We start from the raw sequence: 288,358 nt of genomic DNA on the forward strand, positions 1-288,358 counted from the left end.
TGGGAGATGTCTCTGAGATGGCTGACAAGTACACTTTTACTGTGTTAGGCTATTGACATTTTAGGGTTTGTTTGTTATTACAGCATAGTCTAACCTAATCTGACCAATACAGGAGCCTTCATGGAAGCTAAAATATAAGAAGGGGCAAAGCAATACCTTCCGTTTTCTTTGGTTTTCCTATTGAATTTCATTTTATGTTTTTAAAATGTTGACCTTGATCCCACTAAATTGATTATTTAACTTATCAGTGGCTTGCAACCCACAATCACAGAAACATGTATCATATGTATATATGTGGTAATACATACACTTCTAATTTTCTTCCAATTCTAGGACTCTATGTATTTTAGCATGGAGTCCAAAATAGCTCAATCCATGTAGTTATCAACTGTCTTTATTGTTAGTTATATGCACAGAAACTAGAATTTGAGAAAACAAAAATAAAAACAAAAAAAATTCCTGCACACAGACAAGGAGAGAAAACACCAGGTGGTCTCATAGCAAAAGCCTTTCACAAGGTCCATGAATCAAATGAGCTCTATCCTCTGTCTCTCTCCAGCCACCCAAATGGTTTACGTCTTCACAAGGAGCAGGAAAGCATGGTATTCTGCAAGGCAGGCCCCTGAGCCAGGCTGCTGGGGTTCCAATCCTAGGCTCACTGTTCCCAGATTCATGCCTTTTTTTTCTTTTTTTAAAGATTGTATCTATTTATTTGACAGATAGAGGTCACAGGCAGAGGGCAGGCAGGGTGGGGGGAAGTAGGCTCCCTACTGAGCAGAGAGCCCAATGTGGTCTTGATCCCTGGACCCTGAGATCATGACCTGAGCTGAAGGCGGAGGCTTAAACCACTGAGCCACTCAGGTGCCCCCAGATTTATGCCTTTGAGGAAGCCACTTAACCTCCCTGGGCCTCACTCTCTACATTTGTAAAATGAACATAAAGCAAATTTAAATGAGAAACCCAGGTGGAGTTTCTAGCACATCCCATTGTCCTAATCCTTGTATGAGGCCACCTTCCAGTCAAGCACCTTGTCCTGGCCTTGGGAATGTTGGTGGTCCCTTTCCTTATGCATTCTGTCCTATAAGACGGTACAGGACTCAGCTCAGAGGGAAAATGGACACCAAGCTTACTTTATCCAGACTTGTGTGCCAGAGCCTAGAACAGTACCTGGTACAAATCGGTGCTCAAGGGTTAGTTGTTGGACGAACCAATGAGTCAATGGGCTTACTCACAATTCAATCAAGTCTACTCACAAAATGCCAGCTTAAAAAATTCCCAAAGTCCAGAGTCAAGATTTGCCAATGCTGCCCATCAGACGCAGGCCAGGATTCAGGCAGGCCTTTGCCGTTGCCACAGGCCTGGGACTGCTGGACCAGATCTGAAACGGGAGATGAAGAAACCAGCCACAATGGGAATCCTTTAGAAAGTCAAATCTGTGGCCCTGTGTCTTAGTGATTCCTAACCCTGGCTTCTGGCACTTGCGTTGAGCTAGCATTCACAGGAGACTTTTCAGGGATTCCTTGTTTCTTTCCAAAGGGCTTTAATTAAAAACACATTTTCATGCCACGAAGAGCACTCCAGCTAGAGCTGTGGCTCCCCAAAAGGCAGAAGCCATTTTCATGGAGTCATCAAGTTTCAGGTGAGTTGGATGAGCGTGGGTGAGTCACAGCGCCCTGGGGTCCCTCAACTCTGTGACAGAGATCTGTCTTCCACATCTAGGTGTCTCATTCTCTAGCCTGGGTTTGAAGAGCCGGACTAGCAGAATCCTGAAGAGAAAAAAGAAAAGAAATAGCTATGACTGGCCTCTTCTACTTTTACAGTAACACTAACCACTCTGACTTACCACTCCAGGCACTCTGCATCTCAGCCTCGTAAAAATCCGTGGAAATGAGTGTTGTCATCGCTCTTTCACTGAAGAAACAGAGGCCCAGAGAGCTGGAGAGATTAATTGCTCAAGGATGCACAGTGTGGGAGTCAGATGGTGGAGTCTCCAAGATCAGATTCTCTCCACTGCTCTTTGGTTTGTCGTCTTTTTAAATCCTAGATCCGGATGAAAGGCATCCAGACCCTCCATGCGCCCACGTCATCAGCATAAAAAGTGAGCCTTCTATCATCTGAGATGGAAAAGCACTTTCTACACGGTTCTGTCCAAAACCACCAGCACCAGCAGTACAACTGCTCATTCTCAAGGGTCCTATGCTAAGACTCTGCAGTCTCCCGGAGTTAGCAATGCCTCTGAACTGGCCTGAATGGGACCCCCACCCCCCAAATATATGTCCATGCCTGAATCCTAGAACTTGTGTTGTTTTCTACGGCAAAAGATGTGATTAAGCTAAGAATCTAGCAAGAAGTGACTCATCTGAGATTATCCATGTGGGCCCGAAATACATCACAGGTATCTTTCTACGGGAAGAGACAGGAAGTTTCCAGACACACAGGAGGCAGTGATGTGAAGATGGAGGCAGAGAGCTGAGTGACGTGGTTACAAGCCCAGGAAGACGCAGGATGGTAGCAGCCACAGGAAGCTAAGAGCCCAGAACCTCTGACGGGAGCATGCCCCGCTGACACCTGGATTCCAGACCTCCAGCCTCCAGAGCTGTGAGAGCTACTGTTTGAAGCCCCCAATTTGTTACAGCAGCCACAGGAAGCCAAGCATGCTCACAACAGGCGGCCTGGTCGGGCCAGGTCCCATCAGAAGTCAGGGTGATGTGGCTCAGAGACAGAGTTCTGAGTGCCTAGATGTGGTCTCAGGGTCTCCTAGTAACAACAAATGTGCAGATGGATGAAATTAGATGCTCAGACTGAAAAGAAACTCTTGAGGTCAGAAGAAACCAAACAGCTAGAGAGAGAATGTTGAAGGATGGGGACTTGGACTGGTATCTGGGAGACCGGAAGCTAAAATGCCCAGAAAGATAGGCTTGGGGGAAGGGAAGTCCCATGTCAGGGTGGGGAGAGCCCCAGAGTATTGTTCCAAATGTGGTGAGGCAGTAAACACGTGGCTAGGTGACCCATATTTTGAATTTTTAAAAAGTGATCTTCGCTCAGGTTGGCTGATGACAGAGGGACCATCCCCACTCCCACCGAGTTTTTTGGATTTTTGGGGGGCCTTTGCAACAAGCTGAGCTACCTTCCAGCATGGCTGGAAGCATTAGGAAAGACGGACACCTTGGAAGTTCAAGAACACAAAATTTGGAAGCACTCTGGAAAGTCTCCATTCCTTTGGTTCTCAAAATACACAGAGCGAGCTGGCTAATGTCACGTATTCCTTCCTTCAACAAATATGTTCAAGTATCCCCTATGTGCCAGCACTGAACCCGATCCTTAGTAGAGAGCAAGGAACATAAAGTCCACAGTTCTAACCTCTTGGAGTGTTCTCTACGGCAGCGGTTCCCCACGGGGCATGATTTTGCTCCCTCCACTCCCCAACAGGGGGTATATGGCCGTGTCTGAAGACATTCCTGGATGTCATACAGTGCTGGGGGCGCCGCAGCATCTAGTGGGAGGAGGCCAGGGATGCTAACATCTGACAGTGTGTAGGACAGTTCCCCCACAACAAAAGATGTCAATGGTACTAAGTGGCACTCTCAGTGGCCTAACTAGGCCACATACACTGACACGACGGTGGATGAGGGAAGCAAGGGAGGGAAAAACAGGAAGGTAGAAGAGTACCACAGGAGAGAGAGAGACATCACTCACTATTGTCTCTTCTCAGACCTGAAAGATGATGGGGAGTTAACCAGGCAGGAAGTGGGGCTGCAGAATAGAACCTTCCAGAAGAGGGACAAGTGTGTGGGTGAGTGTACAGGGCAAACAAGGACACCCTTCAGGACTGTCCCATCATTTTGGGAGAAGGACCATCTTAATGATACAAAGAGGCATAATCTGAATTTAATCCCACCCTACTAGCTGTGCAGCCTTGGGCAAGAAACAGACTTAGAGTTTCTAAACCCAGTTTTAGAAAATAAAGTGGGCTGGGGGAGGTGGGGGTGGGGGAAATATCAACCTCTGGTGGGACTGTCAGTATTAAAGGAGAAAAGGCACAAAATGCCTTGGTAGCCCCCACCAAGAATGGATACTGTTCTGATTTGTGTTTTCAAAGGTCACTCTGTGCCCAGTGTGCAAAATAAAATGGGGAAGGACAACCAGAATCACTCCTCTCTGGGAATACAAAAGCAAACAAAAACAAAATACTGAGATTTTATAGAACAAAAACTAGCTTGAGCAAAGCGGAGCTTCCAAGGGACTTTAAAGTCCTTGATGACAACCCTGTGTAGCCGTAAGTAACAACAGCAACACGAACGCTTCCAGGAGCATGGAAATCAGGTTCTTTGAAGGTACAGTTGTCCTAGAGAAGAAGAACATACACAGGTTCCCCCCGCTATCCGAACGTAGAGTGTGCTTAGGGAAACTTTTGTAGGCAGAAATCCAGGCGTGAAGAAGCAATTGCCCTGAATTTATATGGGACATTTTTGAGAATTTCCAGACCCCAAAATAACCTCCCTTAGCCTTGTCTGATACCTTAGGATATCAGACATCTTGCTTCTGGATGCACAAAACACAGTGAGGTAAGCACAGACATTCAGGGACACAGTTCAGAGCTCTGGCAGCTGGACACCGAGATGTTGAGTGAGGCTCCTGGGGCCAGAGCCACTGGCCCAGGGTATGTGGCCTCTGTACCCGCTCTCTGCAAGACACACACTCAATGCTATCTTTGCTAACGGTCTTTCATCAAAGCAAAGGGACATAACACGAACCTCCAAATAGCGGGGGCATTCCTCTGAGCCCAGCCTTCCTAATCAGCCTGAGAAGTGATTGCCGTGGAAACCTCAGGAAGATCTTCACTGTGGCCCCTGGTGGGTGGTGATGATGAGGAACTTTCGCCCCCACCAGCGAACGGCCGCAGAGCTTGAGTCCCACCCCCAGCAAGATTTCTCCATCCAAGCCGCTAAGTGATTTGCCTTGATCCGCTTGTCTACAAACCTTCTTTCTCAACATCTGTTCACTGTCAGAGAAGTTTCAGTTCGACACCCTGGCACCTCTCCCTGCGTGCAACTCTGAGGAAGAAGTCAGACTCCTTCCACATCAGTGGTCCTTCAGTGGGAACAATGAGGGGTCTTAAATCCATTTCTGGGGAACTAAGTGCCATTGACCAGAACTCAATCCCTTCTGAAGCTGGATCCCGTAAGGAAGACAGCTCAGGTCTCCCAGATGACTTATAGCCAGAAGCGGGACATGGACTATCACTGTGCTCTGCTTTCAGAAATGAACTAAGCCGGAAAATAAAAATCTTTAAAAATAAATAAATAAAATAGAAATGAACTAAGTCGGTACACAGGCGTACATTTTGACGTGGCAAATGAGAGAAAGAAAAAAACAGACCGACCCCTGAAAAGAGTGCAAGAACACTTTTTGATATCCAAATCCTAACCCACCACGCATTCCAGCCCCACGGTCTGGCCTCAAGTTTCAGCTCAGGGAAGACGGTCCTCTGGCAAGAAGGCGGGGGAAGCTTCCCCCAGGGTAGAAAACCCAAATCACAGAAACAAGTGACCAGCCTTGATCTGCACATACTAAGTTGCTTTTATTAATCCAGAACGGCATGCTACAGATACTGTACAGCATGAACATTTATTCATTACAAAAATGGCTTCCAAACCATTAAAAATGAAATTGGAATAAGAGCATAAAACGGAACAGTAACATCACAACTGTTAGGAAACATTCAAAGTATTCACAAAAAATGTTATAGTTAGCATTTTAATAAACCAGAGAAAAATTGGAGACAGTTTTACAATCGCTTCATGTCAACTACAATGGCACTGAATGAACGGGTTTCAGCTTTATACAGCATTTTGCAACATCAACATGCCTAGGTTTTTTTTTTTTTATTTGTAAAGTTTGCCACCTACTTGTATGTCATACGTGTACATAAAAGCGGCAGCTGGTTTTTCCTTTAAGAGTAATCTAATATACAGAATTTTGGCCCCTAAGGGTTTATACCTCTTCATTTAAAATGCTTTCTGGACAATCTGCTACCAAACACATCTTGTTATAAGTGACATTAAAACTACATACAAATCTACCTATGTAACATCACAGCAAAACATGATGAACAAAAATTACAGCATCAAAAAGAGGGAGAAAGCTAAAGTCACTGAGAATTTTGGCACATAAAGTTCTGCACACAGTCAGGCCGCGTCCTAACGGTACAGAGCTGCCGACTATGGTTCAAAGGAGAAACAGGGTTGGTTCCCACTGCTGCTCACACAGCATCTCGCTAAAATTCCCTCGCTAATTTTCAAGTCTTGTTTTACATAATGGCTTTTAAAGCAACTTTCGTTAATGCTACTGATCCTTTAATGCAACTAGTAATGTCCATTTGGCGGCATCTGGGTTTCATACAGCCAAAAAAAAAAAAAAAAAAAAAAAAGTCAAAAAGAGAAACAAAAAAATATATATACACATTTTATATATAAACTTAAAAACCTTGTACAAATGAGTTGTTATATATAAGATGCTTATGCTAAGGGAAAAAAAACTTTATACAGTTTCAAGGAAAAGTAAAACATATCTTAAAAGGGACAACGTACAGGTTCGACAAGCAATCTCTAAAGCAATAAATACTACTGGTCCAACAGCGTTGTGATTCCATTAATTGCTGAGTAGCATCCCCCTCCCCCCAAAAGAACACCACCATGGAACAAGGTATATTAACACATTTAACCCTTTGTTTCTGTACATTTAAACAATAACAAGTAACATCACAATTAAAGTTGTTTCACACAGAGGAAAAAAAAAAGGAATATGGCACTGCATTCGTCGTGCCCTTATGGTTTAAAAACCAGATGTAAAATGATTGGTTCGCAAGCTCGTATTTAATACAAATAATACAGAACCAACTCCTTCTGGAGGGCTGCTTCAAAATTGCTTCTTTTTTTTCCTTTTTGTTTTTTAATCAGTCTTTTAAAACTAAGCTATCCGAACTACATAACAGTTATGTATATATATATATTTTTTAAACGCTACAAAGACTTTAAACAGCTGTTGATAAAAATTTTGGTAGAATCATGAGGTTCTTCTCTCATCTACATATTTAAAAGGAGAAATTGAAATAAGAATGGGTCAAATATTGACCAATGAACTCCATAAACATCAACTAATGTAGCCACGTGGCACAAAATTAAGAGTACAAAACAAAACCTTTCCGAGGGGGTGAGGGGTGGGGAGGGGGTGCAGGAGGCCGGGGTGGGGGACAAAGAAAAGCGAAAACCGCAACACTACGCAAACCGACCAGGGCAGGGCTAACGAAGCTAAAGCTATTCTAACGACTTGGTCACGAGGGACAGCGGCTGGGGCTGGGTCCCGGCCAGAGAGTTGTGGGAATGTAAGGAAGATGTTGACGGCTGTGCAAGAGAGGACAGGACGGGCGGCTGCAGGGCAGCAGGAGGCAGGTCCAGGGCCCCGTTGGGACAGAGGGCGGGGGCCTTGCCGTGGGCGGCCTCGGCAAGCAGGAGGGCAGGCGGCGGAGGCATCATGGACAGGTGAGCCAGGGGGTCGGGCTTCAGGGACAGCGAGAGAGGCTGGGTCTGCTCAGTCTGTGACTTGGCGTCTTGGGGAGGGGAGCCTAGCAGGTTGGGGGAGGGCGGAGGCGAGTCTAGTAAGCTTCCATCTGAAGAGGGTGGACTGAGGCAGCTGCCTTCACCTTGTATGTAGCGAACGCACTTTTTTTTTCTCCTAGAAACAGGGGGAGAGAGTTATCTGTGAATAAAGGGCAGAGATGCCACGGGAGAGAGTTATCTAATGCTCAGAGCCAAGTGGAAGTCCCCTCTGCCCCCAGAGCCGGCCCGGCCCGTGGCCAGGGTGCCGCGCTCACTCGGCTGTCGCCCCCCCCACCCGTCTAAGCCCGCTCTGGCCACCGACGCTGCAGGAGCTGCAGGAGTCGAGGACCAGGCCCCCTACCTACCTGCTCCCCCTGCCCCACTACACCCCCGCGCCCCCACCCCGGCCCAGATACCAGTGAGCCGACTGGAGGAGGCAGCACCTGCGTGCCAGGAAGTGGCTGCATCCACGCAGACATCGACTGAGAAGTGTGTTCTCGCTCTTTTGGCTTCGACACTCCCTGGCTAACCCATCACATGTCCCCTCTGTCCCCACCGCCACTCCCGGTGGCCTCTGTGTGTGTGTGTGTGTTTGTGGAAAGAGAAAGAGAGCTCCTTCCCCAGGCGCCTCCTATCCATCCATATGAAACTCTCAGAACGCTGTTGAGCCCACAGAGCTGAAGGCAGTGCCAGCAAGAGGCTTAGAGGTCTTCAGACCACCGCCACCACCACCACCGACTGCCACCACCACCAACCGCCACCACCGCCACCAACCGCCACCACCACCACCACCAATGCCACCACCACGGCCACCACCAGGCTGCCGGCGCCCAGAAAGCTTACGGGCTTTGTCTGTTAAGAACCACACCAAATCAAGAGAGGTGAGAATCAGGAGAGAGTCAGGGGTGGGGGGTGGGAAAGGGGGGGAACAAAAGTAAAACAAAAGAAATTAAAAACCAAAAAAAAAATAAAATAAAATAAAACGAAAACAAAAACGAAAAGAAAAAAAAAAAACCACCAAAAACAGGTAGAAGAGGATAAACGAAGGTGGGGAGGGGGAAGAATAAGAAAAACAGAAAATGATCCAAAGGAACAAGAATAACTGGTTGTATGGCCTGCAGGTTGTGGATTAAATTATGATTCAAACTTAATTTTTTTTGCGGGGTTTTTGTTTTGTTTTTTAAAGATTTGGGGTCTTCCCCTCCCCCACCCCAGAGTGAGAAGGCTGGAAGGACAGACAGTGAGGATGGGATGGAGGGGCGCCTTGTCCTGGTCACTGTGCCGAGGCCAGTGAATGGAGGGCGTAGGGTATCACAAGGAAGTGACGACGGAAGAAGAAGTGTGGGGGGGTGGGGGTGGGGACACCACAGCATGGAACTGGTGGGGTTGGGTCATCGTGGATTCGTGTTTAAGCCAGAAAGACTAAGTTTGCCCTGCACCAAAACCCAAATCTCCCCTCCATACTTCCCGTTTACATAAGAAATAGGAATGAGACTTTCAGAGACTTTCTTATCATCAGAGGTTGGGGAAATCGATTCAAGAAATTGAGCATATGACCTCAGAGCTTCTCCTACTATGAATCCCAGTTCGATGGGGATGATATTTGGTAGGAAAGGTGATCCTGGGACTCAACCCCACTCATGCAATAAAAATAATGCAGATCCAGGGAATGTGCTGCCCTAAGGAGCCCTTGAATCCAGTTAAAACCATGACTGATAACACTCGGTGTAAAAACAAGTGTGTAAGCGCCGGCCGGCTTCCCATCCCTAGAAAGCAGGAAGATGCTGCCTGGGGTCAGATGTCACTGGGCTTTGAAAGGAAGGGGGTGTGATGAGTTCTTCCTCGGGTCTGTGCCCCAGAGGTCTCTGCGCATGCCCCTCAGTGCGTGGGGTGTGGACTCAGCAAGATGGCAGGAGGGAGGGGAGGGAACATGCTTGGCCTTCCCTGCCTCCCAGAGGCTGAGACCCACCGGGTGGAGGCCTCAGGGTCTACATGATCCCCCTCTGGGTGGAAAGGAACTCTAGGGGTGCAAGGGCAGCCCCCCTCACTTTCATTTTGGAAGGGTTCCTTTTCTCCTCTGGGATAGATTGAAACAGACTGTGGGTTCTGCTCCCATCCCAGAAACCAACATACATAATTAAGCCTCTCAGAGTTTTAAACCACCTTAGCCTGCAGATCAAAACATGCTTAAAAAACTAAGATGTCCATGCATTTTAAAAAATGGGAGAAGGGAGGGGTGGGGATGGGGGCGGGGCATAAGCAAAAGTGAGAGAGCGACAAGGACAAAGGAGAGGGTGGGGGGAGAGAAAAGGAGAAACAGGAAAACAGGGGAGTGACGTCAAGCAGCATTCCATGCTATATTAGGGCAGAGTAAAAAGATGGGAAAGCAACTTGGTGGGCTCAAAACAGAATCTTGTTAAAATGTCCTCAAATGTCAAATAAAATTAGAAACCCTGTGTAGCAAGCAAGGAGTCCTGATTGGCTAGGAGCGCGTCTGCTGGTTCCCTCACCCACCCGCCCTCCTGATGACACAGAGGTTTCCACGTCGAGGGGATGAGTGGAAGCATTTTGAACACGGGACATGAAGATCATGAAGGACAGCGAGACACTCCTTCTAACAGGTGGCCAAGCGAAAGGCAGCTGGAACACACACACACACTTCTGACAGGCCAGAAAATGCCTCATTTTGTAACTACTTTGTTTTTTTAAAGGAACATTTTGTCCTATTGATTTAGCATCAAGCCAGATCCTGGCAAAAAGGAAAAGTTGAGGCAAAAAGGGGCAAAACCCATCCGCTTATCCTCCCCCACCCAGGCTCCATCTCCAACCAAGGGGCGGCCTCTGAAAATTCCACTTTTAGTTCCCCATGGATTTATTCTGGAAGGAAAACCAAGGGTTCTTCCTGATCCTGTTTGGGAGTGAGCTAAAATGCATCTGCTGATGCTTTCAAGGTCTGAGAAACACCCCATGCAGAAGCAAAGTGGCCACCGAGAAAGTTCTAACAGTGTCAAGGTGGGAAGAATGCTGAGGAGTGACGAGGGACTGCAGCCCGCCTTGCTGACTGCCGGCTCTTCAGAGCTGCGCTTTTGAAAATCGTGTTTATGAGGCAGCTAACAAGGATTTTGGTTTTTGCTTTTGTTTTTTTGGTAAAAATGTCCTGAAACCTCTGGCCTCTGAGGCAGACCCCACACCCTGGCTTGAAACGATGTTCAGGCTGTGTCTGAGAGGGGGATGTCCATCCTGGTCAATGTTAGGAACAGTCACTTTCAGGAAAAAAAAAAAAAGTCAAGTCTAACTTGAAGCAACTGCTTCAGAAACAAAAAAAAAAGGGGGGGTTCCTAAACCGCCACCACTCACCACCCCCCAATAAAATAGACACCAATCTGGCAACACACCATATGCAAGTGGGCACAATGGTCTCAGCCATCCATTTCTAGAGATGGTGAGAAAAGGCTCAGGAGGGAGCCCTGCGATTAGAGAAACCCTTCAGCATGGCAGGGCGCCTCAGACCAGGACTCTGCAGCCCATCATCTTCCTCCTCAGCGCCGAGAAGATTCTGCCGCAAACTCACTGCCTAGACCTGTCCTCCCTGGGTCTGCCTACTTTAATCCCTAACATTCTTCATCCACCTCTGCAGGAAACTCTACTCTGGGGCACAGAGAAGACCCCGGGATTGTGCAGGAAGGGTATTTGTCACCTCCGTGAACCCTGCCGTCTCACAGAACGAACGGCTGGAGGATCTCTCTCCAGGCCTGGAACCCTCACTCAGAGGGCCCAGAGGGTTGTCTGTGGCGTTCTCTCTCAATAAAGATGCTTGGGCCCTCTCTCCCCTAAACGTCTGGAACTTGAGGCCAACTCGGCCCATCCCTCGTAAGGCACCAGCGGAGGGGAAGAGACACAGGAGACTCGTGGGCATGCACGTGATGGGATGGACATCTGATCTAACGTCTAAACACGGAACACATGGCAAAGGCATGAAGGAGAGGGACACGTGACAAGGAGGCACTACAAACAGGGAGGCGTGTTTGGGGGGTGTTGAGATACCTACCATCATAATATTCCAAATTCAAAGACTGCTTGTATCAGAACAAAGAAACAACAAATTTAACCAAAGGTGGTCATTAAAGGAAAGGAAATGAGACAGGAACAAGTCGGCATCCCTCCACCAAGAAGGAAGTACCCTACACCTTCCCTGAAATTACAGATTGGATGGAAACCTGCAGGTGGAACGTGGGTGTTCAATTTGGACTCTTCTAGTTCATTCTGGAAGCAATGCTCTCTCTCAATCTCCCTCTCTCTCTCGCTCTCTCTCTAAACACATACGATATACGTTTGCAATTCCGCGGGCTGGCCACGCTGCAGCACGCGACTGCACAACGCACTGTCCGCACCCCTTCAGCTGGCGCGCGCCACAGTGCCACGCTTCGTCGCAGCACTGCAAAACAATGTCAGCTAACCAGGCTCCTCTGTCCAGAGACATGTGGTTTTTAAACATAAAAGAAAAATGAAACAGAACAGAACCAAAAAACGCCTGCCCCAGAGCCCTTCTCCAAGTGTCTTGACTCTCAAGTGCGCGGGGACGGCTCTTGCTGCCAAGTTTTTAGCTCATTCAAACCTTTGGCACCGGTGGCTCTATCTAAGCTCGACACACGCCACGGACCGGGCCCGTCCAGGAGGCTGCTTGCAAAGCAAAAGGGTAAGTGCCCATTCCTGGCCGGGAGAGGGTGTGTTCTCAGTCCTACCACCGGGGATCTGGGTATGTAACTCGTAAGAGCGAGGGGGAAAGAGAGAAAGAGAAAGTGGGGAAAGGATACAGCATAAAATTAGCAAGGAAATTTTGAAGGATGAGGATCATTAGTCATTGATGCTGGTAGGGAAGTAGATGGGAACGAGGTCAAAATATATCGACACACTGAGGTAGCAGAAGGACAGAGTGCTTTGATTTTCCCAAAGGCCTCACAGTGGTCATATACCTGCACGGTTTGCACCATAAAGTCTGTCGGTCAAGCCCGAACAGTGCCCGACACTTCTTTGGAGTATTTGCATCTGTTAGCATAAGGTAAACACAAAAAATACAACACAATGGTGGGTCATGCTCAGTTTGCTGTGAAATCTCAGCTACTGCTGACTCGTCTTCTCTAGGACCATGGCTCTCTTTGACTGTCTTCCCTCACCAAGGACATGAAAGGAAAAGACTTCTATGAGGCAAAAGGAAAAAAAATAAAAACAAAATGATAAAACACTCACCAAAAAAAACCAAAACCAAAACAAACAAACAAACCAAAAACCCAAAAAACAAAAAAACCAAAACCAAAAAAACAACAACCAGAAACCAAAAAACAACAAGGAAAAATAAATTAAAAAATAGAAGAGAGAAGGAGGGGAGAAGGTGACGTTGTTGTTTGCTTCTACCTAGGCCAGGATTACGATGGATGTCACTGAGCCCCATCCTGGGTGGTCATGAGGAAGGGGGTTAGCAGGCAACGTTCCCTGGGAGGGGGCGCGCTGGGGCTGGCTGTCGCTGACCCGAGGAGGCACAAATGATGCTGTTTTACAGTGGCATTTTGGCTAGCAGCAGCGGGGAGAAGAAGCACATCCCTCACAGAGCAGTGTCCCGTGCCCTCATGTCTCCTAAGATCCACACACAGAGCTACAAAGCAACAGGCCAGAGAAGGGGGAAAGGACCAAAGAGACCAGCTGCAGACTAGCACAGCGAATCTGGGAAATCTATACACACCTGCAAGGGCCGCACCAGTTATTCTGTTGATCAAGGCCAAAGCGCGCTCGGCATTTCTTAGGAGCGCTCAGGTCTGAATGAGTTCAAGAGAGAAGCGAGCAGAGGAGGAGGACGTGGGAGAGAGAGAGGGAGAGAGAGAGAGGGGAGGGGGGGAGAGAAAGATACAAATAAGAAAAAAATAAAAATAAAAAAGGGAATAAATCAATGACCTGGTTACTAATTACAAAATATCGACTTTCGATTTTTAACTTTCTTTAATTAAAAAAAAAAAAAGGTAAAAAAAAAAATCACATTCTTATTCAACTGGTGAAATTAGCTGTTGCAAATAAAGCTGCAGTATCCCTTCTTTAAGGACTGTCTCTCCGATTCGTTTTGAGCAGATAAAGGGAAGTCAGATACTGAAAAAACTAAATTTTAAATAGTATTTTTCCTCTTTTGATTCTGCTTTGCTGTTTCTTTCTTTCCTTTTTTTTTTTCCCCTAGCTCTCTCTCTATTGGTCTTTCTTAAAGAAGAAAATAAAGCGAAGGAGGGAATTAGGTTTGTAACATGCTTTTTCCTTCTCAGAGTACAACAGTTTAAACAAAGGAAAAAAAAAACTACAAATAAAAACAGAACAAAATGAAACAAAACAGAAAGGAATAAAGAAAGAAAAGGGGATTGTGGTACTGGGATATTGCAGCTTTTGAAATGTTTTTCTTTCTTTTTTTTAAAACCGATTTTCATGACTACTAACAGGAGAACAGATGAAGGTGAACAGGCAATGTGAATGAGTGGGCGGGTCAGGGTTAGTCAGAAGCTCATAGCAGCTTTTAAGCAGGTACAGTCAGTAAAATGCTAGTGGATTTGCAAATTAGGAGCAGAAAAGCAAAAGGAAGAAAAAAACTAAAATAAAAAAAAAGCAAAGGAGAAAATAATTATACTGCGTGCGGATGCATGCTTGCGTGAGAAAACTTAGTGGGAGCAACGGAAAATGCCATTAGATTAAGGAGGTTTATTACTGAATTCCTTCCATTTTGGTTGGTTTTTGCTTGTTTTTTTGTTTTGGCTTTTTTTGTTTGTTTTTTTAACCAGTCTCTTTTAAAGAAATACTGCATATTCAATTTGCACAGTTAGTTCAACACTAAGTCACTGTCATCACTGCTTAAACAACTGTTATGGGAAAAATAAATAAATAAACAAAGCGAAAGTTAAAGTAAATTAAAAAACAAAACCAAAAAAAACAAAAAAAAACAAAAACAAAAACAAAAACCCCAAAAGCAACTGAAAAAAAATCTACCGAAACATACAAAACCGTGTAGATGGTCATTTTAAAGGATGTTCAAATGTCATACGTGTTTAATGTTAATAAAACTATAATGGCAAGAAAAATTAAAAAAAACAGTTTATCGACTATTTTAATGACTCAAAATGACATTAGCACCTGTAATCGGAGGAAGTGAAAGGCAAGGATTTAGGAAACATTCGCTGTGTTCTGAAAAAAAAGAACAAATTATACAAAGCCTTCAAAATTTTTGTTGTCGTTTGTAAAAGCCTGGCCTTCTCCAAGGGACCTTCTGGTATTGCCTATGCAGTATTTCTAATTTCTCCTAGAGAATGACAAACCTCCTTAATTTAAATTGGGTGCAATTTACCACTGTAAAGGCATGCATCAGAACATTCAGGAACAGCCCAGTTAATATCAAACACTCGCACACACCCCGCCTACTCCCCCGGCCCCTTCCTCATCCCTACAGACACAGACAAAATAAGCAGACTGCATAAATCCCGCATAGGCATGCCTACCTCCCCTCCTGTTCCAGGCTCTGCAGTTATTTAAAAACACATTCCACTAGAATTACAATGTGCTTTTCATGCAACAATGAATGTTACTAGCTTTAAAAGGACAGTTGTGAAGCAATTAATTAAAATGCATACACAAAAAGGCTGGCTAGGATAGGTTCCCCCACAATGTCCTGGCCTTGAATTACTCCTGCCTCCCCCTGAGAGGAATCTAAGGTTCGAGACTGGTCCTCAGAGTTCCGCTCCTTCCTCCTTCCTCCAACTTACCATTGGTCTCTCCAGGCTGCTTGTCCCTTTTCCTCTTCTTCTTCTTCCCCTAGATGAATAGAGGAAACACAAGGAATTATTTTAGAAAACAGATGGGAGGAGGGCATCTGGGTCCCCTGGGAAGGAGAAGGCAGGAGGGGGAGCACACTGCTGTCTCCGTCCACACCCATGGCTCCCAGAATGTTTTTGAGCACCCCCCCCCATCCAAATGCCCTTTAGTCGTGCTCCAGCTGGAGGGACACACACTTAGCAAGGGGAAAAAAAGGGGTTAGCGGGGTGTGAAGGAAAGACCTCTTTTCCCACACACCTCTATCCATCCTCAAACCCGACCCAGAGCATCTGATTCCATAAAGGGAAGAAGAGAGCTGATGAAGGAAGATTTAGGGAGGTGTGGAGAGACAGGGTTGGGGGTGGACCAAGAGCTCAAAGACAAGCATCAAATGACTGTGGAGATGGCCATGTGGACTAAGAAAATCACCCCCCACCCCCTACCCTTGTTCCATACAAATCTCCTTTTTAAGGACAAAAGGTCCTTCTACTCAATTAAAAACCAAAAGCTTTAACTGGGGCTATACTAGTAACAACAGCTAACGTTTATTGAGCACATACTACGCACCAGGCCTGATTCTAAGTACGCTATCCACACTGACTCGTTTTTCCCTCACACAATCCTATACAACAGGGACTATCACCATTCTAATTCTACAGAGAAGGAAACTCAGTCACAGAGGGTTTGTTAGCTGAGATCACACAGTTAGCAAATGCTGGGGCCAGGATGGGAACTCAGGAGGTGTTGGTTCCCCAGCCCTTACCTACTAGGCTATGCTGCCTGCGTATTTAACCCCTTGCTCTCTGTGGAAGGTTTTTAATTGATTACAGGGGATGGATCGCATAAGGTCATTGACACTCTCCAACCTGTATCTGTACTGTCCGCTCGTGGCTGAGGACGTGGCATGGGAACAGGGCTGAGCTCTGTAGAGCTGACTGCATCCCCACAGATCTGAAACTAGTTCTCAGCTTGTCAGGGCCGGTCCCATCCTTCTGGGTCAGATGGTGGGTATATACGCAATATCACAAATGAAAAGGACTGGCCTACACGTCTGTTTCTGAACATCTAAGTATTGTCTCTGCCTAAAGTTCTCATGGTATGTGGACATCAACTCAGGAGGGAAAAACAAGAATGACAGGTGGTCAACTTGACAACCCCTAAGGCCCTGTAAAGATGAGAACCTCACGGTGGAGATGCCACAGTTTTAGCTCCATCCAAGGGCTCAAAAAAAGTCCCTCTTTCCTCTCAGAACTTGGGCCCATACCATTTGGGAAGTTTGTCTTGGCCTTGAGTTTGAAACCTTGAGAGACATAGTCTACTCCTTGATAAACAATTTAAAGATTATTTGAGTGCGTGTGTGCCCACACGTGTGTGAGCAGGGGGAGGCGAAGAGGGAGACAGAATCTTCAGCAGGCTCACCCAACACGGGGCTCGATCTCACAGCCCTGAGATCATGCTCTGAGCCGAAACCAAGAGTCAGAAGCTTAACTGACTGAGGCACCAGAGCATGCCCTTGATAGACAATGTAAAAATAAATGAAAGGCGTTTATTAAAAAAAAATGAAAGGGGCCCTCTCCTGAGCCTCGACAGCCTGTCTTCATGTCTGCGCCTCTCCTGGGGAGCAGTGACATGCTGCCTGGCCATCTGGGAAAAGGCAGTAAGGGCTAGTTTCAGTTTATTTAGGAGCCTGAATGAACACCCAGCGGGGCCCCCAAAACCGTGGTGACTCTGGGCAGTGTTGGCATCCACCCAGCCAGCAGGTTCTCAGTCACCTCCGCCTTAATACAGTGCCCGGCCGCCCGTCTCCCATCTCCCTCCATATGTCCTGAAAGGCAGCTGAAAGTTCCAAGCCCCATGGGAAGCTGTCAGTTTAGGATACATAGTTGAGGTGACTGAGGATAGGCTCGTTTAAACTAAGGGCTTCTAGAGGACAGGGTCTGTGTTTTAATCAGAAGAGGACAAGAAGAGCTTAATAAACACGATTTAGTGATGAGGGACACATGTCTCAAGGGGGGCAGCCACCCCGTTCTCTTCTTAGATGTAACAAAAGAAAAAGCCCAAATATGGTGGTGGGGGGTGGGGAATTCGAGATAAGCAATGGTTTAGGATTTGTGTCCTTTATGTAATCTGGAAGAGCTAGAAAAGCAACAATGTTCTAATACAATGCCCGGGGCCAGAGAGCACTATGGGACCAAACTCTTTTCTCTTGTGCCCCCAGAAGATGTCAAGTCCAACAACTCAAATGTGACTGTTCTATTTTACTAAGGTTTCCATTGCCCCTTGACTGGAAAAGCAGGAACATGAAAGAGGCATGAAGTTCGCTCAGAAAACTTTTCCCAGAAGAATCTTTTGGACTTTACAACAACCACAGTAATGTACAGAACTCCTATGTCGAGTCAGCTAAGAAAAAAACCCAAACCTGATAGGTTGCACCACAATCAAACCCATAAGACCTTGAACTCTGACCCTTGTTCCACAGACCATTTTCTGGGGCACAAAAGGGAGGGAAGATGGGAGGGCAGAGTGCGTGTGTGTGTTCACGCTCATGTGTAAGGAGCCATGGTGATAGGAGTCAGACAGTACCCTGTATGAGGGATAAAGCTCCTTCAGTCCTACATCTAGATCTACCTCTAATCTTTCTCTCAAGTCTTGTCAGAGGCTCCCCTAATTATACTGAGCTTCTTCTGAATGTGAAGCTGAGCTGAAGTCACTTTAAGTGTCTCGTGGACCTTCTAAAACCTAGAAAGCACTTCACAGAAAGCCCAGGGCAATGCCTGTCTAACTGACTCCTGGGCAAGTCAGTGGCAGCATTCTTTTGAAGCTAACACGAAGTTGGCCTTTGTGTATCTTTGTGAAGATCTCCCCCTGCACAACTCCAGAGGGCACCATGCACATAGGCCATAATGTAAATGGCACTCCCTAGAGTTGTGCAGTGCACATCCTGCAAAGCTGTACACGAAGGCCCTACCATGACCCCAAATGTCTGTTGGGGATACGATATCTATAGGGGAGCAGAATTCCTCTCTGTGGTACCATTCTAGATCACTCAGACTTAGGTCTGTAGCAGGTAGAAGGTGGAGGTAAACTCTAAGAGCTTCTGACCCGAAACCAGGAGAAGAGTGTCCTGAAACGAGATGGCTGCGCATGTGGAGGCCACAGAGCTGGCCTGCTGCTGGAAATCTCCACCTTGAGGTCAGATGGGGGTGAGCGGCAAGCCTGTGGGAGAGCATTCACTTTCTCATCCTCTTCCTTTCCATTCCAGAAGAAAGGCTTCCTCAAGTACACATGCTGAGGGCGAATGGAAAGGTCCCAAGCAGCTACGACCCAGTGCATGACCATCTGTGAGTGACAAGGGCCCTGAGCACAGCAAACACTCCAGTGAGAGATACTGGCACTAATTCCCATTTCAACTCCCAGGAGGAACAGAGCCTCGTGCTACCAGCCAAGGCCACTGAGACCCAAAGGGCGGCGGCTGGGGGCAGTGATGAAGACGTGGGGGTGAAGCCCAGTGGTCTGTGTTCTCCGTACCCCCATCTTCTCTGCACAGGGAAGAGCAGAGTAGCAAGCACAGGTTGACAGGTATGGGAAACCGTGAGAACGAGCAGAAGACGGCATCTGCTCGGGACCCACAGGTTCCCACCCATGTCTGTGGCTTCTTGATGGCAGATTAGTTTTGAGAGTCAACATGTTTGATTTAACTCTGAGTACCCCTAATACCGTGTGGGCACACTTGCAACCAGCACTAACTGACCTGATCTCAACCCACGGACAGAGAGAGCGTGTTCACCACAGACGTCCACAGGAGAGCTAGGTCAGGAGCGTGCACGGGAGAAAGACCCCGCCACGGCTCCACGCCACTGACCAGATATGGAAGGAGAAGCCCACTGCAGATGTCAAGACAAGCTTTGCCTTCACCACCCTAGAGAGTGAATGGTTAAGAATCACTTTATAACACCAAATGCCTTGGAATAAAAGTATCAGGTGAAATAAGAGACATGTCATCCACTGAGAGGAGAGCCAGCCAGAAGGACGCTGGGCAAAATGCGGAACAAGACGTAACAGGGAGAGGAGAGCAAGGCTAGGAGAGGACAGCAATCCTGGGTGTCACGACTGCTGTGATTAGTGAAAGCAACAATCCCACCGTGTCTCCTAAAATGCCAGGGAGGAAATTAGGCAAATCCTGCAGTCAACACAGAGCCCTAAAAGACACCTCACGTGGCATAGACCCTTTCCCGACCCTCCAGGGGACCCGAGGCATTTCCCGCGCCCCACCAGAGGAAGACTACCGCCGGCTGCTCGCAGGGTCCTCCCACCGTGCCCCTCTCAGGAGGAACTAGATTTCCAACTTGTCCTGCACCACAGCGCAGGGCAATTGGTGCTTTTCTCCCTCGTAAGGGCCAAGGCCCTGCTGGAAGGCCTGGGAGGAATTAAACTCGCTCCACCGCTACCCAAGGCCTTCCCTGTCAGGCCCCATGAACCCTTGCTGAGAAGCACAGAAGTCCCCTGAGGCACCTCCCAGAGCCAGGTCTTTACGAAGACCTGGGCAAGAAGGTGTGCACAGCCCCAAGTCAACCCCATGGTTCCGAGCTGGAACAACAGAACACGGCCCTCCTCCCTCCTTGAAGAACTCTGGCCTGCTGATGGAGCCGTACTGGAAGCCAGGACGCCCCTGGTCCCGGGAGTGCGCAGAATGTACGGTTCTGAGGCCTGATTTAAGGTGACAGGTAGCACTCCCTTTGGGCAGAGGAACCCCCCCACACGTCTCTACAGACTCTGGTTCTGAGAAAAACGAACACCTACATAGTTGTCCCGCGCAGACCAGCCGGGGTACAGCTGCATGTGAAGCTGTCGCTCCTTCCGGGCCAGCTCGTAGTACTTTGCTTGCTCTTCTCTGGACAGTGCGTGCCACTGGAGGGGACACAGAGGCGAGAGAGGCAGACAAAAGATCACAAACTACCCTGTGGCTGGGGCTAAAAGGCGGGTCGGCTCTGCAGGGTCCTGGCTCGCCCAGGAGTGCTCAGACAAAACCTCATCTGTCAGCTCCCTCACTTTGGGGAAGATGGCGGTGGGTGTGGAGAAGGTCGTTCTGGTCACGCTCCCATCAATGCCACTGAAGAAGTCAGCATGTGACTGAAGGGACAGGGCCACCGTGCCATGCCACCCACTGTGCCCTGGTCCATCCATCCCCCTTGACCTACCCTTCGCCCCAGGATCTGGTTGATGGCCGCACTTTCTTTCAACGTGCACTCCGCCACGACCTTTGCCCTCATTTCCTTCATATACAACATGAACGCATTAAGAGGTTTCTTTATGTGGGGCTTCTTCTTTTCTTCTTCCTTTTTGGAGTCCTGATGCTTTCTGGATATAGGCAGAACAGACAAACACAACCCCATAAACAATGGCAAGGTCCCACTTCCCCAGAGAACCCAGCTCCCTCGGTGGCTCAACACCCAAACCTAGCAGTTCTGAATGAGAAGCACGCTTCCACTGTGGGTCTTCTCCAGCCTGGAAAACGGAACAAAAACATCCCAGAAGGTGTGTGGGGGAAGACAAAGATTTCACGATCACTTCCTCGAGTGTCCCAGGCACACTGTTTTCCTAAGCCGGGGGGTGGGTGGGGGGGGAGCACAGCGTGGCCAGTATCCCCTGGGCTGGTGCCTCTCATGCTCACAGGACAGGCCTCCAAACGTTCAGTAATGGATGAGTGGCGGGGACACAGGTGCAAATCTGAGCCTGTCTGAGGACACAGGTACACCCGAGGCACACATACCACATGGCCAGCCACAGCAGGGCCACCACCCAGCAGCCACGGCATCAACAATAGGCTAGACAAGATGGGGAAGGAGAAAGCAACCGAAAGAGCAACACTCACGAGCTATGGAGTGAGCCGACGTCACTCTGGGAGGATTCCTGTTTGACTGTTGGCGTGACTATGGCCGGGTGGGGGATGCCGGTCGTATGTAGAGTGTGATGTGGTGGGACCATATGGGGAGGGAACCTGGAAGACAGGAAGCTGTGTAAATCGTCAGAATCAAAATGAATGAATGGGGAGGGATGTGTACACACAATTAAAAAAAAAAAAACAAAAAAACCCAGCACGTAACACTCACATGAAAGCAACCCAAGGCATATGAAACCTGTCAGCATTAATTAGTGATAAATTAAACATAATGATTCTCATAATGTCATTAAAGCCAATCTTCCCCTTCATTATTGCTACTGACAAGAGACATTATGATTTTTAACATCTTTAGCAAAAGACAAATACAACGGATGTACTTGGGCGGAAAAGTAGGCTCGGACTACCTGCTGGAAATCACACGTCCACTTGTTTTTTGAGGCATTATTAGTGGCATCTAAGAAGACAATTTCCTAAGTTCTAATCAGCTCTAGAATGAAAGGTGAAATCTATTGTTGCATATTGACAGCTGAATAAAATATTAATGTAGCTGAAGTACACATTTTTGACAATGCCGTGCATGCCTCATTAAACCAAATTCTGTTGATAGAGTACAATAAAATTTTTCTTTTTCTTTTGCTGGTGTGCCCCATCATTTTGACAGGAATGAGAGAAAGTGAGGCAGGAAGATGGGGAAAATCCAAATACTTCCTATCTGGTTCTCTTCAAGTGTCACAGATATTTTACATAAGCTTATGCCCACTTACAGAAAGATGGAAAAAAAAAAAAAAAGCTGTATTTTATACACACACACATAAATGGAGCTTTGAATTCGGATGCGTATACCCTCTCCTGCTCTGTAATTCTAGTATTCCTAAATTACGTTACTTAATAGGCTGCCTATGCCTTCAAAGGCCTTCTAAATGATTATCCAAGTGGTAACTCTATGAATAAAGGTTGTTTTCTCCTCTAATACAGTCCATTTTTAAGGAAGTTCTTTGAAACCCCCCTTAGGCCCTGAATTAGCATTTCTCTACCATGAAAACTCACCAGAACATAAAGAGCTAGTTTTAAAATGCTCATCTTGGCCCACATGTGGAGTGACAACGGGATCAGACAAACAGCTTTCATGTTTTCTGATAAGCTTGGAGTCGCCAATGAGTTGTACTGGGTTAGAAGAATCACCCTTCTTAAGAGAACACATAGCACTGTAGAGAATAGTAGGGTGAGGGGCAAAAAGGGTAGAACCCCAAGAGAAACAAAATGGCGGCCTCTAGGCTCCAACCTGTCCAGGTTAGGCAAGTGAGCAGGTGGGTGCTGTTTGGGGAAAGGAGAACCAGATCAAGCAGTTGATGCTTTCTTAATAAATCCAAACCAGAACAGTCCCATAGAGCATCCAGAGAATGAAGACCTGCTCTCTAGGCAGCCAGTTCTGGTGGGTACTGGGAGTGCGAGTAAGAGTTTACTGACAGGATGACTTCAAGAGGACCCTGCATTTATAAGGTTCTTTTCCTATGTGGACTGGAAATGAAAAGATTTTCCATTTCACCCAAATAATGTAGCAAATGTGAACTTGAAAATGGTTAAAAAAAAAAAAATTTAACCGAATCTGTGTAGACCAACAGAGAAAACACCAATGCACAAGACAGATTTCTAAAGGGACCTGGACTCAGAGTGGACATTTGACTCAGAAATTCCACCCTGATATGGCCCTCTCCTGCCACTGCCTTTTACAAATTAAAGCCAGTATCAAAGTTTGGTAACAATGACATGATTTTTTAGTAAGAACCATGTAAATCCTTTAGGGTATATGAGAGGAAGGATGGAAAGAAAAGAGGGAGGGAGGGAAAGAGTCTAAGAGAAAAAGAGAAAGAAAAAACAACCTCCATTCCCTTTCCCTGAGAAAATGAAAAGCAAACCCTCGGAAGGCACTTGGGCTCCCATGTTACTCCCTGCTCCTTCCCACTGTATGAGGGCCTCTGAGGAAACATAAGTTAAGAACATGTGTTCTTAGAAGCCCTTGGGTGAAGCGGTGGGTGGAGTGGCAGCTTTTACTGCGAATTTTAAAGGCTTGACATTCCTGAAATACATATGTTCTCTTCTTGCTGAATGAGAATATGTGTATAGACATGAGAGAGGGAGAGAGAGAGAAGGGGGAAGGTGGGGACGACAGAGATGGAGAGAAGGGGGGAGGGGGGAGAGACAGAGAAACACTGTGTGTGTATGGTGTAGGAGTAGGTGTGTGGGGGTGGGGTGTGGGGACACACACACACACACACAGACACACCCCCCCAAACACCACAGGCAGATACTATAGTTCCAGCACATTTTGGGGTGGGGCCAAATTTCCGGTGCAAGCCATGGGGAACGAACACTTCCAAGTTCACACGCCTACACATATACTCATCTGTCTGACAAACATATAGCAGAAAAAGAACCGGGGCGTTGGGCGTCGGGGGGGGGGCGGGGCGGGGGTGGGCAAAGGCACACCTTTGCTCAAGAAATTCCTTTCTGCGGACAACTATTTCATGAAATGCGATAAACACCCTAAAAATTCTAAGCAGCTCATTATATACCCCCGTCTGCTTTTATGGCTCCGAGCCAGAATAGAATGATGAACCTTAACTTGTTAAGGACAACTAATTCTTGTTTCTGGCTGTCTCAGGGGTTTCTCTCTTGCTCACTCTCACTTTACTTCACTGTTGACACGTTTCTGTTAACTGGATGTCATCCGGCGGCCTTGATTTCATGCACAAGCAGTGGGATGCATTTTCCTCGTGCAACAATCCTGCTTTGAGTTGCATTAGGTTTGTCATTATTCTCTCATTTTCCCCCTTGCACTGGTAACATTTCATCTCTTCCTGCCTTATTTTTTGTGAGCCACGGTGCACCCACATTATGGTTTATACATGATCTCGCTCCCTTTGAAGCCGGCAGATTTCAGAGCCCGCTCTCGTCAGGAGAAGAGCCTTGCACCAATTTAGCAGGCTGAGGGCCCGGAGCTCCAACATCTCAATCTAAAGGGGGTCACAGGGTGGCACAAGTGAGTGTCAGCAAGAGCTGTTTAATTGCCAATCTAGGCTTCTCCATGGTGTTTAAAGTATAATGACCCATCACTTAATTCTGAGAAGTCCTGGCCCCAGCCGCTGAATAGAATAAATATCAAAGGGTGTTCTGGAACAGGGCAAGCTGCCTACATTTCCTATAACTGCCATAGTATAATAGCCCCATACTTCTGTCGCCCCATTACCACAATAATGTATTTAATTTGCTGTATACGCTTTTTAACTAGCTACCTTTCATAAGGCCTACCTGGGGAATCGGCGGCCTCCCCCCTGCACCCTGAGCCCCTAACCTTTCCTCCCACTGTTTCCTTCCTTTCCACCACCCCTTTGCCCACCTCTAAATCATCGGCTAACCTCCTAATGATAATTCAATCGATAAGCTTAACCCCAATCCCTATCCGACAATTCCTTCACTGCTTTTAACCTCTCAAAGGCACCAAATAAACAAACACGAACAACAATCAGGGGTATGATAAATGCTGGTCTGCAAGGAAGACGAGCTGTGGATTAGGAGCTGCTCTCGGAAGCAGCTCTCGTCCTGGGAGACTCCCAATTCGTTCCCATGCTTTGCAAGGTGGTGATGACATTATTTAATGAATGTAACCTTCCTCTTTTCACTGGAGAAGAGGATGCAAAGGCATTTTCCCACCTAACCCATATTGGTGTGGATTCTGAAACCGAGATCCTTTACCCCATGTAGAGACTGGATCTTTAAAATTACGGGATCTCTATGGTATAATTACAAATGGGAGGTACACCACAGCCTGTTTTCCTTCATGAATGTAATTCTTACTCTTTCCCCCACCAGCATTACTGTCTTGTAAGCAGGAAAAGGGGCTGGCTTGTCCTGTCTCTCCAACCCTCCCTCTGGTCTTGGGTTCCCATATAGACCATAGAGATTGGGGGAAGATGCTAGGGGCAGCATCCTTGCCATGTAATGCGTGCTGATTTAATTATGGGTCATCATCAAAATGGATTACTTGTTGTAGCCCATCAGGAAAGTCTAAACCTCCACCGATTTAATTAACTTGACTGAAAATCAGATGAACAGAAAATAAAACTATCATTAGGAGCGATTAGTGCTACTTAAGCCTACTGCTGCCAACCGGTTTGTAAATAAACTGGCGCTCATTGAAAAATTAGCCAGAATTAATTAGAGGGAGGAAAAGGAGAACAGGGGATTAGAAAGCTCCAGGTATACCCAAGCGGGTATACCTGTGTGTGCGTATTACACACATATTCATGTGCTTAGAGATACATGGATGCAGACGCACACACCAGTTTTTTTTTTTAAAGGAAGAAGTCACCATTTTTATCCAAATAAACACAGCAAAATATTTCATACGAAGTAGAAGTCAGTGCGGAGCTTGTGACCCAAAATATTTAAATTAGAAGTTGAAGATGCTCCCCTATTAACGAAAGTAAACATCATTCTGTCCTTTGGGTGTAGGAATTCTTTGCTGGTTATTTGATGGGCTCTTTTCAAATTCTTGTTCTGCACACACATTTTTTTTTTTTTAAGCTTTCCAAGACTTAGAGCTACACAGGCCAGTGTGGTAGTCACCAGCCACACGTGGCTTTTGAGTACTTCAAATGTGGCCAATCCAAATTGAGATGTACAGTTAAGTGTAAAATACATACCAGATTAAAAAAAAATGTACAAAACAGAATGTAAAATCTCATTAACAGTTGCTTTACAGTGCTAAATGTCAAAATGAGAATATTTTGACAATAGGTTGAATAAAACAGATCCTTAAAAAGAATTTCGCCTGGGTCTCCCTCCCTGATATTGAACCTCTTTAAAACCGTGGCTAATAAACAACTTAAAATTCCATATGGGGCTCCCTCCCCCACTTTTTTAAAAGATTTTATTTATTTGACAGAGAGAGACACGGTGAGAGAGGGAACACAAGCAGGAGGAGTGAAAGAGGGAGAAGCAGGCTTCCCGCCGAGCAGGGAGGGGGCTCCCCTTCTAATTCTTTGGGTTAGTATTACTTTCCAGAGGTGTGTGTTGGGACATGGGTGTCCCTTCTTGTTGACAGTAAAGAATCTAATTTTGAAAAGACCACACCCTTCCTCAAACTCTCCTTTACGTAATATTAAAATGACTCCCACCCGTTCTTACCCAGTATAGGGCAACAGAGAAATAACATTTTAAAAAGTTCTATATGTCCTAACTGCTTTTTCCCACCTTCTTAAGTCTTTAAAAAAAAAAAAAAAATACTGCTCAATACATCGATGCCCAGTTCAACCTCAAAACTTTGACATCACCTATCTTAGAAGTTCAGGTTAATTTTTTTAGTGTTTTCTAGGAGTAAAGCCCAATGCACTATTGGTCTTAGACCATTAGGATAACTTGAAGAAGCGGCCACTGGATGGCCTGGAAACCATCTAGAGCACTTCCTGAGAAGTCCCCCATGGTTGACTTGGTTGGAGGCCCCCATTTTGGAACTCACCTGGACATGGAAGCATTGACAGTCAGAGCTGTAGGGTAGGGGTGACGGAATCCTCCTGTCGTGATTGGGTACACTGGCTGACCTTGCCTAAAAAGAGGGGGGATACAAAGTAAGAGAGTGCAAACAAGGGTGGGGGTGGGGGAAAGAAAAAGAAGAAAAAGGGAAAGTTCTCTCTGCACAGTAAGCTTTATTCTCATTTGATCAGAACAAAAATCTTGGGGATTGTACAGGAAGGATCAAAGGGAAGAAACACAGAACAATTTGAATGCCATAAATCTGATAGGAATGGCTAATTAAATTTTATAACCTCTGCTTATGTCAATAGAGACCCTCTCCCCAAGCTGAAACTAGGTGTTTTGTTGTAATAATTAAAGGCGAAGTCTCACTTGCTTTAATGGAGCCATCACACTAATTGAGGGCTACACATCCAAAGGAAAACAATAATGAATGTAAATTTATACCAAAATAAAGTGCAGTGAATCAAAGGACTTCAGTTACGCTTTGGGCCTCTTTCGGTATTTAGATCTCGGTGAGAAAACATTAAATTAACAGAGCTTAATTTGTAGCCTTTTGTCAAATTAACAAGTGTTGACAAGAGTTACCGGGGGGAGAGTCCCCAAGAAGAATTGTGGGTAACCAATAGACAATCACACCTCATTACAATAATTAAAAAATACAGCAACATGCAAAATAGCATCCTCATGAAAGACACACAACTTTTCCTGACAGAGGGTTGTCTGAGTTGGCTATTCCTTTTTATCTAGCCTTCAAATATCTGCCCATCAGCTGAACGGGGCAAGGGATGACAGAGAACTAGTCCAGGAATATGGCCCCATTTTCTGAGGAAGGAATGGGATACAAGCTCACGTCCGTGTCTACCCTTCCCAACAAAATGAAGGAGAAAAAAAAATCAACAGAAAGTACACCCACGGTCAGTATTCTGTACAGCTGTTTTTCACAGAACAGGATAGAGTGTGTTCAACTAGAGAAACACTGGGCAAACTATTCCAGACTGTATCTTCTATAAGGCTACAACAGGGGGTCTTCCCTAAAACCCAAACTTCGGAGTTTAACCCAGGACATATTTCTGTTAAGACAACAAATTGTCCTTGTTTTTTAGAGTAGCGATCACGGATACACATGGAGAAATACATACACAAGAATGTAATCACAAAACAGATATTACATGCACACACACATACACACACACACACACACTCGCTCATGGTATGTTTATGCAGTAAAGGCCTTTCTACTCTGGCTTGGAAATACACATTTTTCAAGTCGTCTTAAGAAAGGTTAATGGATGGTACTATAAAAGCAAGACTGGGTGATAGGAAGACAAATAGTAAAAGGCGATTCGATGCCCTGTGCACTGCCGGGAACCTTGGCTGACACTCAGGAAGGTTCCATGTGCCGCAGGAGGGATTTCCAAAGCCCCACCCCCGCCCCTCACAATCAGGTGAACCAAGAATCTCAGAGAGATGCTGGCTGCATACCGTCTGTCCCAACAGGCAGCCCTTTCCACTCTTGTTGCCAGCCTTGGGAGCAATGGTCAGCATGGGGCGAGGGGTTAGGGGCTTCTGAGGGAGGCCCCCCACCCCACTCTCACCCTGTGTTTCAAAATGACATTATGCCTGTTGCCACTCCCGTGCTGCCTCAAACCAACAAAAGGCCTCCAGGCTGGGCTGCCACCAGCAGAAGAGCCATGACCGGCTTTCTCTGACAGAAGCCCTGAGAGCCTCTGCCATTCCCGAAGTATCTGAAGGACACCCTTGTTCACAGAGAGAAACCCAGAGTCTTTGGGGACTGTGGGTTCAGAATGCTAAGTATCAACAACGTTTCTCCTACATGGCCCATCTGAAGGGCTACTGACTCGCCAGCTTCCCCACAGGGCACCTCGTGGAGCATCTTCCCTAAGTACCCCCTGCCACCCTCCCCCACCAACCCTGTCTTCCGAAACTCACACACATGCACACACACACACACATGTGCACACACACGCACAGGATAAATAATAAGCATGCCCATGTAAGAAACAAAAAGGGAATTAAAAAATGGAACTCCTTACTGTGGTACTAACCATCCTAGCGGATGGGGGATTTGTCCTACGGTGCCAGGCGATAGCGGGTAATATGGAGATATATCTGGAGGGTGCGGAGGCCGTGGGATTCCTGGGAGAAGAAGCAGCATTTCGGTTACAAAGGAGGAGAGAAGGACAGAGAAACTGCCAAGAGAAACTGCCAAGGGATGGGGACAGGGAAAGGAAGACAGAGACTTCTCATCTATGAGCAGAGCTAGCATGAGATTCCTTCCATGACTGTGGTCGTTAAGAGTTGTGGGTAGGTTTTGTTCATCATCTCTCCCTGTTCTACCTTGACAAAGCGGTTTATCTCCTTCTAGATGGATGGGTACACGGGGTAGACGCAGACCCCGAAAATACTGTCTTGGGTATTTCTGCCTTATGGGATCAGTGTGATTACTGAGATTAAAGAAAAACCTGAAGGGCTTGGCACACAGTAGGTGATCAAGTCATGCAAATGCTCTTTGCCCTCCCAACTTGGGCCTCTACTCCTTTTACAATTCTAATGCACCAGAGTCCCCTCTTCTAAGTTTCTAACAATGCCTTTCCAGTTATGGCTTTTGGAAGGGTGACTCTTGCCTTCTTTCAAAAAAGGTAGCTCTTCTAGAATGTCTCCACCTCAGCTGAGAGGAGGAACTGTGGCAGAAACTCACCAGGAGCCCTGGCCTCTTCTCCAGGGTAGGATCTGAACTGAGCAGACCCGCGGACATAGGTCTAGAACCTACTTCTCTGGAGGCAGCCACCTGGGAGAACCAGCCCTAGCCACTGACCAGGTGCACATGACACATGACATAGCTGAGCACATCCTAAAGGCCCAAGTGACTGCACACTTACTCCACAGGCTCCTGCCCTCAATCCTGAGCAAAGCAAGAGTGCTGGAAGCAATTCTGACACAGAGGGACTGATCGAAGCAGCTGAACTGGGAAGAAAATGAACAATACTACAGAATTAACGCAGTATTGGAGGTAATGAGCTGCATGTCTGCGGATGAAAACTATTCCATTTTTTTTAATTCATTCAGGAAGCTTTTAATCTGTAAGTTAAGTCTCCCTGGGTGACATTTTCATGCAGACATGGCTTTCTCTCTATTACAAAAACCAAACAGATTAGCTGGTCTTGGACCCTACACCAAGCCATTTGCACACTTGAAAGAATGTTCGCAGAGGAAAAGTAAACAGTCTGCAGACGTTAATCATATGTTTTACGATAACCATTTAAAAGCTATTCCCTGTACTACCATTATTTAAATGAGACGTTGATGCTGCCATTCACTCGCAGAGCCTGGGGCCGGCTGGCGGCCTCCTCCAGCCATCCAAGCACCAGGCTGGGTCCCCCACGAGCACAAAGGGGGCTCAGAGGCTGGTGAAAACCAGCTAATGTGTAGTTTCATTCAGAGGCAGCGAAGTCTGCATGAACAGGCAATCTACCTCAGCTCGACACCAAACAATCCCATCTGACAAAGTAACATGGGATAGCCATTTAACATTCATCCTTCTAATGAACTAGCTGGTTGGAGAAACCCCGGGCAGTGTACCACCCGGCCTGGCCCGGCCTCAGCTCTTCTACCACGACCATCCCACTAGGAGCTGCGGTCGGTTGCTGGTTGTTACAGGAGGGTCACAAGGAACCCTGCCTTCTCTTTCCCTCTTTGAGGAAAAAGCAGTTGATGAGCACATGGGATGGAAGGGAGGGTAAAGTGTAAAGGTTGAAGGGTTACGTGGCACCTTCCGCCTGAGACCCTACTGGTTGTTCCAGGATGAACCTGGTTTTCACAACTGTATAATGGGCTTGGTGATACTGCAGAAGAGGAACCCAAATAAATCAGCAATGACGATGCGGGACCCAGTGACGTTGCACCACACCGTCATCATCAAGTGACTAGAGTCCCTCAGCTGCTAAATGAACCAGGGCTTTGGGGGGCCATGCTGGTGGGGTTCCTCTATTCCCAAGCTGCTGAGAAGGAGACCACGAGATACCTACTCCTCATGGACGCCTACAAGAAGCTACTCCTGAAAAACAGTGTGGGATTCATACCCAGACCTTCCAGTGGGTATGCGGAGCTCTAGAAAGATTGTTGGTGCTACACATGGGCTTCTTTTAAGGACGGGGGAAGCTACTCCCTCACCGGGCTCTGGCCTCCCCAAAGTACTTTCTTCTCAACACCTAGGAGAGGAACAGGTGCCCCTCCACAGTGCCACAGCCCGTCCCAAATCCCAGCAGGTCAGGTGGCCCCAGACCCAGCACTTGCGCTTGGCACCAAACGCTCGGCCTACCTGTTTTGGGGTCAACGTCAGCGGGTAAGTGTGGAGGTGGGTTTCCCGGGGTGAAGTGCTCATTGCTGTACGTGATGAGCGGCGTGAGGGGGTGAACATGGTGAGGGTGCTGCACGACCGGCACTTTGTTCGACTGTGGGAGGGAAAGAAACAGAGAAGGACACCATCAGCCTGGCTCCCAGCAGCCTGAGACTTCCCAACACAGGCCCAAGGTGCTCCTGGGGCCATGCCCTCCCTCCCAGATTCTGGAAGATGCGCTCAATCCCGCCCGCAACCCTGGCCCTGATCCATGTATTAAAAATAACAGGTATTTGTAAAGCCTGCTCTCTGGGTGGGCACGCTTCCGTTTTTACCTCCCTACGGAGCCTAGCTGTAAAAAGTGCCTCCTCCACCACCACCCCATCACAGACCCTGACTCTGCACTTTCCCAGCCATCAGATAAATCTGACGTGGGGACTTAATTTACTGGGGGCTGTAGGGTGGTATCTGACCCCAGAGCCCTAGCGGAGGGACGTTCAGGAGGCAAGCAGGCTTCCCAGAGAACAGGCTAGGAACACCTTCCCTTATAAGAAACCAGGCAGGGCCCAAGTCCCACCCACACAGCCTCCCTATCCACCACCTCCCGCTCCTAAGGGCTCCTTGCCCCGGGAACCAGCCAGCCTGCTACAGTTCTTTACAGATAACACGGATGAAAAGCTCCATTCCTGGTCTGGTTGGGAGTGTGAACTTTACCAGAAAGCCCTAGACGGCCAGGCAAGCACCTGCATATTTTATGCAGATTACAGCAGCCCTGATTCATTAGGAATTTCATTAGCAAGTCATGGGGGAATGCTAATAAATTAACTGGATGATGATAAATTGGGCTAATAAAAGGGGTGCCGTTTAGAAACGGGCAGTTCCAGCAAACAAAGTACAAGCATTTTTATGTTCAGGAAGGGTGGATAGGTAGAAGGAGCAGGGGGAAAAAAAAAAAAGGAAAATAAGCATTTTAAAGATTTTTTTAGTTGCCATGACCAGACCTTCCCAAATTCTTGTCCTCTTCTCCACCCCTGCTCCCACTCTCAGGCTGCCCCACCCCCTCCACTATGCTGTGCTGTAACTTAGCCCAGCAAGACCACAAAGGAAAAATGAAGCTGAAACAAGCAAACTACTGGGCCATTTACTGAGAGTAATCCAATTGCAAAAAAACCCTATTCCCCATAGAGGATTTTCACTAAAATCCTACAACAGGGACATTTAACCAGATTAGGTACCAGCGAAGATAAAGAGGCCAGTATTAGATGATGAATGGATTAGAGTCAAGTTTCATTTCAGAACGTGTCTTCATTTCCTTTTATTACTTTTAGGAAGGCACAACTTGCATTAACATCAAGGAAAAGGAATTGCATTACAAGGAAAGAAGTGAGGTTTCAGTGCTGCCCACTAGTGCCTCTCGAGTTCAGGGACCACCGAGCACTTAGTTTGCTTTGCGTTTTTCTTCTTGTCTTTTTTTTTTTTTTTTAATGAATAAGGAAGGGGTATAATACGCAAAGAGTATTTCTCACCCCAGTTAATTGTGGGGAAGGCATCTCTAAAAGGGGCTTCGAACTTGCATGAGCATGTTCGGAACGTAAAATATGGACTTCCTCCTCCATATGCTCCAGAAATGAATACAGAGAAAGAAGTCAACACTTACAACAGCCTGGTTTAACGATTCTCATAAACAACTGGACGCTTCCAGAGGGGCAAGCTAGTAGCCCAAAGAGCCTCATGCTGTGAATTACCAGTTTGCAATCAAAGCACTGAAATGCAAAGGCCCAAAGCAGAGGGAGCTTTGGTCACATGTCCTTAGCAGCCCTGAAGGTCTGGACAAGGCCAAAGCCAGCAGAGTGAAGGGCTACTGCCTCAAGGCCATGGCCAACTGAAAAGTAGCCAACAACTGAACTCTTAAGGCACGCTGGGAGGGGAAAGAGAAGGAGAGGGAGGGAGAGGAAGTCAGAAGAGCGAAGACCACCAGGAGGGAAGGAAAATGACTACTGCCAACTTCCAGACGTTTCTTTTGTTTGGTTGGAAAGATACACACCTGCTGAAATGTAAGAAGGCAGACCAGGTCCAGAGTAAGGGTGGAAAGACTATGCGATGAGTAGGAAGAACCACAAATAACCCAAAGCAGGGAAGACTGTCACTTAGAGGCTGAAGGGCTTCTGAGAAATGGGACCACCAGAAACAATGGAAGGAAGCAAAGGATGGGGATTGAAGGGCCGGAGGTGGGCAGTGGAGCCTATAATTCTCTGCTCCAGTTCATTCAAGCCTCTCTCAGGATGCTTGTCTCTAGGAAATCTCTCAGCAGGAACCTGATTCAGTGGGTCTGGGATCAGGACCCAGGCATCCTGAGTCAGCCTGTTGAGTTCCAGAGACGGCAGCTCTCTGTTCAGCCATGACGCATGACCCCCAGACCAGAGGACCACATGGGCACAGACAAGTACAAAGGGTAAGAGGCCCGGGTCCTAACAAGAATCACAGATCCCAGATTTTCTCAAGAAAATCCATGGGAAGAGCTTGGCACTGAACCTACCACATGGTAAACACAGGACTGGTGGTTTATTATTCTTGGTATTTATTGTTTTATCGTTAGGGAGAAGCTGCCTGATGGCGTAGTTCTGTCTACAGCTCAGACGCACAAATTCCACGGCTGCTTTCCAAGCAGGACTAACAGGAAATGCAGGGAAAACCTTTCTCTACTTGTCTAGCAAAGGATGAAGATAGAATCTGCACAAGAGTGGTGCTCACCGGGGGTAGGATTTAAAAGTTAATTTTCCCTCTTCCTCTTAGAAACATGGAAGAAGCTCACTCTGACCAAAGCTGGACGCCATCACCTTCACACTGTTTTGCACAATATGGTTTTTTCCCAGTCCAGTCAGACTCTATAACACGGGAGGGGGTGGATTCAAGCTGCCCACGATCTTGTTATCTTCTGATCATGACTGTGTGCCAGGCAGGTCCCTAGGAAACTACAGGTCTCACTAGGTTGACCAGTTCCCAAGCAAGCAAGGAGAAGGAATGCAGTCACCCCGGCAGAGTCCAGGGTCCAGTCATGATTCCCATACAGCCTGCCTGTTCCTGTGCTACTACTGGGCACATGGGAGGGTGTTCTTCGTGAAAATGTCCCATCTCTCCAGCCCAAGGACGCCACAGTCCTTTCTTTCTATGTCACATCATGTCCATGCTGGAGTCACGTATGTACCTTTCTTGATTCCACTATAGCTAGGCTCCTTAAGGGCAAAGACTGTGTCTTCTAGAACCTTCCATCCCCTGTCATGCCCAGCTTGTGTCAGTGGTGAGACTCAAGCTGCTGAAGAGCCACTGAATTCCAACTGCAGTCACGAGAGGAAGAGATCACAGAGTCTCACAGATTCATTCACCAACATGGAGTCGCTCAGAATCATAGAACAAAGCTGGACAGACCTTCAAAAACCAGCTAGTCGTATCTTTATCAGTATAGTACCTTAAAAATGGTTTATGAGCCCCCCGGCATAGACACAGTGACCAAGAGTGAAGGCTGTGATGCAAGGAAGACCCAGACTGAAATTTTACTTGACTCGTCTAGCTGTGCAACCTGTCTCAGGAGCTTCGTCCTGTCTCTGCAAACTCTAGATGCGACGGGGGTCAACCTCAGAGCATCACTGTGAAAATTAAGGCTCAAGTCTATAAAATGCTCAATAGTGGGCCTGGCACAGAGTTACACATGCAAAGAAGCTCTGAAAAATACTGTCCAAAGAGTCCTAATGAGGAGTGCACAGTGGAGGTACGGTTGGCCACCCTCTAGTATGCTCTAATCAAAGTCCCAGAGGGGAAATGCATCCACAGACAGCACTCCTTAATTCAAAGGCAAGACGTTTATTATAGGGCAAGAGCGTGTGGCACTTTTTCGGCCACCCTTCCACAAGCGCATGCTTCTTCTTAAAAATGTGATATTTAATTGACAAATTTTTTCATCTCTTTTGAGAAAAAAACTATCACTTAATCATGCTAACAAATACGAAAGCCTACAGAAGAATTGAGTAACTAGAGATAACCAAGGGCCTTCCAGAATCAGGATGAGGGCCTTGAAGCAGGAGTTCATATAAGTGAAACACCAACCAACCCAAACAGGAAATGTCCCTTAGACTTTCTCCTTCCCTACAATCAGTGCCCACTTCTTTAAGGGGGTCCTTAAGGACTGTGTCCAAAACTGTTACCGCCCTAAGAAATTCAACAGTGAAAAGTATCATTCCTGGGGGAAAGACTCAGACAACCTTCCAGAAATGATCTAGGGAATCTAAGTGAAAGTGATAATCCATGCTGGTGGGATAAACAGCTGGAAACATGCCTCTCTCCCCGTTTTATCCTTTTATAGACAAGAGTCCACTGTTTAAGGCAAACTACTGCAACACGGAACCAGGAACCTTTGAGGCAACCACCTTATCTAAATATTAAGTAGGTCTTCCCAACTGCCTAGGGCGTGCGACATCATTACCTCCAGTGACAGCTGACCAACATTCAAGGTTGTGGTGGTGGCAGACCCGAGAGCTGCACGGAGAGCCTACTTACTCGTATCTAACCCTTTAGGAACAGGCTGAAAAGGAATCTCTGAGCCACAAAAACAACAAGAGCGACTAAAGCATTGCACGTAAGGTCCAGGAGTCACCCTCCAGTTTCCCACACAACACCCACGCCATCAGCACCTGGCACTCCTCCCTGGAGCCCCCTAGAACCCTTTGTCGGATGAGCTGAGGGGGAACAGGACAAAGGAGCACTGTCCAGTGCTGTTCCCGAAGCTCTCCTGTCAACCCCAGCACAGCTCACCGCTGCTACCTCTGAGTGCAGCCTTCCCACTGAACCTGGCTTAGCGCCGCACACGACATACTGTATTAAATCCTCACAACACACCTATGAAGTCGCTGGCATTTCTTATTAGTTCCACACAGCAGGTGTTGCAGATCACAGGCTTTGGGAAGGTGGTGTTTCCAGGTTTTCATGCTCATCTGCCCATGGTGTCTGCAGAGCCTGATGCTGGGATGGGGTTTACTGCCATGCTGATGTAGTGAGCTGCACCCTCTGAGCTTCGCCTGGGCCAACCTTCCCCACTGGACAGAGAGGCTTCAGGACTCACAAAGGAATCTGTTCCTCACTCTCCCACCCACCAGTCCCTGGAACCTAGGCCAGTTTCAGCAAACAGCACCCCTTTGCTGCCCCCCTAGACCTCAAGTTAGGAGTAGCTCAAGGCTCCTGCCTCATTGAGAATACCCCATGCCACAGGCCACCAAGTATTTTTAGCAGGGGATTTTATAATGTGTGGCTGATTTGGAGAGGTGGGGGATAAAGTCATTTTACTGGGATGTTTCTGCCCCTCAAACAGAGAGACACGAGCAGTATCAGGGTCCAGCAGGGTTCTGGTGATAGAAACACAATGCATGCCGTCAGTTCAGCTGACAAACTAAAGAAAAAGTCAGCTCAAAAATCTTGAACCAATTAAACAAAGTAAACAGTGTCTATTTAAAGGGAAGAAAAATCCTCATCGGACCATAAATCAGAGCTTTCTATTTTCTACCTGGAGAAACAGCTTCTACGCAGAGCAAAGTCTTCCCCAGTTCTGGTCATTATGCTCTATGGGTTTTGAGCACTGAAGAGTTAAATGATTAAAAAAAGGGGGGGGGCCTTTACCAGCTCTCAAAACGCACAAAGCCTTACCACCCCAAGTATTCATCCAACTACAGTGGGGAAGTTGGGAGGGGGGCGCCCTGGTGGCTGACCTCTGACCCCTGGAGAACCCTTAAGCAACAATGTTCTGCAGCTTGGCCGTGCCACCCTCATTGCCAAGTGCCCACAGCCCCATCTAAGCGCGGCTTGTGATTTGGAACCTGGTAAATGAAAGATTGATTCAGGCACTTCTAGATCTCTCTGCTACCCCTCCTCTCACCCCGACCCTCAACCTTCCGTAACTGTGGGGAACCCAAAGGGAATGAAAGCTTGCCATTCACCTCGCAACCTATTAATCAGTAGACGCTGAAAACAAATAGAGCCATTGCAGGGCCGGCCTCTCCGCCGGCCCTCCTCTTCAATACTCTCCTATTGCTCTCCTTTTCTGCAGAAGAAAAATGGGGCCAGAAAGTGCCTTGAGGATCCCAGCACAATAAAACAAAAGCAGCACAGAGAAGCATTTGTCAGCCTTCTCCCCTCCCCAGGGAGGACACAGGAGGTCTTCCGTGGTCTTGGGCTCCCCAGCCCTCCCAGAGGCTGAAATCAGCCTCAGGAAGGCACACTGTTCATTCGGAGTTTACATTTAAAAATGGGTTTAGAGCTCCATGCATTCTGCCGGATGCCACTGACTATGGCTTCGCCAAGGCCAATGGCGACTAGCGAAACGTGAATGATGTCACACGTCACTGGAGGCACGGAGCGCCGCTGGAGAGGAGGGGGTGGAGATGGAGGAGGGGCCGCTCCTTACTCATCGACAACCCTCTGTGACTCAACTAGTCCGATTTTTTCAGGCGATGGGCCAGGGAGTGGTGGAATGGTCGGCAAAGGTAGCCTTCCTGCCTCGACAGCCCATTCCCCGGACGGGCACCTGCTGCAGCTGCCAGAATGACGTCAGGAGACGCACAGGGCAGCCTGGGTCTGGCCCGCATGGGTGGGCCCACGCCGACTCACCCTGCGAACATCCTGCGGTCACGGCTTGCCAAGCTCCTGCACACACACAGTGGAAGGGTGGCCAGATGGGCTCCTGCAAACATTTCCCTCTGCCCCTCTCCCCCTGGCTCTGGAAGCCCAGGCAGAGCGGTGCCCAGAGCCCACTGGCGGCGGAAGGCCGCTGCTCCCAAAGGGCCTGCTCCCAGCCAAGGGCACACGGTTTCCCTGGACAAGACTTACATTAATGGCAAGAGCACCGCCACTGAAAATAACACGGAAGAGAGAAGGCTTCACAGGGTTCGAGTTTTGCTGGGAGAAATGAGATGGTTAAGGAAAAGGAGGTGGGCCTGGGAGTCGCAGAGAAGAAAGCCCCACCTTCCAACACCAGCACACAGCCTGCCTCACCGGGCCTGCTGCTGGGGATGCCTGGCCCACCCACAAGGCTGCCAAGTGACAGCTTCTGGAACCTGAGGGAGCCTGACACTCAGGGTGGGTGCTGCTTGCTTGTTTGGTAAACTCTCGATGGCCGGGACCCCTCCCCCAACCCCAGAAACAAGTCCACTTAGACAGCAAGAAGAAGAGAGACTCTCCTTGCTTTCTCCAAAATTCTGCCGACTCATAGTTTCTCATATACTCACACAAGCATTGAAATTCTTCGTGCAGGGAAATGATTGAACAGGGCAGGCAGGGAGAGAATAAATGTGCACTCAATTTTCATCCAAATTCTCTCACCCATATGCATATACATAGAACTAACTCAAACCATCCTAAGCCCTTGGTCTCCCCCAAACCCCCTCCACATCCCTCCCATAACAAACCAGCTGGTAACACACCAAACAGACTGCCAAGCGCTCAGGGTCTAGGGGGCCAAATTCTGCTCTTAATGAACTTTTCTTAATCCCCAAAAAGGAGCGGGGGGGGGGGGAATCTGGGAGTGGGGCTGGAAGTGTCAGGGTGGGGGTGTGGGCACAGGGAGGGGAACATTTTAACCTGGAAAAGAAAGACGTGCTCCAGCTGTTTGACTCTGTGAGAGCCGCAGCCCAGGGCCGACCCGGCAAAGCTGTGCTTTCACAGGCTCTTGAACAATTACTTCCAGTTAAGTTCATTAAACATAATTTATTTCCACTCATTCTCATTTATTTCCCAATAAAAAGAAAGCATCCCATTGTGCTTCCCCCAACTAACCTTTAAAGCACTTGCAAGCTTAAGTCTTGGCCCGCCCGGTCCAGGCTGGCCCCTGACCAGTGAATTCCCAGGGTTTTCTTCCTGCCCGTGTCCCTCCAGGAACATGCTACAGCGTGGCGGAGGTCAGGGAGGGGGTGAAGCAGGCACAACAGGGTCCTCTGACTGTCCTAATCCTCCACCGGGCCTCAGAGATGAAAAACAAACCACTTCACCCCTAAGTAATTTCTTGGTAGTTTGCAACCTCCACCCTCCTGCAAGGTGTTTCCCTACTACTTGGGTATTAAATGATTACTGCTAGCATAATCAATCTTGTTGAGTGTCCCATGTTTGCAGGGAATGTTTGGGACTGGGTAAGAGGGTACAGCTGTTTCTAGGAGAGCAGATTTTCAAAACAGAGCCAGGAATAAAACTAACCTATTCCAAATGAAGAAATCCAAAAGCTCAAATTCAAAACAACTTAAAAAAATAATAATAATGATTTCCAGGCTATCCCTCCCCCAAAACCCCAACAACCCCAAATCTAGGGATTCCTGAATATAATGGAAAGGAAATCACCAATTTTGATTTAGAGTAAATTTTAAGTACATAATGGTTATTACATCCTGGGGATTTCAAGAAAGTAGTGAACAAAACCTGATACCACCCTTCTAATTTATTTACAATGACCAGCTGTACAAAAATGTCTTTTGTTTTTCTAATATACCCTGTGCCTAACTTTCGAATCTAGACAGTATTGTATTTGAATTCATGCCTGCTACATGGAGTCTGGTAAGTGCTCTTTGAAACAGCTGTTTCCTTCAGAGAGCAGGTGAATTTCTCCCTAGAAAAGAACAGGTACACGGAGAGGAGGGATGAACGTCTTCCTGTGGCCCAATAGACACAAGTGCCCCGAAACCTTGGATTCAGCAGGAATTCAGCAATGACAGATGCAGAGGTAGTGTTGCATTGCTCTATTCTTTGTTGCCCTGTTAGTGTCCCAAACATGAGCATCCTTTAAAGGACATCCACAGTCTCCATAAATGAAACACGTGAAAAGGACGCAACTCCCTATCAAAGCAAGCTGACAAGTTGGAAGTTTAATGTAACTAGGGAATGGCCCAGGCAAAGTCCAATAAAAAAAAAATAAATCTTCAAATGTGCGCAGAAGTATGTAATCTGGAGGGCATGGCATGAGATTTCATCACTTTCCAAAATGTTGCAGAAGGAAAGAATTCCATTACATAGCTCCGCCGGGCCCCCCACCAACCCCAAACCACAAAAGGGAGGTTTCCCTAAGAATATAAGGCTGCAGGCTCTGTTGCTTCCAGAAAATGCCGACGCAGCAGCCTGTTGTGACAATACAAAGATCATAATATCTGTATCATTGCAGTCGGGAATCCACCCTTTCAAACAACTCCCTTCTCATGAGACATCAAGAATGGAGGGTTAGCGGCCACCAAAGGAGTGGGACTGCTATTAAGTAACCCAAGTAATTTGAGTAAACAAAGCTCTGGAACCTTTCAGGAATCTCCGAAAGGGAGGCCAGGCTGGGCTGGGAAATTTACGGCAACACATCTTAGACACGTGCAGTGCCAGCTTGCACTGTCTTTCCCCACGATTCTAGACAGTTCACACAATCGTAGGCTGAACTAGAAAAGTTGCACACAACCAGAAAGGAAAACCAAGCCATACGTCGGTCTTTGCTTCATGCTCGACTAGAGAAGTACTGACCACTTTGTGTTTTAATAGGATGTATAGGATTTAATTCCCGATTTTGAAAACATAAGGACTCTTACAGTCTGTTGTATATTTCATTTTTTCACCCCCCTCCCCAAAGTCAGACCTAAATGCTGATGGACCACTGCAAAGGCTTCTGTGTTTGGCCACTTCACAACAAAAGATAGTAATGGAAGTAATCACGGGAATCGCCTCCAAATTCGACACTGCCCTGACAGCTGTGGCAAAGGATCTGACCCTCTGGTTGAACAGAGTTAGCATGTAACCTAAGCCCCAAACTGGAGTTGCAAAAGGACCCTCTTTCTGATCATTAACACCACAATGGGCAGTCATGGGTCTCCTGCTCAGGTTTCCGAGAAGCACCGTCTCTTGTTTAAGTTTTTGAAAATACAGATGCCATGGGCAAGACGGTAGCCCTAAAAGGCCGGCATCTAAATTTGGAAATGGAAAATAAATACAACTAAAGATACAGCAACAGAAAGTTATCATTAAATACGAAACAAAGACAGACAGTTTCCACAAGCCCTGTTCCTAGCAGAGCCTGAATGCTCAGCGTCTCCAACTCTGTAAGCACACTCCTCTCTGAGGCAACGTCATTCTCTCTTCCCTTCCTTCCAGCGGAGCCTGCCCTGGTGGGTGAAGGGGAAAAATTTATTTGGTAAAAGAAATCCTCGACCCCACCACCCTCTTCCGGATCCCCAGCTTCTTGGAACTTGGGGAGCCGGCTCTGCAGGCTCTGCCTTGCTAGGCAGCCGAAGGACTATGATGAAAGTCAAGCTTTCTCTCCTCCTCATCTTTATTTTTTTTTTTAACCCTTTCTCCCCAACTCCCCAAAACACTGCTATGGAAAGTACATCGGGGAAGGGCACAGCTTGAGTTGACCATTTATTCTTGGTTTTGTTTTTCCCCTTCCCAGGGTCTGAATTAAAAAAAAAAAAAAAAAAAGGAACAGAGGTTTAATGGTCAAGACCACAATAAGCAAGGACACAAACACACACACACACACACACACACACACACACACCCCACTACTCACCCAGCAATTCAAATTGAGGTGCCAACCGCCCAACTGCTGGAAAAGAGAGAGCCCGGAGGCCACTGTGCCTCCCTTCCCACTCAAATCTTCCATCCCCACTAAAATTGCATCCCTAGGGTACATAATAGCTTTTCTCTTCTTTCTCTCCACCTCACAAAAAACTTTCTCTGTACCTTCAAGATAGGACTGGGCCAGCTTTTTTTCTCCTCCCTGACTGCTTTTCTCACTTTTCTTCTTCCTCCCAGTTTCCCCTCCCTTTATGCTTTTCACTTAAAGAGCTGGAAAAAAGCATCTTAAAAGATAGAGGATCCAAATTTCTGCCCTGGTTTATTCAAAATGCCCAGAGTTCTCACTCACAGTTACCCATCATTGTTTTGTTAATTCGTCCCCTTCCACACGCACCATCCCTCAAAAACCAAAACAGAAAAAAATTAATAAACAAAGTAAAAAGAAACCTAATAATCTAGTTCTACTGGTTGCAGATTGATTTTTTAAAAAAAATTCTTAATTAGAAAACAAAACAAAACAAAACCACCTCCTTCTAGTTTCTAATCTTCAGCACTACAAAATCCGTGAAGAAAGGGGGAAAGGCCCATGTTCCCCAGCTAGCTGAGGGCACCTAAGCGAAGTCCCCCTCCCTCACCCGTTACCTTGGGCAGCTGGGACAGCGCTACCGCTAAGAGTAGCTAAGAAATTACGGTCAGCCATGAGGGAAAATGATCAACCAAGTGCAGTAGGCAGGCACTTTATCTGCAAGATTGTCAAATCCCTCAAAACAAATTTCTTCGAGAGAGGGCTGCATTGCGAGAGGAGGAGGGAGGGGGAAAGTATATTTTCTTGTCACAGTGACACGGGAGTGACACTTGGTAGGGCCTTGTCTGCCAAACACGCACACACACCCTCTTTTCCTTCTAGAGTAAAAGACTGTGCTGGAAAGATTTTCAACTGACCTCTCTGGGAGCAGAAGAACGTAAGCTTCCTGTGTTTCCTGGCATTCTAGCAGCCATACCGCTAACTTGCTTTTTGACTGTTGAGTTTTGTGAGCTTTCCCCAGAATGAGACAGAGAGACAGACAGAGACGGACAGAGAGAAAAGAGAAGGCAAAGGAATGCAAAAGGCTAGCCCTAAATCCCACAAGCCCGACTTACTTTTCCTGGGGCTCTCATAGGATCCAGGGCCGGGTACATTGGTGTGGGTTTAATTTAATTGGAGTTGAGAGACTCAGACTTCACAGGCCTGAAATCGTCCTCTTTTACATGAAGGAGGGGAGTGAGGGAGGGTGGCTGCTCCAGGAGGGGTTAAAGATAGAAGAAACTTGCAGAGGACCAAAAGAGCCTTTCCGGTCCTCTCCCACCCCAAGTGTTAAATAATTTCACCCTGTTCAAAAGGAAACACACAACTCCGATTTGCATGCAGGTAAGAAAACGCCCCTGTTGCCACATGGGATCCTGGATCTGTCTTGCTTGAAGCAAGACCAGTGGCAAAGATTTGGTTTCTTCTGGCGGCAGGACACCTAACATTGAGGAGATGTTTTTAATTTACTGACCGGACTGCCTAGCTGTTTACAGGACTCTTTTCATGAGGCTGGTCTTTAATATACCAGACGAGTTAATAACCCCCATTCCTCTCTCCCCTACTTCCCTCCCCTACCCCCTGCAAAAAAAAAAAACACAAAAAAAACAAACAAAAACAAAGCCTAGAAGGGCTTAAAGATAACAAAAAAGTGAGAATTCTTAATTTTCTTCTTTTTAAAAATACTGCTCTGTGGCCCCTCTTTCTAGACTTATCCGGCCTTTTCCTGTGTAAGTGTCAGGCAGCAATCTTTAAGGTCCTTAGTACCAAAACAAAACCCTGCCATTTCCCTTTACATGGCGGTAACAAAAGCAATGAGCTTCCAGTTTGACAAGTAAAAAGCCCCAACCACACAGTTCCTAATTGCCTCCCCTCCCTCTATTCAAGGGACCACCACACTCGGCGGCTGCCTTTGTCACACATGCAATTTCTTAAGTAAACTGCAAGTTTCCCTCCCCGCTGATGGACAGCTCCCAATCATTCAGCAACAATAACTTATAAAGTGCAGCAAACAGGATGGGCAACTTTGAGTCGGTATTTTCTGGCTTTCTCAAAAGACAAGGAAAATGGAAACAGCAAGATGAGCCAACACATTCCAGACAGACCACCTCCTCCTCCTCCTCCTCCTCCTCCTTAAAAAGAACAGGGAAATCTGGTGAATTTCTTCAAACTCACTCCTCCCTAAGAAACTGCTTCCGGATATCTGCTGCCCCATCGCCCTATCCAGAGTCGGTCCCCAGCATGACCCAAGGTGTCAGAAGAATATTTCCAGAAAAAAAGAAAAAATCACGAGGTGTAGGATACCGAAAAGTTCTACGGGATTTTTTTTTTTTTTTAAGAAACTTCCCCAAATGAAAAGCAAACAAACAAAAATGAACGAGAGCTTCCTTTCCCTTCAGCATAAAATCACAATCAAGTGAAGGAGAAATAAAGTCAGGAGCGGTACAGACTGCTCATTTATGCCCCACCGTCCCCAACCACAGCAGCAGCAGCAAAAGTTCTGGTGCTCTGTTTTAAATAACGAAGTTTGAGACGGGCGGAAGGGGAAATGGGTCTTGCACGAATGTATAACGAAAAGTAGAAAAATGTGGACCCTCTATGAAAATACTTGGGGATAAGGAGGAAGGAGGGGAGCCAGGAGGGTGGAGCGTCTGTGACTTTAACTTGGTGGGAGAAAAGAAACGAACCCCCCGCTCTGAACAGTCACCTCCGAGTTCAACAATAATGCTAAAGCAGGTCTGCGCTGTCGCGAGCTAAAAGTTCGGAGTCAAAAAGTATTGTCATTTTCTCTTTTTCGTTTCTGTTTTTATTTTTTTTTTAATTTTTTAAAGAGCGTTAAGGGGAAAGGAGGAAAAAGAAGCCCCACTCCATCGGGCACCTTACCAATCAAGGGACATCAATCTTAAAAGTTACTGCAAAGTGACAGCGAACCAGGGGAAGGCTGAGACCAGGAGCATGCAAGGCATTGGACAGGCAGGGGCGCGGCAGGGCGGCGCGCGCGGGGATGCAGCCGGCCGGCCACCGCACGCCGCCCGCCCCGCGCCCCGCCGCCCGCCCGTCCGCCCGCGCCGGCCGCTTACCATCTAGAGCGGGTTGCGGGGCTCTCCTTCCCGCCGCCGGCTCGCGGGCATGCTGCCGCGCGCCCCGATGGCCGCCGAGGGCCCGCGCCGGCCGCAGGCTCCACTGGAGGGCAGCACCCGCCCTGCAGCCGCGCGGCGCGCCCGCAGCACAGGGGAGCAGCACACACCAGCGGCGCCGGCAGACAGGATGCTCACGCACAGTTCCATTCACAGAATTATCTCGCTTGGTAGGGAAGGGCACAATAACTGGGATCTCCCCCGATTCCACAACAATCCATCCCCCCCAAAAAGGGAGGGGGTGTTCAAAAAAAAAAAAAAGGCAGGGCTTTCTTACTCTTTTTTTTTTTCTCCCCTCAACCCGGCATTCAATCAAAAGAACAAAGCCTGATATTTTGTTTGCCAACTTGGCAAACATAAAGGCAATTTCAATAGTCCAAAGAAGTTCACCTAAGTTGGCGAAAGTAATGCTTTGCAGTTCTCCAGTGAAATTAAGCTTTAATAGCTATCTGATGCCATTCAGAGAAGGAAAGGGGGGGAAACTGGCTGAATTTAGATAAAGTTAGAGGACCACTTCACTCCGAAGTTTTCTGCCTGCTGAAAGTATCCTCAAAATTCTTGACAACATCCAGAGCTTAATTATCTTGCTGAATTCTTTTTTTTTTTTTGGTGGGGGTAAATACAAAAGCCAAAATAGACCATTAAAAACACCAGTATGTAAAGGAATTCAGAACAATTTACTGTATAACATTTTTCATGACTAACTTTAAAAAAAAAAAAAAAAACTACCGAAACTTGTGGATGTGTTCCTTTAAAGCAAATGCTCCTAACACATATTAAACCACCGCTGCGCGTCTTCTAAGCATAGTAGGAAAAAATGACTATTGATCTTCAAATAGCGATAATTGAAAAGATCAAAAAGATTAAACAAAATCAAGAATGTGCTGACTTACCATGCTATGCTTTTTTGTTGCAACTTTGTAGAAATTTCACTCAAAGAAACTGCATCAGAGGTGTCAAATTTTTTAGCGGACTGTGATCGTATTATTTCCGCAGCCCTGCCTTCCAATGCTTCAGAACTTTTTTCCCTTTCTCTTTTTTGTTTGTGGTACCTAGCTTTTTGCTATAGACTTTAAAAGCCTTCAGCTCAGCAAACCAGCACAAATTATCTTGCCACCTTGCGCAGCTCTGATGCTTTGGCCGCTAACTTTGGAAGGCCCTTTACTACTGCATCAAAATTAGCATTGTCAAAGCAGTTAATGAATATTAATATTGTATTTGTCATTGGAGCCGGCCCGTTGCTGAACTCCGAGTCATCCATCAGGGACAAGATTAAGAACACAATTATTTCTGACTGACAGGGACCAAATCTGCTAGAATTTTTTTTTTTTAAACAATTCGGGGGGAAAAAAACCCACAATATCATCATCTTAAGGTGTCTCCCAAGAGACTGGGAACCAGATTAATACGCTTTTAATGAAGTAGAGATCATTATGTATGAAGGGGAAAAAAAAAAGATGTACTATTCAAGCTATTTAGTTATGGTGGCGGCTAGAAATTTTAAAAAAAAGAATGCAGACGGCATATCTTTTTCGACAGCTGTCCAGATTTTATTCATACCGCTCTAAAGAAAAAGACGACTTTTTTTTTTCTTTCCTGAAATCTTTTCCTTTAAAAAAAAAAAGAACAGAGAACAAGCGATTCGTCCCATCTGGGATAATTTTCCATGTCTTCACTTTTACTGTAGCAGCGCAAGAAAGACAGCACGGTAAATAATTCCTACACAAATTTGACAAGAAACACCTTCATCAGCTCGGCTCCTTCCACCTCTATTCCCCAGATTCCAAGCACTGTCTCTCTCACTTTATTCAGGATGAACCATTACATTTACAGAAACTCTTACGTTCCCTTTCGCAGTGACATCTTTCTGTAATAAACACACAGGAAACAGCACAACTCCACGAAAGCCTGCTCACACACACCGCATATCTGGAATCACCATCACAGAGAGAGGACCCATGACACTCCTAAGAAGCCAAGATTATCTAATTTGTGATGCCGCAAAGTTGACACGGAAGTTTCGCCAGCAATTAAACTGACAGAAGCCTCATGAACTGAACCATCAACCCGGTAGCAGAAAAATGTCTTCCAAGATTATGAAAACAGAACTCTCTACAACATAGGCAAAAGACTAATGAAAAGGAATTAAGTTCAAAAATTTGCAGCTTACCTGGCATAACCAAATTATTTGAATTCACCAAAATCATTTCAACATCTATATGTCACGCCAAGTTATATCGTGTATAACTATATTAGACACAAATACACACATGGAGCTACATGGCGATTTCCTAGACGTTTTAGGAAGCGCGTGCTTCATTGGCTTGCTCCATATAAATTGTCTTCGAGATGATATTTCCACCCCCTTTTCATATTTTAAATGTGGTAAAAAGGGGAGAACTAAAAGGGATAAAAATGACAGATGTGATGGTTAATCTTACCCAATGAATCGTGGGGGTCTAGGTAAAGCCGTAATGGCCACTGAGCTAATCTACAACACCCACTGACCACCCCACTGGCCTTCTAATACCATTATCAACCCTTAGATGAACATTCTAAATTAGAGTTTTGTTCGAAAAGGGTGTGAATCTGACCTTCGATGCTGGGAAGCCGGTGCTGTACATACAGATGGTAAAGTTCTTATAAAAAAAAATTTTTTTTAAGGTTTCTTCTTTCTCGCGATTTGCATCTTTGAACTCTGGATCTTTACACCCTCCCCCTTGCACACACACACACATACACACATGCACACACTCCCCAAATCCCCTTCTGTAATAGCCACTGATGTCATCTCTACCACACACCCCACAATGTTTACGCTTATTCCATAAAAAGGACCTAAGCAAAACCACTGAAAACAAACAAAAAATCCCCAACATACACACAAACATTCCCCCTTGGCCCAACTTTTCTTCTCTCAATTTACCAGCACCTTTACCTATTGGTTTCTTTATGCCCAACAGACCTTTGGAATATATAATAAAAATGTATCATATACAAATGGGGAGATGTGAGGCAAAAATCTTGTAAGAGATTGGAAAAACAGCACAGGAAGAAAGAATCCATGTGTTTGCAAGCACATCAAGTTATGCTATTAAGAAGGGAAGAAATTTGAGGCTAAGACTTCTCCTGAAGAGGTCATTTTTAAAATTTTTTAAGTGGATGAAAATGGTCTTGTATCAAATAATTACTACCTAGATATTATTCACTTAAGGAGATATTTCCAATGCTACTTTAAAAGAAAAAAAAAAAATCAGCATAACCCCCCCATGATGCAAACACATGTTCAAAGCTCCCTTCAAAAACTACAAACATATTTCGTACCTTTTTTCATCCCACATCACCCCAGAAAATCTACTGTGGTCCTTATGCAGATCCCCTTTTATTTCAGAAAGGTGTGTGCATGCGTTTCTCTTGTCCTATGTTTATTATCTACACCAAACAGACATACGGGCAAGCACACAGACGTGTGTATCCAACTGAAGGGTTTTCAACATGAACTAGCTCCCAAATAACCCACGATGTCTAAATTCAGGATTCCTTGCTTTATTAATCCACAGCTTGCCCACTCCTGACCAGAGCCTGTGTTTTCAGGGTCACGGATATACCCATAATCTGCATCTTTGTGCGCTCTGTACCAGAGGTGGTAATAAGCAGCTTTCCCTGCCTCTCTCGGCTTCCCCAGCACGACCGCATCAGCACTAGTATCAAATTAACTCTCCGACTTTGAAACTTATTGATCTGCTATTAAGACACCAGTGAACTTGACGAAATGAGTGCTGTAGGTGCAGTCAGGACTTCAAAGTCTAGCACAGCCACATAAAGCAAGCGCCTTTGATCCTAACTCGGATCTACTGAGGGTTTAAAGCCCAGCTCTCCCTAAGCTGCCCTTCACTCTCGTCATGTCTGATGTCTTACCAACTAGTGACTTGATAATGTTAATAATGCAAATTTTACAAATGATTTTTACAATGGCAAAATTAATTATACGAATTGATGCTTCTTTCAATAGGGGTTTCTGCATTTCTCTCCCTAAAACCCAACAATGGGAACAATTGTGGTGGCGAAGAAGGGCTACGGGGCCAGGTAATACTGGACAACATTTTGCTGTCTTCTTTCTCCTTTCCATTTTGTCCTTAAAACTAAAATAATTAAGTAGAAATTCAGTTAATAATCTTAGTAACTTTTATTGTACAATTCTCTTCTCCTAATAAATATCTACTAGGGAACAGAAGTAGCCTCCTCTCTATATACAAGGTTTCTACGTTTTTATCATGAGTCAGTACAAAATCCTTATCTTTGTGTAGGATTTCTTCCTGACAGGTTACCAAAACCCAGGGTAAAGTTATAGGCTTTCATGCCCTCTGTTACTTTGTTTTCAATTAGGAATTATCTCAAATGGTACAGAGTCAAGAATCAGAATGTACCAGACAGCTTCTCTGACATGAGAAATTTAAATACATTCTCTCTCAATCTAGCGAAGCGAAACTTTTAACCTACCAATTTTTTTAAATCACCAAAGAATATGTCTTTAAGCACACAGTAATTTTACAAATTCCTTCAGTAAATATTTCAAATCATTCATATTAAAAAAGACATTTCAGATTTGAATTCTCTTTAAAAAGAAAGATAAACTGTGATGATTCTCAGTTTCACTGAGAAGTTTGATCTTAAGGAATATGAAAGGTTATTACATTTTAGGTTTAAAAAAAAAAAAAAAAAAACAACCCACATATATGACCAGAACAGCAAAATTTAAGCAGAATTGCATCTTGATACCTCAGTGAAGAATCAGTATCTGAGAACAAATCCTTTGCCAAGAGGTTATTCTCTGTATGTTGATTTTGGACAGAAGAAATGTCAATAGTTCAGAGGAAAATACACTCTACTAATAGAAGCTTTATGTGTCCCTTTTGATTTGCAGTATGTTATGTAATGTTTGTGGTACTGCTGTTCTGAATCCATTCATATAGGAAGAAACTAAGGAGTTACAATGGGTATGTTTTACTTAATCAACATTACAATGTGTTTTCCCCATTCCAGATGTCAGGGCTGCCCTAACCCCAAAATAACAAAACATAACGTAAGTTAAAAAGGACCATAATTTGAACACTTGCCTTCAGTCTAGTGTGTGTGTGTGTGTGTGTGTTCCAATTAGTTTGTTTTCCAATTTGATTGTAATCATAAAATTTAAGTAGTAGTAACTTTGTGTTAGTGTTTTCCCTCCTCCCACCCCCCCAATGTTGATACTCACTTAACCTACTTGCAATTCTAAAGAAGTCAACACTTGATTGTGACAACGTTCAAAAGAATTTCCTCTGCCACTAGCACAGTAAAAAAACTTTCACCAATTAGTGCAGGAAAAAAGGAGGGAAAAGCCACAGTGCTGGCGCTCAAAGAGCCAGGCCTTGCGGCAAATCTGTCATGTCGAGAGGATTGATCAACAGGACGGCAATTTCTAATGGCATGTTGTCATGAAAAGTCAGCCACAGGGAGCCACCTGCTTTGCTCCTCACAGACAGCTAGGAAAGGAAGGAAGGAAGAGGGCGGGAGGGGGAGAAGAGGGGAAATGCTCTCCCTTCCTACCCCTGCCAGTTCCCTTTTGCTAACAATTTTGGTAAAGGTATCATGATTTTTCATTCGGTTGAAATATGTCAAGTCTCCAATCATATTATCCTTCCTCTAAGATAACTGTGGTGTGAAGGCTGACTCTTCCTTTTTACCTCAATCCCTTTTTCCCCCATTTAGAGAAGGGATTGAGTACCTTTATTAAACTATACTCCTTCCCCTTTTGTGTCAACCAGTACTCTTTAGATCAGGGGACATCTATTATGGCTTTAAATCAACAAGGAGCTCCTTCACTTAATAAAATCCAAGTTTGGAAGATTCCAGAAGACAAGAGAGATATGGTGACACCATCAGGTGTTATTTTTCTAAGCCAAACGTTTAGCCAATTGAACATATGTGCCAGTGCTGTTGGCCTCAGATGTCATGGGGCTCTGCCTCACTGAGAACGAGTTCTCAAACTAGATTTTATAAGCAGTGACCTAATCCATTATAATCTATTCTGGTGAAAGTCATGCAGATAGCTTTTTGTTTGTTTGTTTTTGCTGTACATTTTCTTGTGCTCAATGCAACTCAATATTCTGTAACAATTTCCAACCTACCCTTGAAAACAGAAGAGGTCTGCCTTTGAATACTCCTCTAGAATGTACTGTTTTCTTGGTGCCCAAGACTCTGATTACCAACCACTCCAAAGAAAAGGACATTCCTTCCTCTTCCAAATGCCCTACTCAATGGCTCTCTAGTCATTTCAAATAATGCCAAAGCTGATTATTAGTACCACAAGATACTCTCTAACATTATTACTCCCCCAAATGTCAAGCTCTTCAAGGATCCTAGAGGGACTCAACACAAAATCACAAGATTTGAAAAAATGCTTTCCCATAGACCTGATCTTAGAGAGTTGATTTGGTTCCTCTCCATAAAAGCTGGTAACACAAAGGCCATCTTCACGGTCTCTGTGAGGATAGTCCAAAATATCGCTGTGACCTACTGTCCCTGGCAATTTTCATACTTTAAACACTCACAAATATACTCACCCCTCAATCTACTTTGAACAAAAGAAAAAAGTCAAATAAAAGTTAAAGAACTTTTAAGTTCATGAAACCAAACCCCACTTGGCATGCAAATCACGTACTGTAACCTTTTATTGGCGGGGCCTCTGGTCTCATCAGTCGATGAAATTCTCAGCCCGCGGCAACAGCTTAGCCGAGGGACACAGACCAATGAGAAAATATTCATTGTGTTAGCATTTCAAATGGCGAGAAAGGAAGAAGAAGCGCTAACTGATCACTGCCCGTGGAATTAATTGGATATTCCAAGAATAATGTCTCTCACTGAAGATCCTTGGAGGCCGAGCGCTGGTCGAGATCACATTTTGTGCGGCGCCTTCAAAAAGAGGCCGCTTGGGGGTACTGGACATATTAGGGTTTTAGCGCATTTCCCTAAAGGCCAGAAGATAATCAGATGCACTGAACCAAACTCAACTAATCCAATCCATAATTATACACACAAATCCAATAAACTTTGCCACGTTACTGGAAAATTAAACTATTATATCAAACTTTCAATAACTTACCAAAAAAACTTGAAGGGGCACCATGGCTAAAATGTCTCTTTTGGGAGTCGGGGACGTGGGGCCAAGAACGTCATTATTATTATTATTATTTTTGCTTGCAAGTTATAGCCTCTGTTACGCTCGAGGACTGATCTTAGTGCCAACTTGGTTTCTTTATTCAAAGAGGGATTTGCGTTTCGGCTTTATTGCACATAACCCAAGCATTTGCAATGACCCTGACCGATATTAGTATATCTTTCCTTAAGACACATCTTAATCTAACCTTTTTAAGACTCTTTTGCTTTCAAACTCAAAACAGCATAAAAAACAAGCATTGTTGGTGGCACTGGGAGCCTGAACTAAGGCCCCGGCTTGGTCCAAAGCAAGAGCCCTCTGAATAAACAGCTGCTGGTGAAACTAAGTAACCATCGGAGACCAAAAGGTAAGGAGGGAAAAATGAGATTAGGAACTTTCCCAAATGTTCCATCTCTCCTATCGACCACTGGCCTAGCGTGAGGTGTCAATTTTGACTCCAAAGAATTCGCAGCGGTCCCATTATGCAGTCTCTGCTCTCATTGTAAATTCTGTCAACGAAGTCAATCTTATTAACTTCCGCACTGGTTCACACATGACATTTTCTTCAATTTTCTTGCTGACATCAAAAACATCAATTAGCAGCCCGAAAATAGGAAGGAACGAATGACAGCGCCTGATAACGTCGACTATTTGAAGCCAAGGGTAAATCTATTCTCCAGTTCTGAATGCGTTCATTACAATTGCATTTTCAAAGAAGACCTCCAAATAGCAAAGAGAATTAAATTTATCATCTAGAAATGCCTAGAAATTGTTTTTTTAATCCTATGTCTATCTCTCAATCCCAGAGCGTAATACAAAGTATCGCAATCGAGTTTTATGATAACATGTCCCAACTTTAATAGAAAGTTTATAAAATATGCAGCCTGGACCACACTTATTATCAAATAGCAACTACAAGGCTTAGGAAAAAAATTCCCCCAACAGATTGCAGCCTTGCCTTGTAGGGTCCATCCATTTTCCTGGGCTGTCACTGTTTGCCAGGCAAATGTGTAGATGAACACACACACACACGAACAACACACACACACACACACAAACACACACACACACACACACCAGACAACCAACTGGTTGGAAAGTTTTTTAAAAAGAAAGAGAAAAGGTAACTGAGGTCTACTGTTCAAAACACAGAAGTTTTAAAGCAACCAACACTCTACATTCATAGTAAATTACAATCGTCTTACTACCCACATACCCTCCTCCTCTCTAAGGAACGAGTTTTCAAATAAAATCTCCATGGCCCCAACACTGACCACCCCAAGACATCCGTAAGCCTTGTCCAAACAGTCCAAGCCTGGGACAAAACAATTACTCATCTGCCCGACGCGCCCTACCTAATTATCACCCATTTCACTCTTATTGACTTTTTTCCCTCCAAAATCAAATAAATAAATAATAAAAATGTCAAGTGTTCTCCCTTGCACAGAAAAATTGAAACACCCGCGAATAAATCCTATAACCCATCTGCTGGGCTGAGCCCAGAGAATCTGGAAACAGTTGGAGATGGACGGAGAAGACACAGCACCAAAAACTTGGTTTTTACAGTCTCAAAAGGAAAGCGGTCATTTATTTTATTACTTATTCATGGGGGCATAGGGGTGCGGTGCGAGTAGGCACGCGTGGCCGCTGGGCGAGGCACCGGTATCACATCTCCCGGGGAGGGAGGGGACGCGGCTCCGGAGCCTGCCCCAGACACCACCTCGGACTTCAGGCGAAACAGAAAGAGCAGCTACCCCCTGGTAAACAGATCGCATTCCTGCGGCCCATTGATTTTTTGATCTTTTGACATTTTTTAGTTGCTTCCATTCCCTTCCTTGTCTTTTCTTCAATGTCACAAAAGACAAAAATGTCTAAACAATTGAGGGCAGGGATATCTATTAGCTGTCAGTCTGCTGTTTTCCCGGCATTGACTAAGCATGCACCACACAGAATGCCGAGAGCTGGTAAGATGACAAATTATATCATTTTTTTCCCTTAAATAAGGATAATCATATTCCAGTACGTTGGCTTCTCCTAGCCAACCAAAACATGCTGGGAGAAAGGGGAAAGAAATCTCATTGTATCCTGTTCTGCAATTTCTATTATGTGAGCTACTATATTTGCTGAGAAAGGGAAAAGAGAGAGAGAAGAAAATCCCTTCAAGGGAACGTAGTAACGTATTTCAGGTTGTAGCATCTGAGAAGCAAAGCAGATCTTCCTGATTATTTTTCCCTAAGAACTGGTTCCATAGAGCAAGTACCACATTAATAAAAGAAACAATTTGTTATACTTAAGGATGAAAGACTGCGAAAGAATGAACTGATGTCCCCTAAGTTATTTGTTTCCCCCTGAAGACAAGCAAAGCCATTCTTTCAAAGCAGTTAAATTGTAGATTTGAAGTATGGCCAACCTCAACTTTTCTCAAACCTAAAATCTGAAACTTATCATTCCTATAAATAATGCCCTGACAGGAATGCTTTAAAAATTATTTCAAATGGGTTCTCCCTGCCTGTGATTTGACTGCAATGAACATGTTGTACATGTTCTATGATTTCAAAGTTAAAATTCAAAACACACTCATGCCGTGCTTCCTTCAAAACCAATAATCAACGATTTATGGACAAGAAGGCTAAAATGGATCAACTTTGCACTTACATTTGAGAAGACTAATGATTTTCTTTCAAGGAAGCGTGCATTAGGATTATAGTTTCTGACATATATTTTTGCACGTAATAAAAATATTAAAATGTTTGTGTCAAAAATCAATTTGCTAGAAACCTATTTTATCACAAGGAAATGAATTTTAACCCTTTTCAAAAGGGGCCCAAATTCGTAGGATGCACTTTTTTAAAAAGAACTTTCAGTTTAGAGTAGCTATCTTGTGATTTTATAAACAATTATTTCAGAAATAAGCAAAGGAATCTCCCGATTTAATCTGTACTTTTATTTCTATTTTGTTTCTATGGACTCCTAGTTGACATTTAACATGCAGTGTTTATTTTTCTATTTTCAGCCTCTGACAGAGACAAAATATTTTAAGATACTAGTGTATGCTTGTACTTTTACAATTCAAGGGAAAATAGTAATTAGGTGTAATGTTTAGATTCTAAGTGATAAAAAAAAAATAACTAATTCAAATTCAGGAGGAACAAAGCCCTATTATACTTTTAAGAACTGTATGAAATCTCCCCCAATAATACTTCAAATGTTCAGTTTATGGTTTTCAGATACAGATTCAAACCAGCAAATACAAGAGCAGATTTATAAACTCAAAAAAGGGAAGGGGGGAACACGGTAAATTAAATTTTTCATCAAACTATCAAGATAACATGTTTGTAAACATAACCAATCCAATCTCTGCTCTCATGATAAACTAATTTCTGCACTGATGTCAGCTACATACACCAAGATTTTCTTAGTAGAGCATACCATAGTAAAAGAGATTCGTTCAAATATTTTAGTAAAACAGGACCAAACTTCCCTAAATCATTCCATAATTATAAAAGATGGGTATCGCTAAGGATCTCTTTCTCTATGTGTGTGTGTGTGTGTGTGTGTATGATGTTTAGGTTTTATTTAGATTTATGAAACAGAGTATGACATTAAAGCAAATCATTTAAGAGGATAGACAGGGGGGAATCACAAGAGGCAAGCGCGCGCGCGCGCACACACACACACACACACACACACACACACAAACTGACCACAGGTTGCGGATGGGATGGTCGGTAGTTGTGGTTTTTAAAACCACGCGCTGTCCTTGAAACGGAGGCCGCACACAGCTCCATTAGATACAGATCCAGTGCTCTTGATCTATTATTTACAAAGAAAAACCCTTCACTGCTTAAGTGCCCCCTTCTACTTCAGCCTTCCATTTCAACAGCATCAAACAACTTATGGGGGGGGGGGACACACACACAAGATACAACTTGTGTTCATCACAACGCCCATGCAAGTCAAAATTCCACTTGGATGGGGAAAAAATTTTAGAATAACCTGAACACGGGGTGTTGGCTAAATGACAAACAAACGAGAGGTTTGCTCTGAAAAAACGGATTGTCATTTTCCAATGGGCTATGTGAGGTTTTGTGATCAGTGTCTAAGAGGAATTTCCACCGGAAAAGAATGGGAGAATTTTTCAGGAAAACCATTTTTACCTCAAGGATGTGAAAAGAGTGTTTTCAAAACGTATATTTGGTATGGGATTCCTTAATTATCCAGTCTGCTCTTTGAGTCAAACTGCATTCGATCTAATTAGTACGCTTAGATCTCACCTCCATGCTGAACTTTAAACTCTCTGAAGCCAATTAAAAACTATTTAAATGAATATTAAAAGGATTCCTGTGATCATCTCTGACATGAGAGAAAACATGCTTTTCAGCAAAAAATGGGTTTACACAGCATGCCTACATTTCACAAAATATTTGAATGGAGTCTTGCATTTAATCTGTCTATTACCCTTCCTCCCGCTACCATCCGATGCTCTTCCTTGGATGTTTTATCATCCTTCTTCAGCCATATCCGCCGCCAATACAGTTTTAACTGCAATTAGAACTGTTTTATTATTCAGTGCTCTTCAATTTTCAATTACTTATTAAGATTTACTAGATGGGACCCATTTCCCACTTTCATTTTGATGCACTATTGAATTGAGCACATCTTGGCTATGGACCAGTAAAAGTTGGATTGGGGAAAAACAAATTCCTTAGCAATTTCCAGTTTGATGAGGCAAAGCATACTAACACTGCAGTCAACATCAAGTTAAATGCACTCTCTCTCCCTTTCCGGCCAGGCCTTGAAATAGCTTTTTGAGAATTAATAAATTATTCTGTTTGCTTCTGAAATTAAATGCTCCCATGCAAAGCCGTTACAATTAACACCACTAAACGTGTTAGGTTATACTAAAGAAATCCTCGCAGTATAATTATATCAATGAGTCATTTAACTCACATATATTAATTCAATTTATCTTCATTTTGCACCGTGTGGACTGATGGATTGTCATCATTAGAAATGACAAAGCTCCACACTGGAAGAAAACACAGACCTGCTAACACTATGACTTCTCACAAGACCACACATCATTGCCTCCACTAAGGGTGCCCACAAGTTACCAAGGGATGGATTTTCTGCTAAGGACCAGAAAGTCAGGGCTTCTGATCAGGATGTGAAAGAGTATCAACTGCAATCTCTAGGACGTGTAAACCCGTCAATTAAAACAACAACAACAACAAACACCTCCCATACACAAATCTCAATGATACCATGTCCTAAGAACATAAATCATACTCTATTTTTGGTATTAGAGAAAAACTCTCTAAAATACTCTTTGGGAAAATGCTACACAACAAATACCATTTCCCCCAACCATGCGACCTATTGATAACATTTCTGATTTAAAAAAGAATGAATGAATGAATGAATGAATGAAAGATGCCAAAGCAAACATATTAACTAAGAGAACTGAGCTGGGGATACTGTCAATAAAGAAGATGTTACCAGCCAAAGCAATTCCCAGACTGTTCATCAGGATTTCCTTCTGAAAACTCATAGGATTAGAGGGGTCATGATTAAAATTTTAAAAACTACTGAGACCATATTTGACCTGTAACAGCTGATGATCAAGCTAAATCCACCCTGATAGCCATCCCAGGATTTGAAAAGTGGAATCACGGTGGGAAATTCGAGGCTATGTGGCTAGCTTTACATGTGATTCTTAAAAGGCTGAGTTTTAGATTTAACATCTTAAAATACCTGACTCAATTATTTAGTTCCCTCTTACTCTTAAAAAAAGAGATCCTTGGCCCAAGTGAAGTAGAAATCCTTGGGTTTAAGATGCCCGTAATGGCATCATTCATCTCTAGCTTCTCTAATTTGGACAGTGGGGAACAAAGGAAATTAGTTTTAGTTTCCTTAAATGCTGGTAGGAAAGAAGAGAAACCACAAAACTCTCTGGGACTAGAAGTGTGTGCAAGGACTAACAAGAATGAAGGGTCACAAGTTCTAAAGGGGGCATAGCTCCTTTCTCCAGGCAAAGTTGCCAGCCAGACAGAGCCCCCCTGAAGAGAAAGCATCCACCCAGCCATTGCTTCCAGCCCAGGTCAGCCTTCCTTAGAAGGGGGGATGCCCTATTCCTTCTGATTCAGCTTTTCACAGCCATGACCAGTTAATCAAGTACTGGGAGGCGGGGGGCAAAACTAAACAAGCACATCAGGCTTTCATGAATTACAAGTTGTGGATCTGGTCAAAATTAAAATATTTCAAAATAATGCACTTAATGGGAATTTTTGCACTTCTGTGCTAGAAAAGGACAGGCTGGTATGTCTCCTCCCCTGAACTACAGAGACAGATACAGACGCTGTCAGGGTTTCACTGGCCTGACAAGGCAGACCTGGATGGCCAGCACTTGGGGCTGGTTTCCGATTATAGAACCAAAAGACTCCTGTCACCCATATGGCCCCTAATTGAGTACTATTGTAGCAATATGACAAAAATAAGGGACTCTGCTTTACAGAGAACTGTGACTCTCTGTTAGAACCCAGAGTTGAAATTAACAAATGGATGGGAAGGGGAAGAAGTCATTTTCTCAACAGCAATGACACACAGAAACTTACCAGAAAAGCATAATAAAGGAAAGAGACTTAAAAAAAAAAAAGAAGAGAAGGATCGAAATTTATGGACACCTCCCTTTATCACCTCATATGCTTAAAATACGTATTGCTCACCTCTGCATAAAGACAACCTTCTACCAAAACATTAGAGGGAAGAGGAAGGGGAAAGGACAAGACAGCATGATCCTCTGAAATCCCTGGGTTTTCTTTAACAAATAAATGATGTTTTTGTGGACTCTGAACCTTTGCTTTCACAGCAAGTTTAGCAACAGTGACAGGGAAAGTCACCCAAACCCAGTAAGTGGATTGAAACTCTACTAAGTAAGCATAGAGACTTCTTATGCCCTTTACAGTACAGGTGCATTTTTGAGAAGTTAGGTGCACGACACACTCAAGCTTCATGCAGGTGTCACAGGTAATTACAGGGCTAAGGGGAGGGGATTTTAAAGGAAAGCAAGTCCTTCAGAGCCCTTCAAATCACTTATTGGATGCTGATCGTTTCACCCCTGACCCCATACGGGTGCTGGATGCCAAGAAGAAAGGTGTGTGTGTGTGTGTGTGTGTGTGTGTGTGTGTGTGTGTGTGTGGTGTGTGTGTGTGTGTGGTGTGTGTGTGTGTGTGTATGTGTGTGTATGTGGTGTGTGTGTGTGTGTGTGTGTATGTGTACATACCTGGGCCCTTACAGGGACAAGATAGATTTTATAGACAAGACAGCCTCTACCTCTTTCCTAAGCAACTTGTAAACACACCCAGAGGCTAACATACAATGGGCACAGCCAGCAAATAATAAAGTAAAATTAAATTATGTCATGCCTGCACCACAGTTCCGCCCATGGGCTGTCTCCTGGAGCGCGGAGCCAATGTTCCTGCTGCAGTGCAGAGACCAGCACGGCAGAGCTGGAAGTGGGAGCTTGCTCCTCTGCATTTGCACAGATGGAAAGCATGTTGCAATCCCCGCCTAAAGCGGACTGTGAAACTGGTTTCAAATGCAACCAAGCATCTTAGTACAGTCTGGACAGCGGTGTTTCCCACCCCCCACCCCCCAAATCATCTTGTTTTTGTCTAGCACCTTTCTTCAAGGAAATTTAGGCGGGACTATTTCTCATAATCAAATAAAGTCCTACATGACAACAGCCTCATTTTACAGACAGAAAAACACACTCGGAGGATTTAGAACTTACTCAAGATTGGAGGGTTAGTAACTTTAGCAAACGGAAAAGAGGAGGAGAAATTATTGCTGCAATTGTCATGAACATAGTAGAAATCTTCCCAACCTTCTATTCACTGATTCTATAAATACTGCTTTGGGGTCTATTTCATGTTCTAAGCACTAGGGACAGATCAGTGAACCACACTCACAAAAATCCTTGCCTTCAGGGAGCTTATAATCGAGAGGGTGTTGATTATTTACAACCATCCAACAGCTAACAGATAGACTCCTGGGTTACCTTGACAGTATTTGGATAATCCAGTCAACTAACCTCAAACAGAAACCAGTTCTATATAACTACCCAGGCCAATGTTCAACTCCAATAACTCTGTCTCCTGAAAAATATAATTGAAAAGCTTGCTTTATATGCCAGAGAAGCACAAGTTTTTAATCACCCCTTTTTTGTAGTTTTAAAAGAATCCCAAATACTAAATTATGCTGTCAAATCATCTCAAGATGAACAGCTATTTGCACCAGAGGTCAGAGAACATCACAGACTTGGGTAACGTGGTGTTAACAATCAGACGCTGTGTTTTTCACACCATCCATAACTCGAGCTGTTGGCTATTTTGTTTGACCCATACAGTTGGCCAAATTAGTCTATGCTTGGGACAGAAACATCACTGGCGCTCAGGGAGTGATCATGAATACCAATTAATACTAATTTGGATTTCTTCTCTTTGACCCAAATAGCATGCATGGGTCTTGCTGGTATTACCGAACCTAATTCCAGAGCTACATAAACTACAACTGCTTGAACGACTAGCATGGGCTCTTAACATTTTTAGCTGTTTTTCCAACTATAAATTAGATAAAATATATGGATGTTGAGCTCAAGTTTCAGCAATTAGAATCTACTTCATCCTTCTCTGTAATTTTGGGGCAGCCAAGCTTTGAAAAGAGAAGAGCTTCCTTTACCAAAAATGTGTGTAGTCCATGGTTACCGCCATGTTTTAAGTACAAATATACAGAATAAATTAAGCACCGGGTAGACACTCAAGAAATGCTTATTGTAGGAATAGATACATAAAAACATTACTACTGAATACTCCAGAGGAAAATTTTTTCTTAAAAAACAAAACAAAACCAAAAACAAAAACAAAAAACACCTCCCACAGATTTCAAAGAACATGTTGGGATCATAAATTCTTTAAATACAGTTTCTAAAACTGATTTTTTTACAGCTGTCAGACTGTGATGGTCAGATGAAAAAGGTATCTGAACCCCATGAAACAACCAAAAGTTCATTTTTACCTAAAAAGATACATTTTTCTAAAAATGCATACTTTACTCAGACATCATAAAAACTGATTCCTCTAAAAGCATTTCTTAAATTCAGGGGAAGAAGCCCACAGTTACAATGCTTGTTTTAAAACGAGAAGACTAATGTTTAACATTTTCTAAACCTGTCTCTTCAGTGGCTTCAACAAGTCTATTTTCAAAGTGTAAGCACAGCAAAGCTAATTTGTATTCATTTGTTGTAATCGTCAAGCAAGAGTCACTTTTTGAAAGATCTATAAAATAGTATACATTCTGATGTAAGCCGCTATTTAATTAGAATATTAAAATTATCGAAGAGATAGGTAAGAAACAGCAAAACCAACTACACATCTATTATGTTTCAAAAGACATAAGCAGACAATGGCTACATGGCATCTAAGCCTCTAGTTTACCGGAGCTGCCTGGGGGCTTCACTTTATATCCCCAGACCGCTGTATGCCCCCCACCCCCAAGATGCCTAACTTGTTCTCCAGCCCTTCCTATGCATCTCCTTTAAATCGGGCAACACTCACTCCTTGATGTTGATACCAGTCTCTATTTTTATAGATGGCAAAACTCAGGCTCCCGGGGGAATAAAATAATCTCCCCTGGATGTGTCAGTAAGTGGCAGAGTCTGAACCTGCACTCAGGTCTGCTCACTCTTCCCAGTCGCCAAGACTAGAGCCCCCTCAAATCAATACCACATGGCAGAGGCTGGAAGGAAAAAAGCCAGTGCGGCAATTCTAGAGCAAGAAGTACACTCCCGCCTCTGGTCAACACAGCAGGTAAGGTGGCGTGCGTGGCATGCGTGGCGTGGCGTGCGTGGCATGCGTGGCGTGGCGTGGCGTGGCGCGGCGTGCGCATGAGTGCCTGTGCGCGTAAAAATGGCGTCAGTAGGGTTTGCGGTGGTTCCCTTTACTAAGCGAGAGCACGGTTGGCAGGTACGTTGGCACCATTAGTACAGATAAATCCTCAAACAGCCGATCTGCTTTCTGATTTTTAAATAAACAAAGGGTGAACGCTCTAATTGGGATCAGAAGTGCTTCTGAAAGACCAGATGGCAAAAGGGAAGTTACACAAAAAAGTCACTGGCAGGGAACTGGGAGAGTTTGTTATTCCTAAGGTGAAAGAAGTGATTTTTAACAAATGTGTTTAACTGGATGCCTGGAAGAAAACAGCCACCTCCCTGCAGAAATGATGGCGAGGCCTAGGGCAGCCAGCGTTCTGCGAGAGTGCAGGAAGCAAAGGCCGGTATTTAGACGTACTCAGGGGGCACCCCGTCCATACTGCAGGGGGCTCTGCCGTGCTTCCTGCGTAGGCCCACCTCGCCCAGCTCTATGGTTGGGGGTTTCTTGGGGGATAACGCAGACCTAGAAAAGCAGTCAGTGTGGAGACCACACGGATGCCTGGAGGTCCCCAGAGTCTTCCTCCTTTTCTTATTACTCAGGAACAATGGCATCTCTGTGGCCTCAGTGGCTTCAGTGCGAACCTCTCCCCCCCACAATGGCCCCATTCAATCCCCCACCAAGAGTGATTGCCCCAAGTTTAACGGCCTGTGTTAGGAGAGCACCGGACACAAAGGAGGTGTTTCCAGGTTCAGTGAACACTTTACTTCCATTCATCAGAGAAGGAACAAAAGCGAATCCCCCCTTTACCTCAGGGAGGACGGAGGCTGGGCTCTGTCATCTCTACCAAAACGCAATCAAACCTTTTTCGGGGGCTGGGGGGGGGGGAGGAGGAGACAACACATTGTATTTCAGGATCATAGTGCAAAGAAGGTTCCTGATTATTTCTACCTTCAACGCCAATACATTTGCATAAAAATAGGATTCTTTTGTCCCCTAAGAAGAACCAAGAGGAAGCTGAGCCAAGAGCCTCAAAGGGGGACCCATGAAGGAAAGGGAGAAAGAAGTTCCCAAAGACCAACAAGGTCAGTAGACGGACCTTAGATTACACTTTGGAATCATTATTAGGAAAATAGCCTACCTTCCTTTGCTTTAAATTTTTATTAGGATTTATTGCTATTTTTATTAAGGAACCTAATGTTTACTTTGTAAAATTGTTTTAATTACTAAGTACTCCTGCTAGCAGCACTTAACTAGGATAGGCTACTTTAAGAAACACCCTTTCACATAAACCAAAAGTGTTATTTCCCTAATTGCAAGTGATATATCTTGATCTTGACCACAGATTTCTATAGCAATCTTGGGTATCAGTCAACAGACCTGATTTTACTAGTTGGTTATAAGGCTCAACTTTTTTTTGTGGGGGGGGGGGGAGAGTCTGTAGAGTTTACACTAAGTACTAAGACTCGAAATAGCACTAATCATACCTCCCTCTCAGAGAGACACCCACCCACCCCTTTACCCAGCCAAGTTGGATTAGTCATACTAAACATAGCCCATTCCCAACCAACTCCTCAAGCTTTGGCAGGCCTAGTCCAGCTGACATTCCCGGCCCAGTTTAACATTACATAATGAGAGCTTCACTCCCATCATGGGCTGCAAGTCAAAACAAACTTGCTGAACTTGGAGGCAGGGCACCAGTTTGTTTCCCAGTAACAGGACAGGAGACTTGCAAGGGGCAGAACACAGCTCTAAGCAAAAACTTAAAAATCACCAGTGAACTCTTGAATCTGTTCTTACTGTGGTCAACTCAGTCATCTTGCTTTGAGTTCAAGTACTAGAGATCCCCAACCTAGACACTTAGCAAGTTTTATCACATAGTGTTGGTGTCAGACTTGTTTTCAATGAATCATTTTCACATATTTCTATGTTTGAGTTTTTTAACAAAAACCCAGAAAACAACACTGTAAAAGAATTCCAAAATATCAGTCCTCTGGGAAAGAAGGTGGTGGGATTATATCGGATGATAAAATTCCCTGCCAAAGGCTAGTTGTTTCTCCAGCATTCCAAACACAAATGAATGGTTAAGATCTGATTTTCTGGGTATTGCTGAAGGACAATATCCATTGCTGGAAATGTTTCCAATACTTGCTGTGTGTGAATTCCAGCTCACCTCTTCCTAGTTAATTGCCAACAGGTGATTATATCAGTCCACGGTCATCACCATCATGAGCCTCCTGATCAACATTATGTCAACACCCAGGGCATCCCAGAAAATGAGGATCTCTCAAGTGGAAAATAAGTGAATTCATACTGAGCACACATAACTTCACACAATAATCTAGAAAGAGCTTAAAATTAATGGCATTCAACAGGAATGGTTCACAAAGTCAAACTCCACCTTGAGTAAGAGGTGGCAGAAGGGGGGGGGGCGCCAAGAAGTCCGGACAAAGCCTGGATTCTATCACGATCTGACTACACATGACCTTCTGGCAGCCATCCCCTCGCTCCAGACCTCAGTCTCCCCGGGTTTACAGAAAGGACCGTACAGGACAGGTAGGTTTGATTACCAGTCACCTCTCATAACCCCAAGATTTTTTTTTTTTTAAGATTTTATTTATCTATTTGACAGAGATTACAAGTAGGCAGAGGGAGGGAGAGAGAGAGGAGGAAGCAGGCTCCCTACTCAGCAGAGAGCCCGATGCGGGGCTCGATCCTAGGACCCTGGGATCATGACCTGAGCCGAAAGCAGAGGCTTTAACCCACTGAGCCACCCAGGCGCCCCTTATAACCCCAAGATTTTAAAACTGATTCTCCCAACCTGCCCACCCTGACCACAGTGAACAGATTACTCTTTGGATGCAGTTAAATGCTCCAGGAATTACTTGTGCCAATACGTGATGGCACTCAGGTCCATTTCTCTGACCTAACTTATTTCTTGCACCAGAAGCCCAGACCCTTGGTGCACAATAATGTTACCAAGAGCTGCTACTACCCATAAGGTAATAATTTATTACTATCTCTTGACCCACAAGACAGTCCCAGTCTATCTCCCTAGGTAACCTTTATTTATTTATTTATTTTTAGTCCCAGAGACCACATATTTTCTTAATAAATCAAGAGCCAAATTAAAAACATTGATCCCCAGAGCACTGAGGGCTGTTTGCACTATTCTAAATAGCTTCAACTTACGGTGCTTTTAAAATTCCTTTGCTTTCCCCTCCTTCTAAACTGTAAGAGGCTAAAATGCTCAGACTCTGGTCTCTCTGGAGCCCACAGAAGTTGTGCCCCATAGACAGAGATGTAGAGTAGATATTTGTGGTTGGAAGGGAGGCAAAACAAGACTAGACATTGAATGAGCAAGAATAAAAATGTGAGAAATCCCACTAGGTGGGCAGAGTGGAGGAGGAGAGGGGAGAGAGAAGGTGGAACCAGAAGGATCCTGGTCACCAGGCAGAGTGAGGATGAAGAAGCAGAGAAATGGGTCTGGCAGCATCTAGACTCTGGTCAGAACCACAGGCCTGGTAACTCCCCAAACTCCGAAGGCGGGCTTGTCTACAAAACACCCACTTGAACACGGCTTTCTTTGGCAGTCTCACTACCCAGATCATTCACACCAAGGTGGAAGAATGCAACAACTGAGGGAGTTTTTATTTCCCAGGGGCTCTGGGGGCAACTTCTGATGATGCCTCAACAAGGAGCAGACCTCAGGGTGGACTCAGTCCATCTTGTGCCTGCACTTATCCTCAGCATCAAAACAGCACGTGCTTCAGAAGCACTCAGTCACATCAGGCTCTATGGGCCTGGCATGTCCTAAGAGCTGGTACCCTTGTTATGTTATTCTAAGAGCCTGCAAGACCTGTTTCTAAGGTTTTTTCATAGTTGGTGTGCAGAAGCAGGAGATGCCTGTCTTACGGAGTCAAGTGAATGGCCTTTGGAAGAGCTCGGTCAGAAGTCTGATGTGGAATAAGTGGGGTCTGAATGTAGGGGTCTCACTTGCAACCCTGCGTCACTCCACAACTTCTAGTCCCCTCTAATCCTTATCTGCCAAGCTAAAGAGATGGTATGGTCTTGTCTACCTGAGAACCTGACCTGGGAACCAGGTCCTTGCCCAAACAGAAGAATAGAATCAGCATTCCTGGAGGGTCATTCAGTATTGCAAAAGCTCCAGGCAGGTTGTCAGGCATCGTAAACAACCAGGAGCAGGGCTCAATAATGCAGAGACACTCAAGATCAAGTTGAAAGGGGAGCATACGGTGTATTTTTTAGGCTGTTTGCAAGTTGGTTAAGACACTGTACTCTTTGTCCTACAACCTCAAGGGTACTATACACAATACGGTGTGGTGCCACCAAAAAAATTACTCTGAATGTGTTGCCCTGAAAGGGATAAAGAAGAGGCTGGGAGCTGGTAGCATTAGGGATAGAATCTCACTTCTAAGACTTTTCCCCCAGTACTTCTCTATGCCCCTCCCTGGTGTCCAGATGACATCTATTAAATTCAGGCACTGCTCCACAAGGGATCTTGGCCTCTGGCTAGGAGAAGAATAGCATCAAAAAAATTGCTTGCCAACAACCCATAAATTTAAACAAGTCAGGATGGCAAGAGGAGGTTGCCTGGGAATCATCATAGAAGAGAAGTCAAAAGCAATGTGGTTTAAAATGGGACACACAGACAGATACCCCTCCAAGCAGGATGTTCCTTCTTTCACAAAGGCAAATCCTTAGGGCTTCCATAAGGATTAGGAAATCATCTCTTCACCCATGTGACCGCTTACAGTCTTGAAACTCCAAGAAAGGTTTTGGTGGAGATGGGAGGGAGTAAAGGATCTCCAGTGGACAGCACATCTGACTTGACTAAAGGCATCAACCCAGACCGTATAGCCCATCCTCGATCTCAGGAAGGGGGTGAGTGAGGGGAACAACATATGTGCAAGGGCACGGATGTCATTCCCACACAAGTGGGGGCACAACTTGCATAATTAGAGCCCATTCCTAGGGAACTCAGAGTCCTGGCTCCACTGATTCATTCCTCCCGACCTGGGAAGGGGTCTGTCGTCTCACTCCAGCCTCAAGGGTGAGGTCCCATACAGTGGAAACTGTTGAAGCTGTGTCAGAGCTTCCTGCTTTTCCTGCTCCTCTTAACTTAGCCCACCATCATGGGGAGTGGAATGCAGCAAGAAGGACCACACGCTGTGCAAATATATGCTCTATGCTCTGGTCCTCACACCCACTCACACAAAAGACATACCATTAATAAGTACAAAAAAATGTGCGTTTCTTCCCAGAGCCATCTTGCGCAGAATCCCTCCCCTCATTAGCAACCACCTTTAACATTATTTGATTCCGAATTCAGACAAAGGTAGAGGTGAAAAACCAGGGAGCCTCAGCATTTACACATCTAACGCTCACTCTGCAAAATAAACTTTCCTCTTTAAAGCCCCGTTTTAATCACTCTACCAAGTGGCCTAATTTTTTTCCCTTAATTTGCGGGATCCAAGCAATTTTTACTGTGGGTGGTAACAAGAGTCTAACTGTTTCTAATTATTTAAAAAACAAAACCACACACACAAAACAAAACAAAACAGAAATCTATGCTGCCAATTGCCGAGAGACTCAGAAGCCACAACTTCCGGTAATAAAGATTTTTCTTTCCAACTATCATAAACCAGCGGATCTGGAGAGCATCTGTGTCTGCTCGATGTTTCCCGTCCATGACAGCGGTGAGCTAGGCCCATCCACATTACAGAACAGGGGAGACAGTGCGATGGGGAAGGAAGCACCTCACCTTTGCAAACATATGAAGACCCAGTCTTTAAATCCTACCCCTTAACCAGTTACTCTTAGTGGAACTAAGGACACTTTTTTTTTTTTAATTTTGTGCTACAATTTCCCTCTCTTTAAAAATGAGGACAACAGTCCCTACCTCCTGGGAGACTTAATGGGTTAATAGATGAAAATCACTTCAACCAGAGCTGATACATAGAAAGCACTCAATAGGGGCGCCTGGGTAGCTCAGCTGGTTAAGCGACTGCTTAGGCTCAGGTCATGATCCTAGGGTCCTGGGATCAAGCCCTACATTGGGGCTTAGTGGGAAGCCTGCTTCTCCCTCCTCCCCGCTCCTGCTCGCTCTCTCACTATCTCTATCTCTTTCAAATAAATAAAATCTTAAAAAAATTCCACTACTACCTTATTTATAGAAATAAGGTAGTAGTGGAATGGGAACAATATTGGTTTTTCTCTCCCAGACTAGCTGTGAGGGTGAACAAGAATATTACGAAACACTGGAGCCAATGCCCAAAGGACAGCAGATTTTTAACAAATGGTGGGTAAGTATTAATACTAAACCACACCTCCCACTAGGGAGCGAGTTCACGTTTCTTTCTTCCCACCAAAGAGATGAATTAAGAAATACCCACTGAGAATAAGTCAGAGCTAATGTTGACAGATGCTTACCAGGTTCTATGTACGCCATCTGCCTTACACATACAAATTCACTGAAATCTCCCAAGAAATGGAAGATAGGTACAAAAATTTCCCTGTTTTATAAATGGAAAAACTTAGACCTAGACAGGCCACTGGAAGATATACATACATGGTCATTCAGCTAGCCAGTAGCAAAGCCAGAATTTGAAGTCATGCAATCTGGACCCCAGGCTCCTAATCCTTCCATGAAGCAGGCTCTGCAGTAACCATAACCAAGTACCAAAACGACATCCTCTCTTCTTGTGAGGTAAGCTACCTCCTACCAAAAAGACTTGCAAGAACTACAATTTTGTCATTAAACTTGAAAGCTGGAATAACACGTAGATGCTTTTCATAGGAAATCCAGTGGAAGACCATGCCTGTAAAGACCCAGAAGGAGGAGATCAATGCCAAAGAAGGAGGCAGAAATTTCTTTGGGCTAACTTGGACCTCAATCTCCACAAAACGGCCCTGTTCCACTCAACATGAAAAAGAATCCACCACAATCCTTTACTGTCCAACCTTGCTTTCTACCCTGCTTGTTAATCATGCCTGGAGGGGGGCACTAAGTTTAACTGCAGATAGTCAATTTTGTTAATGGAATTCTAAGCTCATCCGTTTTCAGTTGGGAGGATGAGAGCATCTTTTGCTGTGTTTCTCTAAAGTAAATATTTAGTGCTTTCATCTTTTAGTGCCCTAACATGCGATCTGTCACCCAAGTAAAAAAAAAAATAAACCTTCTCATGTGAGTGTTTGTAGAAATGATACGATGCTTCCAACGTCAATCAGACAAATGGCGAGGCCTTTCAGAGGGGAGCTGGGCGATCTCTGTGCTCCTCGGGAGGTATGTTGGGAGAGTTACGGCACCCAGGCCCCATGGTTACGCTTGCAACACTGGTGAATATCATGCCACTGGCTGGCTGTCTCAAGTCCCCTATCATTTCAATCCAGATGCAGAAAAGCAACTTGTTTCTAAACTGCTTTGGTCCTCTTGTCCGGCCTAGGTACCCAGGCTTGCATTGCATTGCTTAGCAGTGGTGGTGGTGCTTTCTTTAAATGAAAGCCATCCTCCATCCTCCTGGAGGACATTCCTCTACAGAAACCTGGTGCCAGACAATGGTAGTTTCTTATCAGCAAAACTCACTCCTCTTAGCTGAATCATCAAGGCCCTGAATCTGCCGAACTCGGAGAGGCTCCTTCAGCGTGGCAAGTGAAAGGCAGGGAGAAGGGGGTAGAGCCAGGAAAGTCAGGTCACTTTTGTACAAGGTAGTTGTAATCCTTCTTCTTGATTCTAAAGAGTTTTTGGATGCCAGAAAGCCAGAAGGAGAGCTATGACTGTGTTTCTGGATGTCGCCTCCCCCATAATACCTGCTTTCCATACTGGGTTACTGTTCCCACTTATGGCAAGGCTCCAAGTAATTACCGAGACAGGAATTAGGTGACACAAGAATTTACATGTGTACAACTGCTTTTACCTTCCCCAGCAGAATCCACACTGAAGGCATCATCTGCTGTCCAGTCAAGTGTGACAGTCTGAGCAGGGGACCTTCGAGGTCACCTCTGCTCACCTCTCAAGAGGAGGACAGGCACACACACACATTCCCACATTTCACTTTTCCCTAAGAAAGCATTAGCTCTGAACCATCACAGGTGAAGCAGTAGCTCTGTCCTTCCCGTGCTTGTCCCAGCTTCTCCCAGCACCTAGCTGGAGGCACCGATGGTCCCGGAAGCACCTCGGGTGCTCTAAGCCCCCAGTTCCTGCCTTTACTGGAGTAATGGGACAAGTGAGGACAGCCAGGGAGAACCATGTTGGGTCAACAAAAGCTACAGAAAATGCACCGTTTTCATTTTATACATTATCCCTAAACTTGGATAATCTGTCCTGACATCTGGGAAAGAATAATATACATAATTCAAAGCAGAATATTCCCAAAGTTGTTACATATCACATTACTGCCTCTACAGTTAGCAATCACATATATCCTTTGTCCTTTTTAAACTATTTGTCTGTGGCCACTGTCAGAATTAGGAATGAATTCTCCTAAATTCACAGAATGGCCCAAAGCCTAGTGGGTACACGGCCAAGAAGAGCCAGTATAAAACAGAGAAAATCCAACCAAGACTATCAGTAACTAATAAGATGACAACCAAGGCACCACGGGTACATCTCTTGGGCTGAAGAAGGCACAGAGGAAGAGCAGAGTCTAATAATCAACAGTGAAAAATTAACCCTCAGAGAGAGAGATGAATCAAGCCCACATTACCTTTCAAATGGTAAAAATGATAAAAATGAAACCCACATTTCCTGTGACTAAGAAAGGGACAGCATGAGAGTGTGTAGAAGATGATGGAGCAGTTCTGTATCCTGATCGCAGTGGGGTCATACAAATTTATGCTAAAATTCATAGAGCTACAGACCGAAAGAGAAATCAATTTTGTTGGATGATAGATTTTAAAATACAGTTAACCCTTGAACAACTTGGGGGAGTGTGGGGTGAGGGGTGATAGAGACACTGACCCCCATGCAGTCAAAAATCTACATATAACTTCTGCCTCTCCCAAAACTTCACTACTAATAGCCTACTGTTGACCAAAAACCTTATCGCTAACATAAACAGTCGATCAACACATATTTTATATGTCACATGTCTTATACATTATATTCTTACAATAAAGGAAGATGGAAAAGACAACATGTTATTAAGAAAATCGTTAGGAAGAGAAGGGCGCCTGGGTGGCTCAGTCAAGCGACTGCCTTTGGCTCAGGTTATGATCCCAGGGTCCTGGGATCGAGCCCCACCTCTGGCTCCTTGCTCAACGGGAACCTGCTACTCCCTCTCTGACTATCTGCTACTCGGCCTTCTTGTGTTCTCTCTCTCTCTCTCTCTCTGTCAAATAAATAAATAAAAATTCTTTTAAGAAAAAAAAACTGTTAGGAAGAGAAAATACATTTATAGTACTTGTACTGGATTTATCCAAAAAATCCACAGAGAAGTGGACCCATGTTGTTCAAGGGTCAACTGTGTGTGTGTGTGTGTAGTGTTATTTTTTAAAATCCTACATCTCAAAAGAAACCTGGTCCCCACATCTAAAATCGGGGGCACAAAAGCACACACAGTAAGTGCAAAACTGAAAAATAGATGGTTGCCGGTGACCCAGCCAAGCAAAACTGCAACGAGGAAAGCTATCTGCCCCATCCCCTTGGGGATGTGATCTGAGTCCATTCTGCTGTCCAAAGCAGGACAGGGCCAAGGAGAAAGGAGGGTCCCATTCCCTTGAGAAGTGAACTTATCTGTGCATGCTGAGAGCCACAGGCCCAGTACTGCCCCACTTCCCTTAGGAACTGTGCGTGTTCCGGAAGCTGATGCCACAAGCTGTCACCTCTCTGCCCAGCTCCACCCATCTATCTCATGCGTTCGTGAGAAAGCGGCAACAGGAAAGAAACATCCAGGAGACAGAGTTGTGAAGATCCAATAAGCTGGATGCCTCTCTGGAGGTTAGCAGTTTCTTCCACTTTGTGGTAGAGGCACTCCTCATTTCCCAGGCAGAGGGGACCGCTCACTGGTCACCCTGACTCCCGGTGAACCACTGGGCCCGCCAGAAACCCAGCGTGGGGAGTCAGGCTGAGCAGCAGTGATGGAGAGCTCTTCCGATCCCTGTGTCCCCAGCCCCATAGCTCATGTGCAACCCCACATCCTCTCCTGCCAACTCTGTTTTCCTAAGCAGCGAGAGGCCACCCCCGGGGCACGGGGCTGCATCGCAGGGGTTCCGGCAAAGCTTGACAGACATAGTGACTGCTGGGACCGGGACATAAATCCAGTAGAGGCAGCGTGCCCCCTTCTGTCACTCTAGTTCCTTCCCACCTCCCTTGCCTCTCACCTTCTTTCTCTGGTGACTTTAGCTCCTTCCTCCATTGGAAGGAACTGACTTTCCAAAACAAAAACTTTCACTCTGAGCACACACAGTCCTCTTACTTGGACCTGCCCAGAAAAAAAATGTTTCTCTCCTGCTGCACGTCCGCTCGTGGGGGCGTGGGGGCATTTGGCCCCAGACACGTGCGTGTGCACACGGACAAGCACACATGCCCCAGGAGGTTTCTAACTAAGAGTCAAACACTCTGTGTCTGTACAAAGGCCACCTCCTTCCTCGTTTACAGCTCAAGTAGAGGGGCCAGCGACTGACTGAAGGTCCACTATGGAAATGACAGCCAGCGCTTGCGCGTGTCCCTGTGAAGGATACTACGCCACGTCCGTCACCTTTTTCCCTAAAGCAAACAAAAAATGACAAGCTGTCCACTACTGCATTTTTTAACACAAACAGGCTTGAAAGGGGACTTTTATTTATTTTTTTAAGATTTTATTTATTTATCCGACAGACAGAAATCACAAGTAGGCAGAGAGGCAGGCAGAGAGAGGGGGAAGCAGGCTCCCTGCTGACCAGAGAGCCTGATGTGGGGCTTGATCCCAGGACCCTGAGATCATGACCTGAGCCGAAGGCAGAGGCTTTAGCCCACTGAGCCACCCAGGCACCCCGGAAGGGGACTTTAAGAGATATGATGGACAAAGTTGGAAATGTGAGAAATAAAGGACAGAAGATGATTTAATTCTTTGTATTGCCTCTTGCTAAACCAACAGCATCGGACACAAGAAGTACGTTCTGAATAAGGACTGGCCTGAGAAGGAAGGATTAAAACTCGGATCTCCTACTTTGCTCACCTGACAGTAACTGCCCTAATAAAAATGAGTAAACGCAGCTCCAGAGTCTGGGCTGAACTCTGGTTCCTGTCCTCAGATTCCAAACATCTACCTCCATGGCATCATTAAAAACACCAACAACAGGAAAGAACTCAAGGAAACAGAGATGGCATGACAGACAGACACACAGACTGACTGACAGGTAATGTCACAACCATTAGTGGAAAGTACCCACTCCCTCTTTTCAAGTACTGACCAAGTCATTTGATCAGGGGAACCTATAAGGAATAAAAAAAAAAAAAACAACTTCAGGCTAATTTAAACCCTTCCTGGACACAGGTCAGCCTATGAAAAAGTGATCTGTCACCTCACAGAATTACAAAAGGGGAGGGCCCACAACAATAAACTGTGTGGGTGATAACATGTCACGCATCAAAAGTCAAGTCTTCTCTATTAATGACCTTTGTCACACAGGACGCCAAGAAAACATGTGACTCACAAAGAATGGGGAAAAGGGAGGTCGTCACAAAGATAAGAGCTGTGATAGAGCCTGTGGCGCCTGGTGGACGTCAGGTGGCCCGAGAGGAATGGCCACAGGGCAAGGAACACGTGCACCTCCCACAGCGGTGAGCTCCTTGCCCACCTCCAAGCACTCGGTTGCCCTGGACTTCCAACTCCATATACTAGCCTCACGGGGTGAGAGGAAAAGTATAAGAAGTGAAAGGAACAGTATTCACAGCATTTGGTCCAAGGAATGGCAAACAACATGGGAAGAAGGGCCTAGAATGATCCTGTCCCTCTCTGGGCCTATCTCCCTGGCAAGTTGTGTCCAAGCTGCGTCAATCACATAGGAGACAAGCTACATCACGATACACCGGGAATGTGATCTCCCTGAGGCATTAGAAATTCCAAGTGGGGCCAGCCAGGGTCCATTTCTACCACCGGGGCGATTCAGGGGCAGAGGAACTCCACGCAGTCACTGGACCGGGAAGGATTCTACAAGGAAGCTTTGCAAGGAGAGAACACGAGAAAGGAGGAATAACAATATGGATGGGATCGCTAGCAGGACTGAGAGTCAATCTGGCAGGGGCACGAACTTGCTGGTCGGCTCGAACAGGATGATCCAGGGCTGTAGCACAAAGCTATGGGTCCTATACAGAATACACATCATGAGGACAGTATGGACTGGCAACATTTTGCCTTCGTCAGTTTTAACTCACATCTGCTCCCCACAACTGCACTGCAACAGGGAAATTCCACAGTCCGTCGGCACTGGGGTGATGACTAAGCCTACTAAGGGATCCCCACATCCAGAATGGGCAACCTTCAGAAGGTTCTCAGAGACTCTTCATGGCAAACATAGGAAGGCGTTTCCATCACAAGAGATGGAAAATAAACAGAAAACTACTGCATATAATATGAGAGAAGTCTGCCTGTGATTTTTAAAACACATCTCTTAAAAGAAGGGAAGGAAGTCTGTCACAATATTAAACTTTGCGGGGCGCCTGGGAGGCTCAGCTGGTTGGGCATCGGCCAGCGGCTCAGGTTATGATCCCAGGGTCCTGGGATCGAGACCCGTGCTGGGCTTTGTGCTCAGCAAGGAGTTTGCTTCTCCCTCTCCCTCTGCTCTCCCCCTGCTCGTGCTCTTACACGCTCTGTCTCTCTCAAATGAATAAACAAACAAAAAAAAAAATCTTTAAAAAAAAGAAGTTAACTTTGCCTTTGAGAGGTACTTTTACTGTTTTCTCATTGCTTCTCTATGTAATCGGGAGTAGGAAGAAAATCACTCTGGCTTAACAGAATGCAAAGTTGCAGTGCAGAGCTTTATAAAGCAAATACTTCTCTTTTAATGTACTTTGTTGTGTAAATCCAGATTTTCCATACATAACATGTATTGAAAACTAGAGTACCAAGGAAATGAAGCAATATCTATATTTGTTTCAATGACTAACAAGCAAAAATAAAACTTCAGCTATGATGCCATGCTTTTTAGAAATCATATAATAAGCCACAGATTTATAGGATGTGGTCTAATAAACCTAAGAAAAGTTTCATTTCCTCCTCACCAAAGTGGTTCACTCCCTGTCTGTGCGACCAGCTTTTTGCAAAGTTAGCAGATGTCTCTTTTTTTTCCTTAAATGTGTAAATTGAGAGATTAATAAGCACCAACAATAATAATGTGCCTGCTGAATACACACACACACATGCTCACTCACTCACTCACTCACTCCTATATCCCTAAATATGAAATGAAATGGGCTCAATGCTAGCAAAATGGTAGGTCATCCAAAACATCAAAAGGGACAGAGCTTGCCATCTTGCTAATCCCCAGCCACTGATGGGGGTGGGGTAGAACTCCTAGAAAGGGGAAAGCAAGGAATGAGGAAAGGAGTCAAAAGAACTTTTCAAAAGACTGCTTCAAGCATTTCTGTGAAAATGGTATTAACACAGCAATTACAGGAAAAAACACTCTTTCTTATCTGAATGCACTTATGCCACGGGTCACACCCTATTATTGTCACTATTAAACATGTTAATAGCCCCAATGTAATGACTTTGTGTGGCTAGCTTTAAAATGCACATGAATAGCTAACTAGAAAAAAGTGACTCATGCCTGCCCAGGTGGATATTGACTTTCTTAGTCATATTGACTCAATTGGTCTACCAACCTTAACTCCCTGGAGGAAAGGGCCCAAGTGATGGGATCCAGCCAGCTTGCAAGGATAGACAGGGAGGGACAATGAAAGTTGAATCCAGCTGGGGTAGAAGGTGTCCTGAATGTCATACTGGTAAAGCAGAAACTTGACTTTCAGTGTCCTGAATCAAAAGCTTCCTCCCAGCCTTTGAGGAGGCAGGGTGTTGAACAGGACCCAACACACCTTCTTTAGCAAGTGGAGGATGGTTAGTACGGAAGGCAAGTGGTTAGTATGAAAGGCTCTGACCCATGGGCTGCTGCCATGGTCCTCAGTAACAGATTTATGGCTACACCCCTGTGCTGTGTGAGCCCGAGCACTTGCTACACCTCCCTGTGGCTCACTTGCAAAAGGGGATCACAGCATCCCCCTCCTCGGATTGGGGTCAGTTTGTGAAGAGTTACTATGAGCCAAGCCCTTCCAGAAGCGCCTGGCTCGCTGTGTGAAAATCTCACTGTGTGAAATCTCACTCTGATGGGCATTTCCAGGCATCCTAGGAGGTGCTCCCCCCACCCCCAGAAGCACGCTGGGCAGCTCCTCCACGCCTATCCCCTTTTACAGACACTGGGAGCGAATCAGGGAGGAGTGAAGCCCCTTTCCAACAGATGTGACGAATGTGAACTCAATCCTACTTCTGACTTCAATCTCATGTGGTTTCCACGATGCTACCCAGAGCCACATCTCACATATCCATGCTGCGGATCAGGGATTTCCCTGTCCCACCACAATTCCTGAAGCAGAAAGTACTACACCTGGTACATCACTAACTATTCTGTGGAAACGTCTACAGCTAAAGCAAGCTGTATAACCGAGTTACCCAAGCAGTGGCTGGCCCATCACACAGTGGCTGGCCCATCACACACACTCTCTGTGTGGGATTCCCCAAGAATCCTGCTGTGTGCTCATGCCAGACACCCGCTCGTCTGGCCAAGCCCCGCTCTGTACACTTCGCCTCACTGTATGCTCACAGCAGCCCACGTGTGATTCCCCTTTGCCAGCAGGGAAACCGAGGCACAGAGCAGCTGGGTAACTTGCCCAAGTTCCCACATAACATGAGCAGTGTCTGTGTGTCTGGCCTAGTCACAGTTTAGGAACTTAGACCCAATCCTGGAAGCAGGGCATACTGGTGCTTCTCCCGAAGATGTTTCCATGTCCTGAAGGCAAAGCTGAGAAGTGAACAGAGTCACCGGCGTCAGGGATCTAAGTGGCGCCTGTGGATCTTGGGTTATAAGGAAGAAACCCGGTCTTCCTGTTTTATTTTCCTCATACTCAGAATGGGTGCCTGGTTCGCCTTTATCTACCTTATAACTCTGACCAAAGATTAATGAGTTACCATTTGCTGTGCCCCGGCAGAGGGAGAGCTGTGTGTGACACGGCCTTATCACCCATGGTCCGAAGAACAGCTACAAGCTAGACCAGGGGGCAGGCAGCTCCTGGGAAAAGGCTTCTCTCGGGCCATGGCTGCTGCACAGAAGAAGGCCTCCCTGGCCCATCACACCCAGACCCATCAAAGGACACGGGCTTTCTGCATTCACGGGCTCCAGGAAATCTGAGTACAGGCACCATCACGGGAGGAAGAAGGAGGGTTTCCAAAGAGACCAGAAACATCTTCCGTATTATTCCCATCTGGCTGAAGAGGGGGCCACAACATAGGAAGATTTCCTCAAGACACCAACACACGAAGTCATTGACCAGAATTCAGACACGGTGTAGTGTGCAGAAGCATCCTTGGGAGTCACATCAAGTGAGAAGAAAATACAAAACTACCGGAAGGTCCAATTCCAATTCTGTGAAATATTTCTAGAGTTTAGACACAGGAATGATGAGAAAGAAACGCATCCAGATATTAAGCCCTAATGCCCAACACAGCACATAGTAGGTACACTACAAATGTTTTCAAAAGGCAGAAGTCTCACTAATTTGGCTCTTAAATATTCATTTTTTTTCCTTTAAAAAAAAAAAAGCTAGCATTAATACTAAATCATCTGCCATTTAAGTCTAAAGAGTTCCTTCAAAATTTTTTTTAACTGTGTTGGCTTTTGCTTTTCTGAGAACGAAAGCATGTTCTACACAGTCTTTATTCTTCGGGACTGCTAATTTGAAGAGAACTGTCACTCCCAAGCATGGAGCAATGTGGGGTATTGACATCATATTGAATTATTTAAAGGAAATTAACAATGCCTCCTGTCCTTGGACAGCCACGTCTGTGAGAAAAGCCATTCACAGCTGCCTCAGGAAGGTACCACTGCAGAGGACTGAGCATTTCTCAGCACCCTGAAGTCTCCAAGAGAAACTGTACGTTCTAAGTAACTAAGAACAAAGGCAAAATTGAGGTAATAACTTCTACTTCCCCCTGGGAGCTGTGTGAAAGGTCCCAGGAAATCATTTCCTGGGGCTCAAGTTTAACAGGATGACATACTGTTCATCCTTCTCACACACAGAAGCTACCCATGACACTGGACCACATGTGGGCTTTCCAGGGAACCAGGCACCTGGGGATCACAGGGGCACCACCCTCCACCCTCTCCTCATAAACCAGCATTCTTATGGTGATGATAAACCTATTAGTGATCACAATACCCAGACATCATGGCACCCGACATGACAGCTACCTGACAGGAATTCAGGGGCCATGGCGCATGGGCCCTGCCCTAGCACGAGGTAAACTTTGGATGGGTGGTTTCATTTCAGAGCTAGCTCATCTCATACCGTCATTCTGCTCCGAGACCTACCTCCAAACACCAGGGCTCCCCAACCTTGTGTAAGGAGTGGCTCCTTTTCATGTCCCTGAAGACTTGAGTGCTGACAGTGAAGTCTGAGGGGGGGTAGAAGTGCTGACAGTCATGTCCCTGAGTGCAGCAAGGGAGGGGGCACTGCTGCCAGGAAGAAAGGGGAACAGAGTGAGGCTTGGGAGGGAGGGGGACGCAGTCACCAAGGCATTCATGGCCCCCAGTCTGACTTTCTTCCCTGACTCCACGCTTCTCTACAAACTCCAATCAAGGAGGACGATGGATTCCAATGTGACCCCAGGACACTTCCACCTCCCTGCCTTCCAGCTCGGGGCCCCCTCTAGCAACATCTTAAACACAGCCTCCTCTATGCAGTGTTTCTGCTGCAGCCCTGCCCTCTGTCCCCACCTCTGCCCATCCTTCCCACAGCAGACTCAGCCGCTGATGGCTCTGAGCCTCCAGTGAGTCAGCTGGCCAGCATTCCCTCTCTCTCTCAACTTACCTTCCTGAATCTTCTATGAATTTAAGCCCTGTGATACTGTTGGTATTTCTACCCTACAAAAATCCAATCACAAATGGTTCAACCCAATTCTAGAGCTATTTGGGGACCTGTCTAGTCACCTTCCCCTCCACTGGACTACCATTTTTCAGAGAGGTGACTACACTTCCAACCCGGGACCCCTGGAAACATCTGACTGCACACACCTTTAGTGTGCAAGAAGCAGGAGCCGTACTGAATTTCAGCACAGCTGGGGCTCGAGCACACCCATGGCTTCGGTTCACTGCCTGCCTACTCTGCTTGGGGCTTTCGACGGGAACGTGCGTGTTGTTCCGCAGCTCCTCACAACCACCCTGTGAGGTAGGTATGTGCCCATTTTACAGAGGAGGAAACTGACTCAGAGACGTTAAGGAGCATGCCCAAGGTCACACAGCGAGTAAATGGCAGACGGGGAATATGGACCAGGTCTCAGTCAACTCACGGTGCTGCTGTGTAGACTCGGTTGCCCGTCCAGATGTTGACTACTGCACTACCAATAGGATAGAGAATTTAGGGGCATAGAGAGAGACCTGGGATCCAAGAGGGGCTATTTCACAACAAAGAAATATCATTCTAATTGTCTTTTAGAAAAGAAAATGTCTGTGTCCTTTGTATGGATGTATGACTTCTTTACTCTAGTTTTTAAAGGGTTTATATGAGGAAAAAAATGCCATGAATAAATTCTTCACCCTTTTTAATCCCAAATAACAGAACTCAGGATTAAGAATATGAGATGGAGCACAAAATTATCTTGTGTTCTGATATTCACCCAAGAGCAGCAGAATGAGCACAGTGGGTGTAAATACTCTGGGAGATAGGAAATCGATGGGAATAAAGGACAAATCCTACAAAACAGCAACCACATTTCCAGAACAATCTACACGGTTACCATTATTACCTGGTCCTCCCATGGTGGTGGGTGATGGGGGTATCAGGGTGGTGTTCAAAAGCCACATGAACTCCCAAAGTGGGAAGGGGCCATGTGGCCAGCAAAATGGGGCTACCCCAGGGCCCTAGCTGGCCGTAGCTGTCCCTGTCTGGACTTGGAAAGCCACCATTGCTGGAAGCCAGAGGTCTGCCCCTAGAAAGGGCAGCCCAAGCCCTCAGAGGAAGCCCTGGTTGCCCATGGCCAGAGGTCTCTGGTCTCCGGCTGGGAAACAGAACCTCCCACTCTACATTTCTCCACAGCGCTCACTTGTAAACAGGAATGTGAGTCATTAAGCAAGCAGAAGTCCATTTTCTAGATCAGCCCAGCTTTACCACTAAGGTAATCCTATTCTGCCTTGTCACAGTGGTGACTCACCTTACTGTCTCCCACCAGAGGTGACATGGTTTAAACTTCCAGTTGTTCCTGGATGGAACCCAGCAATACGGGGGTTTAAGTCCCTGTCTATTTGCTTTGTTTTCTAGCACAGTGCTGAAAGCAAAGAGGCAAGGCTCCCAAGGGCAAGAGCCCCAGAGGAGTTTGGAGAAGAAATATATCTAAGGTTACCAGAGACCACAGCATCTTTATTATCTTCCCATGGCCTTTCCTCGGGGTCTATACTCCCAGAGGGGCCTGTGGCTTGTGAGGATAAGAAGCGCGCACACACCCCCTACAATCTAAGATCCAGATAGAGGAATCTCAGAACCAAATCTGCACGTCACTTCAACCAATTCTGTAGGAGCTCCCAGTTTTGAGATGTGTGAGATTACCCTTATCCTCATCTCCTCTTCTGGGCCTACCCTGCTTTTCTTTTTTTCTTTCTTCTCATTTCTTTAAATATCCATTTCCAATCTTTGTGCATAATGTGAAGTCCTCTAAGCCACCTCAAAGTTTGGAGGGTAAAAGATGCCTTCTAAACAAGTTCAAATGTATCTGCAAATATGAAATAATTCTGCAATGGGAAAGAATTGTAGCAGAGTCTCGCCTGATAAATACAAAACTCTCCAATGGATCTTAAAGATTGAAAAGCAGACATCCACTGAGTTTCCTGCTCAACATCCATTTGTGCTTTTTCTGGTAGTAGTACCTTGAATCGTTTAGGGGGTACCACAGAACCCTCAAGCCATGTCGTTTACGTGGAATGGACCCCTCAGTCCAACTGTACTCAGAGTATTACATCCCCTGACCACAACCACTGGTTCAGAATTATGGGGGGAGAGAAGATCTCTCTGGACTTCAACCTGCTTTCATGAGGAGACATCAACCCAGAGCCAAGGAGAGAAATGGTGTCCTGGTAAATGGGCCCCTGGATCCAGCCATGCCTGATGCAGGTCACCTGTGCAATTTTAGCCAATACACTCATTTTGCTCAGGCCAATTTGGGTTGGGTTTGAGGAGAAAGAGAGAGAGGCATCCTGACTAGAGTAGGCTAGTCACCTAAGCCAGGCTGACCTCAATAACTGCCCATCCACGAATCAAGAGGTAATGTGGAAAGAACTAGAGACACTCCAGGAAAAGTAAATGAAGGCCTCATAGTTTCATGCTCCTGGCACAATGGGGGGTTGTTATAAGGCAGTATTATGGAGTAGGCACCTGGTACTTTTTGAAAGAAGAATGACTGTGGCTTGCAACTACTGTCTGGGACAGGGAACAGGACCCTGAGCAACATCTGCAGGAATTGACATTCGGTCCTCCTGCTCCTCTAGCACCGCTGACACCACTGGCCACACTGACCAACTTTACGATGTGGTCTCCAGAAGGCAGGAGACACAAATACTTAGTAGCACCAAATCTGCCTCCTAGCCTTCTCCAGATACACCACCTGTTTGTGACAGAGGACTTGGAGAGAGGCATTTCGCCAGGGGAAGGCAAAGGTCTGAAGCCGAGGCATGTCTGGAGAGAAAGCGGACAGAGCGCGTGGCGGGTCTCATTCTCCCCAGTGACTCAGCACCTGATGACACAGTGTGCTGACCAGTTCTGGGCACAGCCACACAGATCAAGAAGCAAGATGTGTCACCAAAAAAGTTGTGGCAATATTTGTGTACTCTACTATTTTGTTTCTTTCTGAGCTTAAAGCCCCCTTCAGCAAGTGGCTGGGCAGTATTCAAATATTAAATACAGTAGAATGGAACCCCATGGGCCAGAAAGTACAATTTGCTTCATGCAGGAAAAATAAAAGAAAGGAGTATAGAAGGAGGAGGTGAAAGCACTGAAGAAACAAAAACCCTAAAAAAATACTAAAGGCTCCAGAGACAAAGACAGTGTATGAAATAATGTTATTCAAACCCAATTTGGCCAACAGCTATTGGCTGTCGGGAGAATTCTGAGCCTACCTCTAGACAGAAAAAAAAGAAGTTTCCAATTTTGTCTCAGAAAAAAGTTTGATGTGAAGAGAAAAAAAAAAAAAATGTTTGATGTGATGGTTAATTTTATGTGTCGACCTGACTGTGCCACAGGGTGCCCAGATATTTGGTCAAACGTTATTCCGAGTATTTTTGGACAAGTTCAACATTGAAACTGACAGACTAGTGGTGCCTGGGTGGCTCAGGCATCTGACTCTCGATCTCGGCTCAGGTCATGATCTCAGGGTGGTGGGATTGAGCCCCATATCAGGCTCCTTTCTGAGTGTGGATGGAACCTGCTTGAGATTCTCTCTCCCCTTCTCTCTTTGCCCCTCCCCCTCCCTCTCTATAAAACAAAAAACAAACAAACCCTGGCAGACTTGATAAAACTGATGCCCTCTCATGTGGGTGGGCCTCACCCAATCTGTTGAAGGCTGATCCTCCCCGCCAAGAGGAGAGACAACTCCTGCGGGCCGGCTGCCTTCAAGTGGAGCACTGGTTTTTCTACGCCCTCAGACTCAAACTGCAATGTTGGCTCTTCCAGGGTCTTCAAGCCTGGCAGTCTTTGGACATGACCTCCACCATCAGCTCTCTTGGCTCCCAGGCCTTCAAATGCATACTGAACTACATCACAAGCTCTCTCGTATCTCTAGCTTGCCTCCTGCAGCTCTTGGGACTTGCCGGTCTTCAACATGGTGTGAGCCAATTTCTCACAATAAATCTCATTACACACGCACACACATACAAACATACCACTGGTTCTGTTTCTCTAGGAAACCCTGACTAATACATTTGGGTTATGTTTTTTATGTGTTTTCTCCCCCAAGCAAGAAGGAAAGGATTATTTGGGGGTCTCCAAAAGAAATGAGAATTGTGAAATAATGGGTCTTATAAATCACATAATCAAATTCTTTATCATTTTTATTTTAAATCTCTAGGTCTAGACATAAAAGGACCTAGCCAGGATTACACAGAAAAGAAGAAAGCAAAACCCAGACTTTAAAAATGAGGAGTTCAGGGTTCTATGTATAACATGGAAGAATTTTATTTTGAAACTACAACATCTTTGGAGGAATTAGAAATCCATTTGAGGGGCACCTGGGTGACTCAGTTGGTTAGCATATGCCTTTGGCTCAGGTTATGATCTTGGAGTCCAGGGATCAAGTCCCGCATCGGGCTCCCTGCTCAGTGGGAAGTCTGTTTTCCCTCTCCCTCTGCCCCTCCCTCTGCTCGTGTTCTCTCTCTCTCTCTCCCCCCATTTCCCCCCCCCCAAATAAATAAATCAAATCTTTAATTTAAAAAAAAAGAGAAACCCATTTGAGAAAAAGGCACTGGGAAGAGCCTTTCCACTAAAGAAGCCAATGAGCAAAATGACGAATTTTTAATTGCTAAGAGGGTAAAATCTTCAGTCTCTTTATCACTTACTCACATATCACATGTGTACAAATAAAGACACCGGAAATCAAGCAACAGTGGCCACGCATCCAACCATCCAACCAAACAACCGAAGCCCACAAAGACATATGATACCTTGGAAAGAGAGCTCAGGTCTGCACAGGTCGTGCTGTTCTAGCTTTAAGCGCCATCAAGAATTCTCACCTCTGAAAGTGAGGTAACTTTGGTGAGAAATAATTACATTCAAAATATGTAGTCAAACAACTTAACACAGATGCCAAGAAATGTAATCAGAGCTACCGACAAGCAACCATTTTTGTCATTAAAGGTAAAGCCAAATCAGGACACGATCGCAGACATGGCCAGTGGAAAGCAACAGCTTTTCTTCATGACAATGTTTCAAAACTGGGAGCACGTGCAAGGGACAAAGTGTGAGAGTCTCTGCGTCTCTGCATCTGTGCAGGTATGCACACGCATGCAGAGGTAGGCGGGTGTCATCAAATATGGCAGACCGTGGCCTACAGTCAGGAATGGCAAGCAGCCAGCTCACGGACAGCAACTCCTTCTTCCCTTGCCAGCACCCGTGTCCCTGAGCCACCCTGCTCAGAGCTGGTGGGAGGTAAAACATGATCCCATTCCTACATGCAAGGGATGAAGAAATGAAGTCTGCCTTGGCCCTCAAGGACCTCATCTTGGTGAGAACGACCAGGATCCAAATGGAAGGCAAAACGGGAAGAGGAAACCAATGATAAGTCCATCCTTCCATGTGCCTTTTTTACAAAGCAAAGGTCACCTCCTCTCCATGGAGGCACAGAGATAGATGCAGGACCCCAGAGTCACTGCCATCTCCCACTAACTAGCTGTGTGCCCCACGTTGCCAAGGCTCAGGTCGTCAGGCCACTTGAGGGCGCCTTCTAAGGGCCCTGCCTGCCTCAACATGCTCTAATTCTGCTGGGTGAGCAGAACGCAGAGGAGGGGAACTCACAGGGTCCTCAAATGGCTCTAAGTACAAATCCAATGTGCCTCGACTTCTGGACATGGCCCTTATCTCCTATTTACTGAAGAAAGCAACATCCAAGGAGAAAAGACAACACATGCATGGTAAAGCTTTCTTTTACCAGATAAAAGCATGGCCAAGATAAATATTTTAGGGATAAGGTATCACCAATGGGGATTTGAACCATCAATTCAAAAGATGCTTTTTGGCAAAAAAGAAATTTTGTCAATCTGTTTTGTTTTCTGGGGGGGGGGGGAACCTACTAGATATCAGATATTGAGAGCCTGGAGATAAAACGTATTTCCTTCAATACAGTATCATAAACAACAAAGGAAAAGTAGGTATAAAATAGTTCCTTAAAGAATTTGGAATAAAGGGGGTACCTGGGTGGCTCAGTAGGTTAATCATCTGACTTCAGCTCAGGTCGTGATCCCCGGGGTCCTGCGATGGAGCCCTCTGTCGGGCTCCCTGCTCAGTGGGGAGCCTGCTTCTTCCTCTCCCTCTGCCTCTGCCTTGTCCCCCTACTCGTGCTCTCTCTTTCTCTAACAAATAAATAAAATCTTAAAAAAAAAAAAAAAAAGAGTTTGGGATAAAGTAATAAGAACTTACTTGGGTAATTTTGAGTAGGAAGATAATTTTACTTTTCAGCTGGTATTAACACTAAATCAGCTTTTTAAGTGAAGGTCTAGGCTTTAGTGGGACGAAAGGTAAAATGTCAAATGGCTACCCTTAATATTGGGGAAATCAGCCGAGGCATGCAAAAAAATGAATGAATTTCCAATAGACATCGCTGGAATGCCCAACGAAGTCCTTTCTGAGGCCATCCTAATTCCCTGGATACCCAGACACTAGCAGAGCCCAGTGTAGCTCTCCCATCTGCCGCCTCGGTCAGTGAGGAGGCTCCATGATGACCTTGGCACGTGGAAAGTGAAGCTTCTCCCTGCAGCCGCCCTCCATCTCCGTTACTCGCCTAGGATCTGAGAGTCCCTGCCTTTACAGTGCAATTTCCCCAGACAGACAAAATGCCAGTGAGCTCAAGAAAAACCATGCTCAGCAATTCCTTGGGAGCTGACTCCCAAGTGCTGCCCTACACTATAAGCCCATCTACCATACCCAGAAGTCAACGGTATGGAAGAACTGGAGGCAGAAGGCTGGTCCCAGAAGCATGGGCTGCAAAAAGCAGTGTAGACCCGGCTAATGGAGGGCGGGGGATACTGGCCTTTAATGAGATTCCCGCTAAAGCGAAGTTCCTTGTCCCAGACTGCACTTGGGAAGGAATGCAGGTCCCCATTATGTCACCGGGGACCGGGAGCAGCCCCGTGCAGAATCGAGGAGGCAAGAAGAGGAGAGGAGCTGAATGGGACTTGTACTGTCTACTAGTTGATCGTCTCCTTCGAAGTCAATGTATCTCCTACAGAGACAAGCAGCCAAAATGGTGACTGAGCGTGGTCGTTAATGACAACACGGGGCTGGGTGTGCCTGGGGACCCAGTTCCCACTTGGGGAACTGGGAGTGCTTTGCTCTGAAAGAGAAAGCGGTGTTGAAAACAGCACCTTCCTTCCCTATCTGTGGAGACCAAATGTTTTAAAATGCAAATAACAGGTTTCTGGAACAACCCTGGACTCTCTCCTGGAAATATTTTCATAATTCACATCTTGTTAGCCACAGGAGCCCCAATTACACTTCTTCTTCTCTCATCCCCACTAGCCAATTATTAGCATTAGATCCCATACTATTTTCTGCTAATATGTTTCCGGACAACATCAAACTCCGGAGGGTCCTCTTGGTGTGGTAAGGGAGTCACTGTGCAGATGAGGGCAGATTTAGGAGAAAATGTTATTTAAACCTCCTCGGTGTTTATGAAAGCGCTTCCCTAATTACACAAAAACTAATAGTAAATTGAAATAGTTGGCAAAAAGTTCTCTCCAAACATTATAAAAGGATGGATCCCAATGGCAGAAAAAAGGATACAAATATTCCACAACAATGGATTCCCACAGGCAGGACCAACCCATGACACCATCTCATTCAGAATAGGAAGGTAAGCAAGAATTGGGGGGATGGCTCACCAGCTCCATTCACTAATACCCCTGGTTCCAAAATGACATTGGCCCCTTTCTGTCATCCCCAGAAAGAATCAAGCTGTTGCCAATCAGATTACTTGAGTGGTATGCTGCCGGTGGGCCCACGCCTGGGCTGTGGTGATGTGGCAGGAGGCAGCCTTGCTTTCCTCGAGGTGGACCCTGCCTGAGTCAGATGCTTTGTGAGTAAAAGGGTAAAAGAGTCTTGAGAGGGGCGCCTAGGTGGCTCAGTGGGTTAAAGCCTCTGCCTTCGGCTCAGGTCATGATCTCAGGGTCCTGGCACAGAGCCCCACATGGGGCTCTCTGCTCAGCAGGGAGCCTGCTTCCCTTCCTCTCTCTCTGCCTGCCTTTGTGCCTACTTGTGATCTCTGTCTTTCAAAAAAATAAAATCTTTAAAAAAAAATTTTTTTAAAGAGTCTTGAGAGAGGAAAAAAAAAATCCTAAATTTGTGTGTACCTGCATGTGTGCATGCATATGTATATAGCAACAGAGAAAGCACACACACAAACTGGAGGAGTCAACCCATCTTATTCCCATTTCTTCCCACCACTAAACGACGGGCCCACCTGCTAACACCGGAGCCCAGAATAACGAGCACATACATATTCTCACCTAGGCGGCTCTGAGAGAACAATTACTTCCTCAAGGTTCTCTCAAAGACCATGAAAGTTTCCCTGCTTCTTAAAGTGAAATTCATCTTCCTATGACTCACACATGCAGCCAATAAAGAAAATAAAAAAAAAAAAAATTCAGGTTTTCCTTAAAAAGTTTCTCCTCCGAGTACTTAGGGATATTAATGCCCTCGGGTAGTGGAGACTAGTGATCGGGATCGAGTAGGAGGCAGCGGACCCAGGCGGGGTCTACCCTGACCAGAGAAACTCCACCCTCGGCCACACCAACCCCACGGCCAACTGCAGCCAGTGTTGCGAATCTGTAGCAAGTGTATTTCCCTACTTCCAGAATGTAAACATACCTGGGGCTCTAAATATTTACCACAGGTAAAACCAACAACCAAGACAGTAACAAGCAAACCACATACACATACAAAAAAAAAAAAAAAAAAGGCTCCCCAGGCTGGAAATAACCTCATCTGATCACAATCTTTTGGATGCCATTTGAGTGATGAGCACCAGAGGAGAAAATGGGGACAGAGGAGATAGTCCCGCTTTCAGGGACAGGCCTGAGTCACTGGAGATACCGTCACAGAAAAAGTCACCAGCAACACAGTTATTACCTTTACACTTGAAAAGCCTTGTGTTTCAGAGGGAAGAGGAACTCTACGGTCATCTTTACCCAATGTTTGGTTCCAAGAAGAATTTGTTGAGGTTAGTGTTTGTTCTAACATGAAGGCCACTCATAGACTTGGAAACCTTTGCCCCAGAAGACTCTTTACCATAACAGCACTTAACGTCCAATGAGAGCGAACGGATCATTTTGAAAATTAAAGCACAAGGTCTAGCTTGTATTTTTAAAATCCCGAAGTGTACCGTCAGCTGACAGATCAACAAAATGGGATCTATCCGTATGGTGGAATATGACTGGACTCTCCAAAAGTGAGCGAGTATTGATGGGTGCCCCAACATGGACAAACCTTGAGAATAGGACGCTGAGTGAAAGTAGCTCTAGTCACCAAGGGCCACATCTGGCTCAATTCCCACCGTATGAAATGCCCGGAAGAGGCAAATCCGCGAAGACAGAGAACAGATTAGGGGCTGGCAGATGCACTGGGGGAAATGGGGAGTGTTAACAGGTGTGCAGTTTCTTTTCTTTTCTTTTTTTTTTTTTTAAGATTTTATTTATTTATTTGACAGAGATCACAAGCAGGCAGAGAGGCAGGCAGAGGGGGGAGGGGAAGCAGGCTCCCTGCTGAGCAGAGAGCCCGATGCAGGGCTCGATCCCAGGACCCTGGGATCATGACCTGAGCTGAAGGCAGAGGCTTTAACCCACTGAGCCACCCAGGCGCCCCGTGGTGTGGAGTTTCTTTGGGGGATGATAAAAATGTCCTAAAATTAATTGTGGTTAAGGTTGCAAAACTATAAATACACAAAAAACAAAACAAAAATCATTCACTTCAAATGGGTGAACTACATGGTATGTGAGTAAACTTATTTTTTGATGTCTCAATTGGCACAACTGCCATTATCTTATCTCTAACTGCTTTCTCTTTGAGTTCTGAGCACACTTCATTTGAAAAGAATACACAACTCTGAGAAACAGGCAGGATACGAATTCTTATTCCCATTTTACAGAAAGCAGAGGTCCAGAGAGCTTCTATTTTCTATTTTCCACTGGCTGGCTAGGTTTCCACAGGGCACAGGGAGGAGTATAAAAGGGGGGGTGGGTCATGGGCCTTATCATCCCCCAAATCAGGGAAGGATTGACAACAGCTCTTGCCAGATGTCTAGAAATGTACATGGCTCGGTCATACACACATGCTCCTAAACAAAAGACATTTGAAAACGGCACTTGGATTACTGGCATGCAATTCTCAACAGCATGAAATTCAGGTTAAACAATTTAGCTCAAAAAGCAGGGGAGGGGGGAGAGTCATCTCTTGAGCTGATATCCGGTGGGGTGAAAACACACCCAATTAGATGTGGCCATATAATTTTCACATCAAACATCCTGTGCTCCCAAAGGCAACTAATGGCACAGCTTGCTGTGGATTTTCCCAAGTTTTCAAGAGCAGTGACAGCCCTCTTCAACAAAGCCATTTAACATAACAGAAGGTTAAAGTGGGAACCACAAACACTTGCTTTTCTTAATTTACACCTTTCATTTACTTCCCCAGAAATGTCATGGAGGAGCCATGAAATTCATGATGTACTGTCAATAGAGGACTCCTTTTACGAACCCGATTTAGAAAGCAAACCGCGAATTCTAGAAGGTAATCTGGAACTATACCTTTAAAAACAAACAAACAAACAAAACTGGTAGTATTCCAGGAGAAGCAAGATGATTTGCTTTGGATCTCTCACTTCAAAAAGAAAAATAAAAGATGATTAGAAGAGTAGAAGACTGGGGTTTTACGATCTGCGAACGTATGGACTTCACAAGATCTCTTCTCCTCCCCACATAGGATCCAAACCCACAGCTGGACCACAGCACACAGAACATGGCCCACAGGGCTGCTCTGTGTCGCAGGCCACTACAAAGCCTGAGAAGCCACTTATGTTCGAGTAGTATTTATCTTTATTTTTTTATTTTTTTGAAGAATACGCTGGTAAACCACCAAGATATTTTTTAAGTACATAAAGTAATGGGGGGGTATCTTAAAATATGCATCTGCAAGTTGGTATGCCACTCACTTTAACATCTTCTTTCCTATGCCTGTGTCTGTTCTTTCATTTCAGAAGGGACGGCTGCTTGATAATCACTCAGGGCAAAGCATCAGCTTTACCTCCTCCACACCTCAGCACGACCGACAGCTGACCACTCTGGCAGTGGGGGCTGCCCTAGCAGCATCCCTACTACCCGCTAGGTGACAGCAGCATCCTCTGCCCCGCTGTGACAACCAAAATTGCAGCCAGGCATCATCAGATGTCTCGTGGGAAGCAGAATTGCCCCAGCTGAGAACCAACGAGTCACAGGTAACGGCAGGAAAACATTCCCCTGGCATGGGCTGATCCAGAGGCTCTCGCCTGAAAAAGTAGCCAGATCACTGTGGCAGGAACAGCAAAATCACCCAACCCTCATCCAAATCCCCAGAAAACTATGGTGAAGCAAACGTCCCCACGAGCGCCTCAGTGACTAGCGTGTAGCCTTTGGCGACATCCAAGGTCCCGGGAGCCCTACAACTCTTTTAATATGGTCCCTAATGTTGTCATTTACGAATGCAGGAAGTGAAAGTACTAGCAAGAGGTTAGCATGCAGCTCAAGGCAAGGGGGAAGGGGTTCCAGTTACGTTCAGATCTCTTTAAAATCACAGAACTTTGGTAATCGGCTGATCCATAATAAATAACCTAGTCCCTCAAGAAAATTCAAACTAATACCTTTGCAGAGTCAGGGTAGCCAGCTGGCAAAACAGTGACATTTTTACCTCTGATCTGCTTAATGAAAGAATCCAACCTATAAAATAATCTTATTTTATACTACTTTCAAATAGCGGAAGTAGTATAAACACTGAAGCCCAAGTCTAATTTATAAATCTGGAATGTTCTGCATAAAGCAAGTCAGAGTCTCCACAAGATCCGAGGTCACATCTGTGATCAAGGAAGGGAAGTGCTAGCCTCACCTCCCCCGCTGACTTTTGGGGGATGACAGTCGAGATGACCACTCTCTAAGTGCCACAGGTAAGCACTCCCCTGCTGACCAGCCACAGCAGCCCACCAGCGATGGCCCCAAGAGGGCACAGCAACACCAGATGCAGGGGTATGAACCCCAGACCCATTGTGAGCCCCCACTGCCGCCGGTCCAGAACAGAGGAAGGCGACAGCGCATGATCACGGCTGGGGCGTGCTTTGTCTTCTGGGCATGGTGCCAGCAGCTCCCGCCCGCAGTCACCCAGGCCACAGGGACGGGCAGCAGTCTGGCTCAGTGACTCATGCCAAAGCCTACAGGTCGGGAGGCTCCAGAGAATGGAAACCGGGCCGGAAGCAGCTCCGAAGGGAAGAGTCGGGAACATCTTGTGACCCTTTAAATCCAGACAGTTTCGTGATCACATCAAAACCTGGCTTTCAGGGTTGGCACAGGGATAAACCGACAGACAGCTCTTTCTCTACAGATCCCAAGGGGAAAGGGAGCCTCTGCTCACTGTCAGGGTTGTAGCCTGGAAAGGCACCTGCTTAGAAGACAGACACACACACCCCACCAAGTGGAGAGTGTGGGACCCTATGCAGCCCTGCACTGGGCTCGGCCCTATGGAAACACTGCCAGTCACCCACATCCGAGGGTGCACACCCACCCTTGGGGACATGAAGAGTGTGGTCACTCCCACTCAGAGGCCAGGTTCATCACTCAGCACTTAACACCTGAATTTATTAAGAACCCTGGTCTCTTCATTATTCCCTAAGACACCAGAAAGGTCTTGAACCCAGTGCCAATGCCCACATCATTAACATGACATATATAGGGAAAGGCACACTGGTTCTTGTGGGTTTTTTCCACCCAAAAGGCAGCCAGGAAACAACAGAGGGGAAGAGATCAGGTAAGAACCAAGCTATGAGCACCCACCGAGTCACGTGCAATCAAATAAAAATTTCTCAGAGTCCACTGCCAGCTTGACAAACACGAACAACAATCCTTTTACTTAACTAGTTTATAAGCAAGTGAGTGATCTGAAAAGCTCCTGGCCCACCTAGGAACAGTCATTCTCCTTAGGGACCGTCCCTGAAGAAGGGGCACACTGACTCCACTTCTCTCAGCAACCACACAGCCCCAGGCCAGCCCCCCTGAGCCACAGGAACCCACTCATGGATCTATGCCATGGATCTATGCCAATGTGACCTGCCCGATACGGTTTGCACCAACCCCGTGCCAGGCTGGCAAGGACAAACCTCAGAGGACGGACGACCAGCTCACAACCTGCACAGCTTTTTCGGGCTCAGCTCGGGTTCCAGTTCAGGCACCAGCAAGGTTTGGTCTTGGGCCCAGTCCCAGCACTGATAACACTCCTTACAGCTGTCGCCCCCGGAATAGAAAAGGTGAACGACTCCCCCAGCCAAAGTGTGAACCACGAGAGAAAATCGGGAGGACGGGGTGAGATTACACAGAGAAAATGAGGTTTTCCAAAACTCTCCTGGGGTCCCCCTTGGCACCCAAGGCCTCAGTTCCACAGCGGCACGTCTAACACCAAAATAACAGGTCCTCCAGCTCCTCCTGCCCGGCACACCCTCAAAGCAAGCCTTGCCCACTCTCCACCCCTGACCCCACGAGGGGAATGCCAGGGAAACTCAGGCCCAGCCCTCCTCGGGCAGCACATAGCCCTCTCCTTACAGACACTGGGACCCCCAGGTATTAAAAGGAAGGAATCTGTTCCATCCAGGTCCAGCTCTAACCCACCAGGCATGCCGCCACTCATCCCAGCATCACATCTGTACACAAACGTTCGCTGGGTGTTTCTATTGTCTGGCTTCTTGTGGCAAAGCGGGGTCCTGGGATTCCAGTAGACCAAGGTGCCAAGAGGATCTCTTAGACATGCTTCCATCACTAGTTTCCCCATTTTACTAAGGGAATCACAGTCACAAAAGACCCCACACTGTAGGTTTCCGTTTACATGGAATGCCCAGCACGGGCAAAGCCATGGCGACAGAATACACATTAGGAGCCAACTAGGAATGGAAGGAACTGGGGGACATGGAGAGTGAATGCTAAGGGGCATAGGGGTTCTGGTCGGGGGCAGGGGGGAGTGAGGGCTGCACAGCTCTAGATATAATCACAACCGTGGAGCTGTACGCTCGAAACAGGTGAATTGTATGGTATGTGAACTGTATCTCAATAAAGTATTGTTAAAAAAAAAAGTTTCTTCGCTTGAGCTACAGCAAACATGGGCTTTCGTGGTCCCCTGGTTGAGAGGCACCTTTTAGTACCATCTCGGGGACCACAAGTAAAGACCATCTGGAAGGTCCTTAGAACATGTCTGGGTAAGTTATTAACCTGCTTGAGACTCAGGCGCTCCATATGGGGGTAATAATGGCATTGACTCTAAAATGTCACAGAGATTCCATTAAAAGGGGCCTATGAAGAGCTCAGTGCAGGGCGTAGGACATGGTAGGCCTCAACAGACCACATGTCTTTGTCACAGGAAGCCCCAGAGAGAAGGACTGGCAGCTACCTTTGCCTGAATCTTGTTGCTTTTTCCAGTATTCTTCCCATACCTGCAATATATGACTTTGTCCAACTTAAAAATAATAAAAGCCGAAGGTTTGGGCACTCTAGGGAAGCTCTGTCTGCAATGGCGTGTCCTAAAAATATGCCACACAACATTTCCTGCAGGGCTGTCCTGCCAGAAGGCCTTGCCCCTGGTCTGTGGAGGCCACAGCAAACCGGTGGGGAAAGACACCCAGAATGACACTGGATTCTACTGAACAGGGTGGCCGTGACCAGCTCAGTGTGGTTTAGCCCTTATGGTCTCCTTCACAGGGGAAGGGAAAATTCACGAAGAACATCCAGTGGATGCCAAAGAGCTGAGAATTTCACACCCTCAATGAGTGCAAGACTCAGTTACTAACTGATAACTTTTTAAAAAGACAGATGCCTGCAAATTCCCCCAGACCTCCCTACCACCAGCCAGTCATATGACCCATGGGGGCTGGTGCCTTCTTCCATGATGGCCCGCCTCTCCGGGCCTCACTGATTGATCCAGAAATAGCCCAGACCCAAGCCAGCCAATTAGAATCCTGCCCCAGAACTTTTTCTCAGTAAATCTGGGGCAAGAGAGTCCCGCCAACCTTCTGCTCAGGGTAAAAGCCCACAATACCACCCTCCCTCCAAACTTGCAAATCTAAAAGCCACTATCATAGAAAATGAAGACAAGGAGACAGAGGGGACGCCCTCACAGGCGTCCAATTACTCCATTACCGGAGGGATTCTTTAGGTTTTAAAGAAAGGGGGAGGGGATTGCTGATGAAGTTAAGTTCTTTTTTCTTTTCTTTCTTTTTTTTTTAAAGATTTTATTTATTTATTTGTCAGAAAGAGAGAGCACAAGCAGGAGGAGCGGCAGGCAGAGGGAGAGGAAGAAGCGGGCTCCCCTCGGAGCAAGGAGCCTGAAGCGGGGCTCGATCCAAGAACCCTGGGATCATGACCTGAGCTGAAGGCAGACGCTTTGCCGACTGAGCCACTCAGGCGCTCCTCTAGATTAAGTAAGTTTTCTACAACACACAGATGATAAGGAATGAGGCCAAAAATTCTGACCTGTCTATCTGGCTCCAAAATTTTGGTTAGACCACTCCATGACAGCACACCACGCCCCTGCTGCTATTCAAACTGTCTGCCACAGTGCGCCTGGGCAGCCCGGTCAGTTAAGCATCTGACTCTTGTTTCAGCTTAGGTCAGGACGTCAGTGTTGTGCAGCAGGGAATCTGCTTAAGACCTTCTCTCCTGCTGCCCCTCCAGCCCCTCCCTGTGTGTTTTCTCTCTCTGTAAAATAAATAAATAAATCTTTAAAAAATAGTAATAATAAAATAAAACCCTCTGCCCTAAACGAGGCCGTGGAGCACTCACTGAGGCCCTTGGCTGGCCCTTAGAGGTTTCCCAAGGTTGTGCCCACAATCCACACGTGCACACTGAAACAAAGCAGCTGCCAACAGAAGGTGCCTTCTCCAAGTCAGCACCAAAATAACTAAATGTGGACCCCCTGAGGCCTGTGTGTGTGTGCGACAACAGGCGTATGGGTATGGCTCCCCACTATGCCCCCACCACAACAGTTTTGTCACTAGATGTGACAGAACACAGGGCTTCTACACTGCAGGTGCTAAAAGACAAGGGAGACACCACGCCACGCGATCGCCACAGAATTCGTGCTCAGAACCCTGCATGGGAATTAGCAAGTGGATCTCTCCAACCCGACAAGCATCACCAGTGTTGCCTCAACCAAGATTGGACACAGCTGGTCTCGTCAGGAATCTCAACCAGGCTGACTCATCAGCCCTTGCAGAGCTCCAAGGCAACAAGCAGATGTGAGAACAGGTGGAGGAGATGCCCTTGGTGAATGTGCTAAGCGCCAACTGTATGCACAGTCTCTCAAGGAGCAGAAGATCGGATTGGTCCACCTAATGAGGCATGTCCCAACTCCACTTCTGAATGATGCCCAAGTATTCAGGGCAGCTTGGACCGCCCCACCACTCCCTCCTGGAAGGCTCCTTTGACTCGGGCAAGCAGAAAGAAACGGCTTTCTGTTATAGACACACACCCACCTCTGAGCTAGACGCACAGCTCATATTGCCTACCACACCCACTGTCCACTTCTAAGGGGGTCCACCCCACCCCGGGTTGCACTTTCTGCACCATGAGACAGCCCCTCCCTGCTAACTGGGCCCAAGGCAGCATCTTACCCAAGCACAGCCAGCCAAGGCTGAGCAGTGGTCAGTGATGTCAACAGGCAAAACCACACCATCCAAACAAGGGTGAACAGGGCCAAATTCTTGTTCTAGGGTTTTTGTTTTCTGTTTTTGTTCATTTTTGTTTTGTTTTAATGGGAACTCAGGAAGAACTGGAAGCCAAAGGTAAAGGGATACAAAGAAGGAATCTGTGAGGAGATGGAGAGGCTGAGGGAAAGCGTGCAGGCGCAGCAGAGCAGAGTTGGCCCCGGCAGGAGGGTCCAAAGCAGACCCACAAAGATAATAAGAGATTCAGCAAAGGCCTGAGTGGAGGGCCAAGGCAGCTCTGCTGCTGGGATCCCTCCAACAGCCGGGGATCCCAAAGAGACCCCCTTTCCGAGCCTTCCAGAGCTAACCTCCAGCAACACCTGTTGTCTGTGAATTCTGTCCACATCTCCGCAAGGCCCAGATGCCGGACTCTTTCCTGAGTCCATGTGGAGCCTCATAAAAAACACCACATGACTCAGAGTCATTGGACTGCATCCTCATATTCCCCAAGGCCCACCTCCCACCCCATTTCCAGGCGTCCTGGATCGCTCACAAGGGTTTCCAGGTAGGAACCGTTCAGGTGGGCCAATCTTTCGCTAAATAAATAAGTCTCTGTCAGCTGTCAACAGTGAGCAAGAGTGTACAAAACCTTTTTGTACCAAAAAAAAAAAAAAAAAAAACAAAAAAAAAAACAACACTGCATTTTTCTCAGAGCATTACATCCAAACTGAAAAGTTGGTCTAAGTTTCATCAGCATTTTTTTTTAAGAGAGTTAAAATAAATGGTCTCTCAGGACTATACCTCCTCAGCAGGTTTGATAAGGCACTTAAGATTTAAAAAAAAATAATAACTTTCTGAAAGAGTTTAACTAAAGTCCATAAAGTCGTATTAAATGTCATGGAGGAAGACTTGTACATAGTTGAAGAGGTTTTTAAAGGGTACCCAGAGAATAAAGAAGAGCAGAACAAGGAGAAAAATCCTGGTTCTCCAAGATTATGAGGATCTGCCCGTTTTATTTTCCACTTTCTGGTCACAGCAGAGGACACAGATCATTGACTCTCTAAGTTGCCCAGCTATCGCAGACCAAGAAAAACCAAAAATAACTACTACTTTTTTTTTTTAAACCCCTGAGGTCAAACGTGCCGAGCCTTACCCACGCTCACACGGCAAGGGTCTGGCACAGGTAACACAACGCCCAGGCTCCCTGGGTCTGAGCCCCGGGAACCACTCCTTGTGGCCCTGGCATTAAACTTTCAACGCACTGAAAATTTCTGTGAAATCTAAACATAATTACATCAAAAACCAAGTACCACTTCTTATGAAATCTAACAGAAACATATGCTGCTTCTCAGAAGCTTCACAAGAGAGCCTTGGCAACAGAGAGAAATTATAGCTGAGTATTTCTGGGGGGAAAAGAGGTACAAAGAAGTTTGCGGATAATAAAATCACTTCCAACCCAAACTGACCCACATTTGAAAGTCCAGATCCAATTAATGTGACATGAGTCAATTCTGTGCTGCAGCCCGAGCATTTGAAAGTTTACTTTGGGCTGAGTGTTACCAGAAAATTCTTCTGCCAGTGGTCTGCAGTTCATGTCTTTGTATGACAACCTCGATGCCCAGAACTCCAGTCCTTCTGGAGCCCATCCTACAGGCTCTTAACTGGTGGATTTAGTTCAAGGTCCTCAAAGTATATATCATTGTCCAATCCACATAATATGTTAATAACCACGGGCTATTATGTTGATTTATTCAAAACCGCTCACAGCAGAAACGCGTATTCTTTGGGCCGCTCCTCCACTGCGCGTTCAAACGCGTTACACTTACAGTAAGGTTAATGTGCTGCGCCCGTTCTTCCCACAGAATACAAAAGAACGGCAGTACATTAAATGCTCAAATATCGCCTTCTGATGAGCCTCTGTGTTCACCGCTCCCCATTCATGCTGCAGCCAGACTCCTTCCAATGGGGAGATGGGCTACGGAGGGGTGGAATGCGGACAGGCTTTCGATGGTGTTTACGGAGAAGCCAGCTTTGCAGAGCAGCCCGGCCTCGTCATCTATCAATACCAGCGCCTCCCTTTAATGGTCAAAAGGGACGCGAGAACTGAGGACTTGGGCACTGCAGAATCTTCATTAATAGGATCCTGCGAAATTGGTCTGCGTGATCTTCTAAGCGCTGGTATCTGGCACGGTCACATCTAATGACTCTGGTTTGCTTTCACTCTTTCTGCGGAGCTTAAAAATCATCTGGTCTGCACGAACCCTATGCCCTTATGTGATCAAAAGTGGGCTCGGAAGCTTCCTACATCGCATCCTTTTGAAATGCAGAGCTCCAGACCGCACAGCCTTACTCAAATTATATCTGCACCCAGATCTAGCTCCTCCCTTCGGAGACTCCCCTTAGTCCTACGTATTATTTCTGAAACTTAGATCCGTATAAAAGGTAGATAAATTTAACTCAGCAGTGTTTCTTTCCTCCCTGAAAAACTGTTATTAGATTAAAGGCCTGTCTTTTGACTGATGATATATTAGAATTGAGAAAACACGGTGTTGCAGACAGTAATTCTCATGCCCGTGACGCCTGCATCTTTCTGGCAGCTTCTTGCCTTCGTGCACTGAAACAAACCAAATAATAAGAATTATCATAGCCTTATATTGATGCAAAAGACTTATCATTTGCAAAGCTCTCCAAAGATTAACACCCTCTCCCCAAACATAGGGCAAAGCAACATATCCTGTTTGAAAAGCGAAGCTGTATCAGACCACCTGGCCCTTCCAACGTCTCTCACTCCCGGCCACAACCCACGAGAGAGCTAAGTATTATTTTCCTCACTTTACTGATAAGAAAACTGGGAGATCAGTAACTTCCCAAGATGACACAGCAGAGCGGCAGCTGGCTGGTCTGAGGGAAAGCCAGGGTCTGTCCGTGTGAAGCCAGCGCTCTCGGCTCCCACGCTGCACGCACAGCCCTGCCCTTCCCAAGCCATGGCTGTCCCCACTCTTTATAGATGAGTAAATAGAGGCTCCGTATTAAGCAATCAGCACAAAAATCACACAACGGCGAGTGGAAGCCAAACCCTGTGTGAGTCTGCAGACAGGAAGTACTTTTTCCAAAGCACTAGACAAAAATACAGCACAGTCCCAAATAACTCCCTTAAGCTTAAGGAAAATAAAGAAAAAAGTAAAGATGTGTGTCCTTTGCACACCATTGAGTATTTGGGATGAAGGCTCCACCTCCAAGAATGGATCTGTGAATGTCTTCTCTTCTCTGCCCTTGACCCCACCCAAAATATTTCCCAACTGTTTGGACATGACATTTCATACTTCTAAACAGGAGGCTGTTTTCCCCACGTTCCAAAAACAGGCCTTCTGCCAACCCATGAGGTTGCTGCCTGATAAACAGCTTTCACACAGGCCCCACTACCCCCCAGCCTGATGCTGGACTCCAGAAGGAGCAGCGGTCACCAGAGCTGCAGCAGCTTCTCAGAGTCCCAGCCCCACCTGGCCCCCGCAGCTCCACGACAGGCAGATCAGGGAACCTGGCGGGACTCCACTTTTCTCTCTGTACAATGGGAAGATCCTCCCATCACTCATGGACTCAAAGCCTTCCGTTCACTGCATGGACCTGGGGGGGAAACGTGAACGCAGGGCGCTATTTAGGTCAACGGTCATTAGAAGGGACAACAGTCATAAACAAGTTTAACTGCACAGCCTGCTCGTCTCCCGATTCCGGCGAGACACTGGTTATCCTTCAGCTGAAAAATCTATGGGCCTGCCTCGAGAGGGGACGGAATTTCACTTTAAGGAATGACAAAATATTTTCCCAGGCCCTCGGCTGCTTCATTAATGCTTGCCTTATTTGGGGAGAAAGAAAAACTGGCTGAGGCATCCGTGGTAGTTTTATATGCCGTGAACTGGCAATGTTTTGGAACAAAAAACAACTTTTGCACTAGGGGTACTTACGGCATCATTATCGCGTTTTCCAAGCCCGGCTGCCGCCCTGCCAGGGAGAGAGGGAAGGGGCCGGGGAACAGTAGTACCTTCACCGGGGCAGGCTGTAACAAGGGGGCTTTAGAATAAATCTTGGTCTGTGTGCATATTTATGGCAAAATAACCCACGTGCATTTACCTTATAAAAGTGTTACAGGTAGGCATACTTATGTAATTTATTTAATGTTCTTTAACATCCATGCTTACTTGGGTTTCATACAATTTATTAAGTTTTCAGTCTGGCCTGCAGAAATGGGAAAAATAAAAGCAGATGTGAACGTCCTATTTAAACGCTCACCAACCTCCTGCCAAGCCTGGAGCCACTGAGAAACACCTCCGAGGCTGCCATTCGGAGCCTGCCCTGGCCGTGTCCCTCCCTTCCACCCCGGGGAGGCCTGTCCTTAACCGGCACGAGGGTCTCTGCAGCAGGCTTGAGTCCAAGAACAAACATCTCAACAAAGAGAAGCTTGAGGCCTGACTGGAAGCCTGATAGACATCCCAAAGGAAAGGGTCCCAGTTCAGGAGACGAGAAGCCAGCCCCAGCCCCAGCCGGTCCCCGACACCTCGCCCAGTAGCCATGTACTCCCCGCTCCCCATCCTCCCGCCCAGGGCCCTGGACGTGTCTATCCCAGGAGCCCCACAGCCTTTTAGGCCCACCCTTGAGCCTACGGGGAGACACATAACCACCCACCCAACAAAACATACATAACATGCTTTGTGCCTGCCTGTACATGTGTGTGCACACATCCACGAGCGTGCACACCCGCGTGCACACGCACTCTCTCTCCCGTCTCCCTCTGCCTAAACTTCCCGTGCTCGGCCCTTCAGTTTAATATTTACCAAGTTTCTTGGCACGGTGCCCTTTCTGCTAAATAAAAACTCTTTCACTGCTCTTTTTTTGGCCCCTTTTTCTTTCTCCAGCCTCTGGCTCCTTGGGAGAGGCCCAGAATCAACCAATGGGGAGGGGTCTCCTGAGAAGCCAGCCAGGAGGAGAGGGAGGACCGGGAGGCAGCAGACCAGATTGGACAGCTTCAGATAATGGAATCAAAATCACGTCACACGGTGTAGTTTCCCCTAGCCCAGAGCTCACGCCTCCTCCCGGGTCCTCCCGGGTCCTCCCGGGTCCTCCCGGGTCCTCCCGGGTCCTCCCGGGTCCTCCCGGGTTCCTGTCTCCGCCTCCCTCCCCACCTCCCCTCCACAGCCCCCAGAGCCATCTCCATCCATTCTCTAATTCATCCATTCACCATTTAGGAGGGCACTGAAAATTCTCAGTTGTTTCACTGTGAAGAAACCAGGGGGAATCAGGAGTATATGCTTCTTGCTGTCAAATAGTTTAGTCTGGGGCCCTGAAGCCCTTGGCTGTCAAAGGGGAAGTTTATTAGTAAATACAAGCATTAGCCTATCATCAGAAAGACCTTAGAGTCTCTCTAAGGTCAAATTTACATCCCCCAATACTACTACCCCAAGGGTAGAAGGCACGTAGATAATTGGGGGGAAGGGGGTTGGTTCATAAGCTTAGAGTTCTTTCGTGAAGTCAAGCTATTTCTTAAAGTCAGACTTAGGAGGGCCACCCCCAGAGAGATGACAGGAAGTGTATAATGTCACAACAAAAACACTGTCCTATCTGAGCGCTTTGGTCGAGTAGGGGAGGTAGGATTGAACTTTAAAGTTTCCAGGTCCTGAGTTCAGTCAGCGCACTGTTCTTCCTAATGTAAAATGAGAAATGTTACACATAGTCCCCAAGAAATTTCACATCATATGTGTGTATCTATAAACACACACACACACACACACACACACACACACACACACACATTCTCTCTTTCTCGCTCTCTCTGGCTGTTAATGTTTAGGGCAAAAACATCACACCCAATTTATTATTCAGTCTTTGGTAATAAAGAGCTCAAAATGAAACCTTCACTCATTTATTAAGACCCCAGAGTGTCCCGCAGGCCCAGAGCTCCAAGGAAATTGTAACAGACCACAAAGCCTTGACCTCCAGGTCTTGGTTCAACTCCTTCCTCAGCTTCTGCAACTTAGTTGCTATTAAAACACCTAATGGGCCCTTAATTGGGTTGATTTTTTACCTAGATGACTCAAACTAAATAATCTGGCCCAGAAAGACTAAACTTTCCCTTAACCATTATCTGCTTATCCTTTCAGTTGTCACACAACCACGTCTCCGCAAAAGGCGGAGGAAAACAAAAAAGGGGGGAGCGGAAAAATGTGGTAGGACTATGAAAGAACCACAAAAGAAAGAAAGAGGACCAAAAGCAGTAAAAGCGACCCCTACACAGCAGGAAAACGTTAACTTCTCTTCCTACTGGGTCATACACCTAGGCTAAGGCTCTTAGGGAAAGTGTGATGTGGTCCTGTTTCTCGTGGCTTCACACCGATGTATCTGGAAGCATGTGGGAAGAGAGAGATTAAGAACTACCCATGCACCACGGAGAGTCCTTGCCCATCGAGGGGCAAGGTGGCCAGTTTCAAGATGGAGTGATGAGAGTGAGGGCAGAGTAGGGGCCAAGGACACGGGGGTCGGAGGAGGCCCTTCTGCCGGCCCAGGGAGCGTGGCTGCGGAGGAGGCAGTAAGTGACTCGCTGAATGGCTGAGCAAAGGTCATCTTGACAGAAATCTCTTCTTCCTCTGAAATCACATTTCTACTGAGCGCCATGTCCAAACTCTTCCAGCCGTGGTCTCCGTTTTGCTCCCCACGCCCTCCCCCAACAGATTCAGAGGAATCTCCTGCCCTTTGTTAACAACAAAATAAACAGACGTAGGGTGACAACGTTTGCTCCTTTCCTCTTATTTCCTCCTGCCATGCTTCTAAAGCTCTCTTCACTTCTCAGTCACCAAAGAGATTCTTTGAGAAACATCTTCTAGCTCTTGAGCAGGACGAACTGAAAATACTGAGCCTCTCAAGAGGGCAGGTAGTGCCTACTTTTAACTCCTGACCTGCTCGTGTATATGCCAGCTAACAAACTGGGAACTCCCTTTGTCGAGAAAAAGATCAGAACACGGACGGTACGGTTGCAGGAGAGAATCAATAACCGTCAGAGGGGGGAAAAGGGAGAAAAAGCAGGCACTTAATTCACTGTGCTTTCATCTCAATGGAAGAGCAAATTTCGTTAGGTGACACAGCCTTTCGTTCCTCCAAAGTCTTGTCTAAATAAGGCCACGGGAAACCCTTAGGACTTGGGTGCGATCATTACGAATATACTCATTAATACCTAGACAGAAGGGGGAAATTGGAGAGTGAAGTTGTACAAGTCATCACAGAGGTTAATCCTTCTTATTGGCAGAGTTTATGCCTCTCCCTTAAATTAAGGAAATGTGTCTGAAACACAGCAGTTTCTCTAGTGAGCGTCCCAGGGAAAGACCGGGGGTCTGGCTGGGCACAAGTGCCTCCCCGGAAGGGGCAGATGAGGGGTGATGGGATCATGGCAATGCGGGAGCTCCCTGGTGAAATGACCAAGCACCCCACTCCAGCAACGGGGGGTCATGTCCATCAGCAATCCCCAAAGTCACTAGGCTGTCTCTCAAAAAAGGCCATGAGATTGAGAATCTGACTTGCCTGAAAGGGGGGCGGGGTGGGGGTGATCCTTGATTAACTGACAGCAGGGGAGAGGGTAAATGTAAGACACAAAAACCTTGACAATGGAATATTTGAGGTAATCAAGGAGAGCTTTGTTGACAGCCACCCCTCAGACCTCAGGGCTCCCAAAGAAACAATGTGAGATCTCACTCCTAGACAGGAAGTTCACTGTGGCTCAGAGAGGCCAGGGCTCCCCATGGGCAGCCTCACACTCATCCCCACACCACAGCCACACCACTCGGGCCCTGGGCCCTTGGAGCAGCAACACTGAGCTCTTCCCGGCAGCGCCCTGGCCTTGGGGACACTCCCTCCCCTTCCCCTCCAGCGACACTCTTCCCTAGGTATTTTGGGCACACCACGATCACAATTTATTCTTCCGCATCTAGAAACACAGTCTTCTGGGAAAAACATGCTCTTTTCAGTGTGGCCGGGGAGTTTTGCCACAGCTTGTAATTTTGGCTAAGGAAGTGATTTCCTGTCTGACAGGAAGCAGGAGCCAAAGCTGACTTTAGCTGCTGCAAACCTCGGGCTTAAAAGTTAAAAGGGAGAGAAAGGCAACCACTTCCACTTATCAGGGAGTCCAAATCCGAGGCTTCCAAGAACGTGGACCTCTCCCCTGACCCCTTTTTATTAAAACAAGTTTATCTAACAAACAACCCCAGTGCATTCTGTCCCGAAAAAGTAAGCTTGGTCTCTGCTCTTGTAACAACACAGTCCTTTTAAAGCTTGTAAGGACATCATTACCAGTTGAGTTTTGAACTTTGCCCAGATAAAGGCTGACACACTAGGCTTTGCTGTTTGTTTCTCTAATCAAGTAAATTAAAATGTGAACAGACTTCTGGACCTTCTTTGTCCCCAGTCCTCTCTCCAAGATACATTTATTTCTCCCCCTTTCTTTATCACTAAGTACATTTTTATGGGTAGTAGAATTCCTACCATTGGATTTTTACTCCATCCAGCCATTTTCAGAGAAACAAACACTAACAGGACATTAGCTGATAGCTAAAATTTAAATTATCAGAAATTCAGCTTCCCTCCCTGACCCCACTGCCACTGCCACTAGAGGCTGAAAGCTCACACGTAGCTATCTTTAAAAACTGATAATATACAAGGCTAACATTTTAAAAGAAATACCTTCGTTCTTCCTTCACACACACACACACACACACACACTCCAAAAGTATGGAGCTGAACGGCAGATAATTAAAGAGAACACTATCTGCACGATTCCCATCACTTACCAACATGTTTAATAGTTTCTAAATAGAAATGTGATTTTCTTCTTGCCCCCATCTCACAGCAATTTCCCAGCCAGCTTTGGGCAGTAAACAGTTAATATTCCACTCTTCCCTGCTGCCTTGAAAACCAAGGAAACAATTGAGACATTGTCCAGCGAACAAGACTCCCAGGGACTGACATTTTTGTTTATGTCCCAGTTCTCGGCCTGTCAATTTCCACTAGGCTGCCTGACCCGCACCAATACGGTCCGCCGTGAGCTGAAAGGGCTCCGCTTCATTTATTTTATTAAAGCTTCGGTGTCTGTTTTTGATTCAAACTCCAAACCTCCCCACCCCCGCCTTTTCCCCAGAAAGTTGCCTCCTAACTCAGAGGCTGTGTTGCAATTTCTTCTTGGGACACGTTGCCAAGAAAAGTAACAAAATATTTTTGAATACCAATGTTTGCACGGTTTTGCCAAAAAAAAAAGGGGGGGGGAGGTACCTGAACAAGTCACCCAGCCTTGAAATCCTCATGTCTTTATGGAGTCTTGAAAATATTCCTCTGAAATGTCTATAGGAGTGGATACCTACATGGTGATCTAACATCCAAACTCTGGCACTTCAAAAAAATTTAAAAATCTAGATACATCCGAAAAGCCCCAACTTCACATTCTCAAGCAAAAAGGGTATATCAATATTTTCCTCCCAACTGGTGCCGCTGCCCGGCTAACTACACACATGACAGCCCCCAAGTGCCCTTGGGCTGTCTTTCCTCACCCCCACTGCCACCCCAACACTGCCCTTTCTGGGTGTGGGGACCGCGTCAGGAACACTTAGAGGTCCTGCATCTGACACTTTATCTCCATGAAATGCTCATAGAGCGGCGAGCCCCCTTTCCTGTTTGCAGAGCGAGGAGGAACCAAATCACAGCGTATGCAGAAGCTTCGGAATTCAACCGCATATGGCATCGTGCAAGATTTACTGGGGAATAAAGGCAGCAAAGCTCTCCTGCTGCTTCATATCAAATCCCGTCACTGGGTGCTTGAGGGTCTCTCTCTTTCCCACTGGCTCAAGCCCATCTCTCCCCCGTTAAGGTGCAAGACACACGTACGTGCGCGCGCATGCTCGTTCCCAGACCCAAAACCTGGAACTTTAACAAGAAACGGGATACTGGAGAAACTTGAAGGACCCATGGATCCATGCCCCCCTTGACTGCTTCAGTTAGAGACATAGACCCTCTTCCCACAAGCCCACCAGCCAACGGAAGGCTGGGGTTGGGGCTGTCCCAGAGCAGAGTTGTGAAGCCCACCCTGGCCTTGACTCTCGGGGATCCCTACTCAAACTCGGTGCATAAAACCACATTTTCCAACAACCCACCTCTACCTTTCTTTCCCTCTCACCCTCTCCAAAAACAGCATTTGGCTATCTTCCCACTGTGACTCATTGTTTAGAATTGAGGATCCCCCACCCCCTTTTCATCTCTGCTCTAAAGGGCCTCTTCAGACCCTTTCAAAGCCTCGCAGCCTCCCCAAGCTCAGGTCATCAGACACTGAAATAAATGGTGATACTTTCATGGCATATTTGAATGTAACAAGCCATTCTCTTTCGTTTCCTAAAAGGAAGCCCTGTTGGGCAGTCACGAGTTATTACTGATCCAAGGTTGAAAGACAGAATCCCTAAGGGCCAAAGGTAAGATTGTAACATTTACAGCCACCACGTTCTTCCCCCTTTTAAGGTCCTAATGAACCAGCTTAGGGCATAGGCAAAGCATTAACTCCTTCGTGCCAGAAGCTTCCATTTGCCCAGCTAGGTGAGCCTCGCAGCCCCGGCCCCTCCCACCATTCAGATCTCTCAGCTTGGACCCCATCTGCTGGAGGAGCCCTCCCCCCAACCACCCTATCTCAAACTGGCCCCAGCCCATGGTCCTTCTCTGTCCTGCTTTACACTCACCATAGCTCCTACTGCTATCTGAAATGACCTTGCTTGTTTTCAGCTAGAAGGGGAGCACACAGAGTAAGAGCCTGGCCACTAGCCAAACAAATATTACAAAGGTCTGACCTTCTAGCTAAGAAGAAAGAAGCCGTTTCCTTGCTTTCTGGGCTTCAGTTTCTTCATCTGTAAAATGGAATAATAATAATGATAATAATAATAATAATATCTACTCTCCAAATGGCTCTAAAGATTGAAGTAATTAATACTTGTAGAATCTGACAAATAAAAGTAGCCAAAATATAATTTTTAAAATTATTTTTTTTATTCTTTTTTTTCCCCCATATTATTTGTTTACTGGTTTGTAAACCAGTTTGGGTCTCTACACCTCTCTTCCCTGCCCCCTCCCCGCCACGGTAGAACAGAAGCTCCATGAGATCAAGAATGTTTTCTTGCCCACTGATATATTCCCAGCCTGTCTCCTCATGGGTAACCAACTAAATATTTGTTGGGAGGGTAGGAGGGAGAGAAATAAAGGGGGAAGGTGGGTGGCTGGAGGCAGACATCTGGCTTTCAAGTTGGAGTGATCAGTAATCACCGACTCACAGCAACTTTCCTCAGTGGACACAAAGGGGCAAAGACAAAAAGACCTTCACTGGTTGTGAGGTCTGTGGTCTTCAGATAGACTTAAATCAGATATCGTTTAGTCCTGACCCCCCCGATTTCCTCTCGCTTCCAGGAGGTCAAGTCGGGGAGATGTTCAGAAGGGCCTGCTCGGCAGAGGCCCAGCACAGGGACTGTGTCCCAAAAGCCCGCACCTGCCCACCAGGCATCCTCCCCCCGCCCGCCCATCTGAAGGGACTGCTGCTTTTCCAAGGGGTGAATGAATCATGTCAGACCAAAAGCCATTTTAAAAGTACACTTTGTAAAAACCTCGTACTACAGCACATTTCATTTATTAATTATGCTATGGATTAGGGATCAAAGTGGTAGAAATCTCAGTGTACTTGAAATAAATGGCTTTTGTGGTTACCTAAATCCTCGGAGTCCCCTGGAATGTAATTCCTTAGGCAAAAACAGCTTCCCAGACGTCTTGCCCCCCCCCCCCCCCGTAATACAGAGGAGGCTGATTACTCAGCGTCAGACCTGCATGATGCAATTATTTGGGTTGTTAACGTGTAGCTCTATGAAACATGGGATGATTCCTTCTGAACCACCCTCCTGGTGATGGGTTTCGTCATTTCTATTTTTCAATCTCAAGTCCTTCCCCTTTTCCTTCCTGCCCTCTACCCTCACCCCCTCTTTCTTCCCAATTACATTCAAACTGAAAAATACCATATAAAGATGCTGGAACTCAAATTTCTAGTAACTTCCGAGACGGCAATGGGGTGTAGCATGAAGCACACGAACTTTGCGGTCAGAAAGATCTGGATTTGAATCTTGGCGCTGCCACTTGCCTCATAAATTTAACTTTTTTAAGCTCTGGTTTTCTTATCTTTAAAATGGGGATAAAACTGCCTGCTTCAAGAGAGGCTGTTGGAAGATTGAGGAGATCAAGTATAGAAAGCTTCTGTCCGGAGCCAGCACCTGGTACCTCATCGTTACGTGACCAACAGTTATTTATTGCCTTCTGCTTCCATATTTTTAGATAGGATCTGGTCCACAGTTTCTGCACCCCACTCTAAGTGAGTTGTTTAAATCATATTTAAATTCTAGTTAGAAAACAAAACAAAACAAAAATCAATCCTCTGATTTTGATTTCTACCACAGAAAAAGAATGTTCTTAGATGGGTCTATCAGATAGCAGACACCTAATCAAAATCACAGTTCTGCACAATTGCTTAAAGTAAGTACAAAAGGAATGCATGGAGGATAAAATTAATAAATTTGAGTGTTTAAAAAAATTAAAACTTCATTATTTATATTTAAAAACCCATCTAAGCAGAGTTTTAAAACATCACAGACTGGGAAAAAGTAGCTCCAACACATAACCAATTCTCCAACTTATATAAAGAGCTCCTATAAATCAATAAGGGAAAACTATCTGATTCTTTAAAATGTGCAGAGGATTAAACCAGGCAAGCCACAGAGGAGATAATAAATGACAACAAGAGTGTCAACCTCAGGAGTCAAGGCAATACAAATTGGAACATGATAAGATGTCACCATGCACTCATCAGATTGGCAGAAATTTAAAGTCTGACGAGATAAAGTGTTGTTGAAAATGTGGAGAGAGAAAAGTGTTTATACGCTGGTGATGTGTGTGCTAATTCAGCCAATCGTTCTGGAAAGCTTGACATATCTTGTGAACTCCAGTTGAAATCCAGCAACCTACGTCCTACCCATTCTTCTATATGGTACAAACCCAGATAAATACTTTTCATGTGGCTAGCCCAAGGATCATTACAGCTACAATAACTTCTTTAAGATGTTGTAATCATGTGTTAAAAGATTTTATTTATTTATTTGACAGAGAGAGAGAGAGAAACACAGAGAGGGAACACAAGCAGGGGGAGCGGGAGAGGGAGAAGCAGGCTTCCCGCTGAGCAGGGAGCCTGATGCAGGGCTTGATCGCAGGACCCTGGGATCATGACCTGAGCTGAAGGGAGACGCTTAACTGACTGAGCCACCTAGGCACCCCTAAGACTTTGTAATCTTAAAAATGTGAGAGGAACCCAAATAACTCAGCACAGAAATGGGGAAACTGGTATATCAATAAAAGAAAATAGTACATAGCAGTTACAATGGGTGAAATTCAAATGTAATGTTGCATAAGAGAAACAAGCTGTAGAATATTATGAAACATGAAACCGCTTACCTAAAACTTAAAAGTCACTAACATTAATTACAATACATTTGTGTGTGTGTGTGCGTGTACTGGAAAAGTATGCAACCTGGGACTAGGGAGACACCAAATGATAACAGTAGTCATATCTCTGGAGGGGAGATCACAGATCCCCTCCCCAGGGAGGGAAACCCAGGGTTGGTTTTGTTCTTTTGTTCTTTGTTCTTTTTGTTTTGTTTGTTCACAAAGGATTACACATTAATAATTGTTATTTTAGGTGGCAGGTAATGAGTGTGTTTGTTATATTAGCCTCCGTCTCTTTCACTATTTTAAGAACTGCCAACCATCTTAGAAAACTCCACTACGTAAAAATCCAAATTTATACAAAAGATAAATGAGAGAGTATAGATGCCTGGCACCAAATGGTTGGTGATCTAAGAAAAGTACCCACAAAAGGCTTCCATCCAATGTAACTTACCAGAAAGATTTGTAATTTGCCCTCAAGTTGGCAGGCACACACCCACATTGTGTGAAGGGAGGTATAATTTGAGCCGAATGGAAGGCTCCTCTCGATACAAATCTCCTTTTGCTGGTTCCTTTCTTCTGCCAAGAGTTCATACATTCTCCTCCTAGGAATCCACAAAGCCTCATTTCCTCAACAGGAACTAACAGCATCACAAAGGCGTGACAGGCCTGGAGTTTCCTGGTGCGACAGCCTGATGGGCACCAGCCTCCGGCCTGGGTTGTATCCAGAACCCTGCCCCTCCCTGGCTGTGTGCTTGCTCTCCAGGGAAGCAACAGAACACCTATCGGTGAGAGCCCCAGCGCCGGGGCCAGGCTCCCCGCATTCAAATTCCAGCTTCACCCCGAGTCACCTTGGGCATACCAACCCCCCCACCGCTACACTTCCACTTCTTCATCTGTGAAATGGGATAGTAACCAGAGCTAACTCATAAGGCGCTGGGGGGTTAAATGGGACAATCATGTAAATTACTTAGAAGAGCAAATTAGGACAAGAGTAAACTCACAAGTGCTCAGCAAACCTCCAGTATTATCATGATCTTGAGTACTTCTCACCATTCCTCAGTGAATCCATTTCTTAAATGTCACAACGAGGGCTTTACACCAAGAAGACTACTAAGTTCCTTTTCACATGTAGAGTTCAGGACTAAGTCTGAGAGTAAAAAAAAACCAGGAACAGAAGAGCTAGCATGACAGAGAACAAGGCTCGGGTCTCTAATTTGCAGTTCTGTTGGAACTGAGGCTCCAGGACAGTGCAGGACAACAAGGTCCCCCAACCCTTTGCATTGGCTTCGGTTCTGGCCTCTGGTATCACACCTCTGTGCCCAGCATGATCCCGACAGTCCCCACCCTTGGCTCCAGAACCAGCAGGTTCCATGCTGCCAGCTCAAAACCTTTGGAAGAAATTCACATAGGCATCCAGACACCAGAATACTAGGCCAAACCCAACCCTGCTGGCCTCCATATGCGGTCCTGGCCACCTCTGGAACCCCAGCCCACTTCCCCAAGCCAGCGGCCTGCCCTCTGCTCACTCATTTATTCCACACAGATGTCCAATCGCGCACTAACTCACCATAGGTCCTTACTGCCTCAACGGGTATACTTTTCACATCATGTCCTGAAACTTAACCACGAGATTATCGGTCCAGGAATTTTTGCTTGTACCAAGTGCAGATAGTAACTCAGGACGAGAGTCATCACAGGTATGCCCCGAACAACAAACAAACACAAAGCTCCCCTTCCCAATTAAAAAGCTGAGAGAGCATTAAAGGGATCACCTTCTTTTGACTTCTTACTGCGCAAGTTCCAATTTTAAGGACGGAGGAAGGGAGCAATGCAGAGCCCTTCTTTTAGTAACTGTCAAAAAATAGGACTGTGGACCCTGTAAACATTCAAAGATGTGATATGCAAAACGCGAGCTGAATCTCTGTGTCATACTTGGTCCCTGTCACGTCCTGCAAGACCTATCAATCAGGGCCAGTGAGGAGGCATCCCAGCCACGGGAGGCACTTGGTGGAATCAGTCAACACAGTAAGCCACACTACCTCCTAATAAGCCTAGCGTCACTGGCTTGGACACATTCTCATTCCTCGTTCTGATGAAAAATGTTCCTCTTTCCCATCACTTCTTTTAGAACTGGTTTTTAAGTGGTGAGTCACAGGAACCTCGTTCACCGTGACATCTTAATGGACATTTCCCTGGGCTCCAATAGATCCAATAGGAGGCTCAATTTCTGACACTTCCTCCCCCATAAAACTGACTGGTTAAAGCAGAAATGACAGCTGTGACACCACTATTGTCCCTTGCTCAATCCTTCCTCACCCTTGACAGATATTAATCTATTGATACGTTATCTTTCCTGGAGCCCTGACATAGGGGGGCCTCGGAACCTCCCTCAGCACAATGCTCCAAGCAGACCCCACGCAGCCTGCAGTCTAGGTGCAAATGCTGCGCCCTGCTCAGAGTCTTTGGAGCAATCGTTTTAGACTTTTGGAGTCTTTTTAGACTTTTCATAGCTTACAGGTATTTTAAGGAAACTGGGTAGACCCTTCCCCAAATAGTAAACTTGCAATAATCAATAAATCACACAGAAACAAACACCTATATGCTCAGCTTGCCACCAATTATCCATGATAAGAAAGTAGTGCTTCCAAAAATAACAGAAGTAAGTGTTAATAAGTAGAGGAGATCACCGAGGGTACGGCGGCATCTCCTTATGTATGTGGGTTATTATCACATCTTTCAACAAAAAGAGCAGTGCTTACTACTATTAATTAACTGGTTATTCCTTAATTGTCCCTAGGAACAGAGAAAATAAGAAAGCTCTAGGCAAAATATATTAAGAAGGAGTCAGAAAACTGAAAAACTAAAAATGTGAAAACAGGAATTTTATGAAAATACCTTAAGTTCATTTTCAAAATTCCCCTGTGACCACAGGACCGAACCATGGAAACGGCTTTTTTTCTCCCTCACACAAGCCTCTCTCTCTAGAAATTGTTTGTGGGAGGAAATTGTAGAGACTATGCCCCCCCCCCTTAAAGCAACTCTCAAGATTGGTACAAATCAACCCATTCCTGAAGAAGGCAAGTGGGTCTTCCCCTCCCACAGGTCCCTATTCACACACAGTAGCGGAAGAATCCGTTCATGCTCCAGCACTTCTAACTCAAAAGAATTAAAAACCAAAAGAAGAAACAATGATTTTGTTATAAGCCTAAGGCTTTGAAAACTCTATTAGTTGGAATTCCTTGGGTTGTAAGCAACCGAAAACCTCTCTGACTAACCGGCTTCCTAACTGGATAATCCAGGACTGGAACTGGTTACATAGGATTAAGTGGTATCATCCAAGCCATCTTCATCTTCTGCAAGGGGGAGCACCCTATATCCGGCACACGTGCATGTGCACACGCGCATGTGTGCATGTGAGCCTGCGTGTGTGTGTGTGTGCGCGCGTGTGTCCAGGCCATTGCAAAGAGCCACAGATTTATACCCTCTCTGCCTACTGAAGAAGCTTAAGTATCTTTGCTTAAATAACATACCATCCCCTCTTCCCCCTCACGTGTCCACGTGGGTCAAGAGAGTAGGCAACGTCAGTTCCCCATAGTTGAGGGGATGAGGAGGATGCTGTTAGCAGCAAACAATGGTGCAGAGATGGACACCATGTTCTGAACCCTACTCCATTTCTTAACATTCGGTTTCTTATAAGGGAAAAAGTCGGTGCATAGACATTATTCTCAAAACCTGCAAACAACTGGATTGTTTAAGAAGAAAGGATAATAAAGAGCTTATCAATCAAGTACTTCATAAGAGTGGGAATGGGTAGGGGCTTGAGGAAGAACGGAAGAGAGATGCTTGGCTGGATTCTAAACATGGGAATGGTTTCTACACATCGAACTTACCAGTTTGATCTTTGACAATGCCTTGCCTTGATCATTGCAATTCTGGGTTTCAGACATTCCTTCATTTATCCACTTTGGCTGAAGGGGGCTGCTACCTCTTTGCAAACAAATATTTTTCCCTGAGTTTCAACTGAATCATCCTGAAGGTTCTCCCGGGAGCCCTTCTGCCAAGCTACAGTCCCCATTCTGTTACTGTGATACTTTTTTTAGATTTTATATGTTTGATCTCCACCCATCAAGGTTGGCTTCTCTGAGTCTGAAAGGGCTGGGAAAACACATTTCTTAGAATCTTACATGTGTCCCTGAGGCCTAACTTCAGGAGGTACGGCCCAAAGACAAGTCTCAATAATCGGCAACCCCCACCCTGACCCTAACGTGGTCTCTGGGGGCCATGAAATGGTCTAGTCCCAAGGCCTACGATGTGGCGTGTCTTCCTTTCTCTTCTAGCCTTCATAAACTTTTGCTACTTTCTTCACCCCAGCACCCTGAGCGACACAGACCATGCCCTTGAGAGACAAACAGGCAATAGGCACCTCGAAGCCTGGGAGCAAGGAGAACAAGATGCTGTGCCCCAGCGCCCCTGGATACATGGCGACCCCACCTCATCCAAGCCTATTAGACGAGCCTCAGTGATGCACTTAATCACTGCTGGGATCCACCCATAAGCAGGCTCAGGCTGGAACAGATTGCATCACACCAGAGTTCCTCACAAGCTTCTATACAACTGGAAGGACTGCGGGATTTTGGAGAAGGGCGGGGCTCAGACGCAGTAGAACAGGAAGCATCTGGGTCCTGCTTGGGGTTGGGGTGGGAGAGGGCAGGGGCAGAGACCCAGACACCTGCTACATCCTGTGGCACGAGCACAGGACTAATGAAGCGGGCTCACTCAGTCTATGTGTCTTCCTCTTGTCCCCAGCCCTCTTTCCTCCAGCCAACACAATACTCCTAGCATGCCCAGTGCCCGGCTCCAACTGCTTTACACACCCTCCATCCCAGGCCCTTGAATCTCAAAGTTCCACCTTTCAGTCAGGAGACAGGGCAAGTGCCTAATGTTAGCTGTTCTGGGTCTCTTTCAAAAGACAAAATGGCGCATCTGGGTGGCTCAGAGGGTTAAGCCTCTGCCTTCCGCTCAGGTCATGATCTCAGGGTCCTGGGATTGAGCCCTGCATCGGGCTCTCTGCTTGGCAGGGAGCCAACTTCTCCCTCTCTCTCTCTGCCTGCCTGCTTGTGATCTCTCTCTCTCTCTCTCTCTGATAGATAGATAAGTAAATACAAAATGTATCCTCCAGATTCTCGGTAAGGGTATGTGACAGGATCTGTCCAAGGATTTAAAAGGCCACCTCAAGTATGGGAATGCAACATAGGGACCAAGGACAGAAGAAGGCAGGTCACAAGAAGGCAGGACAGAAGAAGGCAGGAAGTGTGGAAGGCCAGGGCAGACGCTCCAGCAGCATCGAAGCAAGCCACTATGGTCATCGTGGTAATGGTGGCGTGCTGAAAAGGATCTGGCTCCACACTAGTTTGAGGGCAACACTGATAGAATATGCAGATGGTTATGAGCCCACAGGATAGACGGATGGGTCGGATGTGGGGTGTGAAAGCAAAAGAGGCATCAATGACAAGCTTCAGGTTTGGGGCTGACACAATTTGTGGATGTTGTTCATCTTTACTGCAACGTTGAACACAGAGAGCAACAGGTTTGATGGTGGGGAGGGAGTGGAAATAAACAGTTGGACTCTGGACGTGCTGATTTTCCCATGCCTATTTGGCATCTAAATGGAGGCTGAATCTGGCACTCAGGGGGCACCGTGGGGCTGGAGCAAGGACCTGGATTAACTGTGTGGATGTGGCCATTTCTGCCCCTGGAGTCCTAGGCAACTCAGCTCAACTCACTGGTCTTTCACCTCCTTCTATGCAAAATGAACCTAACAATGAACTTTCCCAGCTCAGTCCCTCGAGGATTCCCTCCCCCCTCCTTATTCCCAGTATCCTCCAAGGGGCAATTCTGAAACCCAAGTGTTTTCCCCTCGATATTAATTTATTCAAAGAGATGAAAATCGGACCTGCAAGTCACTAACAAGCCAATCACAAAGTTACTCCACGTACCCTACAACATCATTGCTGAACATAGCCATTTCCCATAATAAATCATCAAGTCCCGGATTTCCCAACTGGACACTCTCATGAAAAGTTCCGGCGGGCCATGTCAAGATTCCTAAGGAACAGTCAGTTTAAGTCACAACTGGAAACAGACAGAAACCCTACCAGCGGAGATCCGACATGCCCCCTTGCAAGCTGGAATGCATACAGGTGGATTATCAAGTTACTTGCAAACCATGTACAACGTCACAACCCCAAATTCCGCTTCTTCCTAACAGGCTACCCCAACAGGTAGAAAGTACACGCGGGGAAAAGCTCTTGTGCAAACCGGGATGACTCTGAACGCAGGCGAGTAATAACAAAGTCACGCTTATTCCAGACAAAATCAACTCGTGCCTCCCACCCAAACTGGTTTTCTGCATAATTAACAAAGCCCCACAGTAGGAGGGGGGAAAAAAACACACGGAAAGAAAGAAAGTGTGGGGCTCCTTGGCTTCAGGAAACTTACAATCTGGACACCCGAGGCCCGTACTTAGCGTTAATCAGCAAGGCAAGGAGTGACAAGCAGGACAGGATGGGTGGCAAGTGAATACTTTTGTTTACTGGAAAGGTAAACACAGGCTAAGACCATGAGTTGAACTCTAAGTAGATCCATGTTGATTTAAAACGGGCTCCCACGCTCAGTAAACAGAGCAGGTGCTGAAACTAAAACAGCTTTCCAGGGTCTGCTCCAGTCCTGTCTCTAAAGATGCTGAGGGACATTCTGGGGTCAGGCAAGCGTCCGGAACTGCCCCCTGAGTGTCCAAGCACCCAGAGGACTCAAGATCCTGCCCTACAGAAGCTCACTGACTGTGCGTAAACAGTGCTTCCCTAAACCTGTTTTAGGAGGGAACCCTTTTTCCAGTAACCTTATTAACACTCGGTGAGACCAATGTCAGGAAACGCCAGCCCAGAGCTGCCAAAGACTTTTCCCCCAAGCACAAGACACAGCATTGAGAAATGGTCAAGGATGATCAGAGGCGGTCAGCCTGGCATTCACTGTGATCTTAAACACAGCAATAAATAACATCTTCGACAAGTCCGTATGCTTTCCTGGAGACATAATCCAGAAGCGTATTCCCCGTTTCTTGTTTTTAAAGATTTTATTTTGAAGTAATCTCTACACCCAACATGGGGCTTAACCTCACAACTCCGAGATCAAGAGGCCCATGCTCTACCAGCCAGGTGGCCCCAGAGTCGTATTCCTGACTGAGCTCAGACACAGCATTAAATATTTCATTACTATCTGCCCAATAATATGCCATTAAAAAAAAGTGGATACTAAAACTTAAAAAAACAACAAAAGAAAAACAAACTAATTAAAGAACTGTACAGTTATTTGAGGTTATAAAAGTATCCTCCAAGACCTCTAAAATTGCCCTAAATGTGCGGCACAGATTCAGGGGACTAATAAGCTGCACCCTAAAAGGGGCGCCTGGGTGGGTCAGTTGGTTGAGCATCTGCCTTTAGCTCAGGTCATGATCTACAGGTCCTGGGATCGAGCCCCATGTGGGGCTCCCAGCTCTACTGGGAATCTACTTCTCCCTCGTGCTGTTGTGCTCGCTCTCTCGCAAATGCAAAAACAAAATCTTTTTAAAAACAAAAGAATATTTAACTGAAAATGAAATTGCTCATCAATTGGCAAACTGATTAACCAGTGATATGCAAATAATACAGAATACCATGCAGCAGTTTAAAAAAGAAGGAGGTAGAATTACACAGGTATGGATGGATCTCCATTTATCTGGATTGTTAATTGAAAAAAATAAAATAAAATAAAAAATTAAAGGTTACAGTGTGAGCTCTCAAAAATAAATATACATAATTCTATAAAACCTTGATAATGTCAGCTAATGTCAGCTGACTTTAAAGCCTCCAACTATTTAAGAAGCAATCTTATTTTTCCCCATGTTGAAGGTGAAAGGTCTTGGGAAAGACAAGGTGAATGGCTTGGGTGGGTCTCTTTTCCAAAGCTCAGTGGAGTTCAGGTAACATTCTTCCAGGAAAGCCTGAACTTTTTCTTTTGTAAAATTCCCCACATTAAAAGCACTCTGATCATAGTAAATCTAACTCTCCTGCATGCTGATAACTGTAAAAATTGAGACCTTTCTGAAAAATATTTGTGGCTTTCTATCAAGAGAGTTTTAATTTTGTTCTCTTTTACCTGTCTTCCTAAGAATCAGTCCTATGAAATAATAAAGGAACAGGGCTGCGGGGAGGATGGCACAAAGATTTATGGGCAAAGATGTTCATCACAGGATTACACAGAATAGCACAAAAGGCACAGGATACTCGAAAGGCCCAACAATGTGGCACTGATTAAGCAAACGGGTATACAAGCGTATGAGGGGCTGCTCTGAGATCATTTAAAATACTTGAGAATTTTAATGACATGGGGAAGTGCTTATTCATTACAGCAATTTTCCTTTTAAATAAATAGTACAAGGCTGCAAATATTGAGCACTACTATAAGCTCAAGAATGTTAACAACAAATAGAAATATTAATGCACTCGGGAAAAAGTCTTAGGAGGAAATATACCAAATACGCCAAATTATTCACAATGTAATCTCTGAGCGACAAGATTATGGGCCAGTTTCCGAGCTGTCTATAATGAACACAAATTTGATGAATGAGGAAAGTGGCATCGTAGCATTAATTTCACTGGCTTTAGGGGTAAGGTTTGGTTTGTTTGTGTGTTTTAATGGAAAGGTTGAAATCCCCATCCTTAAATAGCTAAGGATCAGTCACTGAAGATGTGAATTACAATGGAGGGTAATCTTGAACAGAAGACTCGGTCATGAAGGAAGAATGTACAAAAGTCACCTTCAAATTTCCAAGATCGGTACCCAGAAGCATGAGCAGAACAATGGGACGTCAAAACACACCTCCAGGAGTGGGTATTTCAAGGAGAGACCCTTCGGCACAACAGAAAGTCAGAATTCTAAGGGCCCATGGTGACCCCAGAGGAAATGGTCTACATCAGGAGACGGATGCCCATTCTGTGCTCAGGAACACTGCAGCCAACAGACCACTACTGGACAGTGATCCAGCAACAGAAGGGACAGCAGTGGGTGATAGGACATGTGATGGCACATTGTGAAACTCTGTGATTCTAATCTGAAGGGGACACAACCAAGCTTACACAATCCTCCCGGGTAGAATATTTTCCATAGCCACGGCACTCAGCTGCCGTACCATCAACTCAAACCTCAGGAACTTCAGAATTCCTCATCATAGAGAATTTTCTAGAAAGAGAGAAGGAAGCTTGGACTTTTAACTAGGGACTGTTTTGGCTGAATTACTCCACTCTCTCCTCAGAGCACAAATGATCCTCTCCACCACTTCCTCCCGGAAAAAGATACCCGGGTGGCCTGCCCCTCAGGATTAAACACTCACAGCTCTCCTTACAAAAAAGTCGTGTTTTTGCAGCGCTCACACGCTCACTTCAGATCCTCAGACAAAATACACACCCTTACCACAGTTCCGTCTGTGAAATGGGAAAGCTGTGACTCAGCTGCTGCTAGGAAACACATGCCAAATATTCTAGAAAGTCTGGCTGAGTCACAGATAAATGGGGAAAAAGACAAACCAAGGGAAAAGTATATACGCAGTGGAGGGAACAGACATGCTACACAGGGAAAAGCTTGCAGGAAACTAGTACCAGCTCATACCGTCAAGTGACCCCAGGTTCACCTGCCCCGGGGCAGTGTGCCCTCCCTGCCCACAACATGTCAGCCCCCACCTTTGCAGTACCCACTCTAAGGACACCCAGACACCGAACCCTCCCCAACCTCTTGTCCCACTGTCCAGTGGCATCAGTGGATTCTCCGAGCCATGCCCACCCCGTCCGGCTCCTGGTGCCACCACCCGCCCTCCACCAGCAGCAGCACTGGGCACACCACACTCTGCCTGTTTGTTCATCTTTCCTCACCATCAGTGTGGTCTGGGGTTGAGAGGAGGGCAGGCTCTGGCTGCCCTGTCTCAACTCATATCCTGACTCCCACTTAACCACCCTGTGCCTACTTCCTCCTCTGTGAAATAGGGGTCACGGAACATCTGTGAAGCACCTAGAACAATGCCTGGCACGTAGGACACGTGACTGGCTGATCTGCTATTATTGTTAGAATCCTTCGTCATCGACTCTGCTCTCTCCCAGAGTCTAGAATGCTTTTTCCCTCACAGTAAGCAAGCACTAAGTATTTCCGGGAGTCAGGGAATGAATCCATGATTGAGCGATGGTAAACGCAAGGCCAAGCGAAAGACCAGTAAAAGCTACTTACCCAAATTTGGGAGAAGGAGAATTCTCTACCGTACCCTAAATATATTCTAAATAAATTTAAATTTAACAGATCATTGATGTTACTTTTAAGGGACTAATTAAAAGTTCGGACGGTTCTCATTTCATATTGCTATGGGGGTCATGAAACCTAGTATCTGAATCTCTCTAAAAAGGCAACTCTTGAACTGAAGACCTTCTTCCAAAGACAGTACCTGAAATATACCAACAGGTACATGAAAAGCTGTTCATCACTAATCATCAGAGAAATGCACAAGGAGATACCACCTCACACCTGTCAGAAAGGCCGCTGTCAAAAGACAAGAGATGACAAGTGCTGGTGGAATGTGGAAAAAGGTGACCCTGTGAACTGTTGGTGGGGACAGAATTGGGTACAGCTATTATAGAAAACAGTACTGAGATTCCTCAAAAAATTAAAAATGGAGCTACCCTTTGATCCAGCAATTCTACTTCTGGGTAGATACCCAAAGAAAATGAAAGCAGGACCTCAAAGAGATACTTGCACTCCCATGTTTGCTGCAGCAAAGACACCGAAACAACCTTGCTGCCCATCAACAGATAAAGGGATTTTTTTAAGTGGCATATATTCATACAATGCAATATTATTGGGCCATAAGAAAGAAAGAAATCCTGCCTTTTGGGACAACATGGATGGACCCTGAAGATATGATACTAAGTGAAATAAGTCAGACAAATACTTGATGCTATCACTTATACACGGCATCTTAAAACAAACAAACAAACAAAAAAAACCTGAACTTACAGAAACAGAGTGAAGTAGTGGTTGCCAGGGGCTGGGAGGTGGCGGACATGGGGAGATGTTGGTCAGAGAGTATGAACTTCCAGTTACAAAATGAGTAAGTTCTGGGAATCTAATGTACAGCATGAGAATGATCATTATATACTTGAGTCGCCTAGAGAATCGCTCTGACATGTTCTCACAGCAAAAAAGAAATGGTAATTATGTGATGTGGTATTAGCTAACCCTCAGATGGTAATCCTGTTCCAATATGTAACTGTCTCAAACCAATACTGTATACCTTAAACTCATACAATGTTATATGTCACTTACCTCCTAATACAATGTTACATGTCAGTTACATCCTTTACAAAGCTAGGATACAAAAAATAAAAATGAAAAAAGAAAATACAACTCTCCCACCCCAACTTGCCCCAGTCACTGAGCAGCATCCCCACCCACCTACTTTTGACTCTTCCTTCTCCCTCAATGCCACCATGTGACCCACAGGCAAATTCTGCCGCTGTTCCCTCCAAATGTGTGCACCTCACCATTATCCCCGCAGCCAGCAGTTTAACACAAGCCAAACCACTCACGGACTACCCCGGGTGGTTAGAATCACAAACACCAAATTCTTACCATATCCTACCCCAGACCATTCTCCCTCATCCCTCAAGACGTGTAGACATTGTAGCTGGATTTCCTCTTCTCCCACAGCCGAGGTCTTTTTCCTTTTAGGAACTTCATACATGGTTTTCCTTCTGCCTGGAATGTTCTCCCATCTCCCACCCGTTCCTTCTCTCATCCCTTTATCTGGCTAACTCTAATTGATCCTTGAACATCTCATTTTAAATATCAATTCCTCAGGCGATTGTCCCAGCCTGTAATCCCACCAACGTCTCAATGGAAATCTCGTGTCCCTGTCACACCATCACAGGACCTCTACTCCCACCAGAACCTGGCACAGGTGGGGGCTATGATGGTTTTGCTGGGCCTCAGCATCCAGCACAGAACCTCCCAGCACATAGCACAACAGCCAACAAGCGCTTCGAGGAACAGATGAGAGTACAGCCCAGGCCACAGAATCCATGGAGACATCCACAAGTACTGAATAACCAACAGATGCTCTCAAAGTAGTTTTTCTTACTGACTATGAATAGGTGCTCCTTCCCCACAAACTCTTCAGACACAAAAAGCAAAAGTCTCACCATGTCCTCTGAACTTACTTGAAAATGCTCAACGCAGGCCAGCAGAGACCCTGTCCGCAGCTCTCCCATCACGCTGTATTTCCTAAGTTTTCTGCCCTCTTCCAGCATTTAAGCAATAACAACAACAACGACGACGACGAAAAAGTGCACCACCGCAGTCTGGCAGGCCTTGCTCCTCGGGGTACAGATTGCTTTCTTATCCCATACCTCAAAGCTCATTACACAACAAAACACATAAAACCAGGAACAACTAGAAATTCACCCCAAGGTAAAATTCCACATCCACTTCAAAAAGAAGCCCCCAAGATAAAATGGCAGGAACTTTTGAAGCTTTTTGCCATCTTGTAAGATATAGACTACACAAAAATACCACCATTTTTGGTACAGAATCTTTTTTTGCTGGGTACAAAGGAAATAAAATGAAAGTCTTTGTATAGCAAAGATACTGGAGGTGGTGTTGGTGGGGAGGGTAGCTCCTAACCCCACAGCTTATGGACTGCTGGAGGCAAGTGCACCAAGACTCAAGCACCACCACTTAGCACAACCAGACTGCTTGGCCCTCACAGCAGGGGTTGGGGGGGATGGGACAGGACACAAAGAAATATAAACTTAAAACACCACAGAGAATGAAATAGGAGCTAGTTATGTGACTCAGAAAATGGGCCTGGAGGGGAGAGGATCCTAGAACCTGAATTTCTCAGGGGTGTGGGGAGGGAAGTAGAAGGAGAGAGAAAGTAAAGGAAATGGAGGGAGAGATGGATCTGTTGTCTAAATTCTTATTTTTGTGGCTGGTTAAAAAAAAAAAAAATTCAAGACATCATCCTGGGGGATAATTTCCTCTCTCTTCTGAACACAGACTAGGAACCGCTGCCTTCTAATAAAGAAGATGCCGTATCCGTTACAGTGACTAAAATTTGTGGGGCTCGTTTCTTACTTTAAATATTATTTGATCAATTAAACTCTATTTGTTAAAAATATTTATTCTACACATCTACTTTTTTATAATGTGGTAACCCATGTACCACATGAAAAAAAAATCTAGGTTAAAATATTCTGACAAAGATCTTTAGTTTAAATCCCCATGTGAAAATTCTGCCCCATATGGGTACTAGAGAAAGTTATTTTCTTAGGAACTGATGGTAGTCATAGTCTCTAATGATTATTAACAAACACGGAACACTTCTCTAATTTCAAAAGAAAACATTAGAAATCATTATGAAATAACTTGGCCCAGAAATTACAACAAGCTCAAATTTCGGAGAAACTAGGAAGCAATCCTTAGACAATTATTTTGAAACATGTCTGATGAAACGACGTGATGGGACAACGTTTTCTTTAAGAGAATGAAAAACGAAATGAGCGGAAGAGCCCAGGGTGTGAAGGAGAGCTAGCCATCCACCAGCAGAGCCGGACACAACCCAGGCACTATGGGCCAAGGCTCAGCTATACACAGACCCAAGTGATCCATCAGCCATCGTCCAGAATGGGCCCTTTATAAATACAGACATGCTGTGCCTGCCAAATTGATTTTAGCTGACGCGTTGCCTTATGCCCAGTGAAAAGGGGATTATCCATTCGTAGTCCCAAGGTGTAGGACTCCTCTATTCCCAAAACTGTATGGGACCCCTAGATGGGTGAGAGGTCAGCAAACACAGCCTTTCTTTCTCCAGCCTGACCTGCTCATCTCCCTCTACCAACCCCGCCCCCTCCAGTACCACCTCCTCACCCCTTAGTGTCAGGGGAAGACTGCAGAACTGCACAATTACGGGGCTAATCCATGTCACGGAAGACACCATTCAGTTGCCACAGCAGTAAGTACTTCACAAATTTGGTCTCCTTTTAACCTAGCTGATGGCTCTGCCCCGCTCCCAGAGCCCGCCCTCCTCCACAGCCTAGAAACTCTTATGCAATGGCCATTCCCCAGGCCCCCAGGAGCACAGCAGAAAGAAGTTGCAGTTGCCAGTTGTGGCTCCTTGGGACAAAGGTCTCCATCTGAAGTGTGGCTCGGAGTGGCGGATGTGGAAAAAACGCCTCCTAAGACAGCAGAGGATGAAGGAACCTGAGTCCCCTCGAGCCGCCCTGGCCAAAATCCACACTGGCTCTGGAGAAAACGTCTTTCCATCTCCTCAGATTGTTCATTTCTAAACATGAAAATAAGTACTTAGGGTCTACACTGGGACAACAGGTCCTGTGGGCTATCTGGGGGGGCTCTCGAGGCGGATAAGCCTCACCCTCACCCTTGGGCGACCAGAGCCATCCGCGACCTCTGTCCACCCCCACAAGGGGCTATGTCCACTCTGAACCACTTCTAAGATTGGCACCTTCTCTCCACTCCAAAGAGAAAAAAAAGCCTCCAAGAGATTTTAAAGATAACATCCTTTCTCTGTAGCTTAAAAAAAAAAAAAAAAAATGTGGCAGCGCTGCCAAGCATTTCCAAAAGCAGAGAAATAAATTTCAAAGCCTGGACACACAATGGGAAAGGCAGGGAGGCAGGAAAAGTGAAGAAGACATGCTTCCTTGTTTTACCCTCCAGGACACGGTAACTCTCGCACTTTTTAAAAAATCTTTGTATATGACTAAAATGGTTTTTATATGGCATTCACGTTTCTCCGAGAAACCTGCATCAGAAACCCAAATCGACAATATCCCGTCATCTGGGACGCTGCCCCTGATCATGACCCCATTTATAGTTCGCAGAACAGAATCCGTCACAGAGAAGTGACTTTCTACCCCCTTAGGAAAGAACAAGCTACGAGGCCCCGGGAGAGGAGCCGAGAACTGGGTCCCATCCTCGCTCTGGCCACTAACTCAGCGTGTGACGTTGGGCAATTCACTCAGGGCATCTCTGGGCCTGTTTCCTTTTCTGAGAGCAGGTGGGGGCGGGATGATCTAAGGTCGCTTCCAGCCCTGAAATCTTGACATTGGAGGAGTGTGGGTCATCATGAGCATCCGTGTTATTACAGGCTTGGGGGAAGGAGGAAGCTTCTGGGAAAATGTCAACCTTGCTCTGTGCCTCATTTATAACATAAGAATTTGTAGAACATTTTCACACACGATGACTCAAGATGTGGTTTAACGGAAATAAATCACCTTGTAATATACACACACACACGTATATTTCATATTCATATAACAGAGGCATAATTCATTAAATAATATATACTCAATTACACCAAGCTACAAAATAAGGAGGCAGTGAGCCTGAAATCTGACACAACGCGTCTTAAGATTTTTCTACTTAAGAAAATCATTTTGCCATTTTTAGAAATTAAAGTAACATCGAGGCAAAATGTATTAATGGGTAACATTTTGTGGTACTTAAATAAAAAATACATGAATTATTTCATCCTTTGCATAATTCTACCTGTCATACATTCGTTATAAAAATGTGTCTCCCATTAATTATTTCAAAAGTATGAAGTCCAGCTCATGATATAAACATGTGGAAGAGAATATTCTAATAATACTGAACCATCTTCTCAAGAGGTTAATTTATAAATTCCACTTTCAGAGCCTACAAAATCCAAATGTACATTAAAAATATATGTAGACACATAGTCTATGTTGTAGTCTCTCACTAGTAAAAACAAATGTTTCCTTTGTTAAACCCATAGGTTCTCAAAGCCATGGACGTACAAATTAAGTTTAACTTAAGCCTTTCCAAATTCATTTCTTCTCTCCGTTTACAATCAATCAGTCCAGATAAAATTTTGCTGATATTAACATAGAATGTTACTTTCCAACAATTAACATAAATTTGGTTGGGGGGGGGGGGGGTTGGAAAGTCTCAAATCCAGCGCTTCCCTTTTCAATTTTCTAATTCCCTCTTCTGCAATTCACCTCCGCTAAATGAGTTTTTCAGAAAAGGATCTGAGGTTGTTTTTTTTTTTAAATTGCTTTGGCACCATCTCCAGTCTCCCCCAAACCATGGTGATAGTGTCCCATTAACTGGAGACCACAAGGCTAGACTAACCCAACACCAGGAGAAAGGAGTGGTGGGAAGACCTGGAAAATTTCCGGGTGCGTAACAATCACTAAGATCCAATACCAGAAAACAAATATCTTCTAGATATAAGCCATATCCAAGACTATTCCAAAAATATATTTTTTTAAAGAGAGAAAAATGGATAAACAATGCCCGTTATCAACAAAAGAATATTTTCTTCATCTCCCCCCAGTAAAGGAAGCAAACGCCTTTATAAGGTCACTTACGACAATGTGTGCCGGCGACGGAGAGCGGGCATCCTTGAGGGCTTGTCTGCTCTGGAGGGTCCCCGCCTGGACATCAAGCAGTGGCCATTTCATCTGGAGATACTGGAGGAAGGAAACAAAATGAATGTGGCAAATGAGTTTAGAAAAGAAACGCAAAACCACTATCCCAAGACATAACTTCTGGGATGCCTGATACACAGATGAGTAACTTATAAGGATATGCAAATAACAACACTGAATAAACTTAAAAAAAAAAAAAGCATGCAAATAACAACAACATCAACAGAAAAGTCATGCCACACCAACAGGTTCTTCCTTAGATTAGAGCTCATGTTCAACAGGTGTGTTTCTAGAACATCAATACTATCAGCAACTAGAGAGTTTCATTAATCCCGCCTCGTGTAGACGGAAACAATAGAGATGCGGGAGAGACAAGAAGGGAGGGAACAGAGGCCTTTCAAAGGAAGAAAGCAAACCGGAGTCTCAAGCCAGAGGTGTCTAGGAGACCACCAATTCCAGATCTGCTCTTTGAGTGACCTTCACTTCTAAAATGCCATCATCCTATACTTCAAGTTGAGTGTACATACATACACATGTGACTGTCCTTTAGTAGAAACTTCCCCAGTAGATGAGGATGGAATTCCTCATCCAACCCAAAAGCTTATAAAACAAAACTACTTCCCAGGGCACCTGGGTGGCTTAGTCCATTAAGTGTCCAATGTTTGGTTTTGGCTCAGGTCATGATCTCAGGGTCTTGAGATCAAGCCCCACGCTGGGCTCCACACTCAGCGGGGAGCCTACTTGAGATCCTCTCTCTTCCCCTGCCCCTCCCCTGCTCGCTCATGCTGTCTCTCAAATAAATAAATCAATCTTTGGAAAAAAAATATTTCTCAGGAAAAAATGTACAAATAGGACATAGTGCAATTTATACATTCATCTCAAAAAGGCCTGAGAAAATTCTTAAATATGCACAAATTTACCACAAAAATTAAGTTAAAGGTATAAGCCAACGACATCTATCACCGCTCTTCTCTGAGGTGGAAAATACATGGCACAAGGAAAAGGAAGTTACTTCTGTCACAAGTGATACGTCAGCTTTCAGAAGGACTTGAACAATCAACTGACCCAACTCCCTACTATACAAACCAGGAAAAGTGAGGAGAGGTGGCTTGCCTAGTCACAGAGATACTTAGCACACGTATAAGCAACACCAAGGCATTTCACTTTATGGGTGACATCACACCAATTTTACACAGGAAAACTTCAGAAAACTAAACAAAACTGAGGACACAATGCTTAGACTTTAACAAGGACATCACCAGCCTTTGTATGTCTGAAGGCCCACAGTGTAAGGCACCAGTTAATGCTTGGAGGGAATATAAGAGGCCATCTTATCTTTTCAGAGGTCCCAAAGCAAATTAAATGGCTAGTTTTCATATAAATTATACAGGGAATTTTACTCAATGAATATTAATTAAACTCTTTGTACATAGCCTTCTTGTGAAGGATTAAGAAAGATGTCTGCCCTCAGGGAGCTTATGCCCGTGTGAGGGAACCAACTCACACTCAGATTCAATCTAGATAGAATGTAGTAGAAATGGCAGACTCAGAATCGTGCCTCGGGAATGCCAAGAAAGAAGATGGGATTTCTGAGAAAAGATACTGGGAAGGCTGCACCGAGTAGGTCTTGTTAAGTCAGAAAGATTTCAACAGAAAGACAAAGGATAGCCAAGGGCAGTCCAGAAAGAAGGAAGGGTTGGCTCAAATCCCATGTGAAATAGAAGGGCAAAAGCCACACACAAGCTTTCTCAGAGCTTCCTTAAAGATACAACTACCCAGCGAATTAAAACCAAACACAGTTACACCTAAAACTAGAAGACCCTGGCCCACGAGCTACCTACCATGGTGCACAGCCATTTTCCCAACCTAGATCTGTACAAGGTAAGAGCACTTCTACAACCTCAGAGCTGTTACCCAGAAGGCTCTTGTGTGAAGGAACCTGGTTACTGGTTCTGGTGACTCACCACATGACCCTGCATCAAGTCCCTCTGCTTCCATGGACCTCTAGCTTTTCATCAGTCAGCTGATGGGGATGTCCTACCTGGGATGGGGATGAGGTCAGGGCTGCCCCAGCACTTACGGATTCTAGACTCTCAGACAGTATATACGAGCAGGAAACCCACTCCCCCCCCTCAGTCACCCTTATAAACAAGTCATTTCCAAGTATCTTCTTTGGGAACAGTAGCATCCCAAGTTGAGAGCCACTCAATAAACGTAATAAATGTTTCTGTGGTCTCCTCAGCCTGTAACCCAAACCAGTGGCCACAGGAACATATTCCGCCCCACCTCGCCCTGAATGCTTCCCATTCTCACCTCCCACATAAATATATGAGCCTCATTGGTCAGAACCACTCAATAGCATCATTTCCTTGAGGCCAACCAAAATGGACACCTGCCAATACTCATCTCTCCTCTCATAAAATCCTGTGAGGAAAAACACCCAGCTGAGTGCCACACACCGACGCCTCATGCTACCCTCAGTGGGCAGGGTTAGGTGAACAGCCAGGTTCCCATCTTTGGCCATCTGCAAAACAGATTTGATCGCATCCAAATCCCTGCTCCACAGAATTCGGAAATTTAGGCTTTGTTTAAGGTGACAGACCTGCCCTGAGGACCCCACCAGAGAACTGTCATACCCATAATGCAATATTAACGCGGAGTCTTATAATTCTTATTTTACATAAAAGCTTCATTGTGTGCCATATCCAATCTCCGCAGGCTACCTGCACCACTATTTTTATGAGCCTACATTTCAGCGCTCCGAGCCTACAATACACATAATTTTCAATTATGTTAGGGCAGCCCAGGATCACTGCCTATATAACATTACTGGTTGGAGGAAATGAGACTCGGCCCCACTGCCCAGAGAGAGCTAACCAAATCCAGATGGTGGAGGAAGACAGCCCCAGTCCTGCTGGCTTCCAAGGACCCCACGGTGACAGCCTCAACCTCTCCCTCCCAGTGCAACTTGATCCCACAGAAAGGCTGGGCCCCCGCAAATCTGTGCCCGTCCCTTGGAAATAACTGGCATTCAGGCTGACGAGGTTCCTTGTGGGGAAATAAGTGTTATGTCAGAATTTTTTTAAAGGAAATTATTAACCTCCTCCAAAAGTGATGGGTTTCCCAGGTTCCTTCATCTTCTACAATTGGTCCTTATTAATAAGGAAAATAAATAAATAAAGGGAAGAAAAAGGAAATTAGGTACGATTAGAGCCTAGAGGAAAATCTTTTCCTTCCTGGAGACACTAAGCAGTGGGAAATTCTATTCTGTTGGGTCCTAAAGGAAGACCCGAAGGAGGGGGCATCTCAGATTTACGAAAAGGGCTGGAACGCCACGCCACATTTTCCCCCTGGTCCAACTTCGGTTTTATATCCTTTTGGGGAAGGAAAAAAAAAAGTTCCCACCATCCCACTATAAAAACAACACTGCACTCCAGCTCCCTTCCTTTCAGGCCGCTCAACGTGGAAATTATGAATTGCCTACAAAAACATTAAACTTTTCAGCAAACTGCAATCAAACGGGGCCGTGGGAATTCCTGCATTGAAAACTGTTGAAATGGAGTCCTGCTCAACTTGCATTTTGCAAAAAAAATAATAATAAATATATAAGGCCATCTTGGCTTAAGTGTTTCATCCTTTGTTTAATACTAATGTTCTGCTCATGGCCCATTAGGGTTTTTCCCCAAATCATATTTTATGATATGTCTCAGGGAGCTTAAGTTAAGCTTCAGACCTGTGGACGAAGTCTTGAAATATATACAAAACCCACAGTCTGAGCGGAATCAAGGCTCTTTAAAATGCCTGTTAAATTGTCAGCGAAAAAAGAAAAAAAGGTATGCAACTCAAACGTCTCCTCCCCCTCCTCCTCCAATAAAAAAATTAAAAGGACAAGGAAAGGCAAAGGAGGAGGGATCTTCTGAATCAGAGGATCCCCCCCAGGATGTAGGTAGAGGGGCCTGAGGGAACCCGCTGCCACCAAAGGCCCCCCATTACCGTGGGTCTAGCTTCATTCAGTCCGAGGAGGGGCGGCTCCAAGATCCTGCATCTATCTGAGGGCAGCTGGGGCCTCCGTACAAAAGTTAGTCTCCTAAACAAATAGGGCAACTCAAAGGCCAAAAATGATGCTGATAAGAAGGTTCCCAGGAAACCCCACATGGCTGATAAAATACCAAAGCAGCTTTGCAGCACTTCCTGTCAGTCAGTCCGTCTCACAGACAGACAGGCAAGCGGAGTCCGTCCCCTTACTTGTTCAGGACGGGGCTGGCAAACGTTTTCTGTCAAGGGCCAGAAGACATACATATCTTTGACTCTGCAGCCCATCTGGTTTTGGTCCTAACAGCTCAGCCGCGGCAACACAGAAGCAGTCGTGGGCAATACCTGGTTCCTACTATATCATGGCCATGTTCCAATAAAACTTTATTTATACATACTGATAAGTAGATTCCATAGGACTTTCCTGTCACGAAATAGTACTCTTCTCTTGTTTTTTTTTTTTTTTCCAACCGTTTAAAAATAATAAAAACCATTTTTAGCTCAAAGGCCATACAAAAAGAGGTAGCAGGACAGCTTTGGCCCTGGGCCACAGTTTGCCACCCATGGCTTATGGAATGAATGTATGAAGACCAGATTTCGTGTCAGACAGGATACATTCCTTCACTGGGCCTAAAATCCAGCCAGCCAAACGCGATTTTTCAGTGGCCCAAAAGTGACATTTTGGATTGAATCGTCACTGGCAGACTCCAGTTTGGGGAGAAGACCTTGGAAAAGAATCTGAGCTCTCCAGCCATGACTCCCAGTCACAAGGTCTAACCACTAGACCACAATCTCTCTGAAATAACTATCCCTCCTTTCCAAAATGGAACTTTGAAAAGCCCTGAGCAATTCTGACTGGAAAAGGTTCACGTGTTCGAAAGTTCTCACCCACTTCCCAGGAAAGACTGGCAATGTGTCACACGTCTTCGAATCATCTGGAAAGATCACTGGGCAGAAATGCCGCAGGTCATGGGCAATGTGCCCCGTGGGCTTTGGGAATCACCTTTCTAGGTTGAGAAGCTCCCCTCTCCAGAGCCTTTCGGTGTGTACCACTCTCCCACATCGCAAGCCTGGAATGAAACCGGTGCCAATGCTGCCCACCTCCAACAGACAGCATCGGCTACGGGCACCGGCAAGATGGGGAGGCGGGGGCCACCACGGGGCCTGACCAGACTGCTAAACGGAGATAAAACTGGACTTCTTCTGGAAAACTAGGCCCCATGGAAAACCTATCACCCAGAAAAGGACTGATTTTAAACACCAGGAAGGCCTTGCTCCCCTCCCCTGCCTGGTAGATAGGCATCCTTGACCTAAGTACAACAACAACAACAAAACAGCCTATTCAATCCCAGCTTTCCTCAGCAGGTGTGCTTCTTCCTAGGAAAATCCATTTTTCAAGAATTTAAAGTCATTCGAAACCATCCTCATGAAAAATCATGACACCTGAGTCATCCTAACTCCCAAGCCCAAGAAAGTCACCTGTGTTGTGTTTCTTATAAAACAGAAAGTCACTAATTTGCCCAAACACCCAAACCCGAGAGACCACAAGCCATGGCCTCTCACATCCAAACCCACAAGTCCTTCCTCCTCTGCGAGATGACTGTTGACCCACGTTTCACGGCCAAATCCGAGGCCATGCTGATCTGCCCCAAACAGGCCAGCCAGAGGGGTAAAGCATGATGGTTAAGGTGACACCCCTCTACTTTACAAAAGAAAGGCTACCAAAAGCCACTCGTGCTAAAAGGAAAATGGAAAAACTCCAAGAGTGAGACAACAGGAAGCCCAAGCATATCGACAACAGCACGCACGCCTTTCTTCAGGGGCTCACGTCGGGAGGCACAGCCTCAAGGGGCAGCCCCCCCCCCCATCTCCCCAGGTTTGTTAAAGAACACATTTGGCTCTCTCTTCAGAACCTACCTCATTTCTCAGAACTGGAAGATGGAAAATTCAGCCCATCTTCTATAAATAAGTAATTCTGTCCCGGGGGTCAGGGAAACCCAATATATCCAGTAAAGTTAAATTATAAGAAGCAGTGATTAATATTCTATCCTACCCTGTGAATCATACAGGTACCAACAGGTTTCCCAAAGCTAGCACAGATCGCATATAACTAACGAAGCAGTGTCACCAGAAGTCATCAGAATCCTGAAGGACCCGCACGGCCACCATTACAACATCGATTTGAGCAACTTTCCCATAGACGCAGGAGGCACAGATTAGGTTGCTTTGTTCTCAGTTAAAACATAGCCCAGGAATTGCTTCTTTTTTTTTCTTTTAATTAAGATTTTACTTATTTATTCAATAGAGAGAGAGAGAGCAGCAGCAGAGGTAGAGGGAGAAGCAGACTCCCCACTGAGCAGAGAGCCCGATGAAGGACTCGATCCCAGGACCCTGGGATCATGACCTAAGCGTCTGCCTAACCGACTGAGCCACCCAGGTGCCCCCAGGAATTGCTTCTTTTGAAATATCCACGTAAGAGCCTAAGATAGAGGCTCTAATTAAAGAGGCATTATTTGCCCACAAAATTTTCTTACAGAAAAAGAAAATTCAGGAACGTGTGATTGTGGCTAGATGGGATATAACATATGCAAGTATATACTATAGTTACCAAAGGAAAGAAAACCAAAGACTTCGAGGGCTGGGTACATTCTGAACTTGGAGAAGGAAAAAAGCCACAGAAGAAAATGAAATAAGAAGCTAGGATTGACTTTATTTTTCCCTTTTTTTTTTTTTTTTAAATAACACTAAACATAGTAGGAACTTAGGAATGTTTCCCTTAGAGTCACTATCCATTTCTCGACATAAAAGGCATATGGGGGAAAGGAGGGGTATCAGGTTCTCGTGTAAAGCAACAATTTAATAGCTCTGCCTTCTATCTCTAGGAGTCAGTTGCTATGAGATTTTTAAATGAAATCCTTGCAGCTCCCCTTTTCTTCCTCATCCTAACAATCCAAAGGGTCATAACGGTATGGCTTCACATTTAGGGAGCCCTTTGGAGTTCAAAACCACATTCACTATAATCCTATAAGATAAACTAGCAGGAAGTTGCAACTGAAGCCAGTAGAATCAAGACCCAGCTTACCTGAGGGCCCTGGGTCAGCTGGCCTTCTTGTGTGTAGGCCTCCAGACCACTGGTGTGTTTGCACACCAGTATCTCACAGGGAACATGGCCCAGTGGCCCCAAAGGAATGAACCGTTCTCTCCAGCTCCTATCAGCTCTCTTCTTCCCCCTAATGAGGTTGCTAGGCAAACATTAAATTATTTTCTTCCAATGCTACTAGAAAATTATTTCTACCAAAGCTACTGAGGCCACTGGTACTAAGGGGGTAAACTGAGCAAAACAAGCAAATAACAAACCAAAAAATTCAACAACCAAAACTTTTCATGTCACCAGCCCTCACAAGGACCCCTGTCCTTGAGATACTTTTGCATTTCCTAGGTCAGTGGTTTTGCAGGGAGGCTATGGTTTGGCAGCTCAGGGAAGCACAGTTGGATAGAATTTCACCAGGCCCTTCCTCTCAAACCCAGCCAGCCCCTCCGTGGGCTGGGACCTAGGCCTTCCTTCCATCCTCCCAAAAAAGTCACTCTGAAAATCATGACTGTGCATGCCTGGGGTAGCAGAAGAGAGGAAAGTGTCCGGTAGCCCACTTTCTAGGCCCACTTCTGCCACTATCTGGACGATCACTTCATTTCTTCACTTTTGGCAACCTCTCCCTCACTCTGGGCCTAAATCTATGAGCAACAAGTCACTAAATTCTACTCCTGAAAACAATATTATACCACATGTTCACTAACTAGAATTTAAATAAAAATTAGGGGGAAAAAATTTAGAAAGACTACCACATGCCACTAGGGATCCCAGAATTTCAGCTTCATGCCAGGACAGGATAGGACTTTGGGGAGTGAGTAAGGGAGTAAAAGTAAGCACACCCTGCCTATGATAGGCCTGTGTACTTCCAGGCCCATGTAATGGTGTGGTGGGGTCATGTGCCTCGTTGCAGCTGGTGAGCTGGGACATGTGTTGTGTCTGGCCTGCAACACTTACCCCCCAGAGTGGTCTTCCTTTGCCACAACAATGCAGAGCACGTGAGAAGGTGGCTTTTCGACCAGCCTATGACCCAGATAGAAGAACGGAGCAGAGCCTTAACAGCACCAGGGATGGATATGTAGTCTGAGCAGTAAGTAACAGTTTGATATAACCCACTGAGATTTAGGAGATGTTTTTTACTACAGCATAACCTAGCCTCTCCTCACCTATATACCCACTTGCTTTTCTGCTTGGAAGAGACATACAACAGAAGTAACCCATGTTCTATTTTCTACGGCTAACAGAAAAAAAAAAAAAAAAATCAAACAGGAATACTGAAATTCATTACCAAAGGAAGGAAGGAAAGAAGGAAACTGAGGAAATTCACTCAAAAGTTCCATTCTCTTCTAACACACAAATTACCGCAGCACTCAGAAAGCTCATGCTCTGGGTCCAGTGTGGATTAATTACTGAGGCCTAGAGCAGTCATCTAAGAACCAGTCAATGGGACAATGAACTAGCCAATAGTATCGGGATGAACACAAAGAAGTAGAAATATTATAAAGGAAGATTTAATTCATGATGCTGACATGGTCCCTACAGTTCCCACACCTTGCTGGCTCCTTGAGCGAGACCTTCCCCCGACCCACACTGGACCTGCTCAATCCAACTATCTGGGAGTGGGCGGAAGTGGCTATAATGGTCACGTGACGCCAATGATCAATAATTAGCATAAAGCACCGAAACCAGGGCAGTATCAATACTGAGCACGTTGTCTATTTGCAGGCTCCAACTTTCCCAAAAGTTGTTTTAAACTTCTACAGTGATTGTCACTCCATTTTTTTTAGGCAGCCAAAGCAGAAAAGCTCCAGACCCGTTTTAAAGGTGAAGAAAAGCAGGGGTGCCTGGGCGCCTCAGTGGGTTAGGCATCCAACTCTTGATTTCGGCTCAGGCTGTGATCTCAGGGTCACGGGATCGAGCCCCACATCGGGCTCCATGCTCAGTGCTTGGGATCCTCTTTCTCCTTCTCCCTCAGCCTGTCTCCCACTCACTCTTGCTCTCCCTCTAAACTAAATAAATAAGTCTTTAAAAAATAAATAAAGTGAAGAAAAGCAGAAATGAAGTGGCTTAGTCCTGCAGTTACGAAGGGATTCTGAGCCAGAATGTAGAGTTCTAGTATTTTCAGACCAGGACTCTTAAAATCTCTTAAAGGAGACTGAGTAGAATGAGTCTAACGGGAGGGAGGGCAAAGTAGATACACGGGGACAAAACAGACAGTGCAGCACACACCCCTACACAGGGAGCGGGTGGGACATCAGCCTCAGAGACAGTCTCGTGCTGGCGTGACCCAGAGCCGTCCAGGACTCACCATGAGTCTTCAGGCGGCCTCAAGACCCAGCTCCCCCTCAGAGGGCTGTGGATCGATCCCAAGCCAAGGAGAGCCCTACCAAAAGCAGCCAAGTCCCTGAGCCACGGGTCAGAGGACAAGAAGCCGCTGGAAGAACTTGAGAGCAGAAGCCCTCGCCCTCCTGTCCCGTTCCAACAGGTCACCCAAACTCCCTCAGACAGGGTAGCGCAAACTCCTTCCCCACGGGCCCCCATGGTAACTAGCAAATAACGAATGCTCGCATGCCACTGGAGGAACCTCACGTTAAGAGCCAGACCAAAGACAACCTACTCTGTTCACCACATTCTTTTATTATTGCTTCCTATAAAAAAAAGGCCAAGTACAGTCCAGTTGATTGGAATGCATAGGTTAACACCTGCTTGTCTACACACGTGCTCAAGTGGATAGAGGCACCTGTAGGCCAGGAAAATCAGCTGGAAGATACGGAGTAGCAAGTGGACCGGGAGCTCAGCAAATATGGGGTCCACTGGGGTAAGAGCACACCCAAGACTCAGCTGATAAGCAGGCAGGGAAATGGTGGTCTATCCATGCACTGGAATATTATTTGGCAATTAAAACAAGGCAATACTGACCCATGCTACAACTTTAGGAAACATGCTAACTTAAAGAAGGCAGACCAAAATGGTCACATATTATAGGATTCTAGACAATTCCATAGAGACAGAGATTAAATTAGTGATTGCCAGGGACTGGGGGGGCAAGGGAGATGGGGAATTATTACTAGTGGGTACAGAGTTTCCTTTGGGGGTGACAAAACTGTTCTGGAAATAGTGGTGACATTTACACACCACAGTGAGTATACTAAAACAGGCAAATTATACACTTTAAATGCATACATTTAATGGTATGTAAATTATATCTTGATTTTTAAAGTGGATTACAAAAAAGTGCACCAAGGCACTCGATGGTTATCAGACTCTTTTCAAAAACAAGCGGGTGGGGGAGAGCACACCGTCATGTCTGCATAGACTCCACCCACAATGCCATACCGCCTAAAGAATGAACCGAAAAAACAGGTGAACAAACCTATTCTTTTAAGAAACATCTGACCCTCCAAAGCTTCTTGGGAAACAAGAAGCTTCCAGACGTGACTGGCTGGGGCGGGATCCTGGGAAAGGACCATTCCCACGGCAGGGGAAGGCCAAGGCTCGAGGAAGCTGGGAAGAACACAGCATAGCCCCGACGAAATGCACGGAGGGAGAGACACAGCAGACAGCTACCCAAGTGGGTGAGGACTGTCTGTTTCAAGGCAAACCAGAGGGGAGCACTTGAGTCAACAGAAACCTGACCCCTCTCAGGGCCCATTCCCCATCACCCTGAGGGTTCAGGCAGGCCATGCCAGCTTTGTGCCTCAGTTGCTCTAGTTACCACGTGGTCATGGAATCACCTGCCCAGAGTCTCCCAGAGGCCTTGTTCACCGTATTGTCAACCCCAGAGGATACACTGTGTAAATGGACGGGACAGTTAAGATTTGTTAACTTCTTCTTCCAACTGTGCGGGGGAGTTAAAAGCCCGAAGTCCCAAGTCTACCAGGTGTCAGAGATGACCTCTGAGAGCACAAAGCCAGAGAGTAACAGGGTCCTGGTGACCTGGAAGGGTTATTTTCCATCCATGACTCGGCAGGATTATGGCAGATGTGAAAATCAGGAACTCTTAAAAGAGGGCTTTCTTTCTCCACAGCCAGCAGCTCTCAAGACTTGGGATTTCTACAACTCGGTTCTCTTCCGTATTCTGTCCTGTCCCCCCCCCCCCCCCCCTTTCCACAGCAACAAAAGACAACCCGAGTCTTGGCAGTCAACAAGCAACCAATTAACGTGCTTTTAGTCAGTCGACGGGGGAACAAAACTGCAAGACAGGCCTCGGCTCCTGTCCTCAAAGTCCAGCTGAAACTGGGAAGCACGCGCTGCATTTCCCTTTTGTTTTTGCTTCCCCTTGTCACATTTGAAAGAGGTCGGTGGCTCCAGCAAAGGTCTCCCTGTCCAAATTTTTATTGTCCGAGGCCGGCTGTGACAAGCATGTGGAGATGCTTCGCAACGCTCCCCTCAGGAAGCCAAGAGGTCAGCGGCGCCTCTGGTTCATTTTGCTTGGGGAGGAAAAAAAACCCCGAGCCAGGGTGAAGATTTAGTGAGGCTGACCTCCTGGAGGCCCCCGACCCCCCTGCACACAAGTCTTGCTGCCTCAGCCAGAAGCCGCCTGCCACTCAAGTATCATCTTGCTGTAACAAATTACTCCTAACCCAGGATTACGGCTCTTTCCAAATCCCTCCTAGAGAGCAAGGAAATAAACATTCTCTCCCAGGACTCTGCCCTGGTTGTTTCCCCTGTTGGTAATCCTTGTCTGTATTTGCTTCTCCTACAAGCCTTCATCTGGGAGGTCTGCTAGACCATTCCGGCCCACTTTCCTTTCAGACATAAGCTGAATGTCTCAATTGTCCATTAGGCACAGTAAAAGATGAAGGCGGGCTTTCTGTCCGGAGGAGCCTCACACAATAGTTCTCTTTGCCCACACACTTCTTGTCTGACTGCAGACCCGACTGGCCTAATCCTAGTCACTCACGGAACTCCACACCCCAAATTCCTTCCTAACGCCCCGCAGGGACGACTGCCGATGGGCCATCGTGAGGCCGTGCTGCTCCAACTCCAGGCCAGGACAGAGAAGCAGGCCTGCCCCCCCAACCCACCGCCGCCCCCCCACCCCGGGGACAGCAAGCCATCCAGGGACAAGCTGACAGGGGAGAAAGATCTAGAAAGAAGAGGCAAGACAGGAGACTGCCGACAGGAGAGACTGCCTCTCCCCATCCTGTGGTTTCCTTTAATAAACTACCAGGAGATATTTTGAGCACAATAACTTCACTTGGGGAAGGAAACAGTTCTGTCCACTTCCAAAGTCTCCTCCGAAAACACTGGGATATTCCAGACCCTTCGGACAAGTGAGGGCTGCCTTGTGTTTTTAATTGTATACATACAGTGACGAGCATATGCCAAGAAGCAAAGGGCAGGACAATGGGATGTGGGTGATCTGAGGCGATAGGGATCTTAGGGTTGTTTTATGCGAGACTTTCTCCCCACAGAGAGCAGCTGACGCACACTCCTGACACACTCGGGGCTGGGAGAGAAACTTTCTGAAATAACCCAAAGGCACGGAGAAGACAGAAATATCATCAACAATCCAGACAACAAATCAAATTCCTATTTCTAAAAATGGGGTGGGGGTGGCCAGGGGGCACCAGTTGGAAGAAATGGAATTAGACAATACTACTCACTTCCCCGTGCAAGCCCACCTTCCTTCTCTCGACACGGCCACCGTGACTCTCCAAACAAACTTGTTCTCTGCGTTCTCTGCTTTTGTGGCTTTAGTGTTTAAAGAACCTGGCTTGGGAAGGAGCAGTTAGCTCATTACTATGTCACCTGGGTGGGAAAATCAATTCCAACAGCATCGAGTTTGGTGATCTCCTCCCTTGAAGGTCTGTACTATTAATAGCAAGAAAGTTTCCCAGGCTTTTGTTTATTTATAATGCCAACCCAGTCCTGACCACAGAACCTGGACACCTGCACGCCTAGAGCTCCCAGGGACCCACGAGATGGAATTCCAGGTCTCAAGTCTTTTGACAGCAGCAGAAAGATGCAGAAGGTAGGCCGAATTTCAAGCAGGCAGAGTCAGCTCAAAGAGGACTCGATCCCAGGAAAGGGCTAGAGTAGTCAAGGGGAAAAACTAAGTTAGGGTCTCTCTACCCTCTAACCAGCTCCTGTGTGTGCTCTTCCAGGCTGAGCTATAGACAAAGGTCACAATGTTATCTCCCCATAGTGCAGCTGGCTGACAGAAGGCTCTAGAAGGTTAGTTAAAAATAAACTTAAAATCTCACTAATTCAGACCAAGGTGGTGCAAGCAGAATGGCTAAGAGGCGCAGGAGCAGGAGATGGAATACCTAGGCTTAAACCCAGGATCTGCGGCTTCGTGCTTAGACACGAAGCATTAGGGCCTTGGACAAATGGCTTCCCCTCTCTTTGCATCCAACCCTGGCCTACATAGTGAGGATAATAATGTAGGGATAACAGTGGTACCTCCTTCTTGATTATGCACAGGAGTGATTGGTAGTCTGTGCACTACAAATGAGGCCTAGTTTGACCTATGAGATAGAAGGCTAATGGGGTCCATGGTCATGGAGGGAGCCATCTCCCTGCTGGATGCAGAAAGGGAGAAAAGAGAAGTGTGGGATTCCTGTAAGTAAATGCGCTAAGTTACAGACTGCCCAAGGTGGGTGCCCGAGGAACAGACCCATTGATACAACCCACCGTTACTATCCACACATATATGGGTAAGAAATTATCCATTCAGCTCTTTTAAATATATCCCTCCTCCCTCTCTATGTACCCTGGCAAAGAGAATTCAAGTCCAGTTGTCTGAAGTTTCCCAAACACCTGAATGAAGGAAGCCAGATGCCTGGAGTCCCACTCAGGCTCTGCCCAGGTACAGGTGAATACACAGCCATCCCAGCCAAAGGGTCTTCTTAAGTTTGGCCCCCTCTCACTCTGCCGATACATGGCCACAAAGCAAATCACGGATTGCCATGATCAGGGAGGAAAAATGCTAATTCAGCAAACCATCTTGGAATGACAGCTCATGCTATGCCTTTCATGTCCCCATGCCCAGGAAATACCCAGGAGCCATGCTCCTTGCCCTCAGGACCACTGAGTCCCTGTTAAGTCTATCTGCTACTGTGAGGACCCAAAGCAACAAAGTAGGAGCTGTGGGGGCTGCGTGCGCTCAGAACAAGTTTCCAGAGACCACATCTGGAGGCAGCTCAGACCCAGGTTCAGATCCCAGCTCCAGAACTCCATTCATTCACCCAAATATTTATTGAGCGCCTCCTATGTGCCAAAAGAATTGGGCTCATTAAGAGAGAATATCAGAGCTGACCATTTAATTTTTTTAAAGATTTTATTTATTTATTTGACTGAGAGAATCACAGCAAGAGAGAGAACACAGGCAGGGGGAGTGGGAGAGGGAGAAGCGGGCTTCTGCCAAGTAGGGAGCCCGACGCGGGGCTCGATCCCAGGACCCCGGGATCATGACCTGAGCTGAAGGCAGGTACGTAAGGACTCAGCCCCCCAGGCGCCCCAGAGCTGACCATTAAAAGCAGGGTCAGCTTGGGCAAATGGCAAATGGCACCTCTCTGAGCACTGGCTTCCCCCACTGTAAAATGGGAATATACACAAACATCCACGTTTCAGGGTTCTTCTAAGGATGAAATGCTTGGCACGGTGCCTGGCCTATTGCACGTGCTGAGGAAACGCTAGCTATTATGTTATTAGCTGGCTATTACATTGCTATTAATATAATCAGTATCCTCAGAGTAAAACTCCTTGAGATACTGCATGACTCTAAATCATCCAGAAAAGTAAATCCCAGGTATGTGTCATTATCCATCGCTTAAAGAGAAATAAACAGTTCCCCTGCAGTAAAGCAAACTGACCAAAAACATTCCTAGTTGACCAGGCTCGCCTCTCCCCACCCCTCCTTTCAATTCATTCACTCCTGGCCTCCTGGGGAACTGGGACTTTCTTATACCTACAGTTGGCCCCCCCATATGTCTGGTCTCCCCTCAGGTGTACCAAGGCTCAGATTCGAGTCTGCTGTTCTGAGCCACCGCATCTCTCCCCTCCGACTGGCCCACGAACTTAAAGATACTTCTTAAAGGTCTGCAACCCCAGCAGAATTCTGATTCTTGCCCCACACTCTGCCGGGGTAAGGGGTAAGGCAACATGACTGCTCTGCCAGAAGCAGACACGACAAGTTGACACACAAATCAGGGGGTGGTGAGGCATTAGCCTACCAAAAACCACACGGAATCCTCACCCCAAGGAGGTTTTACACATGGACCAGAGAAAAACGAAAGAGAAAGAAAAAAAAAATCTCAAAAAAACCCTGCCACTTTTTCCCCAGCAATGTCACGATTTCCTTTTTCTTTAAGATTAAAAAACTCGCCTGTTAAAAATCTCGCCTAAAGAAGGGGTAAGACAGTTGGGAAAAGGAAATGCAAAGAACTCCCTGGTGCCCCTGGTTTACCACCGTCAGGCAGCAAAACAACGGTCAGCCGCTTGGCACCCTGTTTGGGGACCATCTCCACCCGCTGGTTCTATCCCAAATCCATGTGGGTTTCCTCCTGCACTGACCATGTACTTGGAGAATGAAGTACACGGAGAAAGCAAAGGTGCAGGCTGTAAACGAGATATGGAAACCCCCAGAATACACACACACACACACACACACACACACACACACGGAGAGGTTAAGTTTTAACTACGGTTTCAAGAGTGGGAAATCAAACCAGTTCTGGGGTTTGAATCCCAGACCTCCACCTACTTCCTCAGAGGCTCCGGCCAGGTTCCTCTACCACCCTGAGCTTCAGTTTCTTCTTCTAGGAAACAGAAGCTAACAGCAGCTCTGAATCAAGGTTGCCAAATCATGATCACGGAGAGCGGCGTGGAGCGGCCCCGAGCATATGGTAAGCCGCTCAAGAGATGCCAGCCCCTAGGACCACTGTTGGGATCATTACAAAGTTCCTATCTGTCCCACTGGTGCTCTGGGCCATCATGTCAGGAATGCTTTTCCCGTCGGTCCTCCAACAACAGCCTGTCATCAGGAATGGATATTCCAGGAGGTAGAAGGGGGAAAGGGGGAAACAGTGTGGTTGCAAAGTTAAAAAGAAAACAGTAAATAGTAGAAACCACATCACATGTGAGATCTTACTACAGGAAATGCCCTCTGCTACGTCCTTTACCCATTTTTCGGATGACATCTCAGGACACTGAGCTGGGAGAGCTTAGGCAAGTGGCCCAAGGTCGCAGGATTTGGAAATGAAGGTTATGAGGGCAGGAAACACGCTCATCTCCCCTGTGCCCTGTGCCAAGCGTGAATGGTCTCTTAAGCCTCATTTAACATTTGACAAATATTTATTGATACCGGCTCTTTGCCGGGCATTATGCTGGGTACTAGACAGAAGAGAAAGATCACAGAGCCCCGGAGTCAGGTGACCTGGGCGACAATTCCCAGCTCTCGCCCCCCTTGCTGGGTGACAGTGGGCAGAGACTTCTGCCCCCTGACCTCCAGCTATTGTGAAATAATTTCCCTCCACCCCACCTCACAGGGTGGACACAAAAATTCCATTAAACAGTATCTAACTACTTGGCAGCTGCCAGGGGAGCCTCGGGATTCATTCAAAACTATTTTCCTTCCCTGTGTCCCCCACATTCCCCTCCCATCTCCCAAAACTAGCCCTAGTTAATACAGCTATAAACTAAAGATAATAGTAAAGGATCTGAAAAGCACTTCAACCATAAAATATAATACGAAATATAAAACCGCATGTTGTTGTTATTATTATTATTATTATAGGAACGCACCCCGCCTCTATTATTATTATTATTATTATTATTATTATAGGAACGCACCCCGCCTCCAGAGCCAGTGGCCTCATTGCCACTAGGAACAAGGTGTCTGCGACAGTCTCAGCAAAGCCCCCTCCCTCAGGTAGAGGCCAACTCAGTCCTCCAGCCCTGGAAAGCGGCAAGGATCAGGGATCGGGGAGGCCGGGACGGCAACCCACCAACTTCTCAGCGGGCTCCCCATCAGCATGGCGGCCACGGCCATCTGGCTTCCAAGCCCCACATCAATCAAAGAAGCCTTTCCAGGCCCCTGGGATAGGCCAGGCACATTCTGGGTGACAATGACCCTTGGGTGAGGGGTAAAGCAACATGACTGCCCTCACTGACCTCATTATCTTCAGGCCCAGAAGATTCATTAGGTAAAACAACACAACACACAGACTTGCTTCTAGAAAAGCTTACCCTCGGGCCCCAGCACTTCCCAATATTTTAAGAGGCATCAAGTCCTCACCACCTATTGTTCTTGTTTTTTAAAGAAGGGCAAAGGTAATGCTCTGGCCCACCCCTAGCTCAAAAAGTCACAACAAAAGAACCACCCGAGTGGCTCAGGGTTGTCAAGTCAAAGAGTGGCTCAGGGTTGTCAAGTCTTTAACGTCAGGAGAATCTGCCTCCCTCGGGGCTGTCCCCTATGAATCTGCCAGACGAATAAGGCCCAAGTTTGCTTTTCATGCAGGTGTCATGCCTGGCTGGAATCCACAAGAAAAAAAAAAACGTTGGCTGCCCACGTGACCCCAACGCACACCTGAAAAGTCAATATTCCAAACCACTCATCTGTTTACCACTTTATGAAGGAGAAGAGTCAGACACCTTTTCAGCAACGCTTTCCTCTCGGGAGTGGAATTACAATTTTTTTTCGTTGCTTTCTACTTTCTAATATATTATTTTAATCTTAAATTATAAAAAAAATTTTTTTGAGAGAGAGAAAGCAGGGTGGGAGGGGCAGAGGGAGAGGGAGAGAGAGACTCTCAAGCAGACCCCACAGCCAGTGCAGAGCCCAACACAGGGCTCGATCTCACAACCCTGACATCAAGGTCTAAGCTGAAACCAGGAGTCAGATGCTTAATCGACTGTGCCCCTTAAAGTTTCTAAAGAAAATACATTTTTCAGCAAAGTGTCTGTAAATCTGTGTCTCAAACTATGCCTAACTACGTATGATATGAGAAGGGTTATCATGCTTGGTGACATTTAAATCTGGTTGCAGACCCTCAATTAGGTTGGCTTGGGTGGAGAACTGCATTCGCTTCCCCAAAGGGACACACAGGCCTCTAACACCCCTAGTGAGTTTTTCTAACAAACCAGAGACACGGTTTCCTCCTGTCCCTCGTGAGGACGTCCTCAAAGGCGATTGGGTCGCAGGGAGGAGCCCATTCCAGGTTTGCTGGGATTTCAGGCGTTCTGTCCCACTGGCCCCAGAAACCTATTCTCACTCCGGAGTCCCATCTGGACGCTGTTCAGATTTCCACCATCACACCCATAATAACCGTACTCCACTTCCTGGTTCTCACAGCTGCCTCCCAAGGTCACGTCCTGCTCACCTCCAGCTCCAGCTCCTGGCGCCGCAGCTCCCAAGTACTAGGTGCACAGGAAGTTACACTAATAGAAAACAGATGCCTGGCCTCGCACCCCAGCAAAGTACCATGGAAGGACTCAGGATGAAGCGTGCAGGGGTGGCCAAGGCTCTGGCCAGCAGCCTTCCCCCCATGCCCACTTGAGCGAACATATCAGGCATCTGAGAGGACACTTCACTGCCCATTCCAGCATTCTCCAAGCCTAAAGGACAAAAAGAACAACAGGGCAACACAGCCCAGAGAGGGCCTTTTCATGTCCTCTCGCGTCTTTACTGAGCACCTGCTACATGCCAGACTCTGATCCAGCACTTTCCACAGCTCATGGAATCTTCACCACCACTGATGATACCAATGCATCTGTTTGCTCAGCAGTGAGAGGAGATGGACTCTAGTGGAAGGAATTAAAATTTTCAACGTCTCTTAGCGACCAATAAGTTCATCCATCACCCAGCCCTGGGCCCCCTCCATAACCGTGCATGGATGACCCAAATATCATCTTTCTCAGCTCTCTCCAACCCTCTTAAATACACGCAATTTCTTGGTGTGCAAAGAAGATGCATTTTAAAGAACAAAGATCTACAGGGACCCTCTCTGGAACTCGGGCTTCTCATCTGTAAAATGGATATAAACCTAACTCCATTTGCAAAGCCATCATGAAAAATTAAAAACAAAACAAAACAAAACAAAAAAAAAAACAGTTAATATAAGGCCCAGCAAGGGACTCAAAAAAAAGATGTTTCTTTGGTCTTCTTGGAGAAATAAGGTAACTGGGACAAAAATGCTTGGATTCCCCAATGACTATGTTTTTTAGTTGATTCTGCAAGGTGCACACCCTCCAAGCAGTAGGGCATTGGGTAGGAGGGAGAAAGTCTGCAGTGACCACAGAGGGTGTCCCTAGATGGCCAGACTGCCCACATCCAAAAGAGCCCCCTGCCCGCTCCACCTTCCCATCCAGGCTCCAGCCAAGGGGAGCAGAGTTCCCCAGAGAAATTTCCGTTTAAATGTGTCTTGGTCACAACAGCCCAGCCTGCAAAGGAGACTGTGTGCATGGCTAAAAAGTACCCCCAAAGAGAGATGAGTAACATAGGATGCTTTGCTCCCACCCCATTGCTGGGTAATTTCTCTGCTCCCTCATGGGTAAAATGGGATAATGCCTGCTTCCACCCACCACACAGGATCCCTTCATTGGAGCAGTCGCGCCTGGCTCATGGAGGAAATCATTCAGAAAAGTCTCGGGCCCTGCCCCAGATAGCACTACTCTGTGGGGCTCAAATCCCTCATGGTTTAGGAAAGGCTTATAAACTAAATCCAGGGTTCCTATAAGCAATTGTTCAGGTGGAGGAGATATACACCCATTTTTGGCTTTGTTACAAACTAGGATTTGAGTATTACTGGCTGTTCCATGTTAACAGAAGACCAGGAGTGGAAGGTAATGCGTGGGGAGGGGAAGGGAGAAGTTGTTGCTGGTATAAAACTCCCCAGCTCTGCTAGCCAGGGGCTCTTTGCAAACTGGAGGAAAAGCCTCCAGAAGTGGTCAGTCCTCAGGGTTTCTGAGCCTCGGGGCAAAGAGACACCACTGAGTCAACAGAACGCCATGCAACAGAAGCTGCAAGGGGTTCACACCGGGGCTCCCGCGTCCAAGGAGAACCTGGGGGAGGCAGGAGTATGTATCGAGGGTACAACCATTTTTGACTAACTGAGGGTTTGGGGGCAAGAGGAAAGACACATCACTCCACCGATAAGTAGAAGATAAACCAAACCTTCCATTTCCAAAAGGGCTGGCCCAGTGATTTTTTTTTTCTTTCCTCCCTCTCTTCAGACCTCTTTCCCCCACAGCAAATAAAGTAAGCCCCTGGCAGCTGATGAACTCAATTCCAGTCAAAGAAAACCAGGGTGAAGAAAGCAGAAAGCGCCAGAGAGCTCCCCCTTGTATTGCTCGGAGCTCCAGGGTATCTGCCTTGGCATGCCAAAATCTTATAAAGAAATGAAATATTGACACACATACACTGGAGGCCCACATGAATCATACTGGAACATTCCACCATAGCAAAAGATAATTCGCAACCCCTACCCTCTTGACAGTAGTACATTTGGGTCCCCAGGAAGCAGATTTCTTAACACTATTATCATTAAATCAAGTGAAATTTCAATCAAAAATACAAGAACAGAGCATCAGCAAGCAGGACCAAAAGGAACGCCCCCACCCCCGTAGCCAGCTCGTGCCAGACCCACAGGAACAGCAGCCCCCATCAGGACAGGAGTAGGAGACCTCTGCCCTGGGACCACAGTGTGCTGTGTGTCCTATCACCTGTCCACCGTCTGGGGCACATAATCCCCACACACTCCTCAGTTTTCTTTTGTTTTGTTTTACTGTATATACAGAAAGCCAATCAGGCAGAAAAAGACCAGCATAGGAACGGCCCTGGCACAAGCAAAGAGGTCCTGCCCATTCTGGTTCAGACTAATAATAAATAATAATACCTCGTGCTTCTCTGGTGCCTTTCATCTGAGAGTTTCAAAGTGCTCTGCAAACATTCACTAATCATTCTCCAGAACCCCGCAGAGATGGCAGAGGAAGGAGCAGACGCAGCCCTGGACTTCCCAGCCCTTCAGGATTTCTACTGTCCAAGGGTTGAGGGATTCCAGACTCTCCCAGGGACAATGGCCTAGCCCCACCACCAAGTGGGCAGAGGGCAGGAGGGAATGAGGTTAAGGGCCAGACGCCAGCCTGCAGCCTTCTCTCTGGCTCTAATCCCGACTCTGGGGCTTCGTCAAAGTGATGCGGAAGTTAGTAGCCACGGCCAGTCTTTGATAATAACTAGGGGTGACCATATAATGCATCACCCAAACCAGGACTCTTGTAAAGATAAAAGAGAATGCTATTAATCACTGGCTTAAAGTAGAAGGGTCCAAGCCAAAAAAGAGACCCTGACCCGCAGATGAAATCTACCCATTTCAGGATGAAGGGTTAGCACAGGGTTCCCTGAATTCATTCACTGACATAATCAGCAGAGAAAGTTCCAAGTGCTAAGCATATACTTCTGTTCTAGAAGCATCGCTGGGCCTTGAAATTCAGCTTTACAAAACTACCACCAGACAGTCTTCATCTGGTTCCAGCAGAGTGATACTGACCCACCCACGGAACCCACCAGGGTCCGGAAGCCCCCTACTAGGCCCTTTCCAGTTACTAGGTCATGAGATTTGGGAAGGTAGGGAGAGCACAAGCTCATTCCAGGATTTTAACTACCCAACTTTCAGCTAACTGCTAACACAGACTCTAACACATACCCTGTCAAAGCGCCGCCAGTCCTAGCAGGCCAGGCTCTTCAAGAGGCAACTCCCTAGGTACACGCACCCCCATTCTAACATGCAAACTCTACTAGTTTTTGCAACCAAGTCAAGTTTCTGCAACACACGTGTGGGTTACAGAGAGAGCTGGATGCACAGAAAGCCTCAGTCAGCGCTTACGGATTCTCACCAATCAATCCAAATTACTGAAAAATGGGAATTGCAGGTGACTGTTATTTTTAAGAAATGTCTCAGTACATCCAAACACTGCAGGTAACCCCAAAATAAGCAAAGAAATATTCCCTAGGTGAGATCCTTAAAGAAGAGGTTAGCATGCAGGTGCTCGTATAGAAACGACAAGGCTTCTAAACGACCTGGATGCAGCAAGGTGCTTGTCCCCTTGCCAGCTCGTTACCCGGTGCCCAATAAATCCGTTTCACCGTGAAGGGAAAAAGAATTTTTCATGTGGAGTCTTGACCAAATTACCTAGGATTCAAAAATCCAGGGTATCCTCCTGCCTAACACGCTTCTTCTGCTCTCGGGACCCCGACTGCCCTTGGCACACCTTCGGGCTGGGTAAGACCCCCACCCACCCAACACAGAGACACACTGCTGGGCCCCGAGCCCCGAGAGCAGGGTCTGGCCTGCTGTAGGCACTCAGCAAATACGGCCACGTTCATTCATCGGCCACGTTCATTCATCGAGTAAGAAGGCAGGTGCAACGTTCTCAATGCCACTCCCATCAGCCTCCTACATTCCGTGCACGGAGCGCGCAGTCTCCTGGCGGAAATTCAGCGAGGACTACCCAGTCCCAGGCTTCCCCCGCAGTCCGCACACCGGAGCCCACTGGGTATCCTCTAAGGATACCAACACCAGGCTCCCATCCCTCGGGCATTCTGACCTCGCTGAAACAGACTGCAAACTGAACATCAGAATTTGAAGTTTTCCAGGTAAACCTTGGGAACCACCGCCCAAAAGCAGCAGCAACTGATAGAACTGGGGCGGGGGGAGGGGGATACAGACTCTCAGGCCCCGCCCCCTGCTTACTACTATATCAGAACCTGCATTTTCACAGTCCCAAAGGTTTGTGGCTCATTAGAATCTGAGGTCTCTTTAGCACCCAGCACTCAAGGCCCCTTGTGGGAGAATCCAGCTTCAGACGCAAACGTCATGGGCAGAGCTCTCGCTTCCCTCTGCACACACTCCACCAGTCCCCTGCCTTCCTGAGAAGTCCGACTCCGTGCTTTTGTTTCACCTGGGATGTCCTTCCCTTCCCTGATCTCTCCGCAAGAAAATTACTATTCATAGGCCACCGCTTAAACATCAAGATACCAAATTGTTTCCAGTCCATCAGCGACAATCCTCCCCCGACCCCCGACCACTCGCACCCCTGCCCCCTATACCCCTAACCAGTAAGCAAATTCCAACTAAAGCTGGGTCTCCACAGAATAAGAACTAACGCCAGGGCAATGACCCGACCTGGGATGTGGCCACACTTGGGATTCAAAGCCTCCTGCCACCGCAAACTAACTCAATGATTTTTGTCAGGTTGCTTAACTAAGTCTCTCTGAGCTCCAGGGGTCTTGCCTACAAAATGGGGGTGATGCCACCTCCCTCCTTAATTGTTTGAGGATTAACTGAGATGATGTCTGTAAACTGCTTATAACAGTACCTGGAGAATGATCAGCGTAAGTGACTTCAAATACAAAGGACACAAATCCCATGGTCCCAATACAGTGGCCCTCACACCCTGGGATCACTTAGGAGTCTTTACACTTACTGATGCCTGGCTCCTCCCCCACAGTGGGACCTGGGCATCGGGATTTTTATAAAACCTCTCCAGGTGATTCAACTGTGCAGCACATTTAGGGAACCACTGTCCTAATACATGACAGGTGGGAGACATCCATGAGTAGGAGCTATTGTCACAAAATTCAGACAGGCACCCCTTTGCAATTGTTCCTGTGTCCCCTCATCTAGTACCTCACTCTGCAAACACAGAAGCAAGCTTCTCTGGGACTCCATAAGGAAACTCAAAAGTTCCCAAACATCGCCAAACCCCCATTCTTCAATCCCCAATGGTATGTCCCAGCAGACTGGACAGGGGAACAATGAAAATGGGAGACCACAGGGGTCCATGGGTGACATACAGGTATACAGTTAAAGAAGACCATGCAAAGATTTAAGACCCCCAAGTGACAGGTAAATGGATGTGTGTGCTCATCTTTTATGGTCTCCCTTAATTACCTAAAGGAACAGTCCATGCTGCCAAGCAGGTCTGGAGAAAACCTTTCATCCCTCCCCTAGCCTGTCCCCCAGGAGACTCTACAGGTTCTCTTAAATGTATGAAAGGCTCTGTCCAGGAATGCTAGCTTCAATTCACCATCCTCTAAGGAACACGAACTGAGAAGCTAAACAAATTTGACAATGGCCCTTTACAGCTTTAAGCACAGGCAAAAAATGCCCGTCTCAGGGAAGCCAGTCCGGGCACCCAGCTCAAGGGATGCGGGCAAGCAGCAACATTCCCCTGAAGCAGCATTTCCTCAACACCCCAGGATGTGTCCCTGATGCTTTGGGCACCCCTCCCCGGAAGCAGGCACCTTGTATTCTCCGAGGAATTTCCAGAAGCCTGTGCCGCCGCCGCCGGCGGGAGATACCTTTGCAACAAGGCACCAAGTGGACATGTATAATGAACGCAGTGGAGAGTCTCAAGAGCTGAAAACCTAGAACCAGGGAGACTCGTGCCAACAATTCTGATCAAGAGGTGGCAGGGATTTCCCGAGACCTTTCAGAAGGTAACTCAACCTGGAGAGATCGCAGGCCGCCTCAGCTTCAGCATCTACGGATTCATGAGGCAGCGCGAAAAGCAATGAAGGGACCCATCCACCATGAATGGGTTCTAGTCACCACGAGACTGATTGCCAGAAGCCCAACACCATTCTGTGCACAGGATTTCAAGTCCACCAGCAGGGCCCAGCTGGCCTCAGCAGAGGGAAGAAGAAGAAGACAGAGCTGGTGTCCTCAGACACCCAAACCTGCCAACCACCAAAAGGGAAAGGCAAGGGCAACCACTCTCTTAACAGTGTTTCCTGAACAGCAAGCCTACCGGGCACAACTGCAGGTGGTACCCACTGTTACCTGAGTAGCTAGAGGATATTAATGTAGATTAGAAAAAAATAAACCGGCACGTCAAACTTATAATTTCACAGATGTTAACGCTTACAACAGAGAGGCTGAGTTCAAATACATGAATCAAAGGTTTGCATCAATTAAGTAACAGTGCAGGTGGCATCCAGTGAGGCCAAAAATCGTGACGGGACGTATGGGGATGAGAAGCTTGAGAACCCACACTAAGGAAACCCAACGGGAATTCTGGGGGCACAGTGCTGACGTCATCAGGGTTGCAGCCCCAGCGGGAAGGGGAGGCTGTGGTGCCCTGTGGGGAGTGACAGGTGGGGGCGCCGGGGAGACAGCCGAATGAGGGGGCGGCAGCTCCTGATGCTGGACGGTGACAGGGGTGGATGTCGCCGGAACTCTGGCCACACCACAAGAAGTACCCTAGGCAAAGGGGGGGGAAATGACCAGCCTCAGAAAGCGGAAACCATTGCCCCAAAAGAATCACCCACCAGACGGCGCTGCGGCTGGAATGTGTTGGAAAACCATTCAAACAAAGCCCTGGATGAAAAGCTAAAGAAGGATAGGTCCATGACATCTTAGATGAAACGAGCAAACAAGTGGCCACAAAGCTCTGCAAAGAGACCAAGCGAGGAGACCCGTGGGTCACTTTCACTTTCGCTGCCCACGTGACTCCCTCCCCAGCTTCTGGCCTGCGACTTCCCCAAGCCCCAGCCAAGCTGCCATCAGAACTCAGGAACATCCCGCCGCATCGGACCCAGAAGTGGTCCAGAGAGGCCATGCCAAAAGCGAAGCAGACAGCGAGCCCCCGTGGGCAAGGTAACTTCTGGGACGCGGGTCACATGGGGTCACCAGCCCTCTCCCATCCACCCCCTTCCACATGCCCCTGACACACGCTTCTCCCCCCACCGTGTTTTCACACTTGCAAAGAAGGGGGTAAAGGGGAAAGAGGCGCCGGGCTATAGCCCGACTTCGTTCCAAATGCAAATGAATCCCTTTTACACTGTTAGCTTCCATTTCCAGGAAAATGTGGCGGAATCACTGTGTTTACTTCAGCCTCAGTGATGCTGCCAGGACACAGCACAACCTTCAGTCAAGCTATTAACTTGAACGTTGAACTTCACAGCCTGGCTGTCTTCCTCAGCCTTCCTTTTGATGTTACCTCCAAAGCAAAAGATCAAAGGCTTTGAGTGTGGTGAGGGGAAGTCCCAAGCTCTTAGCCTACCAGCCTGTGATATATGTTAAAATCCTGGCCAAGAGAGCTAGCAGGAGAGGGAGCCTGCTCCAGAGAGGCCCGGGGCGGGCAGGGGTGCAGGAATGAGGCAGAACGTAGAATGAGGTCACCTGTGACACAGACACCAGGGACAATGACAACTCATGTGCGTGAAACATCTCCTACCTGGAAACGCACACAGAACGCCCAAGGATAAAACTGCCTTGGTAGGCATCGTATCCACCCCTGCAACACACACCCAGAAGAGCCAAACCCCATGCACATGCACATGCGCGCACATGCGCACACACACGCACGCACACACACACACACACCCAAAAGAGCCAACCACTGCTCCATGAGGCCTTCTCCCTCACAGCGTACCCCCTTAACCAATCATCCAACAAACTTGAACTGGGCTTGCGCTGCGTATCAAACACTACCCTGTTCTCCAGTGGGAGGGAAAGCACGCGTTAATCAAACAACCACACCAGGCAATGCCGATCACAAACAGAGACACCAGTGCTGCAGGGGAAGCAATGTCGTCTTAAGAGGGTGCAAAATGCGGCAGCCACTGTAGGTGTCCCCCTGAGGGTGTGGGGAATGGACTGTGGGGACAGCAGGCAGATGGGCCTGGCTGGGCGGTGGGAAGAAGCAAGAGAAACTGGCAAGGGCCAAAGGAGGGTCTCGTGCTGGCAGCACGGGGCTCCCAGCAGCAGAGAGGACATGCTATGTCCCAGGCAAAGGTGTGTCCTGGGCTTTTCCAGCTACAACTCTCTGATACAACGAAGAATCGAAAAGCATCCTCTTAAGAAACATCTAAAGATTCTAACAGACTGGTTTTTAATGGGGGGAAGGGCTATAAAAATACCAATGATAACTGAATGTATATGACATTCAAAAACAGAAAAACTAAAATCAAAAATTGGTTCTCTCGGGGAAGGGACAGAGCAGAGCCTTCAGGACACTGAAAAATGTCCTTCCTTTGCCCCGGGTCGTGGGTACACAGGTATAAACATATAAAAATTAGATAGCTGGATACACCTGGGGTCTGTGCACTTCAAGTTCTGTGCCAAGAAGTAAAGACGGGGGTGGGGGGGGCCTAGATCCCCCCGTGAAAGGGTCTGGGCAGCCAGCACACCACGGTGAAGCAACCTCAGGCGTTGCTTGTTCTTGCCCAGGAGAATGGGCTTGAAATATAAAAACCAAGGTTTCAACCAAGAACATAAACAAGCCTATCTCTGGTCCCTTTTCCCTTTTAGAAACAGAAATTTGGCTAAAGGGATAAAACACAGAAATTCTTATGGGACGGCTTTCATTATGGACAGAATGTGCTGTTTTCCAATTTGCTACATCTCCTGAGTTCCATTTTATGTTTTACAGGAAAAGTCTCTAAAAGCAACCAGAGGCCCTTAGGGCCAAATTTATCTTTACTCTCTCCAAATCTAACAAGCTCTTCCTCGGGGACACCAGCAGGGCCACCCCGCACCCTCGACGCAAGGTCCCTACTGGCTCCGTTCTTTCCCTGCCTCTGTGGCTCCCCAGGACCCGTCGTGATTTCTATTTCTCAGAACATGTAACAGCTCTGCTTCACCTTCAGACAACAGCATCGTGGCCGGACTCCGGTCAAAACAAGTCTGGCAGAGGGAAACTACCCGATCTGTCAACTGAAATCCTTGCCCAAACCACCAAGAGCGGTTTTTCCTTTCATTCCTCCTGATTCCAGGAATGCACTCCAGGATGGCAACAAGGACAACCGCGTGGGGACTGCTTCCTCCGGCTCCCCCCACTCCCCGCCCCCGTCCCCTTTGCAGACCACCTCTTGGGAGCAATCTTCACCACTCAGGGAAAGAAAGTAGCCAATTCAATCCCAAACGCCCCAGCAAAAGGGTGGTAGGGAGAGGGTGTGAGAACCACAAGCAGTTCAGGGCTGGTTAGGAGCAACTGCTCCCTGCTAGAGGCAGGGGGAGGGAGCATTCTGCAAGACAGAGTGGGGCCCCGACGATGAACCTCAGAGTAGCAAACAACTTAGAATTCAGCCAGTTTCACCTCGATTAAACCCCACTGAGTGGAGAGCTTCTCCACAGTGCCCCTGCCAGCTGGTGCCAGAGCTAGACCTGAGACTCCCCCGCCCCCCACCCTCTCAGAACCAACCTTCCTCCCAGTAAAACCCACAACATCTCCCTGGATTGAAGAGTCCTGCCAGTCACATGGGCACAACGCACCATCAAAATGATCAAAAGTCGACCTATAAGACTGCCTTGAGCACCAAGAACCTCATTCATTCATTCATTCATTCATCCATTCATTCATCCATTCTTGGCTCCAATACCCTAGGTAATTGGTAATGTGTCTCAGATCTGAATATCATAAAACAAAGGCCACCATTCCCCTGCACCACCATGACCACCATAGTAGATTTACACAGAAGACACTGCTGGCGATCAAAAAGATGCTTTGAGAGCCACCTAGGTGGCTCAGTCGGTTAAGCGTCTGACTCTTGGTTTTGGCTCAAGCCATGATCTCACGACCATGAGATCAAGCCCCCACATCCGGCCCTGTGCTGAGCGTGAAGCCTGCCTGAGATTATCTCTCCCTCTGCCCCAACGCCCACACCCTTGCACACACACACACACTCCCTCAAAAAAATTAATTAAAAAAAAAAGGGTTTGAAAGTGGAGCTGGACGAAGAAGTACACACCCAGAAGTACACTTCAGTGTGTGGGGAAAGCCATAGTAATTGTCTGAAAACACACAGTGAGTCACAGCTGGGAGGAGAAAAATGCCATCCCAACTCCAGACAAGGAAGTCCTCCTACAAAGTCTCTTCCTGCCCCATCTCTGATCTGTGATACACCCGGACCCGATCATCTCTCAGTCTGAATAAAGACCACAGGACCTTGAAGGACCACTGTCCACTAAAGGCACATTCTCCAAGGGAAGGACTAGCTAGTGAATCCGTTTAAACTCTCACTTCTGCACTTCAGATGCTCACTGCGATGGCTCATCTGGAGGCTGGGAGGCCCAGGACACCGTCCAGGGTCTCATCCTCCCCCTTCCTACCTCCCGTGATTCCTTCACTTTGTCCCCACAGCGGCTCATATGGGACTGTGCACCCCAACAGCACCCCACCCCAGAGCCTTCCCCATTCCCTGGCACCCCCCATGCTCTCGAGGAAAGCCACATCTCTTCTCATTCAAGAAGTCCCAACGAATGGACTGGTCTGGGGCAATCAATTTCCTCTCTTTCCAGCTCCGTTTCTTCAATCTGCAAAGTCCCGATGGTTTACCCATTCCAAGCTTCACTTCATTCTTTCAGCCCCGAGGACATTTAACATGCCTCTGAATGTGTCCATTCCCATGTTCCCCACAGAGAAAGCACATGTCCCCGGTCCCTGTTGCCTGCGGACAGGTGCAGCCAACAGCTTCAGTTTCTGCTGTCTAGCTAAGAGCCATGGAAAGGCGCTGGTCTATCACCATACTGGGTCTCCCGGATTTGACTCAAATCCTGGTGTCGTCACCTGCTGCCTGGGGGATCGCAAACAAGTTCCCCAACAGAAGCCACAGTCAGAGTCCTCACCTGTTGAATGAGAATCCCATCTCCTGGCCTCAGAGGAACAATGAGGGGGCTGAGTGGCTGGCACAAAGGAGGTTACCTCAGATGAGTTCCTTCCCCCCTCCCGTGCTTGTCCATAAAACACTTGGTAAGTTCCTAGAAACAAAGCTCAAAATGGCTGAGGCTGGGAAAGGGGGTCACAGAAAGGGGGGGGGGGCAGAGCACAGCCATTATTTCTGAGTCCAAAAGTGGCTCCAGGAGACATCCAAGTCTAGTCATGGAGACCATCCCCAGGCCATGCTGGGGCTCTGGGGACAGCTCGCCACAAAGCAGATGCTATTGGCACCACACGGGTGGTTGGCAAACAAAGCCGCTGGCAGCTGAAGGGTCTCTAGGGGCACGTGGGTGAGATCCCACAAAGACGGAGCATCAAAAAGAAGCCCCAAATCAAGACCTGATCACACATCAGCCACAATAAATAATGTTTGCTCAAAGGTGGGAGGGATAGAGAGAGGCCCTTATTGGAGAAGGCCTACTTGCACGTCCAATGTTAAAGAAAAGCTTGTTTTGTATGCTACACAAAGGAGACACTGTTTGCAAATGCCTTGCCCATGTACATAATCAGGGCTGCCTCTGGTTATTACATAAGTCTCTGATCACTGGGGATTCCAAAATTAATTTCTTTCTATACTTATTCATAATATTATGAATATATATAAGAATATATTCATATAAATAAGACTATATATATTCTCGTGTAAGAACACACACTCTAGGGGTGCCTGGGTGGCTCAGCAGGTTAAGCCTCTGCCTTCAGCTCAGGTCATGATCCCAGGCTCCTGGGATCAAGTCCTGCATCAGGCTCTCTGCTCAGCAGGGAGCCTGCTTCCCCCCTCTATCTCTGCCTGCCTCTCTGCCCACTTGTGATCTATCTCTCTCTCTCTCTGTCAAAAAAAAAAAAAAAAAAAAACCGCACACTCTAAAGTAAAATTTAAAGATAAGCAAAATTTACAGACATATCGAATCGTTAGATGCAGTTACATCTGAAGAGGTGAGGAATTCTGACTTCTTCAATATGACCCCCTCCAAGAAAAAGTGGAGGGATAATGTGATTTTTATTACCTTTCATGTTTTACTGTATTTTTTTTTTAAGAGAAAGTCTCAAAGCAGAAGTGGAGACAATTTAATAGAACCTCTAAATAAATCAGATTAAATTCTTTTTCCTATTGTGCCTGAAGGCTACTCATGGACATACTTAAATCTTGACATTGCCATCGACTGACACCAGGACTGGGCACAGAAGGGCATCCTCCACAGGGATCACTGCGGCAGCATGGGTAAGTTCCCTTTACCAAACACAGAACAGGAAACACACCACACACACACACACACACACACACACACGCACGCACTTGCACCAGACGCTGAGCTGGGGTCTCTCAGTCTCAGCACCACTGACACGTTGGGCGGGAGAAGTCTTTGTTGTAGGGGCCTGTCCTGTGCACTGGGAGGACAGGCATCCTGGTCTCTGCCCAAGAGAATCCAGCAGCAGCCCCCAAGACGTAACAATCCTAAAAGTCTCCAGACAATGTCACATATGCCCTGGGGAACGAGGTCACCTCCATCTGAAAACCCGCTGAGCTAAAGCCATTTGGACCCAGTGGCCCCAAGGAACAAGAGAGACAACACAGACCAACAATTTGGACCCAGCCAGCTGCCTTGAGCTCACACCGCACAGAACAGACGCTCCAGGACCAGTAAAACACCTGGGTCTAAAGTCTGTCACCTCGGCATTGCCTCGGGCCCCATACAAAGCTGAATACAACTGATAGGTTACCTAGGTCACAGCTTTTTCTTCCTGCCAACAGGAGCTGGGGGATGTCACCCCACCTAATTTTAACCACCCATATCCACAGGTATGATTGGGCCGGTTTACAGATGAAGAAACTGAGGCCGAGAGAGCCAGCTGGGACTTGCCTCAAGTCTCCTCACCTCTACACAGCTGGGTTCAGACCCCAAGGCACCTCCCACCTATGCCAATAAACGGAAACAATGCTGTGTCGAGTTACAAAGGCATTTTTAATTCTTTAGGAAATTACTTTGCGGGAAAACAATCTTAGTGATGCCTGGCTTGGATTCACATGTCCTCTGTTTAACTTTTTAAACCCAACACTCAGAAGACAATAAAAACCAACAACTAGCATCACTGAGGGTGATGTGGTGCAGGGTTGAGGGGGGAAGAAGGGAAGCCTCATACAAGCCATCTCTTACACACACACACACGCACACACACCCCACCTAGCTTTCCCTGTGGCACAAACCGGAAAGGTCAGAATGTCCTTCCAGGACTTCTCATGCCCAGAAAAAGGTTTAGAGTAGTCCTCCCTCTACACTAAAAGAAGGAAAAGAAGAAGCCCTCATTTAATCATTGAAAACGATGGCATTGGAGAGAACCACCATGCTCCGTAACCTGTCTACCAGCCACTTCTCTGAGAACCAAGCTACCAGCTAACAGCACACAGCTCGGAGCCGGCTGGCTGGGGTTCTACTTACCCTGCAGGCATTTTTCTTATTTCAAAGTTTCTATTAACTCCCCACTGATGTGCCCTAAAAGAATTTTTAAGGGCTTGGAAACACATAAATAAAATAGTCTTTGTTGGACCAGCACGGCCAAATGAAAGCCTTTCACCTGTAGCAGTAGTGATAAAAAGTTTCAGGCCTCAGTTTCCTACCCACCTTCCGAAGACCGGAGAACCTGGAGTTCTTGAACCTTCCCTGGCTCCCCTGCCCTCCCAGCCAGCGCGTTCCGCTCCCCAGCTAAGGGCAGGTGAGGAAGATCTGTCCACTGATGCACAGGTTGCAGGAAACATTCCTGATGCCAGGCCGCCCTCCGGAGTGCTCTGCGTTCCTTCAGAGCCTTCCAAAAATACCCAGTTAAATTGTTTGTCAAAACCCAGTTTGCACATAGTTAAAGATGAAGCAGAATCCTTAGAGGCTGTGGCTTACTGGCTCAGTGGAGGGCTGAGGGGGTGGAGGCAGAGAACAGAGAGGGAATTTGGAAGAGAGAAATATGATCCAACCACATCAAATACCCAGAAACAGAAAAATAAAGGTGCCCATCCAAACAGAGGCAAATGCGGTAAATTTGCAGCCATCGATCGCACGGGCCAAGGTCCCCATGTGATGCGTTCACGCATTCAGAGCCTTCCACCAGAGTTACGATTTGCTGCCCTCCCCTCAGGGCCCAAAAGACGGTTTGCCAGTAGTAGGACAACAACAGCACTGCCAAAGGCCGTCCTGAGCAAACATCATTGCTTACACCGTCCAGAAAAGACATCATCCTAGTACCATTCGGCAGATTAAAGAGCTCGGGTGTCCAGTTCTGAGTTATTCATCAAATCTGGGCCATCGGCTAGCCGCGCGATCTTGGGCAAGTCAACCTACCTGTCTGGACCTACAGACTGCTCACCTCCGCAAAGACCCTGGCCAGACAGGGATCAAATCCCTTCCACACACCCCCGGGCACTTGTACTTGCCAACACACACCCCATGTCCCTGACAGTCATGCCCCTGTCCAGGTCAGTCTCGACTTCCCTTCCTCCCTCCGAAGCCTGGCTGCCATGGGCCTGGGCAGTGAATTCCACAACGATCCCTCTCTACCACCCCCTGCGCTGAAACATGGTGGCCATCCCTTGTCGGAGATGCCGGGGTACGGTCACAGACGGAGGTCCGAGATCTGGAAGGGCTATTCAAGCACTGCTTAATCCCACATCTCCCCAGAGTGTGCTGGTCAGTCCTACAAAGGGTTGCCCGGGCTCTCTTTACCTGAAGGCCTCCTCAGACCTTCCAGTGAGCATCTGCTTACGCGAAATCTCCCAAAACTACTTGGCCGCGGTCCTTGTAGAGGACACTCCAAGGGCTAGCACGCCAGAGAACACATGGGCTGAGAGGCTGCTCCCTACTTCCGCTCACAGAAGAGAAATGGGGCTCCCGGGTGTGGGGGGGGGTACATCAAGAGAGCTAGGGTGAGGCCCCGGGGTCTGCTGAGACCAGTCTGCATATCTGGCCAGGTTAACACAAGGAAGACAGATACTTATCAACAAGACTACATATGGTTTGGGCTTTCCAAGGATACCCCCAGTTTGTAGGATCTACATCAGCATCCACTAGGAAGCAGCAAGCCCTACACTGGCAGGAAATCCTTAGGCCAGGATCATCTTCTACATGTGCCTTACTTCCGCGATAAAAAACTGAAATTTCAGTGTATTCCATTTTCCACCCAGACTGTGAGAAGAATTAATCAGCAACCCCATGGACCAAATCTGCAAATTCCTCACAGGAACTTAACTCTTCCTCCTGGTGGGCAAACAGAGATGGTGCCTGCAGAATGCCAAGGGCTCCCGAGAAGGCAGGCACCAAGCTAAGACAGTATTACCTAATAACAGGGCTCAGAACCCCACCAGGAAAACCTCAGCAGCGGGCAGAGTCCTTCAGGGGCGACACTGAGTGGGACACGAGGCACCCACCTGCCTCTCCCGCCATCAGGGTCGGGCCCGCTCAGCCGCATGAAACACAGAAGACACAGGACGGTTTCAACGGTCTGTTGCACGGTCCTGGACACTCAGGGACACTCAGGAACACTGGAGCAGAAAGTCCCATGCAAACAGAGAAAGCCTGGTGAAGGCACAGCCTCCCTGCAGAAGGTCCCAAACCCATCTACAAGCCATACTGATGGAGTGGACATGGAAAAATGCCTCTCGCCCCATAGAACTCGGTCTCTTAATTGGACGTAGACATTGCGATGACTCATAAAGACACGAAGCCATGCAAAAGCATAACCAAATTCTTAGCACTTCTGGTCACCACGTATTGTTCCTAGGAGGCAAATACAGAGTAAAAACGTATCCTGATGCTACAGGGCACCCAGACAGCTCCATCAGTTAAGCATCTGGCTCTTGATTTCAGCTCAGGTCATGATGTCAGGGTCCTAAGATCGAGCACCGCATCCGGCTCCAAGCTCAGCAGAAAGCCTGCTGGAGAGTCTCTCGCTCTGTCTGCCCTCCCCACTGCTTGCACATGTGCATGCGCACTCACTCTCTCGCTCTCTCTCTCTGTCAAATAAGTAAACAGATCTCTTAAAAATGCTTTTTTTAAATGTATACTGATGGGAGGAGTGGTGGCAAGTTGAGCGCTCAGGCTTCTAACCCCTTCTGCGCTGCGTGACTTTGAACAAGTTACTTTCTTTCCTGTGTCGGCGTTCCCTCCTCCAGAAAAGGAGTGTGCCACACACCGTAATGAAATTGCACAATGTCTATAAAGCGCTTAGCCTGGTAACCATGCTTAAATAACAGTTGTTTTAAGTTCTGATGCAGGGAGAGTCTGTGCAATCTTTACCATTTAAAAATGAGAATTCAGGGGTGCCTAGGTGGCTCAGTGGGTTAAAGCCTCTGCCTTCGGCTCAGGTCATGATCCCAGGTTCCAGGGATCGAGCCCCACATCGGGCTCTCTGCTCAGCGGGGAGCCTGCTTTCCCCTCTCTCTCTGCCTGCCTCTGCCTACTTGTGATCTCTCACTCTCTGTCAAATAAATAAATAAAATCTTAAAAAAAAAATTTTTTTTTTAAATGAGAATTCTGGCAGGGACTTGTATTTGCACTGCCATCTGAGGCCACCCCCTGCTCAATCCCGCTCCCCCCCTTCCCCTGTTACAGAGGGAGGCTACCCTCCAATAAAATCCATGTATACCTTAAAAAAGGGGAGGGTCTTCTTATGGGAAAACCCTGGACACATTTGCTACAGTCCAATGCAATTCACCAATAGGAAACAGCAGAAGGAAGGTCCTGGTTTATACAACCAGAAAGTGATGGAGTAAGGACAGAACCTGGACTCTCGGGGCTGGGGGTGGGGGGTGTGTCTCCAGCCATGGTGCTTCCCATACCTCAACTCATCCCCCATCCTACTCTCCACATCTTCTAGAGTAAATCCGGAATGTCATCAAAATACCTCCCCCACCCTTCCTTTTAACTGTCAAAGCAACTGAGGAGCCATCTCCTCTGCAGGGGGTTGCGATCCACAGGAAATGGAGCACAAGTGAGCTTGTAGGGTATTGTTAGATTACAATACAAGGTCACGGACAAAGTTGCTCAGCCACAGAGGACACCCCTGACCTCCCAGAGCATCACTTGAATCCCTGAGGAATGGGACTGGGTCCCAGTATGATGCCTGAGAGTCAATGGAAAGAAAACCAATATGGAATCTCGTTGGCCTCCATCCCAGGCCTCAGAAGGAAATCCGCAGAGGCAGGAGAGGGACGAGACCAGGACACTGGTTCTCTGCAAGCACAACCGCTTCACTGGCCAGGGCTCTCCCCAACTCCTGACCCACTCTTCCCTGGGGACCAGAGTGTCAACCCGAAAGACGGCATCCCTACAGCTCTCTATCCAGGAGGCCCACAGGTCTCTTGCTCCTCTTTGGCCTCTGGGTGACGGCAAAGTGACTATCAATTGATGGCATCGGTGTCCTGTCACAGCATATCCCGCAGCCTGGTATCTCTCAGCCCACAACCCACCGCCTTTTGGATGAACAAACTTTTCAAATCCTCCACTCATGTTGTCTGAAATTTCAAGACAAACTAGCAGGATGCAAATCAAAACAAGCATAGATTTTCCACTTGCTTTTTCAAATGCTAATGGACTTGTGGTCTGTCTAAACCAGCCTACCCCAGCGGGATTCAGCTGTGCTCCAAGTTGAGAACTAGTCCACCAGCCACAGCTGATTCTCCGAGACTTCTAGGAGCTAAAGCTAAGTCACCCCCAGGGTTGGGGGAGGGGAGGAAATGACCCAATTAACCATATCATGTCACCACAAAACCCACAGCCAGCATTTTTCAACATCTCTTCAAAAACCCATTGCTTCGTTATTTTGAGGAAAAGGACACCTGAGCAGGAGCCTCCCTAAAGTCTCCAGAACCACCTGGAGTTCAGCTCAGCCAGCTCCTCACCATCACTCCCCACAATCCCAGCTGAGCAAGAACTTCACCTTCTCTGTTTTATCTTTCCCCAAGCTAAAACCCTAATATCTCTCAGGAACACAGCGTCTCCCCAGAGTCTCAGAAGAGAGAACACCCTTGTAACATCCCACAAATCTGCAGACATTTCCACCTCTAGAACCCTGGACCTCAGCCCCAGCTCAGTCTTGGAGAAGCTCTGACCTTCACCCCCTCAGTTCCCCGATCTGCAAACAAAGAAGTTGAATGAAACAGTCTGCTGACCCCTTGCAGCTAAAGGGGTCTAACAAGGCACCTGCACACCCCCCCATCGACCTGCTGCTTCATACTTGCTAAGTGCTGGCCTGAAAGCCCAGTGCTACCCAGAAACCAGCCCAGAAAGCTGAGAGTGGGCAATCATGGCCTTTCTGGCCTTGCTGCATGAAGATCACTAGGGAGCACTGCAGTTGCTTGTGCTACTGGTTTCTGTGGCACCTCGAAACGCTCAGGAAGCCCTGGGCTGGGGCGTCGGTCAACAATGCAGACAACCTCTCAGAGCCTCGGCGTCCCTTCATGGCCTGACGCGTTGGCTCTGGCCATAGGGCTGCCTCCATTAGTGTTTTAGGCACTCAGACCACCATACTGCCCCTTTTCTGGTTTTCAGCAAAAAACCAAAGCAAGATCACCCTGGGAATCACTGAGAGCAGAATCTCTCTTGGTTAGTAAGAGACGCCTTTGCCAGGAGGTCCGATTCATTTCGGCTGCCAGATCCAAAGGGTCACCCTCCTCCTCCCTGAATGCTATTTCTTCCAACGTACAGGATTCTTTTTATTTTGTTGATTCATGCACTGGGGACAACAGAGTATTATGAGCTCTGGAACAGGGCTAGCCAGGGTCCTACTCCAGACTGTAGCCCTCACTGGTCTGCTTCCTGATCTGTGGAACGGGAATCTCTGTAAAGGAATGCCTGCCTCGGAGGACGGCTATGAAGTGTAAATGAGGTAATAATATGAAGTCCTCAGCCCCATCCGGATGAACGGATAAAGATATGGTCCATATATACAAAGGAATATTACACCTCCATCAAAAAGGATGAATACCCAACTTTTATATCAATATGGATGGGAGTGGAGGAGATTACGCTGAGTAAAAGAAGTCAAGCAGAGAGAGTCAATTACCATATGGTTTCACTTACTTGTGGAGCATTAGGAATAACACGGAGGACATTGGGAGAAGGAAAGGAGAAGTGAATTGGGGGAAATCGGAGGGGGAGACGAACCATGAGAGACTGTGGACTCTGAGAAACAAACTGAGGGTTTTGGAGGGGAGGGGGGTGGGGGGTTGAGTGAGCCTGGTGGTGGGTATTAAGGAGGGCATGTTTGCATGGAGCACTGAGTGTGGTGCATATACAAGGAATTCTGGAACACTGAAAAAAATAAAATTGAATTAAGATGATTAAAAAAATAAAAATCTCAGCTCCTAGAAGATCAAAACTACATCCCTGCAGTCAATGGACATTTGAGGTAAAGACTCAATAACTCATTTACTCACAAATATTTCTGGAGCCACTAGATAGTGAGGGTGAAGCCATGAACAGATGGTCCCTACACTCAAGGAGCTAATATCCAAGAGGGGGAAGTGAGAGCAAAAGGCAGATGCCAGGGTGCGTACGTATCTTACCACACTCAAGGAAACCAATGGGTAGACACGGGCGAAACAAGTTATCTCTGAAGAGGAAGAGGTTTCAGAGAGGGAGTCTCTGAGGGACTGGTATTTAAGCCAATTTAACCAAACATCACCCTGCCACGGGTTTAGGAGAAGGCCATCTGAACCACAGAATGGCACAGAGGAAAGGTCCTTCTAGATCACTCCCACCTTCTGAGCTGCCTGGAATGTGGTGATACACCCAAGAAGGTCACACTGGTACTTCGTAAAAACCGGTGTAGACAGAGACCTCCCCATCCCTTGTCAATCGTGTTCCCTGCAGTAAAAGAGGGAAGCCTGTCAGGAGAGGGGGTGCTATTCACGTCCCCAGGGCTGAGGCAGAAAGACAACCAGAGGGCAACAGTCAAACTCCAGCCAGCATCAGGGAGCAACAAATCTCTCAGAAAGTGACTCTGTGGGTAAACAGCGAGTGTGCTTCAGCTTGAAAAAAAACTTACAGTCAAACTTTGCCTAGATTGGGGGATCCCCCTCTGGAACCCCGGTCACAAGCCTTACATTCTCATTAGCTCCTCCCACTCACCTGCCCCATTCCCAGGTTCTCAGTTACACCCACCAAGCAATCAAGGTTTCCTCAAGCTTTGGGATCTTCCTAGATTTTTTTCTGATCAGCAATGACCAACCCCACCTCTCTGCCTTTTCCCCTCACCCATGGGCAAAAAAGAGAGAAAGAGGCAGCACCAATTCATGAAAAGTCAGCTCTGAACTCCAGTAGCTAGAGATTCTGATTTAACTGGCCTAGAGATGAGGCTTCGACAGCTCCCAGGTGGCTGCCATCCATGTGGCCTGTGTCAAGAACTCCGGGGCTACAGCAGTGTAACTGACGGGTGTTCATCCAATTTCAACAGTGGAGAGCAGCAGGAGATTTAACACAACCACTTTTTTAGTAGGTAATCTTTCTACTGTCCCTGGCAAACAACAGTCACATTTTGCTGTCTGACCCAAGACAACTGGCACATCACAGAATCCAAGGTTTTCAGTCTGGCAGTCCCTCAAAAAGTTAAACACGGTTATAGGACTCAGCAATTCCACTCATGGGTATGCACCCAGGATCAATGAAAAGAGAGTCCACACAACTTACGAACGATTAATAAAATGTGCTATGTCCATATGATGGGACATTATTTCGTCATAACGAGGAATGAAGAATGGACATATGCTAACACATGGATGACCTTGAGAACCATGCTAACTGAAAGGTTGGACCCAGAAAGCCATCTGTCTATCTTACAGTTCCACGTATATGAAATGTCAAGAAAAGGCAAACCGATAGTGATTGCCAGGAACTCAGGGGAGGGGAAAATGAGCAATGACTGCTAATGGGCACAGGGTTTATTCTGGGGTGTGATGAAAATGTCCTGAAATTAGTGTTGACGATCACCCAACTCTGTGACTATACTAAAAATCACTAAATTGTACACTCTTAAGTGAGAGAGCCATATGGTTTGTAAATAACCCAGCAGAGCTCCTGCTTTCAAAAACCATCCCAACAGCTTGAGAAGCGGTGGGTGTGTTTTTGCTGGGCCCCAGTGTGCCAGCACCACGTGCTCAGTGGGATGACAGGGAGGCCAGCTTCAGTTCCAGCTGTATGCGGGGGAGCCTCCCAATCTAGGTTCAAGGCCCAACGCGGGCATTAAGCAGGAGACAGCATGTGGCAAAAACCATTTTTACAAGCGTTTTAATCAAGACCCCTTCCCAGGTCCCACCCCAGAAGATCCTGCTTCAGTAAATGGGGTGGGGAGGAGTCTTGTGATATATGTCAGTTTTTAGCAAGGTGAGAGTTCCCTAACCAGGAAAGTCTGGAAAACACTAAAATGTAACAAAGTCACAAGCTTCACTGCAGAATCTCAGAAAGGGATCGACTCAGAAGCTGATTCCTCAGGGGAGGCCTCCAGGGCCCAGAACAGAAGCCTAGAGTCCAGCTCCAGATGCTCCAGGCACCTCCCCTCGGCGCCCGAGACTGCCTCTCTCCCTCTCTGCTCCCAGGAGCTTTGGCAAAGACAATGCAGTCCCAGCGCCCAGCAGCATCGGGCTCCCATAGGCCTTGCTGGGCAGGCTGCTCTTCTTTTGATTCCAGAAATGTTAGCCCAGCGCCCAGGCGATTGGCAGGGAACTGGAACCCGAACCCAGGAATCCCAACGCCCACAGATTCTCACCTCCAGCTCCAACAGAGTTCTCTTTGTCGGGTCTGGGTGTCTCCCGGAGGGCATGTTTCCCTCCCAAGGCTGGGGAGGGGAGGCGAGGGCGGGCGTGGAACGGAATCCATGCCACCGACGCGCGTCCTCTGCTCCCCGGGTTGCCCAATCACACCGCCCGCAGGGACGGATGGGCAGCCTTTTCCTGGACTTGGCACCGGGCGGCCAGGAGGGAGCTGGGCCCCGCCCTCTGGGCCCTGCCGAGCCCAAGGCCCGACCGACAGGCCGCCTGAGTCTGCATCCTGCCAGGGCAACGGGGCTCGAACGAACAACGGGGCTCTTGTTCAGACACGCTTTTTAGCCAGTGAGGTTACCCTCTAGAAATACTTCTAAATAAATACACAGGCCAGCCCGTCCTGAGGTCTACACGCAGCCCTGCTTTCGGCACAGTGCCAGCCTCGGTGGCCCTGCCAACCCCCTCTGCCGTGTAGCTCGCTCCACCTTCACCGTGAGGTGTCCTCGGGAGCCAGACGCAGAAGCCACGGCTCCCAAGCATGGGGCCAGGAGGCAGGGAGCTGGAGGCCCGCTGATCACAGCAAGCCCTGCTCCCTCCAACAGGCACAGAGAAAGGGAAAGTCGGCTACGGCCGACTAGCCTGACAAGAGGCCTTCGGCACCGAGGCGACCCACCCCATCTCTGCTCCAGATGCGATGCAGCCCAGGCTGGGCGACGGGGACTACCCCGAAGAGAGCTCGCAGTCCCCACACTGGTGGCTCAGCCTGAGCGCCCCCGGCCACGGGAGAGACTCACCCTGCGGTTCCTATTACCCTGCAGGTGAGTGCCCCGTTTTCTGAACCACTTACGAGCCTGAGTTACAGCCTCACACTGTACGCAGGGATGGGCACACCCCTACCAAGATCCCAATAGCACCCCACTTCCCAGAGAGAGAAACTGAGTTCTCTTTTGGATGCTGAGATTAGCCACATGCCCACAGCTCTGGGTTCCCCAACTGGACGTAAAATCTCTACCCGGTAAGAAGGAATCCAGAACCTGAGGGTTCCTGAGGCCACCTTGATGGGAGAGTTCTAAGAAGGGAAAGGCAGCTCTGAGCTATAAAAACACAGGATTCAGATGTTGGACCAAAAGATGGCGAACTGTATCAAATTTAAAGCCTACCTGGTAACACTGTTCTCCCCAGAGGGCTTCCATCAAACTAGGTTCTTTTGGTGCTTAAAACTATCCACTGAGATGAGTATGGAATATTATTCCCATTTTTAAGGTGAGAAAGAGACTTGGGAGACATAAAGAAGTATAGTAAGCTGAGGAGTTCATTTTTTAACATCCCTTCGGATCCTGAGATGCTGCATCTGTCCAAAAATCTAACGGATGGGGATGTACAGTGGGGAAAAGGTGGGAGGAAATGAATTTTACAAGCCCGAACTACACTGACATTTGATGGATGTAATTAAAAGTTACCCTTCAAGCAAGAGGAAAAAAATAAATAAATCCATGTCTCAACGGAGTTACCCTGCGGATCTACAGGACAACCACTAATAAAACACTCCAGTCCCCCCATCGCTATGTGTCTGATTCCGGGGAGAAATAACTATCCGTTAGCCATGTGCAGGAGTCTTGAGAGGCAGGCAATTGTCTTTATATTATTAACAGTAATAGAACACGCTACCAGGAATAATCATTTCTGCATCATGCCAACCTCAACCTTCATTTCACTGTATGAGCTGCTGGGCATCAAAGCCAACAAATTCGCAGAAATGCTCAGGGAAGGAAGGAGGGGGAAGAGAAGAAAGCCCAGCCTTCTGCCCACCACCATCCCCCACCCCATCCATTAGAGAACATATTCCTAAATAAATAATGACAGACCCAATCTGCAAAATATTCCACAGTACCAGGTGAGCAGAAAACCTAAAACATCACCCCCCCAAAAAAAAACAAAAAAAACTGGAGACCTCCATCTCCCAATTCATCCACCCCACCTTGGTTCAAATTAAATGAAATGCTATCATGCTGCTGTGTTTTAAAACAGTGTCCGAGAAGGTAGGAAAGGTTACCCACAGCAAGCAAGGACTGCCATCCTCACCATAGCAACGTGCCTATTTATAATATGGTCTACCTGCATCAAAGGCTTGCACAAGACACTCAAGGCAAGTCTAGTGCTACATCCAAGCCCGAAGATGAAGCCGGAAACTCTCGTGAGCTTGGCAATGAAACACTTCCAATTACATTACATGCTACGATTATTAGCATTGACTATCAATTTTTCTCTCTTTCTACTCCAGTAAGAGTAAAGGGGAAAATGAATTAAGACAGTTTCGAGGACATACAGAAACCCAGCATGTGACTTTCTAAAAGTGCTGTGGCTATTTTTTTTTTCTTTGTTTTTTTTTTTAATGGTTAACCCCAGAGGCAGAGACAGGAAGGAGAGGTTGCAAAGGAAAGACACACGTGAGGTTACTAACTCTTCCCCGGTGTCCTGTGGGTTCACAAGCAAGGATTCAACCACTCACACCAGGCAGAAATTCCAGAGCGGCCCAGATCCAGATATACGCTGGACCTGGACCGTGGAAGGAAAAAGAGGCTCTCCTTTTAGAGGGAAACACAGGTACCCACAACCAATCACTCGCCTGCAAAAGGATTCTGATTTGCCCTCCAAGGCCATGTTAGAATTTTCACAGAGAAACCCAACTAGATTCCCAACAGCAAGCTCCTTGTTCCATGTCAATGCAGTTAAGGGTAGAGCAGGGCAGGGCCCTAGCATCAGGCAACACCCAGATTCAAACCCCAGGGCGGCCCCAGCCATGTACCCTTGGGCAAGTTCCCTAACATTCTTTAGTTTCCTTTAGTTGTATAATGGGGATGATGCAGATGTAGAAAGTTGCTGTAACAGGTTTACAAATCTATAGAACGTTCTAGAAACTGGCACGTAGCAAGAGCCCAACAAGCAACCTCTAATCTGTTTTTTTCTTTTGCTACTAATATCAAGGTTCTTTCTGGAGCGGTGAGGCTAAATAAACAAAGCGTTAAGTCCCCACACATAATAAATCCACAAGAATACCTTAAAAATGAGGTATTTCCGATCCTTAACACACACGCGCCATGAAATAACGCCAGCCCCATTTCGTAGCTGGAAGAACTGAGGCTAGACTCACATCTGCACCAGCGCTAATGCTAAGGTTCAAAGCAGAGGGTGAGCAGCCGACAGGAACCATCAATGGAAGGTAGATGAAGAATGACCCACCATGTTTTCATTCAGTCAAATGGAAGAAAGACCAAAAAAAGCACCCCTTTGACCAAGCTGAGTGGCACATAAGACAGAGGGATTCACAGCTCTGGATACCCTTGTTTGCGAAGAATTTTCTCTTCCCGACAGACTGTATGTTCCTACACGGCAGAGACTATGTCGTTGTACCTAACCATCCCCAGAGCCACGGACACCTCACAGACCCCAAATAAGTATCTGATTCTGTGTGATGCATTTAGGGGGAAAATAGTTTTGGCTCCCTGGTATCTCCCCTAAAGCGGTTTTTCATTAAAAACAAAAGATATAGTAACATTTCGTGTCATTATTACAATAGTCCTTCAGAGATGTTTTTCTGCTGCCTATTTTACAGACAAGCAAACAAAGGATTAGGGAAGCACTTACTCAAGCTCATACAAAGTCACCAAGTAGCAAAGCCAGGATCCAAAGGTGGATCTGTCTGACTCTAGATCCAAGCTCTAAACCACTTCCTTATTCTTGATATTTCTCTTGATAGATCGTGTACATTCAGCAGAGTTCTCAGCTACAAGTAGATGCTCAATTAAGTATTTTTAAAATAGAAACCCAGAAGACATGGACAACTCAGGTTGTAGCCTCCAGTGCTCACAAAACTCTAGATCGAGCATAGCTGACAACTGTGAATAATTCCTTGCTTGTAGACATTTTATAAAAAAAAGAATTCAGTGGAGGTTTTCGCCCACCCATCTCTGCAAGAAAAAAGCCCAGGAGCAAAACCAGTGATGTGAAATGGGCTGGACCTGAAATGTCAAGGTCCAGGTATTGAATTAGGCTGCACTAGAAATTTCCAAACCAGGGTCCAGCATCACCAGAGAAAAAGGGAGCAGCAGGTCCGTGCGGCACCCACCTGGGCGGAGTTCTCAACCATGACAGCTTCTCAGCATCTTCCCAGGGAGGAGTGGAGGCCTCAAGAAAGGGAGGTACGAAGAAAATGCTCTAATGCATCCTCTTAACCACAGCCCGAGCATTTCTCCACCAGAGAGAAACAGCAAGTGCAACAACAGTGACTTCTAAGTGTGGAGGCCGATTATAGCTTTACTTTCAAAAGAGCTTTGATTGATCTTTTTTGATAGACCTGAAATAAATTAAACTAGATTGACTCACTTGAGAATGGACTCTAATCCCTTAGTCAGATCCCGGAGAACTCAAACCAAACCAGCTGTTAATTTAGGCTTTATAAGATAAAGCATGAGAAATCCAAGTTGATGTACCCCAGAGCAAAGCTTACATCATCTCTGTAAGCAATCAACTTACCGCTTCTTTTAGGAACTAATCAGTTCTTGGGTAAGTGGGTGCCAAGTCTGCACTCTCAGAGCGAAACTAGCTCAAAGAAAGGAAGAAAGGCAAGAGCGGAAGAGAGAACCCGAGAAACTGACAGACTCACTCTCCCAGCAAGCTCAGAAGCAGCCCAAGACGTTGTCATTTTGCTTTCTGCAAGTCATCAGTCTTGTGCTACAAAGCTACATGGCTTGACCAGAGCCTAACCACCAAGTGAGAGGAAGCACTGGCACTCTTCATATTTCTTTTAAAAAGGTGGGGAGCAGAATCACCCAGAAAATATTCCCCACTAGTTTTTTTTTATTCCCTCATCTTTGAAGATCACACCGTCCCCTTTATCTCTGCTTCTGGGTGCCTTTGATTTGAATATAGGAAACCCAAGGCTTTCAAGTGGCAGCTGCCCGTGGCACTAATAGAGTTAATAAGCACTACACACCCACGCATGTGTGCACACACACGTGCACACGCGCACACACACACACTACAGGCTCCTTCCCAAGCTGAGCTCTGCTCACTCACAGGCAGCCCTCCCAACTTCCACTAGCATTTTTTGGAAAAGGATTCATGTCTTCATCCCAAATGAAGGTGGACATTCACCTCCAGGGAACCCCACCCACTGCCGCACCCCGGGAGGCTCGGACCCCTTCTGGGAGGTTAAAAATACAAGGCTGCCAGCTTCTTGCTGCTAAACAATGTTTCATAGATCACTCTGTTTACCGAACATAAGGGGATCAAGAATTGAAATCCAATTTAAGGAATTATGGTGCCTTCAGACTGTTTTTCCTCAACGATGAAAAAAGACAGGCATGTTGTTTCTGGAAGGAGGCCAGAAGAAACTGATCCTTGTAGTAATACCAGAAAAAAAAAAAAAAAAGAAAGAAATCAATGTATGTGTTTATATATATGTTGGGGGGAGGGGATAGCTAAAAATAGGAGTTAAAATCCGAGTAGCAAGGAATTCGCTTCCTTCCACGAAAGGGTGCTGAAGTTCATTTCAGTCTTATTTTGATATCTATCAGACAAGTAAAATACAGTTCATTTTTAATTTCTTCTCAGAAGAAGAAATTTAACCAGAGACGTTAAAACCAAAACCAACCGCAACGTCTGTCCACTTGGCCTTCACTAGTAGCCAAATGGACCAAGTACCCAACAGCAGTTTCAACTTCCTGGGATTACGGATGTCATTCCCCTCTCTCTACAAGGAACCACTGCTGTTCTGTACTCCCCACTCGTCACTGTGCTGGGGCTCTTCTGTATGTCATCCCAATTAATCCTCCAAGACTGGTTTTATGCCCATTTTACAGATAAAACTGAGATTCAGGGAGGTTAAGTAAGTGGCCAAGGTCCCACATGCAATAAATGGGTGTGACTTGAGAGCCGGGATACGTCTAACATCAGAGCCAGGGCTCCGATCCGTCACCCCAGAAGGCCCCAGTGTCCCGGCAAAAACGATTAACTCCAAATAAAACAGCACTCTTGTGGCTGCTAATGGGTCTCGCCGCTGCGTACAGCCTGTGGAGGCATTTCACAGATGGGCAAACTGAGACCCAGAGAGTGGGTTATCTATAAGCAGGTAATTTAGCTGCGGACCTAACAGTGTTCCGAGTTCCTGGGCCCCTAACTGTCACTATTAAGCTTCATCCTCAACCTTAATTAATTCTTCCGCACCGCCATATCCAAGACAAAGTCCTCCCAGAGAAAAAGGTCTCCTCTCGCTGAAGCTACGGGGGGGGGGGGGGGGGGGGGGGGGGTAAAGTTTTGTTGGTGGGGGGAGGGAGGACTAAAAGGGGGAGGAAACTGTTAGATAAAATAAATTAAGATATTTCTAACAGGTGTAGAATAAATCATCATTTGGAGGAACTAACCTATTCAAACAAATGGTGCGTTACCACTCCTGCCAAAAGTCCTGCCATCCGCCAGGATGCCCAGGACAAACCACTCCAGGGGGGAGAGAAAATGTAAACGCCTGCCATAGCTTAAGGCCACTGAAGGGCTACAAAGGTCTGGCACCTGCCAACAAAAATACCAAAGCTTTCTGATTAACAAAGAAGGCTAAAATACAAGTCCTTTTTTTTTTTTTTTTCTTTAAGAGGAGGGGAGGAGTGGCGGGATGTCATCAGGCCAGACCATTGCTTTACCCCTTCCAAAGCCAAAGGGGAGTGAGGGCAGAAAAGTCCACTGATGAAGACTGTTCTCTGACGCCCCGTGCATCATCCTCCATCTCTTTGCACGTTGCCCTCGGAGAAGCTCAAGAAAGCTGGCAAGAAGCAGGGACCAGCTCCACTCCTGTGCTTTCACTCAGCCCCCTGCAAATGACAGAGGTCCGGGCTGGACCTCCTGGAACCAAGAGGTGTTAAAGATACTACGGCTGCCATCAAGTCAAGTGGGAAAATCGGTGTCATTTACTTCACCACCACTGAGAACACACGCCTGAGATCCAGCTCCTTCCTGCATCACTGTTCTCCAACTTTCAGTGCGACGGAGCCTGAGCTGCCGTCCACTCACTGATTTCTTGCCCTGGAGAGCCCCGCCCCCCCCATCCCCAGGTAAGGCCAGCCAAGCGGTGGACAGACACAGGCATGGCCCCTTCTCCCACGAGTGCCGCTTTCCTCTGGCAGCGAGCTTCCAATCGCAGGTTCCCAAGGTCTCTCGGCCCTAGGAACCCACTAGCCGCTTGTCTTTGAGGCAAATTGCAGGAGGAGGGGCTGTTGCACGCTTATTACCAATGCAGACAAACAATAGCCCAGCCACAGCAGCCGGAGGAAACTCTCTCCTAAAGAAAGAAGTAAGTGTTATTAGGTCTGCAAGCCAGGAGCCAGCCCTCTGCCTTTCAAACACCAAAGAGGACGCCTTTTAAATCTATTTTTTTTTTAAATGAAGTTCTGAGCCACAGAAATGGGACCAAGGGAGAGAGCAGACACTATAGCTAAAAGGCCACAAATTCCTGTATTGCTGTCACTAATTTCATGCCCATCAGAAGCCAAGTCCAGTCTCCCCTATAGGTTTTTGTCTGTCCTCCCCAGGGAGATAAATTATGTCACAACAAACTCTTTCCCCAACTCTTCAAAAGGTACCCTGGCCTCCTCATTCTCGGCCCAGTCCCTCCCAGGAGAAACCGATTATTTGGCGGGGGAGGGGATGGGAAAGAAAACCAAGAAAAGAGAGGCCACTTGTCAACTGGGCAAGAGTGGAGGAACGGTGTTGTCAGGGTGACCAACTGTCCCCGTCTACATGGGACTGCTGGGGTTCCTGGGACATCCTGTTGGTCACAGGAATACCACGACACCTTCCTCCCACACCAAGTGCTAGGCTAACCCCCTCTCGGTAACCTCACAATAACCCGCCCAGCAGGCAAGTCCTATTATTAAAGCCCATTTTTCACAGATGAGGAAACAGAGGCACGGGGCAATTAAGTAATTTGCCTAATTTCGACCTTTTAGCTTTATGTTAAAAAAAAATAAATTAAAAAGGTGATGGAAATCAAATACTGGAATAAAGGAAAGTTCATACTTTATGGGGAAATTCTGACCTGGAAAGTCGTTAATGAGCAAAAAAATCTTTCCTGCCAAAGGAGATGAGAGGAGAGCAGGGGAATCAGGGGAAATACACAGAACAGGAAGATCAATCACAAGTTGGTCTAGATGTTTCCAAAATAGTCCTTGGAGGCATTATGTAAGTAACACAGAAAGAGAGAAGAAACCCCAGGTGGGGGAGCGTGTGGCAGCTGGGCATCCAGGACAAGAACAATGACAACGGCTCTGCGGCAACTCGCCAGGGATCCGACCACAAGAGATCTGCAGCCTCCATGCTCCTTGGGAATGCCAGCCCAGGGCTCCCTCTCCTTGCACCCACCACGGGCCTGGAGCCCGGGACACTCAGCCTCCCAAGCAGCCAAACTCATGAGCTGTGACGGCAAATGTGAACCACAAACCATGGACCAAAGCGGAAGTCGGACCCAAAGATAAAAATCCGCTCACACAGAAAAAGAAATGATAACAGAACCACGGAGGCCAAAATCAAAACCGTATCTGCTTTGCATGAGGTGTGTGGTTTGTGTGCGCGCTTTCTCCACGTCGGCGCGTCGGTTCCTGGCCACACGTAAGTCCCGGTGGGGGCTCCTTTCTCGACCGTGTGAACCAGGGGCCTGCGGACCAGCAGCCGGGCCCAAAACCCCAGGAAGGGTGGAAGACGGAAACCCCAAACAAATCTCAACTCATTACTGTTAAATAACAGTCCTGGATGGCAGGGGACACCCACCCCACGCTACAGAAACAACTTTCTGGGTGCTTCTTCCTCAACTCTCCTAAAATGACAAAATCAGGTCAGAAGTAGCAGCTTTGCAGAGGAATGACAAGCTTATTAACATTTATTTTCTGATGGAGATAAACTGCCAAATGTAAACCAACTGAAAAGCGAGAGCTTTGTTTTTGTTTTGTTTTGGTGGGGGGAAGAGGCTGGTGAGGGGGCAATCCCCTCCCGAGGAAAGAGGGCTACCACATTACTGGCCTTTTCCTCACTAGAGAATTCAAGCCCTGAGTGTCAATTCTTTGGAAACAAATCGCTTCACAAGGCAGGTCTTCCTTCTATGGGGAGACGTTTGTCATCTGCTTTCACTCACCATTATGAAAATGTGACAACAGTGACAAGTTTTTTTAAAAACACAAAACAAAACAGGGTGCATAGAGCACACTGGGAGTTTGGTAAACACGTCCCTTATTTGAGCGGCATTTCCAAACCTTCCTCTGGATTCTCTTTCAAGAAAAATGTCTGCATACCCTAGGTCGATGAGGTTTTTTTTAGAATTAATGGGGAAACTCTTGGCTTCTTTGGCAATGATTAAGAAATAAAAGCCGCTGGATTATGGAAGAAAAACTAAGCAACTGAAGACTAGAAGGAGGGAAGAAGGGAGGTTTGGTTTGGATTTTAAGGATAAGAATTAATTTCAGAGCTTTGTGAGTCCTGAAACAATTCTGCATTGAGTCTTATAGATTCCATACATCAATAAGCCCTTATCTAGAACTTGATACCATAGGGAAGCTAATTTTTTTTAATTCTACAGAAAATAATTTATTTTAAGCTAAAGAGTTGATACCATCTCACTATTTCAGTAGGTCTTTTGCTATATGTTAAATTCCTCTTTGCACACATTCCTTGCAATATTTCAGCTCTGCTAGAATACCAGAAGTTAGGGTTAGTCAAGAAAGCAACCCTCCGGGGCTCTGAACAGATTTATCCCTAACACATACAGGTCATTCTACCCACAAAGTAGATTGCTTTCTTTTCCTTTAGAGTCTGTTCTCCAGATACCCCCATAATCACTGCCTGCTCAATTCACATTGTCTATACCACAAGCTCAGGAGTATAAATCTGATAACTGCTTTTGAGCCTAACCAGACAGAGCCCCCATAAAACCCATGGGTCACAAGAGATGCTCCTTCTTCCAAAGCAAAGATCTTCAGGTTCAAACAGTATTTCTTCTGGGTTCCAGTTTAATCGCATTACTTCCTTGATCTGAACTGGAAGTCGACCATCAGGCAGGTCAAATTTAGGGTTAAGTGTGCTGATAGTTTTTCTGGCAAGGGTAGATTAAATTATCCCAAAGTGTTTTTTACCTAGATTCTATCAGTAAACTAGGTTGGAATATTCAGATTCTCAGCATTCAGTGTTGAATCATTACTGGAAAGTCTTAATTTTTTTTTTTTTTTTAATTATCATCCCTTTTTTTGGTTTTTCAATGGAGTTGAACGCTGGAGAAAGCCAGAAAGGAAAATCCTAACAAATCTGTCTCTAGGAGAAAAGAACTGGCCTGGAGTAGACGCTAAATGCACACCACAAGCCCATACAATGAACTGTATCCCAATTACAGAGAAAAACTCAGGGCTGTAACCTTCATTCACACCCAGCATTCCCAATGGCTAGATTTATGAGCACTGGGGGCAAAAGTGCATAACCATGAATTTCTTGGCGGTCCACTGCCAAGTTCCTCATGCACTCTAGTCTTTAGATTCTCCTTGCAACAAGCCAAGTCTCCAAGTCCAGTCCATTCCACAAAAGAAAAGAAAGAAAATGCCCAAGCCAAAAGGAAAAAAACAAAAAACAAAAAACAAAAAACAGACAACTCATTAGGTGGCTTTATCAGCACCTTCCAAAATAAAAGAAAGTTAGAGTCTTTTAAAAACATCCTTAGCAAAACCAACAACACAGAAGCCTTAATAAAAAGTAAAATTGTAACTTTTCACATAAAACTGTAAAATTCCTGAGAATGTAAACTCCCAGGAATTGATCCAATGAAACCGGGATCCTAAGGTCTTTATATACCCTAATGAGTCTGAGGTGTGGGAAATACCAGCATTTAGCCCCAAAAGTTACTTCTGCAAAGTTCAATGTTTTCATTCATTTAATCAGTATATATTAACCACCCACCACATGCAAGGCTGGGTCACCACTCCCTAGCTATCTTAAAAAAAAAAAAAAAAAAAATTACATAGACAAAACCTTCCAAACTCTCTTCCAAATATGCATAATATTATATATTATACATTTCAGAGTAATCATCCCCTTTTAACTAGGTTCTGATAGAGAATCAAATGCCCCAAGATTATCAGTTTAAATGTAGCTGCCCCTTTTCTCTCTCTCTTTTCAATCCTCATTAAGCAAAAATAAAGAGCATTTCCTAGGCCTCCTGTCACAGGCTTGGAAAAAGCCAGAAGGGTATCTGGAATGGAAACACAGAAGAGGAACCTCGAATTTCCTTCATGTTTTGGACTGTCAACAACACTGAGGGAAAACACCTCCTTCATTTCTGCTTCGTATGTTCTCCTTATTGGTTCATTTACACTGTGCCGCTCTCCTAGCAGCACTCAGTACATCGTTTTGTCATTTCTGCTCTCCCCCGCCATTAGCGCAGGCTCCTGAGCCCACACCCCAGTGGCCTCCCCGGGGCAGCAGGCAGCCCAGGCGCATCCCTTCCCCCCAGGTGGTCCCCCCTTTGACTAATGTTCACCAACACTCATACATCATTCCCAAATTGGTCCAAATGAATTAAACACAGCTCTGCTTAACATTACGAGATTTAAATGGATTTTCTCTCTACAGGTCTGCCCCATAATTGGGTTTATCCATCTTGTTGAAGTACAGTTTACACTTGCTAACATCACGCCAATTCAAGCTACATTTTCTGCTCCAGTGGCAGGAGCAAGGCAGATTTGTCATCGGATCATAACAGGTAATTCAAACAACAATTAGTTTGATGACGGCCCGTATGTCAATGTCTGTTCCCCAGCAGCCCGGCTCACACCCGATGTTCTCTGTTCCTCAAGATGAATTGTCTTCACAATTCTTCAATTTCAATCACAATGCTTCCCGGATCAACTCAGAAACTATCGACACAAGACTCTCTTCCCTATGGGGCAGGCTCACCGAAGCCCTGGTGAAAAGAATTCCCCAGTCCCCCCAGGCTGGGTCACCAACACACACACACACACACACACACACACACACACACACACACATCCCTTTCCCAGTCGTGGACAACTTCTGATTTCCAACTGAAGCTATTTATTTGGGTGTCTCATCTCATCCTCAAAATTCCGGGAGGCACAAGGTTTGGGAATAAAAACGAGTGAATTTGCTTGTTCAGGTTCATTTAACCACAAGTAGGAAAACACTTGTTTAAGTTTTTTGAAGTTGCCTGCAGGAATTAGTAACAGTTGACACAGTCTGAGAATACGATATGATCCAATGGGGGACACTACTTGTCCTTTTAAAATAAAAGCTAACATTGCTTTTAAAAACCAACTAACTGGGGCACCTGGGTGGCTCAGCAGGTTAAGTCTCTGCCTTCGGCTCAGGTCATGATCTTGGGGTCCTGGGATTGAGCCCTGCATTGGGCTCTCTGCTCAGCGGGGATCCTGCTTCCACCCCCCCTCCATCTGCCTACTTGTAATCTCCCTCTCAAATAAATAAATAAATAAAATCTTAAAAAAAAAAAACAACTAACCTCCAAGCATTTGAAAATTAGGAGACAATCATATAAATATGTTTTATGTATTTATATATATTTATTATATACTATATATTTATATTACATTTATATATATATATAGTTTGTTACATATCAAGTTATGTATTATTATATTACATACATATGTTAGAAAATACAGAAGAGTCCAACCATGGTTAACCACTATTTGAGTGATGCCATAGTCATTAACACAGGGTGCAAACGGATGCAGCGAGGAAAGCTGAGTTCAGGCTGTGAAATACCAGGGAAAGAAGGTCAAGTTAGCAAAGGGGTTGAAGGTGCATCTCAAATTACTTCACGGAGTACAAAAGATAATAATTATATACATCCTCTATAGAATATAGAGCATATATATCATTTTATATATGGATATATATTTGCCCATCACGTTATAAAGGGGCTATTAAGAGGAAAACGCAAACAGCTGACTCTAATCCACAGTCACCCAACCCACTCGTGTCCTCTGCTCCCTTTCTGCCCTCAGCCTGCACTATTTAAACACATACACACCCCCGGTTGTCCATGTGCAACGTCCTAGGCGTTTCTGCAAGGTGCTCTAGGGATGTGAAGAAGAGAAAGACAATCTCAGAAGGACTTAGCTTCTAGTCAAATGTTACAAGGACCAAGCAGAATTTTGAAGTGACACAAGAGAAACGCAAACGGCAACCAACAGGAGTCATAAATCTTTGTTACGCAGCAAAGATAGTCCAGGTTATCAAATTTATCATGTGTGAGGTTTCTGACAGGAAGTAAAAAATAGACAATGCGTGTCGGGCGCAGCCGTATTCTAAACCTACAAACAGGGACCTCACACAGTTCTTGGCAGTGAAAAGAGCGGCTTTTATTTTTCAGGGCTCTTCTGTGCGCGGTTGTCTGCCCATACACTTTAGCTCTCATTCCATCTCCCAACTGCCTTCTGCAAACAGGTACAACCACGATCCCCATTTTACAGGTTAGGAAACTGAGGCCTGATGGAACTGGGACCCAAACCCGGGTTATGGGATGCCAGCAGCAGGAGCTGAACCCACCCACTTCCTCTTGTAGGTGGTCCCTTTCAAACTCAGAGGTCCTACCAGCAGAGTCTCGGTGGCAGGGCACATGCTTCCAACTGTTGTACTAAACCCCTGGTTCTCGACGGGGGTGGCAGAGGGACTGGACTCCCAGGGGACATTTGGCAAGGTCTACAGGCATTTTTAACAGGTGCCAGTGGCATGAAAACATTAGAGGCCAGGGATGGTGCTAAACACACATCCTACAACGCACAGGGCAGTCCCCTGTGAGATGAAGAACTTTCTGGCCCGAGTAGTCAACAGTGCTGAGGTGAAGAGACATGGCCTGAGCCATCCCATGACGTCCACCCCCACCACCAGCCTATGGCAAAGAGATGCCCATTCCCAGTGCAGACCTCCATCGGTGGAGAATCTGGCATAACCAAGCATGGTTCCAGATGCATCTCTTAAAAACCAGGGGTTTTATGAAGATACTTCGAAGTGTCCACAAATTTTGGATTCTAACATTTCTTTCTATAACATGTTACAGACATAAAGCTATATAGGACATGTATCTGCTTTTAAACTTTATATATATAGTTTTAATTTCAAAGTATTATTCACCAAATTTTAAGCACACTGAGAGCCACTCAAAGGTTCTGGCGGAACCTTCAGGAGCAATGGGCTGCTGCCATGTCTTCTTGAAGGATGTGCTGGGATTTCAAGGTAAATCATTAAAAAAAAAAAAATCGCAACCACTTATCTGTCCAATCAGGATTTGATATCATGCCACCAAACCAAATGCCAGAGACAAATTAAGTGCTAAGCTTGACAAGGCTGCACATACAAGCCAAAACCCACTTCAATATTTCTGTGCTTCAAGGCACCTGGGTGGTTCAGTCGGTCAAGGGTCTGAGATCGGCTCAGGTCACGGTTCCAGGACAGAGCCCCAAGTAGGGCTCCCCATTCAGCAGGGAGTCCACTTCTCCCTCTGCCACTCCCCCTGCCCACCCCCTGCCTCCGACTCATGCTCCCTCTCTCTAACCTTGTCTCTCTTCCTTTCAAATAAATAATCTTTTTAAAAAAAAAAAAAGAAATTTCTGTGCTTCACTAAACATAAACAGCCTCATGATTCTCAGGAACTTTTCTAAAAGTATGATAAAGCACAACCTCTAGAACAGTTACCGAGAACCTACAGCCAGTGACGGCCACGGATCAGACATCTCCACTACTTGCTATGGCCCCTACAAGGCCCACACGTGGCTGATGGAGAACTGTGTTCATCCTTTTGGGTTGTTGTAGTCCAGGACTACCAGACCCTCTCTGCATCCTTACCAGCTCACATACAAGCCGAGCCACAGGCCAGGCTGGAGGGGCCATAATGGGGTGGAGAATGAACAGATACAAATATCTCAAGTCCTACAAATACAATGATACAATTAGAACACTTAGAAGTTAAAAAAAAGATATAAGTAAAAGCCTTAAAGCAAGATTGTTTTCTTTTATCTGGTCAACATAATACAATTGCTAGGAGCTTGAAGGAGATGGTAACTTCTTGAATGACAGACACACAGCCACGCTGGCCTCCTTAGATTTTCACCTCGGCCCTGCCTCCAGCGAGCGGTGGGCCCTCAAACGAACCAATCACCTCTTTGTACCTCATTTTCATTGCCTTTCAAAAGAGACCTTAGGGGCACCTGGGTGGTTAAGCATCAGACTCTTGGTTTCAGCTCAGGTCATGATCTCAGGGTCATTGTGAGATCGAGCCCCAGGTCAGGCTCCACGGTCTGGGTGGCCTGCTCAAGATTCTCCCCCCGAACCCTGCTCTTCTCCCAGCTTATTCTCTCCACAAATAAATAAATAAATTTTAACAGGGATGTCCAGGCCCCAATCCCTAAAGATCCCAATCCAGGAGGGCTGGGGCGGAGCCTGATCATGGTTTCTGCTGCTCCCCTAGGGACTGTGACTTGCAGCCTCGGTCAGAGGGGACCAGTGCCATAGCCCAGATGTTCTCAGAGCGCTATGGCCAGATGGGGGCATCCACATTACCTGAAACCCTGTGAAAGCTACAAATGTCTGGACGAACCCCAGACCCACAGAACTAAAATTCGGGGTTAGGGGAGGGACTATATTCTACATCTAACCAAGGTGCCCTCCAGGTGATGCTTGCTCAAGTCTGTGAAACACTGAGCCGGCCTAATGGAACGGGAATCTTCAAGGAGTGAAACCTAGGATTCTGTATTTTCCAGCAGTTCCCAGCTCTGATTCCTTCGTGTACAGCACGAAGAGCTGGTCGGTGGCCAGTGACTTGAGGAAACCCTGGGACCCTCGAGCATTATCTTCCGCATACAGCAGTTAGCATAACGCTGAGTCGTGTATAATCTCTCTCCCGTCTGACTGCCGGGTTCTGAATCCTAATTCCTTGATCTTAGGCAAAATATCTTTGGTATCCGAATTTACAAAACAGGAGATAATGATGCTAATAAGAGTAACTACATCTTTTGGGTTTCCTTCTGTGTTGTTATGAAGAATCAATAAATAATTCATATGCGGCACTTAACACCAGACCCAAGGCATCGGGAGAATTCAATAAAGCATAAGCTGCTATTATTATCAACTGTTGTTACCGCCTTTGGCCCCGAAGACCAGGCACATTATCGTCTGAGCTACTCTTGCATAAACAAAGAAAACGCCTCTTCTTGAGGCTTGCAAAGTATCTGGCTCTCTTCACAGAACCATGGAGAAGCAAAGGCCTAGAGCTCATCGGAACCTCCAGGCAAGCTAGTTTCTCACTCAAAACGAGAAAAAGTTATCCCAATTGAGCACCTGGCCAGCCCTCAATTCTAAGTTGGCGCTGAGCAGCCGATAAATGATCGACTGATTGATTTCAAAAGACTGTAGGGCAGCAATTCTCAAACTGAAGTAGGCTGAAAATCCAAACTCTGATTAAAAATGCAACTCCCGGACCTCACCCAAAGCCTGCTCGGTCAGACCCAGGGAAACGGGGTGCTTACAAATCAGCATTGAGAACATCACTAGAATTTAAGCTCCATTGGAACAAGGGGGTTTTGTCCGTTTTGTTCACTGCGAATTCTGCAGGGGCCTGGCACACACTAGATGTTCCATAAATATCTCTGAATGAATGAATGTATATTGAGGTATGGACTTCAATGAGACCATTAGGCTACAACTCACCACTGCAACAAATGAATGAACCTTCTGAATAAGAGACCTGGCATCCAGAGGCTTTGTCAAACTACCCTGGTGAAATGCCATCCGTGTCTCTCGCATTCTCCCAGGCACATGCACACGCACACACACCTCACTCTCTGCGGGAAGCGGGCAGGAAATCTCGCAGCCAGGTGTGGCAAGGGGAGTGACTGGGAAAACTGAGGCAGTGACTACACTAAGAACCACAGTTGTTTCTGGAAGTTCCCCCACTTAGCCCAGATCTGCCCCTGAACCAAGAAAGCAAATCGTCCTGAGAACTGAAAGGCCGTGGAACCCACGGCAAGAGGACAGGCCCAGAACACAAGAGATCGTCATCAGACACGGGGATTGTGTTACTGCAAACACCCTGACCAAGTCCACGGGTACTAACCTCTGGCCATTTTTATCACAAATGCCAAGGGTCCACCTACACAAGGAGGTGGGCTGCAACCCACAGGACGTCTGGAATCTTAACAACTTTAAGACATGGACGAGACTAAACGTCAAGTTCACATCGAGGAATAAGGGGCCAAAAGGGGGCCAGGACACTCTGAAGTTTCTATCTTTGCCTCCTTGACTTCAGAAAGCACCCCTGGCCCTGGAGGAGGGTCCTTGGGGCCTTACTGAGTCACAGCAGGTGAGCACTAAGACCAAGCAGAAGGGATATGCTTTGGTAAAGCTCAGATGGGAACTTGCAAAAGCCTGAGGACAAGAGGCAGAGCAACACCCACTGCAAAGTCTCTGCAGCTCAGCTGTGTAAACAAATGGAATGGTCCATTTCTTCTGGAGCCTCTCCTGGTTGTCTCTGCGCACACACACAAGCGTGTGTGTGCATGCACATGCACACGCACGCGCACACACACGGACAAACCACTTCACATCTTAAAAGAAAAACAACCATGAAAGGTCTACACAGTTTGTTTTTGCTGTGTGTGGAGTTATTTTTTCCTAAATCACATCTGACTTGGTGTTAAAACATCAACCTTTGGCCAAAATACTCTTAAAACAAAGGCTTAATTGGTTCTGAAGTAGCCCTTCTGAAAACCAAGGGAAATCTCTTCTGTGGGTCTTGACCTTGATTACAACACTGCTCTTCAGGCTGGAATAAAGATGAGTACAGGCGTCTCCAAAGAGCTGTCTTCGGGGAGGCAAGAGGGAGGCCCAAACACTCACCCACCTTCTCTGGGAGGCACCTACAGTGTGTGAGTCCAGGTCTGCATTCTGCCTGCAAAACCTTCCCAGGTTTTGGGAGACAGTGGGAGGAGTCAAAAGCCAAGGGGCTGTGTGAGGGCGAACTGGCCTCCGACCACACCTAGCTCACTTTACCACTCCCCTCCTCAGTTATCACCCACACACCCAGGACCACTCAGCCAAGGGCACTTTGGTGACGACACCTGAAATCCGGCATTCAAACCTCTCAAAAGATAGATGCAAAGCTAAACACTCACTACCCCATGTCTCCCCAAGGCCACTCTTGGATATGAAGAACAGAAATGGACACACATATTCCTCCAAAGGATGGGGGTGAGAATGTTACTAGGATCTTATTCGTAACAGCAGAAAATTGGAGGCAATCCAAAAATCCAATAACACAGAAAGGATGTGTGCATTGTGTCATACTCCTTGTTGAATACTAATAGCAATAAAAAAAAAAAAGCAAACTCTTGCTACATACAATCACAGGAATATAACTCAGACACAATGCTGAGTGGGGCCAGACATGAGACAATCCATTCTGTACAATCCCATTTCAATGAAACTAAAAAACAGGTACAACTAACACATGGCAATAGATAAAACTGTTCTGTGGTGAGATTTCAGAGTGGTGTGGGGGTGAGAGGGCAGCACGGAAGAAGGGGTAGGCAGATGACTGGGACAGGAGGGAAACAAGCGAGACTTCTGGGAAGTTGGAAATATTCTCTCTGGGGCCAGCAAACTACAGCCTGTGGGCCAAATCCAGCCATTGTCTGATTTTATAAATAAAGTTTTATTGGGACAAGGCCACATCTATTTCTTTAGGTATTATTTTTAGTTGCTTCTGCACCACAATGGCAGAGTTGAGTCACTGCCATAGAGACGATACGGCCTGCAAAGCCTCAAATATTTACTATCGGGCCCTTTACAGAAAAACTATTCCAACTCCACTCAATATATTGGTCAGGGAGATGGTTCATGCACGCTCACGGGTGTAAAAGTCCATCCGTCTCTCCATTAAAGACCTGTGTTCTGTGCTATGCTTACATTATAGTTCAGTCAAACTTTTTAAAAGTCAGTAGAGGCAAATAACTATGTCTTTTTTTTTTCTTCTTTTAAGGTCTGTTAATTGTCATTCCAGTTAGATTTGTGCTAACTGCTTAGGGAGAGTAAGGCCATTTGTGTTGCTCTTGTCTTTCCAAAGCTGAGAGGAGTTCGGAAATTGTCAAAAGTGGGGGAGATCCCCAAACGGCAACAGATACTGTGCCCAAACTTCTCCCAAGAACAGGACGTGGCCAAAGAATCACTCAGAGGTCATTCATATAAATGGTGAACTTGGCCGAGGCCTGAGACTGCAGGGGATGGGAAAGGAAAGGAAAGGGGTATGGGTCTCATGTGATGCAAGGTGTCATACTACCCGTGTTTATTTTAGGATGTAGCTTAGGAGAGCAACAAGCTCAGCTCATATTGAAATACAGTATTTATTAAGGTGAAGCAGTTTTAAGTTTCCAGGGAAAGAAAATTACTGCCCCAACAATCACATTGCATGTAAGCCTTATGCTGGAGAAGGATGCAAAGGGAAAACATCAGCTCTGTTCTACCCCAAAGCAGTACCATCCTCATCTCTATGCCTCACACTGCACTCAGGCTGCCACATGCATGGGGAATAATTCTGTGTCCGAGATTTCCCCTTTTCTCCCTTTGCTTCTTCTGGTTTCTGCCACTTATCCTTTGATGATCAAACTACAATTACAGCTAGATGCCATTTGGCTTGGCCTCCTCCCGGTCCAGCAGAGATTGGGGGAAAATGAACTCTGAGAGCATGCCAGTGCTGGGTCTCTAATAAAATGTCTCTCTGTTTGCCCCCATGGGCATCAAGCCTTCGCAAACAGAATCAGGAGAGAACAATACTACCTGTTCATGGAGGGATAGTAATGGTTTCAGTCCTCCAAACAATGAGGTCTGTAATTTACTCCATCTTCCTCCTGAGAAAGAGCTTCACATGGCCTGCACTGTGCCAGGTGGTTTGGAGAAAGACGACCTGCTCGGTCTAACAAGGGACGCTTCAGCAGCGGGTGTAAAGACACAACAGCTGCTCTGGTCTCGGCTGGTCTCCCAGTGACATGGCCCCAGCCAGCATTTCCACACCAAGATAGGGATCACTATGCTATTCAACCTCAACAATTCCCACACCCCGGGCAACAGGATTTTCCAGCACTCCACTGGACGTAGCAGGCCTCAGGACACTTGTCTGTGCTTTCCTCCACTCATCAAGACTTGGGGCTTGGGCTTGCTCCCCATCTAACCAGTTTCTGGAAGCAAGGCTCACTATGCCACTAATCAAAAGGAAGAAGGGTCCACGAGGAAATGCGCCAGCAGGAACAAATGCACAGCGAGTTCAAGACATCAGGCTTGAAAACATTTGGGGTGAAGGGGTAAAAATCAAGATTGCGTTTTCCCCCTCAAAGACACAGAGAGATCGGCAGCATGCTGCAGATGTACACAAAATATTTTAAAAATAAGTTACTGTTGCCTTGAAGTAAGTACAAAAATATTAGGGATCCTCCAAACAAAAAATGTCTGCAGGATCATACTGTTCACTGGGGGAAGAATTCACAGTTTAGCTGGGGCACGTAGCTATGTCTTATCCAGGAAGATGCAGATTTGAAACAGCAGAGCTACCAAGATGTGATGTGCTCTAGTTTGGTGAGCCAAACACACGCACACACACACACACACACACACACACACGATCTGCCAGGGATGACTACAAGATAAAGTGCAATGGAACAACAGAAATTATTCAACCAACTGACATCAACTTCCAAGAAGAGAAGACCTAGAGCCAGACTCCAACATCATAGCAACAGGTTTCAAAAGCCTCTCTTCAAAGGGTTAAACCAGAACACTCAAGAAGTTGCAGTACCATGAGTTACACCATGTGTAACATCCATCCTGGCAAAGCCAGGCAAGGCAGACGGACAAAAATTATATTAGTCTGCTCTCCCTCCACTACTGCATTCTGCTGGCATCAGTTCAGCTCCAAGTCTATATTAGTCCGTGATTTGTTTAGCCTTTGGATTTAAGAGAATGGAAGTACTACGTGAGCAGGAAACAGGACACTCATCAGAAGCTGGGATCTGTCACCTCTCCCTTCCAGCACTTTTAATGACATATATCAACAGGTCCAAGAGAAATCAACATTTCAGGACGATCAGGTCAAAAGCGATATTTTTAGCACCAGTTAACACGATTTGGGCCCACCGGAAACAACTCTCTGGCTGTCACAACCTCCTCTCCCTCTCCACCCCCTCCCTTGCCCAATTCTTCCAGTTCACAGTTGGCCACCTCATCTCACACCCAATTGAAGATTCTTCCCTAAGCCAAAAACAAGAGCCAAGCTGAGGTGTGTGTGCCCATTACTCCTGACCAAGAAACCTAACAAAAACCACCACAGGCTCCTCTTTCTTTCCATAATCTTTAAATCACTTTGGTAGCGTTTCTGCTCATTTCTTTGCTTCCCACCTCCCCCACTGAATCAACCACCACCAGCACCATCATCACCATCACCACCAACACCATCACCACCATTAACATCACTACCATCATCACTACCATCATCATCACCACCGTCATCACCACCATCATCATCACCATCGTTCCCATCACCACCATCCCCATCATCACCATCATCCCCACCATCATCACTACCATCATCATCACCACCATTGTCATCACTACCAATATCACCACCATCATCCCCACCATCATCACCATCATCCCCATCACTACCATCATCATCACCATCATCCCCATCACCACCATCATCACCACCATCACCCCCATCATCACCATCATCACCACCATCACCACCATCATCATCATCACTATCATCACCATCATCATCACTATCATCCCCATCACCACCATCATCATCACCACCATCTTCATCCCCATCACCAACCACCATCATCCCCATCACCACCAACACCATCATCATCATCATCTAGATTGGGGGAAGGGGCAGAGAATAAAAGACACAAGAGACCTACATATTGACAATTCAAGCTTCAGGATCTCTTGCATTTCCTACCTGAATTGCAATCTGGTGTTCAATCGTTTTGTACGCAGAGTAATGTGTGCTCCCGGACTGAAAATGGAGCTGTAGAAAGAAACCAAATCAAAGCGTTCTGCTTATGTCACAAACTACAAGAAAACATCTTAAGCAGTTTATGAATAGCAGACAAACCTTCCTAGATTGAACTGCAGCCTTGGCATTCAATCAAGACCTGTGTATTTTTATTTGTTGCTATGGATAAGATGATCACAATAATCTAAGGTAAAGTTTAAAAAAAAAAAAAAAGCACCTATTCAATAAGCAAAAGGGAGAGGGAGGGGGCCAGGAGTGAGAATCAATGACATGAAAAGGAAAGACGGATGCCCATTAAAACATAAAGGACGTTAGTGTGCTGAGCAGGATGCTGCAGAAAAATTAACTGTGTGCTGCAAAAAGTCATCAGAATTGCGACATGTAGGCAAGAGGAAAGGTTGTGAGAAAGGATTGTGAGCAACCACGAGACTACAACAGGTACAAGCTCCCCACCATTCTAACCACTGGACTCTTGCTCCTAAACACAATTCTGTTTTGGGGAAAACAAATGTGGCAGGCAGCATTCAGGGGCCACCAGAAGCCTTAATACATTCTCTTGCAATGACTAAGCTATCAGGCCCAGAACACCTCTATAGCCTGCACTCTAGGAATCCACACTTCCCCAAAAAGGGAGCCAGCCAGGGCCAAAGAGCCACGGAGTGTTCTAAGGACCACACAATCAGTGGCCCCTGGGTGAATGCTGGTCCCTGGCTCCCTCAGACTCTGCACAACAAGGTGATGTCCCTCCTGGGCCTTTCGCCCTGCAACCCTACAGACTCTTCCTCAAAGAGTGAGGCGTCCCCAAACAGGACAGAATGCTGAGCTTCCCCACCAAGTTCTCCTTTCCCCAAAAAATACTCATTGGCCCTGGGATCCTACAGATAGGCAAAACAGACACCATCTGCCGGTTTATCTTAAAAACAAGACAACAATCACTAAAGGATCTCAACGGTATCTGAAAATGCATTTCAATCTGCAATATAGGAACAAACGAGGAGGAATTAGATGGCCCTGGGAAATCGCTGCTCATTCCTCTCATGGCAATGGGCATCAGTGAGATTCCAAACCACCGCTACTCCTACTGTTATTCCTGCTCTGGTCCAGAACACTTCTCTCTTATCACGACAAAGTGTAACCTAGCTTGCAAGGGGGCTTCAGATCCGATCATTTTCTATCTTGGTCCTTGCATGAAAAATCATTCAGTCCACACAGGTTTTTGGGGGAAAAAAAAAAGAAAAGAAATAAAAAAATAAAAAACAAAGAAATTCACAGAACTTTTGAACCAACTCAAAATAAACACAACACAGAAGTGATCAAATTTTAAAAGTCTACATTTTTATTGCTCATGGAAAAGGCTCTAAGTCCCCACTTTGGCATACAGTGGGCTCTGAGGTCATTTTATCTATTCCAGATAAACAGTCAAAACACTGTCTACATATGAGTCCGCCTGCCCCCAAAACATATTAATCAAGGTTGAAAGGGGGCACGATACAGAGGAGGCCAAAAAATATTTTTTTTTCTCTTACCTGTCAAAGCGCAGTGATTGAACCGCACTCCCCAAAACAACACAAGATGAACCCAGAGCAAGTGGAGATAATGCCCCCTGCACCCCGCCCCCAACACACTCAGAAACAGTTCACTGAAGTGAATCGCAGAAAAAGAAAGATGAAATTGCACACTTTGCCCCCCTGCCCTTTCTGTGAAAACTGCCAGTCAGGAAACAGTGATTGCGCTAATTTGTGTGACAATTCCCCATCATCTTAAAACAACTTTTGTGCTAGGGACAGGTTCCTCTGCGAGTTTGGAATTCTTGGCTGGAGAGAGGCTCTTGGGGAGGAGGGGTGGGGTTCTCCTTCTAAGTCAAGAGGCAACAGTAACAACGTGTCCCCCTTTTCAGCAGGGTTTTATTCTCCTCTTTTCCAACTGCCTGATTCAGAGCTTAATGGAAACTTGTCCAAGCTTTTCTTCCCACAAACCCTGCAGAGCCCCTAGGCAATCTGTACTCAGGGTAACCACAGGAATCTCAGATTGTCAATTAAAATTGAATGGACACCTGATAACTCAGGATATGTCGTGGAAACAAAATTTCATATAATCACAGTCTTATGAATAAATTAATGAAACTGTGGCTAATCCAAATTCAATTTTCACTTGTCCGGTTCCATTCTTAATCCTCGCGTCCAATCACCACCCAGACAACACAATCCCAGAGAGAATGCTGCAATTAAAAGAGTAAAAATGCAGCTGCGAGGTCCTTAGGAATCTAGCTGGACAAAGTTAATTTAACACACACACACACACACCCCATCCTAACACCCCCAAGTAATGTGACTTCCCTGCTCAGGTGTCCAGCCACACAGAACCACCCCGACCAGCTCAGAAATACACACAGCACAACCTCCAATCAGATCTTCGCTCCCAGCCAGTAATCACTGTCTTGGGACCCACCTGGAGCTAAACCTCCCAGAGCTACAGCGACAAAGACTTAGAATTTTCTTGTTTCTCCTTTGGGTTTCCATCACCTCTTTTCCCAAATACTAGTTTCTTAAGCACAGACTTTCTAAAGCTTTTTGCTTCTCCGTAAAACACAAAGATGCCTTGTTCGTTATGGTCTAGCTTTTTAAGACAAAGACAAAATACAAGGACCCAGAAAAACTTGGCACTCGGGACTGGAGCAAGAATTTATTTCTCTCTCTGTAAAAAACCTCTAAGGAAGGCAAGGACAAGAGATGGCGTTTTTTGTTTGTTTTTGGTTTTTTTTTTTTTTTCCGGAAGATGAAGGGAGGGAGGTGGAGAGATCCAGCACAAGGCTCACCTGAGTTCAAGAACCAGGCTGCCACAGGCCCCCACCCCTGGGCCCGCCCTGCCCCGGGTCACCTGCAGCAGCCCGCGTCACTTCCTTCCGTCACGAGGTTCCTCCACCAGCAAGCGTAGCTGTTACACCATGGACATGTACCATGTCCCCGTCATGGCGCCTCCCTGGGGCATCCCAGGACGCCACCAAATGAGAACTCCAGGGCCCTTTCCAGTTAATTCCTTCCCGTGAAACTTGCAACAAAATAAACCTTCCCTTCCTGTGTGCTTGTCTACAATGGCCAAGTCCACCCACCCACCCGAACACCCCCAGATGATCTGGCCCTCACTTGTCCAGGGGAAGAACCACGAAGATGGGGTGATGCTTGGCGCATGCTTGCACAATTCCCCAGCAATTAAAAAACCAACAATTGACAATTAACTCCTTCCCATATTATTACCATATCTTGATGTCTCTTGTTTTATTTCTAATCACTACTACCGGCTCTTAATTTGATGTTTCAGATACAAGACATCAGAGATATCCAGAGATGAGAAAAAGGAAAACTGCTTTCACAACCACAGAGGTCTCCCCCGCAAAGGGGACTAAATAGAAAGTAATTTAAATGCTGTGCTGGTTTTTCCAACACTAAGTGAATTTCCAGTGCGATAAAGACTAAATTTTTAGACCTATTCATTCCACTAAATTGGGAAGAGGTGGAGCCTATGCTTTATTTTCGGTTTTATGAATCACCTGGCTTTCTTTCTTATTTCAAGAAAAAAAAAAATCCAGATTTATTCCCCTTTTAAAAGGTTTTGGCCTGGGGGATTTGGGGTCCACTTTTACTCTGTAGCTCCCACCAGGAGCTGCCTGATGTTTAATTCCCACATCATTACCCTAAAAGACAGCATACATTTGCTGCTGTTCATACATCTAAGAGTCTTTCTTAGGTCATCGGTCATTGTTCAGGACCCAGACAGCACCCCTTGTCCTATGCGACAAACCTATTCCATTTAATGGGAAATAAACTTCCGACCAGGACTCTGGATTACTGACTGCCCTTCCAAAAAGTGCCCAGGGAGCCTCTAACTTCCGCAAGGAAAGCAAAACCAGCACTGACTGGTAGGCATAGCGGCTTAAACATTCCTCCCCAGATCTCAACACTGAACGTTTGTACCATCCTAAAACAACAACTTAACAAAGGCATCCCCTTTTCACTTCCTGGCATTCTCCTTCAGAAATTCTGCTGCAACAAAACGCATGCCTTTAGACACAGGAACAATCTCTCCTACTGTCTCGATGTTCCATCCAAGGTCTATTTACCCTCATTAATTTTTCTTTTCTTTTCCTCAACCTGAAACCATCAGCTATGAGTCAGAGAACGATCATTAACTTTTACAGCTTCCATACACATCCACCTACTCGCATTTGGGGAAAGAAGACTTGCAACATTGCCTGAGACCAAAATCCTCCACGAAAGAAAAGAAGGGAAAAAAATGACTTCAAGAAAGTTATAGATGTAGGTCTCTGGGGGGGTGGAGGGTGGGGGGGGGGGGGGGGTACGTACATTTTTTTTCTTCTCGGTTTTGCAATCTAATGAAAAAAAAAAAAAAAAAGAAAGAAAAGTTGAACTTGGTTCCGGTGATAGGCATTTCTGGGCTGATTTTTGAAGAAAAACCAGAAGATTTTCTTTAAACATCAAAACATAATTAAAGTTCTTAAACAGGGGGAGGGGGGGTATGAAGTGAATCAAGTTTCCTGCTCTTGTATGAAATGCATTTCTAGCATATAAGAACACGTGGGCTAAGGTGCTGAGACATGTTCCTAACACAGCATTTTTCATTAAAAGTTGCTACATTAACACTCTTAAAATGATGCCCTATCATTACTCCACTTAGCAGTCACAGCTCTGCAACTCATAACGAATTAATTTGCATTAATGTGGGTTTCATGTGTCCTTCCCTGGGTTTGCCATTGTGACTCCGGCTTAATAAAACTGACAAGACAGTAACATCACGCCTTTTATTTCACTTTCCAAAACAAACCAACCTACCCTAAGACCCACACAAATCCTCCCCAATTTTTTAAGCATTTTGCTAATATATTTAGTACATCATAATTGGCCCAGCACGCAGGGCCCTAGTTATCTTCTCAGTAAATATTTATAGCATCATTCTTTCCCATTCATTCTGCATTTTCTGGGAGAATCTCACCGTAGCCTACATCTGCAATTCATTGACTTTACAATTTACCACATGTTGGGATGGGAGAGGTCCTAGCTCCATTTGAATCACTACACAAATATGCAAGTGATTTATCGGTTTCAAACTGAAGGCTGCAAGAGAAGGGACTCCACTTTTCCTGAACATTACTTCTTCTGGCAGACCATGAACAATTACAGTTCGTACTAATTAAGCTCTGTAAATGTGCTGTGCCCTGCTAATGCCTACCAGGCCTCAAATTTATTTTCATGATGCCAAACTTTAGCAAGCAATTTTAACTCCTTCAGAGCTGATCCCCACTAATAATATCCCTTAGCCCTGCCCACCCCTATAAACAGAACTGTTTGGGGCTACTTCCCAACAACAAAAAAGATAAAACATAAAAGGCTGAAAGACCAGCCCGAAATCAGATGTGCCTAAGGAAGAAAAACCTATCCTGGGAAAACTGAAGAACACTACAGCTGATAACCCGTTCATGGATCCCACTGCCCCATCTTTGTAATGAGCTGTTAAGGGATTCATAGCTGTCCCTGAGGGCTAGTAAGTTTCTGCATTCCATTGATTAGAAAATAAAACCTTTCAGCCTCAGTCCTTAAGTTTGGGTTAGATGGAGGAAAGGATCCGTCCAGAAATGACAAAGCCTTCAGCTCCCCCTCAACACTTAGCCACGCACCTCGCCATCCCACTCCCCCTTTTCCATGTGGTCCCTTTGTAACACACACACCGGAACAGCCCACTTTTTAAAAAATAAAATCGGCAGGATGATTGGTCTTCTCTCTCTCTTCGGGGTCTCCACCACAGACACCCCAGCCCGGGGCCCTCACACAAATAACTGACAGAAAACATATCTGTTGCTGGATAGAGCACTTTAGGTGAGGAGTGGAGCAAAGCAATCGTTTTTTAACAGCAGCCCCTGTTCCCACCACCATGGTACTTCCACCTCTCATAAGAAACTTCCAGTCCCCAATTTCAATCAAGCCATTCCCCAAAGCCCAAATGTCTATCCCATCTTCTTCTATTTTTTCCAATCTTTCCTAATCAAGCATTTATGCTGCCTCCCTGGCTACTTTTCTGTGCCCCCCACCACCACCAAAATAACAGTGTACTTTTCCCAAATGAGTGGCCTTGCCATCCCCAATGAATTCTGGAAGTTTTTTTTTTTTTTTCCTCATCCGTTAAATTCCTTTAATCAACTCTCCTCGCCCACCTAACTTTTTTTTTTTAAACTACTTTTTTTTTTAAACTACTGCACTATGCAACGTGTGTTTCTGCCCTTCCAGCTCAGTGGAACATCATATAAATTAAAGAGAAGGTTCTCGTATTGGGTTTCTTTAGGTATTCTGGGAAATATGCACAATATAGGCAACACGGTCCAAAAAGAAAAAAAGAAGAAGGAAGGGAAAGAAAGAAAAGGAAAGGAAAAAAAAGAAAAAGGAGAAGCCAGAAGACAAGGAGAAAGATGCAAACAGCCAGAGCAACTTTGCTTTTGAAAAAGGCATTTGTGCAAAGCCCCCACTGAATTTCCATCCCTGAAAGTGCTCTTTATAAATGTGTATAACAATAGCCTAGAGGAAAAGTACAAGTCAGCTGCCAAAGGAGAGGGTGTCTGTCTCAGTAAGCTCAGATTGTAGAGGTGGGGGTCACGGAAGGGGGGAGGGCGGCTTTTGAGATGGGCTCCCCCTCAACACTCCAACCCCCATCTCATTGCTTATAATTAGTGAGAGAAATTTGAGCTACTGCCAATGTCTGCGGACCTTGAATATTATAAGGCCAACGTGGCGTCAAATATCTTAACATTCATAAGTGTTATGGGCGGTAAATAAAGCCTGTGGATTTATGACCCGGTGGCGCTTGCCAGCAAAGGACTAGGGCACATTTCTTTCAGCAGACCTGTCGAGGTGCAAGTTTGCCTTTGGTTGTAAAATTAACCATTTCCTTCACAAATGTGCTCAATTATAAGTCAGAGTTGAAGATTTACTTACACAGTTGCCAATATTCACTCCAGAAGAAAGTCAGATGCCCACGCTCCACACCCCTTCAAAAAGAAAAGCCTCCAAGAATCTGATTCACCCCTCCCTTCAAAACTTCTGAAATGTGTCACCTTAGAACAATTATAAATGTGGTTAAAGATGCTATCTAATTCCACACACCAAGACTAAAAAGCTTACACCTACTTCCTTGGAAAGTGCTTATTTATTTGGCAATGCCATGGTTTAAAAAAAACAAAAAACAAAACAAAAAAGGAGTAAATCACTCCTTGCCTGCAGCCTCTTCCCTTCCCCCAATATAATGTCATCTACTTCCTGTGCAGGAGAGAGCCTCTGCTAAATCCAGGTTGTCTCATACTTAACTGCCAATAAACCAACTTCCACATAACTTCCAGACAGCTGGGGAAAAGGTCCTCGGAGTTTTAGTCATGGTCCAGAAACACGCGTCCACACAAAAATTTGCAGCTGTCCTTTCTCTACAGTGCATTTTTAATGTGATTTGGGGGCCCCTGTTGGGAAACATCTGACAAAATGTAAAATCCTCTTAGATACCTTCTCGTTTACCCACTGTGCGTGTGTAAGAGAAGTTGCACCCGGGCTTCTCAACCAAGGAAAATCTGGGCACTTTCTGCAGGCACACAGGCACCTCGTGGGATGTGAGGAGGCATTCAAAACCTGCAAAGGCTTCTACTGTAATCTTTGAAAGCACAGCCTCTGGTGCAACTATTAAAATGCTAGTTTTCTAAAGCAAATATTTTTTTAATGGCGCGCAGAACTGCAGTTATCCTAGGCTGCTAACAGAAAAGCATTCTGGATCTGCCAGACCCCGGAAACCTTCCTGTAACTTTTTCACAGCTTGCTAAGAAACAGAAAGCTGACTAGCTTCCAGCAGTGACTCTAAATGAAATCCGTATCAGTAAAATTAAAATCAAGGTGGAAAACTCCTGGCCAGAACCGGGATTGTTTGCCTCCAAATCTTTTCTCAATCAGATAGGGGGCATCAGTAAAAGCTACTTCCCTTAAGCAGTCCAAAGTTTCCAAAAACACTGCTTCCAAATAAGCACTTCGGGCCCCCAGCTGCCTAATAGCTTGTTTGGGGGGTTCAGAAAGCTTTAATTTCAACAAACTGCAAAGCGCTGGCGTATTAAATTTATAATCATTAAAATATGACTTATTGGGTGCATGTTGAGCCCATAATCCATACTGCAGACATTAAACCCCAACCTATAAAGATTAGCACAGAATTAATGCTGTTGCGTTGAGATTGGAATCTAAACATGTTCGCCATAAATATTTCTGAAGGAGATGAAAAACAATTAGCATAAATACCAAAGAAGGGCAAGAACACCTGTTCTTTTTCAGGGCGATAAGCATTTTATTGTTCTCTATTTAAAATGTAATGACCTGTGTAATTACAGTAATATTACATTGTTATGTAGGGGCTTGGAATGTCACACTTTGAAAAGTGTTGTCAAAACAATCAGGGGTGAAGGTGGGGGGTGACAGGACAACCAGGGAAGGACCACCATTAACCCTTCACACTCTCAAGGTCTAAATCTTTTGTATTAGAAAGGATTATGTTGTTTGAGTGAGAGGAAAAAACATCCATTTTTCACAAGCCAGAAAGAGAAGATGTTTGCCCCGCTTAATAAAACCCCAATGAATAGGCCCCTCTTGGTTTCTTTTAAATGCTGGATTCCAAGTTCAAAAATGAATTCAAGATGCTGCTTATTTATTTGTTCAACCTAGTAGCCAACAGCTCAGTTAAAAAAAAAAACAACTAACTCTGGGCTATAAGAAGATGCGAGAGCTCTGATAATCAAGTCTTAAAAAGAAATCTCAGACCTAACTAGAATCCCGACCACCCTTTCCTACTTCTCGTTTGGCAAGGGGGAAAAAGAAACGTGAAACTTACTTTTTCCTATCACCTTCAATATGGTAACAACACTCTTATCTTTAATATACAAATGTTACCACAGTTCTAATATTTGCTCTTCTATTACTTACCATCTGCTTAACCAGACCTCTCTCCTTAATGCAGTTTTGTATTCGAATCTGTCTTTTTAAAACCCCTTCCTATTACTGTATCAAAGACTAAATTAATGTTACGCAGAAGGCTTTGTCGTTTTAAAATAAAATTATTACTATCGAGCTTTATGGCGTCTTCCGCAATTAAAGCATTATTCTTGAGACAATGTTTTATTCATCATAGCAGATTTAACGATACTCCTTAAATCTTTACATTCTTAAACAGAAAAGCAGGAATCAGGGATCCAAAGAGTTTGCTTTTTTAAAGGACGCAGCTGCTTACAGGTACACTAACAAGGAACAGAAACCGCAGCAAAAACACCACCACCAAGGAGGGTCGGGAAAAGGAAGCATCCAGCTAGCTGGTCTTTACACCTTGCCCTCGAAAACCCACTCTATGAAGCACTAAGAATTTCAGGGGAGCATGAAAAGACCCCTATCTTGCCTACAGATGCCCTCCGCAGTGGTTATCAAATCTGAAATTGCAAGCTGGCCCTCTGATCGAAGACGTCAGAAGTGACACGCAACAGCCTCTCGTCCCCATTTCTACTGCTCTGCTTACTGGCCTAAATAAATAACTTTAATTTTGGAGCACAGGCTCTAACCCAGGTAACCGAGGGGAAGGAGGAAGGGGCAGCAGCACACACAAAGATGTCTGTTGGTGTTTGACATGCAAATCTCAAAACTGCCTACTGAGTTCAGAAATGTCCTCTCATACTCCATCTGATGTCAGAGCACAAGGCCACCCGCTACGTCCACAATTAAAATAGCTGGAGTGGTCTATTCCTATAATGCCCACAAAGGGGACCGAAGGGTTGGGAGCCTTCCTTTTCGCACCGGGAAATCATTTACTTGCCTTTAACCATTTCCCTGTTTCCTAATTACAGCACAACACAACTGTTCAAGTTGTTAGGCGGCCGTGGGGCAAGATCGCCAGCGGTCAGACTGGGAGTTTGAAAAGAGTCAAGAAGGCCAAGAAGCCCGCCATCAAAGCTCAATATTCAGATGGCCTTTCGGATGGCTAAGTGGATTTTTAAATAATAGCGGAGAGGAATCCATCGAAGGGGGAGGGGAGGAGAGTAAGAAATTCTCAGGGTTACTTTGGAATGTGGCTTGGTCGGGTTGGTCACTACACAAACCCTCTCTGATTCTGAGCCGAATGCTCCCGGTTTAAGATGCCCACGAGCTCCCAAGAAAAATACAACGTAACCGGTCTGTGCTTCCCCTACAGCTGCAACCCCACAGCCCGGCCCCCGCAGCCTGGCGGAGCTGGCCCCGCAGGAGGAGGTCGGGCTGAAACGCTCTACCAGCTTCCCAAGCTTGCAGAAGCCTGGGTACAGGGAGCGAGGGAGGGGGGATAATTATTTCTCTTTCCTAGCCATAAAAAGTGACCGGTCTGGCATGCCCTTGCCCTTTTTGCCAGGGCCCAGAAAACAAGTAAAACCTGATAGTTAATATTTTAATGCTTAGAAACACTTGTAGATCTGATCGCCTCCCGACCGGCCAGCCCTCGGCCATTAGAACCGAATCCACGGCTGCTGAACACTGGGTACATTATTTCAAATTGCTATCTCGAGTTACCGAAAAAGAGAAAACAAAAGTAGTGTGTGTAAATAAGGAGTAAGGGGACCAAACCAGAAAAGGTGCCAAATGACAATCCCGGAAAACCCGGCACAAACGTCCAAAGGCTGTCTCTACAGATTGGCGATCCAGGCTTTTTACAAGAAGGTGGGATTGGGGGAGGGGGGTGGAGGGAGGGGTTCAGGGCGAGGGCAGGGGCAGAGGCCAGCAGGAGAAGGGGATGAGTCTTATTAATACAAATGTCAGGGGCAGGCGCGGAACGCACGCTGCGGGAAGCACCCACGAAGCCGGCACCCGGTGCCGCCCTGGGGCCCCCAAAGTTGGGTGGCCGGCGAGAAGCAGCCCACTCCCTTGAAGGAGAGGCGCCCTTGGCCTCCCTCACCTTCTACATACCCTTGGGCCGGCAAACCCTGGTCTCTGATCCCCCCACCCAGGGCCCACTGAGGGCCTTCTCGGAAGCTGGCGAACGCAGACCGGGCTATGAGCCCCAAGGCACCAAAATTCCCTAGAAATACATCGAATCCGCTCAGAAGAGGCCATCCCGGCTGTACACACACCAAGAACCAGGTCACAGAGGCCTCCCGACTCCGCGCGGCCCAGGAGAGCCCGCAGCCAGCGCGCCCCGCAGCCGAGCCCGCCTCCGCGCCCAGGGCGCTCGCGGCCCTGCGGGGTTGCCAAAGAAAAGCCAGCCCAGAGCCCCCAAGTTTGCAGCGGGACCAGTCTGGGAAGCGTGACCTTCCAGAGGAAAGGGGGAGGGGGGCTGAGAGCCAGCGATCGCCACTAGAAAGCTAAATAAATAACCAGCCGAAAGAGAAAGCCGATGCGCTTCTCCAGGGCCCCGGGCTCCGCGCGCTCGCTACTTCTCCAGTCCAACGCCTGCAGGAAAATCCACTCTCTACCCCGCGCGTCGGACGCAGCACAGTCACTCGGGCCCCGGCAGCGGCAGCCAAGGGGTTAACCGGGGAAAACCCAAGACGCCACAGAAGAGGGAAGGAAGAGAGAGGGAGAGAGAGCGAGCGAAAAGAAAGAGCCACACAGTCGTCTTCCCAGGGTGAAACAAACAACACCACCACAGGGGGAGGGGGAATCAGAGCGCAAAAAAAAAAAGAAAAAAAAAAAAAAGTTCTTCTCTTTACCCCCAACCCAACAAAGCCCTGCTTGGAAAGAAAGGTCTCCCCAACATCACGAGGCAGCAAACTGAAAGCAAGAACATGGCGAAGTGCAAACAAATCCAGTCCACAAAAGGCAGAAAAGTTTGGAGAGTTTCGGGCTGCCTGGGCCGCGAGCGGGGGAGGGGAGGCGGGGAGGGGAGGAGGCGGGGAGGGGGAGGCGGGGAGGGAGGGAACGAGGGAGGGGAGGGGAGGGAGGGGGCAGGGCAGGGGCCGCATGCGGGGCCGGGCGGGCGGGCAGCGGGCGGGGGCCGGGCGAGGAGGCACTTACGGTTCGGGCGGTGGGCGAGAGCGATCCGTTGGGGAGGTAGGGGCTCGTCAGGTCGGGGATCATGATGAAGGGGTAGCCGGGATACGGTGGCCCCTTAAAGAGCCCTCCATCTTGCCTCTTGGCCGCTAACATGGCGGGGCGGCGAGGGGACGGCGGCGGCCGCGCCGAGCGGGAGAGAGCGAGGAGAAACTTTTTAGAAAGTGCCCCAAGTAGCCGGGCGCCCCGGCAGGGCCGGCGCGCGGCCGGGCCGAGCGGGGCGCGGGGCCGGGGCGCGCGGGGCGGCGGGCCCGGGGGGCGGCTCCGGGCGGTTGCGGGGCGCGCGGGGCGTACTCACCTTCTTCCAAACTTTCCCGGGATTTATCTCGGAAACTTTCGGAGCGAGGCGGAGGCCGTCTTTCCGCCTTCCCGGAGGGGTGGAGGTGGGGAGGGCGAGGGGCAAACGCCACGCAGAGGGGGCAGAAGGGGGAGAAAAAGGATCAGCGGGGTGGAGGGGGTTGGGGGGGGGGAGAGAAAACAGGGTTACAAGTTTCTGCAATGGTGGCACCGCGCGCACACGCCGCCCGCCCGGCCCCGCGGCGCCCCCGGCCCCGATTCCTCCCTTCTCGGCACCGTTTGCCAAGCCCAGGAAATAGACTCAAGACCCCACCAGCCCGAGGGGCTTTTCCTACCTCGGAATCGGAGGAGCTGTTTTGATTTGTTTCTGATTCATTGACTAGAGACGATTTGACATCAGCTAAATCCCTCTCTGCCGAGGAGTTTTCGGAGCTCTTCTCCTCCTGCTCGCCCTCGTCTTTGAAGGAAATCAGTTCGTCGTTGGCGCCTAGGTCATCTCCTCCACCGCCGTTCAGCTGCGGCATTTTTTTCACCCACCAGCAGCAATTTTGGAAGAAAAATGAAGGAGGAAGAAAAGCAAAAAAAAAAAAAAAAAAAAACCCCAAAAAGTTTTGCCCCCCCCCCAAAAAATGTTACAAGAAAAAGACGAGTCCAAGGTGAACTTTTTTTTCTGCTTTGGGGTCTTTTTCTCCTGGGGAGGGGAAAGAGGGAGAAGGGGAGGGGAAAGGGGGGGAGATCTTCTGCACGCGTGAGTTTGGGTTTCTTTTTTCTCTCGTTCCCAAGGATCCGATCAATGTGCAAAAAAAATAATAAATAAAAAAGGGGGGTAAAAAAAAAAAACACCAACAACAACAAGAAGTCAGATATAAAGAGCAAAGGGGGGGGGAAGCCGAAGATACAGGAGGAGCTCGTGCCGCTCGGATTTGAGTGAGTTGAAGTTAGACTGAGAGCTTTTCAGTTCAAAGGCGGCGCTGATTGACAGATAGAAAAAGGGGGATCGAAATCCGGAGGAACGGAGTAGTCTGGGAGCGGAGATTATTGACAGGGCGAGAGGAACACACTCGCTTAATGAGATGCCGGGGGGCGGGGCCGGCCCGGTGACGTGTGCATAAATAAACAGCCGGGGTGGGCGGGGCGGGGGCGGCTAACAATGATCCTTTCGGGCGCCGGGAGAGGGAGGAGGGAGAGGAGGAGGAGGAGGAGAGGGGCGGGGGAGGAGGGGGGAGAGAGTCGGAGGGAGGAGTGTGCAGGGGGAAAGGCCTGAGCTGAGTGGGTGCGAGCCCGCGAGTCTGAGCGAGGGTACAGGACTCGCTCCGGGAGGGGGGCGGCTTCGGAAGGACAATGCGGAGTGGGAGAGGAGGGGAAGGGGGTGGCGACCGAGTCAGGAATCCGAGCCGAGGAAGGCGGAAGGAAAGCCCACTTGGGGGGCGGGGATGGGGAGAGGCCCAGAAAAAGTGCACTTTGGAAATATTAGAAATAAGTCTTAAGGAAGGGGAAAAGGAGGAGAGTACTGTGGGGAAGGGGTTGGGGGTGGGGTGTCGCTTAGTGGCTAATCCAGCAGGGAAATCAGCCACCCTTGGGCGGGGATCTAACAGAAGTGGTCAAAAAGAAAGATCAACCCTCCACTTTCAGAGAGCTTGGGGAAGTGGGGAGCTGGGCAAAGTTCCTGGTCATCTGCAGTGAAAGAAACTATTAGCCCACAAGGTCTTCCCTCCCCTTTTTGTTTATTAATAGTGAGTCATTTCATTAAATCTTAAGTCTCACTAGAATAAATATACCAAGATGACTTTTTGCCCAAAAAACAATCAAATACTGTAGTGTTAGTCAGGGGCATTAAAAATATCCTTAAGGAAAAATACGTGGTTCTTTTCAATGTAAAGTGTTCATCCCCCCCCCCCCCTTTGGTAACTGACGTTGGAGGTGGTTAAGAAATGAGCTGGGATTCAAAGTCCTTTCTGCCTTTGGAGGTGAAAAGTTTGGGCGTTAACACCGCCAGGGAAAATAAAACTGAAAGTTCACCAACCTCTGGGATCAGTGGTGCTGGAGTCTTTCTCCAAGGGGGTGTGAAATGAAATCCCCAAAAGAACGGCCAAATAATCAAGATGTAGATGGCTCTGGCAGGAAATTGCTAACCACTGCTGATGCTGAAAGCTCTGGGAGGAGGTGGAAAACCTGGGGTTTGAGGCAGGTATTGTTGTTTTTAGGCACTCGCCTGGGGAGCAGATTTGCTACAAAATGGGGAACAGAATTATGTTAAAGAGGAAAAGGTCTGACTCTCCCAAAACATAGTCTTCCTGGATGTTGGAGCAGGAGCACTCATTTTCTTGCAAATATCCGATGAGAAGTGGACCGGAAACTACAACATGAAAGGGCGGTGGGGGGGGGGGGGACCAAAAAAAAACAAAAAGAAATCAATAGGAATTAGCAAATTATCTGTTAGGAACAGTGTTGGTCTGCAGTCCATGATATACTAAATTATCCCACCAATTCCTAAAAAAACTCACATCCGTTCCAACTGGCCCATCAGCACCTAAGGTTTCTAAAAGAAAGCAAATTTGCCATGTAATATTTAGAGAGTTTGGGTTTCAGCAAAACTGTTTTATAGGCTAAGGTCTCAGAAAGAAGTCTACTAAAAATAATGATACCAAGATTGACAAGGCCAGTGAATTCCCCTGTACTGGGAAAAATTCACAACCACATTAGCACACTAAAGAGTAAAGATGCAGGCAAAATAAAATGGGGGTGGGGGGGTCTACGGAGGAGAATCACTGTAACTCCCAACTTTAATATTAATCAGAAAATCAGAAGTAGAGTGAGAAGGAGCCAGAAAAGAAGTAAAACAAATGTGTACATTTAATCAGACAGGATTGCATAGGATACAAAGCACAGGGCTAATTAGTCTCAGCAGGTAGGACTAACCTTCAGACTTCATAAATAAATAAGGCGGGCACAGTTTCTAAGAGGGAGAGTGGAGACAGAAAGGGGATTATTTTAAGACACCAAGTAAAAACATGAAGAATGAAATGCTTCACTGTTAAATCCATGTACAAATGGATTTAACAGTTTCCTTTTCGTAGGTCTTTTCACTTGGTTGCCTTTAGATTTACACATTTAGCGAATGACCATAGCTTTTCACACTTGCTAATTGTCACCTGCATACCTAGTGTGCCCGAGTCTGTCTGTGTACAGCATAGACTTTCCTAAAGCCTGTTTTAAGGGCTTATTTACTTAAACTGGAACACATTTCATAGTAACTCAATTTTATGGCAATTTCTTTGTCCTGTGCAGTTTTATTTTTTTAATCTAACCCTGATCTGAATTAAGTTGGATAATGAGGTCTTCTATGTCCTCTATAGGACTACCTGGATAAGAAAAGCTCATAAATACACTGAATGGAAATTTTAAAGCATGTACTTATTGTTTTTAATGTCCTGGCCTGCATTTTTTAGCATATGTAAATACTAACGGCTTTCTTCCAATGATTAGTAACCTTATCCACTTTGGCATACCTTCATATTTCTCATTCAAAGGAAACTCTTGAATCTTTCCTCCTTTAAATCTCTGATTTAATTAAGCAATTAAAAGTTATTCCATGATAGCACATGTGCCACATTTAATTTCATTGCTTCGTGCCATTAAAAGGCTTGGGGAGACCCGCAAGATCTCAGAGGGTCAGTAACCCCCAAGTATCCGGAAGGGCTTCAGGCGATGCCTGGGTGGGAGGTGGGGGAGGAAGAGGGTGTGGAATTGCAATTGGCAAAAAGCAGGGGAATATAATACATTTCTTAAAAAGTCAGGTTGGCTCGCAATGTGGACATGTACTTTATAGATTCGGTGTGAAATTTTAAACAACAGTTGGCTTGTGTCCAGGTGTGGAGGCAACTTCTCTCTCTAGATGACTCCTGGTTTACAAGACCATGAATTCTGCCCCAGTAGGAGGGGGTTCGAAGAACACAGGGAGGAAACCAGACCGGTTCTGACTTTGGCCTGAGCCAAGGGGTTTTGCAGATTGGGAGGGTAGCAGGGTGGTGGAGAAGCTCTGACCTCTTTCTTTGGTGCCCATTCCTGGGGCCAGCCAAGGTCCCAAACTCTAAGGAGACTGTGCCTCAGCCTCTCTTCCTTCCTGCTTCTCCTCCTCATCCACTGCCCTTTTGCTTTCTTCATTCCTCTGTTTTCTCCTCCCCGTCAGCTGTCCCTCCGTTCAATTCCTGTGGACATGTGTTGATATGAGTCATCTGCATTTTCCCTTGAAAATTAAGTGAACAGGTCACCTTTCCCAGGGATACTTCCTTTTCATCCCTAGTGGGCAAGGAGGTTTCAGTGAATATAAATCATTCTTCGGGCATTGGTTCCCTATGGGGGAGCCATGGCGGAGTGGTAGGTGCCCTCCAACCAACGGGAATGTGCTTGACGGGAATGGCGGAAATAGGCCAACTGTTCCCTTTGTCCTCTGAGAACTGTCTCACCTCACAGATGAGGCGGTTGGACTGGGTATTTCCCCGGGTCCTTCTTTAACACTCAGGGGGCTCATGATTCCATAGTTTAAGCCCACACTCTAGTTATGCTAAGAAGTTCACCAGCACACCAGCAAAGAGGACAAAGCATGTTGGAAGTTTGGCTTTGGAATTTAGGAAAAACTCACCGGAAGTGGAGAATACATGTTGACCGCCACACTCAGCTCCCCCAGCCGCTCAGCCAGATTCCACTCAATGACCCTCGACAGTGACGTGTACACGTATGCATGTGTGTGTTATGGATTCCGTGTGACGTTTCCTTTAAGACCTGGGTTCCAAGATGGATGATCGGTACCCACTGTGTTGGACTTATCTATGCAGGGACTGTGCTGACTGAGGGAAGCCAAAAAAAGAATCTGAAAACATAAGGAAGCTATAAAATGGGGAAATGTTTTGAAGCCGAAGTCCTGCTTCCACTGTGAGATTTTCTGTTTGCTTTTTGTTCTGCGTGGGTGATGGTTCCTTATTTGGACCTTGAGGAAAGCTACTCCCTGAGCCAACATAGGAGCACTAAAAATTGGACACCTCTGAGAGTTTTCAGCTTTAGCAGGAGGAAGGGGTGGGCAAAAAAGGCCCACTTCACAGGCATCCTTTTATTTTTCCCCAGTGATTCTGTCAAGGGACATGGAAAGGCACATCCCCACTTCTTGGAACCCTGAGGAGCACTGTTCTGATCTGGCATTTTTCTGAAGTCCCTGGCTTGATCACCTTGCTTCAGCTAATGACAGGTCTGGGTAATAAAGTGACAATAATGCCTGATGATCCAAGGGTTAATGGGGAGATGTATGCATTTGTACAGCGTTTCATCACCTGCCTTCATAAGCGGATCACTACCGCACAGGCGTCTGTGACAGGAGCCGCCTTTCGAAAGACATCAGTCCTCCATAAATATACCTTTCTTATTGACAAGATGTCTTTTAACCCTAATAGTAATGGAAGAAGGCCAATAAATGAAACATTTACTGCATAACTTGCCTTATTTTGGGGTGGTGTACGATTCCTTTCTAGCCATCTCTAGAAGATGTTTTCAGCCTAATTTGCTCCCTAGAAATTTCGCTTGCTACAGTTATACGTCTATGACGTTTTATTGCCTGAAGCCAAGTCTGCATAAGAACTTTCTTAAGATATACTTATCCTAATGCCAGGCTACAGGAACTGGGCTGCTTTATGCTGAATTATTTGTGCTACCCTGATATACAGGATAGAGACTTCCCGATAGTCATTGCCATAGGGTAGGTCTAAATGTTTCTGAGAAGGGGGGAAAAGGCAGAAAAAGGTGAAAAAAGTTTCAACTAGGTTGGTTTGTACAAGTCTTTAGAATTAATAATTGGGTCTGTATTTAACATATTAAAATGCCTGAGGTTTTCTTGTCTTTCTCTCTCTTTTTTTTAAATAGCTTCAGTGACCTCATCCTTTCTTACAAAGCCTCCTCGCTGGCCCAAGCCCACTGTTATGTTCAGAAATGTCATGCATATCCAAGAGCCTTCCAGAAAAACATGGGCACTTTACATTGAGGCAAAGACAATGTCAAACAGCATGGAGCGGTCTCACAAGGTGTTTACATCAAGGGACAGAGCAGGTGAAATTTCAGGAAAGGACAACACCATTGTTCCCCATGTAACTTATCTAAGTGTGGGCTGACGCACCTGCTTCTGGCCAAAAGCATCATGGGATAGAGGAGGTGAAGGATCCAAGGAGACTTCTAGGTCCGGAGTGTGAATATTAGAGGCTTGGTCCCTCCAGGAATCCACAGCAGCTTTGAGCCCTCGTCTGTCCTTGAGGAAGGACCAAAATCTATGTTGATCGAATCACTCGGGACCAGACTGGAGTCAGCTCCCCTTTGTTCCCCCCTCACAAAAATCCCAGTTGTTTCTTTAAATTCCAGTGATATTCGTGGCTTCCGTTTCCTAATGAAACTTTCATCTGAACAGGGAAAAGGAAGAAGGATAAATGATGAGTTCCGGGTCCAGAGCGGGTTCGGATTGCAGTGTAGACAACAGCCTGCAGCACAGGGTTCAGCAAGAGCGAGGCTTCCGGCTGACTGTCATCCGGAGCAAACTCCTCTCTAGGTAGCCCGAGGGCACACTGTAAATACCTAGAGCAGGAGGGAAGGCATTAATCATTATTTCTTAAAGGTTCCAGGATGCTGAGAGTGAGAGGTTATAATGACCTCAAAACCCCCTAAGAAGCACAGGTGGCCCTCCTAGCAAACCCTGGCTTAGAAATGTGGTCTTTCTCTATGTGTTTGTGTACCCAGACCCTGATTTTCCCACGCTTTCTAGCGATGGTCCAGGTTCTCCATGTCTGCGCACAGCACAGGCATAAACAATTCTTGCTCCTACCCAGCCATGGACTCTGCTCCTGGAGCAACCCAAGTCCTGGGCAGGGGAGAACCAACAGAGATCCCACCGCTTGCCCTTCTCCTTCCCGCCAGTGTTCATCAAGGGCAGGAAGCTTCTGTGTGCCTGGAGACCCTCCTCCCACTGCCAGGCCCTGCAGCCCACCCGCACCGCCAACAGCCAAGATGATGACTATCCAAGGGCATTTCTTAGGGAAGGATCTGCTATGAACGTCTTTCAGCCTTTGGTTCTTCGAGGGAAACTTGCTAACTCTCTGTATGAGGAGCATCTTTCCAATGTGATCGTCTGGCTGTTTTGTGTTAATTTTTTTTTTTTTTAATTTATTTGACAGAGAGATCACAAGTAGACAGAGAGGCAGGCGGTGGGGGGGCGGGGAAAGCAGGCTCCCCACCGAGCAGAGAGCCTGATGTGGGGCTCGATCCCAGGACTCTGAGATCATGACCTGAGCCGAAGGTAAAGGCTTAACCCACTAAGCCACGCAGGTTCCCCTGTCTGTGTTAATTTTTGCTAGCTAAAAAACAGCAAGTACTGTAGAGTTCTTTTTTAAAAAGTGAAATAGTTTATTAAAAATACTTGAAAGGATGTGCTCCAAAATGTTAACAGCACTTTTTTTTCTAGACAATGGAATTCTGACTTTCATTGTTAATGCTTTTTTATACTATCTGGCTTTGTTTTAACAACTGGACGTGGGAAGGAAGATAATGCTTTTTTCTCTTTTCAGCAATAAATGCCTTGACTTTCCTCCTCCTTCTCTCTGGTATACACTCCAACTCGCTCAAACTGGAGATATTTCAAGGTAGTTGTTGTTGACGTTGCATCTAATATATAACTTTGAACCTCCATCAGATTTACTCTCCTACTTGAATTTCAAAGCACATTAGTGACAAGAGATTCCATTTCATGCATTTAATTTGAAAATTAATAGTAAGCCCCATCCAGCTGTGCCTGAGTGGCTCAGTCAGTTGAGCGTCAGACTCTTGATTTCAGCTCAGGTCATGATCTCGGTGTCCTGAGAAGGAGCCCTATATCAGGCTCCACGCTCAGCCTGGAGTCTGCTTGAGATTCCCTCTCTCTTCCCCCTTTGTCCCTCCCCCCATGCACGCATGTGCTCTCTTTCTCTCAAATAAGTTAAATAAATATTAAAAAAAATAATAATAATAAACACCATTCCCCCAAAAGGTGCTCAGAGACTGCCTTTAGGCTTCACGGTGGTGGCATCCTCTGTTTGTTAAAGGGGGCTATCTTTCTACAAACCCTTTCTCATACATGGTCTCACTTGCTGCTCACAACACTTTGTGAAGTAGAGAGGGCAAATCCAATTGTTCCCATTTTACAGGTAAGAAAGCTGAGGGTCCAAGAGATGCAGGCTGACCGAGCATCCCGTGGCTGGTCAGAGGCAGGCCCAGACTGGAATTCAAGTTTCCCGATTCCTCAGTCCAGGTCTTTTTATGACACTGGCTCCTGGGTCAACCCAACAACAGAATTACCCTCCCGACTTTTCTGTGATACACTGGGGGTATAAAGAGGACCTTGGCAAAAATATAAATAGTTTCCTTTAAAGTAAAACTCACATCTAGCCCTCTGGTATGCTGTGAAGTGGAGAACATTTGTCCTCAAGGCCAACATACTTACGCTTCTGGGACGCCCAGAGCTCTCTCCTCAATGTATCCCATCCTCTACTCTCCCTACCCCAAAACTGTGCCAGGGTTTGTCAACCTGGGTACCAACAATGTTTCGGACTGAACGAGTCTTTATTATACAGAGCTGTCCTGTATGTTGTTGGATACTAAGCAGCATCTCTGGTCTCTACCCACTAGTTGACATTGGCAATGTCTCCCTAGTTGTAACAGTATAAAATGTCTCCAGAAATTGCCATACAGAGACACCTGGGTGGCTCAGTTGCTTAAGTGTCTGCCTTCGGCTCGGGTCATGATTCCAGGGTCCTGGGATCGAGCCCTGCATGGTGCTCCCTGCTCCACAGAGAGCCTGCTTCTCTCTCTCCCTCTGCCTGCCACTCTGCTTACTTGTGCTCTCTATCTCTCTGTCAAATAAATAAAATCTGTAAAGAAAAAAAAAAAAGCAGAAATTGCCATACGTCCCCTGGGGGGTGGGGGGTATAGAGCAAAATCCCCCCCAATGGTGAACCACAGCTCTCCACCCAATGCCCTCTGTGGAGGGAATGTGATAAACTCAATCATTTTAGTAAGTCAGTCAATTCTCTGACCATCTTCCCCTTCCTCCAGCTGACCCAGGGCTGGCTCAGAATGGCCTGGGGACTTTCTCTAATCTGTGGCACTTCCGCTCCCTGGTGGAAACCTACACCCCACACAAGAGGGCATCTTGATCTCACCGGAAGTGTTCAAACCTCGGCTCTGCCTTGTCTCAATGTGTGCCCTGGGGCCCACCTAAAAATCATTCTGACTCTCTTTTTTTTTTTTTTTTTTAAGATTTTATTTATTTATTTGACAGAGATTGTAAGTAGGCAGAGAGGCAGGCAGAGAGAGAGGAGGAAGCAGGCTCCCTGCCGAGCGGAGAGACCGATGTGGGGCTCGATCCCAGGACCCTGGGACCATGACCTGAGCCGAAGGCAGAGGTTTTAACCCACTGAGCCACCCAGGCGCCCTCATTCTGACTCTTTACTCATCTATAAAATGCGAACATGAGACCTATGTCTGAGTATTATCATTAGGATTCCATGAAATAAAATGTCAAATTGCCTTGATTGCAGAGGCCTCCAATCGGGGCCGATTTTGTTTCTTGACACGCGTGTCCAGTTGGAGATCAAATGCCCAGATTCAGCAGCGTCCTGGCACCATGCGAGGGCTCAGGAGGCCTTAGCTCTACACTGTCATTCTATCCCTCCTAGTTACACATCTCAAGGTAGCTGGATTGCACAGAGGAAGGATACCTGCACTCAAAATGAGCACATCTGGAAGGGTGGCTTTCAACACAAAGACAAGCTGAGCAGTTGCAGGAAAGACTCTTCAGAATCCCTTCGTGGCGCTGTCCATTGGGGGGGGCAGCCCCACCGCAAGAGTGTCCCCAGTCACCCTCCTCTCTCTCTGCCTCCAGGCAAATCCCTCCCACCCAGTGAGCAAATCCCTCCCACCCAGATTTCAAAAACCCCCAAGGCCTGATCTCCATTGTCTAGTAATTTAATAACACACAACCCTTTGCAAACACTAATTAAGCAAGGGCCCTGTTCCCTAGTGAGGGAGGCCTGCCACCCTCCCACCCCAGGCCTCTGTTCTCAGATGGGAGAGGACTGAGAGGTGGCCTCCGGGAGAAGTGGTTGGCCTTGGGCTGACTAAAGAGGAAAGAAAGGAGGAAGCTAGGTCAAAAGGGAAGCAGTGGAATTCCAAGTTATGGGACTTCAGGGGTTCGTCTGGTCAAGGCTGTTCCTGGCACCTCTGGACCGGAGCATCTCTTTCAGGTCAGGAGTTCTGTTAGCTCTTCCATTTCTTAGGGGAGGGTGTCAGAGATGCCTTTGAGAATCTGAAGCTAGCTTTAGGTTTTCTCACATGTTCATACTTAAAATAGTGCAAATACGGGGTGCCTGGGTGGCTCACTTGGTTAAGCAGCTGACCTGGGCTCAGGTCATGATCTTAGGGTCTTGGGATCGAGACCCTAATTGGGCTCCACACTCAGCAGGCAGTCTGTTTCTCCTTCTCCCTCTCCCTCTGCCCCTCTCCCCACTCATGAGCGTGTACACATGCACTCGCTCTCAAATAAAAATCTTAAAAAATTGTTTTGCAAATAAGTTGACCCTTGAACAATGCAAGGGGTAAGGAGCACTGACCTCCCAAACACAATAGAAAATGCACAGTTGATTCCCTCCAGATTAACTACTATTGACCGGAAGCCTTACTGATAACATAATCAATTAACACGTATTTTTTATGTTATATGTATTACATACTGTATTCTTACAATAAGGTAGAGAAAAGAAAATGTTATTAAGAAAGCTATAAGAAAAAAAAAAAAAGAAAGAAAGCTCTAAGGAGGGGCACCTGGGTGGTACAATGAGTTAAGTGTCTGATTATTGGTTTTGGCTCAGGTGGTGATCTCAGGGTTGTGAGTTTGAGCCCCAAGACCTCCTCTGTGCTAAGTGGGAGTCAACTTAGATTTTCTCTTCTTCTCCTTCTGGTTTGCACCCCACCCCTCACTCTCACGTGTATAAGCTCTTGTTCTCTCTCAAATAAATCAATAAAGTCTCCTTTTAAAAAAAAGATTTTTTTTTAAAAAAGATTTTATTTATTTATTTGAGAGAAAGCATGAGCAGTGGGGAGCAGAGGGAGAAGGAGAAGTGGGCTCCCACTGAGCAGGGAGCCCCACATGGGGCTTGATTCCAGGACCCAAAGATCAGGACCTTAGCCAAAGGCAGACGCTTAACTGACTGAGCCAACCGGGTGCCCCTAAATAAATACATCTTTAAAAAAGAAAGAAAAAAGTTATAAAGAAAAGAAAATACATTTACAGACCTGTACTGTAAAAAAAATCCACAAATAAGTGGATCCTTGTTTTTCAATGGTCAAATGTACTCTCTGAATTTATTAAAATTTCCTGCCCTAAAGAATTATAAGTCAAGTCCGATGTTTGTCAAGCCTTTTAGAGTTTTAGGAGCACTTTCCAATAGGCAAGCAGGAGGATGAGGGGGTGAGCTCATGGGTTCTAGAATGATGGGCGTGAACCTGTCAGAGCCACTCACCAGCTGGGGTTCCTGGCACGAGGTATCTCAGCTCTGTACTTCCTCTCGCACAAGGAGCAGTGAGGAGGACAGGTCTTGTTAAAATGATTTCTGTTTTACAGATGAAGAAACTGAGACTCGGAAAAACTGGAAAAACGTTCGGGCTACTTTCTGAACCCGGGACTCCTTTCATAGACCGTTCCAGGAAAACTTCTAAAACTTTTTGTTGAAGGATAACATTCATGGGGAAAATACACAAATCATCAACATGCGCCTTGCTGAATTCTTGCTAATAGACACACCCATGTAACTACCATCTGGATTAGGATAATAGGATGTTATCAAAACCACAGAAGCCATCCTTCTGTCCCCTCCAAGTAGGGTTGCCAGATTTAGCAAATAAAAATAGTGCCTGGGACATACTTACAATAAAAAATTATTTGCTTTCAATTTGAAATTCAAATTTCACCAAGTGGGCTGTATTTTACCTGGCAATCCTACCTGAAAAGCAATCTCCAGTCTTTTATGATTCTAGATTAGTTTTGCCTGTTCTCCTCCGACATAGACGTGCAATCCTAACGTCTGTGCTCTTTTGGTTCTGGCTTCTTTTGTTTAACACAGGCGTGAGATTCAACAACAAAGCGGCGGCAATCCGTGCTCAGCCTTTGGCTGGGGGAGCCAGGGACACAGGCGGCCTCTCGATGTGTGCTAAGCTGTCCCCGGGTCACGCCAGGAGCCTGCTCGCATGCCCCAACTCCAGAGGGTCCTCCGGGACCCGGGAGCGGCCCCTGGTTGTGGTGAAGCCAGAAGGGGGTGCAACAGCGGCTCACAGGGGATGTGGTCCACGGCTCTGAGTGGAGGAGATTCAGGCTGGTGGGGCTGGAGATGCTGTGGGCGCCAGAGAGAGGCGTCGCCCAGCACAGCCCTGAGCCGCAGAGGAAGCCCTTCTGTGCAGCCCTCATCAGCTCCACGAGCTCCTGGCCGCACGGCGGCTGTGGTCTGGGAGGCCCCCACGTGGTCTGCTCTAGGGTCATGCTGGGACCCACTGCATCCGCTGAGACTGCCCCCAGCACCAGCAGGGGGGCATCAGCAGCCACGTCAGCAAGAAGGGCAACCATGTCAGCGACTCCGTGAGGGGACCCCCGGGTGGGGGTGATCCAGCTAGGATCACAGAGCCATGAGCTGATGGACTGGGCAGACAAAGGCCACTAGAGCAACATTCACGCAGCCCGAACACTCAGGCTGCCCTCAGTCGCCCTCCAGGATCAACCACCTCTGTTGGCAAGAACTTGAGCCCAAACGCATGGTCGGTCCATCTGTCCCTGTCCATCTTCTGCCCCACCCGAGCCCAGGTTGAACAACCAACTTTAAGTGCCTCTTAGTATCCTAAGCCAGCAAGAGATGGGACCAAATACTCTCCCCCCCACTTTTATTTTTTAAGATTTCATTGATTTATTTGACTGAGAGAGAGCACAGTAGGGGGAGGGGCAGGGAGAGGGAGAAGGAGACTTACCATGACCTGAGCCTGATGTAAGGATCATGACCTGAGCCGAAAAGGCAGATGCTTAACCAACTGAGCCACCCAGGTGCTCCAACAAATCCTTTCTGCATCAAAGTGCCAGACAGTATGTAGTGTGACCTCCCCTACCCCAAAGGGTGGGGGGGACATTAAATTCACTGTATTGTCTCTGGGGCTAGATCTCTTATTAAAGTTTCTGCCATCTCTGAGGTAGGGATGAGGACTTTATGAAAAGTTGTAAGAATTTGAGAGTATAAATAAGGCTTACCCTTTCTCTCCCTCTCACACTCACACACAAACAACAACAAGGTAGTGGCATTAAATTTCATTACTGTACAGTATTTTACTGTATACAATGGAAAACAAAAAAAATTTTCTTTTTTTAAGATTTTAAATAATCTTTACACCCACCGTGGGCTCGAACTCACAACTCTGAGATCAAGAGTTACACACTCCACCAACTGAGCCAACCAGGCACCCTATCCACAGCAGAAGACAAATGTATAATATATGATCAGTATAAGTTTATTCATTGTATATTGTAAATATATAATTATACAATGAACACGAACTTCCAGATTGCTTTCAGCCAAGGCAAAGAGGGCTGCTATAAATCTTCTTGTTCATGTTTTTTGGTTAATATATGAATGCCCCTCTATTGGGTATACATCTAGGGGTAACATTTCCATAACATCAGGGTATGCATGCTTTCAGCTTTAACAGGCAAGTACCCAATTTCTCCAAAGTTGTTGAACCAGTTTATTCAAGAACGCACAGGGAGACCCATTAGTATCCCCTGATATTGTCAGTTTTCTCCCTTTTATGGTTTTAATTTGCATTTTCCTAATAACTCATGATTGTGAACACCTTTTCACATGCTTTCTGATGTTTTAGATGTCTTCTTTAGTAAGATGGTTGTTTAAGGGGCACCTGGGTGGCTCAGTTGTTAAGTGTCTGCCTTTGGCTCAGGTCATGATTCCAGGGTCCTGGGATCGAGCCCCACATCGGGCTCCCTGCTCATTGGGAGGCCTGCTTCTCCCTCTCCCACTCTCCCTACTTGTAGTTGCTCTCTGGCTGTCTCTCTCTTTCTCTCTGTGTCAAACAAATAAATAAAATCTTTGAAAAAATGCTTGTTCAAATTTATTTATTTTATTTTTTTAAAGATTTTATTTATTCATTTGAGTGAGAGAGACAAAGAGCACAAGTAGGGGGAGAAGCAGAGGGAGAAGCAGACTCCCTGCTGGGTTGGGAGCCCGACAGGGGGCTTGATCCCAGGACCTAAGCAGAAGGCAGATGCTTAACCATCCGAACCACCCAGGCACCCCAAACTATTGCCCATTTTTTTAAAATGGCAATTTTTAAATGTGTTTTTAAGTGTGTTTTCTTATTGATATGTAAGAGCTCTTTACACATTGTAGCTATAGACCTTTGTCAGACATAGGTTTTGTAAATATTGTCTCCGTGTCTGTGGCTGGTTTTTCACTCTCATAATGGTACATGGATAAACAGAAGTTTTTAAATTATATGGGTATTACTTTCGTGTGTGTGCTGTTTAAGAACTCTTGACCTCTCCCAAGGTCATAAAGATATCCTCCTATGTTACCTTCTAGAAGCATTTTTATTTTATTATTCACATTTACAGTTTGTGGACCTATTTCTTTGTCTATCATACGTACAATTGAATTAATTTAAAAATTATTTCCCAGCTTCATAATCCTACAGAATCCATGTTTATATTTGCTAATATCATCATTACATAGTTCCTTTCAATCCAATAAAGAATTACTAAGTATATTCTGCTGTGCCAAGGCATTGTGCTTTGTAACAAGAATTTAAAACTTGATCTCAGCATAGTGGTAATTTTCTCAGAGCCCCTAGTCTAGCATGTGTTCTGTTCAGACCCTACCCACCATGTCTCCACAGATCCCTTTAGGGGCAAAGTCCACTCAGATTTGCTTTTAAGTCTGGGGCTTGCTGCCTGTTGGCCAGAGTCTGGGCAGGAAGATGGAGAGCATGCTGACAAGTGTTAGTCCTTTGCTAACTGAAGGTTCAAAGAGGGAGCCTGAAACCTGGATCATTTGTGAGTTGCAGGTCTCTGTGCCAAGTTAGAGCCTACATTCCAGCCAAGTCAGTGGTGGCAAAGATCTGTTGTCCAGTCACTTGGATTGGCTCAAAAGTGCTTAGAGCATCTAAAATGTCAGTAACAGGAGAAATGATAAACATGAATGACTTGTGGTATCTCATTGTATCCTAACTATTCTGCTTTCTTGGCCTCACTAGTTCTTCCCATCAATCATCAATCACATAAGGAATACCCAGCTACCAATTCTTAGGCTGAGGAAGGTGGTCAGTAAAGGAATAGCAACTTCTACCTCAATTCCAACATCTGTCCTTGGGAGACTTTAGAGGGTACAAACCTTTAATACAAACAAGCCCAACCCACTACTCTTGTATCTTGGGCTCCTGGTATCTTAGGATTCTCTTTGTGGATTAGAACTCCTTACATGGTTCTTTCTAGGCCCTGGCCACCTCAAATTAGAACAGCCCACCCTCCCCAGGAAGTCCCAGCCTCCAAAATTTACCTCCAATATTGAAGGCTCTTGTCCTGGACAAGCTGAACACTTCTGCAAGAGATAGGGTCTAGACATTGTGGGAGAAGGGGGCTTACTCTTCCATTTTCCTGATTTATTTTCCCTCCACTTTCCTGCATCAAGCCACTTCCCAATCCCTGAGATATGCCCTTCCAAGACCCTGAGATATTCAGATGGTGCTTTCCTACCTAGGACTCCCTTGCTCAGAGGACCTCTACCTGGGTGGCAGATAGCCCTTTCCTAAACAGAGGGAGGATTACAAGAGTAGGGGGTCAAAGCCACAGAATTGAAATGGAAATGCATGTTCTTAACTCTTGATGTATTTTTAAAAAGTAAGGAGACACTGAGAGAGATTTTCCTGAGAACACTTTAAACTTGAAAACAGGGGCACCTGGCTGGGTCATTCAGTAAAGCGTGTGCCTCTTGATCTTGGGTTCCTGAGTTCAAGCCTCATGTTGGGGCAGGGGAAGGGGGTTACTTAAAAAATTATATTAGAGATTACTTTAAAAAAAAAAAGTTTTTTAGTGTCCATTGGTGATGGTTAAAGTTGAATAAAGATTTTTAAATAAATAAATAAATAAACACAAGCATGTACCAAGAGTGTCGGACAGCATTGGTGTGTCTTTTTTTTTTTTTTTAAGATTTAATTTATTTATTTGACAGACAGAGATCACAAGTAGGCAGAGAGGCAGGCAGAGCAAGAGGAGGAAGCAGGCTCCCTGATGAGCAGAGAGCCCAATGCGGGGCTCGATCCCACGACCCTGGGATCATGACCTGAGCTGAAGGCAGAGGCTTTAACCCACTGAGTCACCCAGGCACCCCTGGTGTGTCTTTTTGATTTGAAGGTGGGACAGCAAGGTTAGCCTCTGCAATGACCAGGCCAGAGGCAGAGAGGAACCTGTACTGGACCTTGTAAGGAGGGCAGCGGAGGGATGCAAGACCAAAGGATATTCTCGGAGAAGAGGGAGCCTGGAGGAAGATCACAGACTAGTGAGAGGCAGGCCTCCAGGGTGGCCTGACCATGAACGAGTCAGGGAAATAGTCCAATCCCTGTTGCAGGCCAAATACAGGCATTTAAAGGGAATTAGGGCTCCTATGAGCAGCACGGGGGTGGGGGGGGGGGGGGGTGGGGGAGACTGAGTTAACTGTGCTCTATACTCCAAAGCTAGCAGCTCCCACTGGGAACTCAACAGGAAAGACCTGACCTCTTCAGAGACAAAGGACTCAGGAGAGCTGAGTCCTATGATCACAGCTCATAGAAGGTGCTGGAACCAAAGGGGACTGTTCTCTCCATACCTAAGCCAAGGGGCCCCTGGCAACTCCAGGCTCTATTTAACTCTGCTCTACTTAATTTCCTCAAGATAAAGTGCCCTCACTGTGGACTCAAGCTTGCTTTCTCTGGAAGCAGCTGGGGGTGTCCTTTATTAAGGAAATGTTTCCTCTTTGACATAGGAATGGCTGTTAGGAGGAAACCACAGGCTGGAGATCTATTCTGGAGACTAAGTCAAGGGGGTAGAGTGGGTGTATCCCATGTATCCTCCTGAAGAAGCACGCTACTTATTCCCAGGGTGCCTGCTATTATTATTATTATTATTATTATTACTACTACTACTACTATTATTACCCTGAGGCCATCAACCCTACTGAGGGAAGCAAAAGAAAACTGGTGATTGCCATTTTTGAGAAATAGCTCTGCACACTGAACTGAGCCTCTTACCCCAGGTGGATCCCAAAGTCTTTCCAGGGGTTCCTGATGTGCTCATAATCCAGGGCTTGTGAACTTCAAGACAAAACATTGCATCTTTATTTTTACTGAACTCTCACTGAAATTTAGCATTTCCTTCTATTATCCAATGTGGGCAACAAACCGTAAGAGGAGTGCAGTTAATTTGACCTTTTTTTAAAAAAAAAAATTATTAACTTTATATTTAAACACTCCTAAGTATTTCATGTGTTTCAACAAGCACATATTACTTATAATATGGGAATAATAATAAAATATAATTTAGAAAACCCCAAATCTACAATTCTCCAAACAACTGCTAGGCCTAAATGTATTTCCTGTATTATGTAAGCAAACTTTCATAATATAAAAAAAGTCAAGAAACCACTTAACTCACCTTATGAGGTTGGCTTTAATCTCCAATCCCAAACTCGACAACACCAAAGGGGCAACATATTGAGAAACCCATCGAGTGCTGATGATGTGAATGAGACTCACTTCCTCTCAGCATTTTTTGACTTTGCCTCCTTCATGTGGGTCACTGTGACTTTAACACCACTGGAAATCACAGATATTTTTATGTCACATTATGATAGTTATGGAAACCTCAAAATACCATTTATATTCATCATTAATTCTAAATCACAGTAGTTCTTGGACTTGCCTATTAAACACTTCAGTAATTATATCACAAATTTGTTTTTTTTAAAATATTTTGAGAACTGTATTACAATTGGGCTCTTGTAATCCTATGTGTCTTTTTAATTTGTTTTTAACTTCTAACATCTTTATTGAAGTACAATTGAGCATGTGCTAAGCTACCTGTCGGGTCCATGGTCAAAGGAACGAGGCTGATACAAAGCGAAGGTCAAGCAAAGCTTTATTTCTCGCCAAGCATCAAGAATCAAACTGACCGGCCAGGGTCGTCTCTTGCAAAGAGGCGACATCTCTCTGCCTTACAGACTAGCTTTTAAGGGCAAAGGCCATGTGGTTGGGCCTGGCCATGCACAGGTGGCCAATGAGATTGTAACACACAGAGAAAGCTACACAGTCATGCTAGGTCACACATAAGTGACCAATTGAATTATAATTTACTCTAGTAGATATTTGAACCAGCCTATCACCTTGGTCAGAATTGGCACCCAAAAGGCGCCCAAAAGGCGGGGCCCACACTCCTTGGTTGCTAGGGAGACAGTATGCGCCCCCACTGATTGGATACCTCCACCTGGCCTGACCCACCCTTGTATTTGGGCTTTGTTTCCTGGGACTGGTTTCCCGGGCTTGCTTTTAAGTAAGTCCCCTGGGGGTGGGAGGCAGGGTCAGTTTAAATTTTATTGCATAAACAACAAAATGACTGTTTCATCCAAGATGGAATCGCTCTGGCTAAATAAGCCCTTACACTACCTATATTTAAAGTGTACAACTGATCAATTTTGACATAAGTCTGCACTTGTGAAATCATCACCCCAAGGAAGATAGTGAACTTGTCCATCACCTGCTATGGTTTCTATGTGTTCATTTGGAATTCCTCCCTCCTGCCCCTCCTCAGACCCCTAGCCTCAGGGAGTCTAGTCTGCCTTTTCTAGAACTGTATGTGAATAGAGTTATACAGAATGCACTCTTATTTTTAAATTAGGCTCATACTTATGTCAAGATTCCTCAATACTGCTTTGTGTATCACCGGTTTGTTCCTGTTCTGTTTTATTGTTACACGATGCAGTTAAACATTGTTACCCATTCAGCTAGTGATGGGCGTTTCTGTTGTTTCCAGCCCCTGGCGATGAACACTGGTGTCCAAGTCTTTGTGTGGATATCTGCTCTCCTTTCTCTTAGGTGATGATCTAGGGAGGGAACAGCTAGGTCAAATAGAAAGCTTGTGTTCAACTTTACAGGAAACTGCCAGCCTTCTTTCCCAGGTATTGGTAGCACCTACATTCCCGCAGCTGGTGCACATATACTCAGCAAGACGTGGTGTGGGCAGTCTTTTTAATTTTAGGAGTTCGAGTGGATGTGAGGCAGTATCTCACCATGGTGTTGCTTTGCACTTCCTTGTGACCAACGGTAGTGAGCTTCTTCTCATATGCTTATTTACGATCTGTACCTCTTTGCTGACAAGTCTGCACCAGTGTTTGGTTCTCTGTTGGACTATTTCATTCTTGAGTTTTGAGAGTCTTGATATATTCTGGATCAGATATTGATTGGAAAATATTTTTCTCCCATGTTTGTCTTCCATCCTTTTGACAGTGTTTTTGGAAGAGCAGAAGTTCTTAATTCGAGAAGGTCCCATCCCAGTTTATTAATTTTTGTGCATATGTGGATTATCTTTCCAGTGTCAGATCTAAGTCCCATCCTTGCCTAATCAGGGGTCACAAAGGCTTTTTTCTTGTGCTTTCTTCTAGAAGTTCTATAGTTTTAGGTTTAACGTATAGCTCTGTGACCCATTTTGTGTCGATGTTTTTTATACGGTGCAAGCAAGGTATAGATCTAAGTTCTTTTACTTATTTATTTTTTCATACAGATGTCCAATTGCTCTGGCACCATTTGCTGAAAAGATTATGCTATTTCCACTGAATTGCTTTTGCATTTTTGTGGAAAATACTTGATTATATATACATATGAGTCTATTTCTGAACCCTGTATTCCCTTCCATTGACCTATTTATCTATCTTTACACAATACTATATTGTCTTCATTACTGTAGCTTTATAATGAATCTCAAAGTCAGATAGTGTTTGTTACTCCTCTAACTTTGCTTTTTTTAAAAAAAGTTGCTTTGGCTCTTAGTCTTTTGCATTTTCATATGCATTTTAAGAGCAGCTTGTTAATTTCTATAAAACAGCCAGGATTTTAATAGGGATTGTACTGGTTCAAGGGATCAACACACTTTTTCTGTCCAGGGCCAAATAGTAAATATCTTACTATTACAATGATTCAACTCTGCATTGTAGCATGAAAGCAGCCATAACCAACACAGAAACATAGGAGTGTGGATGTGTTTCAATAAAACGCTATTCATAAAAACAGGTGGTGGGTTGGACTTGGCCTACAGGCCATGGTTTGCCTATCCCTGCTATAGATCAGTTTGGGGACAACTGACATCTTAACAAAATGGAGTCTTCTCACCCATTAACATAGTCAGTTTCTCCATTTATTTTTCCTTTCTTTATTTTTTTAAAAACAGACTTTAATTTTTAGAATATCTTAGATGTACAAGAGAATTGAGATGTTAGTATGGAGATCCTGCCATACTGTGTGCCCAGTTTCCTCTGTGTTAATATCTTACATTAGTATGATACTTTCGTTACAATGAATGAACCAATATTAATATAACATTATTAGCTAAAGTCTGTAGGTTATTTAGATAAACTTTGGGTTTTTTTTTTTTTAGATTTTTATTTATTTATTGGACAGAGAGAGAAATCACAATTTGGCAGAGAGAGGGGGGAAGCAGGCTTCCTGCTGAGTAGAGACCCCTGCTGAGTAGAGACCCCAATTATTTATTTATTGGACAGAGAGAGAAATCACAATTTGGCAGAGAGAGGGGGGAAGCAGGCTTCCTGCTGAGTAGAGACCTCCATCCCAGGACCCTGAGATCATGACTGGAGCTGAAGGCAGAGGCTTAACCCACTGAGCCACCCAGGCACCCCGATAATCTTAGTTTTTATCTAATGTCCTTTTTTTGTTCCAGGATCATATCCAGGATATCACATTATATTTAGTTGTCATGTCCCCTTAGATTACTCTCGGGTATGATGGTTTCTCCAATATTCTGTGTTTTTGAGAAGCATTGGTCAAATATTTTGGAGGATACCCCACCATTGGAAATTTTCTGATATTTTTCTCACAAGACTGGAGAAATGGGTTATTAGAAGGAAAACCACAGAGATAAAGTGCCATTTTTATGTTATCATATCAAATGTACATGTAGCAACATGATTCTTGACTGATGATGTTGACCTTGACTTTCTGGCTGAGATGGATTTGTCAGGTTTCTTCACTGTCAAATTACTCTCTTTCTTCCATACGATACACTTTGCTTTTGTTTTTGTTTAAAATATTGTTAGCATTTTTTTAAAGCTTATTTATTTATTTATTTGACAGAGAGGTAGAGATCACAAGTAGGCAGAGAGGCAGGCAGAGAGAGGAAGGGAAGAAGGCTCCCTACTGAGCAGAAAGCCCAATGCAGGGCTCGATCCCAGGACCCTGGGATCATGACCTGAGCTGAAGGCAGAGGTTTTAACCCACTGAGCCACCCAGGTGCCCCAAATATTAGCATTTTATTAAGTAAACACTACCCCCAATGTGGGGCTCAAACTCATGATTCTGAGATAAGAGTCACATGCTCTACCAACTGAACCAGCCAGGTACCAGTGTCCCCATACTATATATTTTAGAGGGAAGTCACTGTGTGCAGCTCATCCTAAGGAATGAGAAGTTAAGACTTCTCTAATTTATTTTAACAAATTTTGTCATTTTTAGTGCACATCTTTTGTCAGATTTATCCCTAAGTATTTCATATTTGATGCTGTCCAGAAACTACATTTTAATGCTATTGTAAATGTTTTTACATTTCAATTTACAGTTGCTTTTTGTTAATATGTAGAAATACAGTTATAAAATGCTTCTCTTTATTTTTGGTAATATTCTTTAGTCCTAAATCAACTCTGATGTTAATTCAGTTTTTTTTTTTTTAAGATTTTATTTATTTATTTGAGAGAGGGAGCATGAAGCGGGGGTGAGGGGTAGAGGGAGAGAGGGAAGCAGGCTCCCCAGTCATCAGGGAGCCCCATGAAGGACTAAATCCTAGGACCCTGGGATCATGACCTTAGCTAAAGGCAGATGCTTAACCTACTGAACCACCCAGGTGCCCCGAGTTTCATGTTTTTGATTCATGTTAGTATTGTATATCTTTTTCAATTCTTTTGCCTTTAATCCATTTATGTCTTTATACTTAAAGTCCTATCTTATAGGCATATAGATAAGCCTTGCTTTTTTATGCTGTCTGACAGTCTTTGCCATTTGATTGGAGTGTTTAGACCATTTACATCTAATGTAGGTATTGCTATAGTTGGATTTAAATCAACCATCTTGTTATTTGTTTTCTATGTCACATCTGCTCTTTGTTCCCTTTTTTCTTTTTCACTTTCATTTGGATTAGAAGGACATTTTAATGATTCCACTTTATCATCTGTGTTAGCTTATTAACTATAATGTTGTTATATTATTTTGATGGTTGCCTTAGGGTTTTTTATTTTTCAAAAATATTCAAAGATTTATTCATTTACGAGAGAGAATGAGAGAGAGAGAGAGGGCATGTGAGCAAGGGGAGGGGCAGAGGGAGAGGGAGAGAGAGAATCTCAAGCAGACTCCCCACTGAATGTGTAGCCCAACACAGGGCTCAATCTTACCACTCTGAGATGATGACCTGAACTGAAATGAAGAGTCAGACATTGAAACTGACCAAGCCAAGCCACCCAGGTTGTCTTTGCCTTAGGATTTATAGCATATATCTTTAATATATCACAATCTTCCTTCAAGTGATATTACTTTTCTTTACATATGGTATAAAAACCTCATAATAATATACTTCCATTTTTCTTCATCTAGCCTTTGTGTTATTACTGTCATATGTTTTACCACTGTAAATACACACACACACACACACACACACACATATATTTTAAGATTTTATTTATTTATTTGTCAGAGAGAGAGAGAGCACAAACAGGGGAGCGGCAGGCAGAGGGAGAAGCTGACTCCCTGCCAAGCAAGGAGGCCAATGTGGAACTTGATCCCAGAACTCGGGGATCATGACCTGAGCCAAAGGCAGCCACTTAACTGACCAAGCCACCCAGGCATCCCCACCACATATATTTTAAACACCATAATACACTGTGATTTTTTTTTTTTGCTTTAAACAAATATCTTTTAAAGATATTTAAATAATATAGACAAAAATCTTATATTTACCCATGCTGTTAGCATATCTAGTACTCTTTATTCTTCTGTGTAGATCTGGATTTCTGACAGATGATTTTTCTTCTTCCTAAGTACTTTCTTTAACATTTCTTATGCTATAGGTATTCTGGTAATAAATTCTTCCAAATTTTGTATGTCTAAAAAAAGTGTTTGTTTTACTTTTGGTTTTGAAAGATACTTTGGCTGAGTATAAATTTCTAAGTTTCCAGTTGGGGATTGGTTTTATGTTTTATTTCAGTATTTTAAAGATTCTAAAATTAAGACAGTCCAGTGTCTTCTAGTTTGTATTGTTTTCCAAAAGAATTCTACTATCATCCTTATCTTTGTTCCTTTGTGTATAGTGTGTCTTTTACGTCTGGCTACTTTAAAATTTTTCTTTTATCACTGGTTTTAAACAATTTTATTAAGATATATCTTGGTAATATAAATTTATTCAGGTTTCTTGTGTTTGGGTTGGTTGATCTTAGATTTTTGGGTTGACATTTTTTAAATCAAATTTAAAAAGGTTTTGATCGGGGCACCTGGGTGGCTCAGTGGGTTAATCCTCTGCCTTCTTCTCAGGTCACGATCCTAGGGTCCTGGGATTGAGCCCCGCATTGGGCTCTCTGCTCAGCAGGGGGCCTGCTTCCTCCTCTCTCTCTGCCTGCCTCTCTGCCTACTTGTGATCTCTGTCTGTCAAATAAATAAATAAAATCTTAAAAAAAAAACCAAAAACGTTTTGATCATGATTTCTTCAAATATTTTATTCCTTGAGGACCCCAGTCACATAGGTTGGGGGCTTTTTGAGGTTGTCTCATAGCTCAATGATGCTTCATATATTTTTATTCTTTCATTCATTCATTCAGTAGGAGCATGGAGCCCAACATGGAACTTGAACTCACCATATGCAGCATGGAACCCAACATGGGACTTGAACTCACCACCCTGGGATCAAGACTTGAGCTGAGAGCATGATTCAGATGCTTAACCAACTGAGCCACCTAGTTCCCCCTGTCATTGGTATGGCATCATTTCTGGATCAGTTTTGATTGACTGATGTTCATGTGCATTATGGGTTTTATTTTCCTTCTCCTTTACACCCTGGTAACTTTTTACCACACACTAAACATTGTGAATTTTACTCTTTGGTGTGCTGGATGTTATTGTAATTTTGCAAGTATTCTAAGTACTCTTGAACTTTGTTCTGGAACATGGCTAAATTGTTTGGAATCAGTGTGTTGTTGTTGTTTTTTTATCTTATTTTTAGGACTGGTTGGTTGAGGCCAGAACAGCATTTAGATTAGAACTAAATTTTCCCCATTACTGAGATAATACCATTCTGAGTATTCTACCTGATGCCCTGTGGATTTTGAGGGTTTTTAGTCTGGTTGATGAGAAGAGGAACTGTTCTTGACCCTGTGTAAGCTCCAAGAATTGTTCCTTCCTTATAGTCCTTCCAGGTAGTTCTCTTCTCGCCTTGTGCAGTTGCTTCATACAAGTGTGCTGACTAGTACTCAGTTGAAGATTTAGCAGAAACCCTTGCCAGGTCTCTAGACTTTTCTCTTTGTTCATCACTCTCTCTTCAATACTCTGCTTTGCAAACTCTAGCCACATTGGCCTCCCCTTTCTCCCAGCTTCTTCTCCTCAACTCAGGGAGACCAGCAGCTCTCTGTCTTTGCACATAGTTTGGAAACTCTCTGGGCAACCACAGTGCTCAACTACTTTGTTTCCCAAACCTCAGGGGTCACTGATATTGTTGCCTGATACTTAATGTTTTAAAAACTACTGTTTTATATACTGTGTCTAGCTTTTTAGTTATTTCAGGCAAAAATGTCAATCTGTTCCTTATTTTAATATTGGTCAGCACTGGAAGTCAGCAATCAGTTGTATGTACTTTATTTAATGCATTTAAAATATATACAGAGAATCTGAGATGGTGTCCATACCCTTTACCAGATGGCCAGAAGGGACCATGACATGAAAGAAGGGTAAGCACTGGTGCTCGGTACCTCAGGTATTAGTTTGTATTTTTTTTTTTTTTTTAAGTAATCTGTGGTCCCAAGGTGGGCTTGAACTTATGACCCTGAGATCAAGAGTTGCATGTTCTACCAACTGAGCCAGCCAGGCACTCCATGACTTCATTTTTTTTGACCTCTCCCTCTTCCGGGGGCATAGATTTTGTGTGCGACAGATGGGACAAGGCCTGCATTGCTTTTAGGTCTTCAGAAGTTGGTGTCCAAGCATGAATGAGAGCATGAGCATGTTCTTTGGGGGGCTTGGGCTTGTGGGTTTCCCTCTTGAACAGGTGTAGGAGGAATCTGATTTCTGCTGTACTCCGTGTTGTTTGTTTTTTGTTGTTCCTTGCAGAGAGATTTGTAAATCTGCGTGCTCTGAGCAAATGTGTTATGGAGTTTTAATTTCACATCAAAACTGGTTAGGAAACTTTTTTTTTTCTTTCTCCATGGCCCTCCTGGAAACCCTTCCCACCCCATTGCAGACTCTACCCCATTTCTCCCTCCTCCATAATTAGGGTTTATGCTTCCCGAACCTGAAAGCCTTTGCCTGGTGAAGGAAGCTGCGTGCAGCCTAGCAGAGCATGTTTTGTTAATCCTGGTGCAAAGTCAGAACAGGTTGGAGGTCTCTCTTACCTCTGACGGACAAGGGAGCTGAAAGTGGGGCTGGCTCCCACCTGGGAGCGATTCATTAGCTCTGTATTTTGCGCAGAATTCCCTAATATTTCTCCCCTAATTTCTTTCGGAAGACTAGAAATGTCTGAGCTGCTCTGTAGAGACAACTGAAATGAACTCACTAGCATTCGTAAGCAGGTCTGTGGGAGCCAAGCAGAAGGGATTCGTTCTATAGAGATGAATGCTAATGCCTTCTCCAGTTGAGCTCAATGGCTACTCCAGCATCAAACCCAGAAACATCTTTCTCTGTTTCTCTCTTTTTCCTGGATTTAAGAGTTCCGCCCCAGGGGTAACACAGCCATCAGCAAATCATAGCCCAGCCCAAGGGAGTCCCAAATCCAGCCTTTGGTATCTGCATTTTTTTCATTTAATAGATGTATGAGCGTCTGCTGTATACTAGCCACTGATGATAGAGTGATGGGCAAAACCAAACTCAGCAGTTCCTCTTTATGGGGGGCTTACCATCTAGCTGAGAGATGGACATTCATGTGTATGTGTGTGTCTGTCTGTCCACATACACATCTATGTATATATATGTGTATAAATGTATTTATGTATATATATATATATATGCACATATATATTTATATAAGCACATATATAAGATATAACTGTAACTAGAATCAGAAATCATAAACTGGGGGAACTGACCTGGTCAGGGAGTTTGGGAAGTCTTTCCTGAAGAAATGATGACTTATCTGAGATATAAGGGATAAGTAGGCATTAACGAGGGGAAGATGGAACGGATGTTGCAGGTAGAGGAAATAGAATGTGCAAAGGCCCTGTGGCCTGAGGAAGAAGGTGTGTGTGTCAGATTGTATTTTTTAATGATCACCATATCACTATGGGGTATCCCACAGCTTTTCTTACAATTTGATCCTGATACTCACCCATGAAGATGTGGGGTCTTTGTTTCTTCTTAAATTTTGATGGGCCTGTGACTACAACAGAGATGAGGCCATATGACTTCCAAGACTAAATCTAAAAATCTTCCACCTGGCTCCCTTGGGGCCTAGCCACCATGCTATCGGGCAGCCATGCAGCCACATGGAAAGTCCCAGCTGATGGCCCAGCTGGCAAAGAGCATCACCCTCTAATTATGCGAGTAAATGAGTCTTCAGATGATTTGAACCTCTGGAGCTGATGTCAAGCGGAACAGAGATGAATTGCCCCCACCAGCCCCTGCCCAAATTGCACATTGGTGATCAAAACAAATATTGTCACTGCTTTAAGCCACTGAGTATTGGGGTGGTTTGTTCTGTCGTTGTGGATAACAGTATGTATGAGGAACTATGAGAAAGTCAGTGGAAAAGAGCACAACTTGGAGTACTATTCTGCAAGCTGAGAATGGAAAAGGGAGCAAGTGCTAGATCCAGAACTTGCTAGAAGCCCAATAACACTACTTGAGGCAACCCCTCTGAGCCCACAAAGACCTGGGGGTGCATAGCTTGGCAACTGGAGTGAAGGCTGGGATTTCAGCCCTCACTTACCTCTCAGCCAAGCACTCTTGTTCATTGGCCACCTATACAACTATGCTCTAGGGCCCTGGCTAGAACACACAAGACCTCAGAGACCGAGTTGGGGATTTTGGTCTTTATTCTAGAGGCAATTGGGAACCAGGTAAAGGGACAGTAAATTGATTCCTATCATTTAAGTTCAGAAGTTCCCAAGAGACTTTCAGTAGCTGCCATCCAGAGATTTCAGGTTCCATTCCAAGAAAATGGGGCCAGAAGGTCAGCCTTCCTCTTTTTCAATATTTGTCTTCTATAAAGGTGGAGATAATTTCTACCTATATACTAATGCCAGTTTTGGCCTCATCCAGAATAATTAAAAGACGGCTAACAGTGATGATCACACTAAAGTCTAGTCCCTCGCCTTTTAAAGTTTCTATTCTACTGGCTTGGTTCAGACCCAGTGTCTCAGATATTTTGGGTCTGGATTTCTCCTCATATCTTTGCATCCTCCTCCCCCTCATTCTTTTTCCTGTCAGCAATATCTAAGAGAATGACCTCCAACATCCTCCAAGAACATGGTCAAGCTCTGAGCCATGACTGGTGCCCTCCCACATGGTGGGCCATGTAGAGAACAAAGAGTAAGATGAATAAACCATGGGGTGCATGGTAGAGGGCACTTTTGGCTATCTGCACAATATATTCTCACCTATCTTTCTGGATAAGAACAAACCTGATTTTGTTCACCTTACCCCAGTGATTACAGCTTATCAGGAAAGTTGGAATTCTCCTAGCCCCAGGACCTTGAAGTTTGACTGATCTAAGCAAATCATGGTGGTCTCATCCTTCTTGCCAAATGAATGGTTTGGACTTGAACCAATGAGATGTGAGGGAATGTCTGCTGGGGAGCCTCTCCAAAAGTTTTCCTTGCTCATGAGAAGGAATACAGAGCTTGGAGGATGCCCTCACGCTCATAAGACTCCCAGAACTGTAGCTGCCATCTTGAGACTATGAGGGGAATCTCACAGAAGAAGGTGAGTTCACAGGCTGAGGATAATAAAATGAAAAATGGGAATGACCTGCTTCGTTAAAGATATCATTGAGCAACTAAATGACCAACCCTGGCATCACTCTGACTCCAACTGGTTTGTCATATAAGGTAATAGAAGATCTTATTGTTTAAGGCACTTTATGTAAATGTTCTGTTACTTCTGACTAAAACATCCTAACCTGGTACAGCTCCTCTTGTTATAAAATCCACATCATACACTTAGATTTTTCTTCTCCTGTGAGCAGAAGATGAGGAAGACACACTAATATTATAAGCACCTACTGTGTATCAGACATTGTGCTAAATGTTTTCCATTTAATCTTTACCCTGATGTACTATATGGACTTTACAACATGGCTGCAAATTCTTTAATCCTTTTTCCATCAAGAGATGGGGTTGTTCTTTTGTAACTGGTCCTTTTGCTTATATTTAATATATAAAGTTGCATAACCATTGAGCTCAACAATAATTTGTGAAGGTGTATGCGTAAACAATAACAATCTGATTTTTCTCTTAAATACAATGATTCATTAGTATTTTTTTTTTTTAAAAGAGGTGGGATCTATGTCTCTCTCTTACTCTCTTCTCTCTCTCTCTTGCATCTGGGTAAGGTTATGAGTATTTTAACCAACAGAACACAGTGAAAGGCTCAGTCTTAAAAAGTAGTGCAGCTTTCTCTTTGTTCGCTGGAGCCATGGAAGAAATTTGATTATCCTAAGACCACCATGTTGAAAGTCCTGGTGTATGTGCTCGGTTTGACAATTCCAGCTGAGGCCAGTCTCCCAATCATGCTTGCTAAGTCCCCACACATGTGATGATGTCATTAAGAACCTCCAGAGCAGACTACCAGCCAGCTGTATCCCACCACGTGTCCTCAACTGATGCCACATGGAACAGAAGAATCGCCAAGCCATGTCCCGCCTAGAATGGCAAGATATACTAAAACAGCTGTTGTTTTAGGCTACTCTATTATTAAGATACTTACTTATACAGCAAAAATCAGCATAAGATTGGCTTTATGACTTTTTCTTTGCAGATAGGAATAACTAAACCAAAGTTCAGGCCATTAAGTAGTGGAAGAAGGATTTCAATCTCAGTTTATCTAACTCCAAAGCCTAGATGCTTCCCAACATGCGGTAATGCCTGGATCCTTCCTTGATATTCAGGCACCAATCCTGGCCTTTTCTCTGTTTTGACTTCTGGTTTATAATCTGGCTTCATTCTCCAGATTTAGAGTTCTTACCTGACACTTCTTTCTACGTGGTTAGACTTTTCAACCAAGACCATCCATTCTTCCCTTTTCTACCACCCTAATCAGTGGTGTAGCCATTGCTGCCTGCCCACTGGTACTCCTATGTCCTCCTGGGCTGCTCTGTTTTCTCCCAAACTCAATCCCTGTCCGACGTAAGTGTTGTGCTCGTCATTTCAACCATACATCTTTAGCGAGTGTCTGTTCAACTCCAGGTACTCAGATGGCTGCTTGGGAGGCAAGCACCCAAAGAGGATGGAATAAGGAAGTCTTACATTCGATTTGTTAACAGAGACACCCATGTAGAAACATCTAGGTAGAAACTGTTCTTTCAAAGGAAGTAAGACATTCATTCCAGAGTTGTGTCATGTTCCACAATTCCCTAAAAACTCATCAGTTGTCATGGGTTTTGTTTTGTTTCATTTTGTTTACCATGTGAAGGCATCTCTGACCTCTGTCCCTAGCCTGGTTTCCCAGATGTGGCTCTAAAGACCTTCGGGTTGCTCCTCCTCCCTCTTTGAGAGAGCAGGACTTGGTCACCACTGAAGAATTTGAAAAAATGTCATGCTGGTAATCAGGACGACCTTTGCTTTCTCCTTAACTCTCATGGGTTTCCTTTGTGTTTCTTCTGTTGTCCTTATCTGTTCTTTCATCCCTGTCACTCACTGCCTGTGCCTACCCCACTGGGATCTCGAGTCCTTGAGTTTTCAGGGATAAAAAGCTAGGTGGTCCTTGGGTGGCCTCGAGACACTGGCCAAAAGAATCCTCAGGCTCACATTTCCTTTGTACCCCCTTCACTAGTTAGCACAGGAAACTTGAAGACTTCTGGGACCAAGACAGTCTAATCAGACCAGACACAGAGAACTACCAGATAATCTGACCCAGAAGGACATAGAGTAGGAGCTACATGGAATGCTTTGAGTAGAAGTATGCACAACTTATTTTATAATTCCTGTGAATGAAAGGAATGGAGAAAGAAGATATACACATACTGGCCCAGCTCTACTACCTACCAGTGGGATGACTTTGAAGAAGATTCTTAACATTTGTGACCCTCAGTTTTCTAATCTGTACAATGGGGATAATAACAGTATCTACCTCACACGTTGTGAGGACGCAAGGAACTCATACAAGTTAAACATGCAGCATAGTGCCTCCCATGGCAGAGGCCGAATGAATGAGAGCCACAAACCATTACCATCATCACATCCTCATGGTTGTTTCCAAGTTCATACAACATGACTTTTCAGTACCTTGAATGGTTTCCATCCTGTCCTCGAGAACGAAAGGGTTAACTCCTGGAGGGCACCTTCTTGTTCCTGGTAAAATGCAGCTCTGAAAGCCTGGATCAAATGACTCCAGGATTTTCCTTGCCAAAGCAGTGGTTAGGGGCTCTGACTGCCCCCATCTGCCCCTGAAGGGGTGGGAGCCTGTTCAAGGAGGAGCCAGGTGGAACTGGATTTTCTTGCCCTGTTGCTTCAGCAGGATTTGTCTCCTGGTCCTTTGTTCTCCCAAACAAAGCCCAAGGAAAACTTCCCCAGCTCTTAAACACTATGGCTACAAACCCAGGCTGTGGTAGTGTGCTAAGCAACTTCCATCTGAGGAGGCCACAGAGCACGCCCACAACCACCACCCCCCCACACCGTGCCTGGGAACAAATGAACGCAATGAATGAGTGGGCAGATGAGCAGAATGCAGGTGAGGCCACTTTTTAGCCCTGGGGAATCACTAATCTCCAAAGAGGTTAAACCTTGGGTCTCCTTCTCTCCCTCTTCCCTTTCTCGTCCCTCTCCCCCAGTCTTTCCTCATTTCCTACCCTGGTCAATAAGGACTTTCCACGATCCTGTCATCCGTGGCTCTTTCCCCCAGAGCTAGAAAACAGATCTATTCAAAGTAAAAACAAAAACAAAAACTGGACGGACACCCAGAGGATTGTGCCCCAGAAAAGCCCTGCAGAGATCGCAGGTGACGGACCTCGAGGGCAGCCGTGCGCAGGCCTACTTGGGCATCACCCCAGCTCCAGCGGCCCTGTATACACTTCGGAGACTGCCAAGGAATGCAGCTTGTGAAGGAGACAGCCCCCCTGCTTACTTAGACAGAAGTCTCAGATGGATAACAGAAGGCAGATAATAGAGGGTTCTTATATATCAATTAAACTTGAGACAACGCCTTTCCACCTCTATTGAAGACTCATGTCTGGGGCCTGAGAGATTAGAATATTAGGAAAGGACTGTCAAAAATGCATCACGTTGGCTTACTCTACAGACAGGTTTTTATTTGCCAGTAAAAGAAAAGGAAAAAAAAAAAATCTCAGCAGGCAAGCAGTTAGAGATAGCGGACACGGCTTTGGTTTGAGAAAGCTCTGGATAAAGCTGCTTCCGGGATGTGGATAACATAATAGGCTTCAGGGAACAGATTCAGGAACTGGTCCCCCATCTTCGGTAGCAGGTCTAGATGTGAATTATGCAGCTCCAGATTGATGGGTGAGGGATTGAGTGATCTCTGTGTCTTTGCAACCTCAGAACCATCGTCTTTATGCTTAGGGCTAGATGGCTCACCGGGTATGGAAACGTCCTCCTCCTTCTGAATAAACATAAAAACAGCCAAATTAAGAAGTCTGGTGAGCATTTGGCCAGAAAAAAAAAAAAAAAAAGTTAGCTAGGCACCTTGACCTGCAGATCCATCGTCTAGAAAATGACTTTAATGAAAGGACTGTGCATTTTTAGTTTTCAGAATATTTTCGTATTTGGTTTTTGAGGTTAAGAAGGACAGGAATTAAAAGTCCCCTTTTAATTATTATACGTATTAGTGCCGTTTATAAAAAGGGAAACTGAAGACTAAAAAGCGAATGGGATTTCTCTGTGGGAATCTAAATGCAGGGATGGAATTCCACGGTGGCAAAATACACGTGTACAAGAGATTTTCACCTTTTTGTCATAAGGTGATTGTGACTATAAAAATCACCCGAGAGGTTTTGGCCCTCACCCCCTAGAAATTCAGATCGGGTGAGGCTGGGATGGTGTGCAGGTTTCCCTCAACTGATCCTCAGGGAGGTTCCTTAGACCATATTTGGATAATTATACACTAGGCTTATTCTTTTCCAGAATGATCAGGTCAAATCAAGAACATTTCGTTTCAAGGCACCTGGGTGGCTCAGTCATTTGAGCATCCGACTCTTGATTTCAGCTCAGGTCACGATCTCAGGGTCATGGGATCGATCCCAGCATCCTTGGAGGTGGGAGGGGGGTCCTCACTCAATGGGGAGTCGGCTTGAGATTCTCTCTCTCTCCCTATTCCTCTGCCCTCCCTCTGCACTCTCTCTCTAAAATAAATAGATAAATCTTAAAAAAAAAGGAATACTTAGTCTCCTCTTGGGGTGACAGGCTGATTGAATCAGTACAACATGCAACTCTTAATCTTGGGATTGTGAGTTCAAGCCCCACATTGGATTAGAGCTGATTTTAAAAAGTACATAAATATATTAAAAAAAATTTAAAAAGAATATTTAGTCTCATCTTATTCTCTCTCCAGAGCAACAAAGCCACCTCTGAAGATCAAAATTCGCTAATTCCTGACATTTTTCCAGCAAGCTGTAGGTAGTGAATTCTCCCTCCCCATGTTCTAGGCAAATCTCAACTTCAGCAATATTGCCTTTGTATTATCTGCCAGGGAGGAAGTGAATCAGAGACAAAGAACCAGGACGCCCTCCATTCAGGGAACGTTTACAAACACACTGTTGAGAATTCCACCCTCAACAACTGAGATTTCAGACTCGGAATTGAAATATTGAGACTTCACGAGCAAACGACTGTCTGAATTCCTTTTTATTGGTTATGCTGGAAATTCTACCGCCAGATGTCTATTTTCAGCAAGGAATGGTGAACTCCAGAAAGTTTAAGCTGCTGTATGATATGAGTTACTAATTTACTAGATCAATTACCACAGGGTTATGGTGGTCAGTCAAGAGAAATAGGACAGCTGAATTCCACTCTGACTCAAGCCAGACATTTCTGCAGACAGCATTTCTAAGAGCCTGAGAAATTCTGCAGTTCCACTTTCACTGATTCCTAAGTCCCTTGTCAATTACCCAGGGAGGCCGGTGGCTGGTCATCAGCAGGCTGTTGCAACTCTGTTTTAATAGTTACTTTAAATCATAGTTACTATGTTCTCAGTTGTGGTTTTAACGTACTTAAAATGGCAGCTATAGAATGAAAGTAGGCAGCAGTTCACAACCACAGCTTAATACCAGAATCACCTATGGAGCTTTTAGAAAATTCCAGATGCTAGTGACCCACCCCAGACCTAGTGACTCAGAATCTCATGGGATAGAGTCTGGGTGTGTTTGTTTATTTGTCCTTGCTTTTTTTTTTTTTTTTTCTCTTTAAAAGCTTCCCCGTGCATACCCCAACCCTACCTCCACCCTTAAGAACCAAGATATGTTTTTGTGCTTCTCATGATAATAAAATCTGCCATTTGCAACAGCCTCTCCTGTGCTGGGGACTTTGCCTGTAACACATGTAATTGTTCCAACAACATGGTAGGCTAGGAATTATTATTTTGCTCTTATTACAAATGAGGCCCCAAAAAGTTTAAGCAAATTGTCCTAAGTCACTGAGGACTTTTTGTCTCCAAATCCATTTTCCGTCTATGAAAATTCTGTGAAAATCTGTCATTACTTAGGAGATTCAGGGCTCAGCAAGGTGAATTCCTGTGCTCAGTAAAGTAGTGCATACATCTGTGGAATTTCTTTTTTTTTCTGAAAAAATATCACACCTCTGTCCCTCCTCCTTCTTCTTATTCTTTAGGTCTCGGTGTAGATAGTATTTCCCTCTGAGATTTTCTGGCCAGCAGTTTCCTTTGGCCATCTTCTCCTTTGTGCTCTCAGTGAGCTCTGCACTGGACCTGACACTGTTAGACGGTTGTCTGTTTCTTTGTCTATATCCCTCCCCAGACTATCTCCTCTCAGAGGGTGGATATCCTGACTTACCACTGTATCCCTAGCTAGCCACCTCCCCGAGTACCTAGCTCCTGCTCAGTATTTGCTGAATGAATGGGCAGATGGATGTATGCATGGATGGATGAATGGATGGATGATGGACAGACGGACAGATGGTTGACTGTGGACTGAATTAACTGCCAATGGCAGCAAGAGAGCAAAATCAAAAACTGATTCATGAACATGACTAAAAGAACTTTGAAATTCTTTGGATAGGAGAATCACTTGAAAAAAAAAATACTGGGGAAACATGTTAGAAAACTGAGTGAAGACTTAGAGCAAACATAATTTTTTTTTTGAGAGCGAGGGAGAGCATGCCTGTAGGCAGGGGAGGGGAAAAGGGAGAGGTTAAGAGAGATTCTTTTTTTTAAATTTTTAAAAAATTTTTTTATTTTTAAAAATATTTTATTTATTTATTTGACAGACAGAGACTACAGTCAGGCAGGCAGAGAGAGAGGAGGAAGCAGGCTCACTGCTGAGCAGAGAGCCTGATGTGGGGCTCGATCCCAGGACCCTGAGACCATGACCTGAGCCAAAGGCAGAGGCTTTAACCCACTGAGCCACCCAGGCGCCCCTTAAGAGAGATTCTTAAGCAGGCTCCATGTTCCCTGTGGAACAACCCCAGGCTCGATCTCACGACCCTAACTAAGATCATGACCTGAGTGAAATCAAGAGTCAGACACTTAACCAACTGAGCCACCCAGGTGCCCCAGGTAATTTTGGGCATTCAACATAAATAAGACCTCGCATGCTTCCAGAGGAATATTTAAGTTACAAATGAATGAATGAATGATTTTACTCACATATTGTTCTTATTCAGTAGTAACGATAATGCCACCTTGGTTTCTAGACTATCTTTCTTCCCTCAAAGAGGTTAAAACACTGGGGCAAAGTTTGTTACTTCCCATTTCAAAGAACTTTCTCAACTGTCTGATTATTCCAAGTGTTTGAAAAGAAAAAAGGAGGAAGGGAGAATAAAGACCATCTGTACAGCCAAGTAGGAAGCTCGCTCACCGTATTGCTTCATGATGGATCATGTAAAGAGAAAAGATTTTGAAATAATGGCAGGTCTTCAAGAGTAACAAATGGCATCTTAGAAAACAAAGCAAAAACAGCAATGGCATAATACGGCAAGGAAGACAGCATAAATGCAGAGGAAGGGAGCAAAAAGAACACTGGATATTGGAAAAGGAAGCTCTTTGGAGCCATTGCTCTAGGACTTGGGTAATCTGTATCTAAAGAAAAGCCTTATGATATTTTGGGCAGATCTTCAAGAGTAATGAAAGGCAGATTAAGAAAGATTCAAAACACACACACACACACACACACACACACACACACACACACACTTATACACCCCTACCTCAATGCCATCTTCATTTCTCTCCCTCTTCTTTGTAAATACTGTATAGCAAAAAAGTCCAATGTAAGATTAAACCTACTTTGAACATTTTGGTGAATACCAGCAGCCCCCCCCCCAAACCAGAACATTTTCTTCCTCATTATCACCTCATTAAGATGCCCCTAAGGCCCTCACTCTTTATATGATGATATCATGCAAGGAACAGGTCTTGTATGCCTGCGATGAAGCATGACTGATATTTAAGACCAACAGCTCGAGAGCCTTTGATTGCCTTTGTGTTTATTCAGAATGGCACTTTTATGTGGGGCCATAAAGTGGTGAATTTCCTATACAGAGCTGAGAGTGTGTGCGGCTCTGGGGCAGGTGGTGCGTGGAAGCTGGGGGTAACGTAGGTGAGCCTTGAGACTTCTCTTCGAGTACGGCCACCACACTCAAACGAGAGACTGTAAAACTTTGCTTTACATGGTTGTGCTTGTGTTGCCAAATCCCACAGCCACCTCTGAGATATGGATAGGCAGGGGAAGTGATGTCAATAAGGAAAAAGACAGATAAAAGCAAATTGTCCCTGACAAATTATGAGTCATATACCTTTTAACCTGCTAGTTCTGAGAAAGGCAAGCCTTGGTTACTTGAATTTAACCTTTGAGATTCCAAACACAGGGATACTTAGGAGATGGGACTTTATGTGGCAGTAGAAAGAGTGTCCGCTAGGGGCGCCTGGGTGGCTCAGTTGGTTAAGTGTCAGCATTCAGCTCAGATCATGATCCCAGGATTCTGGGATCGAGCCCCAGGTTGGGCTCCCTGTTCAGCGGGGAGCCTGCTTCTCCCTCTGTCCCTGCTCGTGTGCTCTCTCTCTTGCTCACTGTCTCTCAAATGAGTAAATAAAATCTTAAAAAAAGAAAAAGATTGTCCCCTATATAAATGTACTCTGTACACAGGACACACACCCCCACTCCCTGCCCAGTTTTGGCCAGAAGTTCAAACTCATCTGCCATTTTTGCCCTTGGAAGAAAGACAGGAGAGCAGCTGCTACTCTCAAGTGAGTGAGTCTGCCACCCGGTCTTCACTTGAGGACGTCGCTAGTGATTACCCAGTCTTACCAACCCTGCTATGCAAATACAGCTTCTGTATCCCACTGAACCAGATTGTAGTTCCTACTTTTCTTTAAAAGAACAAAAACAGCGTCGCCTGGGTGGCTCAGTGGGTTAAGCAACTGCCTTCGGCTCAGGTCATGATCCTAGGGTCCTGGGATTGAGCCCCACGTCAGGCTCCCTGCTCAGCCCAGAGTCTGCTTCTCCCTCTCCCTCTGCCTGCTGCTCTGTCTACTTGTGCTCTCTCTCCCTTTCAAATAAATTTTTAAAAAAATATTATTATTTTAAAAAAACAACAAAATAGCTTTATTGAGATATAACTTCCATGACACACAATTCACCTACTTAAGGTGTACAATTCAGTAGTTTTGGGTATATTACACTAGTTACTTTTTAAAATTGGTCCATTTTTTTTTTTAAAGAATTTATTTGTAAGCAATCTCTACGTTCAACGTGGGGGTCGAATTTACAACCTTGAGATCAAGAGTCTCACGCTCCACCGAATGAGCCAGCCAGGTGTCTCTGGTCCATATTTTCTTACTAGAAATTTCAGTATTGTCACTGAAGAAGGGAAAAAAAAAAACTCAAAGAAGAAATAACAGTAGAAGTATAGAAGGGTAAGGAGAAAATGAGTCAGGGACAGAGAGAAAGGAAATCAAATACTTCCAAAGAAGAGGTACTGACCGCTTCTGGATTTCTCAGTTTTTTAACCAGGCTTCAAAAACCAACATGGCGGCAGATCCCCGAACGTCAGGGGGCAGAACGTAATGGTCCTGAGCAGCTGTGGAGAATTATGGAGCAAAGGCCCAGAAGGACTATTGTGGATTGGGACTGAGAGAGGCCCCAGGAAATCTCGAACCCTGCCTCGTTGGTTCCCCATCATTCTGCTAAGCCCTCCCTGACAGGGGAACCAGGCACAGAGTAACAACTCAGTGACCTGAACCAGGTGCCAATTTTCAACTCGTCCTTTTCTTGCTTCTCAAATTGCAGCATTTAATGAGGTAAAACATCAGATTACAGAGAACTTTAAAAAAAAATTTTAATGAGAATTCAGGGAAGTTTCTGGGTTAGCTGAGAAGTATGAAAGTATTTAACCTCCGTTCAGCAGACTGCCCTTTATTAACATTTTCCCTTCTACTGTTGCTCACAAAACTGCACTTTCTCAAACAAGTTCACCATTTGGTGTTTGGATCTGGTTATAGCCAGACGGTGAGTATCACCGTTACAGCATACAAATCAGCCTGGAACTTGATTTAAGGACCAAAGGACTCTTCAGGGTGAATGCAGTGAGAAGGGAGTTGCTCTGTAATGTGGAAGTGGGGCTGCTCATAGGGCAGCGGACGGCGTTCATCCCTCCCTGTGTGTCGTCATCGGTACTGGGATTGTTTGCATGGAGACCCACTCTTCAGGAAGGATGAGCCAGAATGTCTTCCATAAATCCCCCTCAAGAGTGGCTTTCTGACTTTCTACAAGGTCAGCTCCTTATTTTGCTCTCTTCCCTGGGGGTCCTATGACATTGATGAAATAGGTGAAAGGAGAAGGAGTAAGGACCTAAACTTCTCCCCCGTGTACTCCTCTTTGTAAGTTACCAAAGGACAGAATGCAGAAAACGGTATTCCCTAAAGCCATGGACTGTTAGAACCAGAAGTCTCCTCAGAGCCATCGGTAGGGGATATCTGCTATTCCTGCCTTCCTGGCCTCCCTTTTCACTTCTTTTACTCACTCTGGATTTCTTTGGGAAACTTACTCTCTTGAATCCTCAGACATTTGGATGGGGCTGACCTGGCCCTTGGTGCCCAGCCCTGGTCAATGGGCAAATTCAGGTCCTCTAATTCCTGTGATTTATTTAGGATGGACACATAACTCTAAGCAGTCTAATGAGGGTTTTTTGTTTGTTTGTTTTGTTTTTGATATATTGGGATAGAAAAGGCCTATTTTGGATGGAATTGCTGGCTGTATGGATAACATCAGGCTGCAGTTCCTGGAGTCTCCAAATAGAGTGAGCATGAGTAGGAAAATGTGAGGAAAAGACCAAATCATAGGAGCTTTTTTGAGACCCTGGATCCAGCTGTACCTGAAGCCAATGTATTTCTGAACTTTTCTGTATGTGAGTCCTAAAAATCCAGGTTTTAGCTTTAGTCTGTTTGAGCTGTTGTCTTTCATTTGTAACCAAAAGAGCCTTGGCTAAGATACCATCAGGTTCTTTCATTCTGCAAACCAAGATCAGGAAGTGGCTTGCCCAAGGTCCCGTAACCGGGGATACACCTGGATCAGCATCTAAGCCCCCTGAGGTCCACTCCAGGACTCTTTCACAGTTATTCTAACTGTTTGAGGCAGCACAACACAGTTATTCTAGATTTGCTGAAAACACAGTTTTCCTAGAACATGGGGTTCTAGGAGACAGGTGGCAAGGCTCCCCTGTGATTGGCAGACGGTGGCCTTGGCAGATCCGATGGTTTAGTGGAGACAGTTAGGATTCCTGCACCATCTCAGGGGATTCAACAAGCATGGATAAAACACGCCATCCCTCAGTCTTTCTTTTTTTGTTGGGGAAGATAGTCGATTAAATGAACATTCTAGTACATGGGTCTGAGGTTCACCACACACATGGATGTGGCTGACTGCTGTCCATCTTGGCTGGTGAAGAGCCCCTGCCCTGAGCTTTGTGAGGGCCTCAGGCTGCCGCTGCCCCTCCCTCTGGACCCCCAGGCCCCTGGACCTCCTAAGTATCTAGCCATTCCAGGGTTAATGCATGGCCTATGGGGACAGGTCTTCAAGTCCTATCCCAGCACTGGTACCGGAGTCTGTTCTGAGTTTATTTTGAATTTTAGCCCTGTACACACACACACACACACACACACACACCCAAGGGGGAAACATGAGATGGAAAAGCCATAATCTGTTTCTCCTCACAGAGAGGGGACTCCTATGATGGTTTTAAAACTTTTTTTTGTGCCTTCTCTGTCCCCACAGAGATATTGGCTCACAGTGGTGGTCTTACAAGGAAATGAGTATTGGACCGGAAATAGTATGCCAGAGTTCTAATCCCGGCTCTAGCCCTGAACCCCTGTGGACCCCACGTGACTTCTCTGTGCCTCACACATTAGGAATCTGAGGGCAATGCCTGCCCAGCCTTCTTTCCTGGGATGCCACCACGATTCTAAAAAAGCACCCATGGAAGGCTCATCATTATCTTGTGTTAAAGAGGCAGTTTTCTTAAACATCTCTTGATCGTGTGCCAAGCGCCAGGCATGGATGAGGTGCTGGCGTGGGCCTTGACACGCAGGAACTTACTCAATCCTTGCTTCTGTGAAGCAGCCACTGTTCGGTCCCTGAGCACAGATGAGGAAACTAAGACGGACTGGATCAGTCACTTCAGGCTGACGCAGGAGACCATCTGACACAATGGCTGTGACTTGGGCTTTGGGACCAGTACCTCCCCCACAGCCCTGGCTTCAAGCCCTGGCTCTGTGGTTTGTAAGCTCTTTGCTCAGTTTCCTTTCCTTGTCTTTTTTTTTTTTTAAATATTTTATTTATTCATTTTCTGGAGAGAGAGAGAAAGTGCAAAAGATGGGAGGGAGAGGGATACGCAGGCCACACACTGAGCATGGAGCTCAGCAGCGGACTCGATCTCACGACCCTGAGACCGTGACCGGAGCCAAAATCAAGAGTCAGATGCTGAGCCAGCCAGGCGCCTCACCAACGTTCCTTTCCCGTAAAATAAGAACGCGAATAGCGACAACTAGCTACAGTTAATTGAGAGGCTTAACTGGAAATAAGACCAAGGGTTGCCGGATTTAGCAAACAAAGCAAGTTGTTTCGTGGGGAGTCTGTCAGCGTGGGGAGCCCGCTTCTCCCTCCCCCTCTGCCGCCCGCCTCCCCGGCTGGTGCTGTCTCTCTCTGTCAAATAAATAAATTAAAAAAAAAAAAAAAGTATGTCCCATGCCATATTTGGGATATACTTATGCTGAAAAACTACTCATTATTTATCTGCCACTCAGATTTAAGTGGGTGGCCTGGATTTTAGTTGTCAACCCACATGGGCAGTGCTTAACATGGTGCCTGGCTTGGAGTAGCCACTCCTCCTCTCCCATCAAGGACATTCCAAGGAACCATGCAACTGGCTGCCCAAATCCCACAGCCCTCTCACGGTGGGTCAGGCAGGCCAGAACCTTCTCTGCCCCCACCCATGAGCACGGTTTTGACAATGTTCTCACCAGAGGTTCGCCAAGCCCCGCCGTCCCTGCCTGCTCAGTCATACTCTGCGAGGGCTGAGGAGGAACAGAAGGCAGGGTCGTGTTGCCAACCTCCTTCCAGGTTGCCTCATCTCACCAGGTGAGGCAGAACTCAGCTTCCAGTGGTTTCTCAGACAGGTGCTATGTGTGGTTAAATCATTTCTTGGAAGCGTTCAAGAGGATGATGGTCTCACACTTCCCAGATGTTTCTGTGATGATGGGAACAGCTCCATAGAGATCACAATTTTTTTTTCCCACATATATCATTTCTGGTGAGTAACCTGATCATCTAGTGAGAAAGGGTAGGTGGTATTGCTGTTGGAATCCCCATTTAGCAGACAGGAAACTGAGTTTCAGAGAAGGAAAGTGACTTGTCCTGTTCACTCACCTGGAAAGTGAAATGTATCCCCTGACTATGGACCAGTGACATTCTCTCCAGCATCACCATGCTCACTCTGCAGTTCCTGGAAGGCAGGGCCCCTTTCTGTACAAATCAGTCCCTGTCCTGCTGTCTCCATTTCATACAGTGGTGTCTGTTAAATGTTTAACAAACAGCTCTCTGGGAAAAAGGAAATCCCCGATTTGCAGTGTTTGCCAATTTCTGTAGTGTAAATACTCACTAAGGCCAATTTCAAGCTACCGGTGTGGTATCAGCCACTTGCAAAACTCCTGAGCGTTTAATAATCAGGTCTTACAAGCCAGTAGGAGCTGGCCCTAGCACCCCGCGGGGTACCGAGCGCCTTACTTCAACTGGAACTAAGAGATACAGATGAAATCAGTGATTACAATGATCCTCATCCGTCTGAATTTACATACCCAGGGAGTGGAAGAAGCCTGCCCTGGTGCACGCTGAAGGAAGGATGGGGTCTGAAAGGCTTCCTTCCCCCAGAAGCTGGTTCCCCAGAGCTCAAGGACTGTGACCCGTCAGAAGACCCTGCTGCAGGGAAGGGGGGAAGGAGGGAAACGGATTAGGGAAGAAGGAGAGAAAGAGTATGAGTGAGAAGAGAAAAGGAGGGGGAGAGAAGACAGAAGCAAGAAAGGAAAAACAGGGGGAAATGGCAGGAGGAGGAAAGAGAGGCAGACTCAGGTGATGGGGAGCCGTGGAGGCAGCTCTCCTGGATGACGCCCCCAGCGGGCACTTCCCTTCCAAACCCCAAACCCCACCCCGGGTGGGCTTGGGGGACTCACCAAACACTGCTGTCCTGGGATCCCGAGCTTATCTCCCAGAGAGAGCCATTCATTTCTGCATCCACGACACAGCTGCCTCCAAGGGCTCACAGGAAGTACGTATCATTCTCACTACAATTTTGCAAGGCGGAAAACAAAGGCTCAGGCGACCTCATAAATTGTTCAAACGTATCCCGCCATCAAGTGATGGGGTCAGGATTCAACCCTGCTCTTGCATGTTGCTTCTGGAAGGATCTGACATCTTCTGGCAAAGGAATGGCGACCGGTTTTCGCACCCAGAGACCTCTCCGTCCCCCTTCCTTTCTATGGCAGATACTGTTCATTTGGCACAGAGGCCCCAGTTAGAACATCAGTCCATCGGGACAAGCATGTGACACAAATTCTCCAAACCCAGGAGCAGGGGCACCGGAGGCTCACCCACTGCGATTGGGAAATAATGAGCCGTCACAAAATGCCCACCTCAGGCCCGTAGAGCGGGCAGTAGACGTGGGTGCGCGGAGGCCTCAGATAATACTTCTGGATTTTGCCTTCGTAAGGAAATACTGTGGGAGGGATGTTGCAGGCACTGCTGTGGGCACCTGGGACTCAGTCCTGCTGGGGGTCTCATGAGCAAGCGTGTACCCAGAATCAGTCCAGACCCCCAAAGGACAAGGAAGCTGATCTGTTTCTCTACCAACCTGTCCCTCTTCAGGGAAGTGTTCTTTGGAAGGGCTAAATCTAGAACTCCCTGTTTGCCCCGCTCTAGGGCTGAGAGGCTCCCTTAGTTCCAAGGAAAGCCCTCCGTCCCCAAGCAGAGAGGGACCTTAGGCCCTTGATGGGGGAGACTGTGGGTATGGAGCCTGGACAGTAGGGTGCATGCTTGCTCAAGTTCACGGTGAGAGCTGGGGGGGCCAAACTGAGGTTCAGATTCAGGTCTGTTGCATGCCAGAACTCTTTACCTTTCTGTGACCCCAAACACTGAAGACCAATAAGGAGTCCAGATCCACAGACCTTCGAGGTGGGATGGATGGGCTGGTGAGGAAGAGCAGGGGTCAAAGCGGAGTCCTAGGTTTCCGGCTGATTGAACTTGGCTCATCGCGTGAGAGATAGGATGCGGGTCCCAGGGACTGCCACGACGGCTGTTCCCAGGTGTAATCTCGCCGCTTGGGGCACCTTCATTCTGCCCACATTTGTTTCCTTTTAAAAATCCAATCTCTTTATTTTACAGCCCAAATCTCTGGGCAAGAACAATAAGACCAACACAAGAAGCAAGTCCACAAAAGCCCCTTGGGGAGGCAATGAGCTAAGAATACAGGCCTTCTCTGGGCCACCCAAGCCTCTTTTGAAGCTCACAGAATAATAAAATATCCCAAAGAAAACAAAATGAAAAGCACACACACAAACCCAACAGAAGTCAGGGACATTCTTTCCTTCTTTCTTCCTTCCTTTCTTTCTTTCTTTCTTTCCTTTTCTTTTAAGATTTTATTTTTATTTATTTGACAGAGAGATCACAAGTAGGCAGCGAGGCAGGTGACTGAGCAGAGAACCCGACGTGGGGCTTGATCCCAGGACCCCAAGATCATGACCTGAGCTGAAGGCAGAGGCTTAACTCGCTGAGCCACCCAGGCATCCCAAGGATTCTGTTTCTTAAGGCCCCTCAGCAGGTGATGGTGCCGGGAGCCATTTTAAATGGTGCGTTTGTTTAAGAGCCAAGCAGGTAATCTCTTCTCTTATTCACACCACCAACAAAGCCAAGTCCTGGTCTAGGTTTCTGGGGACAGCCATGAGGAGCAAGGGAATGGAGGGAAGGGAAGGCCAGGCCAACCTTTCAATGTTGAACAGGTATTGTTTTGATCTTTTAAAAAGTAATTTCTTCTTGGCAAAGCCACTGGATTGAAATCTGACTGGACTCTGTATCTAAATAAAAATAGGGAAAATTGAAATCTCAGGGAAGACATGGCGGAACACATGCCCTCCTTACCCCACCACCCTGGCCGGCCCCTCTGTCATCTGCCCTCACCTGTCCTCACAGGTTGGCATTGTGAGTTCTGGGCCTGGGGAGCCTCGTTGGGAAGGATCTCTGGGATCACCTGAGGGACAGGTCCCTTTGTTGCGTTTGAAGGAGCAGGAAATAGGCCCAAAGATTTGGCATCTCCTGACTTCTCAGGAGGGAAGGGACCGGTCATATAAATCGCTTCGGGCACCCCCAAGCCATGGAGTGTGTACCCCCAGGGTGGTGTCCTCTTCTGAGAGCCAGAGGCATGAAGAGTTTGTCCTTGGCTAGAGACAGCGCCGGCTTCCAATTCCAGCTGCTTCTTAACCTTGCGACCTGGGACAAGTCACTTTTCCCTCTCTGAGTCCCAGTTTTCTCACCTGTAAACCGGAGATGACAATCGCTACCCCAGGATTGTTGTGAGGCCCAGACAAGAAAAGGGGAATCATATGGCGGTTTACAAGTATCGTGAGCTCGGGATCCCTTCGCACAGTTACAAATTCTTGAGCTCTCTGTTGAAAAACAGAATTCAACTAAGTAAATCTTGAAGATCTTATTGGCTTTATTCAACGATTCATGAATAGGGCAGCATCCCATTTAGCAGATGGAAAGAAATTCCAAGGAGCTGTGAAAAGTGAAAGACGTTTACAGGCAGAAGGGAGTGGGAACAGACAGTTATAGCAGCAAAAAAGTGGACTGGCTGCGGCAAGGTCACCTTCCGTTAGGGGATGGGCGGGGTCTATCTATCAGGCAGATTACCTCACTGGTGCTAACTGCTAACCAGGTTATTTTATTTATTTTTTGAAGATGTATTTATTTATTTGAGAGAGAAAGAGAAGCGAGGGATAGGACAGAGGGAGAGGGAGAATTTCAAACAGTCTCTCTGCGGAGTGAAGAGCCCAACACAGGGCTCCATTTCATGACCTTGAGCCAAAACCAAGAGTGGGATGCTTAACCAACGGAGCCACTAGGTGCCCCATGACCTGGTTATTTTTGATCGACTCATTTAAGATTCCATTTCTGCTAGAGGCCAGGACTGTAATTAAATTAAGTCTTGGTTTGGTGAAGCAGGGCTTAGCATATGTGACTCCATTTTGGGCCTATTGTCTTGTTTTTGACAACCCCAAAGACCTCACTTTTGAAAATTCTGGAAAATACATTCCATCGGCCATGAGAGTGATGACATCTGCATGTATCATATATTTTCTGGAAATTTCTATTATCTACTTAAGACAGAATGAAAGTTTAAAAAAAGAAGCAAATAATTAATGTTTTGGTAACATTGTGGAGATATTATGAAATAGTTTTGACTTCACAGACCCCCCTGAAAGAGTCCTTGGGACTTTGAGAACCATGGTACTAAGGTCAATTAAGAGCACAGCATAATGTGTAGGCCATGGTAGAGGTTCGGTCCCTAGTGTCAAGGGCCGGTGTTTACGGTGCAGAGACTTGGCACGTCTGGCTGGCACAACTGGGCAGGTATATGGGCCTTGCTGACTTGGATCTGGTGGGTACACACCGCTTGTAGTGCCTCCAGCCGGAGGCTTTCTCTCTGGGCTGGGTTCTTCCGGGCAGGGCTATAGGGAAAGGCCAGGAGGACGCCAAGCGGCCAGGAGAGCAGTCTGGAGGTCTTTGTGGGCTGGGCTGGTAAGGCTACTTTCGAGTCCTTGTTGCTACTCAGAGAGAATGAGTCATGTGGTGTAGACTGGTGGATACAGGTCGTGACTAGCAAGCTGGAAGAAGAGGCAGCCAGCAGGCCTCTGAGGGCTCCCTCTTGAATCTTGTTGCCTGGTCCTGGAGAGCAGAGATTTTCTCTCAACTGCACCAGCCTCAGTTTCCTCCCGTGTGACACAGGGACAGCGTTTGCCATGAGAACTAAATGACCTGTGTGAGAAGGGCTAGTTGTGCAACGGAAAGGGGATATAATCAATCCACCATGTTGCTGAGAAGGTCTCCCTCAGTTGACCGAACCCAGTCCCTCACTTTAGCTGACTTCATAAGGATGGCTGAATTTGTGCCCTTGGTGCTGGGTTTAAGAAGGCAGGGGTGGAATGCATGGCGTTGGCCCTGAACTTGTCCTGTTCCTTGGTAGGGAGGGGCCTTGCACTGTCTTCCACGGTCAAGGTGGCTCCATCTACTGTGTTCCAGGGATCAGTCCACAATAGTGGGGCCGTTTTCTTCTCTCTGTATTGTCCCTCATCCCTGGCTCCCAAGAAGACCTCAGCCACACCAGCCCTGAGTCCATGGGTCTGCTTCTGTGGTTTCCTTATCCTGGGCCCAGGTTGCCATCTATCAAGTGACTTGTAGGCCTCCAAGGGCTGAGGCTCTTCGGGTCCTGATGGGGGTGCGAGGTGCTGTCATTAGCACCTACTGTGTGCTCAGCAGCATAAGGAATGGCCTCTGTCCCCAGTGTCACTGCCAGCGCTTTGACTGTGAGGAGGGCAGGGGCCATGGGGAAGGAAATAAGCAAGAGAGCAAGACCTACACTTCTGAAAATGAAAGTCACCCCCACACGCCCCGGGATGAGAATGATGAGATTCACCACCCCCTCTGCAACGTGCTGAACTTTGATGAAGCTCCAGGCTGGGCTTCTACCCGTCCCAGGGCTCAGCAACATTTTCTGCAAAGAGCTAGAGAGTAAATATTTTAAGCTTTGGGAGGCCACATGTCCTCTGCTGCAACGACTCAATTCTGCCTTTGTAGCATGAAAATAGCTATCGACCGTAAGTAATAAATGGGCATGACTTCTTTTCAATAAAACTTTACTTAAAAAACAAGAAGCAACTAATTGGTCCACAGGCCATATTTTGCTGACCTTTGACAAATAACAGTGTCTAATCTTGGCATCGAGGCTGCAAAAGCACTTTTGCTGATTCCATTCTATAGCTAATTGGCTCAGAGAGGTTGAGTGACTTGTGTCAAGTCACACAGCAGGTGATGACCAAGTCAGAATGGAAACCCAGATTTGGTTCTAAAATTGATGCTTCTGATATCCTGACTTGCAAACAGCTCTTGGTGGTTTTGTGAAGTCCTGTGGGGGCGGTCCTCAGCATCTGAGACGAGAGAGATGCTAGCTAGAGTCCTGCTCTCTGGCCCTGGGCCTCCACGGGGAAGGGTCACAGCCTCCACCCACTGTCACCAGACACCAGTGTCTTCCCGTGGAGGAGATGGCCACAGCTGGGGTGAGAGCTGTTGCATGGCCAGCATGACTTGGCTGGAACTGGTATTGGCATCAGCATCCTGGCGCCCAGTTAAACTTTTGACTTTCCAAATTAGAGAAGTTGAAATTTCTGCCCCCATCCCCGGTGTTATTTTATTTTTTTTTGAGGGAGACATTTTTTGTTGTTGTTAATTATTTACCAGAAATGAGTCTCTCTCCACTCTCTCAGTCTCTCTCCCTCGCTCCCTCTCTCCCTCCCTTCCTCCCAGTCCTCCTGGAATTGTCTTCCCTTCCATCCCCCGCCCACCCCCACCATGTAACACTGCTTTAAGAGGCATTCAGGAACTTCTCTTCTGAGACAAAGGAAGGGCGCTGGGTGCTGGGGGGAGAGGTGGGGCCCCCCACCCTCCCAAAGCCTTTCTCTGCAGAAGTTGCTTCCTATTGGCCCAGCCAGCTCCCCTTGCATCTGATGTATAATTTCGCCACCCGTTTTCTCCCACCAGCTCCATCTGTTCTCTACGGGTATTTATCTGTCGACTTCTGCCCCCAAGGAGGCGCCTGGAGAAGGGTGGGGAAGGTTTGCCACCCCATTGTCAGGAGGTTAAACATTAAGTTGGGCTCAAAGTTTGCTCCCTACCCCACCCCCCTTAAATTCCGCCCTCAAATTCCCTTTTGGCCACACCTCCTCGCCAAACCCTGAGGTGCTAATGACCTGATTTACATCTGTGTAAATCTGAGCTCTGGGCCCTAATGAGGCCGGAAACGAATGCAACAGGCCGGGCTGGCTGGCCGGGGCCCGTGTGTTGAGACACTGGGGTGGAAATCCGGCGGTGGCTTGCCCCACACAAACGCAGGCAGAGGCACACGAAACAGGGCTCCAGGTCCAAACCCTTGTCCTCAGGGCCGGGACAGCATAGGGAGAGTTAAGCGGGAGGAACGCGACCCAGTGCATGGTGCAACTCTTTCCTTTGTTCCTGGGTTTCCGGGGTACAGGGCCTAACCCAGGACCACACGCATCATTGAGAGCATCAGCGAGGTGCTTTCCCCCAGGCTGGCTAGGACAGCGAATGTTCAGCCCCTTCTAGGCAAGCCCGGGCACCCTGGTCCGCGTCACTGAGCCCCCACCTCAGTCCAGCACTTTGGGGATAAGGGGTCCCTCTCTTCCCCCTAAGGAGCTGGGGTGCCGGAGCCCCGGGCTGTTCCCAGGGCAGAGGTGCCCAGGTTGGCCTCCCATCAGACAGATGGAGACTTGAGCTTTCACTCACAGCTTCCTTCTCTCAGGGTGACCTTGAGAAAGTCACTCTACCTTCCTAAGCCTGGTTTGCTTGCCAGTACCGTGGAGTGGATGGCGGGTCTGTCTCGGGCCTGGTGTGTCGGGATGGTTTTGTGGCCCTGACAGGCCCGCATTTTTTTCATGAGCCTGTGCGATCCCTTTATGCATTTATTTCTAAGTGGCTGGTACTGAGGGAAAACAGAGGTGGAGGGAAGACAGGGAAAAGACAAGGGTTTGGGAGAAAAGGGACTTGAGAATTTTGAGAAACCCTTTGGGCCACAGACCAACGTGTAGCTGCATCATTAGCTGTCTTAGTCTGGGCATGGCCGGGTTTAGCCTCGCCGAGCTCAGTATTCTCATCTGCAAAATGGGACTTGACAGGGACGCTGGGTCTCCTGCCTGTAGGTTTTGAGGTGAGGTAGAGTGTGAGAGCTCCGGAAGCCATAAGTCTTTTACAGATGCCCAGGGTCGTTCAGGGCGTCAAGGTCGCATGGATTGTAGTGTGTTTCTGAGAATAACAAAGGAGCTGGTCGTGATGACAGCCCACAGGACAAGGGTCACCCTCAGCTCTTTCCTGGGCAAACCGCGTGAGGGACTCAGGCTGCTCATGGGCAGTTGGACCAGTTGTGTGTGACGGGCCAGCCTTGCCCCGGGTCTAGAGAAGCTGCTACAGAGAAGCAGGGGCTGCCCTTGCTCCCGTCCCAGGCAGAGCTGTCCGTCCCCTGTGACCAGCTGAGGGCCCGGTGTCTTATAGGGGCTCAATCCATGCTGACTCGTCTGTTGAGTAAATGAACGGCTGGATGAGGCACATTTGCTCTCACCGATCCAGTCCCCCGGAGGAACCCTCCGTTTCTCGTGTTCGTAGAATAGTGCTCCTTTCCAGCTGCCTCCCCTTCTCGTGAATCTGCATATGTTTAATCCCTTTTGGGGGATATCGTGATTATCACAACCGATGGATTGGATGATCTTTCATTTTGCTCTTTCTTCTGTGAGTGGAAGCCAAGCCCTTGTAAGGAAGGGTCAAAATAAAATGTATAACTTGTTACCATGCGTTCTGAAGAGCGGTCACAATTAGCTCTCCATATGTCCTGAGGATTCAGAATTAATTCCTCGATTTTTTAACTTCCATTTTTAAAATTATATGCATATATATATATATATAGAGAGAGAGAGATACATATTTGTAAAAATATAGGGAGATATAATTGATATACATTGTATTAGTTTCAGGTGTATACCATAACGATGCAATATTTGCATATACTGTGATATGATCACAGTAGTCTAGTTATTGGACCACACATAGTTACAAATTATTTTTCTTTTTTTTTCCTTGTGAGGAGGCCTTTTAAGATTTACTCTTGGCAACTTTCAAAATATACGATATGGTATTGCTCACTATGGTCGCTATACTGTACATGACATTCTTCTGACTTAATTATTTTATAACTGGAAGTTTGTACCTTTTGACCCCTTTTCCCCCTTTCACTTCCCCCAGCCAACACCCCTCCCCTTCTGGCAACTACCTGTCTTTTCTCCGTATCTGTGAGCTCGGTTTTATTTATTTATTTAGATCTCACATAGAAGTGAGATTATACAGGATTTGTCTTTCTCTGTTTGACTTATTTCACTCATTATAATGCCTTCGAGGTCTATCGATGCTATTGCAAATGGCAAGATTCCATTCTTTTTTTTATGGATGAATAGTATCCCATTTTATATATATATATGTAACATATATATATAACATATATATAAAACATATATATAATATATAACACACACATATATAACATATATAATATATATAACATATATAAAAATATATACAAATATATAAAAATATCCCATTTTTAATATATATATGTGTACATATAAAACGTATATATAAAAATATATAAAAATATCTCACATCGGGGTGCCTGGGTGGCTCAGTGGTTTAAAGCCTCTGCCTTCAGCTCAGGTCATGATCCTGGAGTCCTGGGATCAAGCCCCACATTGGGCTCTCTGCTCCACGGTGAGCCTGCTTCCTTCTCTCTCTTTGCCTGCTTCTCCACCTACTTGTAATCTCTGTCAAATAAATAAGTAAAATCCTTTAAAAAAAAAAAAATCTCACATCTTCTCTATCCATTCATTCCCTAATGGACACTTAGGTTGTTTCCATATCTTGGTTATTATAAATAATGTTGCAACGAACATGGGGGGTGGAAATATCTTTTGGAGTTAGTGTTTCATTTTCTTCAGATAAATACCCAGAAGTGGAATTGTTGGATTATATGGTATTTCTATTTTTAAATTTTTCGAGGGTCCTCTCTATGGCTCCAGACTGGCTATACCAATTTACATCACCACCAGCAGCGTAGGAGTGTTCTCTTTTCTCCACATCTTTGCCAACATGTGTTATTTCTTGGCTTATTGATGCTAGGCCATTCTGATGGGGGTGAGGTGATAGCCCACTGTGGTTTTGATTTGCATTTTGCTGATGATGAGTGATGCTGAGCATCTTTTCATGTGCCTGTTGGCTATTTGTGTCTTCTTTGGGAAAATGTCTCTTCTGATTCTCTGCCCATCTTAAAATCAGATTGGATTTTTTGCTATTGACTTATAGGAGTGCTTTATATATTTTGGATATTAATCCCTTATCAGATACATGGTTGGCAAATATTTTCTCCCATTCAGTAGGTTGTCTTTCTGCTCCTCTCTTCAATAGAAAAATCATTCATTCTTGCCAATTTTTGTGATGGTTTTAAAAATGACCACCAATACTTTGACCCTCCTTCCGTTGTTCCTCCCTCATAGATTTGAGCAGCTAGTGACTACTTTGCCCAGAAGCCCAGGCCACATGGGGACACCACAGACAGTGCTCTGGATGGCACAGTCCCAGGTTGTCCAAACCTTCCATCATCATAGAGAGATGCCAGATGTGTGAACAACGAAGCCCCAGATCTGTTCTTTTCACCCTGGCCTAGGCTTCCAGCCGGATGCCAAATAGTGTGGAGAGGGGACAGACTATCCCTTCCATGCCTGTGGAATGCTTGGCCACAGACTCCGTGGGCAGGATAAAATGCTGTGGTTTTATCGGACTACGATACTATGGTTGCGATAATTTGCAATAGCGGCTGGAATGTTGGTAGCTTGTCTGTCTTCTACTGTAAGATATAAACTCTCTGAGGGCAGAATCCGTGTCTGGTTTTGCTCTATCAGATCTAGGGCTAGGGTGAGGCGAACCAGTGCCTAAGGCACAAAATGTAAGGAGGCATTCACTTTCAGGGCCCAGGGAGTACAGGGAGAACGCCTGAGAATGAGGGCCTCAAACTTAGTGCCTTAGACCTCCTTCTTGTGATCACCCTGGTCTTGGTCCACATCTCTAGAGACAAGCAGAGTGCCTGGCCCACAGTAGGCACCCAACAAATACTGAATGGATGAATGAGTGAATGAATGAATGAATTAATGAAATGGACCCTGAAATGATAACCTCCTTAGAGCAATGGGAAGGATAGCCACTAGATTTGGAATCAGATGGTCACAGGTTTGAATCCCAGTGTTGCTGCTCATTAGCCAGGGAACATTGAGTGAGTCACTTAGCTTCCCGACGTTATTGTGAAAGGTAAATGAGATTACATGTATGTAAAATGCCTGGCCATGTGTGGGCACTCGATACATGTCATATTTCCCCTCCAGTTCCCTCTTGCCTTAAAGTAGATAACAATTCCGTATTTTCACTAAGCCACTCCATGGGAACTCTGATGAGAACATTTCTGAGCCGCAAGGAATCATGGTTTAGGAAACCCTAATTTTGCTCCATTAGGAGGTTTGTTTTCATCGGTTTGCTGCTTTTTTCTTCTTCTTCTCCTTTTTATTTTTTTTGGTGAAGGGCAATATGCATTGTAGTTAGAATCATAGGAGTAGGAGAGATAGCTAGGTTGGAGTTGAAATCCTAGCTCCAACTTTCATGGATCTCACCAAAAGCCAGTCAACCTGAACCAAAGTCTCCTCATGTAGCAGCTTCAAGTAAGTAAAATCCCAGTGGCTTAACAAAGTAGAAACTGACTTTACAATCATATTGTCATCCAGCGCAGGAATATTTGGCAGGTGGCGTTTCACCTGTGGCCCGCTTCACTAACCCAAGCTCTTTCCATTGTATGGCTCTACAGGCCTCCAGGTCTTGAGGTGATTGGCTGGATTCTCTGCATCTCTTGTGAGAAGAGGCACCTGGGGGGCTCAGTCCTTAAGGGTCTGCCTTCCACTCTGGTGGTGATTCCGGGGTCCTGGGATCAAGCGCTGCATGGGGCTCCCTGTTCAGGGGAAGCTTTCTTCTCCCTCTTCCACTCCCCCTGCTTGTATTCCCTCTCTCGCTGTCTCTCTCTCTCTCTTTGTCAAATGGATGGGTGAAATCTTAAAAAAAAAAAAAAAAAAAATTAAAATTAAAAAAAAAAAAAAAGAAGACAGAACATTCGCTTGTAGGTTTTTTATAGGCGTGGCCAGAACCGCACCTGCTACCCTCTCTTGCATTCCATTGGGCAGAACTCAGTCACATGGTTACACCTTACTGCAGGGTAATCTGGGAAATGTGGTCTAGCTGGGCACCCAGGAGGAACAGGATAATACATAGCAATCTCTGCAGCATCTCGTAGTTCAATGAACCAAATCTTTGAGGGGGTCGTTGGGAGATTTAAATAGGACAATATGGACAGAGTGCTTAGCCCAGGTCCTGCACCAGAATAAGGGCCGATAAATGGCTGCTATTTGGGTCACCATTCCAGGTGGTCAGTGCCATTCTTTCTTGACTGTGCAATACACCAGAACATGGCAGAAATACACCACCAGAGTGTGCTAGGGTGGCTTTGCTTCCTGGAGCTGGGGGAAGATACCTTTACTTCGTCATCAGTAAACATGGAGACCATCCTATGCTGGGGTCTGTAGGAGATGAAAATAAACAAAAGCTGATCTCGTGCTCAGAAAGCTGATTCTCATTTAGTGTGTGTGATGGACTTGGGCCCAGTGCTCAGCATACAAGTAAAGCATATTAAGTGTCCAGAAGGAAATATGACTTAATTTTAGCTACCAGGATGGGGGAAGCCATTTGGAGGATGCGATATTTGAGTTACACCGTGAAGATTTCCAAAGGGTGAGATGACAAGAAAAGAGGCATTCTAAGGAAACCATCCAGAGTGAGAAAGACACAGGCAGAGGAAAGATCAGAGACAGTTTGGGGAGGAGCAAACAATTCAAGTGGTGGCAGCATGTGCGGTTATTGCAAGGCGGGAATGTGCACAGTGGGCTTGCGAGCCATGACAAGCAAGGCTGGCTGTGTTCAGTGAGCAATGAGGAGCTGTCAACAGTTTACAGATCACAGCAGTGTGATTATGATTATGCTACTGGGCAAAGTCTCTCACAGCTATCTCATGTCCTTATCTCATCCCCAAGAGCTGGGTGAGACAGGTACTATGTTTTCATTTATAGATGAAAAAACAGACCAAAAACTGCCCAGCCCACAGAGTTAGATATAATTTCATCTGTAAAGTCAATGGGTTGTACTAGAGGCTAAGATACCCCCCATTCTGTATCAGTCAGGTTTTATTCAACAGTGCTGCGTAACAAATGACCCCCAAGTCTCGGTAGTTTACAACAACCAATATGTATATTTCTAGCTCATGGTTATATGTGCTGGCCAAAGTAGCTCTCTTCAGGCTGTGGTTTGACTGGGCTTGGCTTCAGGCACTGGGTTAGGTCTAGGTTTGTCCCATGTGTCTCTTATACTCTGTGGACCAGTGGATTCTTGGGCCATGATCTGTTCATGGCATGTGGTAGAGGCAAAAGATGACAAGCCAGGTGCACGTGTGTCTTTAGTCCTATTAATGCCATGTCTGCGTTAGCTAAATCAAAGGTTCAGCCCAAGCTCAAGGGGCAGAGAAGTAACGTGCTCCCTGTGAAACCACAGAGGGCAGAATATAATTCTATAGAAGGGAGAGAGAGGAGATTTGGGAGGATACTCTCATGGATCACTCTCATTGTTCATGCTCCGTGACTCCAAGTGAGAGAGCCCATCACTCCACCACATAGCTCAGGAACTAGGGGCCATCATTAAGAAGAAATTGCTGTATAAGCGGTTATATGGTGTATTATACACATTTGGGTTATAAGAACTCAGCAACAACATAGAGAGTGACAGTAAGTGTGTGCAATGTAAATGGCATTGCTGACTGCCTTCCTGTGCGTGAGCCCATGCTCTCTGGGTGGGAGGCTGCCTAGTGTGAGCATCCCACTGCACCGAAGGTGGGAGCCAACATGTTGGGCAACCGTGCCCTTGCCTGTGTCTGAGGAAACAGCAGTCTGTTCCTGTGGGAGGAAAGGAGGGAAAGTAGATTGTGCTGGGTTTATTGAAATAAAACACCCATGCACTCTTTGAAGATGATTTCAGGGGTTTTCATGACGACAAAGACCACGGTGGAAGCCTTGCTGTGTGCTGGGATCCGGGCAGACGTTGGCAGTTAATCCATCCCCAAATCAGCTAAAACGAGGCATCTTTATAAAACAACACAAGCACATATACACTAAATACTTTTTAAAATTCAAACATGATAAATGTCCATCTTTTTTGCCAGTCTTTTTATGTAGGACCCAGGTTTTGTGGGGGCAGGTAGGGGTCTGCTCTTTCTAGTTCCAGATTCTCTTTCTTGTCCAAGCCAGCATCACATCATTTCTAATTTCCAGTTGTGGTTTTCTTGAAATGAAATCTTAAAGACACTTGCAGAACAATCAGAATGCAAGACTCCTAGAGGATTTTTGGGTTTTATTTCCCCGAATCTTTATACTGTCTTACTTGTACTTACTATGTTTCCTCTCAATTTTATGGAGGGATGATTTACATATAATAAAGGGCCTGTAGTTACAATGCACAGTTCAATGAGTTTTAACAGAGTTGCATAGTTTTCTACAGCTGTGAAGCCACCATCAAGATGTAATACATTTCCGGGGCGCCTGGGTGGCTCAGTGGGTTAATCCTCTGCCTTCGGCTCAGGTCATGATCTCAGGGTCCTGGGATCGAGTCCCGCATCGGGCTCTCTGCTCAGCAGGGAGCCTGCTTCCCCTCCTCTTTCTCTGCCTACTTGTGAACTCTGTCTGTCAAATAAATAAAATCTTAAAAAAAAAGATTAAAAAAAAAGATATAACGCATTTCCACTACCCCTAAAATATTCTTTAATTTTAAGACTTTTTTTTTTTTTAGCAATTTGTCTTTATCTTTCCAAAGCATTCATTTAGTTTTCATAGAAACCACAATGCTCTCTTTTCTTACTTCTATTTCACTGATTACTTTACTTTTTAATTAAACTGGGTGATTGCAATGTAGCGACAGAAACAGGTTTGGGTACAAACTGGGTGGCCTCATGCTAAGCATTAGTTTCAGGGGGAGAAGCAGATACACATGGATGCAGCAGAGAATGGCATTGTCATCCTGAACATTCAGAGGGCCACAGGCACAGGTACCGTGGGATGGGATGTTTTCTAGAGGGCAAGAGGTGTAGCCAATGGAGCAGAGGCAGTTAGGGGAGGCCGACTGGGGAGTCTTGTCTGGGTGTGGCCACATACTGTTGCCCAGTTTGCATACTGCACAAGACACCAGCTTATGGGCTAAGCAGGTGCCAAAAACCTGCTTGACTTCTCTTCCCGAGCCTTGTTCTCCATTGCAGATTTTTCCGTCTAGAGGAGGCATCTTTTTTCTTGTTCAGGAAGTAGACTGGGTACCTTTTTTTGTATGTCAAGGTGCTGTTCTACAAACAGCTATTCTACTCCACTCCGTCAGCAACTTTGACCTTAACATTGCACTTAGAACTGGACAGCAAGAAAGATGAGGCTTCACAGTATCATCATGGTCATCATCCTCTATGAACCTACCATCATGATGCGAGGTGTACCTCCACATCACTTCCCGTCCTTACAATGACCCATTACTAATGCCATGGAGTGTTCAGGCTTCTGGAGTTATCCTTTTGGAGTGGTAGCTTCCCCAGGGCAGGTGAGGATACTGCCTGATTTGGGGCCTCTCTGGGATGCTGGCTCTCTTCTGACAGGGGCTGTAAGCTCTGCTGTAGAGTGCTGTAGCTAGTTTGTCTGTTTGTCTGTTTTTTGAGGTTCATGTTTATTTCCAACTTCTGACCCTGAATGTTTTCTGAACGTGGCATTCTTATCTGCACCATGGAGAGGAAAAAAGGAGGGGCCAAGTATCCTGCCCTAATCTCCTGCATTAGGGCAATGCCTTCTTTTAAGTGTTAGCTGAAATTTCTTCAGTTAACCCAATTTGTATTGCCTGAAGCAGAAAAGGGAATTAATGATCAACTCCGTCATTGGGAGCCCAAGTGTGAACTTCAGGCATAGCTGGATCCAGGGTCTCAAGGGATATCAGAAGGACTCTGTTGCCTTCATTGTGCTCTTCTGTGAATTGCTTCTTCTCAGGCAGGCTCTTTCCACCTCATGGCAAAGTGATGGACTGCCCGCAGTACCAGGCCCTCCTGCTTAAAACCCCAGTGGGAAACTGCACTGTCTTTTGGAAGCGTTCTTAAAAATAAATCCTGAGAAGGGCTCTGATTGGCCAGTTGGGATCATTTGTTTCACCCCGGGGGCAAGGATAAGGTCAGCCCCATCTGAATGGACTGAACGGGATTATTACAGAACAGGCGTGGGGTTGTCCCTAAAGGGATGTTGTCTGAAACAATAATGCCCACTGCCCTCATAATACATGTGTGCACATGGACACACGCACACACAGAGGCACAGGCATGGACACACAAAGGTACACACACATATGCACATACACAATACGTGGCCAGGAGATTTTGAGCTCTTGAATTTACCCAAACATACACATTAACTGGGATCATTCATTGTATTTACTGCAAACAAATGTCTCACCCTCTTACAGACTAGCACCCGCAGGAAAAATCAGCTCTGCCATTTGAAACATCCAACTGTTACCTTCTTTCAGAAATCAAAAGCCAAATTACCTTCCTTTCATTAATCATCTCTTTTCTTACAAGATTTCACCTTTTGTTTTTCTGCACTTTACAAGGAGATGGTGTGTTTTTATGCTGTGTGTAGATCTTGGCGGTTAATGGAACCCTTTGATTTTTAAGTAAGAGTGAGTTCCTCATGCGCAGAGGAGGCACCAATAGGCTGGGGACGGTACCTTTAGGTTCATGCCTTCCCCCAGCGCTGGATCGGAGGGATTGGACTGAAACTTTAAACATTTTGAGCAATACCTAGAATATGTATAATTTATAAGCCACACACCGTCGGCTGTCAAACAGGCGATTGATCTGACCCGGATCCTGTTAATTATCTTCCACATACATTACGCCTTAACAGATCTTCAGTATACTGTGTATCAATATTAATAAGATTATAAAACACTATTGATAATTAGGAACAGAAGACACCAGGCCTTTGATTCTAGCTGTTACAAATGCCCCTGCCTCTCTCTAGATTAGAAAGCGGCCACTTCCCATTTAATAATATCAGATCAGAACATCTATGTCCTAAAGTGGGTTATTAGGAGACGGCTAAGGTTTGCACCAGGATGTGAGGGGCTACTTGAAAATGAGTACGGGATCATCACTGACGTGTGAGAAATTGGTGTCACCTGTCTACAGGAGGTCTAACAGGGTGGGAGGAGTTTAAGCGGGAAGCTGTGCCCTTTTTGATCAGCCAAATTCCTCATTTTCTTTGTCTGGAAAAATCAGATTGGTTTGGTTTTGCAGGATTTTCACCAGGATGGCCTTCTATCTTGATTTCTTCAGCTGGATGAAAGGGGCCCCATTGGGAAGACAGAGAAGACGCTGGTGAGGTTCAAGGAGAATTTCAAGCCCATCCCATTTTGGATAGCACTTTATTTTCTAATTTCTCTCTTCGGAAGAGCCTCATCTTTTATGTTTTTGTTGGGTTCACATACTCATTAACATCAAACAGGCAGATCTGCCACCAACTAGGAAAACACAAGCAATTTCACATGGAAATAGAAAGCACGGAAGCTCAGGTGCCGGGGCCAGGGCTCCTCCCAGGGGGTCTCTCACCTAGCATGCGAGTGGTGGGAGGGAAGGACGCAGAAGGGACACACGGAGTGCCCCCAACAGCCTGTCCTAATGTGTGCGATTGGAGAGTTGTGACTCCCAGGCTTGGGTGTGTGTAAGAGTTACTGGGGGGTATCTATTAAAGGCTCATAATCCCTGGGCATCTATGTATTTAAGAAACTCCCCAGTGATTCTGAAACTCAATCGGACTTTCAGTCCAGCCAGTTTTATCATTCATGATTCTATCACCTGCAAATGATAGAAAACTCTATCCAAGGCGTTTTAATAAAAGAACGGCAGTTCACTGGCTCTTGTCACAGTCAGGAAATAATCTGGCTTCTGATGGAATCAGAGACCCAGCTCAGACCATATTTCCATCTCTCAGCTCCAGCTCTCTGGTGCAGCTTGGTTCTCAGGCAAACTCGATCACAAGATTACAAGATGGCTGCTGTGGCTCCTGACCTCAGATCCTATAACCCCACCATCAGAGGCTCTCTGCATCTCTTCCATAAAGCTCCATAAAGCAGAGAAGCTTGTCTCTCTTACTGGGCCCAGGAACCGGATGTCATGTCTCTGGCTCTGAGTTTGTTACCTGTGCATATCTTAACCAGTCATTCTTATTGCGGGTGAGTCAGGCTTATGAGGCTTAAACCTCTTAACCCGTGGGTGAATTCAGTTTACCCTAATCACACAGCTGAGAGTGGAGGAGAGCTGCATTTCCAAAGGAACACTAGGCACACTTTCCAGAAGGAGGGAGAATTGATCCTGCAAAGTCAAGCACAGAGGTCCACCATCCACGTCTTGGAGCGACACTGGTGCGCCCTGAAATTGCCCCTTTGATTCGTATTTCATCTTCTGGAAGCTTCTGCTTTGAAGAATTGTGGTCTCAGAGAGCTCACTGCTTGTAACCTCTGCCCCTTTAATCTTTAAACAATGCCCTAGAATGAACCATTTGGAGTTGCGTCATAAAGATGCAGAGAGCATCATTAAAAATCGACTGCTTTGGGGATTCAGCACTTGGTATCTGGCTATCAGAGTTACCTCCTCTGACAACCCGATCTGGACACTTGCTTACAGACCACTCAGTGGACATTACTGTCAAGAAACAATCTTCTGGCAATCAGATTAGTTTTGTTTTTTTGTGTTTTGTTTTCCCAAACAATAATAAAAAACCCACTCCATTCTAATCTCACAGATGCATTTATTTATTACTAACATTCTCTCAAAGAGGGATTTAAGGAGATTTACAAATATATATACCTAGTTAATACAACGAAACACAGATAAAGACACTAGAACAAGAGAAGAGAGAGCTAGGATACAATAATGAGAGGATGTCAGAGGCAACGTTTGCATGTTGTTAGAACTAGCAATATTACTACAGGAGGTTTTAGTTTATTTAAGATTTATTTATTTATTTGAGAGAGAGAGAGAGAGAGTGTGTGTGAACAAGTGGGGAGAGGGGTAGAGGGAGCAAGAGAATCCCAAGCAGACTCCCCACTGAGCTCAGAGGCCAACCCAGAGCCTGACCCAGGCTTGATCCTATGACCCTGAGATCATGACCTGAGCCGAAAACAAGAGTCAGATGCTCAAACGACAGAGCCACCCAGATGCCCCATCAAAGGTGGTTTTAAATGTAAGCTTCCAGATAACTAAAGCAAAGAGGTAGCCATGCTGAGTTACAAGATTCACCTTGTCAGGGAGAAGAGGGAATCAGTTAAGCACTCAGGCAGCCCAAGTCTAAGTTTGGGTTCCTTCTCATCCCAGCTTTATGGCTCTGGACATCCTATCATCTACCAGCTCTTGGCCTCAGTTTTCTCACCCGAAAAATGAAGTTAATATTTTAGGAGTCCATGCTGGCATAAATGAGGAATTCAATATGTAAAGGAAAAGGAGAGGAGAAGGATCTGCCTTGGAGTAGAATTCCAATCTTCAGTATAGAAGGAAATACCTAGGGAATCTGTTTTTGGAAACACCCATAGCAGTAATTGTTTTCAAGCAAAGATCATCAATTGAGGCTCAAATGAGTGAGCTAAAGTATGATAAAAACTGGGATATTTATAGACCCTCAAAGTACTTCTCCACATTTTTTTTTAAAGTTTTATTTATTTAAATAATCTTTACACCCATCGTGGGGCTTGAACTCATGACCCTGAGATCAAGAGTCACACACTTCTCTGACTCAGCCAGCCACGTGCCCCTCCCGACATGATATTTTTTAATATAGAGGGAAACATAGTAGCCTCACAGTAGCAAAACCTGGCAGATATTACCTCACCTGGTGACCAAAGTTGACATTCTCAATAAAGAGATATATTGACATCGTGTACAACCTAATATGATGCATTGAAGGGGGCATAGCATTTCTCAGTATTCTTGCCCAAAAGACATAACCTGGATCTAACCTTGAAACACACACCAGTCCAGATGGAGAGATATTCTACAAATAATGAACAGGCCAAGAGTCTTCAAGAAAAGTATTAAGTCTCCAACCTGATCTGAGTTTCATTTGTATCTTTTTCTCACCTTTCCTGTGTAGCTGTGTCCGCTTTTGCTTTATTGTAATTAAAAAAAAATTGCATAAAAGACAAAGAAAGAAGGAGGAACTGTCTCAGATGAAAGAAAAGCAGCCATGTGACAACTAAACCCAACACGAACTCTTACATTCTGTACCACAAAAAGTACAGTAGTGGTATAATTGGTGAAATTTGAATGAGGTTTGCAGATTAGTTAGTGGGATTACAACAGTGTTAATTTCCTGGTGTTGACTATTTTGTTATGGTTATTCAAGATGTTAACATTGGGGGGTACTGGGTAGAAGATATGCGGGGACTCTTTAGACTAGTTTTGTAATTTTGCTGTAAGTCTGAATTTATTTCAAAATGAAAAGTTAAAAAAAAAATGGAGTGGGGTGGGGGTTAATAGTAGACGACCCCGAAGGGTGTTGTGAGGGTGATAAACACAGACAGGGCTTCATTTCATTCTTAGAGCGGAGAGAGCTCTGTCCACGTTCACTCTTGTTGAAGTTATTATCTGTCAGAACTCTGCAGGGCATGTGGGTGAATTATTCATGGCCACACCCTCAAGGAGCTGGAGAGGACGACTGGCGGGTATGCAAACAATCAGGCCATGATTATAAGTGCTAAGAGAGGTCAACGTAAAACACTTCAGACCCCTTTCTTCTGCTCAGGTGGGAAGTGCCCAGCATTAGGACAGACGAGGCTGCCTCCGGCCAGACAGCCAGAGCTGCCTTCGGATTCTACATCCCTTCACTCCACAACCAGTGAGTCCACAAGCCAGGCTGAAGCCAGCGCTTTTGGGACCAGTGAATTCTTTTATGCAGATGGTTAACAGGATGAGAAAAATTGAGGCTGTGGGGAGGGAACTGTTTAGTGCCAGGGCACGCCTAAAGCGTGGATGTCTTCTCCACCGCCTCATTTCTGGGTGTGGTTTCCAGGGGCTGTGTGGGGCCAGCGGCTGAGGGCTGGGGCTCACTGTGCACTTGGGAATGGAGGTATGACTGAGTGAGAACGACCACCAGGCACATGTCCCATAGCCAATGCTTTACCAAGGCCGTGATTGGAGATTTGGGCCTCAGAAAGGAGAGAGAAGATGGGGAGGGGAGGAGTGAGGTGACAGAGCTGGTGTGAATGAGTTTAGACAGGTCAGGAAGCTGTAAACCCTTCCTGCATCAGTTCCTGGAGGTGAGGTGGGTTCCAGGGGGCTTGGCAGAAAGAAAGGGCTAGTTGGATGGGTTGGGATCCTTTCTTTGTTCCCTGGAGCTGGGAAGTGGTGGAATGCTTCATGCAAGGCCTCGTAGCTCCATGGGAATCATGAAGCCCTAAAAATGTATGCAGAATTTGGGGCACTTCCTCTCCTATGGAGAGAAAATTTTTAGTAGAGTTTTTAATGTAATTCTTCAAGGGCTTTGTGATTCTTGCCCCCAAGAAGCTTAGATAGAGTACCTAGCTTAGAGGGAAGAAGACTGAAACTTAATCTAACTGGTCAGATGTGATGGAAGCTTCTTCTTCTTCTTTTTTTTAGATTTATTTATTTATTTATTGGCAGGGGGCAGGAGGGTAAGTAAGCGAGCAAGGGGGAGAGGCAGAGGGAGAGGGAAAGAGCATCCCAAGCAGACTCCGAGCTGAACGGGGAGTCTAACACAGGGCTCGATCTCACGCCCCTGAGATGACAACCTAAGTGACACCAAGAGTTGGATGCTTAACCCACTGCACCACCCAGACACCCTGTGAAGGAAGCTTCTTACACAGTTTATTCCAAGTCCTGTTCCTTCTATAGTTAAGACTATGGGACAGCACAGAACCCACAGTTAATGGAGTTGGCAGAGATTTTAATGGATAGTGAGGACAACAGGGAAGATTGTCTAAAATCTTAGACACTCTAGTCTCTCTGTAGTGACAGACATTAGGACTGCTTGCGTCCCTCAAAGCATAGTCAAAGGTTCATAGCTTCAGGGTTCTCTGTCTACCCAGATGTCCAGCAGAAGCTTGCACAGGGTTCTCTCTGCCACCTCACCCCCATCACTGAAACTGATCTCGCCTAGGTCACAAATGTTGCCCAATCCAATGGACACTTTTGTTCCTTGTCTTGTTTGACATGTTCCTATCATCAAGCACTGTTGGGTTTGCTCCCTTATTTTCAAACTACTCTTCCCTTGGCATTCATTAGAATGACTCACTGAAAATAGCAAAAAGCTCAGCTCAAGCTCACTTAAACAACAAAGGGGATTTATCAGCTAGTGAATCAGCCAAGAGATCGGTGGTAAGTGGGCTTCAGGTATAGTTTGATTAGGGCACTGGCTTTGCAATTCTCTACAGTGTATTGGTTTTGTCCTCAGTCTGTTTTCCCTGATGGTTGTATAATGACTTCCAACAATAAATAAAGCTTTGTAGGTCATATCCAAGGGGGGAAAATAATCTTTATCTTTGCTCTAATTGGACTGTCCTGAGCCAATTCCTATGGCCAGGGGAATGTCATTTGCTGTTTGGCTTAAGTCTGGGCCACTTCACCCAATTACTACCACAAAGGACAGAAATTATCTCTGAAGTTAGGGAGGAGGGGATCCCATCTAAAGTACAAGGCTGGGGGGCAGAAATGGACATGGGAGAGATGATCATAATGTCCCACATTCCATGGCTCTTCTTTGTTTCTATTTCACATCAGGTCCTTAACAGTCCTACAGCTCCTCATCCTCTTCTAACTCATCTTCTAAACGTCTAACCTATGTTGAACCTCCCATCATACATTCTTGAGCTCCTGTACTAATCCTATCAGATTACTCACCATGTTCCATGCATTGACTGATAACTCACTCACTTCCTCATCAGTCTAAGGTCCATGAGTAGAGTACATGTGTGTACTGTTCACCTTGTCGTGCTTTACAAGGCCTATAGCACAGACCAGGCTCAACACATCTGTGTTCAATAAGGACTCGAGTACTTACTCTTTAAGGGATTTCTTTATTGAAGTTGGTAATACACCTACATCAGAGCCCTTGTGAGGGATGCCCTTGAGTTGCACATGGCAAAGCCTGTGCAGACATGGCAGCTGAGGTAGAGTGCTGTGATTTCTAAAGAATGGAGGAAGACATCCAATCCCAGCAGATAGAGCTATCCCCACAAAAACTACCTCACCAGCATCTTTCTTAAAATCACCAAATTACATCTTTCCTAAAATCACCAAACAGCAGTACTCTTGGGGTTTAGTTCTATAGTTAGTACCAAGAGTCAAAAACCCAGGTTGGCCAGCATTTTCCACTAAGAAAGAACCAACCTTCAAGGATGTGAAATGGTTATGACGATTGACAATTCTAAGGTAATTCATCACTGTTAATGTAGAAAACATTCTGTCTTTTCCAAGGCATTTGCATGAAGATGGCATGTGTTTTGGGAAGAATTCCTGGAGCCTTTTGGTGGAGGCAAATCCAGTCAGTAAAAGTGATTTTATGCAAAAAGACTAATTCAGGGGAATGATTCCCTTTAAAAAATTACACTTCACTTTACAAAAATATTTCCCTCCAGTATTTTCTTTCTACATCTAGCCTGTATTAGCACGTTAATAACATGATACCATTTTATAAAAATAGTGATGGCCTCATCACTTTCAGGGGGCGCTCCCGTTGTGGGGATGATGGACCTAAGGATTGGAAAATGTTTATAGACCAGGGCAAGACATCAGCTGTAATTGGCAAGGACCCTTTTTCCCCATCAGATCTCTCTTCCAGCAACTCGAAGCATTACCATTTGAAATTTCTTCTGGGAGACAGCTGTAGGGCAGGGATGCCATTGTGGATTTCACAAGAGGGAGGGAAATCCCAATCTGAGAGACTGGGTGACTCATCCAAGGTCACCAGCAAGTCAGTGGGCAGGCTTGGGGCCCTCCCTGCTGGCAACCCTGCCCAAGCATGCTGCAGATTTTTAAAAGCTCAAAAGTTCCTTCCTCCAGAAGCTCAATTCCTCTCCCCTTGAGTGTGGGCTCAACACTAAGGGATAGAAAACAGAAAGGGAAAGGTAGTAACTTTATAGGAGAGAAATCTCACAAATGCCACTTTCAGGGCAGTGAACGCCAAGGTTGACATCACCAGTAACAAGGTAATCACAGTCACATGCCCCTGGATGCGAAGCGGTAAAAGGTATCCCATCTCTGTGAGAATCTTCTCAAACCCTGTAAACTTCAGTGTAATTATGAGAAAACATCAGTCAACCCTAAATTGAGGGACATTCTATAAAATATTTGACTGCTGTTCTTCAAAAGTGTCAAGGTCATGGAAGTCAAAGAAAGACTATGACACTGTCACAGACTGGAGGGGACCAAGGAGACATGAAGCATTAATGGTAACATAGGATCCCAGATGGGACCCTGAAACAGAAGATTGGCCTTAGGAGGAAAACTGAACAAGTCTGTTGTTGAATTAATAGTATTGTACCAGTGTGACTCTCTTAGTTTTGACAATGTACCATGGTTATATAAGGAGATAATATCAGATCAAGCTGGGCAAAAGGTATTTGGGGGACTTAGTACAGTTTGTGTAACTTTTCTGTAAATCTAAGATTTTATTTTCAAACAAAGATTTGTCTTTGTTTTTAAAGTCCAGAGGTGATTGAAATGCTTAATCCTCCATGTCTCTTCCTACAGGGAAGGGGGCGGGGGCAGGGGACAGCATCATGGTGGGGTTGCATCCGGCCAGTCTGGGAAGTTTTGGCTTCTTCTAGGCAAAGAGCTGCGTCACATTCCCTAAATTCTGCAGAATGCCACACCATACTCTGTCTTCTGAGATTAGCACAGCTGCCTGTTGGAGTACGACAGTGCCTGGGCACATCAAGGAGGCTCAGCCAGGCAGCTGGGCCGGTAGAACCAGGGAGGAAAATGGGCAGTCTCCATGGGCGCAGGACTCAGGATGCTTCTCAGAAGGATGTTCAAGACTTAGGGAATCTCATGATTCAAGAATATCAAGTTAATCAGTCACTATCTATTAATCATGCCTATCAATATGCATACACAATGGTCAGAAAAAGAGGAGAGGAGCTCAAGAGTTTTGGGGTTCTACGGGGGGAAGTCTCTAAAGATGGCCACTGTCAATTTCTTCTTGTCAAGTAGTGCACACAGCTCCACCCATCACTGGGTGGGATCTCTTTTCTCTTATCCTTCGGACTGAGTTGGCTTTTGATTTGCTTTGGCCAATAGAATGTGGCAGAAGTGATGCTGTGTTGGTTCTGGGTCTAGCCTTCAACAGTGTGGTAGTTTCAACTTTTTCCTCTCAAAGTCAGCTCTGAACCCCAAAACCATCCTGCTGTGAAGAAGCCTGAGGTAGCCATGAGGAGAGGCCAGAGAGGAACAATGAAGTTCCAGACATGTGAGTGAAAACTTGAACTTTCCAGCCCAGTTCAGCTGATGCCAAAAAGAGCAGAAGAATCGCCCTGCTGATCCCACTCAATTCACAGAACCATGGGAAATGACAGAATATTGTTCTGGTAAACCACGAAGCTTCGCGTTGATTTGTAATGCAGCAATGGATAACTGAAACATTCACTGATGTGCTTTGTTTCTTTCCCTCTCTCTCTTTTTTTTTTTTTAAAAGACTTTATTTATTTATTTGATAGAGAGAGAAAGAGAGAGAAAGAGCATGAGCCAGGGGAGGGGGTGGGAGAAGGAGAAGAAAGCTCCCTGCTGAGCAGGGAACCTGATGCGGGACTCGATCCCAGGACCCTGAGATCATGACCTGAGCCGAAGGCAGATGCTTAACTGACTGAGCCACCCAGGCATCCCTCACTGATGTGCTTTTTTCTTTTTATTAAACTTTTATACTTGTTCTCATACATTTCAATGATTCTTTAAACTTAAGAAATCAGAATAAAAGGAAAAGTATGCCTCATTTATCTAAAGTTGTGAAATATTTTAGACAGATGTTAAATAAGGAATTGGATATAAGACTGTGATACTTCTTCGCTCTTATACCCCATCGCCCTCCCTCTCAGTCTGGATGAAAGCCGGGTTATTCATATGGCTTGCAAGACCCCGTATAATCTGTTCCCTACCCCTCGCCTCCCTGACCTCAACCTCTACCACTCATTTCCTTTGATAATCCTGGAGTACAAAGGGCATGGTGCACATCAGGACTTTATATTTGCTGTTTCTTGTGCCTGGAATGTTCTCTTTCTAGGTATATTCATGACTTGCTCCTTACTGCCTTCAAGTCTTTACTCAATTGTTACCTTGTCCATGGAGTCTTTCCTAACCTGATTGGAAATTGTTACTCTCCCCTTCCCTAACCCTCTTACCCCTGCCTTGCTTGCTTTTTTTTTTTTTTCTTTCTTTCCCTCCAAAGCGCTTAAGGCCACTTAGCATCTTACATATTATTATTCAACTTGTTTGTAATCATCTCTCTTCAGTAGAACCTCAGCTCTGAGAGAGAAGTTTTTGCTTGTTTCATGTACTGCTAGAAACCCAGGACTTAAAGTAGTCTTCACGCCCAGAGTGGGGCTTGAACTCATGACCCTGCAATCAAGACCTGAGTTGAGATTAAGAGTCTCAACTGACTGAGCCACTCTGGCTGCCCTAGAAACCCAGAACTTAAAACTGCATGTGGCCCAAAGTTAACAGTCATTAAATCCTTGCTGGGTGATTAAATGAATATTTCTAAAACCCAAAGCCTCAAATCTGGACAGTTGCAGGCTGATATGTGAGGGACAGTCTCACTTCCTGGCAATGGATGGCATTGATGTTCAGCTCTATTGGACAAGGGGGAACCACAAGAGCAGTTAGGAGAACTTCAAGCCAGAGGTCAGCAAACTTTTTCTCTAAAAAGCCAGAGTAAATATTTTAGGCTGCATGGGCCATATGGCCTGAGTTGCAAACGACTCTGTCATTGTAGTGTGAAATCAGCCACAGGCAATGGGTAAACATATGAGTGTGACTTATGCTTCAATAAAACTGTATTTATGGACACTGAAATTTGAATTTAATTTAATTTTATGTGTTACCAAATATTATTATTATTTTTAAAAGTTTATCAACAATTTAAAATGTTTTTTTAAAAAGCCATTCTAGTCTTGCTGGTCATGTAAAAATAGATGGTGGACCAGATTTGGGCTACAGTTTGCTGACCAATGTTATTAAAAATCTCCAAGTGACTCAAAGTGTGGGAGAGGAATTCAATTTCCAGGGAGACTAGCCAGACAATTATTCATTTTTAAAGGAGTATTATTTGTAATATGACTTCATGAATATTCATAGTGATTTTTGCATGCTAGGCACTTTTATAGCCAATATGCCTGGGTGAGAAGGCACAGGGCAGGAGCCAAGAAAGAAGACATTTTTAGGCTGGGTATGCCAAATCCACTAATCTCTCCATACTTCCTTCCACTGGGAAAGAGATGGCCCCACATGGGAGGAAGCAATGGCCGGCCATCATAGATGGGGTGACCCAGGAATCAGACTGATAAATGTGCTAAGGCTATAGATTTGTTTCTCACGTGGACCAGTTAGCTTTTGACTGAAGTCCCCACTGCTGGCCCCAGGCAGCTGTCTCGTGTAGGCTGAAAAGGAGGGAAAGGGAGAGTCTCACTCAATGTCTTTGAGGCCACAGGAGAGGGGAGCCATTTTAGTAATCAAAATATCAGACAGCCTTAATGTCTCTGGGCATGGTGCTGGCCCTTTGTGACCTCTAGAGGTGTATTATGGGACGGACAGGGACAAAAGATGACAAGATGTCACTTTGTACTGAAAAGGAGTATTTTAGAAAACACTTTAGAATGAAAAATTCCAAACATACACAGAAGTAGAGAACAAAGTAAGATGAGCCCCCAGGTACCCAGTCACCCAACTTCAAGGACTGTCAACTCAGAGCCAGACTTGTTTCATCCGTAGCCCAACCCCTAAACGACCGGAGTAAATTCCAGATATCATGTCATCTCATTAGGCGAAGGCTATTTTAATTACACAGGAATTCATTATTTAGAATTCCAAAACTACTCAAAATTCATTTAGAAAGGTGAAAAAATAAGCAAAAGGAAAGCAATAAAAATAATCCATGCTTTTACCACCAAGTGGTAGGCATTGTTAATTGTTTCTCCTTCCACATTTTAAAAAACAAAAAAGTATCTTACTTTTACTTTTTTACTTTTTACTTTTCTAAAAGTATCTTAGCTAGCCTTTGGAACTTGATTTTGTGCTTTCTTGATAGAGCTATGACACATCTTTCCATGCTAATAAATATACATCTGCCTTATAGTTCTTTTTGGTTTTTGTTTTTGTTGTTGTTGTTTTTGCTGGCTGGGTATGGTACACTTTATTGATGGTACATGACAAGGCAGGGCTCCCGAAGCCCCTCCTCTTCTTTGGGGGTCTGTGATGGAAACTGTGGAGGTTGGGAGATTCTCATTGTATTGGGACATGAGTTGGGGCAAGGACTCCCCAGCTGCTGGAGGCCTCTTTTCCTCTTACTCTCACCAGGGTTGGTAGTCCAGGGAGCTCTTACTTCTTAGAGGCCATGTGGAGCATAAGGTTGCTGTACCCAGATTCATTGTCATACCAGGACATGAGTTTGACAAAGTGGTCACTGAGAGCAATGCCAGCCCCAGCATTGAAGGTGGGAGAGTGGGTGTCACTGTTAAAGTCACAGGAGACTACTTAATCCTCAGTGTACCTCAGGATGTCCTTAAGGGGACACTCCAATACCTGCTTCACCAAATTCTTGATGCCATCATATTTGGCAGCTTTCTCCAGACAGCAGGTCAGATCCATGGTTGACATACTGGGGGTGGGGACATGGAAAGCCATGCCAGTGAGCTTCCCATTTGGCTCAGGGATAACCTTATCTACATCCTTGGTGGAACCAGTAGAAACAGGGATGATATTCTGAGCAGCTCCTCAGTCATCATGCCACAGCTTCCCGAAGGGGCCGTCCATGGTCTTCTGGGCGATAGTGATGGCATGGACTGCAGTCATGAGTCCCTTCACAATGCCAGAGTTGTCATGGATGACCTTGGCCAGAGGGGCCAAGCAGTTTGTGGTGCAGGAGGCATTGCTGACAATCTTAATGGAGTTGTCATACTTCTCATGGTTCACGCCCACCACAAATATGGTGACATCAGCAGAAGGGGCAAAGATGATGACCCTCTTGACCCCACCCTTCAAGTGAACCCCAGCCTTCTCCATGGTGGTTAAGACCTCTGTGGACTCCACAACATACTCAACACCAGTATCACCCTACTGGATGTTGGCAAGATCTCACTCCTGGAAGACGGAGACGGGCTTTCCATTGGTGACAAGTTTCCCATTCTTAACCTTGACTGTGCTGTGGAATTTGTGGTGGGTGGAATCATACCAGAACATGTGGACCATGTAGTTAAGGCCAATGAAGGGATTATGATGGCAACAATATCCCCTTTGTTGGATTTAAAAGTGGCCCTGGTGACCAGGTGCCAAATATGGTCAAATCCATTTACTCTGACCTTCAGCATCTTGTCTCAGGGATGCGGCTGACTTTGCACCAGAAGACATAGTTGTCTGTTGGATATGGAGGAGCAGAGTACATTATAGTTCTTAATGGCTCTGTATGTATCTATCATGTGGCTCTTCCTTAGTCTTAAAACCAATTCCTTGTTAGTGTGTATTTAAGTTAATTTAAAATTTTTCCTGTTATAATTATCTTGTAATTAATATTTTTCACCAGATAGCTTGTATGCTTGTTTGGTCATTTCTTTTGGGTAAATTACTACTGGCATTCCTAGGGCAAAGAGCACCCACATATTTAAATATTTTTTTAAGATTTTATTTATTTATTTTAGAGAGAGAGAGAGAGAAAGAGCATGTGCATAGGGGGAGGAGCAAAGGAGAGGGAAGATAGAATCTCAAGCAGACTCCCTGCTGAGCACAGAGCCAGACAAGGGGCTCTATCCCACAACCCTGAGATCATGACCGGAGCCAAAAATCAGGAGTCAGACACCCAACCAACTGAGTCACCCAGGCATCCCTTAACAATTTTTATTTGTATTGCCAAAATACTGAGCAAGTAAACCAGGAATGCATAAGAATGCCCATTTGCCACATCTTCACCAGCACCAAGTATTAACTTCTAACTTTTGCCAGTCGGATAGGTTGGAAATTATTTCTTATCACTTTAATTTGCATCTCTTTAATCATGAAGGAGGCTACTTTGAAAATGTTGGTTGGCCAAGTTTTCAGGCTTATTTTTTAACTTTATTATGGAAAATATTAAAAATGTAAATGCAAAGACAATCCCTACAGAGCTGTAACCTCCACTTTAGCATTTAACATACACAGTCTGTCTTGCTTCCCTTATATCATCCTCCTTCCCCTTCACATACATGAATCCCCCACATTATTTTAAATCAAATCTCAAACGTCACATTCATTGTACATTTTCAGTGTATATATTAAATGTAAAAGCATTCTTTATTATATCATAACCATGCTTATTATTATTAAACTTAAAAATAACAAATGGGGTTACCTGGATGGCTCAGTTGGTTGGGTGTCCAACTCTTGATCTTGGTGTGAGCCTGTGGGGCCGCACATTGGGCTCCATGCTGGGTGTGGAGCCTCCTGAAAATAAATAAATCGGTTCCATGGTTATTCTGAAATATAGTTCCTGCTAGGAAGGCAGGCAAATACTGGGTTTTTTTCTTAATATTGTGGCTCTTGCAAAATGAATTAGTTCCCTAGGCACTTCTAAAATTATCTATGAGAGTTCTTTGATTTTTTTATTTTTTAGAAGAAAATTTTTATTTTTTAGAAGAAATTTTTTATTTTTTAGAAGAATTTTTTTATTTTTTAAGTAGGCTCCACACTCCGTGTGGGGATTAAACAACCCTGTGAACAAAAGTCATACCCTCTACCGGCTGAGCCAGCCAGGTGCCCCAAAAGTTCTTTTAAAATTATCAGTATGGGGGCGCCTGGGTGGCTCAGTGGGTTAAAGCCTCTGCCTTTGGCTCAGGCCATGGTCCCAGGGTCCTGGGATCGAGCCCCGCATCGGGCTCTCTGCTCTGTGGGGACCCTGCTTCCTCTTCTCTCTCTGCCTACCTCTCTGCCTACTTGTGATCTCTGTCTGTCAAATAAATAAATAAAATCTTAAAAAAAATTGAAAAAAAAAGTATCAGTATGAGTTCACGAATTAGGACATATATGATGTGTTTTGATTCAATATAGTTATGAGTATTTTTTATGCTCAAATTTCTCCACCTTTGGCCAGTGGGGATCCACTTCAAGTTCATGCTGTATCCTTGTGATGTGATTATAGAAGTCTTTGACAGCTTTGCTTTCTGATATGACAGATGTTCCACTCTCATTTTGTACCTCAAAAATCATATTGTTAGTATTAATATTGATATTCTTATTTTGAGACTATTTCCAATACATCAAATGAGTAATTAATTACATTGGTGTTCTTAGGAACGAAGATTTTCACCATCAAAGAAATAAGTATATAAAACCAAGTAAGTCAAAGTACAGGAATTCTAGGTTAGAATTGGATATTCAGCATAAACAATGATGTCTTTTCCTTTAAAAAAATGTTTTCCAATACTTTCCATTTAAGCACCTAGAAACAATGACCAATCCAATGAGAACTCCATTTTCCAAGACTGTTTTATAAATACCATTTCTCACCAAAACTAGGGATCTCTGGATAAAGGTGGATGCCAGGTCTGGGGCAAGAAATTCATATAGACTTTTATGTGAAGACATAAGTATAAGTAGTTTGATATTTCATTTACAGTAACTATCTTCATTTAGTGCTATTGGCACAACCAAATCATGCTTTTTTTGCATCTGAAAAAGTCACAACTTCAGTATGTATTTATATATTTTTTAAGATTACTTTTTTTAAAGATTTTTAAGATTACTTTTTAAGTAAATTTAAGATTTTTTACTTTTGAGATTTTTAAGACCTTTTTTTGATTCGTAAGATTTTTAAAGTTTTTTTAGATGTTTTTATAATTACTTTTTTTAAGATTACTTTTGAAATATCAGTATTGTATTAACAATTGTCACTGAAGCAGTGATGATTTTTTAGGATTTTTAAGTAAAATTTTTTACTTTTACTTTTACTTCTAATTTTAAATTTAATTTTAATTAAATTCAGTAAATTAAGATTACTTTTTAAGATTTTTAAGATTTTTTAAAGATTTTTAAAAGATTTAAAAGATTTTTAAGATTTTTTAAGATTACTTTTTTAAAGATTTTTTAAAGATTTTGTAAAGTTACTTTTTAAAAAGAGTAACTTTAAAAAAGATTTTAAAATAATCTTTTGAAGATTACGTTTAAAATGTCGGTATTGTGTTAACATTCGTCAGTGAAGCAGTGAAGTGAGGCCATATATCGAAATGAGAAATATCGGTGTGGACACTGCAGAAAAGACCACACTGTTGATGGATAAGCCCTAGTTAATCATAACCTCAACAATTTATTGTGCAGATAAAGGTTTAACCTGCTGTAAAAGCAGAACTCTCAAAGAAGTCCTGCAAAGCCTGAGTCTCTGTAATTACATACAGAGATAACAATGACTCCGGGGCTGCTTTTTTCCATTAGGTCTGGGCGCGGCACCACCTTCTGTCAGAGCCAGGCGGAGTTCTGGAACAGCCTCGGAGGCGTGCTCCGCACGGCTGGGATGCCTTGCCTATCCAGCCCGGAACGGATGCCTCTTCTCTCAGGTGTGTCTTCAGAGACCCTATGAAGCGGCCGTGAGTAAAGAGGGATTGATTATAAACTGCATCATTTCAAGGCAAGAAATGACCCTGTGATTCAGTAACCAAGGCAGTTACCCTCTCCTCTTCGTTGGCGGTGGCCCCGTCTGCTTTCTCCTTTCTCTGTTATTCCTTCTTTGAGGCTGTGTGATCACCTGTGCATCTCAGCTGCTTGTTTATTTCTCTTTTCTTGTTCATCAGCTTTCCTGCTTCCTAATCGCTCACCCACAATTCCCTGGTGGGTACCACAAAACGGCACGATCCTGTGTCTATGTGACCTGTCAGTTTATCTCCCCAAAGAGAGCTGATTTGTTCTCAGGGCTTCACATCCCAGTTCCTGCGGGAGAGGACCCGATGAGCTCAGTTTGGATTCATGGCTGGAGGTATTTGGGTGGGATTGTCTGGTGTCCCGGGTGTCTGCACCTATAGACAGTCCATTAGGAAGAGCCTGCAGGAAGTGGGTGTGGGATACGGAGGAAGGACTGGGATCTCTAGCTGAAGGCACAGGGAAGAGTTCCGCAGTAGCTAGACAGACATCTTCCTCCATGGTAATTCCTTCGTAATTAGGCCCTGCCATCTTTTTACCACTGAGAACCATCCTGCCAAGGTGGTGGATCCAAATATCTTTTCCTATTGTCCAAATTCTTCCTTTTGCTTGAGCAGTCTCCTGTTTTCACTAACATTTGGTCTGACCAACCTTTCATCTTTTAATAAAATAAATTCCAGTCTCACCTCCTCCAGGAAGCTGTCCTGATTCCCTACAGATTAGACTGTTGGAGCCACGTTGGTATTCCCCTTGTCACCAGGGCAGAGCTCACCAATGCACTGCGTTTAAATGACCTCTTTATGGGTCTGTTTCATTTACTTGACTATAAACTCTTGAAGATGAGGGCGCTTGGGTGGCTCAGTCCGTTAAGCGTTCAACTCTGGATTTTGGCTCTGGTCATGATGTTGGGGTCATGGGATCAGGCCCCCTGTCAAGTTCTGTGCTTAGTGCAGAGTCTGCTTATCCCTCACCTCTGCCCCAGTTTTTTCTCTCTTGCTCTCAAACAAACAAATAAAATCTTAAAAAAAAAACAAACACAAAAAACCCCCAAAAAACTCTTGAGGAGGAGCTATGTATCTATGTACTTTTTCTCTTCAGAGACCAAACAACATGGCAATGAAACATGGCAATGAAAGCAAAGGCATTGAAACTACAAAAACCAGGGTTCAAATGCCAGGGTTGCTGCTTATTATCTAGGTGATCCGGGACGATTGTTCAGCTTCTTTGTGTCTCAATGCCGTCGTCCATAAAATGGGGCATCGTGATGGAAAGCCATCATGTGGTTGGGAATAGGACACGAGAAAACACAGGCAAATAACTTAGCACAGGGCTTGGATATGATAAAGCCTCCATAAATAGTGGCTTTTTGTTATGCACAAGTGTTTGCTGAGAACCAGAAAGATGTTAGCGCGTGTGCAAATCACAGCAGGGAATACAAAGATGAATGAGATAGGTCTCACTCTGTAGGAACTCACGACTTGTAGAGGAGGGAAGGGTGATAAGAAGCAACTCTACCTTGTGTTTTTCTTTAGTTCTGAAGTCTTCTACCATGAAAGCATCTTTGGCATAGACACATTTTATTTGGCAGAAATCTCCCTCCAATGTACGGGAAAACAGGATGCTGACGCGGCCATGATATCCATCAGCCTGCAAGCATCGTTAAGGCTTAGAGAGATTCAAGTCATGGACAACAGGAGATGAGCTGAGGGCAGGCAGAGAAGACAGACAGAGCCCTCCGAAGCCCACTTCGGGCAGGCAAGCTTCCTAGGACACCTTCCATGGGATGCTGGCCACTTAGCACATTCCTCTTTGGGATCATCCTTAGCTTTTGAATGCAGAGGAGAGGAGATGAGACGCCACCAAATCTTCCACAAGGTCAGAACCATCTTATCTTCCTCCAAAGGAAAACAACCCTACATCCCTCTTTCCCTATTTTCAGTTTCAAGATTCTGCCTCTTCAAAATGAGACCGCCCTTTGCTTGCCTTGCATTCAGTAATACATTTAATTTTAGACTTGGGGATGGGGTGACTGGAGCTGAGGGTATTTTTGTGGTCTCCAGGAGATGCCCCCTGGTTCTCAGAGGGGAGACCATGGCCAGGCCTTCCTGAGTCTCCACTTCCCGCCCTTAGTCCTCACAACGTCCCATGTGCTCCATCAGCATATGGCTTGGTCTGCCTGCTTTCTGCTTCCTCTGGAAAACAAGTTCTGGCAGGAGTTGACCCCTCCTTGTCCCATCTTGGGGGGCCTCCGATGGAGAAGACCCACTCACCATGTTCATAGATCCCCGATAGCCACTCTGCTTGACTTGGTGGTTAGCAGACTTGCTAAGGGCTATCATCACAGCAACCACAATTTCTAAACCCATTATTAGAACTTCAGAGCTGAGGTCTGGGAAAAGGGGACAGACCCCGTGAAAGGGAGTCATACCTGGGAAAACAGGACATGTCCAGACAAATGTGGAGATAAGGCACTGAGCTTAGGGAAAGCAGGGAAAGAAGCAATCCATTCTGAGAAAAGCCAAAAATAGTCAAACAAAAACATCTCATCAAAAACAGGCTCCCAAGTGCCCATAAAGGTAAATGGGTGGTTCAGGGTCCTGGGGCAGCTCTGGGGCTCCTGAGGAATTCTCAAATGTGAGCACTGAATTCCCAGTAAATTAACCAGACTTTGCTTTCCTAATTTCAAGGGCAGTTACTGTTTATTAAGGATGTAGCCTTTATCGGTCACAGTGTTAAGTGTTTTATCTGTCCTAGATCATTCAAGTCTGGATACTAAGGTGTCAAAATGTTTGATCTGTCATCCGTCCTTCCATGCACCCACCCATCTGTCCATCCAGCAAGCGTTTACTGAGCAAGTGCTATGCCCACAAGAGGGCGGGGGTCAGACGCCCACCTTCCTGCTCCCACAGTGGATTGGGGGAGCCCCACGCATCAATAAACAGCCCCAGCACAAAGTAAGCATATAACAGGAGCCGGTTTTTCTAGGAATCTGCCAAAGGGTACCCTCGGTCCCAGCCCCACCTCCCACCTTGCGAGCCAGAAATTAAAACGCATTCATTAATGCCATCTTAAAGTCCCAAACAGCGCTCTGCTTCAAGTGGTAATAAATATTTCATGCCCAATTGTGCTGCGTTCCTCACCCTGTTTATTAAATGGACTTTCTCATAATTCTAGTTATTCATTTTAATAGGTCAGGCCTTGGCTGTGATTTAAACAGACCGCCGAGGAAACAGCCATGGTTAAACACTGTAACAATATGGATTATTAATTTAATTGGCCGGCTATTACTTGTTTGGACTCCGAGCTAACACATTTAGTTCAGTCTCTGGTGGCCCATAAACCACAAAGGTCGTGACTTTCACATTCAGAAGAATGGGAATCAGGAATTGAGGTTGCGATGAGGAGGAAAGCTTACAAAACAGCGTCGAGGAGACCGCGTGGGGGAAGCGGGCGGCTTGCTGGAGGCAGGACAGGGGCAAAGGGGATTCTTTTGTCCGCTTCTCATTACAGCTTCTTCAGCGAGCACTGCCTGGCTTGGTAACTGCCAGGAGCCAGTTTCTCACTTGAATTTCTGAAAGGGGCAAACCCTTAGCTCTGGTGACGGGGGCACCACAAACCAAGTAAGGCCTCGCCTCGCTTCTGGAGGCCCGAGCCACAGGGAAGGGCTGTGAGCCACGGAAAAAGAAGGCAGGTGGGAGTGGGGATACGCATCAGTGTACCCAGCTTCTCAGCCATCAGAATGGTGAGTTACTGATTTCCTCCCATGCAAAAGGCTCTATGAGCTTTCTAGATGCCACCCAAGGTCTGCAGGGGTCCCCAGGACCCTGAGATCTAAATGAGACCATTCTGGACTTGCACCCCAAGACCCGTGGAGGACCAAAGCCTGGCCTGAGGGTCTGCACATTTCCAGGTGAGCTTTACTTCTTGGCCCCAGGTGCCCACTTCAGCTGAATCTGGTTCATTGACAAAGAGATACGCAGTCCCCCTGGATTTATCCAATTACGAAATGTGGCCCCTTCCTTGATTTCTGCTTCGAAGTCCACTCACTCTAGAAGCACGTGTGGGAGTGGGGCGACTTCATGGAGCATCTTGCTGGAGCAGAGGGTCTGTGTCACCACAGCTCTGACATGAGGATGTGGACGGTCTCGTTTATTAAAGGCCTTCCTCTGCTCGGCCTGCTGAGATTTGGAATTTTGGAATTTTCCAGATCTGTACTTTCTGGCCAGCTTTTACCTCTGCTCCTCATCATCTTCCCCAGAAGGGTGGTTCTTAATCTGGTGTCCGTGGACTTCCAAGGTGTTCCTTGGGGACTGGGAACTTCGATGGGAGGAAATGACATCGTTTTGCTAGCCTCCAGATGAATTTTAGTGTTTCCTCCCCTTGTGCGTGTAGGAAACCAATCTGTAGTATTTGTGGTACCTGTGACTCTGTCCCCAGGAGAAATTCAGCTGTGTTTCTACAGCAGTACAGTTAATGCTGATCTTGAAATGTCACCCGTGTTCTACTTTGACATGATGCTGGTTATTTGACTGCCCCTAGATTGCAGAAGATCTCAGTGCTCCTGTCTGCAGACATTTACAAGTCATAGCTTGTCACATTTGGAGCAACTCTGGACCCTAGTGGGTCCACCACCAAATGACGGATTCGTGTGTTCCCACAGTTGGAGAGGAGCTCTATAAACTTTGGAGGATTGAGGTGTTCCTTGTTGAGCAAGCTGGGAACTTTTAAAATAATTTTGCATCAATTTCTCCTTGTGAATCAACCCTTGGAACCATCACAATTAAAAACAAAGTCAACTGAGTGTCCAGCATGACGTGTGCATTGCTCTTTCCAAGACAAGCATGTCACATTGGCCAGGATCAAGCTGTGAAACAATAACCATCCTATGAATACGTCTTCAAAAAAATGAAACGTGAATTAATGTTGCCTATATTTTAAATGCATTGCTTTGTTATTTTAATGTGTTCGTAAAGTAGCACTAAATTACCCTACCACAATTAAAAAATATGTTGATAATTGCATTCTAATATAATTGGCTTCCTTTCTAGCCTATATATTTTGTTTCGGGAATTTACAAATATTACTCTAAGAAGGGGTCCCTAGCCTTCCCTGGGTGGCCAGTGGGGTCCCCAGAACCAACAGTATAGGAATTCCGACAGTTTTTCCCCACTATCATGAAGAGGATCCAGTTGCTTTCAGCCTACTTCCTCAACATCACTAACCTCAGCCCTTCTCTGAGAAGGGTCCAGTTTCCACTCACTCATCACATTCCCCTTCTGCTCCCCAAACCCTCGCCATTGTCAGTCCTCATGTGCTGCTGAGGATAGCAGAAGAAAAGGGAGACTGGGTGCCTGCCTCTCATATTAGGAACCATCAAGCCCATCATCTAGTAGCAGGAGCAAGATATTGTCGTGTTCACCAAAAATGGGACCAAGATATAGGAGAACAGACCTCAAGTTTGGAAGCCGTGGTTTGTGGACTGGTAGAATTAATTGTGTTGGTTTCCTAGTTCCCCTCCCCTGCTTCAAGACTTGATGGCTTTTATGGTTCTTAGATGCCAAGTGGGTAGTAAGCTTCTGAAATCTTTTGTCCCAGGAGAAAGGCTCAGGCTGAATGATGAGAGGGGGAAGAAGGCTGGATTGAGCATTTTATCAGATGGACAGGTGGGGTTGCCACATAAAGGCACTCAACACATCGTTGAATTAATGAACAAATGAATAAGTGAAGGAAGAAATGACTGATATGTTACTAAGGACAGGTATAGACTGGGAGGGATAAATCTAAGGAGAATCAGCCCCAGATTAAACCCTCACGACATACATATTTTATAATGGGAAATTAGTATCTTTTGATGTCTCTCCCCATTTCGCCCAAGCATCACCCTGGATCATTTCTTTTCATCCCAAGAGAAACCCTACAAAATGCCTCCAGTGCACGGCATTCCTACCATCTTCCTGCTGCCCCAACAGACCGCTGCTGGTGGTCCTTGCACCTGTCACCCGCCGTGCTGTCTGTACGCCCAGCTCAGTGTGAGGGGAAGAATGGGGCATCTGTCTTCAGGACAGAGACCACCAACCAATGTACCGTCGTCTCTGCAGGGTGCAGGTAGGAAGTCAGGCAGCAAGGCCTTCTGCTCCAGCAGGGACTGAAGCTGGAGGAGGAGGAAGGCGGGCAGAAGGAAAGAGGGTCTTCCCTGCATCTCACATGGACAAACGGGATGCAGGATGGCTTGTCCGAGGACACAGACTCTAGAGCATCTCCTAGGAAGCAGTGTGAAATGGTTTCAGACCTCCCCCACCGAAAAGAGGAGGAAGGGCCTGCCTTTCTCTGGCGGAGACCCCCATCCCCACCAGGATTTGTTTGAATGACACACTGCAGGTCTCAGGAAAAACCAAGCCTGGTCACTGCTTTGCGGAGGTTGAAAGGGAGCATGTGTCCGGGGAGTTGGGAGCAGGAGGGCGGCCGGCTCCAGCAGGTCACTTCCCGATGGGGTAGACTTTGGAGACTTGGGGCTGGGAGGAGATCAGGATCGCTTCCGGCCTCCATCTGCTGCCGGGACTGGTTGAGAACCTTCCCAGGAAGTCCTCGACGGCTCTCGGGCTGGAGGGGGAGACTGCCGCTAAGATGGCTTGACATCTCGTCTCCCACTCCAATACATTCTGGCTAAACAAGACAAATTCCTGCCCCCCCACGCTGCCATGAGCTGCCCACGATGATGACATCTATGAGGGGCACAGACGAGATAAGCCTCACCAGCAGCAGCAGAAGCACGGATCTGAAAAGCTCCACGGAACCCAGGAGGTGGTGGGGGCTGAGCACTGTTCCTCCGCGGCACCTTCCTCGGGGACCTTGAATCCTCACTAAAGGTTTCTTTACCCACCAAAAAAAAAAAAAAAAAAATTAAGAAAGAAAGAAAGGGAGCACGTTCACCCTCAAGAATCCTTTCAAGGTGGAGCTAGAGGCAGTGTCTTTAAAGGGGAAGCTATTCCGAAATCCGTAGAGATGGCTCTCCATAAGGCTGCTTCAGCAGTTATGGTGATAATGAATCCAAGGCTGAGCAAAGAAGTTTTGAGTATTTCCTCTGTGCCAGACAGAGAGGGGCATCCACAGATGACTCCACGATGCCGTTGCCCTGTACTGGGAGATCCCATGTGAGCCCTGGAACCAGGTGATCTCAGCCCAAGCCCTGTCCACAGGTCTTTGAATGTACGTGCGGCCATCCATGTGACCTTGTCACCTGGTGTCTTAGGACAGAAGTCCCCACTTCCTGCAGCCTCGTCTCCTGGCATGGCCATGCCAGTCTCCCAATCACAGGCTTTAGAAAGACTGGGTTTGGACATCTCCAGGTGTTTATTTGGTTTTTCCTAGTTCTTGGTTTTTAATTGGTTTCAGATGTGAGTACCCAATAGAGGCCCTGAATAAATAAAACAGATCATAAAATATGGCCAAGCAAAATGGGCGTGAGTAATCCCAGAGTGCATGGAAATGCACTTCCAGAAAGGCTCATAAATAATGAGGTGGAAACAGTAGTCTATTTTCTCTTTAATGGAAAGCCAATTAGGAACCCTCTCTGGACCGGAGGGAAAGAGCCAGGTTCCTTTGTTCTGTAATGAGGAGGTGGCCGTGGGGTGGGTGAGGGGAGCCACTCGGCTTGCCAGAACAGGGCAGAGGGAATGCTGTGGTCACCGGGTCTGCTGGGGATGATGGGGCAGGAGGTTTGAGGCCTGGGCTTCCCATCCCATCTCCAGCTTCTCTAACCCCTTCCCAGCTGAAGCAAGAAGATCTTTAGGCCCAAGGTGACGTGGGAAAAAAGACCTAGCGGGACTCTTCGGAGGTCCACAGCGCAACGCCTGTCACAGCGCTTCTGTGGAGAATGTTGTAGATGATCTCATCCCACTGAGGTAGAGGAGGGGTCCTGTCCCTCACCCCACAGAGGAGGGAATTAAGAATAAGAGAGCAAATGCCACTTTCCAAAGCCACTAAGCAGCAGAATTAGAAATCGGTTCTCTTTACTCTCCATGATCTCAAGGTGGCTGGTGGCCTCCTGGGGACTGTGAGTGGGGAACCCAGTGGGCCTCCCCCTGGGAGTATGGGGGATGCAGTAGAGCATAACGGTGAAGAACACAGCTTCCCGCTCCTGTTGACCTGGGTGAGATTCTTTCTCTATTCCTTCATAGCCATGTGACCTCGGTCAAGTTTCTTAATTGCTAAGCCTGATTCTGCATTTGTAAAGTAAGGCTGATGAACTTCGTTCCTACCTTATATGAAGCAATCAACAGCAGTGATAGCACCAGTATTATTTTAAGAAGACTCTGTGGCCAGCTCTTTGGAAAAGCCATTGGTTCTCCATGGAGTCCACTGTGGGCTTGGGAGTATCACTAGTTAGCTCACACTCTTGTCATTGAGACAGTGCTCCCTGGAGCCTGGGACCCAGGGAGACAGCTGCGCATGTCCGGCCACACCTAGCTCCAGGATCACCAATTCTTCCTGAAGGATCAAAGGCTTTTCAGGGCCCACCAATAGTGAGGCACCATGGGAAACAGCAGGTTCTCAAAGCTAAGTCCACTTGTGCATACGCTCTGAAAACAGAATTGGCTGCAGGTTTACGGAGGAAGGAGTCCACCAAGCATAGAGCACTGCTGGGGAGGAGCCTGGGCCAGGACTTTCAGCAAAGACCACTGCTAGAGAATCTGATGTCTTCACTCCTCATGAGAAGTTTTTTCAAAGTCCTGCTTCTCCCTCACTGGAATGGGCAAGCCATTGCTTATCCCTTGGTGAGATCCTGAGAAATTCCTTGAGAAGCAGAGAGGCGAAGAACATGAGGTCTCTGGAGACCATCATTGATGCTTGCCCCTTGCTGCCCATGCAACGGGGGCAGCTCCCATCACCTGCTGAAAGTCATCTGTTCTGCTGGGCAGGGAAGGAGGGATGACATCTCTGGAACACTCATGACGGACTGAGTGCGTTACTCCTCTCCCCATGACAGGTGCGCTGGTATCCATTACACACATGGAGAATCTGGAGCTCAATGAGGTTACACAACTTTCCCAGAATGGGGCCTGGTATCTCTTGGGGTGTGAGGGTTGCCACAACAGAAACTCATTCTTTTTTTTTTTTTTTTAAAGATTTTATTTATTTACTTGACAGAGAGATATCACAAGTAGGCAGAGAGGCAGGCAGAGAAAGAGAGAGGGGGAAGCAGGGTCCCTGCTGAGCAGAGAGCCCGATGTGGGGCTCGATCCTGGGACCCTTGGACCATGACCTGAGCTGAAGGCAGAGGCTTTAACCCACTGAGCCACCCAGGCGCCCCAACAGAAACTCATTCTTAAAAAAACAAAGAAAACTCAAGCATGCAGGCATGAGAGGCAGGGATGAGTTCTGCTTTGGGGCTGGAGGTGGTGGGAGCTGTCTGGGGTCACTGGGGCTCACTGGGGACAGTAGGCATGGTGTCTGAGCTCCGGCTTGTCACCCCACTCAAAATGTATCCTCTTGGAAGACAGATTCATGGGTTTAGATGGGTCACCTGACCATGTCATGGGCAGATAGGACATGCCAGTTGGAAAGTCAATCCCATGCAGCCCAGAGGCAATGGAAGAGGAGTAATTCCTAGGGAAAAAATTAGGGTGCTGTTACCAAAAGCAGGGGAAGGACCATTGTGCTGGTAAACTGGTGGGCACAACAGGTGTTCACTGGTCCCAGCAGGTGAGTGGCAGAGCTGGATCCAGACAGGGTCAGTGACCCAAAGCCTCCAAGGGCTGCCCACCATGCCCACACGCCAGCCTGCCACCTTTGCTGGTCCTCACTTCTCTGTCCAGGCTTTCGGCTTCCTCTTTAGTGGGCCCCGTGATGGTGGCAGTGCCTGGGAAGGGTTCATGCCCTGCTGGAGAGGAAATCTCCACCAAGGGCAGCATAGAGGGAAGTGAAAGACATACAGTGACAATTTAAGAGTTAGAGAGTGACATGGAGAAGTGGGAAGGGCCTGTGGCTTTCTCAACGTGGGAAAATGACAAATCACTAGGGAGTTTTGTGGGGGAAGGGGAATGGAGAGGGACCAAATGGGAGGGAGAATTAGAGGCAGGAACTGTTGGGATCATCTTATATTTAAAAGAAGCAGAGGTTTATCTGCTCTTTAAAAGTTATTTTTTTTCTCTTTAAAAGTATTTGAGGTGTCTTATGTTATAAAACATTTCATCAGGGGTGCCTGGGTGGCTCAGTGGGTTAAAGCCTCTGCCTTCAGCTCAGGTCATGATCCCGGGGTCCTGGAATCGAGCCCTGCATGGGGCTCTCAGTTCAGCAGGGAGCCTGCTTCTCCCTCTCTCTCTGCCTGCCTTTCTGCCTACCTGTGATCTCTGTCTGTCAAATAAATAAATAAAATCTTTAAAAAAATTTCATCAATTAGGGTTGAATTAGACATTGTGGGTTTTTTAAAGATGTGTAGAAGAGGATAGATATAATTAAAAATCTGTATTTAGGGAGTTTGAAATTTAGTTCAGAGCTTCCTGGCCGCTAAGGCAAAAAGGGAAACATGGTAGGTTATATAATTCTCATTGTCTCCTAAAAGGAAGTGAATCTGTAAGTCAGAAAACACGTTTCTCCTAAGTTATAAAAAGAAATTAACCCAATGGGACATTACATATCCGATGGAAAGATTTTCTACTGTCATTTTCCTGAGCATGAAAATCACAATTTCTAAGGCCATGCTCATGTGAGTTGTTGAGAAAAGTGAAGTGTTCCTATCAAGTTTCCCTCTCGGGGCTGGGAAGATTCCCAGAGGTGTTGGAGTTCAGATGACCCTCTCCATCTTCCCCAGAGCAGCATCTCCACGGTACCCCGCACACAAAAAAATCCAGGGCTCGCTGGTCCTTAGGTCCTCTCCATGCCCTGTCTATGCTCTGCCGGCCCAGTGGGGCTGGCCCCTGCAAGCTGTGCCTCCCACGCCTGCTCCAGGGTCAGGAACTGGGTTAGGGCTGTGGTGGCATCGGAGGGAGAGAGGATGCAGTAAGGAAGGGCCACTGTCCATCTCCTCTTCCTCCACGGCTCCAGCTCTTCTGTATGGATGCTGTGGATGCGGCTTTGCCCAGACGCACCTGCTCACCCTGTTAACCTCCCTGCCTCTCCCTGTCCCTCTGGCCGAGGGTCCTGCAGCTCTCCCACGCTGTTCATCCCTAGGAGAACTCAGAGACTCCGACTGGCTTCTCAGCTGTTGCATCTTGCAGTCAAACCCACCTGCTTTCTGTCCATCAGGGGCTTCTGTTTCCCGGATAGACCCTGCAGGTGCCATCACTAACTGGTGATCCAGCATCAAGCCGCACTTTCCAAGGACAGCCCTCCACCCCTCCCGGTGAGGGCGGTCTATTTCATTTTGAAGGCAGGGCACCCGAATGGGACATTTGAGCAGGGCTATGGCATGGGGATAGGGCCCCGATGAAAGAAGGGGGTAAGAAGAACTTTAAAGCAGGGGAAGAAACTTACAAAGGTCTGTCATTTGTAGTGAGTGCAGCCGAGTTACAAGACCACAAGCACTCTGTCTAGTTGGGACAGAGCCTGTATCTATTCTGTAGACAGGTTTTCAGTGAGACCACAGCCCAGGATCGTGGGGAAACTAGGCAAGGTGTGGATGAGCGCAGGCCCTCAGGGAGCACCCTCAAACGACTCTGTCCGATACTCTGAGGGTTTTAAGATCGAGCCACAACTTCCCCAAACACCGCTCCAGTCCCAATCCCCGCCATCTAACAAATTCTTTGGTCTGCTCTAGTTTCTAGTTTACAAATGCAGTCATTCATCTTAAGGCCTTTCTTCTAGGGGAAAATAAGATGCAGGAGGCCCAGCCCTGCACCCTGGAGGAGAGCCTCAGGCCCGCGAGGCTGCAAGCTTGACAATCCTGACTCGCTAGGATGGAGGAAAATGCTCAGGGGAACTGGGGGTGACTTTGAAACTATTGGCACTTCTCTAGAAAGTTGGAGAAAAGGGCGGATGCACGGTTTTGCAGGGCATGGAGTCAGGGCTGGCTTCTGGGCATGCCACCTGGACATACACACCAGGCCCCATGGTCTCAGGAGGGCCCTGTGCCTGATTTAACACTCTGCTGCCGCCATCTTGAAATTCTTCATCGTTCTTGCACAAAAGACCTCAAGTTACCTGGCACTCAGTTTGACATGAAATATGTCATTTGGGGGCCCTTCCTTATAAAAACAACACAAAATAAGTGAAACAAAATGAGGTACCTGGTCTTGGAGGGTACCGTAAAGTAACTTAAGTTCCATCAGCGTCACAGAAAACCCACCCGTGCTTGGGGGTAGGTGCATGACTGTGGCTGGGAAGTCCTGGGACTCGGTGGGTGGGGGCGTCCAGTGGATCCATCTCTGCTCCCCCTCACACCCCAATTCTGCTTTAACCAGAATAGCTATACTTTGTTCTGAATTAGGAGTTTACCTTTAGGCTATGTGCTTTTTTTTTTTTTTAAAGGGTCCCATGACTCACGTAGTTTGAAAACCACTAGTTAGACAAACCACATCACACCAGGCTTTTTGTTGTAGAGAATTGTCTTATTTCAGAGGGCCCCCGGTGACCCACTGACCTGGGGTGTCTCCAAGCCACGTAATAATAGGCCATGCTCTAATCTAAGGAGACTCTGCTGTATTTGCAGAGAGCTTTGAAATGTTCTGGGAAAAGAGCTGATCAGATGTGCAAGGTATTATATTCACAGAGCGAAAAACCCTCCCAACTCTTTATAAAATGGATTAAGCCAGTTTCTAAGGGCTGCAGGTTTGTGTGATCTTAATCCTGCTCCGTACTCCTGTCCTCCACCTTCCTCCTTTGTTTCCAGGATCTG

At 46.0% G+C, this 288,358-nt stretch overlaps 1 protein-coding gene, 2 long non-coding RNA genes and 1 pseudogene across 47 annotated transcripts; 1 reads left to right on the plus strand and 3 right to left on the minus strand.

The window, feature by feature from the left end:
- Positions 1–7,232: 7,232 nt before the first annotated feature.
- Positions 7,233–201,670, minus strand: TCF7L2 (transcription factor 7 like 2). 45 transcript variants are annotated; one of them, XM_032879849.1, is made up of 17 exons: positions 201,460–201,670; positions 201,126–201,192; positions 200,792–200,916; positions 188,682–188,750; positions 126,030–126,131; positions 78,704–78,847; positions 31,208–31,340; positions 28,923–29,025; positions 26,852–26,938; positions 21,304–21,444; positions 20,630–20,789; positions 20,232–20,339; positions 15,383–15,431; positions 14,757–14,807; positions 13,336–13,408; positions 12,572–12,644; positions 7,623–7,734 (listed from the first exon to the last, which is right to left on the minus strand). In XM_032879849.1, exons 1-16 carry the CDS (start codon positions 201,646–201,648, stop codon positions 12,602–12,604), a joined length of 1,644 nt encoding a protein of 547 aa, XP_032735740.1. In that variant the 5' UTR covers positions 201,649–201,670; the 3' UTR covers positions 7,623–7,734; positions 12,572–12,601. The 45 variants fall into 45 exon arrangements, with proteins under 45 accessions (XP_032735519.1, XP_032735554.1, XP_032735529.1 ...); XM_032879872.1 differs by lacking the exon at positions 12,572–12,644 and adding an exon at positions 11,647–11,671 and having other exon boundaries at positions 7,647–7,734; XM_032879628.1 differs by lacking the exon at positions 13,336–13,408 and having other exon boundaries at positions 7,233–7,734; positions 78,704–78,844.
- Positions 200,755–201,781, plus strand: LOC116880682. Its single transcript, XR_004385250.1, has 2 exons — positions 200,755–200,827; positions 201,508–201,781. It is a non-coding gene; the product is annotated as an uncharacterized LOC116880682 (long non-coding RNA).
- Positions 201,782–232,739: 30,958 nt separating this feature from the next.
- Positions 232,740–239,522, minus strand: LOC116879249. Its single transcript, XR_004384986.1, has 3 exons — positions 239,513–239,522; positions 237,256–237,258; positions 232,740–232,826 (listed from the first exon to the last, which is right to left on the minus strand). It is a non-coding gene; the product is annotated as an uncharacterized LOC116879249 (long non-coding RNA).
- Positions 239,523–271,248: 31,726 nt separating this feature from the next.
- Positions 271,249–272,237, minus strand: LOC116879257 (annotated as a pseudogene).
- Positions 272,238–288,358: the final 16,121 nt, after the last annotated feature.

Source organism: Lontra canadensis, unplaced genomic scaffold (assembly GCF_010015895.1).
Source record: "Lontra canadensis isolate GAN:19392208 unplaced genomic scaffold, GSC_riverotter_1.0 scaffold3, whole genome shotgun sequence".
Taxonomy (NCBI): Eukaryota; Metazoa; Chordata; class Mammalia; order Carnivora; family Mustelidae; genus Lontra; species Lontra canadensis.

Bases quoted from the DNA above. Each gene is read 5' to 3' on its own strand.
- TCF7L2 (XM_032879610.1), bottom strand. From the start codon at position 201,648: ATGCCGCAGCTGAACGGCGGTGGAGGAGATGACCTAGGCGCCAACGAC. The intron at 31,341-78,703 runs GTAGGTCTCGGA...TCCCTCCCACAG, and splicing joins GGGAGCCCTGGTGTTTGGAG to TCGAACAAAGTGCCGGTCGT. The intron at 29,026-31,207 runs GTAGGCCGAGCG...TTCTTCTCCCAG, and splicing joins TGACGTTGACCCCAAAACAG to GAATCCCACGGCCTCCGCAC.